General features: G+C 54.1%; 5 protein-coding genes and 1 long non-coding RNA gene across 17 annotated transcripts in view; 4 read left to right on the forward strand and 2 right to left on the reverse strand.

Annotated features, from left to right (window-relative positions):
- The first annotated feature begins 2,143 nt into the window (after positions 1-2,143).
- Positions 2,144-59,359, forward strand: AKNA (AT-hook transcription factor). Of its 4 annotated transcripts, XM_066256413.1 has the most exons (23): positions 2,976-3,271; positions 10,525-10,596; positions 18,875-19,229; positions 21,977-23,046; positions 25,610-25,684; positions 30,072-30,249; positions 30,944-31,098; positions 34,456-34,515; positions 36,495-36,622; positions 37,065-37,269; positions 38,764-38,918; positions 39,024-39,227; positions 39,993-40,239; positions 41,163-41,269; positions 41,921-42,132; positions 44,098-44,257; positions 47,195-47,371; positions 48,000-48,115; positions 48,848-48,994; positions 50,363-50,458; positions 52,046-52,162; positions 52,422-52,614; positions 57,248-59,359. In XM_066256413.1, the coding sequence occupies exons 3-23, from the start codon at positions 18,956-18,958 to the stop codon at positions 57,519-57,521; spliced, it is 4,350 nt and encodes a 1,449-aa protein (XP_066112510.1). In that variant the 5' UTR covers positions 2,976-3,271; positions 10,525-10,596; positions 18,875-18,955; the 3' UTR covers positions 57,522-59,359. The 4 variants fall into 4 exon arrangements, with proteins under 4 accessions (XP_066112511.1, XP_066112510.1, XP_066112512.1 ...); XM_066256414.1 differs by lacking the exons at positions 2,976-3,271; positions 10,525-10,596 and adding an exon at positions 2,144-2,235; XM_066256415.1 differs by lacking the exons at positions 2,976-3,271; positions 10,525-10,596 and adding an exon at positions 3,306-3,328.
- A 119-nt stretch (positions 59,360-59,478) lies between these two features.
- LOC136324084 (alpha-1-acid glycoprotein-like) lies at positions 59,479-62,804 on the reverse strand. Its single transcript, XM_066256416.1, has 6 exons — positions 62,644-62,804; positions 62,103-62,245; positions 61,865-61,935; positions 60,959-61,066; positions 60,718-60,821; positions 59,479-59,671 (listed from the first exon to the last, which is right to left on the reverse strand). The coding sequence occupies exons 1-6, from the start codon at positions 62,752-62,754 to the stop codon at positions 59,585-59,587; spliced, it is 624 nt and encodes a 207-aa protein (XP_066112513.1). The 5' UTR covers positions 62,755-62,804; the 3' UTR covers positions 59,479-59,584.
- Positions 62,805-71,911: 9,107 nt separating this feature from the next.
- On the reverse strand, positions 71,912-209,122 carry COL27A1 (collagen type XXVII alpha 1 chain). 6 transcript variants are annotated; one of them, XM_066256419.1, is made up of 61 exons: positions 209,024-209,122; positions 202,454-202,524; positions 197,442-199,132; positions 189,023-189,076; positions 184,992-185,045; positions 176,719-176,772; positions 174,992-175,045; positions 164,551-164,595; positions 163,895-163,948; positions 163,441-163,485; positions 160,441-160,494; positions 159,536-159,580; positions 152,318-152,371; positions 150,067-150,111; positions 142,034-142,087; positions 141,330-141,374; positions 137,756-137,809; positions 136,490-136,543; positions 135,633-135,686; positions 132,793-132,846; positions 132,586-132,639; positions 131,125-131,169; positions 129,923-129,976; positions 128,221-128,265; positions 123,937-123,990; positions 121,733-121,786; positions 121,450-121,503; positions 118,016-118,069; positions 112,781-112,834; positions 112,210-112,254; positions 112,084-112,128; positions 111,762-111,815; positions 110,886-110,939; positions 109,961-110,014; positions 107,074-107,127; positions 106,080-106,133; positions 102,199-102,306; positions 97,782-97,835; positions 97,577-97,684; positions 96,451-96,504; positions 95,456-95,509; positions 92,031-92,087; positions 91,794-91,847; positions 91,262-91,315; positions 90,943-90,996; positions 90,459-90,512; positions 90,274-90,381; positions 89,856-89,963; positions 88,886-88,993; positions 84,328-84,381; positions 83,758-83,820; positions 83,343-83,396; positions 83,150-83,185; positions 83,019-83,036; positions 82,780-82,815; positions 82,448-82,474; positions 80,254-80,319; positions 79,215-79,383; positions 78,128-78,237; positions 76,070-76,288; positions 71,912-73,958 (listed from the first exon to the last, which is right to left on the reverse strand). In XM_066256419.1, exons 1-61 carry the CDS (start codon positions 209,077-209,079, stop codon positions 73,812-73,814), a joined length of 5,493 nt encoding a protein of 1,830 aa, XP_066112516.1. In that variant the 5' UTR covers positions 209,080-209,122; the 3' UTR covers positions 71,912-73,811. The 6 variants fall into 6 exon arrangements, with proteins under 6 accessions (XP_066112516.1, XP_066112517.1, XP_066112518.1 ...); XM_066256420.1 differs by lacking the exon at positions 209,024-209,122 and adding an exon at positions 207,344-207,844 and having other exon boundaries at positions 80,254-80,316; XM_066256421.1 differs by lacking the exon at positions 209,024-209,122 and adding an exon at positions 207,344-207,844 and having other exon boundaries at positions 79,236-79,383.
- On the forward strand, positions 87,233-91,334 carry LOC136324087 (uncharacterized). The gene is made up of 3 exons (XR_010729044.1): positions 87,233-87,292; positions 90,906-91,008; positions 91,210-91,334. It is a non-coding gene; the product is annotated as an uncharacterized lncRNA (long non-coding RNA).
- Positions 209,123-245,060: 35,938 nt separating the features above from the next.
- Positions 245,061-253,529, forward strand: KIF12 (kinesin family member 12). Of its 4 annotated transcripts, none has more exons than XM_066256427.1 (19): positions 245,061-245,299; positions 245,592-245,657; positions 245,748-245,826; positions 246,036-246,163; positions 246,238-246,313; positions 246,999-247,133; positions 247,303-247,438; positions 248,499-248,590; positions 248,715-248,865; positions 249,418-249,536; positions 249,619-249,723; positions 250,277-250,379; positions 250,460-250,550; positions 250,760-250,846; positions 251,648-251,738; positions 251,808-251,912; positions 252,495-252,595; positions 252,682-252,800; positions 253,113-253,529. In XM_066256427.1, the coding sequence occupies exons 3-19, from the start codon at positions 245,758-245,760 to the stop codon at positions 253,250-253,252; spliced, it is 1,848 nt and encodes a 615-aa protein (XP_066112524.1). In that variant the 5' UTR covers positions 245,061-245,299; positions 245,592-245,657; positions 245,748-245,757; the 3' UTR covers positions 253,253-253,529. The 4 variants fall into 4 exon arrangements, with proteins under 4 accessions (XP_066112524.1, XP_066112521.1, XP_066112522.1 ...); XM_066256424.1 differs by lacking the exon at positions 245,061-245,299 and adding an exon at positions 245,384-245,520; XM_066256425.1 differs by lacking the exon at positions 245,061-245,299 and adding an exon at positions 245,384-245,520 and having other exon boundaries at positions 248,718-248,865.
- Positions 253,530-267,259: 13,730 nt separating this feature from the next.
- The window catches only part of AMBP (alpha-1-microglobulin/bikunin precursor), a 16,053-nt gene continuing 2,649 nt past the window's right edge, over positions 267,260-280,663 (forward strand). The window contains exons 1-7 of the mRNA XM_066256439.1: positions 267,260-267,479; positions 268,725-268,867; positions 270,991-271,067; positions 271,943-272,059; positions 272,511-272,612; positions 273,387-273,433; positions 280,144-280,225. Of these exons, the coding sequence (XP_066112536.1) occupies positions 267,366-267,479; positions 268,725-268,867; positions 270,991-271,067; positions 271,943-272,059; positions 272,511-272,612; positions 273,387-273,433; positions 280,144-280,225 (682 nt within the window). The 5' untranslated portion in view covers positions 267,260-267,365. The remainder of the gene's footprint in view (positions 267,480-268,724; positions 268,868-270,990; positions 271,068-271,942; positions 272,060-272,510; positions 272,613-273,386; positions 273,434-280,143; positions 280,226-280,663) is intronic.

Genomic DNA, 280,663 nt, shown 5'->3' on the forward strand with positions numbered 1-280,663 from the left:
GCAGCCACAGGAAATCAATACATAGGGATACTGCCACTTAGCTTTGATAGCGGTTGGGTTGCTGTGTGTGGACCAACACACCAGGCTCCGAGTCAGCCCCAGGGAGATAATTACAGTCAGGATGAAGGTGATGAAGAAAGGGGCCCTCTGATCTTATAAATACCACAGGCCCAGGGGAAACACCTTTTCCAGGCCCAGGGGACAGAGGGCCCCCAGCAGCTGCTGCCTATGGTCCCAAGTTTGTACTCTAAAAAGAGTAAAACAAGAATGAGTTTCTGGCCTGACCAGGCGGTGGCACAGTGGATAGAGCATCGGACTGGGATGCGAAGGAGGACCGAGGTTCGAGACCATGAGGTTGTCAGCTTGAGCGCGGGCTCATCTGGTTTGAGCAAAGCTCACCAGCTTGGACCCAAGGTCGCTGGCTCGGGCAAGGGGTTACTCAGTCTGCTGAAGGCCCACAGTCAAGGCACATATAAGAAAGCAATCAATGAACAACTAAGGAGTCGCAACAAAAACTGATGATTGATGCTTCTCATCTCTCTCTGAAATTGCTTGGCCTTACTCTGGGGCTGTGGAATTTTAAACCTAAAAAATTCCTTTGCGAGTGGACTTAGGTCAAATTACATGCCCAAGGTTGCATGGCTAGTGAGTGGTAGAGGACAAATTTGGACTGATAGCTACCTGCGGTCAATAGCATGAAGCCCCAGGACAAGCACATGCCCTATTGTCTTTTGAAAGGACCCAATACCACGGGCTAAGGCAGCTTTGAATATTGTGAGAGGAAGGGTCCAGAGGTCCACCTGGACTCAGGTACCTGTGGCCCAGACATCTGCTAGAGAGGAGAGGTATGGCTAGAGACTCTCAGTGTTCCTAGAAGAAAACAGAAAAAGGGGAGTTTTTGACTTGAGCAGGGGCCTTCCCAAGCAAGTGCCAAGTAGGCCTTCAAATCACCTGAAGGCCTCTCTGCTTGGAAGAAAGCAGGGTAGGGGGATGGAGTAGCTCAGTGTGGGGAGTACAGCACAGAGAACAGGGCACCACTCAAGGGAGTCCACACCTTAGTGTCTGAAGCCTGGCATCATATTCCACCTCCACCACTTCCTGCCTGTGTAATCCTGGGCAAGACACTTAGCCTGCGCCTCAGTTTCCTCATCTTTAAATGGGGAGCATAATACTAACCTAACTCGTGAATTATTGTAAGGATTAGCTAAAAATTTTCTCCCTGGGACAGAGTTGGCCTTTAGTGAATAGAAGCTGCTGCTATACTTGCCGTTAGATATGTGTGTAGGGAGGCACCGGCAACCAGGGTGAACTGGGAAGAACCGGGCTGCAACACGGCTGTTGCAGGACCTTGGGAGAGTCACTTCCTGTCTCCGGACCCTAATCTTCCCTATGAAATAAAATTCTTCGGGGAACGCTTTACATTAGTTCCATTGTTTTATTTCTTATAGGCCTGGTGCCATGTTTATTTACTTTCTCTCATCAGCAACCCTGTGAAGCAGGAGTTAGGAATCTCATTTACTTGAAGCTCGGTGGCAGCCAGTGGCAGAAATGGAGCAAGTGCGACACTTTGCACAGCCATCCTTCAAGATGCGCTTTCAGTGGACAGTGGATAGTTTCTGTCCTATATTCACTGCGGGACCCTGGGGAAGTTCTTGTTCCTCTCCAGGCCTGGGTTTCCCCGCTTGCCCAGTGGTGGTTTGGACTAGAATGATAATAGCAACCGGCCTCATAGGAGAGTATCGGTCATAGTAAGAGCTTACATCAGTGCCTGACACATAACAAGTGCTCAAGAGAACTTTATTACAGTGTTGATATTGTTATGATGCAGTCCGTTTCCATTATGAAAGTTTGATTTCTTCCTCGCGGCGACCTTGCGAAATGTCTTCACCATCACTCCCCCCCCCCCCCCCCCCCGCGCCGTCGCCACTTCCACCCCCCACCCCCGCCCCGGGGCTTCAGTCCGGCGACTGCAATCCGAAGAGTTCCAGGAGGTACACGCGACGTCTCAGATTTGAGATTTTCTGTGAGGAGAGCCGCGCCCGAGTTTCTGGGGGCGGGCTCCTGTATGCGATTGGTGGAGTTTTCGAGACCCCGCCTCCTAGGGCCGCACCCTGCCCGTCAAAGGCCGGCCTTGAGGATTATGCAAAAAGTCACCGCCCCGCCCCGCGCCCCGATTGGAGGCCTTTGTTTGCCGCTCAAGTCCAGGAAACCACCCCGCGCGGTGACCGCCAGCAGGTGAGACGCGGGAGGGGCCGGTGGAGGGTCCCGGGAGGGTTCCAGCCTTTCACTGGGTCTCAGTTTCTCCGTCGGGGGAATGGGGAGGGAGGGTGGACAGCACAGGGACGGTGCTGCTCTAGATTTCTCCCACGTGGAAACACCACGCGCGCGGGAAGGATACCGATCACCCTTCTGGGAATAGGAGTCCTAGACAGGCGATCGGATCCGATTCTAAACCCCTCCGGCTGCGGTTTCCGCAGTCTGCACTTTGTGGCCTCAGTCTCCACCTCCACACAATGGGGGCGTTGGCTTTTTTTTCTGTCTCGGGCTGGGCTGGTCTCAGGAAGGGGAGGGGTCCCAAGGGAATATGGAGGTGGTCCTTGGCCCGGCTTCCGACTGTGTTTGGGCAGAGGTGTGGCTCGGTAGCTGTGGCTACGGGGAGGTGGGACTTCTCTGTCCTGGGATTTGTGTGAGATTCGCTCACCCGGCAACAACCCGCAAACCCTGACAACTCAGAGCCGCGCGCCCTCCCTGGACGCCTAACGCAAGTTTCTTTTCCTCTTTTTGGTGGGGGGAGAGAGATAGAGCAAGGGCCAGCATGGGGGTGGGCGGCTCTGACAGTGGTAGGAGCTGGAATGGACTGCAGAAACAAGAGCAGCTCCTCTTGGTACACAGATGGGGAGACTAAGGCCCAGAAAAGGGATCACGACTTTCCCAAAGGTGCACAGCAGGGCAGGTGCAGAGCTGGCCTCTCCCCAGTGTGATGAGGTTGGCACAGGCAGAGCCAGAGCCAGTTTTTTGTGCGACCTGAATGAGATTCCTTTGCCCTGCTTTTGTTGAAAGAAATGACAGATTGGAGCGGATCATTACCTACGTTTCAAAAGCTTCTGCTTCTGAGTGAGAAAGTTGGAAAGGAAAGTTCCTGATAACAAACCGGGGCTCTTTTGGAGCTGAGAAGAGAAGCTGAGACAGGCTGCAGTGAAAAGAGACATTGTTCCTGTCCTCTAGAACAGAAGGATAAGAAATGGCTGAAACTGAAGCATGAAGGACTGAGGTTAGATACATGTAGGGACTTCCCAAGAGCATTTTTGAGGTGCCTCCTCTGGAGTTGGTAGGTTTTATTTTATGGCCGTTGGTCTTGTTTTGTTAACTATTTCTTTCTGCCCATCCATTTGAGGTGGCTTAAGTCTGGCTTACTTACCAATAGGGGAATGGACCCCCTGGTGTTTTGGGGACTATTTTGGGTTTATTCCCAGGAACTATATCAGTTCTTCTGCAGGAGGAAGAAAGTGCCCATGTGGGGCCTTTGCCTCCCCAAAGTCCAGCAGTTTGCATTGGAAACATGTGGTTTGGGCTGTTTCTTGCAAGGAAATTTCATCAGCTCCCACCAGCCTACACAGTCCACCAGGGGCGCCAGGGCTGGAGTTTTCAGAGAGCCTGGGAATGGTCCAGGCACTGAGGCTATTTTGAGGTCACACCAAGAGGGTATTTTGGAAACGAAATGGCAATAATATTTTAATTTACCCCCATGAGGGGGATAAAGAAAGTATTTTTAAAGCATCCAGCTGAATCACTAGCTGAATTCCTCATCCTTTTTCTTCTCTCTCTGTTCTGGGAGGTGGGAAAGATCTAGGCAGGCGTCCCCAAACTGCGGCCCCCTGAGGCCATTTATCCGGCCCCCACTGCACTTCTGGAAGGGGCACCTCTTTCATTGGTGGTCAGTGAGAGGACCACTGTATTTGGCAGCCCTCCAATGGTCTGAGGGACAGTGAACTGGCCCCCTGTGTAAAAAGTTTGGAGACCCCTGATAGAGACTGGGTGTTAGCAGAACTTTGTTGAGACCCTCAGCCTGGCTTCAGTTCTGAGCATCTCAGTTTTCCCATCTGTAAAATGGGAATGGTAATGCCTACTTTAGTGCCACTTTAAGACTCAAGTGAAGCGATATTGTAGAGTTTTGTGCAGCCCACATTCTGAGTACAGGGATGAGGAAACTGAACCCAGAGAAAGGAAGGAATAACAACACTAATAGCATGGTAATAATAGATTATAGTTATTGAGTGCTGTATTCTAGCCATTGTGCTAAGGTTTTACTGCAAGGAGTGGAGTCTAGAAAGGCAAGAGCCTTGTCTATCTTGTCACTAGTCATTGTCCTGGTGCCCAGTACAGAACCCTACACATAGTAGGGGTTTAACACATTGTTGGTCACCCTGGATTATATCATTTAGTGTTCAAATTGTTGCCACACGACGTGGGTGTGAGTGTTGTCCTCATTTTACAAATAAGAAGCCTGAGGTTCAGAGAAGTTAAGTCACTCACCTGAGGTCACACAGCTCTTTATTGGGGTTTGTGGTCCTTACTTTGGGATGTTGTAGGGGTGTGCCGTCTGGTGAGAGCTGACCGTGCTCCTCTCTTCCCACTGCTGTGCTCAGTAAGAGCATGTTGGTAACTTGAAATTGTCCATAATAAGGGTATTTGCACTGTGGAACTCAGTAAATACCACAAATCAGGGCTTTTTCTTCTTTCCTTTTCTTTGAAAGAGAGTTGCATGTGAAGGGGGTGGAATGCAGCCTCGCTCTGCACGGCAGCCGGGAGCTGAGGGTGTCTGGCCATGCAGGGTGCCCCAGGGGAGCCAGGCCAGAATGCCTGCACCCACTGCAGATCCTCTGCAGGGCGGGATTTGGAAAGGAAACCTTTATGGACAAGGCTTCTAGTCTATACTGTGAGTTGTGTAGTGTAGCAACCCTCTGATTTGGGAACAAGGCTGTATAAACCGGAATTTCAGGCCAAAATGTCTGGCCTTTAACCTGAAAGCGACAGCACCACCTGTGGTCTTTAAGCAGGGAAAGCCTTGACCAGAATGATGCTCTAAGAAGATTTATCTGGCAGCCTGTGTCCAAGGGATTGGAGGGGGAATTAGGGCGGGGCAACTGGGAAGAGGCTTTAATTGACGGGGGGGGGGGGGGGGGGGGGGGGCAGGAAGAAGCTAATGCCGCCCTCCTGTGTTTTCTGAACACCCCGTGTACTAAGCCGTGCAAATACATTGTGCTGTTACTTTACACGCACACTCCTGAGGACTGTGTTACCCTTAGTCTGTCGATGGAGATATCAGGGAGGTTTAGAAATATATCTAAAATCAGAGCTATCAGATCTGGACCCAGAACTTAGCACTTTTTAATTTCTGGGTCCCTCTTCCCTTTTAACCTACAGTCCCATCTTGGCTTTGATCTTTCTTTCCAAGTGCCAGCCCAACTCCACCATGGTTGTAGAGAGAGACCTCCTGCTTCTTCGGGTGGTCCAGCACCGGCCTCTAGATCCTAGCCAGCACTCTACCTCCCGACACTAGACTGCGCTGAGCCTGTTCTCGGGAAGGGGCCCACAATCAAGGCCAGAGTGGGGTGCCCAGCAAACCCCAGGGGCCAGGAAGGGCATCAGCCTCCCAGAGGCTGCTTTCAACCTTCCTAAATCAGGGATTCGTTTGGAGGATAACACTCTACTTGTGGGTGCAGCTCCAACTCTACCCCTAATGTGCTGTGTGATTTGGGGCAAGTTGTGTAACCTCTCTGTGCCTTTCCTCTCTGTTGAATGTTTGGTTCTGAGCACCCAGTCAGATAACACATGCCATGCCCTTTTCCTTTTTGTGTTTTTCACATATTCCTTCTTGTTGTGCAATGCGTATGTGCAGGAAAAGACACATGTATGAGAGTTGAGAAAGAGGAAGAGGAGTGGGATGGAAGCTGCAGAATGTCAGAGCTGCCCAGGGCCGCAGGGAGCCCAGCCACTCTGCCCCGCTTGCGCAGGCGGAGACTGAGGAGGGCGTGCCCGAGGTCGCATCAGAATGAAGTACTACACGGATGTATGGTGGTGGCTTTTGTTTTTAAGAATCATAAATGCTCGTTTTACTCTTATTTTTAAATTAACTGTTACATTTAGAAACTACACATAAGGGAACAGAGTAAACGTGCCTTAGTTCTACTACCTAGGAATAGTTATTAAAAACATCTTGGAGCACCTCTCTCTTTTTTTCCCTTTCCCCTCCCTTCCTCTCTCCTTCCTTTCCTTCCCCCACATTTTACTGTTTTGTTCTTTACTGGACTCAAACTCTATTATTTTATAACTGGTTTGTTCACTTAACATATCACATTTTTTACATCATTTCATATTTTTCTGCAATGTGACCGTTAGTAGCTGCACAGTATTTCTGTGAGTGGAAACACCACAATTTAATTTAATGATCCCTTATTGTTGGATACTGCAGTGGTTTCCAACCTTTTTACCTACTGCAAGGTTCAGTTGCAAAGTGATTATGGTTTATTATCTGGATTCAGACAGCTCTCTCCAAACCTAGCTTTCTCTCTTGTGAAATGGGCATCGTAAATCCTACCCCCTTGGATTGGTGTGAGGATTAAATAATGAGATCCTAATCCGTGGGAAGGCCTTCACATATTAGGTGCTCAATAAAGCTTTGCCATTGGTGCATTGCACACTTTTTTTATTTTACTCTTCATGGAGCATGAATTTGGGAATGTACGTGTGTGTTCACGATATGGCCACACCCTCCTCATAGCCCATGTTTCAGTTGGCTGAGAAAGGCCTGTTTCCTCCTTTCCTTAGGTATCTGGGGGTGGGGACGCAGTTTCTAGCTGGATCAGTGACCCCCCCAGAACTGGTTTGGGGCCACAGAGAGAGAGGGCCCTAGGGGGATGGCAGCATTTCTTTTCACTGGGGAGGGCCGGCTCTCAGTGACCCCCCCCCCAGAACTGGTTTGGGGCCACAGAGAGAGGGCCCTAGGGGGATGGCAGCATTTCTTTTCACTTGGGAGGGCCGGCTCTCCCTTTTTGTGCACAGGACCCCAAACTGAAACTGTGGCCGATCTTGGGGAAGCTCCAGAGCCAGAAAAATTAAACGCAGCCTTGCAGGGCACAGGCCCCCCGGACGTTTCATGGATATGACCATAGTCACTTATGTGTGCGCTCTGTGTCACCTGGGGCCGAGGCCAGGACTTTAGGCACCCAATCTCATTTATCATTCCAAGGATGCTGTAAAGTTAGTATTATCCCCATTTTACACATAAGGAACCTGTGGTTCAGAGAGGTTAAGCAATTTGCCCAAGACCACACAGCTTTCAAGAGAGAACCTGGAGGTCTCTGACTACCCAAAGACTCCGTATGCCCTAAACCCCCGTGCCCTGCAGCCTCCCATATAAATTTCTGCTTAGGTGGGCAGTGCAACCAAAGAAACCAGGAAACTGAGTGATAGAAGGTCATTTCTGATAACCTCAGGGATAATCTAATTAAGCCCAGAGGTTCAAAGCTAAGACAGGGGAAGAGGCATGTGTCCAGTGTCACTGAGGCTGGGACTTGGGTCTCTACTTTCCAAGCTGGGCTTCCATGGGTTCTTGGTTCACTCCGGAAAGTCTCACCTGCCTCTTCTCAGCCCCAGACTCCCTGGATTTTAACTACGGGGGTAAACGCAGCAACCTGGGCGGGGATGAGTGGTGGCCTTGGGGTGGGCTTTCATTTCTTTCTCAGGAAATGGGAAATGTCGGGAGCTCAGGGAGGGGTTGAGGATGAGAGAACGCAGCCTGCGCCTCCCAGGGCTCCTGAAATGCCAAAGCCTGGCTTTTCCTGGGGAATGGCTGAGACCCTGCCGTAGTCCCTGGGCCTTAGGACATGGTGTGGCCAAGTGACAGACTGTCTAGGGCTCATCACATCAGCAAGTAATGTCCACCTCGGTCCTGGGCTGTGTCCTGGGCTGCACCGGAAGGTTTGCAGAAGGACAGACTCACCTTCCAGTCTGGTTAGTGTGCCAGGCACTGAGGTGGAGCTCAAGAACAATTGAGAGAGGGAGGAGGAGGCTGAGCAGGTGGACTGTGGGAGAAATGACTACTGTGCTGCTAGAGCATCAGGACCCAGGGGTGGGGGACACACGGCCGGGGCTCGCCACGCCAGGCTCCCATGGTAAGGACTGATAGGGCCGTGCGGTGCAGCCTTACATGGGCATGCTTCTGGTGAAAGTACTCAGCCCCTGCAGTGGGGGCCAACGTGATTTTTTTGTTAATTTTTTGTTGTTGTTTTGTTTTTGTTGGGTGACCAGGAACCAGTCTCTTCCCCATCGCTGGGCCTCAGTTTCCTCACCTAGAGAATGGAATTATACTCCTGTCTTGCCCACTTCCCAAGGCTGTTATTCTTCAGCATCCAGTGTATTGAAGGACAAGAATTCACATTAGAAAACAGGCTCTGTGCAGAACCAGGGCCTCTTTCCAGAGTCAGAACGTTGCAGTTAGTTGGCAATAAGTTCCTCTCCCGATTTCATCCTGCCCAAGTTATTAATTATCTCCGGAGGCTGCAGCAGTGTGAGCGCCAAGTGTAGGCATCATGAGTTTGGTCTCTGTGTGTTTCCATCTCCACTGGCACCAGCTTTGTGACCAGGGGCGCGTGGCTTGGAGTCTCTGTGTCTCTGTTTGCCCACCAGTAAAATGAGGGTGTCACACCTGCCTCAGTGGGTTGTGGTAAGCAGGTGCCGCTGAGGGAAGGGGTGGACAGGGAGAGGAGGCAGGAGCAGTGGCCAGGTTATGGAGTTTCATCTTCTTTCTCTGATTATTTGAAGCACAGAGGGGCCGAGTTTGGATGCTTCTGTTCTGTAAGAACCCTCTGGTGCAGGGTGGGTGGGGAATGGATGCAGGGACCAAGAGCTTCCCAGGAGAGCCTGCTGCAGGAGGCCACGGAGGTGGAGGGGATGCAGAGATGGGGCACATTCTGGTGCGAGTTAGGAATTAACGTTCGAGTTGATGAGAGATTAGTTATGAGTGTGAGGAAGGGGGCAGTTCCAGGATGACGCTCAGTCCTGGCTTGTGCACCTGGGTGGAAGATGGGCCAAACCAGGGAGGGGGCTGGGTCAGGAGGGTGGTGCTAGGATGAGCTCAGTTTTGGACATGTTGCTTTGGTTAAGTAGGATTTGGCCTGTGGGTGGAGATGAGGTGCCAGCAGGGGGCATCACCTGGTTGAGGATGAAATAACACCTGGGCAGAGGCAGAGAGGAGGGTCATTAAGGCTTGGGGCTGGCCAGGAGAGTGCATGGGATAGCCCTAGGATGAGCCTAGGGTTACCCAGGGGCCACGGGGCGTGCCTGGCAGTGGCAGCCACCTGGCACTGATGGCGGTGCTGCCTGGGTTCATGACCAGAGAGGGAGAGGGAGGGAGTGACAGGGTGTCAGGGGAGCCCACCCCTCACACAATGGCCCACATGGTCACCAGAGCTGGCGGGGAGGGGGCCTCAGTAGGGTTTGGCTGTGCTCCATGCTAGGCTGGGGGTTGTGGGTAGAGCCCTCCCCACCCAGATGTGAGTAAAGGGCAGGGAAGGAGGGAGGGTAGTAACGGCTGAGGGCACCTGGTTCTAGCCTGGCTTTGCCAGATACTCAAAGGCTGACCTTGAAAAAGTTCATTCATTCATTCATTCATTCATTCATGTTCTAGGCCCCTGGCTCCGCATTTTTCAGGCATTACCTCATTAGATCTTGGCAGCAACCTTGTGGGGTGGCTACTCCTCTTATATCCTTGTTTTATGGATGAAGACACGGAGGCTGGAGGCTTAGAGAGATGAAGGCTCAGAGGTCACAGAGCTAGCAAGAGATTTGACCCACGTTCTGTACTGACTGTAAGAGTCATTTTTCTCTCCTCTCAGGTGGCTCCCAAACCTGGCTCCTCATCAGCATCATCTGGGGGGGGAGGGGAGTTGGACAATACAGAGACCAAGTTTTTTCTTTTTTTCTTTTTGGTTCCTGAATCAGAATCCCTGCATCCTGAGCAGGGCCAGGGCTGGAGACACACACACGGGGACTGGATGCTGAGCCTGCCCCTATATCCCGTCTCCTGTCTCTCCTCCCGTGATTCTCCTTGTTCTGGGCACTCAGCCTTGCTGTTCTCAGCAAGAGCTCCACCGGGTCCCACCTTACCCACTGTGCTTGCCCGTCCAGAATACTGCCGCTAGCCCTTCTTGTGGCTTGCTCCTGACCCTTTTCCCCTTCCAGTCCTTTGATTGGATGTCACCTTCTCATAGAGACCTTTCTGGCCATCTCCGTACCCTTCTCCCCAACCTGTTACTTTCTGACCCATGGATTCTCTACCAGGGCACACATCCAAGTCACCTGAGACATTTTAAAATCTCTGTTACCCAGAGACTGATTCTATTGGTCTGGGTGAGCCGTAGGCGTCAGTATTACCAAAAGCAGCCTGGCGTAGGGATCACTGGTCCATCCTATCCTCTCCGTCTATTCACACCTCTCTCTGTTTGTTGTCTGTATTTCTACTAGAGTGGAGCCAGGGCTTGTGCCCTGCAATATTCCCAGCACCTTGAAAAACACCCAGCACATGATATATGCTCAGTAAGTACCTATCAGATGAATGAATGGAATGAGGGGGCTTGGGGAAAGGCAGCTTGCCTTCTGATGAACCCTGGGAACAGCAGGGGAAATTTACCTATCAGCCAGTTCCCTACCTCTATGCTGCTTGGAAAATCTTACTATAGCTAGAGGCCCTGCTTGGGGCAAGGACAGTGGGTGCGATGGCAGGAATCATTGCAGCCTTACTGAGATGTTGGGTTGCATATTGGCAGACAGGATAGAGAGTTAGATCTGGAAAGGTGCCAAGCAAACACCCAGTCTGAACTTCCACTATATAGATGGCACTGAGGCCTAGTGAGAGAGGGACCTTGGCCAAGGCCATGTCCCAGAGGGTAGGAGCTATGGTAAAAGCTCCTAGAGTGTTGAAGCTGTCAGAAGCCTGCCAGGCTCTGCATGCTGAATGACTTTGGCCAATCCTCTGACCTGGGCTTTAGTCTCCTCAATCTGTATTTTGGCTGTGATGTTCCGAAGCCCTGCCATCAGAAGTTTCCGTGAGTCCTTTCCTGGGCCGTGCAGACCCACAGAGGGCCTGCAAGGGGTTAAGTTCCTCCTGCTCACTCTCACTCGGCACTCAGACAAACCCCCTCCTTCTGACAAACACTTGTAGGAAATCAGGCTGGGCGCTTCCTGCCTAGGCGAGGCGGCCTCAGCCGCAGCAGGGGCGGGGAGAGGTGGGGAGCGATGCTTGTCTGTGAGCAGCAGCTTGGGCTGGCAGAGCGGCCTGGAGGCGGGCCAGGGCGCCATGGAGGCAGGGGGCTCCCCAGGTTCGGAACAAAGACCGCACACGCTGGTCCTCTGAGCGTGGGCCAGCAGGACGGTGGAACCTGAGAGAGGTAAGGGAGCGGAGGAGGGCAGGGGAGGCCGCCTTCTCTCTGGACAGGCCAGTCACAGACTCTCTGGGACAGTCCAGGGAGGCTGGACCAGCCCAGCCAGGAAGTTGCAGCTGCTGCGACAGCTGTATGACTTCTCTCCTGGCTGAGGGGAGCCTGTCTCCCCACCCTCCGAGCAAGAGTGGATTTTAGGGGGTTTCCTCAAGCCTCAGGATGCTGGACTACAGTCCGAGCTCTGATTCTGATCTCTGTGAACTTGGACAAGCGCTGGTCCCACTCTGCGTCTGGGAGTGTCCTTATCTTAGCACAGGCAGAGTTAGTCCCAGGGGCTGCTAAGGGGCCTCAGACGTGATGCATGGATGAGGAGCAGGCCAGGAGGCTACAGAGCGTCCCCATGGAAGAGCGGTCCCTTCTGCCACATAAGGGCACAGAGAGGAGCCAGCGATGGTCCAGAGGATCTGCCCAACCGTTCTGGCCGGCAGGACGAAGGGTCTGCAGCAGCCAGGGCTCCTTTCTCTTTCCCCAGGGCCTCTGCTGCTGCTGGAGAGAGCCGGGGCCAGGAGTGGGGACATCCGGAGTGGGGAGGGGCTGGTTCTTCCCCACAGTCTAGTTTCTACACAGTAGGCAGGATCCCCTGGAGAACAGCGGGTCTGTGCCCGCCAGCTGGTCAGAAAGGGAGGCCAAGATAGGGGCTCTGACCGCAACGGCCCAGCCTTTTTGGAAGAGCCAGCCACTTGCTCTAGGGGTCTTCTTTCCCCTTCCTCCTGCCCCCCACCAAATGTGATGGACTGGGATTCACAGTCTCAGGCCCTGGGTTTGTATCCCTGGACCGCACTTCCTGGCTGCGAGGTCTTAGGAGAGCCTGCCTCCTCTCTCTTGCTCTGTTTTGCATCTGGGAGATGTCAGGGTCAGCGTGGGGGCAGCACTGGCTGGATGGGAAGGGGCTTCGGAAGGCATGGGGAGGCGGAGGTGGGCTGCGTGGTTGCAGCGGGGAGAGGAGAACCAGGGGGACTGAGACGGAAAGCGTCTCCCTTCCAGAGAGCTGAGGGGCAGAGAAGCTGCCCAGTGGGGGTGGCTGACCACTCAGGAACTGGAGAGAGAGACCGCAGGGGGCCCAGAGACCCCTGAGAGGGCCATGGGCAGGGCTGCTGGGAGGAGATGGGGAGATGTACGAGAGGAAGGGTCTGGATTGGTGGGTGCTTCTTTGTGGGGTTAGTTTCTCCAGGGCTGGCAGAGACCGAGCCCAAAAGACCAGCCCTTGAGGGGACTTTTGTGCTTACGGGACTTCCCTGGATTCAGCGCCCAGCTTACACGGCTGAGGCCTCTGACAACCCCCGCTGCTGCCCTCATCGAGGCTGACTGGAACAACCCTGCCCTTGCCCGCCATTCAAGGGGCCCTGCCTACAGCTCTCCATCCATCAAGTTCCGTTCATACTTTCAGACCTCTGTGCCTTTGCCTACGCTGTTCCCTCTGCCTGGAATGCCCTTCCCCCTGCCCCCAATACTCTTTGTCAACCTGATGCATCTCTCTTCAGGAGCTCTTCTGTATTGTCCCCCACCCCACCCCACCTTCATCTGAAATGTTAGGCCGCTTTTACACATTTCTGTAATCCTGTGTCATGCGCAGTGCTTCGGGCACAGTAGGAGGTCTTAGGTTTTATTTTTTTATTGAATTTATTGGGGTGACACTGGTTAAACTTAATTATACAGGTTTCAGGTGCCCAATTCTACAACACATCTCTGTACACCATACTGTGTGTTCAACGCCCCAAATCAAAACTTCGTCCCTCACCATTTACCCCGGACCCTCCGCCCCTCCTCCTGCCCCCAGATCAAGACTCTGTCCCTCACCATTTACCCCGTACCCTCCGCCCCCCCCTCCTGCCCCCAGATCAAGACTGCGTCCCTCACCATTTACCCCGTACCCTCCGCCCCCCCTCCTGCCCCCAGATCAAGACTGCGTCCCTCACCATTTACCCCAGACCCTCCGCCCCCCCTCCTGCCCCCAGATCAAGACTTCGTCCCTCACCATTTACCCCGGACCCTCCGCCCCCCCCCTCCTGCCCCCAGATCAAGACTTCATCCCTCACCATTTACCCCGGACCCTCCGCCCCCCCTCCTGCCCCCAGATCAAGACTCTGTCCCTCACCATTTACCCCGGACCCTCCGCCCCCCCTCCTGCCCCCAGATCAAGACTCTGTCCCTCACCATTTACCCCGGACCCTCCGCCCCCCCTCCTGCCCCCAGATCAAGACTCTGTCCCTCACCATTTACCCCGGACCCTCCGCCCCCCCTCCTGCCCCCAGATCAAGACTTCGTCCCTCACCATTTACCCCAGACCCTCCGCCCCCCCCCTCCTGCCCCCAGATCAAGACTTCGTCCCTCACCATTTACCCCGGACCCTCCGCCCCCCCCCCTCCTGCCCCCAGATCAAGACTTCATCCCTCACCATTTACCCCGGACCCTCCGCCCCCCCTCCTGCCCCCAGATCAAGACTCTGTCCCTCACCATTTACCCCGTACCCTCTGCCCCTCCCTCCTGCCCCCAGATCAAGACTCTGTCCCTCACCATTTACCCCGGACCCTCCGCCCCCCCTCCTGCCCCCAGATCAAGACTTCGTCCCTCACCATTTACCCCGGACCCTCCGCCCCCCCTCCTGCCCCCAGATCAAGACTTCGTCCCTCACCATTTACCCCGGACCCTCCGCCCCCCCCTCCTGCCCCCAGATCAAGACTTCGTCCCTCACCATTTACCCCGGACCCTCCGCCCCCCCCTCCTGCCCCCAGATCAAGACTTCATCCCTCACCATTTACCCCGGACCCTCCGCCCCCCCTCCTGCCCCCAGATCAAGACTTTGTCCCTCACCATTTACCCCGTACCCTCCGCCCCCCCCCTCCTGCCCCCAGATCAAGACTTCGTCCCTCACCATTTACCCCGTACCCTCTGCCCCCCCCCTCATGCCCCCAGATCAAGACTTCGTCCCTCACCATTTACCCCGGACCCTCCGCCCCCCCTCCTGCCCCCAGATCAAGACTCTGTCCCTCACCATTTACCCCGGACCCTCCGCCCCCCCTCCTGCCCCCAGATCAATACTCTGTCCCTCACCATTTACCCCGGACCCTCCGCCCCCCGCTCCTGCCCCCAGATCAAGACTCTGTCCCTCACCATTTACCCCGGACCCTCCGCCCCCCCTCCTGCCCCCAGATCAAGACTCTGTCCCTCACCATTTACCCCGGACCCTCCGCCCCCCCCTCCTGCCCCCAGATCAAGACTTCGTCCCTCACCATTTACCCCGGACCCTCCGCCCCCCCTCCTGCCCCCAGATCAAGACTTCGTCCCTCACCATTTACCCCGTACCCTCCGCCCCTCCTCCTGCCCCCAGATCAAGACTTCATCCCTCACCATTTACCCCGGACCCTCCGCCCCCCCTCCTGCCCCCAGATCAAGACTTTGTCCCTCACCATTTACCCCGTACCCTCCGCCCCCCCCCTCCTGCCCCCAGATCAAGACTTCGTCCCTCACCATTTACCCCGTACCCTCTGCCCCCCCCCCTCATGCCCCCAGATCAAGACTTCGTCCCTCACCATTTACCCCGGACCCTCCGCCCCCCCTCCTGCCCCCAGATCAAGACTCTGTCCCTCACCATTTACCCCGGACCCTCCGTCCCCCGCTCCTGCCCCCAGATCAAGACTCTGTCCCTCACCATTTACCCCGGACCCTCCGCCCCCCCTCCTGCCCCCAGATCAAGACTTCATCCCTCACCATTTACCCCGGACCCTCCGCCCCCCCTCCTGCCCCCAGATCAAGACTCTGTCCCTCACCATTTACCCCGGACCCTCCGCCCCCCCCTCCTGCCCCCAGATCAAGACTTCGTCCCTCACCATTTACCCCGGACCCTCCGCCCCCCCTCCTGCCCCCAGATCAAGACTTCGTCCCTCACCATTTACCCCGGACCCTCCGCCCCTCCCTCCTGCCCCCAGCAATCCCCACACTGTTGTCTGTGTCCATGAGTTCTTTCTTCCTTTTTTTTCTCTCAACCCCTCCACCCTCCTCACCTGTCATAGGTTTTTTAAAAGTTAATTTGCTTAGTATATATCTTTGTTACTATGAAGGGGGGCCCCAGAAGGGGATTCACTGTTCTGAGGCTGTTGCCCTCAGAGGCCGATGAGACAACCAGGAACCTCAAAGTTCACTTAGTCACACCCAGGCCACCTGTGCAGGGCGTCACAGCCCGCTGCAGCGAGAGCAGGCAGCGTTTTCCCCGTGGTGCGGTGAGGACAGCGGCTGGCGGCTCACTGTGCAGCCTCCCGTGGCCGGAACCCGGTCCCTGGACGCCCCTCAGCTTCTCCCTAAGCCCCCCAGGGAGCCCGTGTCCTCGTCCAGCCTGAGGTTGGCATGTGGTTGGCGCTCATGGGTGTTGCTGACGGACCAGCTGACTGGCCTGTCCTGAGCCCCGTGGCACCGAGGGTGGGGACTTGTGTGGAAGGCAGAGTCCCTGCTCAGAAGAGGCTCACAGGTTTTGGGGCCTGGGGCGCCCGTGCAAAACTCAGCTAGTGACCGCAGCAGCTTCTGGTGGGCGGCCTCCCCTGGTCACAGCGAGATTTCTGAGATGACTGACTCATCCCAGGGGACAGGATGTTCCTCTTTGTACCCCAGAGGCCTCTGTGATTGGCCAGGCTGCTCTCTGGCAGGGCTAGAAAAAAGCCCTTTAAAAGTCAAAAAACCACATGCCTCCCCAGCCCTTCCTCAGGCAGAGGTTTCAGAAATAGCAAAGCAACGGCTTTTAGTACCTGCCATACAGCAGCTGGAAGAAGTTCTAGTCAACCTACGGGGCTGGCCTTGCCTGGGCCGCGGTCAAAATGCAGGTTCCATGGCCCTGTCTCAGGGCGACCCAGTCCAGCTCTCTTTGGGCCACCTAGGAATCTGCATTCTTAAGAGGGTTCTTAAGAGCATTCAAGTTTAAGGCCCACTAGCAGGGATTTCTAAGAGGACTACAAGCCCCCCAGAGGGTATGGAGAAAAGGATTGGAATGTCCCTTTAAAATATTTATTTTTATTGCATCTTTAAAAAAAAATCATTTCTGGATATATATTCTTTAATACATGTAATATAATATATTAGCATGAGAATACATGTCTACAAAGCTATAAGACATAAACAGGGTGGGCAAAAGTATCAATAGGTCTGCAGTGGTTCATATGGGAAAATAATACATGAATAAACTGTTTCACAAACTCACGACTGTAAACCTACTTTTGCCCCACCTGATGTGTTGCCCCACCCGGTATATAGGGTGTGCAAGCAGATATATATTTTCACTGATGAGTTTTGTGATTGAAAAAATATTTTGGAGACCACCGGACCAAAATGGACAGTTCCCAATCTTGTTCTGTCACGAAGGTTGGGTGATCGTGGCCAAGTCACTCTTCCATGTTGAGCTTCAGTTTTTTGTGTGTGAAAAATAGCTTCCCTGTGACTCATTCACTTGTTTGAGAATATATAGGAAAAGCTTCTCGCCCAGGCTGGCAAGAGAAGGTCCCGCAAATGTAGTAGGGTCATGGAGACGCTTGCGGGGTGATCTTGAGGACATGCCGGGGGAGAGAGGAAGGTTGAGGCGGGGAGAGAATGAGGCCCCTGAGCCACTGTCCCCACCCGAGCTCTGAGAAGGCTACAGCCCTTCTTGGGCTGCATGTTCCCCGGGGATCTTTCTGTCCAGAAATAGTTGCCTGCCAACCTTCCTCAACCATACAAGCCAGACTCTGGCCAAGACCCAGGTGCTCACGAGGCTGCAGGGGCAAACAGACCTGGGGGGCTTGGAATTATTTACACTCAGTTGTCACTGCATGGAGGGAGGAGCCCTGACCTGGGCCACGTGGTGACCTTGCACCCCAGCCTTGTCCTAAGGAAGCTCAGCCCCTCTGCTCTCTGGGCCTCAGCTTGCCCACCTGTGGAGTGAGGCCCGAGGCCGCGCCGGGCTCCTGCTGTGGGACCATGCCTGCTGCTCTGCCAGGTCTGTGTTTCCAGGCCTGTGTGGGGCAGGCCTTCGCAGGAGGGCCGGAGAGGAGGAGGCAGAGGAGACCAGAGGGAGAGAAGAAGAGGGTAGGAGGCCGGTGGGGAGGAGCCCTGAGTCCACCATCCACCATCATGGTCCCTCTGCAGCCAGGCTTCCCTCTCCCGGTTCACTCTCCCTGAGCCCTGATGTGCCTCACTGGAGGGAATGCCCTTCGAAGGCCTGAGCAGGACCCGAGAGGCCTGGGTCTGGCCACCACCTGTGCTCGCCCACACGCCCTGCCATCCAGCCACCCAGCCCTCCCCTCAATGCCACAGCCTATAGGAGACCACCCAGTCACACCTCCTGCCTCTAGGCCTTTGTGCTCGCTGGTGCCCCTGCCTGCAATGCCTTTCTTAAATTGAGGTGATGCATAACATAAAATTAACCATTTTAAAGTGAGCAATTCAGTGGCTTGTGGTATATTCACAGTGTTGTGTAACCGACACCTCTATCTAGTTCCAAAACACGCTTACCACCCCCAAAAGAAACCTGTGCATATCAGGCAGGCATTCACTGCCCAGCCCCTGCCCAGCCCCTGCCCCCAGCCCCCGATAACCAGCAGTCGGCTTTCTCTCTCACGCACTGACCTCTTCCGAATACTTTATGTCGATGCCGTCACACTGCCTGGGACCTTCAGTGTCTGGCTCCTTTCACACAGCGCGTCGTGGTCGAGGGCCCCCCGTGTTGCATGTATCAGCACTGCATTCCTCTTTATGGCTGATTATTAGAACGTTGCATGTTTATACCACAAATTGTTTATCACCGTCGTTGATGGACGTTAGCTTTGCTTCCACCTTGGGGCTGTTGTGAGTAGTGCTGCCCTGAACGTGTGTGCACATGTATTTGTTGTTTCAGTACCTGTTTTCAATTATTTTGGTGACTGGAATGCTTTTTTCACCATCCCCCTACTCCTGATTTGAGTTCCTACTTGAATGGGGGGGGGGGTCAGAGAAGGTACCCAGCGGGAGTGGCTTCTGAGCGGACCTTCGCTGACTTCCTAGGCCTGCACGGGACCCCTGCCCTCCCTCCCCCACCCTCCAGGCTCAGGCCTATGCACAGGGCCCATGCATGGGGCCTGGCACCAGTAACAATAGCTAGCACACACCTCACACCGGCCAGTGGGCTGGCCGCTGGGCTCCGTATCCCGTATCTCAGGTCACTTTGCACAACTCTTGGGAGAGAGAGGAATTGTTATCCAGTTTTACTGATGAAGAAAGTGAAGGAAGGGTGCCTTGCCCGGGGTCACACAGCTTCAAGGAGATGGAGCCAGGAGCTAACCCAGGGCTGTCTGATTCCAGAGTTCCTGCCGGTAACTTCTTGTTCTGAAGAAAAGAGGGGACTCAAGGGTTAATGCTGTCCCTTGATTGTGTCCCGACAGGCCTCAGGCAGGATGGCTGGTTCTGAGAGGAGCAGGCTCTCCTGAGGATGAAGTGGCCCAGGTGAAGCGCAGGCGAGGCCAATGGCCAGATCGGGGACGGAAGCCCCCTGGACCCAGCCAGGCCTGGGGAAGGGGCCCCGGCGACAGCACTGGGCCTGGGCGGAGGAGGAAAAGGATGCCGCTGGGAGCGGCCCGCACAGCTGGGGCGCAGAGGGGCCCTTTCCCAAGGCCGCCAGCCCCGAGCTGCTCGAGGACTTCCGCCTGGCCCAGCAGCACCTGCAGCCACTGGAGCGGAGCTTGGAGCTGCGGCCTGACGGGCACCGGGGTTCCGGATCGGAAAGGTCCGCGGAAGAAGGTGACGCTGACTCTCCCACCTCACACTGTGCCCCTCAAACACCCCCCCTTCTGGCCAGAGGCGGGGAGTGGGAGGGAGTTAGAGAAACATTTTTAATTAAGACTATGAAGTCTATAATTTAAAAACTGTAAAGATTTAAGTTATGTAAGTAATACCGTTTATTGCAGAAAAATCAGAAAATACAAGCAAAAGGAGGAAAAACTAAAACGACACACCTGTGTAACTCCTTTGCCATATGTAGATATACAGATGTACTATGACTATGGAGCAATATTTTACAAACCATATTGTAACCTGCTTTTTTGAAACTTAATAGACACGAGCGTTTTTCCAGCTCATCAAATATTCTTCCACAAGTCATCCCCGATGCCTGGTTAGGAATTCGTGGTGTGGGTATTCTGAAATTTGCTGGGCCAATCTCTTCCTGCTGGGCACTTAGGTAGTTTCTGGGTTTTGCTATTATAAATAACGCAGAGATGGATAGCATTAGCACATCCTTGCACACTTGATTGGATAATAACCATGGTCGTTGAAATTGCCTGATCCAGGGGTTATGCCTGTTTTTAAGATATTGTAAAAACTCATTTAGCAGTAGGAATGTTGTCATCCCTTGTTTTCTAAAATAACTGTTCCCTTTGCATTGAGACCAACTTCAGTGAACTCTCTAGTTTGGCTTGGCAAGTCCCTTCTCCTCTCTGAATCTTGGTTTCCTCATCGGTGAAATGGGAGGAATAATACCGTTGAGAACAGTAAGAGCTTGGTGCATGGTGCCTATTGCACTTGGTGTCTGAATGAAACACTTCATCTTAGGATTCTCTGAATCAGGCAGGTCTCCATGAATGGTCAAGGAGCCATTAAGCTGCTAGTGCGGTTAATTTGCGTTAGGACCCAAAATTCCTCATGCCAGATCAGCCCAGAGCTCTCCAATCAGGAGCTGTCTTTGAACTCTGCCTCAGGGAATGGAGACTCGGGTGCACTGGAAGGAGAGGGCAGAGGCATCTTCCTGAGGTCACATGGTAACCCCCTGCTATGATGTAACAGCTGCTGCCAAGCCCTGGACCCTCACTGTGTGCCTGGTGCAGGGCTGGGCAGAGCCGGGGACTTATCTCCTTCCCTCCTCAACACCCTCCTCCAGGTAGGAGGGGCTGGCCCCTAGTCTGAGTAAGGACTGCCAGGGAGGTCAGCTCTTTGCCCTTGGCCCCCACTGAGGGATCAAAGGGGCCCGGATCAAACCCACAGTCCCTGGCTCCAAAGCCCACTCTCTCCATCTCACTGCATGAACCCCAGTGGCAGAAATGAACTTGCCTGCATAGCTGGGGCCTGGGTTTTAGGTCCAGGCCTTCTGTGAAGCACTGTGTCGTCTTTGGCAAGATGCTTAACCTCTTTGGACTTCGAGAATGCTGCTGTAAACAAGAGAGACTTGCTGAAGGAGGTTTTAAGGATTTGAAGGATGCAGAGATTCCAAGGGTAGGGAAAGAGCAGAGGGAGCAGAGAGTGATACAAGGGTTATGACAAAGGTGCATCTGGCCAGAGCGGAGAGTCTGTGCTTGGCAGTATGCAAACTATTTCATGAAACTTTGGCTCTATTTGAAAGGTTGACATAGGATCTAGGACAGAGTAGGTGCTCAATAAACATTGACTGCATGGATGATGCCTTGATAAATGGGTGAGGGGGTGATGAATGGATTAATATTTCTTGAGTACCTCTTATTTGATAATTACAACTATCTGTTTTTTGGGAGCTTTGCATACCTTATTGTCCTCCCTCCCTTCTCACCTTCTCCCTGTTCAGTCAACAAGTATTGGGCACCTACTCTGCAAATACATTAGTAGATAAACATAAACGGTAAACATAGATGGTGTCCTTACCTTCAGCATCATACAGTGTAGTGTGTGGGGGGGTATTAATGATACAATCACATGAAGAAGTGGAAAATTGCAGCTGTAAAAAGTATTTCAAAGTTAAGGTCTTTAGTCTTGTGAGAATTTGACCTCTATGAGAAGACTTCCTTGATGAGGTTAAGGTGGAGGTAATGCCTGAAGGAGAAATAGAAGTTAACTAGGTCAAGGGAGGGAAAAAGGACCCTGGCAGAGGGACCAGCCTGTGCAGAGGCTCTGTGGGGGGAGAGGGTGGGCATGACTAGAGCAGGGACAGGACAGACTGAGGAGGACCCGAGAGAGATGGGCCGGGAGAGCTCAGGGGGCCCTCAGGACCAGGTTAAAGGTTCAGCTCTATGCTGGAACAACAGGAGGAGCTTGATGTGTTCAGATGCGGTGAAGGGCAAAGGTGATGACTGAGGAGACGATTAGATGGCCACTGCAGTGGTTCAGGGGAGAGAGGATGTTGTATTGGGCCAAAGTGGGGGCACTGGAGTTCGGAGCAGTTGGTGAGTTTGACAGCTCTGTAGGAGGTGATGGTGACAGATTGGATTATGGAGGTGAGGGGGAGACAGATAGCATAAGTTCCCTCCCAGGTTTCTGACTTGTGCAACTGGATGGGATGGTGTTGCCATTTGCTGGGACAGAAAACAGTGGGGGGATAAGCAGGTTTGAGGTTTGAGTTCGGAGGACCTTGGAGACAACTAGAGGAGGTTAGTAAGTACTTGGCCATGTGGGTGGGGTCTTACTGGGAGTCTTGCCATCACCACATGAGCAGGAAATGAAGGCCCAGAGTGGTGGAATGACTTAGGTAGCATTCCAAGGTGAGTTCAGACCCCCATGTGCTAAGAAATGACCTGTCTTTCCAGAGTTTGAAGCAGAGGATGTGGACAGCAGCCCAGAAAGTTCCAGCTTGCTTCTCGACTGGCTGCCACCGCAGGATCCTCAGCCGGGCATGACTGAGGGGGAGCCAGCCGAGGCCCTGGGAGACCAGGAGGCTGAGAACGCTGGGGAGAGCTCCCCAAGGCTGGAGTATGAAACTGGTCTCTGCTCCGGGGACAGTGGAAACACCAGCCCCATGGCTCTTGGGTGGGGTCAGGCCACAGGCTCGGTAGCCTTTGTCAAACAAGCCAGTGGAGACAAACTTCCAGAACATTCTGAGGTCAACCCAACCATTGACCTGAGCTCCGCGAGGTCCTGGAGCAGTGGGACCGTGAGCCTCGACCACCCTAGTGACAGCCTTGATTCTAGCTGGGAAGGAGAGACCGATGTCCCCCAGCCCACTGCCCTGGCAGAAACTGCACCCCAGAGCCCCAGCCCCCGCCTCCTAGATCCAGACGGCAGAACTGGAGGAGGCGTTGCTCTGGCAACGCCCGTGGAATTCCAGGACTCCTCAGCACCCCCAGCCCGGGGCCTGCAGTGTCCTGCAGATAGATGGAGGACGGAAACGGCCAGCCTCTCCTGCCCTCCACCGGGGGACCAAGCCCGGAAGCGGACACGGATATCACCTAAGGCGCTCCCTTCCCGATTCACTGGCTCCCTCAGCCCCCGGAGTCCTCTGCCTAGGCCAGCCGGGCAAGACAGGCCGCAGCCCAGGCAGGGAGCCACTGTGGCTGGCCACACCTCTTCTGATGCCCCCAAGTACGGCCGGGGACGGGTGAACTACCCGCTCCCTGATTTCTCCAAGGTGGGACCCCGGGTGAGGTTCCCCAAAGATGAGACTTACCGGCCCCCCAAGGCCAGGAGCCACAGCAAGAAGTCTCAGGACCCTGCCAGACCACTGATCTTCAAGTCGCTCGCTGAGATTGTGCAGGACGTGCTGTTGAGCAGTGAAGAACCCAGCTTGGCAAAGGACCCACCTCCTACCCACCCTATCACCGGGGTGCCCCAAGCATTTCAGACTCCTGAACAAGCCACCAAGCTGGTCCATCAGCTCCAGGTAAGGCGGACTCATTCCTATAGGCATATCACTCAGGCACCTGCTGGTTTGGGAGAGTTAGAAGCGGGAGGGAGGGGCACCTCTGGCTGGGCCAGGAGCCCCCTGCTGGTGGAGAGGGTTGTACCCCGGGGCCATGAAGAGAGTCCCAAGCCCTTTGCTCAGAGACCTGGGATGGCCACTCACGCTGCAAGAGCAGTCAGTGTTTGTTTTTAAGTTCTGCTGTGAAAAAATTTGAAACATATGCAAGAGAATAACTAGTCTAGTGAACCCCCATCTCATTGTCCATTTGCCTCCCCCGACCCCCTGGCCACCTTACTGTCCTTGGCTTTCCCCTCCCCCACTCGCTCTATGGGAGTATTTTGAAGCAAATTTCAGGCATCAGATCATTTTATTAAAAAGTATTTTAGTGTGTACACCAAAAGATAAGGATTCTACCTTAAACATAACCACAACACCCTTTTCATACCTAAAGTTAACACCAATCCCTTAATATCATCCAACATCCAGTCAGTGTTCCGCTCTCACCTTGTGTCTCATCAATGGCTGGTTTGTTTTAAGTTGGTTCAAATTAGGATCCAAACAGAGCTTGAATATTTCATTGGGCCAATGTATCTTTTTTTAAAAAAGATTTTATTTATTGATTTTACGAGAAGGGAGGTAGAGGGGAACGAGGATGTCAACTCATAGTTGCTTCACTTTATTTGTTCATTGCCTGCTTGTCGTATGTGCCTTGACCGGACAAGCCCAGGGCCTCGAACCGGCGACCTCAGCGTGCCAGGTCGACGCTCTATCCACTGTGCCACCACAGGCCAGTCTCCCCACCTCGCTTCTTTTTTTTTTTTTTTTTTTTTGTCCTTTTTCAAATTCCTTTCTTCCTTGTAACTTATTTAAGGAGCCGGTTCTGTCCTGTAGTGTGTCCCACAGTCTGGACCTGTGGAGGCACCTCTGACGTCTCTTCCTGTGTCCCTTCGTCCAGCACTCTGTCAGCTTAGAGCTAGAGGGCTTTCGGGGTTGTCATCACCCGTTTGTTTCCCCTCCAGGCCACGAACACCACACAGGCAGGGAGTTTGGGGCACGAGCACATCATGGGCGGTCCCCTCAGGAGGCAGGGGCTGCCTGCTGGCTTCTCAGCTGCAATGTGAGTGGCCACTGACGGTCGTGGCCTTGATCCAGTCCCTCAGCTGCGGTGACACATGGCATCCTCACGCTTTCATCCCTTCTGCATTTATTTGATGGAAATCTGCTATAAAATCACAACTTCCCCTCATCAACTCTTTGGTTACCAAGGTCTTGTGCACATGGGAAGAACAGGAGAAAGGCTTGGCTCTGTCCTAATTACCAGTGTTTAGAACAATATATCACTTTCCTAGCGTCCTTCAACGGTGACCAGTGACATTTGTTTTTGCTTTCCCCTCCTGAAATGACTTGTTTTAATGAAGCTCTTCAGTTTTATTTAAGGCGAGTTATGTATGAGTCTGAGTAGATACAACAGTCATTTTCAAGTCTTCACTTTTTCTACCAAGGGGACCCTTGATCATTCATTCGTTCAACCATTAAAATATACGTGTTAAGCACAGAGTGTGTAAGCTGCACATAGGGCCGTGGGAAGACAGATGTGGGCCTTGCCCACAGAGCCCACAGACAGGCAGGGGATCGGGACACAGTGCTTCCAGCCCTCTGTGACGGGGGTCATGCATCAAGGTGAAGCAGCCCAGAGGCCCTTGCCCACAGAGCCCACAGACGGGCAGGAGATCGGGACACAGTGCTTCCGGCCCTCTGTGATGGGGGTCATGCATCAAGGTGAAGCAGCCCAGAGGCCCTTGCCCACAGAGCCCACAGACGGGCAGGAGATCGGGACACAGTGCTTCCGGCCCTCTGTGATGGGGGTCATGCATCAAGATGAAGCAGCCCAGAGGCCCCTGCCCACAGAGCCCACAGACGGGCAGGGGATCGGGACACAGTGCTTCCAGCCCTCTGTGATGGGGGTCATGCATCAAGGTGAAGCAGCCTAGAGGCCCTTGCCCACAGAGCCCACAGACGGGCAGGGGATCGGGACACAGTGCTGCCAGCCCTCTGTGACGGGGGTCATGCATCAAGGTGAAGCAGCCCAGAGGCCCCTGCCCACAGAGCCCTCAGACGGGCAGGGGATCGGGACACAGTGCTTCCGGCCCTCTGTGACGGGGGTCCTGCATCAAGGTGAAGCAGCCCAGAGGGCCTTGCCCACAGAGCCCACAGACGGGCAGGGGATCTGGACACAGTGCTTCTGGCCCTCTGTGACGGGGGTCCTGCATCAAGGTGAAGCAGCCCAGAGGCCCTCCTCCCTGACTCATTGTCGGGGATGGTGGGAGGGCCACTGGAGGTGTGGTCCTGCCGCCTCTGACACTCCGAATTCGGCCGTGGAGTCCGCGTTGCATGTGTGCCTGAGGGGTGGTTGCTCAGGCCCCACTGCTGAGGTCTTTCCCTTAGAGGAAACCACAGCCCCTGCGGGAGGGTGGGTTCCCTGTGAGGGGCCTCCCAGCGAGGAGCCTGGGCAGGTGACCACTTTGCTGTCCCTCTCCTGCAGGAGGACTACCTCAAACTCCTCACCAAGTATGCAGAGGCCGAGAACACCATCGACCAGCTGCGTCTGGGGGCCAAGGTACCGGCTGTGGGGGGAGGTGTGGGCCCTGGGCCCCTAGAGAGAACACTTTCCTGTACGGAGAGGGGCCACGCCTCCTGCCTCCTGAGACCTGCCTCCTGGGAGTGGAACCCAGTCCTTCCTTGTGCTACCACAAGGTCACTCATTCTGTGACCTTGGCCAGAGATCGTCAGGCTGAGTCTCCTTTACTATTGATGACCTTGAATCCTAGAATCCAGGGTCCCCAGGGATTTCACAGGAAGCTTTTTCCTTCTAGGTGAACTCTGGGTTAAGATCACCTGGGCCTAATTCCTAAATCCATTACTGGTGAGCTGTGTGACCTTAAAGAAGTTACTTGGACTCTCTGAGCCTCAAGGAAGTAGCACAGAATTTCTTCTTAGCCCCTGGTGTTTGTTTCTTGGGTCTCATCCTTCCTGGATCACAGCTTTGCCTTTCTTCTTCCCCACCATGGAGCCCAGCCTCTCCCCTCGTTTCCTATGAATGCTGAGTGAGCACCACACGTGTGTCAGGGAGAACATGGCGGGGGAGAGCCAGCCACCCAAGCAGAGCTGGCGGCCAACTGCCCAGCCCCCACCCCAACTTGGGAGGAGGCTGTGGGACCTTCCCCTTTCTGGGGTGAGGCAGGAAGTGAGACCTGTGGCAGCCCCTGTGGTTTCCTGCCCCCCTTGCCCCATCAGGTTGCAGTGGGGGACGGGGTGGGGTGGGGTGGGGGGCCGAGGTTCAGAAATGCAGACCCACCCCCCACTCCCCGGTCCGGACACCCACATGGGCCCGCCCCTGTCCTGCTCCAGGACCCTCCCCCTGCCACCGGGCTGCAGTCAACCATCTCGCAGTGCTTCTCTGCAGAGGCAGTCCTGATGAGAAAAGGGAAGGGGCCCTGTCCTAGGAGCAGTGCTCTGTGTCCCCACACAGGCAGGCCCCTTCCCACCCCAGCGTATCTGTGAAAGGGGCTCATCAGACCTCCCTCCTGGAAGCCCATGGGCTCTGCCCAGTACCTTACACCGCTTTACAGGTCCAAACTGCTGGGCCAGACTCAGGGGTGGAAGGGATGGGGTGTTGGGGCTGAGTGAGGCGTCCTCTCCCGGAAATCCATATTCTCATGACTGCAGACTCCTAGTAGGTCCTGGGGGAAGGGTACTGAGGGTCCAAACCCTCAGCTCCCAAGGAAGCTCCAAGGTCCACTTCTGTGGACCACACAGTCTCTATGGTAACAGCTCCACTCTGCAGTTGGACTAGGAGAGAACCATCCACAACACCTAGACAAACGAGCTGTGTTCACTAAAACTTTGTTCACAAAATCAGTGTTGGCTGACCCGTATGGTACATGGGTCTCCGCTAATTTGAGTTTCAAGTGGTCTTCCTTGGCCGGCTGAGGGTTTGGGGGGTTGGGGAATTGGAACCCCAGGAGAGGCAGAGGCTGCCAGAGGTCAGTGTCAGGGCAGAGGCTCGAGGCATCTCCTCCTCTCCTTTCCTTCATTCCTCCTTTACTCATTAAGGGAGTGAGTCGGTCCAGGGAAAGCACTGAGCTGGCACCTGGCAAGTTCTTCCTGGGGAGGCTGGCCAGAAAGTCCCCTGCACGGCCTGGGAGCATCCCTGGATCCGGACTGGGTCAGGCAGGGAGCCAGGGCTGGTCCAAAGTCACTGTCGGGCTCTGTTCTCTCGCCAGCTCAGCACCAGAGCTTCTGGCGATCTCACACACTCGATGCCGATGCCGTTGCCACCTGCCACATCCTCTGTCCCCCATCCCAGCCGCTCTCAGCTGCTGGGGAACTACTCCAGAAAGGCTGCCTTTCCTAAAAATCTGTGTTCTGGAGATGTGTGCCCTGGAAGAGGTGGGATGTGTGGGGGTGGGGGTGGGGTGGGGACAAGCCAGGTCTCAGTGCTCAGAGGAACTGGGAAACGTTTCCTATACTCTCCACTCCCTCCTCTCACCCTATTTATAAAGCCCATTAGCATTTTAAAGGCTGTGAGAAACCCATCTGTGCCAGTGTAGTCAGTTTTTTAACCCAATGTTTCCCACACTCACTGATTCACCCCTTTGCTATTAGCCCTGCTGAGGGAGCTAGTCCAGGCTCAGGGAGAATGTAGGATGCCCTGGCCCCGGGTGGGTGCCCGCTGTGTTATGGAAGACAGCTCAGTGGCTGCCCACCGCCGCCCTCAGCCCCCCACTCCAGGGCACCTGCACAAGCCTTAGGCCCCTCTGCTCCAAGCTCCCTGACCCCCTAAATCAGCGGGGCCTCATGCTGGAAGCTGCCTGTCCCGTTACTCCTGGGGCCTTCGTGGGCCCGGACTGAGGCTGGGAGAGGGACAGGTAGGACAGGGGGGACCCGGAGGGCTTGGCTTCCCCCAGATCTGGGTCACCCTGGAAGGAGAGGGCGCTGGCCGGCAAGGGCCCGCATTTGGGTCTGAGCAGATGGCTGAGGGGATTATTAAAATCCAGCTTTGTTCTCATTGGAGGCTGGGCCTGAAAGGAAGAGGCAGCTGGAGGCAGGACTGGGGGGATGGGGAGGATGGGGGCTGGGGGGAGTATGCCTAAGTGATGACGACCACGCAGGGCCATTGTCCCTCACTGTGGAGCAGATTTTTCTGCCACCTCCAGGACGTGAAGAGCAGCTTAAGCAGGGAGAACTGCCTGCCTAGGTGCCAGGGAGCTCCCTCCAGTGGCCCACCCTGAACTGCCTACTCCTGACCGTGGGGAAGCACCAGGCAGTGAGATAAGCGGCCTGACACCTTGAGGAGCAGGGGGCACTGAGGCTCCACAGGGAGTGGCTTTTCCAGGGACCTCCCGGGGGCGGGGGTGATCAATGGTGGTGGTGATGGAGATGATGATGATGATGGTGGTGATGATGATGTTGTTAACGCTGGTGATAGTGATGGTGATGGAGATGATAATGATGGTGGTGGTGATGGTGATCATGGTGATGATGATGGTGATGGTGATGATGATGATGATGGTGATGGTGGTGATGATGTTGTTAACGCTGGTGATAGTGATGGTGATGGAGATGATAATGATGGTGGTGGTGATGGTGATCATGGTGATGATGATGGTGATGGTGATGATGATGGTGATGGTGGTGATGATGTTGTTAACGCTGGTGATAGTGATGGTGATGGAGATGATAATGGTGGTGGTGGTGATGGTGATCAATGGTGATGATGATGGTGATGATGATGGTGATGGTGGTGATGATGATGTTGTTAACGCTGGTGATAGTGATGGTGATGGAGATGATAATGATGGTGGTGGTGGTGATGGTGATCAATGGTGGTGGTGATGGTGATGATGACGGTGATCAATGGTGGTTATGATGATGATGATGGTGATCATGTGATCATGGTGGTCATCATGGTATTAGTGGAGATGATGAATGTGAGTGTGGCAGTTGCTGTTTACTGAGCACTCACTTTGTGCACAGAGAGATCAAGTCTGGGACCCGAAGGTGGATGTGAATCCCAGCTCTGCAGAGCTCCCACGCTAAGCCAGGGGTCAGCAAACTTCCTCTGCCGAGGGCCAGATAGTGACTGTTTTCCCTTTTGTGGACCACACAGTCTCTATGGTAACAACTCCACTCTGCAGTTGGATTATGAGAGAACCATCCACAACACCTAAACAAACGAGCTTGTCTGTGTTCACTAAAACCTTATTCACAAAAACAGTGTTGGCCGACCCTGCTCGAAACCACTGTACGGTACATGGGTCTCCACTAATTTTGAGTTTCAAATGGTCTTCCCTGGCCAGTTGCCTGACTGCAAACTCCTTTCCCACATGCTGGGCTATTTACCAAGTCAAGTCCATCCTCAACGATGGTAAGGTGCCACAACTCAGGGAGGAGTTCATTTACTTGTTGGTTTACTCATTCACTCAAACAGCCATTAACTGCTGATATTGTCAACGTGATAATTATTATTAGCAAGTTTTTATTAATAAATGTTATATCATGATCATATATATTTGCTTTGTTAAATATATTGATTATATTATTATGGTTATAGTATAAATTATTATTACAAATATTATTTTAAAATTATTAATTTAAAAAGCCATAGACTTTGGGGTCAAAGCCAGGTTATAATCCCAGGCCAAGCATTTATCAGCTGATTTTGAGTTAGTGACTTACCCTCTCTGAATCTGTTTTCTCTTCTGTAAAATGGGGCTGATGGTCCCTGCCCAGCCTCCCTTGTGGAAATGCCATAGAGAATGAACTGGAAACCCTTTGCCCAGTCTTTGGCTTCCCTCCCCAAGGGCTCCTCTCACAGGTGCCGCTCATTATTCCCAGAAGATTTGTCGAGTGCCTGAGTGGTGGTGTGAATGACGGTGAGGACTTTGGGTGGGATTAGAACCTCAGTCCTGACTTGGGTCTGCCTGGGCCTCTCTCCCTGACAGGTGAACCTGTACTCGGACCCGCCCCAGCCCAGCCACAGCCTCTATACAGGGACGGTGCCGCAGGGGACCAAGGTCTTGTCCTTCACCATCCCACAGCCCCATTCTGTGGAGCGGTGGCCGGGGCCCGCCGAGGCCCCCCAGGCCTCCGAGACCTCAGCCCAGGCCTCTGAGACCTCAGGTGAGTCCGGGAGAGGCGGCATGGCCGGAGGGCTCCTTCTGCCTATGATTCTGCTCTGGGGACACTTGGTTCACCCTGGGGTGGCACTGGCTCCAGTTCAGGGAAGGGAGGGATGTGAGGCCCCTCTCTGGGCCCTTTGACGTGAAGAGGTCGAATGGAAATATGGAAGGTATCCCACTGTAAGCCAGAGCAGCCTGGGGGAAGCCCTCACTCTGCCCCTTAGCAGCCGGGTGATCTTGGGCGAGTTGCATGACAAAGATCACTGTTAGTGTGGAGCCCACCCTGGGACCAGGGCCTGTGCTCAGCCTTGCCACACGTGGTCCCAGTTAATCCCCATGGCTGGGTACATGCTGGTGTTACCCACTGACAGTTAAAGAGACCAAGGGTCAGAAAGGCCAGCACATGTAAAGGTCACATGCTACATCTTTCTGAGTGAGAGCCCACCGTATTGGCTGGGAGCGCCGAGGCCTGGCTTGGCTCCAGCTGTGAGACCGGGGCAGAGGCAGACCTTGTGCTCTCCTGTAAACGGGCACAGCACTGCCCAGCCCACTTCTGTGGACCTGTGTGAGGATGGTGCAGTCATGAGATGGAGATACAACGTGGTGACAGAGGCCGTGGTTGGGAGGGCAGCGTCAGTCTCTCAGCCTCAGGAAGGACTGTCTTGGCTCTGATGTTTAGTGGTTGCATTTTCCAGCGTGGTCATCAGCTAGAGGAGACCCAAACCCCTCCTCGCCCTCCAGGGCGCCGGGCCCAGGGTGGCTGTCAGAGACCCCAGGCGTTGCCCAGGACCAGCCGTCAGCAGAGCGGACCCAGGTGCTGGCTTCTCAGGCCAGCCAGTTGCTGGCCAAGGTGAGTGGAACCCCAGCTTTGCTAGGTGGGTGTAAGTCACTTGGAGAAAGCAGAGCCTCTGCCTGTTTAGACGAGAGGCTCTCTGTGAAGTTCACTTGTCTCCACCTTGCCAGAGTCAACTTGATCATGTCAAAAATGAGCCTTTCCCTGGTTTTAGAGGCCACATGTCTCCTGATTCACCCCTGGGGGACACTCTCGGCTCTCAGGATTCTGGAAGGGTGATAGAGCCGCCACTTAGCCTTGCCTCTTTGGGATAAGTCACCCTACTTTCTCAGTTCATTTCATAACAGAAACCAGTTCTCAATCACCTCTCAAAGGGCCTTTATATTTTCATCAGACAGTCCAAATAACGGTGAATTGTTTGTAGGTCTGTTTATAACTATGCACTTGGCCTTATTTCAAAAATGGCTTAGAAAATACATGCTTTATAACCACATTGTACAAACGGAAGTGAGGAAACTGGGGCAAAGGGGAAGTAAGGGTAAAAAACATTAAATTTACAGGGTAAAGTGAGCAAACCAAGTGTTCTGTTGGACCCTGAACACTACCAGATTTGTATTTATTTGGCTTTGATCTTTCTAGTTGTCAATGCAAGAAGAGAAATGGGGTAGCCCTGGCTGTCTGGTTCAGTGGCTAGAACGTCATTCCGGCGTGCCGAGGTCACCAGTTTGATCCCCAGTCAGGGCATGTATACGAGAAGCAATCAATGAGTGCTCAACTAAATGGAACAACTAGGAGGAACAGCTCTTTCCCTTCCCCCTTCTCTCCTCCTGTCTCTCAAATCAATGGAAAAATATTTTTAAAAATTATAAAAAAAAAAACACACGGGGAAATGGAATAGTTATATACATCACCATGTTCAGAAAAACTTTTTTTTTCAGAGAAACACTAGCATTCCTTTCTTTTTCCTCTTCTTCCTCCTCCTCTTCTTTGTCTTCTTTTTGCTAACAGCTTTATTGAGATATAATTCACTCATTTAAAATTAATGCTTCAGTGATTTTTAATTCTCCACAGTCATGCACCACCCACTACCATTCTTATTAGAACATCTCCCTCATCCAGTAAGAAATTCCATATCCATTAAGCCAGGGGTCCCCAAACTACGGCCCGCGGGCCGCATGCGGCCCCCTGAGGCCATTTATCTGGCCCCCGCCGCACTTCCGGAATGGGCACCTCTTTCATTAGTGGTCATCCGCACCCTGTGCTTCTGGAGTCCTGTATGTGGTGGCATCACTCACGTACAGTACTACTTCCAGTGACGCGGGACGCACGCGTCACGGCTCCAGAAGCGCGTCGTATCACTTGTTACGGCTAGCAGTGACAAATATGGAACCGGACATTGACCATCTCATTAGCCAAAAGCAGGCCCATAGTTCCCATTGAAATACTGGTCAGTTTGTTGATTTAAATTTACTTGTTCTTTATTTTAAATATTGTATTTGTTCCCGTTTTTTTTATTTTTACTTTAAAATAAGATATGTGCAGTGTGCATAGGGATTTGTTCATAGTTTTTTTTATAGTCCGGCCCTCCAACGGTCTGAGGGACAGTGAACTGGCCCCCTGTGTAAAAGTTTGGGGACCCCTGCAGTAAGCCATCACTCTCCACTCCCCTTCCTCTAGCCCCTGCTGGTTGCTCATCTACTTCCTGTCTCTGTGGGTTTGCCTGTCCTGGACATTTTCTATAAAACTGTCCTTTTGCTTCTTTCACTTAGCAGAAGGTTTTCAGGCTCATCCCTGGTGTAATAGCACGAGTGTTGCTCCCAGTCTGGGTCCTGTAGCTGGAGAGACGCTCCCCTTTACCCTGCGTGCTGTAAAGCGAAGCAAAGCCAAGGTCATCGCACTGAGCCGGAGCTGGGGCAGCAGCTGACCCCTAATGATCCAGGGCTGTGCTGTCTGATGCAGGAGCCACTGACCACATGGATATTACGTGCTGGACCTATGGCTAGTGCAAACTGAGGTGTTTTTTAAGTGGAAAACACACGCTGGATTTCGAGGATGCTGTGTGACAAAAAGAATATAAAATATCTTATTGGTAATTTTTAAAATTAATTTTAGAAAGAGAGGAAGAGAGAGAGAGAGAGAGAGAGAGAGAGAAATACCGATTTGTTGTTCCACGTAATGTATTCCTTCATTGGTTGATTCTTGTCTGTGCCCTGACTGGGGATCAAGCCGGTAACCTTGGCGTGTCAAGACGACACGGTAACTAACTGAGCTACCTGGCTTATAAAATATATTGTTCAAATTAATTCACCTGTTTCTACATTTTTAATATGGCTACTAGAAAATTTGAAATTACATATGTAGCTTTCATTACAGTTTTATTTTATGTTGTAAAGATTATATAGTTTATTACAGTTTTATTTTGTTATGTAGATTGTATAGTTGTATTATATAAATTTCTATGTTACTTTTCAACACTGATTTAGATAGAGCTTTTCCAGAAATGAACCCCAAATCATCTTTTGCCTTTTCTGGTAATTAAAATCTGTCGTAAAGGTAACACTGTGGGCGCACTGTGAAGACGCTCACACTGTACACAGGTGCACTCAGTGAGAAGTCTTCTCCTCCCTGGCCATCCTGTCCCCTGCAGAAATGTCCAGCACACACACATGCATTCATAGAAAGGGTCAAAGAAGGATACGCTACCTTGACTTAATGTCCCAAATTTGAATATCTATTTCTAGGTAGACAATCAATTCACTTTGCTCGAAGTTCGAAAGAAACAGAATAGAAAACCTCCCTCCCATCCCAGCCTTCCACCACCCAGTTCTCCCTAGGAGCAGCTAATGTTTCAGTTTCTTGCATCCTTCTAGAGACAGTTTATGATATACAAGCAACTGTATTTATATTTTTCCTTTCTCTCTCTCCACATATTTTATACAGATGGTAGCGTATGAGAAACACTGCCCCGTACCTTTATTTGATGCTTAAAAGTAGGTCTTGGAGGCACTGACACATCAGAACATACACATGTGCCTTCCTCTTCTTGCTGTCTGCATACTATTCCCCAGATGGACCTTTAACCTGGTTTCCCCCGCCCCCACCGCCCTCCCACCCTGACTGTGCTGCAGTCAATACGCTGCCTCACATGTCTTCGTGCATGTGAGTGAGCGTGCTTTGCTGTCAGTAAGCTCTTGGAGGTTCCCCTTTAATTTTCCCAAGGCTGCCATGGCCAAGGTCAGTGATGAAGTCCATTTCTGGCACATGCTTCTTTGTGCTTGGCAGAAAGCCACATGCTGGGGCGGGACCCAGCTCCTCGTGCCAAAGGGTGAATGGGGCCGAGTGCAGGAGTCTGCAGGTCGCGTCTTCCAGGGTCTGGATTAATGGAGCGGGTTTCCTTCTCCTCCCAATGTCCAGGTGGAGTTCTTTGCGGGCCTGATGCAGAGAGGACAGCTGACGCCCCAAGATCAACTCAAGGTACCTCCAACTTCGGGGGATGCCCTTAGAGCTGCCAGATAACGGCTCTGTCTCCTATCGCAAAGGCTCTGAAGTCTCATTTGCTGCAAGACAGGCCAGAGAATCCCAGACAGTGTCTCCTTGTAGGAGAAACAGCTTCCGCTTAGCTTTCCCTGATAACGATCATTATATAGCATAGTTACCACTTATTACTCAGTGATGATGGTGTGCCAGGCACTATAGCAAGCACTTTCAGTGCATTATTTCATTTTATCATCATAAAGACCCAGTAAGGCAGTTACGGTCATCACCTCCATTGAACTGGGATGAAAGTGAATCCCAGAGATGCGACTTGAAGGCCACACAACTAATAGGCATCTGAGCCTGGGCCCGCTTCTGTTTGATTCCCAAGTCCAGGGTCATAATCACTGCCCTGCATGGCTTCCCACCAATTATCCTGCTCTGGGCAACCAGAAAGAGAAGAGGCCTTTTCTCTTTTATTTTCTGTATTATAATATAATTGCCAAAAAATTGAAAACGGGGGGGGGGGGGAGGATGTGGATGGGGAAGACCCCATGATCTAACCATTATTGGCTTACTTCCTTTTGGACTTTGGTGTTTCTAGGTAACTGTTGTCATATTTAAAACTGAGGTTTCTGCTGCATCAGGGTCCCAGAGGAGCAGATGGAATTCTCAAAGCTGGGAGTGTGGGGGTCAGTGAAGAGGCAGTTAGCAGGCATGGGGCAACATTCGGAACATTGGGGGCCTGACGAGGAACAGGGAAGCCCAGCGACTAACCGCTGCCTAGAGCCCTTCCCTCTCGGGCCTCTCTCCTCTTGCCTGTGACCTCTGGCAGGTGCCTCTTGCTAGACAGACCTCATGGGAAGCCAGCGAGTAGGGAGCCCCGCTGCTACTCGAGGCACAGAACAGGATGGGGAGAGGGAGGGCCAGAGGGACAGATGCAACACCTGGTTTGTAGGAGCTGTTATACCACAAGTAGCTCCCTCTGTTACTGTACAGACGTCACGTGTATTTTCTATTTACAAACATGTGATAATTTCACTGAGTGGATCATCAAGGACCTTGGAAGTTAAAACCATTCATTTTCTTCCCCTCTGTCCTAATTCCTTCATATTCAGGGAGTTGGGGACTAGCCTCTAGGTTGTCCTTGACCTCAGTCCATCGTCAGCACAGAGTGAGTGGGATGGGATGATATTGATCCAGGGATAATGGTCCCCCCTTCCATAGGATTAGCTGTGTGTTGGCTATTATCACATTTACTTTGCGGGCTGAGCATAATAGTTAGGCCCATGAGCTCTGGAGCCTGAGTTCAAATTCTGCTTTGTATCCTGCTCACTCACTGTGACTATCACCAACTGAACCTCTCTGTGCCTGTTGCCTCCTCTTTCAATGCAGATGATAATATACCCCTCTCATTAGGGTTATGTTTAAGGTCAAAGAATAATGTGAAGTGTTTTAACACAGCCTCAGGGCTCAGTAATGTTATTTATCATTATCAGTAGTGTGGTGATAACATCATCTGTCGTGATAGTTTATAAGGATTTGGGAAAAGATTGACTAAAATTCCTAAACCCAGTGTTGTAAAATTAAGAATGAAGACCCATGGTCTCTCAAGTACTAGTTAGTCCTTATGGGGACACAGTGAAAGCACATTTGACATTGTAACTGTCATAGAACGTTGGGGTTCTTGTAGATCTACCCAGGAAGGGCCGGTGCCCTCGGGAGCTGGTGCCAAGGCCCCATGCCGTGCCGAGGCCCTGTTGGTCTAATGGCAGAGAGCTCGACCCGGGCAGGCAGGCACCAGAGACCCCCAGCCCCAGCCTCCCGGGGACCCAGAGGCCTCCGCAGCCCCAGGGTAAAGCCCTTGGCCTTTCCGGGGCTGTCTTGCCCACTGTGTCTGCAGGAGCGGAGTTCACAGGGGCAGAGTTCACAGGGGCTGGGCGCTCAGGGCTCCCTCAACACGCCTGGTGTGGTTTCAGGGCTTCCAGCGGCTAAAGGCTGTCCACTCGGCCCTGGAGGAAGAATACCTGAAGGCCTGCAGGGAGCAGCACCCGGCTCGGCAGCTTGCCGACTCCATGAGGATGCCTGGGAAATTTGATCCTGGCAGGTACCTGCTGGGGAGGGGGGCCAGGGAGGACAGAGGGGGCAGGTCCGTCCCCTCGGCCCCCAGGAGGGTCCCACTGCAGTGTCGTTTATACACTAGGGGAGCAGGGAGACGCCCTACCCTAATTAGCCACATGTAAAACTGGGCGAATATTGAAGGCTGAGATTTGTGTCCTTCCAGACTCACTGCAATGAGAAAGGGACCTTGGAGATAAGAGCTGAAACCCCTTGTTGCAGAATGGGGCAACTGAGGTCAGAGAGGGAGGAATTTTCTCCAGGTCCCATGGCCTGTTGCTGGCAGAGGGGCACTCAGGCTGAGGCCTCCTGATCCCCAGGGGAGTAGACCTCCGGGGACATCCCTGTGCGTCTGTTCTGAAGCACGGCCCCCGAGGTGCCTGCTGTGGCTGCCACCCCTCGTGCCCAGTGCTGCTGCTTCCCCTTTCCAGGGAGCTGGAGGCAGAGATATTCCAGCTGGGCCTTCGCCTGGAAGAACTGAAGGACCACATGGAGCAGAACCGTCAGGAGCCCGAGCGAGCTGGGTCGGACTTGCCGCTGGACAGCCCGCTGGCCACGCCCTCCCCCCAGCCGGGGTGCCCGCTCTCTGCCTCGGGACAAGCCCATGCGCCCGCCTCCCAGACCCTCTGCCCTGAGGTAACTCCTGGCCTCTTCGTGTTGGTGTCTTCCTTCCTTCACTTCTTCATTAACTGACTTCTCTACTGCGTATTTATGAAGTGTATACCCTGTGCATGCTGGGAACTCAGTAGGAAACAAAAAGAGAGGTGGTTGCTACCCTCATGGAGGTCCTCTGTCCAGCTGAAATAACTCCAGTTACTCAGTTATCATTAGATCAGCGCTCTGAAGGGGGATAATGGGGTTTATGCCAGTAGATAGCAGGGTAACCGAAATGAGTTTGGGGGGTCAGACACACTTTCCTCGAGGAAGTATTGTCTGACTGAGATCTGAGAGTGAGTAGGAACTGCCGGGTGCAGAAGAGGAAGTGCGGTCCAGCAGGGAAATCTCCAGCGTGCGGCCCGAGTGTGGCAGTGAAGGGACAGTGGCCTGAGAGCCGTGGTGGGAGGCCACAGGCAGAGGCCAAGATGCAGGGCCGGTGGGTCACATCAAACATTTAGTCCGAAACTGCTAGGTTTCCCCACAGGACATGGCGTACGAGGATTTTCACAGGTGTGGACACTGCAGAGAGACGGGGAGGTGGCAGAGCAGATGGAGAGATGAGCATGAACTTGAGAGGTTTGGAAGGCACATTTGACTGGCCTGGGGATGCTGGAGCGGGGGGAGCCAAGGATAACCTCCAGGCTTCTAGCTTTGGTAGTGGATGGCTTTGGGGACTGTTCCCCAAGACGGGAGACCCGGGACAGTGGCTGTACATGGAAGGGGCTCTGTGGAATTTTCTCCAGTCCATGTCGCAGCCCATGAGAGAGACGATCACATCTGCGTGTTGCAGTGGTCACTCGGGTGACAGTCGGAGTCTCTGGGCTGCAAAGACATGTCTGCCAGGGATTGGAGTAGGAGAGCAGGCGGCCTGTTAGGGGACGGGGCTGGGAGAGAGCTGGGCACCGATAGGAAGTCCGCGACCACTGACGTCGAGGGCCCAGGGATTTCAGGGACGTTCTCTTGCACTGTGCTCTGCCCCAGAGGGTAGGAAAACTCACAGGTGCTATCGTATATACTCACCGGGCAAGCCTGAGTGTGGGAGGGGCTTCCCTGCACCTGCAGTGAAGGTGTTTTGGGGACTGATATCCATACTGGAATGGAGAGGGGTCAGGAGAGGTGCACCTGGCAGGAAATCTAGGTTCAAGTCTCAGCTCCGCCCCTCACTTCTGTGTCAATTCGGGCAAATCATTTGTGCCTCAGATACGTGTCTGTAAAATGGGTTCTAATAACTGTGTGGACTAGCGGGATTGTTGAAGGATGTCTGTACAGTGCCTGGCGTGGAGGAGGAGCCCAGCTGAAGGTAGTGCTGAGAATCATATGATCCGGTCCCTACGATTTGCACATACGTAAAGGGTGGTAGAGTTGGTACGTCTAACCTATGTTTTACTTTTCAACACCCAGCATGAGGTAGGTCCTTATAAAGTAATGTTTAGGAATCTGCTGAGTCTCTGCCCCTTCCTCTCTGGCCCCAAGCCCGACTCTGCCGGCACCGAGCCCCGCGCATTGCACGTGGACGAGGGAGTGAGCCCCGGTGGCAGTGAGGTGGAGGACGGACCACCGGGCCTTGCGGCCCCGCTCAGGCACAGGGCGCTGCAGGCGGAGCGAGACTTCCACGGGCCCCTGGAGCGGTGAGTGTCCACCAGGAGGGAGCCGGGTATCTCGCTCCACGGCCGGATCTTCTTGGCTGTCGCAGCTGGGCAAAGGTCACGCCCCGTCTGTGTGTCCATCTGTAGGTACCTCAGTGTGAAGTCCCTCCCAGAAGCCATGAGGGCAGAAGATGAGGAGGAGGAGGAGGCGGAGGAGGCGGAGGAGGAAGAACAGGGCGGAACCCTGGAAGTGGATGGGCGCACTCCAGCTCGCGGGAAAGCACAGACCCCCAGGCTTTCCTCCAGATGGCCCCCGGTGCCGGCTGGGAGGAGTCCCGGGAGCCCCTTCGAGTATGTCCGTGAGCCGCCCCCTCCACGTGTCCCATGCCAACTCTGAAGTGACAAGTGTGGTGACAGCTCTTCCCAGTTTAGACACGGTCTCCCCGCCCTGGAGCTCAGCGTCTCAGAGTGTGGAACGTGCAACGCCCACTGCCCTTGAGCTGACTTGGAGCTGAGTGGGCTCTGCTCTCAGGAAGGCGGTGGTGCTCAGAACAGCGTTCTGCTGGCTGCTCTCGGACCATCTCAGTTCATCAGGGAGAGTCTCAGTCAGGGCTGATGTGCCTTTCTTGGTCTTCCTTCAGAGAGAGAGAGGGGCCTGAGGCCCAGGGCCTTGAGCAGGCGACAGGACCTATCTGGACTGCAGTAATACTGTTTTCATGTTCCTTTATTTGTTTTCAACGTCAGTGTCTCTTTGCAACACGAAATACTGGTCTTCTATGTATGATGGTGCATAAAGCCTTCTTGGGTAGACTGAAGTTCTGGGAAATGGCTGAGATAGAGAAGATGGTATGCAAATTCCTGAAGCCTGGGAGATGCTGCTTGAACTCATTAGTTTCCGCACTATTTCCCCTGTGATGTGTTGGGTGGGTTTTATTGGCATTTTGTTTTACAGCTGAGAAAGGTGAGGTTCAGAGAGGGGAAGTGCCTTGCCCACATCACACAGCTAGAAGGGGACAGAATCAGGGTGGGCATCTGGAGCTTGTACCCTGGACCACTTGACTTCCGGAACAGGGCTGCTCAGCTTGTGCCAGGGCCTGACATCCTCTCCTCCGCCAGGGAGACTGTGCAGCAGATGGTGTCCACGAGACCAGCAGGCTTCCATGCGTCCGTGGCCAGAGACGGGCACCTGCCTGGCCCTGGCAAGGCCCGGGAAGCCCCTCCAGTTCCTGGTGGGCCACCCCACTCTCAGGGCACCAAGTCCACGGCCTCCCACCAGAGCAGTCTGAGCAGCCTGGAGGGGAGCGGCAGCTCCGAGCACCTTCCACAGAAGTCTCCACGCCGAGCGGCTGGGCTCCCCCTGGAGGTAGGTGCCCATGGGACGCAGGCTCAGGACCTCAAGAAGCCTTCTGCCTCTGGACCTTTGCTTACAACACTCCTCCTCAGAATGCCTGCCTCTGTCGCTGCCAGTCATAATCCTGCCCAACATACAAGGCTTATGCCCAATGCCATCTCTTTGCCTCGGCTTCCCCCTGCCCCATCCCTCTGCCAGAGGCTCTCGTCCCTCCCCTGAGAGACTGTAGCCCTCTAAGCCTGCTTAGCACAGCTCGGGGGCTTGTTCTCCACTCCGTGTCCTGTTTGTACCATTATAGCAGTGATGTTTAAACTGTTACAGGGATCCCAGAGTGCTATGGGAAGTGATGTATTCCCATAGAATAGCACCTGTGTGCATGTACACGCACACAGCGTAGTCCTCATGAGCCCACAGTAAGGAATCCGCGCTAGACCCCGAGCTCCCTGGGGGCAGGCACTGGGTCTCTGCTCTCTGTGCCTTACACTGGAGACCTGGTATGCAGGAATTTTGATGGATGTCGTTTTCCTGATTCATTGAGCATTTCTGCAGCAGGACAGGTCCCAGACCCCGGGCAGAAGGCATGTGGAAAGGAGCATCTCCTTCCTGTAACGGGACTGCTTTCTCCTCTTTGTTCCTCAGCTCAGGAACTCTGCGGGAATCCCTCCCCAGGGTCCTGGCTCCCAGGCCTCAGGGAAGGGGGGCGCGCTCAGGGTCCTCCCAGGGTGCGGAGTCCCTGTTCTTGGCCTGGTGCTCGTGCTGGGTGCTGAGGGCCTGAGGACTCTCACTCCCTGGGCCTGGCTCTCCGGCGCTGGGCCAGCCTCCCTGGTGCGGTCTGTGTGCCTCTGGAACGGGAGGCCCAGGCCCGGACTCGGAAAGGTCTTCCCAGTCGCCTCAGGCACATTGCTCAGACTTTCAAGGGACACTGCCTTTTTCAGGAGTCCTGGATGGCGTCCCCCGAGACCGACAGTGGCTTTGTGGGCTCAGAAACCAGCAGAGTGTCACCCCTCACCCAGACCCCAGAGCATCGGCTCTCCCACTTCAGGTACCCCGGGGACCCCCACCACTGTCCCATCAGTGCCACAGAATCGAAGTGCCTCCCCAACCATGGTTCCCTGCCCCGTCTGACTGATAGAGGGAACTGAGGCTCAGAGAGGGAAAGTGACTTGCCCAGCATTGCTCAGCCAATTAGTGACAGACGGGGAGATAACGGAGTGAATGGTGAATGAATAAAACGGGGAGGGTGACGGTGAGCAGAAGACGAGGACAGAAGGCGGTCAGGGTGGCTCCTTGGAGAGGGAAGAGACCGCTGGAACCCAAAGGGAAGAGAGAGTGTGGAGGGGACACGGGTGAAGGGCAGAGTGATGGAGCCACCACGAGGGACAGCCTCCAAAGCCAGGTGTTGGCCTCCGGGAGGCCCACGTGGCAACCCAGGGCTGCACGGGAAGAAAGGATTAGAAATGCTGTTTCTCTGTCTATTTTCTAAAAGCAAAGTTGAGCTTTATAATTGTGCGTAGGTGGGCAGGCATGTGAGGCTTGCAGTTTATGAAGAAATGCGTGTGTAATGGGGGTGTCCTCAGAATGGCTCCTATCCAGGGTGCAGTCCTCTAGTCAGGTCACTGTTCAGGGTGTGGAGGGGCTCGGGGGCGTGCCCTCTGTGTGACTTCAGCGTGTCTCTCCCTCCATGATCCTCCAGTACCCCAGGGACACTAGGCCAGCCCTTCACTGCTTCTGTGCCCCAGGATGCAGCCTCCCACCCCCAGACCGGGGGTCTTCCAGTCCCTAGAAGAGCTGCGTTGCTCAGTACGTCCAGGACCCGAGCCCAGAAGCACCCGTCTACCCGGGACAGCCGTCTCCGGCAGAGGGTTCCTGGCTCCCGCCTGGAGCGGGCACTGCAAGCCGAGATGGGTGAGTGGATGTGCTGGGGTGGCCGGGACCCAGGGCTGGCCGATTGCCTGGATTAAATCAAACAAACAAAATACCTGTGTGTGGGCAGTATTCACGGCCACCATCACAGCCGCCTGGCCCTTGCAGGTTCGCATTGGATTCAAACAGACGGTAAAGAAACAACAGCCACGAACTGGTGGGCCATCATCTTTAATCCTAGCTTGCACTCGGCGGGCAAGTAAAAACACACACTGGGCCCCAAAACCCACTCATTCAGTGCTCACAAAGCTACTGACTTATCTGAGTTTCCTAGAATCAAAGGTTTCTAGCTCACCAGACTTATTCACCTCTGTTCCCCATCTCCTTCCTTCTCCCTGCACAAACTCTGCATAAACTGGCTTCTCCCTCAGCAGTCCACCATCTTGACTGCTTCTCCTGGTGTCCTCCACGTGGCCTTTCTCTGTTCTCCTCTCTAATGCTAATCTCAGGAACCAAGAGAGAGCAAGGTCCTGGTCTGCCCCACTTTATAGTGCAGAAATCAAAACCTTTAATCCAATATACAAAATAGGGAAGTCTCTAATACAAAGTCACTTACCTGAGGCATGATGGGATTGCACCACCCCACATCAAATAGGGTGGGAAAGGCTTAGTCCTAAAACCAAGCCCCAAGCTACAAGGATCCTGCCTGCCTATAGCCCTCCCCCAACACACATTAATATCACCTGGGCGACAGGCCTCCACGTGGGCAGCGCCATCTTTAACAAAGTGAGCATAATATATTTTATCTGCCCAATAACTTGCATTAGCTTTTAGGATACAAAATATCATACGGGTTCATTGTAGGAAAATTTGAAATTACAGATCAAGTGTTTCTCAAAGTGAACACAGACCAAAGAACTCAACTTGATCAGAGCCCCAGAACCCCTCAAGCCCCTTCCAGTCGCTCCAGTTCCCTCCAGTGATACCATCTTGCAAAATTACAGTGTAGCCCTGGCCAGGAAGCTGTGTTGATTAGAGAGTCGTCCCAACACAGCAAGGCTGGAGGTTTGATCCCGGTCAGGGCACACACGAGAATCAACCAATGAATACATAAATAAGTGGAGCAAATTAATGTTTGTTTCTCTCTCTAAAATCAAACAAAAAAATTACAATGCTGTGTCACAACCAGATATTGAGGCGGACTCAGTCAGGAGTCCGTCCACACCAGAGGACCCCTCACGCCACCCCTTTATAGACACACCCACATCCCTCCTGCCTCCACTTCTCCTTAGCTCCTAGTAACCCCTAATCTGCCCTCCGTGTCTATGATTTTGTCAGTCCCAGAATGTTATATAAATGGAGCCATATAATAGATAACCTATGGGATTGCCTTTCTCACTTAGCATGCTTCTCTGGAGTTTGTGTCAGTTGTCCCGTGTATTTGAGGTTTGTTCCCTTCCACATTGCTGAGTAGTATTCCACGGGCTCGTTGTTTTAGCGCATGGGTCAGATTAGTGGTTCTTATCTGCTCACCCATCCCTCTGGAAGGGGAAAGTTACGAACACTCTCCCCTCGAACATGCTCAGGCGTGGCTGTGATTTCAGAGAGAGGTGGAGGCTCCGGAGCCATTCCAGAACAACGTGGGGAGATGCGTGACAAGGTCTGGGGAACCCACCTGGGGAACAGAGCTCTTTGCAGGGGGCAGGTCCTGAGACTCGGATCTGATGCCAGAATAGTGGACTGTGAGGAGTATCCTAATTACAAGTATCTCAGCCGGCCTAGCTTAGCACGCCCACACTCCAGCAAAATCCACATCTTCTGGTTCTGAGGCCAGTGGGTCCTTGGCCCCATCAGGAGCTTCGTTTGTGACGTCAGCCGGGCACCGACTCTTTGCCCCTCCCTCCCACATGGCTCCACCCTCCCACATGGCTCCACCCATGCAGGTTCGCACACTGAGAGTCTTCTCCGTGTGAAGTCACCCACTTCGGTCTCGTTCTGCCTCCCTAGCTGTCCCCGGCTCGCAGTTGGAGGGGCGACAGCGGATATCTGAGCAGCTGCACCCCAGCGTGAGAGTCAGCCCACCCTCCACCCCCGCCCCGGCCGTGGCTGCTCTGTCCCATGGACGCACGGAGACCACCGCAGCCCTCCTCACCAGAGCAGCGCGAGAGTAAGTCCGAGGCTTGGGCACGGCAGGTTCCAGGTCACTGTAGAGAGGAGAGAGTGAGTTGCTCAGCCTGCAGCCCCAGTGGAGGCTGTGCGGGGGCCAGGCAGACGCAGGTGTCTCGCCCCCCAGGCTGTCTCGGGGGGACCTCACTGCTCCCGACTTTGAAGACATGTCTCCAGTCAGTGGGAAGTGGCCGAGAGGTTCACCTTTCAGGTGCTGAACCCTGTCCTCCTGGCCCCCAACACCTCCCATTTCCAAGACGGGTCTGCACTAGCCAGGCGTACGGTTTCTGCCGTTTAAGCATTCCTTGTATGACTGAGGAGACTGGAGAGACTGTTTTCAATTTCCTCTGTTTTTTATCCAAGCACAATGTTTCTACTCAGAAGATTGTTCCCTGCTTGGTTGAGAAGAAATGGGAAATAGGTTGGTCAGCCCTCTTACCTCTCCTCTGAGTAATGACCACTGGTCAATCACATCCTTTGTTGAACTGGAGTGTGTCCAGAATCCCAGGATGCACTGGGAGACTGCTTTGCAGTAACCTTCTGAAGCCTCTGCAGCTTGTGCAATCAGGGAGCCGTCTGTTAAGTCGTCTGTGTGTAAAAGCAGGTCCCGCTGCTGGCGTTTGGCTTCCAGGCCTGAGTTTAGTAAGTGTACTCCTGCAGCCTCCTGACATCGGCACAGGAATTAGAGGCTTACTGCCAACAATATGCCAGGCTCTGGGAATACCATAGTGGAGAAGACACTGTCCTTAGCCTTATAAGACTTACCATCTTGTAAGATGGACCAAGAAACAGGTGGTCATACCCTAAGTGTGATAAGTACAGTGATGTCAGAGGCTCAAAGGATTGTTGAAAACAGAGACAGGACATTTAGTTCAGTCAGAGGCTTCAGGAAGGGCTTCCTGGAGGAAGTGGATCTTAGATGAGACCAGAAGAAGACACATGAAAGGGTATCACCAGCAGAGGGAACAGCATGTGTAAAGGACTCGAGGTGAGATGACACCATCACCTTCATGGAGTCAATCATTCATTCTAGCCAGACCCTTGAGTGTGAGCGTGTTGAGCAGTGAAGACAGCGAGGCTTTGCGGAGCCCTGGGAGAGATCTTTGAGGACCTCAGATGCCGTGGTGAGAGGGTCAGGTGGTGACTCGGCTCAGAGGTATTGACTGAATATTTGTGACTGCATCAAGACTCACCTGAGCACATGGAGAGGGATCTTAAGCAGGGGAGGGGTGTGGTCAGTTTGTGTTTTAGAAAGGGTTCTCTGGCTGCTACAAGGGTGGCAGTGGAGGCTGGCAGACTGCTGAGAAGGTGGCCTCACCCGGGAGAGAGGTGATGGGGCCAGTGGGGAGGGAAGGGCAAACGCATCTGAGAAGAGGGAATTAGGCGTTGGGCCCACAGGACGTGGTAGTGGAACACTTTAGGGGGTGTTCAGGGAAGGGAAGGGCCTAGAATGACCGGTGTTTGGCCAGCCATATAGTTGGATGCTGACACAGAGATGTGGATGGAACCCAAGACTGGGAGAAAATTTGCAGGGAAAGATGAATTTTAAGTGCCAGGTCAGTCACTAAAGAAGCCAGGGAAATGGACACTAACAGAAAGAAACCAGAGAGACTGGCACTTAGTGGGTGTTCCAAGTCCCAGGCCCTCACTCGGTGGCCTTTGGCCTGGGACAGGAAGCCAGAGCTGCCCTCGGTCCTGCGCCAGCTCGGAGCCTCAGCCCTGCCTCCCAGGGGTTAACCGGTGGCCGACTCTGTCTCTCCTGAAGCCACCCCCTCCCAGTTTGCCTTGGAAACCCCAACAAGCGTCTCCCTGGGGATTGCCAGGGGAACCGAGCGGCCCCGGGACACACACTGCACGGGCAGAGCCGGAGCAAGACCTCCCGCTCCCCTGGCCCACTCGTCCGAGAGCTGGTGTTTGCTAGAGGCGGCGCCATGGGACACTCACCCACGAGCCTGGACGCCACCAGGCAAGAGTCAACCGTGAGGGGAGCCCCCACCCTGGACCCTGGACCGGAGCAATAGGTGGAGAGCCCACATTAGCCTGGAGGAGGGCCGTGCTGAATGAGCCGGACTCCGAGACTCCTGTGGGGCCTGGGGGTTGCCACAACGCCAGCGACACCCTCAGAAGGAGGCTAGAGATGCAGGGACTGGTTGGAGAGAAATACAAACAGTATTTACTCCCTAGATGCCTGTGGCTCATTGAGATACCTACCAACAGGACGTGGTGCTTTTGGGGGGTTCACAGGGATTCCAACAGCCCTTTACTCTGCTCCCTCTTGGAGCCTGGAGCCCCGTCCTGTAATGTTCCGAGAGCATCTGTGAGGTGTAAGCGACCCGGGCTGTGAGACAGGGAGGCCTGCTCCGTGTCTGCGAACGGCTCACTGGCCGGGGAGGCAGATAGACAAGCATCTCCTGCTAGGAGCAAAGAGATGGACTTAACATAGGAAGCAGTTGAGGGAACCCAGGAGGGAGGGGCCGAGTCAGGGCAGGGAGGGGCCAGGCCAGGTGGAAGGATGGTTGGGATTTCTATAGGCAGAGGTAGACAGAGGGAGGGCAGCCCAGGGGCCAGGGCCGGTCAGAATCCAGGGTCCAAAGGGAACCTTTAGCCACCGCCGTCCGTATCTGCACCCTCGTCTCTGACTTGAGCACTGGTTGCCGGTGATCTGGAACAGCAACTCGGGGCCCTGCATGTTAGGACAGGTGAGCCTCAGAGAAACTTCTGCTCTGTTAACTGAATGTGCTGAACTCAGAGAGGTTCAAGATGCATAGCAAGAGAAGCAGACACACGGGCAAGTCCCAGAGCCGAGACACTGGGGAGTTGACCCTGTGCCTCCTAGAAAGTGACAAAGGCTGCTCCATCTGGCTCCCGGCGCGGCGGGGGTGGCTGCAGCTGCATTCACGTGCATCTGCTCTTTGTTGCTGTCCCCACCCCACCCCAGCCAGGCTATCCGCCAGCTGCAAGAGGAGGTGTCCCGGCTCCGGCTCCGACTGGAGGACAGCCTGCACCAGCCTCCCCTGGGCAGCCTGACAGGACCAGCGTCCACCCTCGACCGCCCCGCCCGGTCCCGGGACCGGGCAGCAGATTCCCCAGGCACGTGGGGCCCCCACTGTGGCAGGTGGGTGACCCCAAAACTCCCACCCCTGTGTCCCGGAGGCAGCCGCAGAAGGCAGACCTGGCTGGCCTCTGGCTCTCCGCAGACAACGTGGACACAGCCACACCGCTCTCTCACCCCTTTACTCACTCATTCACTCATTCTCACATTCTTTCACTGTGTAATAGTTGGTGCATGACAATATAGTAAACATGTGTTTATAATAAGGTCTGATACAATGACTATCCCTGCACTCACCACCCCACTGAAGAGCTAGAATATTTTTAGGACTCTCACCCTCTCACTCAGTAGACGTTCATTCACGATGATAACTTACAACATTACAATCTTGAATGGTTCTCTGGGAGGGCTTCAGGGTTAAGGGTTTTATGGATATTGTCCCACTAATCTTTCCAACAACGCTCTGAAGTCATTGCTCTTATTATCCCCATTTGACAGATGAGGACACTGAGGGTCAGAGAGGCCCAGAGGCATTTTCTGTGATTCTCACTCCAGGGTCTTTGGTTTGGACCTCTGTGCTCTCCTCCTCTCATTATCAGTATTTCTTTCTCTGGCTTGGCCTTCTCGCTGATCACCTTTAAAGGCTGCATGAAACCTCACCCCATGACATCAGCTCTCTCTCTTTTGCTAGTAAATCCACAGAGAGATTGTCCAGTGAGCCTGGCGGTGCAGAGCAAGCCGTCCCCACAGGAAGGCGGCGAGCCAGGTCCTCCTCGGTGCCTCGGGAGGTGCCCCGACTGTCCTTGAGTAAGTGACCACCTGCCAGAGCTCGTTTCTGGAGGCCACAGTCTAGGCGTGTGGGTTCAGCATCGGGGACCACAGCAACAGGCTGAGACAAAGCTGGGAAAAGGCTCTGTGTATCTGTTTCAGGCAGTTGTGGTGCTTTGAAGCACAGTGTACCTTCAGTAATAGCTTCTGCATCTGTAAGGGCCTTGTGTGTACATATATATATATATATATATATATACCACTCACAGAAAGTAGGGGATATTTTATCACTTCATATTCATTTTGAAATATCCTCTAATTTTTGTGAGCAGTATACATCACCCTCGCTTAATCTTCACTGCAGGACGGGTCCTGTTGTCCACATTCTGCAGATAAGGACACCCAAGCCCCGAAGTGCAGGGGACGTGCCCACAGTAACACGGCTCTGGAATCAGTAGCTGGGTTCAGCCCCAGCTCACTCCGTCCTGGCTGTGGGACGTTGGCCGGGTCGTCCCCCTGTCCTGTGCAGTGAAAGGGACAGCTGACCATGCAAGGAAAGATAGCATCTGCCTCCCGAGTTGCTCTGGGGGTGCAGGACTCAGTGCGTGCCAAGTGTCTGGACCCGCGCTGAGCACACAGGCAGGGGTCTGGGGGTGTCTGCTGCCTTCAGCTACTCTGAAGGGGTGGGTCTGGAGTTAGATACACCTACTCCCAGAGCTGCGTGACCCCCCCACCGCCTGGCCCCCCATGCCCCTGCTCTGTCTACCCTAGGTTCCGAATCTGAGCCCACCTCCCCCCGGCTGTACTCTGAGAAGGGCAAGACCCCCGAGGACAGCTCACAGGCAGCCCGGGACAAAGTGCGAGGAGGGCGCAGTACCAGACGGCCAGACAGGGTCACCTTCTGCGGCCAGTACACAGGTGGGCCGGGAGGGAGGGCTGGGGCGCAGTCCCAGGGTGGTCTCCTCTGTCGTGGGAAGCCCTTGCCGTTTAGCCATTCCCTGGTCTCATTTCCGAGTTCTGCGAGATGAGAAACTGCAGGGATGCTCCTCCGAGTCTCGGTGCGTTTGTTCTCGCTCCTTCAGCACGTGGTCGCCGATCCTTCCCCTTCGCCAGCGCCCACGCCGGTTCTGGGGAAGCCGTGCACCTGGTCAGCCACAGAGGGGTTTGTGGAGCGCCCGCTGCTCGTGGGAGCTGGGGGCAGGGCGCACACTGAGTCATTCACTCCTGCCTGGCTCCAGGCCCCTCCCAGCAGGCCCGTCTGCCTTAGGAACTCGGCACCCGGCACCTAGTAGGATTTCAAAGTGCTTAACTTTAAAACAAATACGGAGAGGGCTCCTACTTTCACCAACCTGACTGCCCAGCAGAGACCGTAACAAACCAGTCTTTCCAGTCAGTGGGTAGATGATCACAGTGAAGAAATGACAGATATGGCACCCACATCTCACTCACTGGGAAGGAGTGTGGCTAACCCCGGACCCGTGCAGCTGAGCACTGGGGACAAGGCAGGAAACGAGACACATATCCTGCCCCAGGACAGGGGGGGGGGGGGACAGAGGCCAAGGAGTCAGAGTGAGAGCAGCAGCGAGCCTGAGGACCCCAGTGCAACACGCAGAGTGTGAAGTGGGAGCCCGCACGGCAGAGGTCATAAAAATGGTCAGCAGTGAGGCAGCGTTCAGAAGATCTCATCTGAGACTGAGGGATGGATGAGGCAGGGGTCAGGTGAGGGCCTGAGAGTTTGCCCAGCTTTCCAATACCAGCGACCGCTGCCAGGTGCCGGGCGGCCTGCCTCGCAGACACGGCCCCGGTCAGCCTCGCAGCAAGCCTAGGAACCCCGCACTAGGACTGTCTGCAGACACCCTTCGGAGCACAGGGGGAAACACCGCCGACACCGTGCACTAGCTCCCATCCCAACCAGCCGATGGGTCTGGGGGGGAGGGGCAGGGCTCTTTGTCACCGTGTATCACGTCTTCCCGGCTTGCTTTCAGAGCCTAACCACCTGGGCGTGTTGATTGCTCATATATGTCAAAGACTAAGCAGGTGGTCCGTACACAGGGTCTGGGATGAACCAGGAGTCAGAGGGCTTACCATACGCAGAAGGTCAAGGTGTCTTTCTGTACCTGTGTGTATGTACGTATTGATGCATATAGCACGTGTGTGCGTGTGCACAATAGAGAAAGGGGAAACAGAGACAGAAACCATTTGGAGGGAGGGGAGAGAGGCCATTCTACCAAGTCCCCTGAGCTCTGCATCCGTGCCCAGCTGACACCGTGCTGTGTTTGTTCCCAGGCCAGGAGTATCATGTTCTGACCCCCAAGGTTGTTTCAAGAGGCAATAGCACCATCTCCTGTCCCCACTGCCAGCCCATTAGGACCCAGGACACAGGTAAGGATGGACGCGATCAGGGCAGTGAGGCCGCAGCTTCTCTGGGGAGGGTACAGTCGGGCCAGGTGTGGGCCTGCCCGGAGCTTGGAGGCAGGTAAAGGTACAGACAAGGGAACAGGGTTTTCCTGCGGTTCTCAGGCCTCCCAGCGCGTCCCGCCCTCACCCTTGTTGCTGCAGGTGCTGCTGCCTAAAGCCCCCCTTCAGTCCTTGACATGGAGAAACCATGGATATCATTTGAGGAGTTCTTGAAGGGTCTACTAGGAGGGTGCCAGGCAGCAGCGTTCACATCTTCTCTCCCCTTCACCCTCCCTCCATTCCTCTTCCTTTCCCCCGAACCCAGCAGGGAAGAGTGATGGGGAGAGCAGTAGCCCGAGAATATGGGCACCTGTTTCTAGTCCCAGTTCTGCTGTGTGATCTTAGGCAAGTTCCTTAACTTCTCTGAGCCTCAGGTTCCACATCCATAATGAAAGGGTTGGAGATGGGCCCTGGGGCCCTTTCAAACAGTGATGCCAGTAATGCTGGGGCTGTTGTCTGTTAAGCCCCTACGATATAGGGGGCATCTTGCTAAGGGTTTTCTAAACGTTGATCCTCGCAATTCTATGAAGTAGGTTTTGCCCACTTTATTATTATGCCCATTTTATGAGTGAGGAAGCTAGGCTCAGAGAGGTTAAGTAACTTGCCCAATGGCATATGGCTTACAAGTGGTAGAGTCAGGATTTGAACCCAGGTCTTTGTGGCTTCAGAGCCCCGGCACTTCACTATGTCCTTCTGCCTTTGTGGGCATTCTAATAATCCTCGCCATTTGTTCGTTCGTTTATTCATTCATTCAGTCAGCACCTTCCCATCCCAGGCCCTGAACCCCATCCCTAGGAAACTCAGCTAAGCAGACAGTGTCACGACGGAGTGGGCAGAGCTGGGACGGGGGAGCCCAGGGTGGGTTGGGGTGCATGTACCTCAGCCTGGTGGGTAGGAGGGTTTCTGGGGGATGGTGGCTGAGGCGAGGCCTGAAGGACGAGTGGACCAGCTCTGGAACTGCCCAGGGTGGCATCGAGGATCTGTGTGGGGAGCACAAGGTTGCCTGCTCTCCTCCTTACAACTCGCCAAGGTCAGGCCTCCCATGGTCCTGGGTACCCGGCGCCCGGGACCACTGTGGGCCACTCCCACGTGGACAGGCCTGTCTCCCTGTGGAGGAAGGACCAGAGGTGCAGGGCTGCAGTCAGCAGAGCTGGGCTTGGGGTCAGCCAGAGGACCGCTGACCACTTCCCCGCCCTGAGAACTTGGCCGGCCGATTTTTCAACCTCTCAGAGCTTCAGCCTTCCCCTCCGTCAAGCGGGGGAGTGACGATAGTGGCCAGTCCTGTGTCTTGTTGGATTTGATAAATAACACGTGAAGGCGCTGGGCAGAGGGCCTGGCTCATTAAATGTGGACTCATTGTCATGGTTGCCGTCGGTACTGCTGTCACCCAGAAAGGCAGTCTGTCTCCTCTGCGCAGTCCCTGAGGGAGCCCCGTGCCTCAGGAGGGCAGCTGGGAGGCGCCAGGCCTGGTGATCAGACTCAGTCCTCTCCTGACCTCCTTCCCACGTCCAGGTGCTGCTGTCTCCGGGGACCCACTGGGGCCGTCTCCCACTGATGCCCTGCCGTGTCCTCTGTGTGGTCGGGCTGGGGCCTCCCCCGAGGGGCATGGCCCCGACACAGCCCCCTCTGGTAAGGACAGATGCTCAGTCCCTTCCTCAGGCCTCCTTGATGGGGGTGTGGGGCCCGGGTCGGGTCAGCAGGGTGGCTGCCCCCCCCCCCCCGGTCTGGGCTGGGGTATGCTGGACAGAAGCTTTGCTTCCCAATCTTGGCCCTCCCTGTGTGGCCAGCCGTGTGCAGCTCTTAACAGGGCGGGGCCTGGGCAGACCCTGTGTTCTCTGCTAGATCTCCCCAGTGGTCAGACTGTGTCTCTGGTGTCCTTCCCCGACAGGGGCAGAAAAGGCCACCACAAGGAGAGACGCACCTTCGACCTCCAGCCCCAAGCACAGGAGCAACCGGGTGGGCTCGCCGCCCCGGCCACCCCCTGGGCTGTGGTATCTGGCTGCCGCGCCTCCGGTCCCGGCCCCTCCGGCTTTTGCCTACGTCTCCTCGGTTCCCGTCGTGCCTTATCCGCCCACCACTGTGTAAGAACCCTCCGTCCCGACCCTCCCGGCCTCTCTGTCTGAGCTGCTTAGTAATTATCGTTCAGACCTGTGTCAGGCAGCTGAGAACCTGGGCGTCCTGTACTCTGTTTTCTCCCTCGTGTATAGCATGCAGAACAAGCCTGACCCTCCTAGAATCAGTCAGCGAACCCCGGTTGCTCCCTGCATACCAAAGGGGGGGAGTGCTTAACCCTGGTGACCCAGCAGTGAAGGAGCCGGACAGCGATTCTGCTCTCTGGAAGCTTCTAGCCTCGTGGGGGCCTAGCACCCTAGTCTACTTCCATTTCCCTGGGAGCCTTCTCAGTGAGCAAGCATTGCACACTCACTTTGAAAACAGACTTTTCTCAAACAGTTTTAGATGGATAGAGACATTGAGCAGGTCAAGTTCCCATGTATCCCGCCCAGAACACCGGCCCCTTTCGCCGTCACGTGGCTGCCCGTGCCTGTGGCAGACCTGCCTTGTTTCTGGCCCAGTCGGTTGTGAGGAGGACTGGTCAGGCGGATGAGAGGGTGGGCACTGACTGGACATGGACTCGGATGTGACATCAGTCACGACAGAAAAGACATTCGCGGTCGAGGCAGAAGTGAGCCCGAGCCGCACGGGAATCCTGTCTGCCGCTTCTCCACCCTGTGGCCTTGGTACAGCCACTTCTCCGCCCTGTGGCCTTGGTACAGCCACTTCTCCGCCCTGTGGCCTTGGTACAGCCACTTCTCCACCCTGTGGCCTTGGTACAGCCACTTCTCCACCCTGTGGCCTTGGTACAGCCACTTCCTTTCGGAGCCTCGATCTCCCCATCTGTTAGAAGCAATCACCACCTCCATCTTGTGCACATGTGTGAGGGTGGATGAGGCCCGTGGCAGGAACCACGTAAGATGTTTGTGGAGTCTAGTTAAGTGCCCTCACGTGCTTATCACCGAATAAGCGGCAGCTTCATCGTCACTGAGGTGTCACGTCCTTAGGAAGGACAATGAGAAGGAGTGGCTTCAACCTGACAGGATCGTTCAGGGGGAGAGGCCTGGAGCCTGCACTTAGGAGATTCGTCTTTTTGTCTTTCTGTCCTGACCTTTGTCACCAAGCTCCATGCCTCAGTTTCCCCAGGGTAAAATGAGTCGGTTGGGACTCTTCTTCAGTGGCTTGTCACCAGAAGCCCGTGTCTGCGGGCAGTGAGGGTTCAGAGCCCCTTTGAGGCTGGCGCCTGGTGGGGACAGAGGCCCAAGGCGCCATCGAGCCCCCGGGAGGCTCCGACTCGCTGTGCGGCTGCTTCCGGCCTTTCCAGCTGTCTGACCAAGGCGTTAAGGGACCTTGGCTCGGCAGCTGTGAGAGGCCTGCAGCGTGCTCAGGCCTCGGGTGGAGGTGGAGGCGCTGCCGCTGCTCCCACTCATTGGGCGGGGAAGGTTGCACCTGGAGTCTGTGGCCCCGGATACACTGAGTGGCCCTGTAACCAAGAGGGTCTCTTATTTCTGTGGCTGCTCCATGGCCGTCCAGGCTCAGACATGTGGCCAGAACTAAGCAGGTTGCTGTCCCCAGGGTTGGACGGGCCATGGGGAAGGAGAAAGGCCCTGGGCTTTAGTGCCCGGCAGACCTGACCAGCAGTGGCCACCGTGAGCAGCAGCCACAGCTAGCTTTCTTTGTCCCTCTGTGATGCGGATTGTGGTAAGGATTAGATGAACTAATGCACGGGCAGCTCATACTACATAGAGGGTGGCCAGTAACCATAGACCATACTGCTTCTACTGCTGCCGGAATTGGGGTTACTGAGAATGGTCAGAGGCTGAGGCTTGTGCACTCCTTAGAAAGCTGAATGGGGGCTGTGCTGCCACCTGGTGGTTGCTGCCATTATAGCCCCTGCACCAGAGGCTTTCTGGCCAGCGGGGTTGGTTAGGTTTCGTTTTTATAGCTTCTGCCCTTGGGGAAGTTTTGGGTGACTCTCAGGACGAGCTGGTCATCCCATTATCGGAGGGTAAGGGTGTGTGGGAACCCAGCAATTACATCCAATAGTCCCTGAAGGGGGAATTGGATTCAAGAATTGGATTCATTTATTGTTCATTAGGTTCATTCAGGTGATACGTGTCAGCATCTAGCAGGTGCTAATTAGCTCTGAATGTGAATTCAGCCCTGGCCCTGCCAGCTCTCTGACTTGGGGCCTCCCCAGCTGACATTTACAGAGTTGGGTGGTCAGGCTGTTTACAGAGCTTTTTGCCCTTTTCCCACTGGCCCTATCCTGGGAGGTGTTTCGGTGAGGAAACAGAGCCCGGAGCCCATAAAAGGTGAAGGGGCCTGACCAGGGTCCTGCAGCCAGACAAGCGGACCGACCAGTATTTGGGGAAGCCTCCTGCATCGCCTAGCTTCTCTGAACTTCAGCTTGCTTCTCTGTGAAATAAGCGTAACAGAACTGACCAATAAATGAGATGGGCATGCATTCCAAGGGTGAGGACCCAGGCCCCGGGCGAGACACTCTTTAAGTGTTTGGGGAGCTGTCAGACTGTTTCCAAAGTGCCTGCAGCATTTTAGAGCAGCTTACGAGAGCTCTAATCTCCCCACACCCTCACCAAGTCATCACTGCCCGACTTGAGGCACCCCCATGGCGTGTGAAGTGTGGGGGGCAGCATCTCGTGTGGTTTCGGTGTGAATCTCCCCGATGACTGATCATGTTGAGTATCTTTTCAGTGCCGATTGGCCACTTAGAGGCCTTCAGAGAGACGTCTATTCAGCCCCTAGCAGAGCTCTTTGTACACGGTACAATAACGCAAGTGAGCCTGACCTGTGGTGGTGCAGTGGATAAAGCGTCGACCTGGAAATGCTGAGGTCGCCGGTTTGAAACCCTGGGCTTGCCTGGTCAAGGCACATATGGGAGTTGATGCTTCCAGCTCCTCCCCCCCTTCTCTTCTCTCTCTCTCTCTCTCTGTCTCTCCCTGTCCTCTGTAAGATGAATAAAAATAAAAAAATAAAAAAATAATAAAAAAATAACGCAAGTGAGTAAGTGGAGGACCAGAAGTGAGACTAGCGCTTCCAGTGTGCCGGCGAAGGGCTTGGCCCGAGCCCGCCTGCGCTCAGTCCTGCTTTATCGGGCGACACGCCGCTGTAGCCCGTCTGGCCACACACTATCCCACAGCACAGGGCCGCACCCTCCTCGTGCCCACGGTGGGTTTCTTTGAACCATAAACCCAGTGGCTTTAGGTGAGGGCAGTCACTTCTTAGGGAAACTGTGCTTTGTCCCCTGTCTCGTCAGCCCCTTTTCCTCGTTTTTATTTTTTGTGTTTGTTTTTTACAAGAGACAGAGAGATGAGAAGAAGCATCAACTCATAGTTTTGGCACTTTAGTTGTTTGTCGATTCCTTCTCATATGTGCCCTGACTGGGGGGCTCCAGCCAAGCCGGTGACCCCTTGCTCAAGTCAGTGACCTCAAGCTTTAAGCCAGCGACCTTTGGACTCAAGCCGGCCACCTTAGGGTTTTGAACCCGGGTCCTCAGTGTCCCAGGTTGATGCTCTACCCACTGCACCCCACCTAGTCAGGCTTTTAAAAAATCTTTTAAATTGACTTTAGAGGAAGGAGAGAGAGAGAAAGTAGGGGAGAGAGAGGAGCAGGAAGCATCAACCGGTGTAGTTGCGTCTTGTCTCTGCCCCTTGACTGGGCGAACTCAGCGTTCCAGATCAATACTTCTATCCTCTGAGCCACGACAGGTCAGGCTCCCCAGAACATTAAAACAACACCCCGTGTCGCTGCGGGCCCAGGCTGGGAGGACCCCTTCCCACCGCTGTCCCGGATAAAACCACACTGTGCGCCTGTAAGGCCGGTGGCCAAGGCCCGGCGGGTGCACACTGGCTTCAGAAGACAGTAGAGGAACTGCGGAGCCCTCCACCCCCCTTTGCTCGCGGGGACAGGCAAATGAATAAGCAAAGGAAAACCCCTTTCACAGCGGAGGGGTGGGCGAGGGATCAGGAGCAGCGCCCCTCGCGGTGGCAGCGGCGGGAATCGGGGAACTGCCGTTTGCGCCAGAGGGACTGCGACCTAGGAAGCCCACCGCCACGCAGGAACCGCCCATAGCTGTTTATAGAGGACACCTGGCTCTCTGCCACGGGCTCACGCACTGATCGTGCAAAGTGCTTGCAGCCCGACAGCAGGGAGCAAGCCTAACCACAGCTGTTTTCCCGACGGCCACTCCCGCAGAAGCCTGACTGCCGTGCCTGTCTGTCCGTGTTTCACACTGGCAGTGGGCTCTCCTGTGACCTCTCCGATGAAGGATGTTTGTTTGCCCCTGAGCCTGGGTGATCCCGGTCTCTCCCAGATCTGGCTCTCAGATTAGAAGCTCCAAGAAGGGGACAGGGTCTGGGTTATTCAGTCACCATTGTAACCCCAGGGCCTAGCACACAGGCTGGCGCACAGCATACCAACCACAGATATTTGTGAAATGAGTGGGTAGATGAACCAGCCATTTTTGAGTACCTGTTCTGGTTCAGGCATTCCTGTTCATCTTCATTCTTCCAACACATCCCTCAAAACAGGTGTTCATTGTTCCCATTTCAGAGGGGAAACACTAAGACCTGGAGAGTAGGGCCCCCCCCCCCCGGCTCCATCCAGGCCTGACCGTGGGTAACGACACACCTGTCTCCTCAGGTTCTATGCACCTCCAGCGCCTCCAGGAGGACCTACCTCAGCCCCCTCCGCCCGCCCAGCTGCTGAGCGGCCCCCGGCAGCCTCCTCTCGTCCAGCCGGACGACACCGGCACTCCATCCAGCTGGATCTGGAGGACCTGGAGGAGCTCAACAGGGCCCTGAACCAAGCCGTCCGGGCGGCCGAGAGCATCCGCTCCACCACGAAGCACATGAGCCGCTCCCTGTCGGCCGACCTGCGCCAGGCCCGCAGCCTGCGGGGCTCCTGCCTCTTCTGACGGCACAGGGTTCAGAGACGATGGCGGACAGCGGGCAGGCAGCCTGCTGCTGGCTTCCCCGAGGACCGCTCACGAGGAGCTCTCCCTCCAGCACAGGGCCTGCCTGCACAACCTCGGTGTTTTCAACACAGGACGTCCCTGGTCGTCAGGGAGGTACCTTCCCCGGGCACCAGCCCCGGGAGTTGGTGCTGGGACCACAGCCACCTTCTTCTGTCCGGATGCAGTCTCTGGTAGTCTCCTGCACTTGTCCACCTCCAGCTAATAATATGTATTTTATATACAGATGGACAGATAATGCTTAGGCTGAGTTTACCTGGGCTTGGATCCTCCTTAGGAAGCCAGATAAGAAGGCATGGGGCCAGGGTCTCTGGCACAAACCTGCCTGTCCCCAGCCATTTGGAAGTAGGCATTTCTGGAAAGACGTTGCTGGGGACCTTCCCCTGGTGGCTGATGGTGGGACACTTTGGGACCGTGGGGATATCATAGGCCCCAGGATCACACACACCCGGCTTCTCCATGAGGCCTGCTGGGATAGCGATGCCCCGGGAAGGCGCCCACCGGCCCCTCTCAGTACCTCATTTTGAGAGCCCGCCCTGCCCCGGGGACCCCTGTGGAGTCCGGCCAGCGGCCAGCCACCTGCCAGGCCCCGGTCTGCGCCCGGCCGGGCGTCTCCTGCTCCCCCGCCCCAGAGCCGCTCATACCTCAGCTTCTCTGGAATGTGTGCACATCAGTGATATTTGTATATTTGAGGCATTTGAAAATTCTATTTTCGTTATGAGGGCAAATGAAGAAGAATAAATGTTGATCTTAAAAAAAAGGAAAAGCCAAAAAAAATAATAACAACACCCAAAAGCACTCCAGCGTTGCCCGTGTTCGTGGTGTGCGCCGTTGACTTGTGGTTTCTAGAGTCAGTGTGGCAGAGCGGAGCGTGGACACGGAGCCCGCGCCAGAGGGCCTGTCGGTGCACCTTTCCAGAGTCTTCCCACCTCCCTCGGTGGCTTTTTCTCCAGCTCTTCCCCTCTGCCTGTCTCAGAGCCATGACGCTCTGGGCTGGAGGGACCTGCACGGAGAAGCTACCTGGGCAAGCTGCTTTTCACTGAGGCCGGAGACGGAGCATATTGGTGTCTGCAGAACCTGGGGCTGGACTCTCTTTCCAGTGCTCCTTCCAGTAGCACACAGCAACGACAGCCGCCCCTTCCTGAGCACCTCGCGGACACTGGTCCTTGAGCTTCTCCTCAGCATGGGTATTCCGCAGGGCACAGGCCAGCCCGCCAGCTGCCCACTGTGTCCCCCCTTTACTGACGAGGAGTCTGGGGTCCCAGCGGGTTCCCTGTCCACATTCATGATGGCCTAACTGCAAAGATTAGACTTTGCTACTGATTTTCTCCCTAAATGTCCATGATTCCCCTCCCCCGCATCCCCTGGCTATTCCCGTGGCTTTTTCATCAGTTGTCCCCACCTGTCTCATCTCACGGGCTGCTTTCTCCCCGATCACCAGGACCCATTTCTATTTCATCTTTCAGCTACTCCTCAGTTGAAAATGTCATCTTGTTGAAAAGAACACTGAGATGGGAGAAGTTTCTTGTAGGTTCTGAGCCACGGGGCCCACACCCTTCCGGTTGGTGAGAGGCTGTCCCACAGATGTGAGGATGGGAGCGGGGAGCCCAAGGTGGGGACCCCGGGCAGCGTCTCCAGCCTCAGTGCTCTGGGCACAGCGGCGGCTCCGGCTCTGAGCAAAGGACGCCAGAGCCTGGCTCTTCGGAGGGTGTCAGCCTGTGAGCCACGGGACTGGGCTCCCACACCACTCCCAGGTGTCATCGTCCATCCTGGGGTGTGTGCTGGGCAATGTCACAAGAGCTTTTCCAACCAGGGGCAGGGTCTTATCCAGTGGTCAAGCAGGACTCCCCTCAGGGCCGGCTTCAGCACGAATGAATGAATGAATGAATGAGTGAGTGAGTAAGTGACAGCCACAGAAGCTTTATTGGTGTAACTGAGGGAAAGAACCGAGGTTCAAAGGGAGGTGGGTGGGGGGCTCAGGATAGGCCCCCTAAGGTCCCGAGGTCCTAATCTGATGCTGTGTCCGGCTTGGACGCCTCGCTTTCCTTCTTCCTTTCCTCGTTGTGTTGTTTCTCCAGCAGCTGACAGCGGTCCTACAAGCAGTGGGAGACGAGCACAATGATGGGGAAGGCAGGAGGCTCCTGGGGGAGGGTGGGGTGCACTCTGGACTGTGGTCTCTGCCACGTCAAGCTGGGTGGCCTTGGGCAAGGCATTTCCCTCTCTGAGCCTCAGCTTTTTACCTCTAACGTGGGGGCTGAAGCCCTTAAGAGCAACTGGAGTTCACAGAGATCTTACGACCTGTTCAGCCCTTGTGTTGATCTGGATTTCTCACCACTGTTCTGTAGCTGATGTGACAAAGGCTCCTAGTGGCCACATCCAAGGTCGCCCGGCCAGTAGATGGGCATGTCGGACTGCAGGCTAGGGAACCGACTTCAACCCCTATGTTACAGGCCTTTTTCTGGGGTTCCCAGGAGTTTGGGGGGCATGGAAAATGATCTGTGCCCCTGGTCCTGGTGGTCACGGGAGGACCTCAGATAGCAAGCAGATGGGGGCATTTTTATTTAAATAATCATGAAAATATGTCGTGTATATCCAAAACAGTGTAACCAGCTCATCAGCTTTGTGGCTTTCAATATGGTTGCAGAGGACAAGACCAAGTAAAGCCTTTCACTTAACGCAGGTTTGGAGAGTGTTGAAATTGTGACACAGATCATTCTCTGATAAAGCAAAAACCAGGGTGGTGGTCCTGGACTGGATGCCATTTGGGTGACAATGGGAACCATGACACCTGCTCCCCATCGTGCCATCTGAGGGACCTGGGTGTGGCAGGCAGCTGTGACTAAGAATTCCCCATGTGTGTGTCTTCCCCAAGTCCCCCCACGACACCTTGGTTATGCTGTTCCCCTCCCGCTAGCCTTCCCAGTCCTCCCCACCTGCTCCATGGGTCCTCCCTCCTGGGCTGTCGTCCACCCCCCACGGGCCTCTGTGAACCTCACCTGCAGTGAGGCGGGCACGTAAAAGCACAATCTCCTGCCTTGCTGTGCAGCCCTGGCTGCCAGCTTTCCCTCTCTGGGCCTCGGAGGCTGCCCAAGGCAGGAGCACCCTCAGGTGGGCCCCACCCACTTCTCCTTGCACTCACCTTTTTCTCATCGGTGTACATGACGTCCGACTTGTCCATGCCCATGCACCTGAGGTCTTCATAGAACTGTTCCATCTGCTCCTGGGTCACCTCTGGCTTGTCAGCTGCAGGAGGGAGCAAGGGAACTGGTGAGGATTTTGGGGGGCCTGCTAGGAGGCCAGAGAGGGCTAGGGGTCTGGAGGCCTGACCCCAGGAGCAGGTAGTCCCAGGGGGGGGTGAGAGAGTTTGGGGGGGTGCTTACCAAAGAAGGACAGCCCCATGTTCTGCTTGTCTCCCGGAAAAGCAGCAAGCATGAAGGTCTTCGGGTCCTTGGGTAACATCAGGAAGCCAAAATGCTCTCTGCCGTTCTCTGGAAGAGAGCCTCTGAGTGAGACTGTGGGAACAGCGCAATGGTTCCCTCCTCACAGGCGGGGAAACCTGGTGCGCCTGGGGCCACAGAGCCCGTGGGTGAGGGCCAGGCGTTCACTGCGGCCCTGTGTCCCCAGCTCCTCCTGTGCGTTGGGCCCTGGGCTGAACACTTGCGTGTGTGAAATCAGTGTGAGCTGTGGTTGTCAGGCCTTTTGTCCCCATTTTACAGGTGCGGAAAATGAGGTTCAGAGGGGAGCCTGGGGCTCCTCGGTGGTGTTGGTTCAATTCCATTGGCATTTGTGGGTTCCTACTATGTGCCCTCTCTGCGGGGATGGTGGGGACATGGGCAGAGCCACTGCCTGCCCAACCAACAGGCTGCCGCCCTTAGCACCCAGAGGGTAAAGAGCAAGAGGCAGCACTGGAGCCGACCTGGGGGTTGAATCCGAGTTCTAATTACAAGCTGCGTGACCTCAGAGAAACTAGCTGACATCTGTTTCTCCATGTCTTTGTCTGATCACTCCAAAGTCCTCGGGAAAGTCCTCCTTGGGTCGTTTATGAGTATTTAGTGGGTTAATTTCTGTAAAGCATTTCACACAGTGAGTACCTGGCACATAGTAAGAGCTCAAAAATGCTGGCAGTCATTACTGATTATTTCAGTGTGCAGGCGCTGGGCCCGCGGAAATATAAGAAGTGGGCCGCTCCGGTGCTCTCTATGCCCAACGCCCCCAGGTCCCCTCCTCGGGGCGGGTCCACTCCACATCTCCTCATCCCCCACGGCAGCCCTCCCCCAAGGGCTCACCGTATCTGGACAAGGTTCCATTTTCCCGATGGAGCCCCAGGGACTCGGAAGTATAGTTGCACCGCTCCCCGCTGAAGCCACACCAAAGGGGGGAGAAACAGGATGACGGTCAATGAGAAGTGGACAGTCACGGTCATTGAGGGGTCACGTGGTGATTAGAATCAGGCCCCCCCCCCCAATGCATGGGTGAGAGGGAGTGGAAGTCAGAGCTGGGGCCGAGGGCACGTGGGGGTCTTACACAGTCGTGTACTCTCTGAACGGTAACATGTTCTCCGTGTAGTTGGTGTCAAAGTAAAAGAAGGCTGCGTGGATGTCGCTAGCCATCTTCCTGTACTCGGGGTTGCGGTAAGCCGCGGCGATATAAAACCACTTGCCCTGGAGCTGGGGAGAAGCCAGGAGCAGGTGATGGAGGCTGGGAGCCGTATCCTTGATAGTCAGCTGGGAGGAGACTCGGGCAGATCTCCCCATTTTGCAAAGAAGAGGCTGAGGGCCCCAGGAAGGAGTGGGGCGTGCAGGAGCTCACTCTGAGAGTCGGGCATCAGCCCACCCTGGAGGTCCCTCCTTGCCCAGTGCAATATTGTCCCCGCTGAGGGACTTTGCAATGAGGCTTCTGAGTTTGGAGGCAAAGGAATGCCTCTGGAGGCTGGCCAAATTTTTACCCCAGGACCCGGGAGAGAAAAGGGCCGAATCAAGAGAAAGGGTTGACACAAACGAGCAGGGGAGAGGGGAAAGGAGAAGATGGCTGCCCACGATGCTCAGGGGCCCAGGCAGGCACCCACCTGATCCAGGGTGGCATTGGTGATGGTCTCCGTGATATTGGTACACGTCAGGCTCTGGGCGTCCGACAGAGAGAGAAGGCTCAAGACGGCGAGGGCCCAGGCCAGCGCCATGCCGAGACAGAGATGCACGTAGTCAGGTGGTACTGGCTGTGAATGGTGCAGCAACCTTTATAGTGAGCTGTGGGCGGAGCCCTGGGGACCTGGTGTGACACAATCCGGTGAGCTCTTGGTAAATGTCATGCACAGAACCTTCCCCCCTTTATCCAGTTCCTGTCCCACTGAGCGCCAAGACTTGAGAGGGACCTCATCAGAAATCAAATGCTGGAGGCAACCGAGAGTGTTTCGGAGCTAGCTGGGGCGCAGGGGGCGATGGGGTGGGGGAAGGGCGGAGGAGTGGGGGCAGGACGAACGCGGCTTCAGATCCAATTGAGTGTGGTAACAACTAGGAAAGGGCTAGAAGTCCAGAAGGGGCCCCAGCCCAGTCCTGGAAGCGAGGCATTGCCAAACCAAAAGGTCGGGGCGTTCAGGTTGAGTGTCTGTTTTCAGTAAATGTATTATTTGAACAATCTCCCAACATCTAAAGCAGGAAATTATTTCTGTGTTGCCTTTACCCTCTGCTATTTAAACAGGGAGCTTGAAAAATAAATAAAAAAAACCAGGGAGCTTGCTTCTCTTTTCACTAACATGCCCCGCCCCCCCCCACCAGTCCTAGGACAGTGACCAGCACTTAGTGGGCACACAAGAGATACTGTGGAATTACTAACTCTATGACCATGTGCATTTCTCCATGACAGGGTCAACTCTTTTTTTTTAATTTTTTTTTTTAGATTTTATTTATTCATTATAGAGAGGAGAGAGAGAGAGAGAGAGAGAAGGGGGGAGGAGCAGGAAGCATCAACTCCCATATGCGCCTTGACCAGGCTAGCTCAGGGTTTCGAACCGGCAACCTCAGTGTTTCCAGGTTGACACTTTATCCACTGCGCCACCACAGGTCAGGCCAGGGTCAACTCTTTATCCATACAAATAAATACTTACAGAAAGTATTCTTATGGCATGCTTGCAATTTTGTATTCTCATTCATTTGATATATTTTGAATAATTTTTCATGCTACAGTATAGCCTGTGGTTGTAATTTGAAAGCTTACATAAATTTACACTCAAGGTCCTAGATTATAATTTACTTAATCATGTCCTTTCTTTATATCGCTGGCATTTCATTGTATTTTTTTCCCAGCTTCATTGAGATATAATTGCCTATAGCAATTTATGCGGTGCTATTTCCTCTGATGATGGGTGTCAGGAAGTGACCGAATTGCTTTCTAAAATTACCACAGCATTCCAGAGAAACGAAAGCATATGTCATATGGAAGCCTTTAGGGTTCCTTAACCCTTTGAGTAGTGAGCTGTTTTTCATGCTCAGACCCCTGAGAGTGAGGTTTGTGGTTTTTTTTTCAAAAAATGAAATTAGTTCCAGTTACAGTTTTATTAACTTAAATTCATGTTTGTTTGATAACCAATTTATGGAAACAAGAACATACATTTGCCTTTTTTAAATATTGCCTTATACATTTTATTTTATTTTATTTTATTTTTTATTTTTTTTATATTTCTGAAGCTGGAAACAGGGAGAGACAGTCAGACAGACTCCCGCATGCGCCCGACCGGGATCCACCCGGCACGCCCACCATGGGGCGACGCTCTGCCCACCAGGGGGCGATGCTCTGCCCATCCTGGGCGTCGCCATGTTGCGACCAGAGCCACTCTAGTGCCTGGGGCGGAGGCCACAGAGCCATCCCCAGCGCCCGGGCCATATTTGCTCCAATGGAGCCTTGGCTGCGGGAGGGGAAGAGAGAGACAGAGAGGAAGGTGCGGCAGAGGGGTGGAGAAACAAATGGGCGCTTCTCCTGTGTGCCCTGGCCGGGAATCGAACCCTGGTCCTCTGCACGCTAGGCCGACGCTCTACCGCTGAGCCAACCGGCCAGGGCTGCCTTATACATTTTAAAAATAAATCGATCGTACTCTGGACGGTCAGGAGGCATGAGGATGTACATGAACATTTGTACTACTAACGGTCTAAAATAGCCAAGAAGGGCCCTGGCCGGTTGGCTCAGCGGTAGAGCGTCGGCCTAGTGTGCGGAGGACCTGGGTTCGATTCCTGACCAGGGCACACAGGAGAAGCGCCCATTTGCTTCTCCACCCCTCCGCCGCGCTTTCCTCTCTGTCTCTCTCTTCCCCTCCTGCAGCCAAGGCTCCATTGGAGCAAAGATGGCCCGGGCGCTGGGGATGGCTCTGTGGCCTCTGCCTCAGGCGCTAGAGTGGCTCTGGTCGCAACATGGCGACGCCCAGGATGGGCAGAGCATCGCCCCCTGGTGGGCAGAGCGTAGCCCCTGGTGGGCGTGCCGGGTGGATCCCGGTCGGGCGCATGCGGGAGTCTGTCTGACTGTCTCTCCCTGTTTCCAGCTTCAGAAAAATGAAAAAAAAAAAAAAATAAAATAAAATAAAATAGCCAAGAAAACTAGAAACAATTCGATTGTCAGCAGGGAAATGGACAGATTGCAGGACCCACGTTGGCAGCACACGCACTAACAGCCTGACACAGAGAAGGTTAGTGTGGCCCCTGAGCAAAGATGACATGCACATTTGCACATTCGTGAGGCATTTCATTTTTTTTTTTAATGTAGCATTTTAGTTAACAATGAAAAGAAATAAACGAATGGTACAGGTAACAAGATGCATGAATTTCAGAAACATTCTGCTGAGCAAAACAAGCCAGACTTGATAAAGCATATGTTGTCTATTCTGCAAGGTTCAGGATAAGCCCCCCCAAGCTATGCCAATCAGCAGATTATTTAAGAGAAAGGACCAGCTCCAGAAAGGGAGCCACCACCCTAGATTGATTGCTACAGTGCCCCTTCCACAGATGCTGCTCTAGCCACCTCGCCTCTTGGACTGTTCCTGAGTTACAGCCTTTTATAATAAAACTGGCCGCCTAGGTAGTAAGCTGTTTTTCCTGAGGTCTGTGAGCTGTTCTTGCCAGTTGCCAAGCTCGAAGACAGGTTCAGTCAGAGGCACAGGTGACAACCTGGACTTGTGATTGGCCTTCTGCATGGAGACAGTCTTGGGGGACTAAGCCCTCAACCTGCAGGACCTGATGCCAACTCAGGTGAGTTTCAGGACTGAATCGGATGGTAGGACACCCAGCTGACATCTGCAGAGGCGGATCACTGCCTATGTGATTGGCCAGAACATTGTTAGCAAAGAGAAATAAAATTTCTCCCTTCCAGTGAATAAATGGAGTGCCTCTCCCCGAAGGAGTGAGGGTCCTCACCATCTTCACTGTCATCAGGCTGCCCCTTAGGGGTCTCACTCTCCTCCCAAAATGCACCCAGCACTCATCCTGAAAGTACGATTTTCTCCACCTTCTTAAGTTTCAAGGATGCATTCGTACCTCTGTGGACTGAGGGTCTGGGCAGCCCTACCTTGCCTGCCCCTTCACTGACCCGGGCACAATGTCCAGAAAAGGTTGACAGGAAAGAAAGAGACGGAAAAGCCATCGCGGCAGTGTAGAGTGGTGGTGGTGTTTGCAGCTGTGTCACTTGCTAGCTGTGTGACCTTGGGCAAGTTACTTCACTTCTCTGTGCCTCAATTTTCCTACCTGTAAAATGGGGACAATAATAGTACCTATTTCACTGGATTATTAGGGAGATTAAATCAGTTCACATTTGTACGATTTTTTTCTTCTTCAATGCTTGTTAAATGAAATGAATTTGCTTCTAAGGGCCCTTTATTTATAACCATCCCTATCAGTTTAATGACAAGCTGCAGTGAGAAGGAAAGATGGATTCTTGCATTCCATATCTACTTCATTGGCTACAAGTTACATCTCACTTCTACAGACATCAAAATGCAAAAATTTGTCTACAGTAGAAGAAAATAGGATATCCCCCCCCCCCCCCGAGCTGGATGAGGAAACAGATGGCGCAGTGAGCTATGGTACACAGTGAAGACAGTGAAGTTCAGATCGCTGGGAAATGCACCCATTTGAAAGGACTCATTTGCTGAGAAAGCCACCTTATCACCTACTTCATCATCAAGGCCAGGGCTGGGCTCTGAGTACAGTGACTAATTCATGGTCTTTCACCTGAGCAGCCACGAAGAAGGTATTGACAGAGCAAACTGTCCTAGTTAGGAGCTTTGTGTTTGGCTGAGGAAATAGCCAGAAAGATGGTTTGCTTAAGTTCAAACCCTGTTTTGTGGTTTGGGGCATCTTACGTAACCTCTTTGGACTTCAGCTCCCTCAGCAGAAGAGCCAAGGTACAGACACGTGTTTCAGAGGGTTATGAATGGACCGAAAACATGCCACGCCCACACGGCCCCCAGTTCACAGTCAGTACGCAAAAAATGTAGCTGCTGTGATGGTGAACGGTGCTGTCGTTGGGTTGAACCACATGAAACTGTGGGTTTTACAGGTTAGAAAAGCAGCTGATATCGTTCATTCTATTTCATACGGCTCACCCTACAATTACAAAACAATAGTTCTGTCTCTGATTGGCAAGCAGGGTCTGGCATAACATCCCCGCTTTGCAAAGGGAGAGACTGAAAGCCCAGAGATAGGGAATGACCCATCCAAGGCCATGTCCCACTCAGGAAGCTTGAACTAGAATCACCTGCTAGCCCCTCCCCTTGCTGCCTGCCCCGGCCTTACTTTCCCAGCACCAGGCTGAAGGGCACTGTGGGATGTGACTTTCCCCGGCTAGAGCTTGATTCATTGTGGATAGAGCAAACACGGCTGGCCTGGGCTTTCCCTTGGAGTCGACCACGTCGGGGAGTTCACCCTTGCTGTCTCCTGACCGTTAGTTGTGCAACAGGAGGTTGGAAACTGCAGGTGCCGCCCACCCGAGCAGAGCTGCCTTCTGTTCCTGACAACGTCCTACCTGCCCCTGCTGGGAAGAGCTGGCATTAACCGGCCAGCTCACGGGAGGCCCTCGTGGAATTCAGACCAGCTGAGGGCTGCGTGCCACAGCTTTAGCGTAGCGTCTCCTTCTTTTCCCTCTGGCCCTTCTTCCTGACTCTCTTGCTCTCCCTTATCTTCAAAGCCACACAGATGCTGCTGATAGGTCTGGAGCCCTGATGGTGGCTGAGACTTCTTTCCTGTCCTCCCTGCTCCGCGGCTGCCTCCTGGGAAGCTCCACTCCAGCGCCCCATTGCAACCTAACCCAACCGGCAAACCCAAGCCGTGCTCTCCTGAGCAAGCCTGTGGCTCGTCCCAGGCCCAGCCTGGCATCCCAGGCCTTCCTACACCCTTAGCACCACTTGAACTACTTCCTGCTCCCCTAATATGCAATGATACCTTCACTACCAGGCCTCAGGAGATGCTGTTCCCTCCCCCGCCTCATGCCCTTCCCCCTCCAGCTAACCTCCATTCATTCTCTCAGTTCAGCTCGGATGATTACCTTTATGTCATAATCAACTTACCTGAGCCATGGGGAACCCAGATAGTTCATTAACTGCTTGAGATGGACATCAGCCTTTTCTCGCCTTTGGACATGAATGGAAACAACAGTTCTTCCCGGGTCTGGAGCCTGCCAGCCTCCGGACTAGAACTATACCAGTGGCTCTCTTGAGTCTCCAGCTTGCCAACACATGTAGCAGATCTTGGGACTTGCCAGCCATCATAATCGTGGGAGCCAATTCCTTATAATAAGTTTCTTTACACACACACACACACACACACACACACACGCACACGCATGCACGCAGGCACATCCTAGTGGTTCCGTTTCTTGGAGGCCTTGATTAATGAATACAGTGTCGCCACCTGCCTCTCCTCCCCTGCTGAACCTGCATCAGCTATGCACCCTTTCTGCTCCCCTTACTCCCTCACACCTGGCCCCTAACCCTTAACAACACAAGCTCCAACTCCTCCATCTGCCTCCACCAGACTCAGAGCCCCCAGTGCACTGCCAGGTCCGCCTCTGTTACCCTAGTGCGCATGCGCGGCTCAGTGCAGAGACAGCGTCTCTGATGCGTGGGCGGGAGGCGAACGAGGACCAGAGCTCCTTGGAGCAATCGTTTAACAGGTTTGAGCGCCTTCGATGGGCTGTATTCTTTGGCTACAGCTGAGAACAAGGTTCATGCCCTGCCCTCACAGAGCTTTCTACGGGGAAAACAGACATTAAAGTGACCGAGCTTTCCCTCTGCACAACGGGAGGCGTGATGGAACAGCTGGGCGAACTTTTGAGAGTGACAGACCCCAGGAATGGGCCATTCGGTCTCGATTTCATTTCTGATTGTTAAAGAAGTGAAAAGAATATTCCTACCTCATTTCTAAGTTTCTTTCTGTTTTTTGTTTTTCCTTCCAATGTTGCAAAAGCACCAGATTTAGGAACTAGGGCAGGGCTGTGATGTCTGGGACTTGACCAGGCATTCAGATCTCCAGGGAGGTTTTCTGGATGGCCGGCCCCATCAGGGTTTGTGATTCAGTAGATTTGGGAAGGGGCTGAAAATATACATTTATCACCAGCTTCCAGGCATAGCTGGTTCTGCCCATCTGAGAACTATCGGTCTAATGCACAGAACAGCACCATCAACAGTCTTCGGTTTGAATCGCAGTTTTGCCTCGACTTCACCAGGGTCACTTGCCCTCTTGGCAATGGCAACGTGTCCCTGAGATGCGGGAGTCACTAAGCCCTTTCAGACCACGAATCCTGGACTTCATGGATGGCGCTCCTGGAGGCACAGAGGGCGGCAGCTCCGGGTGCTCACTGCCGGGGTAGGTACCAGGGTGGGGAGGGTAAGAAGCAGAGGGGGATTTAACGGCGGGTGCACCATGCTTGCGCCCTGGGCCCTGACTTCTGAAGGGCCCCACAAAACCCCAACTCTACACTTTTTTCTAATGACACCAAGTTTGGTTTCATATGTGCAATTTTAACACTAATAGTACATAATATTTTTTATGTATTTAAGAATAAGGTTAACATGTATTTTTATTTTCCCTGTCTATCTTTTTTTTAAGGGGCCCAATATTTTCTTCTGCACCCAGGACCTCAACTGACCTTAATCCGCCTCTGGTAAGAAGACCCAGCTGTATGTAAACGGATGACCTAGAAACTTAGTTAGTTTTTATATTTTCATTCATTCATTCATTCATTCATTTATTTTAGTACACGCATGAGAGGGAGAGAGTGAGGGAGATAGACAGACAGGAAGGGAGAGAGCTGAGAAGCATCAACTCATAGTTGTGTCACTTTAGTTGTTCACTGATTGCTTCTCATACGTGCCATGACCAGAGCACTTCAGCCGAGCCAGTGACCTCTTGCTTAAGTCAGAAACCTTGGGGTCAAGCCAGCGACCATGGTATCATGTCAATGACCCACACTCAAGCCAGCAACCCTGCGCTCAAGCTGGTAAATCCACATTCAAGCCGGTGACCTTGGGGTTTCAAACCTGGGTCCTCAGCATCCCAGGTCAATGCTTTATCCACTGCACCACCACTGGTCAGGCTACAGCTAGTTTAAAAAACATATTATCCCAGGTATGAACTCAACTACTTGCGATTTCTTTCTCCTAGATGAGGACAGAAAAGTTCTGATTCATCCAAGGTCCTTGAGAAGGGTCAGGAGATTTGGGATCCAGGTCCAGCAGATCTAAGTATATCTCAAATATTTTTTTTTTTTTTTTTACAGGAACAGAGAGAGAGTCAGATAGAAGGATAGACAGGGACAGACAGACAGGAACAGAGAGAGATGAGAAGCATCAATCATCAGTTTTTTGTTGCGACACCGTAGTTGTTCATTGATTGCTTTCTCACATGTGCCATGACTGCGGGCCTTCAGCAGACTGAGTAACCCCCTGCTCGAGCCAGTGACCTTGGGTCCATGCTAGTGAGCTTTTTGCTTAAGCCAGATGAGCCCGCGCTCAAGCTGGCAACCCTAGGGTCTCGAACCTGGGTCCTTCCGCATCCCAGTCCGATGCTCTATCCACTGCGCCACCGCCTGGTCAGGCTATCTCAAATATTGAAGGGGACATACTTAAGCTAAAAATCTACTTATCGTTAATCTGAAACTCAAGTGTATCTGGGTGTCCTATATTTTATTCACTAAATCTAGCTACCTCTATCTCCCAGATTCTCACTTCTTCCAAGGCGGGTGTTGTGGCTTCTCTCAAAAACCTCACAGATAAGAATTGCTCATATTGAAGCATAATCAACAATTATCAAAAGAGGGGTAACAACCCAATGTCCATCGATGGATGAATGGATAAACAAAATGTGTTCTGTCCGCATAACGGGATATTAGTCATGGAAAGGAATGATGTATTGATACATGCTAAATGAACGCAGTCAGTCCCAAGAGATCATAGATTGTATGATTACACTTATATGAAACAGTTAGGGTAGCAAAGCCATAGGAAGAAAGCAGGTTAGTGGTTTTCCGGGGGCTTGGGCAGGGGGAATGGGCAGTGACTGCTTCAGGGAAATAGAGGGGACTTTTTGGTGGGGGATGACAAAAATGTTCGGTAACTAACCAGTGGTGATGGCTGCACAACACTGTGGAGGTACTAAAATATCATTAACAGTGAGTTTTACATTACATGTAATTTTTTACCACATTAAAAATAATAAAAAAAGGACTTGCCATGTAAAACTCAGCAGACCGCCTCCCTGTATATTACGGGGTGAATCGGGTCTCCCAAAAAGCTATGTTGAAGTCCTAACCACATTACCTGGGAGTGTGGGCCTTCCTTGGACATAGGGTCATTGCAGAAGTCATCAAGTTAAGACGAGGTCCTTACCCAAAATTGACTGCTGTCCTTATAAAACTATGTGAATACAGAGACATGCAGGGAGAATGTCATGGGACTACGGAGGCGGGGATCGAGGTGCCAAGCCAAGCAAGGCATGGGACCACCTGCAGCTGGCCGAGGTCAGGGCCCTCCCCCAGGGGCGTCAGAGGGATGGTGGCCCGACCAGTACGTCTATTTCAAATTTCTAGCCCCTAGAACTGGGAGAGGATGCATTCTGGTTGTCTTAAGCTGGCAGGTTGGGGGTACAGTTACAGCAGCCCTAAGAAACCGAGGCACTACACAACCTGGGTGCCCTCATTTTAGTGCCACCACCTCCCGTTAAGGTGCAGTTACGTCTCACTCTGCACCCCCTCCTACGGGAGAAGCAGGGCATCCCCTGAGCGTCTCCCCTCCCCCACCCTCCAGCCCCGCCAGAAGCCTCCCTCTGGGCTTTGCAAAGAAGCACACGGCCACAGATCTGTCATTCCATTGCCTCAGTTTTAAATATTTATTTAAAATCCAGAAGGGAAAAGGAGAGACGGGACCCACTGGGGTTTTAACACACTGACATGTGGACAGAGACATCAATGAGGACAGCAGAGAAACCCAAGAACGAGACAGAGGCCAGGTGGAGACTGACAGCGTGGGGGTACCGCGGGCCGGGCTGAGGCCCGAACTGCTACAAAAGTGCCCTTCCGTGGGCGCTTCTGGGCTGGGGCCAGAGGGCGAGGGGTATGGCACGTGTCGGGGGGAGGGGGGGCCAGAGTGAGGTATTAAAGAATGCAGGTCAAATCCAATTCCCAAAGAGACACAACTTCAGGGGAAGAAAAAGAAAAAGACAAATAGACTTTCACATAAAATTTCGCCTTCTATAAAAATAATTTCATAGTTCAAATAACCTCAAAGTCCAACCTGGGTGCTGACGGGTTCAGGGATATAGGTAGGACAACTCAGGCGACACGGAACATCCCTCGCGCACTGAGCTCCGAGGTTCCCATGGTCCTTCTTTTTCCTCAGCCCGCATTTGCACTTGGCGCGGAAGACGCTGTGTGTCCATAGAATTTGATGGCAATGCCAAAGCAAGCGTGATGACTGCATCTCCAGCGCACAAGCTCCTGGAAGGGAGGGCCGTAGTGGATGATGGTTTGTGGCTTTGTGAGGTGGTTCCGTGCCTATGTCCCATCTCCGAGGTCAGCCATGACCCACTGCTGCTCCTGTAACTCGTTTCTTCAAGGTCGAGGCTTCTGCCAGGACTCACCAGTCTAGATGGCCCCCTCCAAGCCAGACTCCCCTCAGGGGTCATGAAGGGCCAAGTCAAGATCCTTCACCTGCAGGCCTCCCCCTGCCTTAAGAGGACAAACATTTCAATGTCCATAAGTTAAAGGTCAATCTTACTACTTCTGTTTCTGGTAGGTGGTGTGTGTGTGTGTGTGTTGTTTTTGTTTTGTTTTGTTTTTTTGCTTTGCTTTTTTTTTTCCTTTTTCTTTTCCCCTTCCCCCCCCTACCCACTCTCCTTACCAGATAACCTGATGAGCACAAGGGTGACATTAGGAAAATTAAAAAAATTCCCCAAACTTTTCATTTGGAGAAGAGAGGAAAATGTGGACGCTCGCCCACATCGAAATACTTCTTCAAAGTCTGTGGCAAAAATGGTAGCACCTTCAGAATCTTAAATAGAGTTTGGTTTGGTTTTGTTCTTTTAAAAAAAAAAAGATCACGTACACTAAGAGACAATTGTGAGCACCAGCGATTGATTTCACAGTGGGAGGTAGCAAACGTGGCGGCCCCCAGCCCCGAGGGCCTCCGCCCCCCTGGCCTCCTGTGCTCCCCACCCCGCTGCTCTTTCTCACACCGTCTGTCTTCACCTCTTCCCCCAGGTGAAAAAAAAAAATAGTAACGCACCTTCTTTGTGTCTGTTTAAATAAAATAGATATAGTTCTTTCTTTCCTTTACTCCTTTTTTCATGCCTCCTCTCTAATATTGCACGTCATAGCTCCCTGGCCGGGGCCAGCTGCCCCCTGCCCTCAAGCGGGCCAGAACGTGGGGGGCCCTTGCCTGGGCAGGAAGCTGCGGGGGAACGGGGTGCTGCAGAGCTGGGAGACAGGCCGTGGGGCTCAGGCGGGCTGCGGAGCCAGCTTGCTCCGGCTGGCTCGTCGGTTGGTCCTTGGAGCTGGGCTGGTATCACCCTGTTCCCTGCTGCCCCCCCAGCCGCTTCTACTGGGCCTGGGCGACAACATCTGGGGCCTGCCCTAGGATCCTCCGGCAGGGGGGCTGCCCCGCCTGGGCCCACCTGCCCCTAAGTGCCCTCCCTGTGCCGCCGCCTTCTCCTCCTCCTCCTCCTCTTCCCTCCACCTCAAGGCCTAGAGGAACCCGGAGGTCAGAGGTCAGAGGAAGCATGCAGGTCCAACTTCCAGGCGGTACCGCTTCCCTGATGAGGCAGGAGGGAGGTTGTCCACACTGACGATGGGCAGCTGCTGGGGGTCCTGGGTCCTGAAGGTGAAGAGCGTCTGATGCCAGCGGCCATCCTGGACCTGAGGGCAGAAGGAAAAGGGGACACATGTATCCATCACGGTCACTGTCATGCGTCATGGGCATTTCCCTGGCACCTCTCCTCACACTTTCTTTTTTTTTTTTAATTTTATTTTATTTATTCATTTTAGAGGAGAGAGAGAGGGAGAGAGAGAGAGACAGAGAGGAGAGAGAGACAAGGGGGAGGAGCTGGAAGCATCAACTCCCATATGTGCCTTGACCAGGCAAGCCCAGGGTTTTGAACCAGTGACCTCAGCATTTCCAAGCTGACGCTTTATCCACTGCGCCACCACAGGTCAGGCCTCTCCTCACACTTTCTAACGGCCACATGGTATGTCACCATAGCATTAACCTGGTGCTTCTACTCCCTGTATTTTTTTTTTTTGCATTTTTCGGAAGCTGGAAACGGGGAGGCAGTCAGACAGACTCCCGCATGTGCCCACCAGGATCCACCCAGCACGCCCACCAGGGGGCGATGCTCTGCCCATCTGGGGCATCGCTCTGTTGCATCCAGAGCCATTCTAGAGCCTGAGGCAGAGGCCATAGAGCCATCCTCAGCGCCCGGGCCATCTTTGCTCCAATGGAGCCTTGGCTGCGGGAGGGGAAGAGAGAGACAGAGAGGAAGGAGAGGGGGATGAGTGCATCTCCTGTGTGCCCTGGCCGGGAATCGAACCCAGGACTCCTGCACTCCAGGCCGATGCTCTACCACTGAGCCAACCGGCCAGGGCCTACTCCCTGTATTTTTTATGCGTAATGCTGTAATGACTATCATTGTACTAAGCTTTTGTGCACATTCTTCATTATTTCCATAAAACAGATTCTAGTAGATTTGCTGGATCAAAGGAGAGGCACATTTCTGAAGCCTGGGAGGCAGTTTTCAAAACAGCTTGGTGTAAGCATGTTAGTTGCCCCACACCCTCACGAACATTGTATATTACCAGTTTTGTTTAATCTTGTGAAACTGGTTTTGTTCTTTTTTTTTTTTCTTCTTCTTGACAACTTTCTGTCTCTCTCTCCCCCAACGACCCACCCTGTTTAACCAAAAAATGTTAAGAAATGAAACTAATGGAGGCAGAGGGTAGAGGTACATCCTTGTTATAGTAATTAAATATATAGAAATATAAAAAAATATGGAAGATATATAAAAGTAATTAAGATATATTATTAAAATTAATTAAGGAAATTAAATAAAGTTATGCTGTCTGGATAAGAATTAATGTAGTGTGTGCAGCTGTGATAAACAGACTGACTTTGGAGCAGGGCCCAGTTAGTGTGTGAAGTTACACATAGATAAGTAGCTTGATGTCATAACTCTGTAAGTTAACGTAAATAAGAAGCTTCCCTGGGAACATCTTAAAAAGTGGGTTGATGTGACATTTCAGTAGATTAACATAAAAGGGGCTCCCTGCAAGGAGCTCCCAAAAGGTGGTTTGAGGTGATAATGCTGTAGATTGACAGCTGTTAGAAGGCGTTGGCCAGAAAAGGTACTATAGCTGAGGGGCCCCCTGCTGTGGTAGTCACCCAGACTCCAACGTGAACATGGACTGTCTCCAGGCCGCTCTGAGCTCTGACCAAAGACAGCCCAGAGGAGCACGCCGACAGGGCCCCCTTCAGCTGTACCCAGGCACGCCAAAAGGATTTGTGAGTAATAAATTGCCTGTGTGATTCTTGCAACTAACTTTATGTGTCGGTCTCGTGCTTTTCCTTCAGTGGCAGTTGGTGTCAGCACTGATTAGTAGCATCCTCCTAGCCGCCTCAAGAATAGTCTTGAAGAGGCTGCCAGCCCTGCTGATAAGCAGGAGTGGCCCACTGCACGGGGAAGTCGAATCAGGGACCCCTGATTGACATAAAGCTTGGACTCTACTGGGACAATCCTCCTAGAAGCAGCCTCGCAAATAAGTGCCGTATCTACCCGCCTGTAAAATTTACCAGCCCAGACCCTCCCTCAGAAGAGAGAAATGTGAATAAAAGCAATTTTATAAAATTGTCATAAAAAATTATTACACAAATGTAAAAGCTATTTGTATCATGCTATACGTTCTAGTGTAAAATACAATTTTAAAATAAAACCACATTTTTCCACTTGTCCTCGCACGAGGGGCCTGTGGGTTACCTTGCAGCCATCCATCGACACTTCCGGCCTGAACTGACCCCCGGCTTCAAAGATCTGCCCGTTCCAGGCGCGGAAGCGCACAGCCTGTTTGGCTGGGGTCTTCCCGGTGCCCTCCTGCCACACGGTCATGTTAAGGCAGTGGATGGTGATATGCTGTGTCACCTCGGAGCTTAGCAGGTGCAGAAAATTCATCTGGACCCGGCTGACGGCAAACTCAACCTGTGGAGGAGGCACAGCGGAGGGGTTGGGTCTGGTGTGGATGCCCCCAGCTCCCAGAGGATCAGGGATAAGCCCTTTCCCGGAAACATTTCCCACCCATGTTCCCAGACGTGTGTCCATATGAAAGACAGGGACAGGGAGGCCTGTGTGAGCTGGTCCACAGCCAAGGAGCAACAAGGAACGGGAAGAACCAAGGCCGGCCCGACACCAGGGTCAGAGCCGTGAGGGTCCTGCCGCGATCGGATCCGCCCACCCCCTCCGTGTGGGGGGCGGGGTCTTTAGAGCCCAGCTGGGGTCCAGAGGGCCAGGCCAGAGGATCTTGCCCAAGAGTCAGAGGCTTTCCGAGTGCACAGGAAACAAGAAGCACTCTTCCTGTCCTGTCTAAGTAAGTCCCCACATCCCTGTGGGGATGGGATGGGTAGAAATGCCAGACCTGACAACCACATAGGACAGGGTCTGTGGCCTCAGTGGTCTAGTGAGATCCCTGATGGTTGGAGTTTCTCTGCTTTTATAAAGCGAGTACCTGACTTAAGCTTTGAGCCCATCCACCTCACAGGTGGCCGGCCATCTCTGGTAAAGGGCCAGACCACCTCCCCCCACAGAGGCTCTTTTGTTTTCGAGATTCTGGTTGCTTTCAGCAACTGAGCCTTTGGGCCACTTGTCCGTTCCCTTCCTGTGCCTCACCTTCCCACTGTTAGGTTTTAAATCCACCAATAGCATGAGCCCACAGGTCCCCGGGCGCCTGGGACCTCCCTGTATGGCCCCAGGTGTGCTATGTCATTTCCGGTCCTGTGAGTAATCAACCTTTATTTTTTCCTAAGTTTCCTGATAGTTTTATTGCCAAAGGGCATCCTGCAAACATAATAAAAACCACGAGGGCCAGTCCAACCATAACAATGGTTATTGGTGGATTAAGATCGGCACAAAACAGTGGTTTGTTGCTCCCGATGGGGATGGCGACTCACACGGGCAGTCACGCTGCCAACCCAGGTGCCAACTCCAGCCTCAGCCCTCTGCCAGGTGGGTCTGCCATGTGGCCCCCAATCCTCAGAGTGAGAGGGAAAAGGACCTACTGGCCCGTGAGCTCTGGAGGTGGGGGCAGCGATGGGGCTGCTGTGTTTTGTGTCGAATACTAGCACCTGGCACATGGAAGGGGCTCAACTGGTTGACCAGCTGGCTCGCCTAGACAGTCTCAAGCTCTGGGTCTGAGATAATCAGCACAGGCTCCCAGGAGCTGCTGGGAAGGGATGCAAGGTGCTCTGGGTCCCTGCCTCCCCTGCAACCGGAGCTGCTCTTCTCAGCGCAGCACAAATTGTCCCATATGCACGAGCAGTCAGTGCAGACCCACAGGGCACTGCTGGAGGCCCTGGGCGGGGGAGTGGTCCCGCCCCACTGCCACCGCCTGCCTTGGCTGCTTGTTGAGATGCCCTGAGCCACCTAAAATTCTCAGCCCAGAGATGGGCACCTGGTAAGCAGGCAGCAGCCATTCGTTTAATATTTGCACACACAGGCTGGCGGCGTGTCCCAAGGGAGCGGCCCCCTGACTGCTGTTGTGCTGATGGTTCACGGTCCTCGCAGTCGGGACAGCTTGGCCGACTGTGCCGTTTTAGGTATTAGGCAGAACGTCCTATTTGAAGAAGGGACCATTAGCATCACACATATCAAAGCGGTTTGGAGGTAGAACAATTCCTCCCCAATTTATAGATGAAGAAACTGAGGTTCAAAACTGAGAGGTGACTTCTCCAAGGCCATGCAGCAAGACCTAAACCAGGATGGGGTGTGGCCGGGTCAGGGTGCAGAGAGAGAGCCCGCCCACGGGGGACGGGAGGAGGTGGGCACCTTGGAGGCCGTGATGGGCTTGAGACACGTCTGCCCACCGTGGGTGAAGTTGCAGGAGACTTCAATGGTGTCGGACGAGCAGCCGAGGTTTGGATCGACCCAGTAGGTACCTGCAGGGAGCGATGGGGCGCTGGTGTATGAACGCAGGAAGGGGCCCAGTGGTTGGTTCTGCAGGTGGGCCCCGCACCTCAGGACCCCAAAGCCCCATTTGGATGTAAACTCAGGAAGGGGAGGGGAGAGAACAGGGATTCTGTGAGCCACAGCTCTCTGAGTAGAGCTCACATACGGCAGAGCCGCCGCCGCCGCCCGTGTGGCACACGGCTGAGCATTTGACCTGTGGCCACTGGGAAATGCTCACTTTGCACAAGGGACAACTGAGGCTGAGCCACTGGCCCAAGGGATTTAGGGGTGATCTAGTGGAATGGGTTCTACGCCGAGGCCAGTGACTCTCCTAGGGGCTGGCCGGGGAGGGGCAGAAGTCAGGGCTTCCACCCCTGCTGCTGGCATCTGGTCTCCCCACTGGGCTTCTGAGGGCGCCAAAGGCCCTGCCGCTGAAGGAGTAGGACAACGGGCCACTAGACCACCTTCTCGTGCAGCAGAGGGAGGAGGGCGCGGGGCGCTGCGGTGGCTCGCCCAGCTCACAGGGCTGACAGGGAGCTCAGGTTTGTCTGTCTCCAAAGCTGTGGTCCTTCCACGGACCGCACGTGCTCACACAGGGAGAAGAGAGTGGGGCGAGGTGCAGAGCCCACTCCCCGCCCCAGCCTCGTCCAGCCCTCCGGGGCTTTTCCTGCCGAAGCTCGTGTTGCTGCGCTACAAGGGGGGGCCCCGGCCTGGCGACCTGTGGGTTCTGGGAGGGTGGAACTACTCCCCGGTTTCCCACTGTGTCCCCCCCACCCCCAGGAAGCACGAGGCCTGGCATTCAGGGGCTCAATGACTGCTGGTTGAGGGAATAAATGACTGACCATGTGCCTATGTCTCTGAGGACAGAAACTTGGCCTCGATGAGCCCAGTTCCCCCTGGAGCCCCTCCGCCCCATCCCACCCCACCCCTGGGGCAGGAAAACCTCTCTCCAGACAGGCCCTCCTACCATCTGCCACCTTCTGCTCACAGTCCATGAGGTCCCGGCAGACCCGGGCAGGGTTCTCTTTGGTGCCCAGGGGCGTCTTAATGCTCTGGATGAGGTTGCTGAGGTAGTGTAAGGTTTTAAAGATCTCCCCTCCCTGGTCCAGCACCAGTCGGTCCGGGTGGCTGTAAACCTGATGTGAAGAGAGAGGGTGCCATCGGCCCCTTGAGGTCCTGGAGCCTCCACAATCCCAAGTCCTTGACACTTTGGGGACATCTCTGAGGCCTTAGGGACATGCTTGGCTCAGGGGTTGGGTCTGCTCTACTTAGGTAAAGAAACTGGGGTCCGGGGATGGAGGGGGAGGTTGGTGCTGCCGTGGGGGCCTAGAGCTGGGTCCCTGGGGCAGGACGGCAGGCCTCTGTGAGCAAGGCAGACAAGCGGTGCGGAACACTGGGGAACGGCCCCAAATCCTGCTAGGAAGGGGTGATGGAGGTCTCTCCACTGACCCCTACTCTCATGGAAGGAAGATAACGGCTCCTCCATGCCGCCCTTTCCCGTGGGTTGTGAGCCTGAAAGGGCAGGCTGGGCACCAGCTCTCCTGGCATCGAACCCAGGAAGCAAATGGAAATGTGTGTCGGCCCTCTGAGCTGGGATGACGGGTGGGGGTGAGTTCCCCATCTCGGGAAGGAGACAAGGCACTCTTGAGGGGGGTTTGACTAGATGACACCGAGACCTCCTCAGCCCGGAGTCTTAGAGTTGAGTTGTCCCGAACCATGGAAGCTGCTTTGCACTGGGCCAGGCAAGCACCTCTTCCTGACTCAGGCCAGCAAGAACTCTGATACTCTGGGAGGCCTTTGGAGGGGCTGGCTGTGTGACCTTGGAGGTGTTGCCGTCTCCTCTGAGCCTCAGCAACAACCCTCCCCCATCTGTGGTTGCAAGATGCCATCGAGGGTCATAACATGCTCGGTGCAGGCCATGTGGAGGGGGGCATGAGCACACGTGGGCACAGTACTTCCGCTTGCCCCAGGAAGGGATCCCACTCGGGCGGGGCTCCAGGTGGTACCTCTGCTCTCAGTGCTCCACTGGTGTCCATCCACGTCTGGAAAGCTGCCCCGAGGTCAGCTTGCTGCTGGGCAGGGGGAAGACAGGGTGTGCATCCTGGACCCCCAGACTCACCAAGCAGGAGCCCCAGGGTCTGAGCACGCACTCTCCCACCCCACCATCCCCAGCAAGATCCTGGCCAAGACACACGCCCTCTGTGGAACTCTGTTCTTCCTCCCCTTTAAAGCAGTCAGGGTGGGGGCCCTTCCACGCCCTTCATCCAGGCACTTTTTTTTTTTTTTTTTTTTTTTACAGAGACAGAGAGAGTCAGAGGGATAGACAGGGACAGACAGACAGGAATGGAGAGAGATGAGAAGCATCAATCATCAGTTTTTCATTGCGCGTTGCAACACCTTAGTTGTTCATTGATTGCTTTCTCATATGTGCCTTGACCGCAGGCCTTCAGCAGACCAAGTAACCCCTTGCTGGAGCCAGCGACCTTGGGTTCAAGCTGGTAGGCTTTTTGCTCAAACCAGATGAGCCCACGCTCAAGCTGGCGACCTCGGGGTCTCGAACCTGGGTCCTCTGCATCCCAGTCCGACGCTCTATCCACTGCGCCACCGCCTGGTCAGGCCCTCCAGGCACTTTGATAATTTTCCACTGTCTTTAGGATTAAGTCCAAACTCCTCAGCATGGTTACAAGACCCAGCCTGGGTGCTGTAGTCTCTGGTCTCTCTCGCTCCTTTCTCCCACATCTACTCTGTGAATAACACACTACCATAATTCTAAGTTCCTAAATCCAATGCTCTATCTAGCCACAGGGCCTTAGCACATGCTGCTCCCTTCCCTGGAATACTCTTTCTCCCTCCAATGTTCCATCTGGCTAACCCCTTTTCCAGGGGTTCTCAGCCAGGGGCAATGTTCCCCCTAGTGGACATTTGACAATACCTTGAGACAGTTTTAGCTACCGCAACTGGAGGGGGGATGCTACTGGCATCTAATGGGTAGAAGCCAGGGATGCTGCTAAATATCCTACAATGCACAGGACAGTCACTCCCTGCAAAGAATCATCTAGTCCCAGATGTCAGTAGCCGTGCCCTAATGCTGTGCACCCAGGCTAGGCACAGACCCCTCTCTCTCTATGCCTACAGCACCTGGTTTCTCATTTGGCTTGCACTGTCATTGTCTAACACACACTTGGACCTCCAACCCTCGCACCAGGCTGTCCAGAGCACACTGCAGTCTTGCCATGGAAACAGCAAGAGGTTCAGAGCTGGGACTCTGAAGGTAGTACTTCACAAGTTTAAATCCCAGCCTTGCCACGTATTAATGACATAATCTAGGGCAAGTTGTATAACCTCTATGCCTCAGTCCTCCCATCTTGGAAATGGGCATGATAATATCACTAATGAACTGTTGAGGGGAATAAATGGGTCAATACATATTAAGTTACTTCTAATGGTATCTAGCCTACAACAATCGATGCGGTTAGTATTAAAAATTTCAAAATCCTCTCATTTTCCATTTCTTAGAGGGAAAGTGCTTTCTGAGACCTCCCACTTTCCATCGGCTGGCTTCCTCAGTTAGTGGGAGGGTACCGGGAGCGGCCGGCTCTCCCTCCATTTGGTGAATGAGGCAGGAGGACCCGAGAGAAGCTGAGACAAGACAGATGGGAGATTCTGAGTGGCTCGTGGCTCAAGGGTTCCCTCCCCGTTCAGTCTTTCCCCTTGGCCACTTCCTGCGACACTGTCAGGGCCTGATGCTAACGGCGGATCAGCTCAGTGTTAACACGAGGAAGGACTCAGCAGGGGGTTGGGGAGGGGGCCATGCTTTCAGACAGGGTCACGGTGCCCACCAGGGAGGGAACACAGGGCCCCAGGCTGCTCCCTCCTGGACTCGGAATCTGATATGGAGGAGTCCTCAGCTGTCAGCAATCTGTACAAGCGAGCCGACAGGACGCAGGAGCCCAGCAGTCAGAGTGTCCTCCTGGGTTCAGTCAGGGCCACAAACCAACTAAAGTCTGGGTTTCCCACCTCCAGCCCAGGGCTCTTTCTGCAGCGTCTGGGTCTAGGGGCCAATAGCAAGTGACAAAAGGACATAGGCATCCCCAGTCCCAGTTTAGGGTGCTAGCCACCCTGGCCAGAGAGGGGTCGCTGCCAAACTAGCTCCTCCCGGGCCTTACCCAAGTAAACCAAGGGGAACGTTCTCCAACTTACAAAGTGGACAGGGCTCCCTGGAGGGCCCTGTGGAAAAAGAGACGGGGTCAGTACTGGCTGGGGACTTGGGGCCGGAGTCCTGGGGGCTGGCAAGGGACGAGAGGGGCTAGCCGGGGCCAGAAGACCCACGAAGCTGGTGTCTGCTCTTGCACAGGCCTGGCCCCACTGGGATGGTCTAGATTCCCCTAAAAGCCTGTGCAGCATGAGGAGCTCATGCGTCCTCTAAGGTCAGGGCCAAGACAAGTGCCAGCTGGCAAACCCTTGGGTCTCATTCAAAGGAACCGCACCTCCTGCCCCAGAGCCCAATGGGCACTGAGCATGCCGTTACCTACCGGTGGGCCAGGTCGCCCTCTGGGGCCGGGAGGACCCTGGAGGAAGAGGGGAACAGTGAGGCCCTGGCCAAACGCCTTTAGTCTTCCCCCACCCCGGGCCTCCAGGAGCAGACCTAAGACCCAGAGACAACGATGGCCCTGGCGTGGATGGGTACAGACTGGATGACTGAGGTCCAGCGATCCAGTGCCTGTCCAGTCCCGGTCCCCCACCCGCCAGCCCTCACGCACAGCCCACTCACCCTCGGACCTTGCAATCCCTGGATGGAGACAGAAGCAGGGAGAGAGAGTTAGGGACCCAGGCTGAGCCGTGCTCACATCCCATGAGCCACCCCACCCGCCCCTGCGGTGCTGCCCCAGCCCATCCACTCACCAGGTTCCCCTGGCTGCCTTTGTTGCCCTTCGGACCCTGCAATAAACCATGGCCCAGTGAGAAAGGGCTCAGAGGGAAGCCCCATTTCTCCGATGCATAAACCAAGGCTCAAACTAGCCCACAGGCACAGAGACATTCCGGAAGCAGGAAGGCAAGGGGAACCAGTGGTCTTTGGCCAACCTCCTGAACATACCGGGCGTCCTGAAGGTCCCAAGATGCCGAGGGGCCCCGTGATGCCTTCGTTTCCCTACAGGAGAGAGAAAGGCTTGTGTGCCCTTGTCCCAGGGGCAGGAGGGGAGAAGGTGCTCTGAGCATCCCAAGGGAAGAGACTGTAGACTTCCTGAAGCAGGGGCCAGGTCATGCACCTCCTGGACCCTCCTATGTTCCCGGGGGTGGGCTTCAGGAGTGGGGGGGGGGGAGGGGAGCAGGGGACAGAGGAAGGACGGCAGCCCAGCAGGCAAGAATGACACAGGCGAAGTGTGACCGTGGGCAGACAGGGCTCGAGGCTGAAGGCGCAGGAGGGTGACATGTGTCCATCCAGCAGATGGCTGGCCAGCCTTGGACCTGGGGTCACTATCCCCTTTGGGACAGGGAGGAAGGGGACTCACCATCAAGCCAGGAGGACCCCGAGGACCCTGGATGCCTTTGAAGCCGATGTCTCCAGGGGGACCCTGCGGGAGACAGAGGAAGGCTGTCTGTGTCTGGTGGCCGCTGACAGAGGCCCAGCAGCTACCCCCTTCCCAGGGGTCTGGCCAACCTTTGGCCTCCCTGTCAAGGTAGGCCCTGCCTGAGAGGCCCCAGAAATAGTAACAAATGTCCACAATTATTAAGCAGGAACCAGTGTGCTGGCTCAGCGCTGTGTAGTGTATGTCTCTGGTCTTACTTAATTGTTACGACAATCCTGTGTTATCATGCCCATATTTCAGATGAGGAAACTGAGGCTTGGGGAAGCCAAGTGCCTCGCCTGAGGAACATAGCAGGTAAGTGGTGAGCTGGGCTCAGGACCCAGGTTGGCTGGCATGTGAGTGAGGACAAGATGTTCAGGCTCAATTCCGGTGGTATGTAGGCCAGATTGTTAAGTGCTCAAGAAACGTATGTTGAATGACTATATGAATAAATGAACAAGCAGGTGGATGGACAGGACCCCAACAGGAACAGTGTGGAGTGGGAATCTGTACCTTGGGTCCGAAGAGGCCAGCCATTCCTGGGAAGCCCATCTCGCCAGAGTCCCCCTGTGGGGAAAACAGGATGGGGCGGTGTGAGTGGGGCCAGAACAAGGGTCCTAGCCAGCCACCAGGACCCCTGGGCCTGCCTCCTCCCAGGGACATCAGCCACTCCATTATGAGATAGATGATCAGATGTGTATGAACACCAGAGACCAGGCCAGCCTGGGTTTGCAGGGGCGACAGCCTGTGCCCTCTGCCAGAGGAGAAAGCAGAGGCAGCTCAGGTGTTCCACAAGGAACTTTCTAGAGCGCCCAGGACCTCCTGTCCCAGACCTTCAAGGAAGAGAACGAAAGGACCCACCAATTCCTCCCAACCCATCTCAAAAGCACTGTGAAGGAATGAGCCCCTAAAAGTAACCCCATCAGCTGAGGGCCTGCTACGCGCCAGGCACCTCGCATGGAGCATCATGCACGTGTGTCCCACATCAGCCTGGGGAAGCACAGTATGCCCTCTGCACAGGCGAGAAATGGAGGCTCAGAGAGGGCAAGAACTTGTTCAAAGTCACACAGCCATTACGTTGGGGAGTGCGCTAGATCCAGATCAGGTGGGAACAATTCCAGAGGCCGGATTATATGGTAGATGCATGCTTAACTTTTGAAGGAACTGTCCAATTGTTTTCCAAAGTGGCCACACCAAGTCACCCTCCCGTTAGCGGAGGATGAGTGCCAGTTGCTCCGCATCCTCGCCGACACTTGGTATGGTCAGTCTCAAAATTTTCACCATTTTACTAGGTATGTAGTCGCGTCTCCTTGTGGTTGCAACGAGCAGTTGCCTAATAATGAAGGTTATTGCTCTTCTTGTCATGTACTCACTTGTCATCGGTATGTCTTATTTTTTTCTCGAAGCATCTATTCAAATCTGCTCAATTTTTAAATTGGGCTGCTTTCCTTATTGAGTTTTGAGAGTTCTTTATATATTCTAGGTATAAGTCCTTCACCACATATATGATTTGTGTTTCCTCCTAGTATGTGGCCTGTCTATTTATTCTCGTAACAGTGTCTATGGAGGGGCAAAGTTTTACATTTTGATGAAGTCCAATGGCTCAAGTTTTTTTTTTTTTTTTCTTTTACAGGGACAGAGAGAGAGTCAGATAGAGGGATAGAAAGGGACAGACAGACAGGAAAGGAGAGGATGAGAAGCATCAATTATCAGTTTTTCGTTGCGACACCTTAGTTGTTCATTGATTGCTTTCTCATATGTGCCATGACTGCGGGCCTTCAGCAGACCGAGTAACCCCTTGCTCGAGCTAGTGACCTTGGGTCCAAGCTGGTGAGCTTTTTGCTCAAGCCAGATGAGCCCGCGCTCAAGCTGGCAACCTCGGGGTCTGGAACCTGGGTCCTCGGCATCCCAGTCTGACGCTCTATCCGCTGCGCCACCGCCTGGTCAGGCTTATTTTATGGATCGTGCTTCTGGTGTCCTATCTTAGAAATCTCCATAAAACCCAAGGTCTCAAACATTTTCTTCTGTGCTCTCGTTTAGAAGTTTTAGCATTTTAGGTCTTACATTTGCTGTATGGTCCACATCGAGTTGACTTTCGTACACGGTATGAGGTATTCAACTCGAGCCTCCATTAGCTGAATCCACTATTCTGGATCCACCGAACTGCTTTTGGGCCCTTGTCAAAAATCAACTGTCCCCCTGTGCGTGAATATATTTCTGGACTATCTGTTCACTAGCATCGCTGTGGCTCTACCATACTTCGTCGGTTACTGTAACTTTATAAGCCTTGAAATCAAGGGCTGTTAGTCCTTCAACTTTGTTCTTCTTTCTCCGAGTTGTTTTGGTTATTTTTGCATTTCCAAATGAGCTTTAGAATCTGCTTGTTATTTTCATCAAGAAAAGTGAAATAGCATTTGGACTGGGACTGTGTTGAACCCATAGAACAACATGAGGAATATGGACACTTAACAGTATTAAGTCTTTTGACCAGTGAACACGGTAAGCATCTCTGTTTATTTAGGTCTTCCTCAACCTGTCTCAGCAGTGCTTCATAGCGTTCAGTGTACATGCTTCGTACACCTATGGTCAGATGCATCTCTAAGTATTTTATATTTCTGTGCTGTTGTAAGTAGTATTGCCTTTTAGATTTCAAATTCTGACTGCTTGTTGCTAGTGTATAGAAATACAATTCATTTGTGCATGTTGAGCTGGTGTCCTGCCATCTAGCTAAACTCACTTATTCTAGTAGCCGGATTATAGATTTCATTGATTTTTCTACATAGACAATCATTTCATCTACAAATAAAAAGTTTCATTCTTCCTTTTCGATCTGAATGACTTTTATTTTTCTTGCCTTACTGCATTAGCTAGAAGTGCCAGCACAGTGTTGAACAGAGATCTTCGATTTGTTCTTGCTTTCATGCAGGGGTCCCCAAACTTTTTACACAGGGGGCCAGTTCACTGTCCCTCAGACCGCTGGAGGGCTGCCACATACAGTGCTCCTCTCACTGACCACTAATGAAAGAGGTGCCCCTTCCGGAAGTGCGGCTTCCGGAAGGCCCGGATAAATGGCCTTAGGGGGCTGCATACGGCCCGTGGGCCGTAGTTTGGGGACGCCTGGCAGAGGAAAGACTATCCCATGACATGACCGCTGTCAGACTGCTGAGCTGAACCTGGACCAGAGGGGGGATACTCTTACCAGAACACCCCCCCAGAGACTGTCTGATAGTAATCAGTGTTCATTCTGGCATAAATCAACACTCCTCCCGGGCCTCCCCTAAGTGCTGGTTCCTGGAACAGGCTGTTGTCCTGACCTGGTCAAGCATGTAAAGTAATTTCTCATACCTGGCAGCACCCAGGCACTAACAGTGCCTGTGACCTTTTCCCTGTTTACTCTATGTAACTATTTGGCACCTATCAAGTAGCATGGGATGAGCGGTCCATTTTACCTTGCGGCTGCCCAAGACATACCTCGTATGTAAGTTTCCTTTAATACACTCTACTAATCAGCAGACTGGGGTGGCCAGCCTGGTTCTTTGGTCTTTCCCAGGTCTCTGCTTATAGAAGTCGATTTTCAGTCCCAGGAACCTTCCCTGGGTCTTCATGTACTAACATTGGGAGAAAATGTTCAGTCGTTCGCTACCATGTTTGAAGTTAACTGTGGGTTTTTCATGGGCCCTTTACCAAGTAGTTGAGGAAGTTCCTTTCAATAACAAATTTGTTGAGAGTTTTTATTAGAAATAGAGTTAGGAGACCCTGGCCAGTTGGCTCAGTGGTAGAGCATTGGCCTGGCATGTGGATTCCCAGCCAGGGCACACAGGAGAAGCGCCCATCTGTTTCTCCACCTCTCCCCTCTCACTTCTCTCTCTCTCTCTCTCTCTCTCTCCCTCTTGCTCTCTCTCTCTCCTCCTCCCCTCCTGCACCTATGGCTCAGTTGGCCCTGGGCACTGAGGATGGCTCCATGGCCTCTGCCTCAGGAGCTAAAAAAATGAGTCTGGTTGCAACAGAGCAAGGCCCCAGATGGGCAAAGCATCGCCCTCTAGTGGGCATGCAGGTGGATCCCAGTCAGGGTGCGTGCAGGAGTCTGTCTCTGCCTCCCTGCTTCTCACTAAAATTAAAAAAAGAAAAAAAAAATGGAGTTGGATCTTGTCAAATGCTTTTCTTGCATCTACTGAGACGATATTTTTTAGTTTGTGAGTACGGTGAATTATATTGATTTCCCTTCAAATGTTATACCATCCTTGAATTCTTGGGATAAACCTCACTTGGTTGTTGTTTTGTTTATGTTTTTTAATTTTTTTTTTTATTTATTCATTTTAGAGAGGAGAGGGAGAGACAGAGAGAGGAGAGATAGAGAGAGAGAAGGGAGGAGGAGCAGGAAGCATCAACTCCCATATGTGCCTTGACCAGGCAAGCCCAGGGTTTCGAACCGGCGACCTCAGCATTTCCAGGTCGACGCTTTATCCACTGCGCCACCACAGGTCAGGCAACCTCACTTGGTTTTGATGTACTTTTTTTTATATATTCTTAGATTTGTTTCTCTAAAATCGTATTGAAAAACTTTGTATCCGTTTATGAGGTATATTGGTCTGTAGTTCTCTTTTCTCGCACGGTCTTGTCTGACTTGGACCGCAGGGTAACATCAGCCTCACTGAATGTGCTGGGAAGTACTCCCTCCTCTTCAGTTTTTTGGAAGAGTTTATGCAGACGTGGTATTATTTCTTCCATAAATGTTTACTAGAATTCACCACTGAAGTCATCTGAGCCCAGGGTTTTCTTTGTGGGAAGTTTTTAAATGATAGATTCAGTTTCTTTCGTGGATGTTAGGCTGTTCATCTGGCTGTGACCCGCCTCTCCTCATTCTGAAGGGACCACTCAGACCTCTGCCCTCAGCCTCCTCCCGCCACTCCACTCAGGGGAGGCAGAACGGTATCCGGTACCCAGAGAGAGGGTGGCTCTCCGCTTGTCATGGAGCAGGCAGGTGGCTTCTGGGTCAGTGCCTGCGCATGTGTGAACATATCTGTGTGTGCATGTGACAAGTGAGCTTGTGCATTTCCTGGGGTTCACTCACCGGCTGGCCTTTGGATCCAGGCTCCCCCTGGTTCCCAGGAAGCCCCGTTCCGCCCTCTGTCCCTCGCTTACCGGGGGGACCCAGCTGCCCAGGTAATCCACTTTCACCCTTTAAGGAACAGATCAAAATGACCAGTCAAGGGGGAGATAGTGTAGGGGAGGGAGGGGAGGACCTGGGAGAGAGAGTAATTCCACAGGGCCACTTGAGAGCTCGCAATGCTGGGGGTCGGATCGAGGCCTGGTGGGGTCTTAAAACTTCCACCTCCTTAAGAGGGAAGTAGTCAGTCTCTGCCTTACTCTGGCATTCAAGGCCTCCCCCCATAATGCCCCCCCTCTTCATTGTTTCTTCCCAACCGGCCATGAAGCCCCCCCACACACACACACACTGCTACTCATGCTGTTCCTCCTGCTAGGAAACCATCTCCCATTTCCCTGTTTAAATCCTCCCTGAGCCAAAGCCACCTCTCCCCCTGCCGGCTGTCCTGAAGGAGGATCTAGCCTCTTCCCAACTACACCTCGAGCTCAGGAAGGGCAAGAACCACGTCTGATTCATTCATCTCAATCTTCCTTCAGCATCTAGCCCTGGGCTCATACTGACTCACGGCTGCCTCCCCCACCAAATTGCTCAAGGTAGCTTTCCAGAAGGGTAAGGATGCCTTGAAGAGTCCTAGCATAAGCAACATCTGTCGTTCCATAAAGGCCCACAAGAGGGCGCCCATGGACAACTCAACAACCAGTTGAGGGATCGGGACCTGATAGGGGGCAGTGTTTATAGCTACCTGAACCAAATTACCCTTTAAGTTAGGTTCAAGCTTGGACAGGAACCCCTGAGAAAGGGCAGCAATGTGGACTCTATTTCCACACAGGCCCTGGAACATGGGGGCCCGTGTCAGCATTACAGTCAATACCTTTACAGCTAGTACCAAGGCAGAAAGGCAAAGCGTGGGTCAGGGGATTAATCAGTGTCTGACCTTAAGTCCTGGGGGTCCCTGTGCTCCAGGCAAGCCAGCCACACCTGCATTTCCTCGCTTCCCAGCAGGACCAATGGGGCCAGGGGCCCCATCATCTCCTTGTTCCCCCTGTGAAGAAAAAGGCCAGGGAGGATCTCTGCTGTGTCCGGAGACGCAGCCAAGGACGCAGCTGGCCCCGAGCCTGGGTGGACTCTCGGTGGAGCTGGAGGCAGGGAGGCCCGACTCCAGGCGTGGAGGAGAGATGGTCAGGAGGGCCACACTCCCAGGCCCCAAGGGATGAGGCGATTGTCCACACAGGGAACTTCGGGGTGTGTGGGTTCTGTCCCATCCTCCTGGCCCACAGCCCACGGAAGCATCCCCCCCCAGCCCCAATACACGCACACCTGAGCTCAAACGGAGATGCCCAAGTCCTGCTCACCTGTTGTCCTGACTGACCGTCCCTGCCAGGAAACCCATCTGGTCCAGCGACACCTTCGGGGCCCTGTCTCCCCACCACGCCCCGGGGCCCCGGCAGCCCCTGTAGGCCCTGGGGATACACAAGAAGCTGCTAAGGGCTTCTGGGGAGGGGCGGGGCGGGTGGGAGAGCCGCTGGAAGCCACTCACCTGCATGCCCCTCCGTCCTGGTGCCCCAGCCTTGCCTTGCTTTCCCTTTGGTCCCTGAAAAACCAAGCGGTGCATGCTGGAGGCTGCGGGCGGGCGCAGAGCCCCAGAGGTAGAGGCAGGGCATGCAGGGGATGGCGGGCCCTTGTGTGGCTGGGCCCTGCCCCTCTACCTCCAGGACCGCAGTATCTGAATCTGCAAAGGGGCCCAAATGCCTGGCCTGGAAGCCGGGGGCAGGGCTGGCCTTGGCGCCCGCTGGAGTCACCGACCCTACTCTGGCCTGGTCTCTCACCGCTCCAGAGGCTCTGGGCATCGGCAGTTTCCCGGTGGGAGCTGGAGCCCATGGCTGGCCGGCCACTTGATCCTCCCTGTGTTTCCTTCCCTTTCCTACTGTCCTCCCAGCCGGCCTCCTCCTTGCTGTGGGCTTGAGCCAGTCTTTCCTTTTCTCAGGGCCCTGGTCTCTGCTGTGGACACCCAGCCCTCTTACCTCTTCCCCTTTCGATCCTTTGGGTCCCGGCCGCCCCCGGGGTCCCGGATGCCCCTGCAAACCAAGGTGAGATGACGCAAGGTAGCCCCAGGATTCTCTCCCGGGGAGGGTGGCCAGTCTCCGCCTGGAGGGGGAGGGGTGGGGAGGGGTTTGGGGGTGCAGGCTCTGGGGGTGCCCCCAGGGTCAGGGCAGGAGAAACCAGAATGGGCTGCCCCAGGCCCTCCTGCAGGGAGGGTCCCTGTAAGCGTTCTTTAATTTCCCCCACAGCTGCTCCACCCCCCTCAGGGCAGGAGGGGGACAGGACGGGAAGCCCACTCACGGGTAGGCCCTGCTGGCCCGGATTTCCAGAGGCGCCTTGTACACCCTCCTGTCCCTGGAAGCCAAGGAGAGACAAGTGAGGCTCCCATCTTGGAACGGGCCACTTTCCACCTGGAGGAGCCCAGGGGAGCCCTTGCTGTTCTTAGCCACGTGTCATTGTCTCCCTGAGCCTCAGCCTCCTCATCTGCGTGGACGGAGGGCAGGTGGAGCCTCCTGCTTCTGTCCATTGCTCCTGCTGGGAGGGCCATCCCGGCCACAGAGGGGAGACAGAGGCCGCACCCCCCACCTCCTCCTCCTCTCCCTCCATTAGTGAAGGTGTCACGCCAGACCCTTCCCCTTCCAGTGTGAATTTCACCCTGAGCCCTCTTTCAGGAGTTTGTGCTGTAAGCCCGGGCACTAGTGGTGGGAGGAGCGCTCGTGTCTCAGTAGAAGGCTGTTCTCGTCCCAGGGAGCATGTGACTGGGGCTTGGGGCCGAGGAATGCCCTCTTCTAGCACCCCCATTGCTGCCAGCAGGAGGCGCTCTGATACTTACAAGGTATCCGGGGTCCCCTGGCTCCCCGCGGTCTCCTCGATCACCCACGGGTCCCTGAATGACAACAGCAGCTATGGACCACCAGGCACAGAGGATGCCTGACCTGGGCCTTACTGGCCATGCTCTCTGTGGAGCTGGAAGCGGCCTCAACCCCGTTCAGCCACCCCCTCCCCGCACAACAGGAGGCCGGGCTCCACCTCGGCCTTGGTCCAGGAGATGGAAGTTGGGGGGCCTTACCAGATCGCCAGGGGGCCCAGGGGGCCCCTCAGCCTTGCCGTCCTCGCCCTGCTCCCCCTGTGGAGATAGAAGCAGCTTTAGGACAAATCACCCGCTCTTAGTAAATCTGGGGAATTTCAGACTCCACACTGAAGCCGAAAGGGCTTTCATCGGAGATGGAGCCCAGTCTACTCGGGGTTACATATGGGGAGGCTGAGGCCTGAGAGGGAAAGGGCGGATGTGGGGTCAGAGCCAGCCCTGAGTGCAGAACCAGGATTGTGGAACACAAAACAGTGTTGCTACCCTCCCCACTGGGCACCCCTGGGCAATGCCCTCAGGCCATGAGCTCTGTGCTCTGTCCTCCGGTAGCTGAGCAGGGACCCTGGTCACACTGGCTTTGCACAGAACCAGCTGCTTAGACGGTCAGCAGGTCTCTTCCCAGCTGGGAAACAGGGTGAAGTGGGGTATAGGAGACAATGGAAATACCCATGGGGGTGGGATTTCATGAAATGAGGCAGAAGTCCCTGCACGGCACTCCGCAGGGAGTGACCATTCGAACAGCTGGCATGCCTGGGCACTGCCACGGGGCTGGACATGGGCACTCACTGAGTCCTCTCGATGACCCTATGAAGCAGGCACTATTATTATCCTTATTCTACAGATGAGGACACTCAGGCACGGAGAGGGGATGAGAGCTGCTCAAGAAACCAGCTATAGAACGAGACTCCCACCCTTAATGGGAGCCCCAGAGAAGGCCCTGGGCTGCCCCAGGCTGCACCCAGCCCGAGATCAAGTTGGGAATTTTGTCCATAAGACGGTTTCCTGTCTGAGTGGGCCAGTGAGGCCTGGCTGCGCTGTTTTGAGGATCCCGGAGGAGATGCATTTGGCTGTCAGCACGCTACTGTACGTGTAGATATGTGCTCAGCAGACTGCTATGAAGACTGCTGTTGTTGATAATAGTAACAGCAGGGCTGGCGTGTGGCACAGATGCAGTCAGAGTTGACAGTGGAGGTTTTTGGGCCCTGGCAGGACACTCCGGGCCCTGGTCCACCCATAGGACAGGTGGCTGGACACAGCATACCAGCTGCGTGGAAGGTGTACACAGAGCCGCAGGTGACAGAACATCAGGGCTCAGAATGTTCCAGCCCCAGACAACACACAGGTGTCACCTCCCATGGGGCTCACGTCAGAGCCCCTCTGAGCCCCTCGCTGCTAGCAGGGATTTGCAGGGGAGGCGGGAGAGAGAGGGGCTACGCCTGGGGCTGGAGCCCGTCCCAGGCACGAATCAGCCCCCAGGCAGCGGCCCCAGCACCTTGGCCCGTGGCCTCTGTGGCTCCTGTGGGCAGAGACTGAAGGCGGAGGGATTTGGTGTCAGGCCTAGAACTGGTTGTACCTCGGGGGTACCCAGGGAGTGGGGGTTCCCTCTCTGCCCTGCGCACTCTCTGTGGCTCTTTGTCCTGGGGCTTGGTCCCTCTGGGAGGCAGCTGGACTGGGCCGTGTTTACCTGTGTGTTCTATGGGCCTCACCTTCTACATCATTTCACGTATTCCTCACGTTGTTCCATAGAATCCACACAGCACCCCTATGCTGTTTATGACTACTGCCCCATTTTACAGATGGGGAAACTGAGAGCCAGGGAAGAGAGGGCCTGAGCCAAGGCCACACAGGAATCAAGGGGAGGTCTGGCCCAAAAGCCAGCTGTAGAGATCTCTCCCTCTCCCCCCCGCCCCTACATTGTGGCTGTGGCTGTAGCTTGGAGATGCATTTTTAGCACACACCCCCAGTTCCTAGAGTCTCACCATCCCATCACCCCAATCCCACTAGTCCCTGCCTTTGTAGACACCTGCCCCACAGGGAATTCCTAGCTGAACAGCATCTTGGCTCTTTGAGCGCGTTGTCCGGCTAGAGAAGCAGCGTCTGGCCTCAGCGATCCGGCCCCGCCACCCTCCCGCTGATCCTGAGCTAGTCCCTGAGCTCCGTGGAGACTGAGTTTCTCCACCTGTCACATGGGACACTGATACTTTCGTGTCGGGGTCACGGCGAGGATTAGGGGGAACCCTTGGGAAAAGAGCTTGCATATGGCCTTTATGCCCTGGGGGAGAGACGTCTCCCAGGAACCTGCTCTCTTTTCCCTCCCAGCTTGTGGTTGGCTATTCATTCATGTTACTGTTTTTATTGTTGAGCTCCTCAGGACCTCACACTCCAGCCTCCGCACTAAATAAACCATTATAAGAGCTGAAATACCTGTTGCATAGCCAGATGTACAACCAGACTTATAATACCGAATAAGTCAGAAAATGCATCTGGCTGACACCTAGGTGATGTCTTGCTTAGCTGTCCCAAGGTACCCACCCACTTAACGGATGAGGCAATCAAGGCCCAGGGAATCCAGGGGCCCCACCCAAGGCCCCAGCTGATTTATGGCAGATTTGGGGTTAGGGTTCCACTCTCAGAAGCCACAGGGACTTTTGGGGGGCTGTAGACAGCTCAGAGCAGAGGCACCCTGTCTTAGGGTCTGTGTTAACCCCTCCTGCACTGGCCTTGGCAGACTGTGAGGGCCAAGGAGGGACTCTGGGAACCCAGAGGCACTTTCTGCGGCTTCCTGTGTGATGTCAGAGCCTGTGGCTAGCTGATGGCAGATCTGTTCTCCAAGCAGGGGAAACGGGCCAGCTGGACAGCACGGCAGGCCGGGGTGATTCACCCGCAGCGGGATATCGTTAGTGGGAAGCTGACTAGGCAAAAGAAAGGAGGGCTGAGGAGGCAGCGGTGGCCGCCTGCTAGACCTTCCAGCTGAGCCGTCAGGAGAGGAGGGAGGAAATGGAGGAGGAGCTCCGAGCCGCTAACATGGGATGCAGAGATGGGTCCCAGGGCCAGCTCTGTGCTGCCTGGGACCTCTGCGCCCCGCCCCCATGTCCCCACCTGCACAGCGGGGCAGGGTACCATGACCAGCAAGGTTCCTTCTAGCCACTCGTCTCCCCTACAGAATCAGGAGCCAAGGGGCGGGGAATGGACATGCCTCCCTCCCCTCTGCCTTGTCCACCCCTTCCTGGTCATGAAACGCTGGTGTTCCGCACGCGCCCTCCTTAGCTCTCTCCTGGCGCTCGCTGGGTGAGCTCATTCACCAGCAAGTCTGCGGTTCCCACGTTCATGAAGAAGATGGAATTGCATAGGTTTAGTCATTACATGGCTGATGTCCATCTATCTCCCTTGCTGGACTGGAAGCCCCAGGAGGGCAGGAGCTGTGTCTGGTTTTGTTCCCGTGCTGGGCACAGAGGCGCTACCCGATACGTGTGTACTGCACGCAGATCTAAGGGCACCTGCCTCCTGGCTGCTCGTGGTGTGATTGGGGTGAGCCTGCTAGGAACTTGCCACACGGTCCCACAGGCATAGTGCTGCAGCCAGCCTGGACACCGGGGAGCAGCTGCTTCCCGCATCCTAACACCCACCTTGTCGCCCTTTGGTCCAGGAGGCCCGAGGGGTCCTACGATGCCTTTGTGTCCCTGCAGGAAACAAGATGAGAAGGCAGGAGGTGAAAACATGGGGGGGGGATGCAAGGACTTGGGAGGGACATATGATGAAGGACAGGAATTTGGAGATAGAGACACTGGATCCTGGCTCTGCCCCAACTTGCTGTGTGACTTCTGAGCAGGCCCTGTGCCTCTCTGAGCCCTGACCTACCAGACATGCTGTGTGGGTCCCAGGTACACCTCTGAGGGCAGCTCTGTGTGGATGATTGAGGGCACTGCCTGCCCTGCCCAGGAGCAGACCTGGGACAAGACCTCAGGAGAGCCAGCAGCGTCCTCTGGGGCAGGGGCGGAATGTCCTCAGTGGACTGCCCAGGCTGTGGCCAGAACCGCACAAACGGATTCCTCCGTGGGCTCCCAGAACCCCGCTCCCAGTTTCCATGTCCCTTGTCCTCTCTCTTCTGTTCTCCTCTCCCCCCACCCCTCCCTGCTGGGTCTCTCGGGTGAGACTGATCCCACTACTAACTTCACACGCTCTCAGGCTTTGCATACGCATTCTTTCATCTCCCCGAGCCTCTGTTTCCCTTCCTGTGCAAGCCCAGTGCCTCCCCGTGGCCTGGTCTCCCCGATGTGCGATGTGGGTTGGCTCAGCCGTCTCTATGGGGCGCCAACTTGGATGCAGAACTGGCTTAAGGCTATTTCCTTCTGCTGAGCGCAGCTGGGGAGCTCAGAGACGAGGTCCGTGGGGCACCCACTATCAGAAGAAGGACTCAGAGAGGGTGCCACCCCACCCTGCCTGGCCACTGAAGGTCCTTGACTCCCACCCTGGTCTGTGGGCCCAGGTGCTCCATGGGACAGGTGAGACTATGAATCCCCATCAGCCCAAGGGCTGGCCCCCAGGTGGAGGGTGGTGGGGGCAGGGGACCCAGGCCTGCAGGACAGAGTTCCAGAGAGAGGGGGAGGTGAGGTTTCCTTACATCGTAACCTGCCAGTCCTGGTTCTCCTTGGGCCCCCATCCGTCCTGGAGCACCCTACGAGAGAAGGGGGCCTGCGTTGGTACAGAGTGTGGCCCTCAGAGCCGGACTCAGGCCCAGCCTGCCCCCCAGCCCCGCCCAGCCCCGCCCAGCCCCGCCCAGCAGCCCGGCACGTCCATTCGCCAGAACCCAGGCTGGAGGTTGAGGTGAAGAGCAAGTGCCAGCCATTGTCCCCGGTCCTGGAGCTGCCCTCGCCCCCACCCCTGCCCCCGGCCCCGTTTTTTCCCGGCTCCAGTTATTCCTGAGAGACCACGGCTCACTGTCTCCCGATTCTGTGAGCAGAATGATTACGAAAAATTAAATGATGGGAACTAACAGTTCAATTCTATCAAAATTAAGGCAACACCTATTCAAAACTCACTCCTTCCTAATTATTTCACATTTTACTGTTTTTTACCTATGCTCAGGTTATCACGTGTATTGCATCGGGGCGGTGGAAATACGAGATAAGGGAGCGCTCCCGTGCATCTCCCCGACCGTGTGCTCAGTGGCATCTTGTTGGGTAGCCCAAAGCCAGCCCTGGGGGCGGCGTTTCCACCAGGGGAACGGGCCAGTGCCACAGGCCAGCACACCTGTCTGCCAGCGCACACTGGCAGCTCTGAGATGCTGTGTCACCCTCGTCTGCCCGCTCCCTTGCTTCCTCTTAGGGTCCCCTGCCCCCTGCCGCTACCACACCCCTCAAGCCAGCCATGGCCTGGGACGACGTCAGAGTCACCCACAGAGCTGCAGCAGCAGCTTCACCCTGATCCTCATGATTCTATTTCCAGTGGGAAGACCCTCTGTTCAGTAACAACACGCCCAAGGGACTGGTCTAATTAAGATTATGTAGGGCTTGTTAACCTGGGTCTCCAGGAGACCCACAGACCCCATCAAATTGCAAGAGACACTTTGTGTTGTGTGTGCTCTTCCAGGAAAGGGGCTGCGGCTCCTGCAGGTTCCCAGAGGGAAGCGGCTGGGACCGCAGGCGCTCAGCCACAGCCGGAGCGGGGATCCGTCATGTCTGCCCTCGGGCCCCCTGCTCCATGACAGACACCCCCGCCCCGCCCCTCCCCGCCCCAAGAGTTCTCACCATTGGTCCCAGGCTGCCCCTGGACCCTTTGGGACCGGGGGTGCCAGGCGGTCCGGGGTCTCCAGGGGCTCCCATCTCACCCAGCTGTCCTTGGTAGCCCTTGGCACCCTGCCGTGGGAGGAGAGACAGGCTGTCACCAGGCCTCCGGGGGGAGGAGGGGGGAGGGAGGAACACACAGGGGATCATGGCAGTTGGCGGACCTTACCTTGGCCCCAGTCCGGCCCTTCTCCCCTTGCTTCCCTGGTTTCCCTTCCGGGCCCTGAGGGAGAAGACGGGAAAGAGCAAGGACGATGAGCAACAAGGGACAACTGAGGCAGGCCTGGGCAGCGTCACAGCACTAGAGCTGGAGGCCGCCTGCCTGGGCTCAACACTGGTTCTGCACTCAATGCCCACATGACCTAGCCCTGGCGGGTAGCTCAGTTGGTTTGAGTGTTGTCTCAATACGATGAAGTTGCAGGTTCCATCCTCACACATACAAGAATCAACCAGTGAATGCACGGATAGGTGGAACAACAAATCTCTCTCTCTCTCTCTCTCTCTCTCTGGTCAATAAATAAAATTTAAAGAAATTTTAAGAAATCCACATGACTTTCACCATGAGGTAACTTCCTGTGATTGGCATATTTGTCTGTGAAGTGGGCACAGTGGTATTTGCCTCACAGACCTGAGGATTCAACCTGGTGATACAGTATCACGATGACAAGCTGCCTGGTCCGTAGTCAGGGCTGGTTGAATGGCTGTTGGCATGGTTACTGTTAGGTATCCAGGGAACAGCTCTCTGAGCTGAGCTCTATCTCCATGTGCCATGAACTGCTCCATCTTCACGGTGACCCTGACCCTTAGGCCCAACTCAGACTCCCTCCCACAGATGGTGCCAGCTGACATGCCCAAGGGGAAAGCTACCGGCCCAGGTTCCCTGCTGATCTGTGGCCGGGCCCTGATTCCCCTGCAGGTCTGAGAACCTGCCCAGGGCTCAGGGTACCTCGCAGCACCAGGCAGCAGGAGAGATATCCTAGGTGTTCCCTCGTCTCTGAGATGCTGGGTGTCACTTCTGCTAAGCCCTGAGGTCACATCCCACTGCCGGGGTCCCCCTCTCTCAGGAGCTAGAGCTGAAAGGACTCCTCACAGTAGGACACTGTCCCAGGAAGGTCAGTTGCCCTCTGCCACTCTCCCACTGGGGCACCCAGGACACCCCAAATGCTGCTCTCCTCTGTCTTGCTTCAAGGTGGGCCAGTCTGGCTTTGTCTCCATAGTTATCAGGGAAGCTCAGTTTAGGGGGATGAGTATATGTAAGTGTACGTGGGAAAGAGAGATGAGAAAGTAAGAGAGGGAGAAGAAAGAGAGTCCTGACATGGCCACACTGGGTTGGGGTGGAGGCGGTAGGGCAGGCAGCCTTTCTGTCTTAAAAAAAAATCCCAACTGCCTCCAGAGGAAAGTTCCTTGAAGACCCAGACCTCAAAGGGAGCTGGAAAGAGCATCAAACTAAAGATTTGGTTTGATTCTATTCCTTTGGTTGCATTAACAGAAGCACATGTTGTAGGACCTGGGAGGTGATGATCTCATTTTGGAATAGAAGTTGAACTCTAAGAGGAGGCACTGAGTAATGGTGATGGAGAAGGGGGAAGAAGAGGAAATCCTAGAGGAACAAGGAGACACCTGGGCTAAACCAGAGGGACTTCATTCCTGTCTTTAGGTTTCAGCAGCTGCCCTGAGGATGTCTGGCAATGAAACTTACAGGGAGGCTGGCTTTCATTTAGCATAAGAGAGAAATTTCTGCTCAAAACACACAACATGGCAACAGTGTATTGGAGAAGATGACTCTGTCCCAAAGGAAAGTGCCAGGCAGACCATTCTGGGTGGTTAAGAACTAAGGAGTAGTGACCTGGATGCACCAAGCACAGACTACGTTGCATCCCAGTGCTTGAGCCCTCATAAGACCCCGGACAAGTTCTTTCCCTTCTCTGTGCCGCAGTTTTCCCACCTTTAACTTGAACACCACCAATATGGTGGCCCTTAAACACATATGGCTACTGAGCACTTGAAATGTGGCTACTGGGACTGAAGAAGTAAATTCTTAATCTGATTAAGTTAAATTTATAAACAGATATTGAAATTATTGGAAAACTTTCAAGTACGTTAGAAACAGCTTGAGATACGCACTTACATTTTCAACTGCGTATTTTATGAAATCTATATCTATACCAGCTTCTTTCAGTGGCAATTTGGTTTCTGAATTGAGAGACGCTATAAGTATACACAACAAGCTGGATTTTAAAGACAATACAAAAATGCAAAATTCCTTATTAATAATTTTTATATTGATTATATGTTGAAATATTTATATTTTGGGTACACTGGGATAAGTAAAATGTTACCACAATTAATTTTACCTATTTCCATTTACCTTTTAAAAATGTGACTATCAGAAAATTTTAAATCACACACATGGCTTGTATTCTGCTTATATCAGACAGCCACGGCCTTGATGACCTCGAGGTCTCTTGCTCCTCCAGTAATAAAATATGAACATCCTTTGGGGCCTCAGCCACTCCCAGGCACTCTGTCTACAGTCAACCTCATAGCTCTTTCAACTGTCACCCTATGGCTGGGAGGAAGGGATTAATTATCCCATCTTAGAGTTGAAGAAACTGAGGCTCAGTGAGACTAAGGTACTTATCTGCAGGTGACCCAGCCGGGTTAGGAACAAGCTAGGCAGCCTCAGTTTCTAGCTGCCCAGGCTGGTCCTGGCTGGGGAACTGTGAAATCAGGATGCAAGGGATGATGGAATTTGCTGGTGGACTGTGGTGGATGCAATGGCTGATCCCTTGTCAGAAGGAGAAATGAGTCCGTGCCAAAGTGTCCGGTACAGGGCGGAGAGACAGAGCTCCCCAGGACAGAGCGGGCGGCCGGCCACTTGCTCTGACCGCCCTCTGCAGCTGGGAGCATCCCCCCCAGTGTGGGAAACCCTGAGTTAGTGCTGGCGCGCCCCGCGGAGGAAGGCTCCGGGGCCAGAACGAAGACTTTCACTGGGCCCCCATCCATAGAGATGTATTTCTGGAAAGGCCCTGATGGCTCATAAAATTCTATTTTTAAATACTCAGCTGTTTCTAGGCCACAGAGTGGAAGATACTTGTCCTGCAACCCTGATGTCAAAGAGACTCCAGTACAGAGTTCTCAACACCTCCACCACCCGACACACACTCCATCTGGCCCCAGTAAACCTCTGTCCAATTGCAGTGTGTGAGAACTGGGAGTGACAGCAAATACGGACATAACACTGCTACCGCCCCCACCACCACTGCAACCACCTGCAGCACCATGTCCCCTGTGACCACCACTGCCACCGCAATCATTATCACCATCACCATCACCATCACCATAACCATCACCAGCACCATCACCAACATCACTACTATCGCTAACTCCACCACCATCACCATCACTACCACCACCATCTTCACCATCACCATTACTACCACCACCATCTTCACCATCACCATCACCATCACCACCACCATCACCATCACTATCACCACCACCATCACTACCATCACTAACTCCACCATCATCACCATCACCACCACCACCACCACTACCATCTTCACCATCACCATCACCACCACCATCACTACCATCACTAACTCCACCATCATCACCATCACCACCACCACCATCTTCACCATCACCACCACCATCACTATTGCCACCACCATCACCACCTTCACCAACATTATCACCATCACCACCATCAACAACATCACTATCATCACTAACTCCACCATCACCACCACTAAAAACACCTGCATCATGATGTCTACTTTCACCACCTTGGCCACTGCAACCACCACCACCAGCATCACCATTCCTAACTCCATCACCACCACCAACATCACCATTACTACCTTCACCATCACCACCACCATCTCCACCACCACCAATATCATCATCATCACCATCACCACCACTAGCTTCCGATCATTTTATTTTCCAAATTCATAAAGACAATCTTTCATATTTCTGGTATATTTTATAAAGTGTTTTGCTATCCAAAGTTTCATTGACTCTTCATAAATGAGAAAACAAAGGCTCAGAGAGAGGCATTGATGTGTTCAAGGTCATACAGCGAGTGAGTGATTGGACAAAATCTCAATCTTAGGACTTTGGGTCCAGGGCTATTTCTGCCCCATGTTTTTGCCCATTCCACAGTCATGATACTCAAAAACTTACTAAAAAAAGGCTCCTGGAATATTGGGACTCAACATCTACTCCTTCCAAATTCTTCCAATATCCCAAGAATGGGAGCAAGTGAAAGGTCGCAAGACAAGAGAATCAGGGTCAGTCCCCCTCCTACTAAATTCAGTGTGGCTGAATGTGGGGGCTGGGCAGGAAACAGTCATCAAGGGCCAGGTCTGTGCAGGGGACAGCGACCAAGTTAAGGAGTATGTTATTACCCTGATGGTACTGGGGAGCCATGGGAGGATTAGGCAGGGGAGGAAGGACCATAGCAGAACACTGTTAGGTGGCTGTTGCCAAAAGACCTCCCACCCAACTGCCTGAAATAGGCATGGGTGTTATTTGCTCCCAGGAGCCCTAAGTGCTGGCCTGCAGCCAGGCACACTCACCCGGACACCAGTGACGCCAGGGAGGCCGGGGGGGCCATCCTCGCCCTTCAGTCCCTCCTGGCCCTTCTCTCCACGCTCACCGTCGGGCCCTGGGTCACCCCTGTCTCCCTAGGTGGGGGCAGAGGTAGAAGAGAAAGAAAGAATAAATTAGTCACCAAGACCCGTGGAGGGCCCAAACCTCAGGATTCATTCAGATGTTCACAGATGACCAGCTTCTAGATTCTGTGATCGGTCTCTGAATTGCCCAAAGGGCTGGGCTGGCACGGTCCCGAGGGCACAGGGAACAACCCCAACATGGCAACTGCTAGTGCCTAGGCCTGGGCCTGGGCCTGGGCCGGGGAGGGGTGCCTCAGGGAAGAGAGGGCCCTGACCACGCCCACCCCAAGAAGTTCACAGGAAGGGGCCAGGTTCAGGAGACGAGGGCTCTCCCTCTCCAATGTAGACACGTGAGAAAGACAAGAATTATCATAAGCTGAAATAAATTTTCATAAGGGAAACAAATCCACCCAATTCTGCTTCTCAGAACGTTTTCCAGTTTTTTTCTGTGTTGCATTTCGATCTCTGCCCACTTGCACACAGTTTACAACTTTAATAAGAGGCGATAGTTTTGCTTGCTGTGTATCAGTCTCAGAGCAGCAAAACAACGGTTCTGAGCCAGTTAGCAATAAACCAAGCCTTAAAGGCACAATCCAACCAGACTGAGCAGTTCCGCAGTTTTTTGTTCATGTCCTCCTCTACTGCGAGCGCGTCTGCCCGGTGCCGCCTGCTCTGTGCGGTTCTCATTCTCACCGGCTGCAGAACACTCCCTCTAGCGAGTGGACGGCAGCTGGCACGCGGGCCGTGCCAGAAGGGCCGCTGCCCTTGGCCCTGTGGGCAGAGCAGGTGTGAGGGGTGCTGAGTAGGCAGTGGCCACAGAGGGACAGGACAGTGCCTGTCAGAAGGCTACCTCCATCAGGTATGGCAGGCCTGGTGGGACCTGTGGCCAGTGTAAAGGTGGCTCAGCTGTGACTGTCAGAGAGAGGGTATGAATTCATGGGCAGGAGGAAGGGTGGGCGGGGGAGCAGGCCTGGAGAAGCGGTGTCTTTGCTGGGTTTGTTTCCTGGCACCACGCTTTATGAGGAACACAGATAAACTGGTGTGGGTCCAGGAGAAAGAGCAGGGTCAGAGGGCATGAGGCTGGAGTGTGGGAACAAGAGGGCCGAGAGCTTGCACTGCAGGCTGGTCCTGCTGGGGCCTGGGCTCCGGGCACAGGGGGCTGGTGTGAGGCATCGCGGGGGCAGTTCCGAGTTCAGCCAGGGAGGACTTCCCAATGGAGAGGGGTCCGGAGATGACACCGGTGAGGGACAGATGCCCCAAGCTATCGCGTGGGCCAACGCAGAGCAGATCTGGGCACCGGGAAAGGACCAGGCAGCTTGCTTTCTGAGGTTCCTTCCCACTGAGACTCGGATCCCAAGCATGGAGGCAGGGAGCTGGCCGTGGTGACCCTCTTGCAGAAGCCCCTGGCTCCAGGACTCCCTCCCTGGCCTCCCGCTCTCCGAGCTCTCAGAGGCAGGTGGCCTGTGCCGGTGGCTGAACCGGTCTTCAGTGAGGGGCCCTAGCCTCGGCCTTGCAGGAGCTCTTGACCCAGGGACCACCCAGACCCCCGTAGCCCTGGCTCTCCCAAAGCTGGGGCGTAGGGGTTCTTGTGGATCCTACGCAGAGTGGGCTCTGGGGGATCGGGAGAATCCCACAGTTCCAGGACATCTGCCAACGCTCAGAGGAGTCTTACAAGCTGCCTTGCTCAACTTTCTCAACTTACAGGTGAGGGAACGGAGGCCCGGAAGGAGGCAGAGACTGCCCGGTACCCTGTGTAAGTAAGTCAGTCAGAGCACGGGGGAGCACCCGGGGTTCTGGTTCCTTCTAATTCCAAGGTTCTGTGCTCAGAGAATAATAATTCCCTCGCTGCTGGGGTTACGCCACCTAAGTTCAAATCTTGCTGTCACCTCTCGGCCACTGTGCGACCCCGGGCAAGTTCTCTCATTATAAAATGAGCCCCAGTGTGTTCCTGTGAGGGCTGAAAGAGGTACTCCCCAATGGAGACAGCTCGGCACAGCCTCTGGCAAACGGGCTGGATAAAGGTAAGCTGGGACTGACAGTCCCCGCCACCACCCTCATCTCCGGGTGGGGTCGTGGTCAGCAGACTCAGACGAGGAAACCAGCAATAAGAACAGCCTGGAAACTGCAAAGAGATGGGAACCTCCTGGAGGTCGTCCTCACCACTCTCAACAAACACCGTAGAGCAAACAGGGTCTCCCCTGGAATTCTCACGAGGACCAGGGAAGATGCCACACACCTGCGTGACTCCCCTGGCCCAGGGACCGATCAGGGGAGAGCTGGCTTTGGAGGGAGAAGAGGAGGAAGCAATCAGAGCCCATGGAGCCACGACAGGTGGGCTGGAAGGACTGTGTGAGGCACCAGGCCTGGAGACCCCTCCCATCCCACCTGAACCACAACTCGAGGGGGAGAAGGCAGCGGCCTGTTTTCTCATCTGTCAAGTGGGGATGGCCATGTACCTAGCTCCCAGGGCTGCTGGGAGGATTAAAGGTGTTAATTTGTGTGAAGCTCTGAAGGCAGGTGGTACAAGCCCAGGGTGAGCACACCGAGGATTTTAGCCAGAACGCTCTGGTCACATCCTAGGATGCAGCAGGGTTGGGAGGGAGAGAGGCAGACAGGGGGCGCTCTCACCCTTGCAAGAAAAATATAGGGCAGCGGGGAACCAGCCAGGGGCCAGTCACCAAGGCATCCTGGAAGAGGAGGAAGCCTTGGACTGGAGCAACTGTGGGGACAGGGCAGTGTGGGGGGAGGTCTAGGGACGGGGGGACTCAGGCCCAGAGACGAGGGGTGCTTATCTGGGAGTAAATGGATGACAGAAGGAATCCCGGGACGTGGCACTTGGGCCCTGGGCTGAGGAGCGGACTCACAGTGTTACAGGTCAGCTCCAGCGAAAGCCCACTGTTGAGTCAGAGCTAGAGGCCAGGGACAGGCCTGAGCGGCAGGTCAGGCTGGTATCAGACAGCAGGGCTCGCCTGACCTGGGGTTCAGTGGGCCTCCAGAACCTCCTCAGGGTTCTAGCCTCTGTGGTAGACAGATGTATCGACGGCACGTGGCAGGTCTGAGTTGGGCCCACAAGCTTTGATGTCAGTGAGCCCTGGGTTTGAACTTTTGGATCCTCCACTCATAGCTTTAGACACTGGATGAATACACCACTACCACCCTCTGAGCCTCAGTCTTTTTACCATTATGATGGGCACATGGTATAGAAAGCCAGCCAAGGCTTGGGTCTTGGCTGTGTTAATTATTAGCTGTGTGTCCTTGGGCAAGTCGCTTAACCTCTCTGAGTCTCAGTTTATCTAAAGACAGAACTTACCCTGTAGCATTGATCAAGGTGATCCATATGAAGGATGTAGCATAGAACCTGACACATGCATGATTATTCCTCCATAAGTAGTAGCTTACACCTCATGAGTGGTGACTAGTATTGTTCCTGATCTTTCAGAACGTTTGGAAGAAAACTGGTATCAAAGCCACTGGCTCTGGGCCTGGCCTAGAGCAGGTGTTCAGGTGCCACGTTTAGCCAAAAGACGCTGCAGTTTTGAGGAACAGGGAAGTGGGAAGGAGTGGGGGGGGGGGTGGGCAGAGGGCTGGGTGGGGGATGGGCGTTGGAGAAGGCCCACCCTCACCCACGCTCAGTGGGAACTGGCCGGTCAGCTCTCAGAGCTTTGTGGGAACACGGGGCTTCTGGGAGAAACCTTAGGTATTGGATGGGAGGGCAGTGGGGGGACAGGCAGAGGCAGTTTCAGAACACCCCTCCTCTGCAGGGCCTGCGCCAGAAGGACACCTACCTTCAGCCCGTCGGGCCCTGCAGGGCCACTGTCCCCCTCGAGGCCTGGCTCTCCCTGGAAAGCGTGGTGGGAAAAGAGGAGGAGACGTCACTGGAAAGGGGGCCCAGGTGCCCTCCTGGGGGCAGGACTCCCTGCCCCTGATCTCTAGGCAGCGGGGCCCCGGCACACACAGTGGGTGGCTGAATTTGGACCAGGAGGGTGGAGGCACCCATTCAGTTCCCAGAAAGGAGAGGCAGACCCCCAAGCACAGCCTGCTGTCTGCTGGGTAGGCTGGGGTGGGGTCTGCATGAGGTCACGAGTTAGAAATTGCTGGTCTCACAGCCATCCTGGTTGGTTGGTTAGACTGGAAGGCAGTGCGGCCTAGTGGTGGAGAAAGGCTTTGACGTCAGGCAGACCTCAATACCCCCGTGGGGCTTCCCAATCACTGGCAGTTTGACCACAAGCAAACAATTCAGCCCCCACAGGCGTCTGTTTTCTCATCTGAAAATGGGGCTGATCCTACTTTTTTTTAAGGGTTCCTTCAAGGCAGAGCATAAGCACCACAAATGGCAGCCATTGCAGATACTATTCCTGCAATTGGAGCGAACCCTCACGGGACGCTATGGTGGAATCCTATCGCTCAGATGAGGAAAGTGAGGCCAGTCCTCCACGAGTAGGAGTTTGGGAATGATACCCAGAACCTGGGTTAATCCGAAAGAAACCAATTTCTTGGTTGCAGGCCTTCTCATAGCCTTGAAAAGGCTACTGCTGATGTGCAAGAGGGGAACACCGAGTATACAGTGAGCCCCAAACATTTGACCACAGAATGCTTTTCTGTGAAGAGCGCCTCTCCACTGCGGAGACGCTGACCCACCAGGAGGCTGAACGAGGCCATAGTGATTCACGGTCTATTTCTGCCCGGGAGGGAACAGACTCAGGGGGCTTGAGTGAAGCTCTCCCCAACCCAATCATCTGGGGCTGGCTTTCCAGGGAGAATAAGTTTGCTCTGACTTACCCGCTGCCCGATGAGGCCCTGCTCCCCAGGGGTGCCCAGAGGCCCAAGGTCACCCTACAAGAAACCAAACACAAGTCTATGGGCGTGGGTAGGGCCCTCACGACCTCTGATTTGGTGGGATGGAGGGGGGGGCTCTTTCTTCCCAAGAACCAAACAGAAATTGTGAAGTGGCCACCAGAGCCCATGACCCAGTCAGCCCTGGCCACCGTCCTCACAGCTCACACTTACATAGCGCTGTTCTAAGTGCAATGGGCCCTTTAGCAACGCCTGGGTTGGGCGCACAGTCCAAAATCTGCATATAACTAGAGTCTCCCGCCTTCACAGATTCCCGCCCTCAGGTCTGACCCTTGAACAAGGCAGGTTGGAACCGCACCAGTCCACTGAGAAACATCCCCGTATAAGTGAAGGCGCGCAGTGCCAACCCGTGTTCAACGGTCAGCGGTGCACTCTCATTTCACACACTGAAGTCTCACAACAGCCCTACCAGGAAATGTATCTTCTTTTTTTTTTTTTTTTTTTTTGTATTTTTCCGAAGCTGGAAATAGGGAGAGACAGTCAGACAGACTCTCGCATGTACCCGACCGGGATCCACCCGGCACACCCACCAGGGGCGACGCTCTGCCCACCAGGGGGCGATGCTCTGCCCCTCCGGGGCATCGCTCTGTTGCGACCAGAGCCACTCTAGCGCCTGGGGCAGAGGCCAAGGAGCCCTCCCCAGCGCCCGGGCCATCTTTGCTCCAGTGGAGCCTCGGCTGCGGGAAGGGAAGAGAGAGACAGAGAGGAAGGAGAGGGGGAGGGGTGGAGAAGCAGATGGGCGCTTCTCCTGTGTGCCCTGGCCGGGAATCGAACCCAGGACTTCTGCACGCCAGGCCGACACTCTACCACTGAGCCAACTGGCCAGGGCTTATCTTCTTTTTTATAAATGAAGACACTGAGGAGCTGAAGGGTTCAGTAATCAGCCCGAGTTCATGGCTAACAAGTACCAGGTTCAGGATCAAACACAGGTAGCTTGGCCCCAGAGGGTCTCGGACACAGAGATGGCAACTCTGCCAGCCCCCTCTCTTCCTCTCCCTGAGAGCCCTGAGAGGAAACCCAACAAGCAAGAGGCCCTAAATAAGCCCAAATCAATGTCACCACCATCCCCAAGAGACCCTCAAAGGCTCTTTCTCCTGCAGTGATTTCCAAGCTACACCCTCTCCCTGCTGGTGTCTGGGCACGAGGAGGACACGGAGCTCTGAGCCCTCAGCCCTGCCCCAACCCCAACGGAGCTCTGAGCCCTCAGCCCTGCCCCAACCCCAACAGAGCTCTGAGCCCTCAGCCCTGCCCCAACCCCAACGGAGCTCTGAGCCCTCAGCCCCGCCCCAACCCCAACGGAGCTCTGAGCCCTCAGCCCTCAGCCCTGCCCCAACCCCAGCGGAGCTCTGAGCCCTCTGCCCCGCCCCAACCCCAGCGGAGCTCTGAGCCCTCAGCCCTCAGCCCTGCCCCAACCCCAGCGGAACTCTGAGCCCTCAGCCCTCAGCCCTGCCCCAACCCCAGTGGAGCTCTGGGCCCTCAGCCCTGCCCCAACCCCAGCGGAGCTCTGAGCCCTCAGCCCTCAGCCCTGCCCCAACCCCAACGGAGCTCTGGGCCCTCAGCCCTGCCCCAACCCCAGCGGAGCTCTGAGCCCTCAGCCCTCATCCCTGCCCCAACCCCAGCGGAGCTCTGGGCCCTCAGCCCTGCCCCAACCCCAGCGGAGCTCTGAGCCCTCAGCCCTGCCCCAACCCCAGCGGAGCTCTGGGCCCTCAGCCCCGCCCCAACACCAGAGGAGCTCTGGGCCCTCAGCCCTGCCCCAACACCAGAGGAGCTCTGGGCCCTCAGCCCTGCCCCAACTCCAGCGTAGCTCTGAGCCCTCAGCCCTGCCCCAACACCAGAGGAGCTCTGGGCCCTCAGCCCTGCCCCAACTCCAGCGGAGCTCTGGGCCCTCAGCCCTGCCCCAACACCAGAGGAGCTCTGGGCCCTCAGCCCTGCCCCAACCCCAGCGGAGCTCTGAGCCCTCAGCCCTCATCCCTGCCCCAACCCCAGCGGAGCTCTGGGCCCTCAGCCCTGCCCCAACCCCAGCGGAGCTCTGGGCCCTCAGCCCTGCCCCAACCCCAGCGGAGCTCTGGGCCCTCAGCCCTGCCCCAACCCCAGCGGAGCTCTGGGCCCTCAGCCCTGCCCCAACCCCAACGGAGCTCTGGGCCCCCAGCCCTGCCCCAACCCCAGTGGAGCTCTGAGCCCTCAGCCCTGCCCCAACCCCAGCGGCCCCACTTCTGTCTGTTTCATTGATGGGGTGGTTTTCTGCATTGTTCGTGCAAAGGATTCTGGAAGCGAAGACCGAGAGTTCCAGGTCTGGACCAACTCTCTCTGAAGGGCTGGGCGACTCAGGCACAGATGGGGAGTGACTGATCTGCCTCAAGTCGCACAGCCCCTCGAAGACTCCCCCAGGCCCAGCCTAGACAACACCCTCAGGACAGCAGCATCGCTTGTCAACTGAGGGGACTGCCTAGAAAGCACGTCTTCTTCCTACAATGCAGCGGGAAGAGGCCCCCCGAGAGCCCAGGCACCAGAGGGCGCCTACGTCCCAGCCGGTAATGAGGGGCATGGGTGCTGAAGTGCAGACAGTATCGGAAGCCAGAAGGTAGGGCCACCCCAGCACGGGGGGAGGGGCAGGTGCCAGAGAAGACATTGCTGGGCAGAGGGAGGGACAGCAGCCTTGGGCCGGCTGGGACGTCTGCTATAGCATGGCCAGGACCCACTGCCCAGCCAGGTGCACAGAGAACCCATTATCCCGGGCACAAGAAAGGCCTGCTTCTCTTCGGTGGGGAGGACATGGCCCCCAATCATCTGCTCTTCCTTCAGCCCTCCTCACCTTCATCCCGGCTTCCCCAGGAAGGCCTGGTTCTCCCACTGCACCCGGCGGCCCCTGCAAGAAAATGCCATTGGTCCCTTCTAGAGCAAGGACTGGCCCCTGGTTGTCAGGGAGGAGATAACTAAGGTAGGCTCAGAGAGGGCAAGGGAGGCGCCTGAGGTCACACAGCACAAGACACACACAGGGGTCTTGCAGCTTAGAGCTGGGGCTAGAGGAAGGGAGCTGATGGGTCTCAGGCTGCTGAGCCTCGGGGCTACCCAGAGGCAGCTGGAGCCCTCTCCCTCCCCAAGAGTGTGGTTTACCACATTAGGCGCCCTTGGCAAGCACAAGGAGGAAAATGTCATGATTCACACAGGCCAGGGGAGGAAGCCAGCAGATGCTGTGTCAGGGCTGAGTGATTCCAGCCCTTCTCTCTGCAGCCAGGCCAGGAGGACAGGGGTGGGAGGCCGTCCTGAGGGATCATGACCGGCATGGCGGCGCCCTTGCCTGAGCCCTGGGGCTCGGTTTCCCCTTGGGATACGGCAGGGGCATCTGGGGCTCCTTCCAGACTCCCTGCTTCCCGACCTTAGGAGGGCTGATTCTGCAGTCAAACTTAGGCTGGGCTGAAGTCCTAGCAGGCTGGCGGAAGGGCATTGCTGCTTTCCCCAATGCCAAAAAAGGGTCACTGCCAACTCCCACCCACGTGAGGGTCTTGGTACCCCTGCCTCCCATCCATTGCCCCTCAGACTGGGAGTCTAGCTCCTCGCCCAATGCCATTAGGGTGCGTCTACCCTCTCTGCCAAGGTGCCACCTCTTCCATTTCTACAGCACACAGGACACGACCATGTCCCCAGGCCAAGACAGAGACCCCTGAGGAGGCAGGCTGGGACAGGCTGACACTTCCTAAACAGCATCACGGGACAAACAAGGGTCCCTCAGCACTCACCTTGGGTCCCATCTCTCCTGGAGGGCCAATTGGTCCCTGGGGTCCCTGAGGGCCCTAGCAGTCAGACAGACAGACACAGAGAGTTGGGAGAAGCCAGCCTGGGCCCTCTTTGGGGTGGTCTGGAGGGGTAGGTGAGGTGAGCACCCATACAACCCAGGACTTTGCAGACATTGCAGCCCACGCCCCCACCCCAGGCCACGTGGAAGCTCCCGGTGTCTCCAGTATATCCCCTCCATCCGTCTCCGATTCATGCTCCTGTTCATCTACCTAAAACCCAGAGGGGCCCTGCCCTGCTCAGAAACCTAGCTCTGGGGCCTCGCTCACTCTGTTCCCTCGGCCTGGATGCCCTTCCACCTCAGCCCCACTTTTGGAAATGCCCCACCCAGGCCCTGGTCAAAAGGGGATCTGCTTAGGCCTCAAGATGTGGGATTTCAGTGCAGCCTGGGGGACAGGAGCTTCCTGCGCTTCCGCTGTCCCACTGGGGACTCTTCCTCCTGAGCCTCTGTCCTCTCCTCTCCACCCCCAATAGCACCTCCTCATTCCCCGACGCTTGGGATGCTCCCCCACATCCGGCTCTTGCCCCTCCAGTCATGCTGGGCTCAGCCATTCCAGGCACCTCCCTCCCCCCCCCCTCACTCTAGACACATTTTCTCATGTCATCTTAATGACAGGATGGTAAAGTAAGGACCATTATTCCCATGTTACTAGCAAGAAAACTGAGGTGGAAGGCTTAGACTCAACCCAGAGCCCCTGGGGTCCCCAGCCAGCGCTGTCTCTACCGTCCCAGGCTGTCCCTCTCTAACCTCTCTCCTGTGTGAGCCCCCGCCCCCACCCCTGCCTGGATAAAGACACAGAGGGGAAGGGAAGGGCACTCACCGGTTCTCCTGGGAGGCCCTTGGTGCCTGGCGGGCCCGAGGGCCCTGGGATGCCCTGCAGAGACAAACAAAGGGGACATGAGTCCACCCTGCCTGCCCCTGGGCCTCAGTCAAGCCATCACAGTGTATGAGGGTCCTATCCCCACCCTCTGCTGGGTAGTGGATGGGACACTGGGTCCCAGGGGAGAGACGCTAGAAGCTCTTTAGTACAGGGAATGGGCAACTGGAACCTTTGGAGTGTCCACGGCAGGGTGGGAACATGGCTAAAGGGGCTAATGTCTTCCCACGCAGCCCACAAAATTTCAGGAACCGGTGACACTTACAGGAAAGCCTCGTGCGCCCAGGTGCCCTCGCTCACCAGCTGCGCCCTGCAAGCACAGTCGGGTTTGTTAGAGGCACAGGGCACAGGCGGGGAGGAGGAGGGGGCTGGCAGCTGTGGCCGGACGTACCTGCTGCCCGGGCTGGCCCAGTCTGCCCTGCGGTCCTGGGGGGCCCTGCAGGAGGCAAAGCACTCGGAGGTGGGGAGTGCTTGGGAGGCCCCTTCACAGAGAAGGGACCCGCACTCCCACGGGAGACATAGGGACCATGGGGTCCGCCCCTCTCCCCAGCGTGCAGGTAGGGAAACTAAGGCCCAGCAAGGGGAGCGGCTCACTACAGGCGCTCTGGGTGGAGAACCAAGGACCCGGTGCCCCCCGGTGCCCCTGGTCCCTGGAAGGGCTTGTGGTCCCGGGAAGGGGCCAGAGGCCGTGTGCGACCCCCTCGCTCCATGCTTCTGTGCTCTCTCATCCCCGTGCTGTCTCTCACTCCCGTTCATCTCAGAGCTCCTCCTCCCCTTCGCCCATGCTCCAGGCTGGGGTGGGGGTGGGGGGGCGGATGAGCTCTCAGGAACTACCCTGCAGCCTCTCAGGGACTCCTGGCTATCCCCAAGGGGCCCAGTGCCGAGGGGCGCGTGAGCTCTGGCTCCGGATTCCTGATCCAGCATGAGAGGTGCGAGGAAGGGCAGGCCAGGGGGGTCCGTACCTTCAGACCCCGGGACCCCTGCTCCCCAGCTGGTCCATCTGGTCCTCGGGGGCCCTGCAAGAGGGAAAAGGGACTAGCACAGTGGACAGCAGGGGTCTCCCTTGGGCTGGGAACCAGGAGGACGGGGCTGCCCGGAGCCCAGGGCTTTTCCCTGCTGGGCCTGAGGATCCCACTTCCTTCCTCCCATCTCCAACTCACCCCCACCCTGAGGGGGTCGCCCTGGGCAATGTGCCCGCTGGGACGGCTCCCTGGAGGGCTTGATGGGTGGACCCAGCTAGAGACCTTACCATTCCAGAATGGGGTTGGCGGTACACTGAAACCCTGTTTAAGGAGACCTTGGGCGGTAGGCCAGCCAACCCATTTCACAGACGTGGAGACTAAGGGTCAGAACAGAGAGACACATGGCTGAGTCCCCACAGCCAGGTCTTTAGACTCTGCTGTCACATGCTTTTCCCAAGCACACCTGGGCATAAACAGGTATGTGAACCACAACAGCCCTTGAAAACTGACAGAGAAAGCCCAGGGGAGGGTCTGCTTATGGCCGCTGCCCCCTCCCCCAACAGATGTGCTAATTTATGGGCCTAGTTTATGAGAGGAGGGGGCAGGAGCAGGGCAGGGGGAAGGTGGTTGTTTCCTAGAGTGCTGGACACAGATCTGACCCTTGAGACAAAATTCTTGGTCTTTGGAGACCTAGGAGTCCTCCAGGAAAGGGGGAACTGTCTCTTTCCCCCCACTGCACAGATGGGAACAGTGAGGCCAAAAGAAGTGACTCGACTACGGCCGTTTAACCTATTAGCAGCTGGTATCCCATCCAGGGTTCCACCCACTGCCCCCCATGTGCCCTCCATGGTGTGGGGTCCCCTGGGGAGGCCCCCTTGGGGAGCACTGTGGTGTCTGCTCTGTAGGGGTCCGAGAGGCCCTGCTGGGGAGACAAACAGGATCCCTTGAAGGAGGCTGGCCCACACAGCCAGGGAGCATGGGGACCGGTCACAAAGGGAGGCTGGGGAAGTGTCTCGGTGGAGGGAGGATGAGGGATGAGAACATAGAACAAGAAGAAATTAATTAAAATCTGAACAAGAAACTTTTCAATTAATAATTGAGCTGGGAAAAGTGACAATTCCTCTTATCAGTTGCCTGGGGCTCCGGACGCTTCAACTGCACAAGACCGCCTGAAATAACACCTCGCTGACCAGATACACGGGCTGGGAGGCTGCGGGGCGGGGGCTCGGCTGGGAGCCAGTGCGGCCCACTGCTGGGCAAAGCAGTGCTGGAAATGTCATGTCTTAGAGACCAGGGACTGCTCTTCGCTCAGCCTCAGTTACCTCATCTCAGAAAGGAGGGGGAGAAATCTCCGCTACAAGGCAGGAGAGAATCATCAGCACCTGGCCTATACAGCAAGCGCTCAGTAAAACCCGGCTGGGCTGGGCTGGAGGCGGCTGCAGGCTCCCACGGGCCAGGGGCACAGAGGCGTGGCTCAGGGAATCCGGGCTCAATCTGCTCCTCAGCATAGGCAGCTTCTGTCACACTGCATACAACTGGCTGGGTTTTCACAGGTTCAAGACGAGGTTTGAGTACAGAGTGTGTGGGTGCAAGTTCTGGATTTGCTGCCAGCTTGCTTGCTGTGTGGCCCCGGGAAAGCCGCTTCCCCTCTCTGGGCCTCAGTTTCAGGTGGACACTGTCAGACCAGGTATTGGACTTACCCCCACCCCACCCCACCCCACCTGGATGCATGGAGAGGGGCCTGGCGGAGATGGAGCCACATTGGGGTGGGGCATCCTGGGTCATGGGAGCCAAAACAGAGGCTGAGCCGAGGGCAGGCACCTGGGCCTTTCTGAGCAATGTCTTCCGGCTGCTAGCCTCTGTCTCTAGCTGAGGCATAAACCCTGGAGAAAGAGTGCTGGGATAGAGCAGAGGCCCAGACGTGTTGAAGGCTTGGCCGAAATCACACAGCACTCTGGTTATCCTAGGAATCAAAGCCTTTCGGGGAGAAAGGTTATACAACCTGTAATAGCAGTAACAACCATAGCAGAAGCAGCAATAATCGTGAAAGCTATTGTCCTCCTTATACAAATAAAGAAACAGCCTATGGTTACATAGCTAGTAAGGAGAGGAGGCAGAATTTGAGCCCAAGTCAGCCAGATGCCCATTTTTCCCCACCTCTACATGTCATTGTTTATCTGTGTGAGAGTGAGCTCCCCATCACAGTGGGTATGCAGGTCAGGGTCTAAGAAAGCCTGCACTGGGGTAGGGTGTTAGAGAAGAAATCTTAAATCTGTTATTAGGGGACTCTGCTACCCCCTAGGGGCACCAGAGAGCTCTGGAAGCTGGGCTGGCCCAGGAAAAGAGGACCAACCTTCTAGTCTGGAGGGAGAAGGAGGCATTGGGCCCCAGCCACCCTCCCTCCCCTGCTCCGCTGTGCAGGGAGGGGAGCGAGGGCAGCCACACTTACACCCTTGCTCTGGCCACTGTGCAGCTTGTCCTGGGTCCTGCAATTCCCCCGTCCTGCCCCTCCCTCCCCGAATGAACACAGCTGACCTGCCCCCGCTGGAGGAAGGCCCGGGTTTCTATCAGAACCACATGTCTGTTCTCTCGGGGCGCTCCCCAGGAAGATGTTTGAAGGCACAGCTGGGGCTTGGGCAGGGAGGAGCCCCTGCCTGGGACAGAGAACCTGGCCAATCGCAGCACTTGTGGAAAGGAGATGGATGTCGGTGAGGGAACCATCCCATGCCAAGCACATCCTGCACATGGCTGCCCGGCCGGAGCTGACCTGTGTGAGGTGCTGATGAGATGCAATGCCCCACGGCCATCGGATGGGGTCGGTTCTGCTGCTGACCCGTTGTACAGAGGGCAAGGTGGAGGCTCCCAGAGGGCAAGTCAGGATTCAGGGCCAGGTCTGCTGAGCTGTAAGCCCCACTCACAGGAGCAGAGCCCACGGCCAGCACCTGAGTCTCAGGATGCTCCCTGCTACCTCAGAGTGGGTAAGTGGAGGGACAGTGGAGTCTCCCACCTTCTTCTCCACACTGTGCCGCAGCACACAGGCTTCCTGGCACTGTCCTGTAGGCCCCAACCTGCATATGCCCCGGGATGGGGAGCTCACTCCCACACTGATAAACAGTGACTGGTAGCGGTGAATAAAAGTGGGCATCCGGATGACTTGAGTTAAAATTCTGGCTCCTTTCAGTTTCCTCTCAACAGCACCCACCAAGCCTCAGAGAGGTTCAGACTCTGGACTGACAGCCGGGAGGCTGAGACCGGCCCCTATACCTGTCAGACCCTGGCGTCCTCACTCTTCCAGCTGAGGCCGGTGGACCCAGACTGTCAGCAATCCTACCAAGCCCGAGGGTCGGGGCCTCATCCTTCCTCTGGCCTCAATCCCGTACTGCTCATGTTGCCCAGGGAATGGGGGGGACTTGAGGGGGCAGCAGGATCCATCCGCTCATGGGCAGGGGAGCAGGCAGGGCCTTCCAGACCCCCAAGTCCATTCTCCATGGCACATACGGGGAAACTGAGGCCTGGAGAGCAGAAAGGCCCTTGCTAAGGTCACGGAGCAAGCCAGGAGCTGCAGAGGCTGGGGGATGGGGACTGCTCAGAATTGAGCTTCTTAACAGCACAATGGGTGCCTCTCGAGGCCCCCACCACCCTCAGCTACCCCATCAGTGAAGTGGCTGACAGTACTCTGTTTGGCAGGGGACCTAGGGGACAGATAGATCCCACAGGTTTTGCATTCCTGCCAAACCCAGCAGGGGGGAGGGGCTGGTATTCCTGAAGTTCCCTCCCAGCCATGGACTTTGATGTGGTTGGGAGCCTGGGTTTCCTCAAGCAGGGGATAGTCTCCCAGCTGCTGCTGGGAAGGGGGGCTGGGGGAGCTCAGGGAGCTGGGAGGGGGGGCTAAGCCTTACATCTGGAGGGCAGGGGCAGGGTCTGGGCTCATCCTCCAGCTAATGTGGCTGCTAGGAGGACATGTGCACAAGGTCAAGGTGGGACCAGACTGTCAGTGGGCCTGGGTCCAAGTGCAGAGGCCCAGGACGTGACACCGGGCGGGGCCCTGCCGGGCCAGAGGAATGCCTCCTAATCTCCCCTTTTCCAGGCCGACTGCTCAGGCCATCTGGTTCAGGGGAAAATTTAAAACCACTTGAAATTCGGCCAAGAGGAGCGTGATCATCACGGATCCCCTATATGGCGCTTGGCGAGCAGGCCCGGGCTGCCTGGCCTACCTGTGCCATCTCATCTCCTTTACGGGCTGCCTGGCCCGGCACCTGCACACCAGCTGGGTGCAGGCACCCCCCCACCAGCCTTCCCTGCATGGTGAAAAGTAAGGCTGCAAAAGAGCCAGGTTCACTGGGTTCAAATCACAGCTCTGCCACTTTCTAGCTCTGCAATCTGAGGCAAGCGACTTAACCTCTCTGTGCTTTAGTTTCCTCGTCTTGTAAAATGGAAATAAGAACAGCACCTACTTTATAGGGTAGTGTTGAAGATTAAATGAGTTAATAATTTGATTAGACAATGCCTGGCACATAGGAAGTATTAGCGATTAACCCTTGCTATTGTACTTGGGCCACCCCTTGCTTAAAACCCTCTATGGCTCCCCACTGCCCTTGGAGTATAGTCCACAAGCCTAGCTCTGCTGTTTGAGGCCTGGCTTGGCACCTGCTAATTCTTGCTCTTATCCTTCTCCCAGTCCCTCTTTTGAACCAATAGGGATCCTTCAACATGCCACATCTTCTCTTGCCTTAGGGCTTTCCCTCTGCCTGGAAACTGGCATCAGCTCAAGCAGTGCCCTCCCCTGAAGCCATCCCTGGTACCCTGTCCAAGTGAGGTGCCTCCTCTAGGCTCCCAAGCTTCCAGCAAAGATGTGCTAATGACCCTAAACTGTCTGACCAACCCAACTGAGTCATAAGGACAGACAGGTGTCACACCTGTCCTAGCCCCTGTGGCATCGACAAAGCCTCCAACGTGGCTGGCACAGAGCAGGTGTAAATAAAAGGTGACCGAATGAATGAACAAACAAATGAAGTGACAAAGCATTGGTGCCACAGAGCCCACCGGGGCCCACTGGATGGCAAGGCCTGGCACTCAGAAATGGGCTGGAAAAGACAGGTTGGCCCCACAGTGAGCCCGGAACCCTGCCTGGTTCTGTGAAAGTCAAAGACCTCAGGACGGGACAGGGGGCAAGGTCCAGGAGGGGGTCTCCCCAGCGGGTAGCCAGAGCCAGTCCCCGGGCCGGGCCCCACTTACCCGGCGTCCCTTGGCTCCCCTCATGCCTGGTGGGCCTCGGGATCCTGGAGGACCCTGGGGGGAGGAGAACAGATCTGGAGAAGCCTCCTTTTTAGGGAGTAAGTGGGACACAGGCCTAGGAGCAAGGGTGCAAAGCTTGGCCTCAGGAGCAGCCCCCTGCCTGGGCTCAGCAGCCTTGTTATTAAAGGATTGGGCCAGTGGGAAAAACTGTCCCACAAGGAGAAGCAGAGGAGAAGCTGCAACCTTGAGCAGAAGTCTGCCCTGGGCCCGAGGGGGCCTCCACCCTCCTGGGAATCCTTAGTGGGGAGAGGCCTCCCTGGACGAGCCATTTCCCTTTATCTCAGCATCAAAGCTACAGGACATTTCTGAAAAAAGGTCTCCTCAAATACCCATTGCCTCTTTTCTCCCTCCATCACCAAGGAGAACGTGGCAGCCCAAGCTCTGTCTCCCACCCTGTCTCCAAATATGACCTGAGAGCTAGCTACCTGAAGTCTAGAAAGAGCCCTGGGAGAAGAAGGGGAAGAAGGGCGGAGCTGAAGAAGAGGGAAGGAAATGCATCAGGAGAGGAGGGTCAGGGGGCGGGGGAGAGGCTGGGCAGAGAAGTGGGGTGGGGGGTGGCAGAGCGAAGGGAACAGGCCTGGCCCAGGGAGGATGCCTGTTATCTCGGTTTGATGTTGGAATCACCAGAGGGCCCAGGGAGAGACAGGGAGGGAGGAACAAAAACACAGGCTGGCTTTGTTTCTTGAACTCTGAACACCTGGTCCAGCACAGGCCTGTGACACGGACCGAGAGAGCTGTTGAAGGAACGATGAGTATGTGAACTAGCGAGGACAGAAGAAGGCGGAAGGGAGAGAAAGAAGGCCGAGAGAGGGAGTGGACGGTCTCACGGCCCAGGTTCCAGCCCCAGCTCCACACATCAAGCAGCAACTGCACCCTGCGGCCGGCCAGGAGCCCTCGACAGCGGCAGGGGCCCCCCAGCTCCCAGGCAGTCTCAGACTGGGCCTGCTCCTCTTACAAGGAAGAGTCGGCCTCAGCCCCCTCCGAATCCAGGCAGAGGCCCGGCTCCATTTGTGGCCTCAGGGAAAGCCCCTGCAGCCCCCATTTCTCTCTCCCTACGGCCTCCAGGGGCGCAGACCCTCCAACTGCTGCCGCTGAAGGGCGAACTTGAGGGGCTGGGACCCAACCTGACCCCTTGTCAGCAGAGCAAGCAGCAGACCCGGGCTTGGCCCCGTGTAAAGGCCGACCTGACTCCTGGGTGAGAAGGGACCGTTTTATGGAGGGATCTCAGACTGCAGAAGGAACGCGATGCGTCGCTGGGAAATTCAGGAGCCAAGTCTCGACTTAGAGGCAGTAGAGTGGAATGCTTAAATGAGCCAACTGCTCTAACAGAGACCTAGGTTCAAATCCCGGCTCTGCCACTTACTGAGTCTGTCTGTGACCTTTGGCAAGTGACCTAAACTCTTGGGCCTCAGTTTCATCAACTAAAAAAATGGGGCTAAGAAGAGTCCCCGCTTCTTAGAGCTGCTGAGAAGACAAAATGACCTGGAAGGTTCTCAGGTAGCTTTGGGCTCTCTTAAAGAAGGAGGTCAGCGACTGGAGAGGTCAGGGTTTGGCTGTCTCCCCGCCCACAGGCATGGAGATAATCATCTTGGCTGACCTCAGGGACTGTATGTAGAAAGAGCACGGATGTTAAAATGATTGGAAAAGTGGGAAAATGCCCATCAGCTGTGAACAGTATTGTCAAAAATGTCTCTTTACTAGCAATTGTCTTACTAAGCATAGTGGTAATCAGTAAAGTCAACAAGTAGTAATTATTGCTAATACCATCATTAAGCACTTAGCATATGCATGTAGTTTGCTAAGCAATGAGGTCATGAACTCTATCATCTGTCTCACAGCAATTTTGTAATGAAGGTAGTATTACGCTGGCTCACAGATGGGGAAACTGAGGTTCAGGGAAGCTCTGAGTGTCGCCAATAGTCACACACAGCTCGCAGGTGGGGGATTCTGGTGGGGGATTCACAGGATTGGACTCACAGGTGTCTGATTCTGCAGCCGACTTCCTGGACCTGGCTGTGCTCCCGCTTCCCCAGCGGCACTAGGGGCGGCCGGCTGGCCGGCAGGAGCCCAGGAGATCCAAGGGGCCAGCCGCATACCGCAGCAACGAGGGGTCAGTCCGTCTAATTTCTCTCAGTCTGGGCCAACCCGCTGACCGGACAGAAGCCCCGAGGAAGAGGGTGGGAGCAGGTCAGCAGGGGCATGGAGGCAGGGAATCCAGAGGAGGCCAGCACCTTCCTTTTAGGAACTGCCCTGGACACCCCATCATTTGTCTACCTCCCACCGGCCTTCCATTTTGTCCCAGCAAGTCCCTTCTAGGCTTTCTTCTTCACCCTGGACAGATGGGGAGACCGAGGCCCATGCAGGCCAGAGTCTAGGGGCTACAGAGCTAGGATTTGATAATAGTCCCCAGCACCTGGTGCTTGGGCTTTGACCCTGGGTACCTCTCACACTGATGGCTTCTAATCACTCTATTTCCAGCCTCTGGAGGGACCTGAGCAGCCTGAAGTTACTATCCCCCAGCTCCACTCTGGAACCCTAACGGGGCTGCCCCCCACACGCTTCCCACCTGCCTGAAGCCCACGCCTCCGCCTCCCAGCCCCGAGCGCTGGCCTTGGTGGAAATGAGAGCCCTCACCAGTCTCCGCGTCCTCCATCAGCAGAGGAGGAGGGGCCCGAGCTGCCCATGCTCTGGATGAAAGCCCCCCTCCACCACCACATCACCCTCCTGGGAGTGGAAGGGGCCTGTGGATTTGAGTGCTCCTACCACACTGCTCCCCCATCCCTCCTTGCCTTGGGGTCCTCAGGAACACCCCAGGTTCCTCAGGGAGCACAAGAAGCCCTGGACCCCTGCACCCTTGGCTCTGACCCTCAGCCCGTCCGTTCCCAGCATTTCCCATCTCTCCCCTCCTTTCCCACAGCACGCATGTCTTATCTATTGGGTCCTCTCTCTCCCCCATGCCAGAACATAGGCTCCTACAGGACAGACAGGGACAGCTTTCCGCCTCATTGATGGCTGCATCCCCAGCTCCTGGTGAGGCCCGGGCACATATTACACAGGATGTCCCAAATAAATGAACAAAGCCATGATGGTGCTGGTGACCAAGATGCTCCTGTGTAATGAACATCGCCATGTAATGAACATCAGCCTCATGGTTTCACTTAACGCATGCAATCACACGATCGTGACCACAATTATTTTCTCTATTTTCCAGCTGAGTGAAATTTAGGCTCCGAGTTCAGCGATCTGCCCCGGCAATACAGCCAGGGAGTAGTGGAGCTGGGACTAGAACCCAGGTCTGCAGACTCTGAGGCCTGGACTCCACACCCTTACTTGACAGTGGGTTTGAGCTCAGGGAACATGGCGGCTCTGCTTACCAGGGGTCCAGGCTCTCCGGGGGTCCCAACACCACCTGGCGTTCCAGGATGACCCTACTCAGAGAGAAGAAAAAGGACTTGGTGGTGGACAGTGCCGCCTCCTTCAGTCCCGCCTCGGCTGGCTCAGCCCCAGCGCAGGACACGGGGCAGCAGCCGAGCCCCCCAGAGGGAGAAGGAGCAGGTCCTCCTGAACAGCTGGGGTAGGCAGAGGCAGGCAGAGGAGAGCCCGCTGTCGCCGTGCCCATGACGGGAGTGGGCGAAGGGATGCAGACTTGCTCCTTACCATTGACCCCTTGGGTCCAGGTGCTCCTGGGGGTCCCATCATACCCCGGTCACCCTGTTGTGGAGACAATTCAGGGAGGTCACAGCTGTGGGGTGGCCCTGTTGGAGGCAGGTGTAGAAGGCCTTCCAGGGGCCTAACAGGGACTTGCCCAAGATCTATCGAGTGTCCCCACCCAGCTCATGGACATATCACCCGGGTGGTGACAGGGGAGGGATGGGGGTCTGGGATTTCCCTCAGCAGAAGCCAGACCCCTAGCAAGGCCTCGGGTCCACCACAGCGTGGCACACAGTGGGCTTTCCTCAGGCAAGGGTGGTCCTGATCAAGGATATGCTAATTGCATGCCCCCTTTGACTTGGGCCCCACGCCCTGTGGTCCTCATTAGGCCTGGCGTCCCCTGGCCGGGCATGCCGAGGCAAAGATGGCAGCGGGCTGCATTTCTTTTGCCCTCCCCACCCCCTGCCCAAACGTAGGTGACTTGCTGGGGAGTCAGAGATGTCGCTCTCTCCCTCTTGACTCATCCGGACTGCCCAGCACAGATGGCGATTGCAGCAGAGAGCTATGGCCAGAGGCGGGGGCTCTGGGTCCCCACCCTGGCTATTTTTGTGAGGCCCTGTTTCTTGTATCCACCCACCCAGTCACAACATTTATTGAGCATCTCCTAAGTACCCAGCACGATAAGCTAACCCCGGGAGATGTGGTGGTGAGTAGCAACAGACAGATCCTGCTCACGTGGAGTGAGACCCGGAATGTCAGGAGGAGATGGACACAAATCCCCAAACCGGATGTAAACCGGGTAGAGCGGTGACGGCATGGGTCTGTCTCAGCACGAGGGCTTCCGATGGGACGTGCCCACCTGGGTGCAGGGGTGTGGCGGGGAAGGGGTCCCTGAGGAAGTGCAGCCAGACCTGAGAGCTAAAGGATAACGGAGAGTCAGGTAGGCAGAGAGTGTGGAGCGGCAGGGATGGGGAGGGTGTAGCCAGCAGCAGGAAGGGCGTGGCCGGGGGCCGCAGGTGAGGAGGGACTCGGAACGTCTCAGCAACCAGAGAAGGCAGAGTTGGCTTGGACACTGCACTTCAGTGTTGCACGAGGTGACCACCGAAGACAACAGGGTTGAAAGGGCACACTAGACCTTTCTATTTTTTGTCACATCTTGTGAATCTATAATTATTTTGAAATAAAAAGTTGCTTAAAAAATAAAGAGGAAGAGGGGAAGAAAAAAGAGGAGAAAAAAAGGGGTGGCCAGAAGGTCTAGGACACAGGGAGCGACGAGGGGGGCGTCTCAGGATAAGCCTGGAGAGGCAGGTGGGGTCGGGTGAGTGTAGATGCTCTCCCCCCCATCCGCCTCTGGACCTCAGTTTCCCTCTCTGCCTGCCCAGTAGGAATAACACCGGCTCCCCCTGACGGCCTACCTGGGGAGGCGACACAAAGGGAAGCAGGTGCCCTCCGGGGCCCACAGGGTGACAGGGGAAGCCACAGGCTGTTGGTGAGCCAGCACAGGCAGAGTGACTTAGCAGGCAAAGGGTGGCCTTGGGTACTGAACCTGGTTCAAATCCCAGTTCTGCCACTTTCTGTCTGGGTGACCTTAGGCAAGTCACCTCCCCTCTTTGAGCCTTGGTTACAAAAGGGACAAGGGTTCTTTGAGGGTCTGTCTGGATGACAGGGCAATGAGAGGCCAAGAGAAAGAAGTCTGAAATCCCCAGGTCAGCTGGCTCCTTCATCTTTTTTAAATTGAAAGAAAAGAAAAAAGTAAGGTGACCAATCGTCCTCCTTTAGGGAGGACAGTCCTTCTTTTGTAAGTTCCATCCTCCCTCGAAAAGTGTCCTCCTCCACGTCCTCCTTTTTGATATTGGAAGACTAATGTGTAAATGTCCGTATTCGATCGATGCAGAGTCGACCCATTGCGTGTGATGTGACATATTTGTATCTAAATGAGTAATTTTTTCTTACAATTATTATTAAAAGTTAATAGGCATGTAAGCATAATTACAATATAAAATATTACAAATGTTTTTATTATGCATTTATCATATTATAGTGTATTATTGTTGCAATGAATAAAATGTTTCTTTTATTTACGATATTGTTTTCTTCAATTTATTTTTGTCCTCCTTTTCATTGTAAAAAAGTTGGTCACCTTAAAAAAAGACAAATTTGCAAAAACACAAGCTCTATTTTATTTCTATGTTCCCCTCAACATGGCTTACCTTTTCTCCCACGATCCCTGGCTCCCCGACCAGACCAACGAATCCCAGAAGTCCCTGCAAGAAACATTTATGAAAGCAAGAGAAAGGAGGAAGCCACATGGATTCAGGAGCATGCTGAGTTTCAAAGGCGACTTCCCTGCGGCTTCCTTCCTCTGGGCTCTCCCCGTGTCCCCTGCCCCATGCCTGTCCGTCTGCCTGGCGTGGGGCTGCCACTGAGAGAGCTGCCTCTCTCACGGCACTGTCCCGACTTCCCTCGCTCCACCAGATGGTTCTCATTTCGGAGCCAAGCGGCGGGGCTGCGGCCAGCATCCCTGGGAGCGCCACACATTCTTCCTGCGCCAGAATCAGGCTGGGAGGCGGCCACGTTTGGAGAGTGTGGTGGGGAGGCCCTTACGCTGTGCTGGGAAGAGGCCTGTCTGTGAGAAATCTGTCCCCGTCTTTTGGGGCTCTGAGGCTATTTCAAAGAGAGAAACAAACTCGCTGGCCAGAACAGAAATACCATCACAGCCGCTGCCAAAAGACCCGATTGGAATCTGGGAAGCGGAGGCCTTTTTACTGTCTTGTGAAAGGCTTCCTCTCCTTTCTGAAAGGGCGCACGAGTACGCGCGCATACACACACACACACACACGCACACACACACACACACGCACACACATGCGTGCGCGCACACACGCACACACACGCCCACACGCACACCCTGTGGTTCCTGTTGCTCTTTTTAACTCCACTGGGCAACAACTTGCCTCTGTGTTCCAGGGGTACTTCTCAGTGGCTGCAGGCCTTGCTGTGGCCCTGAGCAGGCCAACACGTGCACAGCAAGGGTGAACAGCCTACAGGGGTCGCCCAGGAAGGCGGACAAATCCTTGTCCAGACCCCGTGCTCTTCTCTGCCAAGGAGCATTCGAGCTGGGGAGGGCCTTGGGTGGTTCAGGGGTGCCAGAATGCCTTTAGAAGAACCCAGGCTTACAGTTAAAGAGCTTCTGGGAGAATTAGGAAAGATTGAGGGATGAGTGGGTTTGTCCCATGTCTGCTCCCTGTCCCCACACTACATCCAGAGAAGAGACCTTGAACCTGATCAGAAATCGAGCAGAAGTTTAGCATTCAGCGAGTCAAGCTCCAAACCTGTCAGTCAATTAAAGTGATAGAATGCCAGCCGATTCCAAAGGGTTAGCTCCGTGGGTCTCGGAGTCGGTTTTAAAGTGGCACCTTGGGCCAGGACCAGGTGTGTCCTGCTGCTGCAACTTAGGGCTGTGTGGTTCCAAAGGCCAGGCTCCTGTCCCCGCATTGGGGCCTCCGATGCCTGTGGCCATGAGCAGTGGACAGATCTCCGTGGCCCCCAGCACCATCACTACCCAGGGAGGGTCCTGGCTCCCTGGCCTCAGAGGCCCTTCGAGGTTGAAGTACGAGGTGAAAGAATGAGGTACACGGTATGAGGTCATGGCTCATAAGTCCCAGAAAATAACTGAGTATTTAACCTTTGCAACTTACTTTAAAAAAAGTAATAATAAATTAGAGCATTTTCAGGTGATAGCCACATTAGTAACAATGGCTGGCACCTGGCACTTTATCTATCTCATCAGTCATTCAATCTTCAGATATGCAGACCCCGGGCAAATCATAAGCCTCTCTTGAGTGTGTGTCATCTCCAGAATGCAGGGCTCTAGATAAAGGCCCCCGCCTGCCTGCCTCCCAGGGTTGTTCTCAGCGCTGGAGATAATGCACGGTGCACGTAGGCACTCAGTAAATGTTAGTTTCCTCCCTCCCCATTCTAAAGACTTTCAAAGGGCACGAGGTGAAGACAGAGGCCTGAGCTCCCCACAAGGGAGCAGTCAGACATCTAGAGGATGCTGAGTGGAGCAAAGAAAAGCTGCTCTGTTCAGAGGGCCCTGCCCGACTGGCCCAGGGAAACAGAAATTTCATAGCTACTTTAAATTTATGGGTTGTTGGGTCCTGGAAGGCAGGCAGGTCATAAACCTCAAACAAGAAGCCAAACAGGATCCTAATGAATAAGGGCCATACAGCAAGTGCCCCATTCCCCTGCCCCCCCACCTCCAGGACCCCCGCTCACCCCCGCCCCAGGCACTGCCCTGGAACATCCCAGCAGGCCTGCCCTGTGGGTGGCGCTGGGGCCGGCCAGGGGAGCCAGCGCCAGAGGCCCAGGGCTTCCACCTGGCGGAGCGGGTGGAGAAGCAGCTCTGACAGCTGCAGGCAGGCTGGCTCCTCTCGGGCTGGCAAGAGGGCGTGAGGGAGGAGGCAGTGTTGTGTCGTCAACTACAGTGGGCACTGCACAGGCCCGATCTGAGTTCCCGATGTGGGGTGGGGGTGGGATGGGGGGAGGCTGGCCTGGTCCTCAGTGTCTACAGATAAAGGGCCGCTGTCTGCTGTGGGAGCCTCTCTCCCTCCCCCCTCTCACGGGACATTCTGCTAGGCGCTGGGGAGGCAGCTAGGAACGAGACGGGGAGCTGTGTGCCTTCTGTTGGACTAGGCCTCTCAGGGTTAGGTGTTTACACGCCTGGCTCCCCCACGGACAGAGCTTCTGAAAGGCAAGGCCCAGGCCTCGTAATCATCTTTGTGTCCCTAGCACCTAGGACAGGGCCTGGCAAGCCGACTGCACTCTAAGTAGCTGTTAGAAGCAAGAGGTCAAAGGGCTGTGCAGTCCCTCTCGGCAGGTCTTGGGAATCCAGCAGACCTGAGGGTCCACCCCGGCGCTGACAGTCATGTCACTGCCTGGGAGATCGTGGGCAAGTGACTTCGCAAAGCCTGGTTTCCTTGTGTGAAAGATGAGGTGATAATGCCTACCACCATAGGGCTGCCCAGGGGACACTGCAGGTGATGGTGTAGAAAGTGTTTGGCATAGAGCCTCGTATCTAACAGGTGCCCAGTAAATGCAGCCAACACTGTGATTATAAGGAGACTGCAACTGTCACAGATACTGATATGTCATATTACTGCAGAAGCTTCAGAATGTATCAGTAAGGCTTGTCACCAGTTCGAAAGTGAGGTTGTTATTAGACCCACTGCTAGATCTCATTATTTACTGCACTAATAAAGAAGCCTCTCTATCTGGTAGACCAGACTGGAACACACTTTCATAACTGCATTTCAATACAACTAATTTTCCTTGCAATCTTTTGTTCCTTGTTTTCTGTGTTTAAACACTCTATTCTGAGCAGAGGTCTATGAGCTCCACTAGCCTGTTAAAGGGGCCGAAGGCCCAAAAAACATTCGGACCCTGGAACTGAGAGATTTCCAAGGACCTTCTGTGTTCTGATATTCTAGGATTGCAAGTCTCTATTTCCCGAGGGCCCTACCATCAGCATAACTATGAAATTAAATTTGCTGATCGTATTCCCCTTTTTTCCAATCAGGAAATCTATCCAGGCCGCAGCAGCCTTTCCAAACTCCCGGGCTTCCCACAGAATGCGCTCAAATGACACTGGAAAGGTCTCCAAAAATCCAGCCCTCCCCCGGCTTTAATTCCTTCCTTCCCCCCCCAACAGATGTTGCAGGCCTGGTGAGGAAGCCCATCGCGCGCGCCTCTCACGCCACTGAGGGTTCTCAGTGCAGACAGATTCTTCTGGGTCCCCCACATCCTCCCTCCCTCTGGACTGAGGCGGCATCTTGCAGGGCTTGGGGGACGGGATCCTCCTTTAAAGGAGTGGAGGAGACTGCTACCGTCCCACCCGTTTGCCCACCCAGCACTCAGAGCCGCTTCTGTCTGGTGCTGAGGCCCTACACCTTGATAATGAAGCCGGTGATCCTCAAACCTCCTTTGTCACTACTTGCAAACAACCCGCTCTCTCTCGTCTTCAGACCTTGGTCCTAGCCAGGGCCACTGGCTGCAATTTCATTCTTTATAATTTAGGGATGCCCGACCAAGAATCCCTGGCAAGTGACTACGCTCCTCTGGTCGTCGGCTTGCCCATCTGTTAAGTCAAGCACAGGCGGCGACTGTTAATGGGCTCTTCCAGTTTTCATGTTCTGGGAGCAAAGTCACATCACCACTTTGGGCAAATGCCCCAGAAACATCTGCAGAGTCAGGCCATGGGCAATGGCCATTGTGACTATGATTCACTATGATTCATGAAGTCACTCTCATTCAGTGACTTCACCTCCCCGAGACGCCGTGTCCGTATCAGTGCAAGAGGGAGATGAATGAAGCTACCTCTGGAGCCGGGATGGGAATGAATACGGGGTGCATGTGGAGTGCTCACCAAAGGGTTGGGCACAGAAGGAGTGCTCAGTAAAGAGAGCCATCACGCTCAGAGACCAGTGTTGACTTACCTGCTCACCCACGGGCCCCGGCCGTCCAGGGTTGCCTGGCTCCCCCTGCAAAGAAATAGAAGGGGGTCACTTTAGATGAGTGACAGGAGTCTAAGCCCCCTGGAGAGCACCCCGGCTGACTGGCCTTAGTCCCTACTGCTGGGGATGGGCCAGGGACCTCATTGCCAGTGTCTGGCATTGGAAACTCCAAACAAATGGCGGGGACAAAGGGACACTGGGACAGACCCTCTGGCCTAGGATGACTTGAGTCACCCATGTCCTCTGAGTGGCCCTTGGCAGGTTACTTGGCGCCTTGATGTCTACACTGCATTTTGTGGGGGTGGAAACTGAAGCTCAGGGAAGCGACCAGGTCGAAGTCACACAGCCAGCTGGAGGTAGGCCTAGAACTGGAACTTCAGTCTGCCTGATCGGAATCCCCGTTCCTATGGCAACAAGCCACCCCGCTACAGCACGGCTATGTCAGGGCGCTGGGTTGCGGGCCCCAGCCCCCACCAGAGCTCTGCCACCAGTTCCCAGGTGACCTTGGTGAGTCTTGTCTCTGCTCTGGGCTTAGCCTCCTCGGCCACAAGTAAGGGGAAACAAGACTCATTTGTCTCCGAGGCTATTTCTAGCTCTCAAGCTTGGTGGTCTCTTGTGGCCCCGTCTCAGCCCTATCCCATGCTGCGGCGGCTCCCACAGGCAGCCACAGCCGTCCTGGTGTCCCCACAGCCTGAGCTGGACAGAGACAAGCAGAACCCTGGATCAACTCCCATCCTGGGCTACGTCACCGCTGCCACCATGGAGACCAAACTGGTATCAGAGGGAGAAAGGCCACCACCTCAGAGGGCAGGACAGGGACCCAGACCAGCCATGCCTCTGGCTCACAGATGGATGTGGCTCATGGCAACCCCAGCTCCAGCCTCACTCTCCGCCAGCTCCTCCCTCAGACAGCACGCTCACCAAACCCAGAGGGCCAGCCAGACATGTGGGCCACTTCCCACATGGGAAACGTAGACAACCTGGGCCCCTGGCTCTACCCTAATCCTCGGTAAACTTGCCCAACTGGAAACTTGGCCCAGTCATCCCTGTCCAGATGCCTGGGAAAACCCAGCCCCTCGTGGGCGCCCCTGGGAGGCCGTGACATGAAGCTGCTCGTGCAGAGGATCCTCACTGTCCTACCCAGGCTAATTTCTTTCTCATAACTTAAAAAAACAACAAACAAAAACCTTTTAACAGATATAATACATAGTTATTATACATCATGGGGAAATACAGAGGCCCGGAGAAGAAAGTGGCCACCTCCTAGAATCCCGGCACCCCGAGATCACCCTGTCCACATTCTGGCCTCTGTTCTGCACACACAGGAATGCGGGGCAGCCGGTCCCTGCGACCCACTTCCTACCGCCGCCACACCCGCAGGCACTTCCCCGTCTTGTAAAATCTCCCACCACACCGTCTTCGGTGGCTGCCTTGTATCCCATTCCTCGAGCAGGATCCTACTGTGGGACATTTAGCCTGTGCCCATTTTTCCTTGTGTTACCAATACTTGGTGATAAACGGGGACTATTCCCCTGCCCCCCCCGTCTCTGCACCCCCGTGTCTCAAGTGGCCATGGAGTTCAGGGTTCATCCTGGGTCTTCATACGTTGGCTCCCTCTCTCTCCACTGCTCCCTAGGCACTGCCCTTGCCCTTCCTCAGCCTCGCCACTCCCAAGTCCCCTCACCTTCAAGCCATCAGGGCCGGGCCTCCCAGGAAAGCCTTTCCTGCCAGGTTGACCCTGCAACAGAAAGAGATGAGTGAGAGCGGTCTGCTGGGGCCCCAGGACCTGGCACAGGGGGAGGGCCACGCAGCCCAGGTTGGGGCATAGGGACGCAGAGCCCCATTGTCAGCAGGCTGTCCTGAGGATGCTGGGAAGGTCTGCAGCCCCGAGATCCTGGGAAAGTCTCCCTTCCCCAGCTGACCTCCTCCTTTACAAATGGGGAGACGAAAACCGCCTCGAGGAGTGAGGAAACGCAAGGGACTGAACGGAGGGTGAGGGGTCCCGGGGAGTGGGAGTTTATACCGGGGTCCTGCGCGTGAACTTTGGAGAGACCCTTTCAGCAGATCCGGGCGGTCAAAACCATTTCCGTAATAATACTGAAGTGGCATTTGCCTGTGTCATGCTCAATCTCATGAGTGTGTAGGCAGAGATTTTCAGAGGTTCTATGACACGTGGCATGGTCCACAGAATGAATACAAAAGTAGTAAGACAATGCCACCCTTTTCATTGGATTATTTTGATTTGGAAAAAAATATATATAGCTGTGTTTCTTTTTTATTAAAAACCATTATTTTTGTTAACATGAAATGGGTTTGTTATTCACTTTAAATGGATTAATAAATACACTTCAAATTTCTCAGTTTTAATAGTGTTAGCTGTAACCCGCACAAAGAAAAGCATTTTGGATCCTCAGTCATTTTTAAGGGTGTCAAGAGGTCCTAGACCAAAATATTCACGAACAGCTGACTGATGCTATTGCAGGGATGAAGGTGGGGGCTGGACAAGCCCCTTCCGGAAGGCCGCTCGGAGCAGCGGAGAGAACACACGGGTGGGGTTCCAGTGGGCCACCCCCTCCCTGGCTCTGCGACAGTAAGCTAGGCCCCTACTCTGTGAGCCTTACCGGCCTCCAGTGAAACTAAGCAAAATGGTGCCTCTCTCACAGGAGTCAAGTGAGTAAAAGGGGCGCACAGCACCAGCACACAGTAGGTGGGCAAAGACGGAGGTCAGCTTCCTGTCTGTTGTCTCTCTCTCTCTTCCTGTCTTGGTCCCCTCTCTGGCTGGCCAGAGGCCCCCACTGATGATGTCTCTTGGAGCACCAGCCCAATGTTGCCCTACTGTGCACAGCTGGCTCATGGCTAACACATCGCCAGGCCAGCCACACTCACCTCCAAGCCAGGGGCCCCGGGTGGCCCCATGGGTCCCTCATCTCCCTAGAGTTGGGAAACACGAGAGAAAAGGAGAAAGTTAATCCAGCTGGATTCTTGGGAAACTGATCCTATAAGAAAGGAAAGGGTTGGACAGAAGAGCTCTCCTGGACCAAGAGAAATGGCACACCTGGGCGCCCTGCCTGGCCCCACCCAGGGCAGAGGCACCACTGGTCACGGCCTAGAGGCCGGGTCACGCAGGGACTCCTATGTGGATGGGGCCCTCAGCATCATCCAAACGTGATCAGCCTGGGTTTGCAGCAGCGCCAGGCAGGAAAGTCAAACCCCATCGTGTGCTGTGGGGACAGAGCCCCAGACTGCAGCTCAGAGATACGGGTTCTCTTCTGAGCTCTGACATTTACTTGCTGTGCCTCAGTTTCCCCATCTCTAAAAAGGTGCAGAGCGAAGACAATCATCCTAAAGTATGACTGGCTTCCGTCGCGATCCTGGAGGACGATGAGGATCTCATATGTTTTCTTGAAGCCACCCACCAAATATCACTCGAGATGGCTGTGTGCAGTGTCTAGTGGGTACGAATGGAGGGAGGGAGGAGGGGGCACGAGAGGAAAGAAACGGAGACAGGAATGAATGTACGAGTGGATGAATGAATCGGGGAAGACGTGAGCAAGTGGCAGGCGTGTTGAGGGTTTCCTTGAGTGTAACGTGGGCGGAGTTGGAAGAACATGGCGGGGTCGTTTTTCTCTCCCCCACCCTCTTCCCACTCTGGCCCGGGGAGACTCTCCAGGCCTCCCCACAGGCACAGGCAGCCTCCCAACTGGTCCCTCTGGCATGCCAGGCCTGACCAAGGGCCCCTCTTTAGAGCTGCCCCCCCTTCCCCAGCTTCCAGGAAGGCAGCCCCATGTGGTGGCTCCCAAAGCCAGCACTGGGACCCTGCCAGACCCAGAACCAGCTGGATGCCTGCCTGTGGTCGTGTTGAGTCTGGGCCTCCTGCACCCTCTCCGGGGCTGTGTGTCACAGGGTCCTGGGGCCCGAGCCAAGGTGGGTGGTGGAGGGCCCCATGCATGGGCAAAACCTGGGGCCTGCCTGCCACTAACCGTGGGACCGGACACAGTCTCAGGGCCTCACTCCTAAGATAAAGCCGACAAGTCCTATCCTTCCATGTCACGCCCCAACAAACTGTGCCACCGTGAGCAGGAGCAGTGGCCACGGCTCCGGGAAAGAACCCCCAGGACAGTGGGGTACAGGGGGGTGCAGTGGGGGGAGAGAGTGACCCACCTGCCAGGCCAGGGCAGAGGAGGCCCCTGCAAAGGTCACCAAGCAGGGCTGTCAGGGATGAGCCTGAGGCCACCCTGGGCTGTGTCCCAACTGAGGCCCCAGCCCCCAGCCTAGGCCTTCAGGACCCAGGACAGAGCAGGCTGGGGGTTGGGCGAGGGCTGGCGGGGGCAGGGCCAGAGGTCTTACCTCGGGCCCCAGCTGCCCACGGGGTCCTGGCAGTCCTCGAGCTCCGGGCTTGCCCTGGTGAGAAGGGAACAAAAAGGGGTCACAGAGGCAGCACCAACTCCATCACAGGCTGGCCAGACTCTCCTCCAGGCAGCCCACCCAGGAGGGCTGTGGTTTCTGCAGAACTGTCAGCTTCCTCCCTTGGAGCTGCCCATGGCAGGGACTCACCTTCACACCTTCGGGACCATTGTCCCCAGGGGGGCCGATGTCTCCAGGGAACCCCTAAAAGGAAGCAGAGAGCAGGGGTCACCCATGGGGACTTTGAAGGGAATTACTAAGAGCATCGGTCTCAGAGGTGGAGCTGACCTGGGTCTCCATCCCCTCCTGCAAGGGCTGTGACCCTGGGCAGGGCAGTTGCCCTGATTTTTATTCTAAAACAGGGATAGTCTCTGCTCTGAGAAGATGTCATCATTGCAGGGACCCTGCAGGTATGAGTATGTTCTGGGTTTGCTAGGGCTTTGAAAGGCCTGAAGAGCACTGATCTAATTGCTCTCAGCTCCTCCTAACTGAAGGGGAAACCTGGCCAGGTGTGTTGGACTCTGCCCCACACCCACAATGGGGCTCGCTGCTCCCAGACCATCCTCCCAGATGGAGGACTGGGCAGTGGAAGCTTCTTCCAGGCATCGAGCAGAATCCCCTCCTTTCCCCCTTAACAACTTCATGCTGTTCCCCCGGGCTCCACAAAGCACAGAGGGTCCCTTTTCCCACAGTGGTCTTCGAACAATTTGGAGACCAGTTATTCCATCCCCAGAGGCCTGCCCGTCTTTGTCCCTTCAACAGCTTCAGGGGCTGGGGCCCCTTAGCCTGGCTGCCTCCAATGGGTCATCATCAGGATGTTCATACCCTACACTTTCGTGGGTATGAACTAACAAGCACAGGCAAGTATGGGGAACATCCCCTCCCTAATTTTAGGTGTAATATCTCTGTTAATTTGGCTTAGAATCCCATTCACTTTTGGGGCAGGCTCACTACTCTCTCGCTTCTCTGACAGCTAGAAACCAAAGGCTTTTTATATGAATCCCTAAAAACAAAATGCCCCTTCCCATCTTGCCTTCCTAAGGCAGCTTTTCTTTTCCTTCTTCTTTTGACCTTTCAGTAATTCCTGCTCAGCTGCAGCTCATACGTCCTACCACCCTTGTCACCAGCAAAGGCACGAAGGGTCCTGAATCTGGAGCCATCACCAGTAGCGAAGCCCCATATCTTTTTCTTCAAAATGAGGGACTCAAACTCCCATTTTGCCACCAACTCACTGTGTGACCCCAGGCAGGTTCCCAAGCCTCCCTGGGCCTCAGCTCCCTCATCTGTAAAACGGTGATGTAACACCCATCTTACAGGGCTGCTCTGAGGGAATAATGTCAGCAAAGCACTTAGCTCAGAGCCTGGTGCCTGGGAAGCACTCAGTAAAAGTCTGCATCCAAAAGGATTTTGGGTCCCACAGTCCTAGGAAAACAAGTCTGCCTGTGGTGGGCCCGTCTCCAGGGAGAACTTGGCAATGGGGACACCGATCAAATTCTGGTGGTCACATGGATCGGGCCACCAGTAAGTGAAAAGATCGTTCACGTGGGGGCTGGCGGGAGAAGCTCCCACCCGTGGTCTCTGGGAAAGGAGGCGAAGACCCAAGGAGGTGCTGACAAGCTCATCAGCTTCTGTCTTCAGCTGAGCAGAGCCATCTTCTGAGCCGGCCAATCCAAACAGATCACAACGCCGGGAGAGGCAGACCCCAGCTGCTGCCAGGGACCCAGGCGAGAGCCAACGTAGACCTCACTTGCTGCAAGTAGCGGGGACACTGAGGCGGTCCCCTCCCTGCTCTGTGGCTCCCTTTCCTCACACATCACCTGGTGGTTGTAATACCTCCTGCACACACGTATGGTGGGGAGTCAACAAGCTCTTACCCTGAAGAGGTGTCACAGCCTCCTGGCATGAGGCAGAGCCTCAGAACTGCGAGGGAGGGGGCGTGCTGTCCACCCTCCCCGGCCAGGCTGCTGGGAAAACCCAGGCTCGCGGAAAAGCCTTTTTCCACAGTGACCAGGGGAAGGAATCGGGGCCATGGAAGAGAGGCCAACTCCATTTGTCTAAAGATAGGACTGTGTCACGGCCAAAGTCAAAACAGTGGAAACTCAGAACTCGTAGCTTTCAGGAGACACTCCCTCACCCATCCAGGCATGACCAGGAGAGATCTTTGGGAGGGTCTAGAGAACCCGGCAGAGCCAGACTCCTGTCTCTGAGAGCGCGCGGCTGAGCAAGCTCCCCACCCCCGGGCGTGGAGAGTGGGTGTGACTGTGGGACTCGGGCCGGGGTTGGTGAAGACCCACACAGGACCTGGGCACTGATGATCCTGGACAGATAGTGGCCCTGGCACTGCTCACCCTGTTCTCCAGAGCAAGTCCCCAAATCAGAAGGGGGGGGGACAAAAGAGCTCACCCAGCTAACTCACTCCATTTCACGTGACGCCGGTTGAGGAATGTCCGGTGTACTTATGCTAATCCTCACATGATCGGAAACTCACAGGGTTCTACTTACACAACTGGAATTACTGTATGAGTTGCTATACCATCCTTCATTATTTCTCATTCTCTACTCAAACACCAGAATTTCATCTTGGCTTTGTGCTTCTCATACTCAAGAGCTCCGAGTTCTGAACTTTTTCAGGGTGGGTGTGAGTGGTTGGCAGAGTCCCAGGGCACAGAGGGGCTGGCTGTCTGCAACCTCAGGGGGAGAATGTGGGGAGCTCCCACTAAAGGTACAGGCAGTCGAGTTCAGAAGACACTCCTGATGTTTTTTCTGGAAACTGTAAAAGTGGCCACCAAGCTAGGAGAGTCCCTGAGGCCAGCTTCTGCCCCACAGAGGCAGAAACGAAAAGATCACTGATGTCGAAATTTCTATTCTTTCCATCTCTCCTTTGCTGTGTGACCTCAGGCAAGTATCTTCCGGTCTCTGGGTCTTGGTTTCCCAAGGACAACACCCAGTCTCAGTTGTACCCAGACATAGACAAATAGAGCATCACCTACCTCAGGCCCAGGGGGCCCAGGAAACCCCAGGGATCCTTTGTCTCCAACTCTGCCCTGAGGAAAAGAGATTATGGGGGAGGCAAGGGTAAGTGAGTGCTCACCTTCTACTGAGCCCCTGTATTATCCCCCTGGCTGCAGGTGGTTGGGAAAGTTCGGGAATATATGAACAAAATCTGCCTAGACAACTAGGAGGAGCTACTACTATTCAAACCCCACCTCCTGCACTTACTAGGCATGGGGTCCTAGGCAAGTCCCTTCACCTTGCAGGACCCCAGCTTACCTATCTGTAAAATGGGAGCAATAATAATTTCCTAACCCCTGGGGTTATTGGCAGGATCTGGTACACAGTAAAATTCAATAAGTAAATGAGGCCCTGGCCAGATTGCACAATAGGTAGAGCATTATCCTGGGACTGAGGACGTAGGTTTGATCCCTGGTTGGGGCTCATGCAGGAGGTGACCAATGACAGCACAACTAAGTGAAAGGAGTAGATGCTTCCCTCTCTCTCTCTCTCTCTCTCTCTCTCCTCCCCCATTCCTCCTTCTCTTGCCCCCCCTCAAATCAATAGAAAAAATTTTAAAATAAATAAATAAATGACACCCACTATTATTATTAATTACACTACTATCATTTACAAAGTATCAGGAGCCCAAGATTCTTGCCAGTGACGAGGCCTATGTATGATGGTGGGTGGGTTCCTGCCCCTCTGGGCCTCAGTGCCCTCATCTGTGAAGTGGGTGAATCTCTACCCCTGCCTTGCCCTGCTCACCACCCAGGGCTGCTGCAGGAGGAAGTGAGGTCCTCAATGACCTTTTGGAGAATGTGAGGCTTGGGGTCTCAGAACGGAAGGTACTTACTGGAGGCCCCGGCTTCCCCCGTGCACCTGGGAACCCTGGCAGCCCCTGGCTCCCCTGGAAGAGACCCAGAGCAGGCTGGGGTTAGTGAGAAACAGAAACAGCCCGATGAACAACTGCTGGCTCCCCCAGCCAGCCTGAAGCCAGGAGAACACCGGCTTTGGGGACGATGGGCTCCCCCTCACTTTCTCTGCCTGCAGGCTGGGCCTCAGGGATGCGAAGGGGGGACAGCCGGCAGCCCTTGGCCTCACCTGTGGTCCTGGGACCTGGGACCTGGGGCCCCGGGGCTCCCGCAGGCTCTGCAGGGCCCTTTCTGCCCGGGGAAGTCTGAGACTGCAGCCCGGCAGGGGCGGCCAGGCCTGCATGTCTGGCAACCCAGAGACACCACGGCTGGGTCAGGACAGGCCAGCCAGGAGAGAGGGAAGGAGAAGAGGGAGAGCTGGCCAACATCTGGGCCTCATTCAGGGACGGGGTGAGATCCAGATATGGCCACATGGTGCCGGACACAGGCGAAGAGGAGCTGGTCTCGGCAGGCCGCCTCAGTTCACCAGTCAGTAGACCCAGTTACTAACTCCCTCCCTCACTCACACATGCTCTAAATGTTTAGGAGCCCGAGCCCAGCTGCGCCAAGGCAGTCTGGAGAACGTACTGTTTGCCAGGTGGCTAAACACAGGTCCCCATCAACCAGGGGAGAAGGTGCTGCCACAGGATAGGGACAGAGAGGCTGCTCAGGCCACTTGAGACAATGAAATAAGCACTCCCAAGCAGATGGGGAAATGGCACTGGAGCAGGGCCCTGAAAGACAGGCCAGGGCTGGGCTGAGCAGGCGCTGGGCAGAGCATGTGCCGGGCGAGGCAGCGGCGTGTGCCGGGCCCAGAGAGGCAGTGGGCGGTGAGGATGAGGGACAAGAACATGTCAGAGGGGCTCGCTCACTGGGGTCCTGGGTGCCAGGGTGAGGGGCCCGGCCTTGGTTCTGGGAGCCCTTGGGAGCCATGGAGAGTTTGCAAGCAGAGCTGTGCCCTCAGAAAACGTTTGGATCAGCGAGGCAGACAGACTGGGAGGGAAGAGGCTGGGGGCCTGGGAATAATTCAGGAGGCCTGTAGAGTTCAGGAAAAAGACGATGAGACGGTGGACCAATGACAAGGAAGACAGGATTGTTTAAAAGGAAGCTATCTCATGCAGAGGTCCTGGCCTGTGACGGGCCCTGGGGAAGAAAGACAGCGCCCAGAAGGGCAGGACAGGGGGCAGGGGACCATCTGCCACAATTACCTTGTCTCCTTGGAAGCCGGCATCTCCTGACACACCTGGAACCCCTTGTTCACCCTAAATACACACCAGCAAAGAAGGTTACGTTGGAGACCACAGTGGGTTCCGGAAGCCTCTCCCACCTGTAGACCCACTGGCAAGTTCCCAAAGTCGACCTGCCCCGCAGCAGCCTTGTTAGAGAAAAGGACAGGCTCCCTGCGGAACCGGAACCGGGTGGGAAAGGCAGGCCCTGGGGGGACCCGGCGGCCTATCTGCAGAGCTGCCTGGAGTTGCTCAAACGGCTGAAAACTCTATTGACAGAACTGACGGAAAACTCTATTAACAGGCCTTTCCAGCCAAATGGACACTGCAGGCCCAGGGGACTGTTCCTCGACCCGGAACCTCTTCTTCATGGCCGGATGCCACCCGGGGGCGAGTGCAGCCTGCACAACAGTCCCTCGCGTCTGTGGCTTCTCAGCGCCTCTATCTGATGCCACTTGGTTCTTCTCTTCTCATGACCAGGCTGCGAGCCACCACTTCTTCCTTCTGTGGGAGTTTCTATGCCAGGAATCAGCTTCCTTCCGTCCACTTCTCCTTAGCTGCCTCTATTAATCAGCTCTAGCCTGAGAAACCAGAGACCTGGCTTGTGAAGACTGTACGTAAACAGAGAGTCCAGAGGTCTCGAGGTAGGTCTGTGTGGGTTCTTTCCTAAGATGACGCATTGCATATGCGTGGTGACACCAATTCTGGCTGTTGAACATCTCTTCTGCTCTTTCCCCATTTTCAGCCGCGTCGGGATACATAAGCTGTCACAGAACCCGACTGGAGACATCGCTCCTTGGAACTGAAACCACTTTCTGTGGTGGACATTACCAAGTGTACGTTGGACCCAGGACTCAGAAAATATTCGCAGCCCTGGAGCGGCTGGAAGGATGGAGAATCTAGAGGACCCGTGCCATGCGGCTGTGGCCATGACCCAGCAGGAAAACTTCCTCGCTGGAACAACAGCCAGACCTGAAAAATATATTCCTTTTAAACTTAACTTCGGTTTTTCCAATTTGGAAAATCCTGTACAACATCCCAGAATTTTAGGAACCAAACATCAGGTTTTTTGTTGTTGTTGTTTTTTCTTTCCAAAGGAAGAGTTAAGGGTAAAATAAATATAAATATATTTAGACGGCACCTAAGAAATCAGGATAATGGGTTTGGAGAAAGCTGAACCCGGAGCAACAGCCTGGGTTCCAGAAAGTGCCTCCATGCAGGGAGAAGGAGCCAACAGTCGTAAGTGGGACACAGACCAGGCTGGGTCATGGAAAATCTAATATTCCAGGCAGGATGACCTCGGAACATGAAGTGATGGCTCCACCATCCCGGGAAGGGCCAGGATCAGGAGTGGGAGGATGAGGGGCTGATCATAATTCCACTGCTCCCAAGATTAAGTCCCCTCCCCAGCCAAAGGGGCATAAAAGAGACTTTTTTCTTCTTTTCTTCTTTTTTTTCCCCAACCCTAAGGACTTATTTGATTTTCTTAAACACATAGGCAGAAAAGTAATTTCTTCCTCCTCCCCCCACCCTAGAGAGTTCACATCTCTAAATGTCCCAGGCACCAGCAGTCAGCAGGCCAGCGGAAGTCTATGTAACACATTTATTTCCATGTTCCTGAAGAAAGACTGAGCTGGAGGCCAGCTCCGCATAAGAGCCTATAAAAAGCTCACTGCCTGCCTTCCCATTTCCCCCACGTCTTTTCTCCCTCATCCATAATGTCCCCATTTCCAGAGTGCTGATGTCTCCAACCTCGGGTAAACAGGTAACTGTGGGAAGCCCCACCTCCAATAAAAAGCTCCTCCAGCCCTGGCCAGTTGGCTCAGTGGTAGAGCATCAGCCTGGCATGTGGATGTCTCAGGCTCAATTCCTGGTCAGGGCACACAGGAGAAGCAACTATCTACTCCCCCCCCCCCCCCCCGCAGGCATGGCTCGATTGGTTTGAGTGGACCTCGGACACTGAGGATGGCTGGCCTTCATCTCAGGCACTAAAAAAATAAATGGCTTGGTTGCCGAGCAACTAAGCTTCCACCCCAGATGGACCGAGCATCACCCCCTAGTGGCCTTGCCGGGTGGATCCTGGTTGGGGTGCATGTGGGAGTCTGTCTCTCTGCCTCTCCTCCTCTCACTAAAATTAAAAAAAACAAAGCCCCTCCCCCTCAAGTGGGAGGGTCCTGAAGGTGGGGTTAGCAGCCAGCAGGGCAGCGCCAGAGGGTGGGGCTGGGGGGACTGTGGCTGGAGTCCCGGGCATGACGGTGAGAAGCAGAAAGAGATGAAGAACTGGGGTTAGCATCACACCCCGGGCGACCTACAGGTGGCGGGCAGAGAGCTCGTAAGACAGTCTGGGTGTGCCCATTACAGCCAGCAGTTCCAGTTTTCTGAGTCCAGGGGCCCAATAGATCCCGTGTCCTTTCATAAATCTCCTCTCTTTGGGCCTGCTCCCCTCGCTGTGAACTGCAGGCACTGGAGGAGGTGGCCGCTGAGGACCACGTCAGCTGTGCCCTTCCGACCTGTCATGCTCCTGGTTGAGGTGTCTGGAGGCAGGTGTCTGGGTTTGAATCCTGACACTACTTACCAGCTATATGGCCTCAGCAAGTGTCCTATCTCACAGGGGGCTGGAGGATGGGTGGGTTTATCCCCACAGAGAACCAAGGCGATGCCTGGCACTGGTACCCAGTCCTGTTTCTCGGGTTGAGGAGGAGCAGCCATCTGAAGACAGGTAGAGAGGAGCCTGGCCCCTCTCCTCCACTCAGGCTTGTAGAAACTTGCACGCGGCCCGAACGCCCTCCCACACTCCCTTTGGAGTGCCAAGTTTGTCAAGGGACTGTGGGTGGAGGGCAGGAAGATGGCCACAGGACAGAGCACAAATGGCCCCCATGTCCCTGTCACTCAGGTGCTGCATGGCTCAGGCCAGGTACTGCCCATTTGGGCCCTGAGGACCCACCAACCCACTTCCAGCTGTGCTTTGGCACAGGGTAAGACAGAGTTCAGCCACGGGGCTGTGCAAAGGACACAGGGCAAGGGTGGCTTTTCCATGGCATCTGGGAGGGAAGCCACACAGGGGCTCAGGGGCCTGTCCTGGCTCTTCTGCTGCATTTTCAGACCATGCACTCTCCAGGATGGGTTCCCAGCTCCAATCGGAGAGTTTATATGCATTTTTCCTCCTGTGCCGGGGGAGGTCTCTGGACCCCACATCATACCTGCCCTGGGGCCCAGCATCTCAGCAACACTCCCCCACCCCGCCCCCTACCCCCACCTCTCTGTTTGTCCTCAGCTTTGCTCTCTGAATTCCAACACCCGCCTTGCTCCGCTTCCCACCCAGGCCTCAACAGTCCTCCGTGAGCTATCTGCCAAGGTCTGCATGCCCCCAGAACCACCCATCTGGGCCCCACCCAGAGTTACAAGGGAGAAGCTGGGGAGCACAGATTTAGGGGGGGCAGAGGGGAGGCAGGAGGAATGCAGGGGAGTGGACCTGGCGAGAAGTCAGCAGCAGCGCCGAGGTGGAGGGGGTCGCATGCAGATAAAACACAGTGCAATAAGGGAGTATTCAGATCACCTTATCACCTTTCAGTCCGGGCTCCCCCACGTTTCCCATCAGTCCCTGCAAGACAAGGGCAGGGGTCTGGCTGTGAGGGCGGCTCACACCCACCGACTCGCTCTGAGCCCCGCGCGCTCCGTTTTCTCCTCTGGAAAAGGGGCGACGACCCCAGCTCCTCCAGCAATGGTGTGGACTGAAGGAGCTTGGGAAGGGGTGGATGACTCACGAACCCCAGCCTTGGAGAAATCCAGGGGGTAGGGGTGCTGATGGGAAGAGATGGCCTTAATGAGCAGCGTCACATGCATGTTGGCAAACGAGTCATCCCTGGAACATAGGCTTAGTGGTTTTGGCCCATCTTTCTCCTGTGTGTTCACCCCCCTCAGGGATGTATGGAGCTTGCCATTATAGTTTCTACACCCTGGTGATGTCCCCACTGGACTTGCAGCGTCCTGAGGTCTGGAACCACATCAGACTCACGCTCAGCTCGAGGACTGCTGTCCAATAGAGACGTCCGGCATCAATGACATACACACAACCGGCTCTCAGGCCTGCAAAGGACCGAGCTCCTGACCTGCCTGCTTCGACCCCAGCGCCCCTCTGAGCATCCCCCACCCGCGTTCCCCACCCCAACATCATGTCGGGGCACCCTTCCTTCTGGGCTAAAATGGGGTAGGGGGTGCCCGGCTGGGACGAAGCCCACAATTGGGGATGGCCCTGTTTACCTTCATGCCCTTAGGTCCCGGGTAGCCAATCGGACCCAAAGCTCCCATGTCGCCCTGGGAACAGAAAGAGAACAGGATGCTGTGAGAGGTGGCCCACCGGAGGCCTGCCTGGCTTCCCAAGGCCCCTGGGGCTGGGTTTCTGAGGACGCAACCCACTGGATAGCTCTTGGAATTCAGAACGTTCTGCAGTGTGTCCACGTGCCCTGAAGAGCTGGGGTAAAGATGACACACACAGGTCCTTTCCTCAGGTCATTTCTTGATTGCTGCCCCTCCCCCACCACTTCTTCCCATCGCATATTCGGTATCAGGTCTTTCTCTCCCCTATCAGATTCTCTACGTCCCTTCCTAGCTAAGGGACGCAGGGCATTTCCTCTGACTTCTTTGGACCTCAAGCTATTTAAATATTTATAAAATAGGGACAGTGATCCTGCTCCCTGCGCGAGCAGCTACGTAAGGGTTAAATAAGCAAACAGGGGCTTTGACTCCTCTAGCTTAGGGAGCGGGAGGCACTGTCTGCTCCCGGAAGCTCCCTGGGCAATCTCCTTGGGCGGGCAGCAAGGACCGAGTGGAGTAGGGCTGTCAATCACGTAGTTCCTCCAACCCCAGAGTTGGGAGACAGGCCCGGTAGAACCATAAGATCCTGGACCACAGATTGGAGGCCCAGTTTCAGATCAGATGAGACCGTCCCAGACAGGAACGACAGTTCCTGGACCCTGCAGAGCTGGGAGGCACTCTCTTGGCCTAAGTCCGAGCCAGACCACCTGGTCCCCTCCTCCTCCGCTGCTCACTCCCTGACCTGGGGGAGGGGAGAGGGCCAACCTTTCAGTGGTCCAGCTTCCTCATCTAACCCATGGGGACACGCGCCTCCCTGCAGTTGTGCTGAAGAGTCATGGACTTACATGGCTGGTGGCATTTTTGGTTGTCACAAAAGAAGAGGTGGCATCTAGTGGATAAAGGCCAGGGATGCTGCCAAATACTGTACAGCATACAGGCCAGCCTTCCACAACAAAGGACTGCCTGGCTCCAAGCGTCAGCGGTGCCGAGCTGGGAAACCGTGGTTTACAGAGTGAAGTGACAGTGTTTTGTCTTAACAGGCCCGCCCTCTTTCTCTCTGGTCTCCTCATTTCCCGTCCACCTCTATCACTACTGCCCCCCGCCGTAGCCATCGTATTAAACCCACGCCAAAGGAGCCCCTGAAAATACTGTCTTCTCTCCCTTCCCCAGCCTCTGTGACAGATCTAAATGTCTGGCTGCTCTGTGAGTCAATGTGTGTGACCTCTCTGGGCCTCAGTTTCCTACATCCCTGGGTCGGGCACCACGGAGGTCCCTGGGTCGGGCACCACGGAGACCCCGGGCAAGTGTTCTGAAGTGCTGGAGGAACAGAGGCGGCCCTCGGTAGCCAGGCTCGAGTGTAGGTTCCTTTCAGAGCTGCCTGGAGACGTCTCGGAGGGAGGCCGGGCAGAGAATGAAAAATCACATTCCTGCCCGGCTCCTGCAGAAGGCCCAGGGGCCTGTGCGGTGGAATGCCCCGAGGGGGGAAGGGGAAGGTGCAGAGCTCACAGCCAGGCTCAGCCTGGCAGAGAGGATGATGATTCTCCCACCCCCCACCCCATCCCAAATGACAGATCAGGTGAGGTAGATGCTAGAGTCTGGCTGTGTGATCTTCAGCAAAGCACCTTCCCTCTCTGATTGGGTCCTACCTGAATGGGTCACAACAAACCTTTGCTAAGAAATTCTGCTTTCAGTTCCCATCTAGAAATTTCGATGAGAAAGCGAGATCTCGGTTTAACAGGTGCTAACAGTAGCGCAAACAACCCCGGGGGCTAGGTCCCGTGCTAAGCATCGTACAAGCCTCAACTCAATCATTCCTCACTCCAGCCCTTAAAGATCCGGTCTACTACCGTCCCCATTTTACAGATGAGGAAACTGAGGCCCTGAGCGGTTAGGACTTAACCAAGTCAGAGCCAGAGCAGAGCTGGGATTGCCGCCAGGCAGTCTGTCTCCAGAGCTTCTGGGCAATTCCAAAGTACACTAGCCCCTTCAGAGAACTGTACTGCAGCAGGCCACCCTGGCCACTTCTCACCCTCTTTTCCCGGATGAAGGGAGGGAGGGGAGGCCCACCCCGAGTTCCTCGTGGTGCGCAAATAAACAGAGAGGGCTCTGCTGGCACCCTGGCTCCGACTCGGCACAGGCCCAGTGGCAGCTGCAGGAACACAGGCCCCTTCTTCCCCACTCCAGGCTGAAGGTGGCTGGCCTGGGGACTGGATTCAACACAGGCCCGAGTGGCGCCCGTGTGGGGCCACGGGGAAGCCACAGCGGCACCGCACGCTCCCCGCCTCCGCACGGCCCTCCAAAGGGGCCTGTGTGTGGTGGGTGGGGCAGGGCCCAGGGCGGGCATCACCCCTCGGGGGAAAGGAATCATGGAAAACGGACTCTGGCTGCAGGACATGGGAGAAGCGGCGCTTATTTGGGGCGGGTCTTCCTCATGTCAACAGGACCCCCACGCTGGGATATCTGCGCATTTGAGAAGGAACAGAAAACAACTCTAGTCTACCCCCCCCCCCTCCGCCATCCCCAGCACAGCCCAAACAACACCAGCCTGCTCTGCGCTAGACACCCTCACGGGCAGCTTGGCCGAGTGACACACAGAATCTCGTGTCCCACAAGAAAGAACAATGAGTAATACCCTTAATTTGAATGCTGTTTCCACTTTTGCCTGAGCTCCCAGACACGGCTCTACATGCTTTGCCCTCATCTCGCTGGCTCCCACCAAGGACACAGCCAGCCACATCTGCAACCACTTACAGAGCTCCTACTGTGTGCCAGACACCACACTCGACACTTCACGTCTTATCAGATCCTCTTTAGCAAGAGCGTCCACGGTGCCAGCAGCCCTGTGTGTGCGGCCGCGGCGCTCGCCCACTGTGCCCGGGAACCCCACGAGGTCCCGTTCCACTTCACGGGTGAGAAAACCGAGGCTCGGAGAAAGGGGTAGCAACTTGCCCGAGACAAAGCACAGAGCAGGGGGCGGAGGCAGGACCAGCATCCAGGACACTGGCCCTGGATTGGCTCTGTTTTACTCCAATAAAGGACCAAAGGATGCCTTTCCTCGTTGCTGTAACTCATGAGTGACAGAGCCTGAGGACAGGCTTCGGGTACAGAAATAGGCAAGAGTTCTGCTCCCCCAAAGTACGCCATGGAGTTTGCCAGCAATCCCTGACGGAAAACCCGGGGTGCTTCCGGTGCCCACCCTTCACGGCAGAGGGGCTGCCCGGGCCTCCCTCCCTCACACGTCTCAGCTTCCTGCCCTGCCGTTTCTCTCTAGCTGTGACATTCTCGGCCACTGTTTCTTCTACCCGTGTGCTCACATTGTTAGCACCTACTTGTCCTTCTGGGTGACCAGTCTCCACAGGCCAGCTCAGGCCCCGGCTGTCGGGTCTCGGAACCTGACATGACTTTCACCTCTAGCCCATTCCATGCTGATGACCGTTTGTGTGTGTGTCTATGTGGCCACTGCCTCCCTCTGCCCCAAAGAAGCCACTAAAAGTAACCTAATGAATAGGTGAAAAGAAACCACCTGCAAACTCTTATTTACAAACCCTCTGGGGGAAAATCCTGCCACAGTGTTCCCTGGAACTGCCTTTGAAGGTGACAAGGCCTCTTTCTTGGGCCCCCAGCTTGGGAACAGGAACCTGGGGACTGTGGCCAGTCCTGGCTTCTGTGTGACCTTAGTACCATCTCTCACACAGAGCAGCCCCTGGCACTGCCAGCCCATGTTCTCACGCCTCTGCTGTCTCCCTCCATTCAGCACAGGGTGTAACAGAGAAGAGCACGAGCTGAGCTGTGCGCAAGGCCCAGGTCCAGCTTATCGGCTGTGTGACCTTTGGCAGGTGTTCCAGCCTCTCTGATCCTCGGTTTCCTTAACTGTGCAATCGTGATCCCACTCCCCACCCTCAGAGACTGGCTGTGGTAATTAAATACTTAGCACGGGCTTTGGCAAATATCAGTTAGTGGGGTCCTGACCTCACTTTCGAGACAAGGAGATAAAGCCAGATGATCGGTGAGTGGCACAATATGGTGGACTTGTCCCAGTATGTGGGCATACTGGGTTTTGGCCAGATCACATATTCTTTGGGTCTCATTAAACGGAGGAGCCAAAATTCCTTCTGTGTCACTCAGAATAAAGAGGACAGACATCCCCTTTGTTGAGCAGATTCTGGAATCAGGCACACTTTTCTTGTGGGCTAGCCAAAGGGTTTCACTTACTCAAAGGAGGCTGTTTGGAGGCAGGCTCACCTCAGAGGCTGCAGGGGGCCACACAGGCCTGGGCTGAAAGTCCCTAGTGGGTGACCTTGGGCCCCAGCCCCCCACTGGGATGGCCAGGCTGCTGCAGCCCGCCTCCACGGTCCCGAGGCTCCCGCAGCCTAACGTATGGCAAGCACACACCGCGCAGACAGACACTCTGTAAATGTTCGTCTGTTCTCTCCCGCCTTGCCTCCCGGCTGCAGGGCCCAGGGGACACGGGAAGTTTCGGGCTTCAGTCTGCATGCAAATTGCTTCAGCTGACTAGACAGAAGGCACTGAATAAATTTGAATCTCCATTAAAAAGATTGTCAATACATAGAATTCCCATTTGCTCAGCTAAAAACCCACATCCTCTGGGAAACTGAAGGTGACTCACAGCCCATCTCCTCCTTTAACTCCTGGTTAGAAAATTCCTTTGTTTCCCACTGTTTGGGGAGGCAACTCCCCCCCCACACACATACACATACACACACACCCCAGACACGGAAGTCACTGTTCCTGGGAAGGAACAGTAGGTGCCTTGGGGTGGAGAGGGCTCTGCCTGGGGGGGGGGGGGAAGCAGTGACATGGTGGTCTCAGGTCCAGCCCTGTGACTCCCAAGGCACAAGGAGAAAGACACTGTCACCTTGGCAGCAAAGCGGACTTCAAAACAGTGTGAAGAGAGGCTGAACGTAGCAGGAGAAAGACCCAGGGCAAGAGGAAGACACGAGGAGAAACTCCTCAACTCTTTGGAAAGGGACATCACGATGCGGGGCATCATCCGAGACATGCTGGGATGCCCAGGCCTCACCTCCAGCCAAGACCCCTGAGAGGGGAGCAGGAAGAGGCGTGCCGTGGATCAGGGGTTGGGAGACACAGCCTTCAAACTGGCCTCTGGCCTCTCCTGCCTTGTGTGTGGACCTTGACTAAGGGCCTCAGTTTTCCTATCTGTCAAATGGGATTCGCCTAAGAAATATGGCAGATAGGGTTGCCAGATTGAGCAAATAAAAATAGAGACTGCCCAGTTAAATTGGAATGTCAGATAAACAGTGAGTGATGTTTTAGTATAAATGTGGTCTAACTATTGCAGCCAGCACTCCAGTGTCACCAGGCATCCCGTATTTTATCTGGCAACATTGACTGTGGAGAGAAAGGGGGCACAGGTGGGCCCGAGCCTTGTAAAGAGTCAGGAGGGCCCTGGACTATGACGGACGGCAGAGCCTCCGTCCCCAGAATCTGCAATTATTCACCAAGCATATCCTTGCCCCCCTCAGGAGCCAACGCAGTGGACGCTGGGACGATGGTGAATAGAAATATGTGCCCAGGACGACAGCCAGGATGTATAAACATCCCTTCAGAAAAGCGTTCGGGGCTGGGATCATAGAGCCCGAGGCAGGCGCCATGGCAACGACAGACAACGACCACCTCAACTTCTCCAGCAGCCTCGCCCAGGGCAGGATGGTGACTTAGGCTCAAGACACGGGCAACTTTGCACAATGAGAGCTCTATGAACATGGACTGGGCCCCCACAGAGGGGAGCGTCAGACACCAGGGTGTTCACGTTGGAGGTGAGTGACCATATGACCACGATGCTCCGGTACAGACCTCAGACCTCTGCTGAGCTGAGAAAGGGTTGGACCAGGACACTCGGAAAGTCCCCATGAAGTCAGGTACTCTGGCTCTCAGGGCACAGATTCCTTTTTTCCAAAGCATCGAGGTCAGTGGCTTGTGTGACAAACAAGGTGTTCAGCAAAGGACATCAGGGATGACAAATGTGTGACTCATGTGTTGACATGTCCTCATCCCAGGCCAAGGCAGGCAGTATTAATCAATCGCAGCATCCTCTCCCACTAAGTGCCAATGTGACTTTTAAATCGCTTTCAATGCAGCAATCTAGACAGCTGTTACCAGGCACAAGATATAATATATCATGTATGTGTGTATAATCATCATTATCATCATCAACTATCAATATTATAACTAGTACTTCTTGAGTGCCTATGTACTAGGTTCTTTATATATACTAGTTTCTTTAAATCCTTGCAACCATCCTCTAAGTTAGGTATTAATATTATTCCTAGTTTATAGATGAAGAAATTAAAGCATTGGGAGGTGAAGAAATTTACTCAGAATTGCAATTAAGTAAATGGTAGAGCTAAGATTTGAACCTAAAGCTATCCAGTTCCTTCTTAGCCATAGGACTAGACTGATGTGCGGATCTACGATCCTAGCAAAAGTGGGCCTACGATCCCATCTTACAGATGACCCCAGGTCCAAGAAAGCAAGACTAGCCTGACCAGGCAGTGGCACAGTGGATAAAGCATTGGACTGGGATGCAGAGAACCCAGGTTCAAAACCTCAAGGTCGCCAGCTTGAGCCTGAGGTCGCTGGCTTGAGCAAGGGGTCACTCACTCTGCTGGAGCCCCCTGGTCAAGGCACATATGAGAAAGCGATCAATGAACAACTAAGGTGCCACAATGAAGAACTGATGCTTCTCATCTCTCTCCCTTCCTGTCTGTCCCTATCTGTCCCTCTCTCTCTCTGTCACAAAATAACAGGAAGCAAGACTACAGAGCCAGCAGGAGGGGAGGCCAGGATTTGGACATTGGTTGATCTGACCCTCCACCTCCACCCTGACCACCTGACCAGGAACACCTTGCCACTGGGGGCCTGCTGTACCCCCTTCCTGAGACCAGCCTCCACAGAACAACGGGGCTCCACAACCCCCCCTCCTCCCCGAGGCCTTCTCCAGCCTCCCTTTGAACAAAATTTCTCAGCAGTTGCTGGAGTGGCCAAAGCACTAGGGAATAGTCTGCTTGTGACCCCTATGCCCCATTCCCAGACTCAGACCCCATGAGGAACGAGCCAGAAGACAGAACAGAGAAGACATTAAACCTTGAGGATGTTCTAGAGCCATTTCCCAGACTCAGGCTTCTCACTGGGCCTTGGGGCCAGGTCCAAGGTCAAGGCCCACTCTCGGAAGGCCTGGAGAGGGCCCTCGTTCTTTCTAATAGACCCACTCACTCCACAAGACCTACCCCAACCTGGATGGGGTCAGAGGTCAGATTGCCTCCCATCTCCCTGGGTACAGGCCTCTCTGTGTCCTGGGCCCATTAGGAGGCAAGTACTGTAATTAATATAACAATATTTCCCAGTAATTGCACATTTAGTGAGAGTAGAGTCCATGCCAAGGACTATACATATGATGCCTCATTTAATCCTCACAACCACCCCACAAGGATTCTACTATCACCTCCATTTTAAAGATGAAGAACTATAAAGCTCAGACAGGGTAAGCAACTTGGCCCAGGGCACACAGCCAGGTTGTGGCAGAGGTGTGACATGTTGAACTCAAGTGGTCTGGCTCCGAAGTCAGTAGTCTGACGAATAGGATGGAGAAGACTGGCCACGTGGCCCGGAGCCTCTGCTGCACTTCGCTCTGGCCCTGAAGCCCCGCCCCTGTCAAGTGGGCGTGCTATCCTGTCTGTGCCTCCTGCAGAGCGATGGCCGGTAGCAGATGTGAGACTACACTGGCAATGTCAGTTCCAAGCGCCCGTGCCCATTTAACCAGTGAAGAAAGGGACTCAGAGAAGGTAGGTAGTGTGCCTGAGGCCACACAGGAGGGCCTTCCTCCCTAGGCCCCCTGCCCAGGCTGGTCTGTCTTTCCATACCAGCTCCAGCAGGACTGTTGCTTGTTCCCCACACCCTGCCTCCTGGGCCTCCCCCTCCCTAGACATCTGGGTACTTACGATGAGGCCGGGGACTCCTGGAGGCCCTGGCAGGCCCAGTTCTCCCTGCAAATACAGAGAGAGACCCGGGTGGTTAGCTGTCCTTCTGTCTCGGGGCCACCCTCTCCACACCATCCTGCATGTGTGTGCCTGGTCAAGTCCTCCAAGCTGACCGTTCCTTGTTCCCGACCAGTGACTCTCCTGAGCTTGGCCTAAGATTTGGACAAAACCTTTGACCCCTCTGCCATCAGCTTCCCGCATCTATAAAATGGGAGATTGGACTGCCAAAACTGGTACCTTCCCATTGTGAATGTGAAGGAATGGGCAGAATCCTGACCGTGAAAATAAGGATGTGCGGGGGGCTTGACCCAGCTCTTATTTTGCCCTCACTCTGTAGATGGCAAAACTGAGGCTTGAGAGATAAGTGATTTGCCCAAGGGCAAGGGCAAGAATATACCACAGTGGTGACGGCTCCAAGCTGAGACCCTCCGGGCTAGCCAGCCTTCCCCCTCTCTCAGCCAGGCTCACAGGTGCCTGCCTCCCAAGGTCTCCAGGATGCTGGGAGAGCTCTGGCCTGGGAGTCAGGACATGCGGCTGGTACAGCACTGGGCAAGTTCCTCTTTCCTCGGCCCTATAAACGGGCCTTTAATTGCTTACTCCAAGATAGACGGTGGCAGGGTTTGGGTCAAGTTCAAAATGGAAAGATGCAAATAAAAACAGGGAGGCTCTAGAAATGGTGATTATCAATGAGAATTGCCCACATCATCCACGGGGTTTGTCTGCCATCATCTGTGCCATCCCAGGGCTGCTCAGACAAAGGGGTCATTACTCTAGCCACCAAGAAGATGAGGAGCTGAGAAGCAGCTTTGGCTTTAAAATGAGGGGACCGAAGCCCAGGGAAGGGAAGCGACTTGACCAAGGCCACGCGACAACTGTGTGGTGGAGCTGGGACCACATCTCTGGTCCTCTTCCTGCTCCTCTAGGCCATGAGTATGAAGACACCCCTGCCCCTCCCCAGGGGGCCTTCCAGAGCGACATCGTGTAGTATAATGGTTAGTCCGATGGCGGGTACACGGAAGGGAAGGCTCTGGTGTCTCGCCTCTACGCCTTTGCTGGTATTCCTTCCTCCCCCTGCAATGTCTCGATTTCATCAACCTCATCCTACTGTCACCTTCCCCAAGGGACTTTCCTACCCCTTTCTCTCCTCCATTGCACCTGGGACCTCCCTGACCCCACCCATCCACTCCTTTTCCTCGTGTGGTGACTGAGGGGACAGCCATGAGCGCTTCAGGGGCAGGAGCTATGCCTTGTTATTATACCCTACTCTTTATAATGGCTCCATCCAGGGAATGCCAGCCATGGGCCAAAGCCCTTCCCCCTCTCACATTTCCCACAGCAGCCCTCTGGGGCTGGCATTCCGATCTCCCTGATTTACAGAGAATGATACTGAGATCCAGAGAGGTGAAATCATTTGTCCAAATGCCACATCTAGCAAGTGAAACGGCAGGATTCAAATCCAGGGCCACCTGGGTCTGAGGCCAGGGTTTCAGCCCCCAGGGGAGCCCAAGAGTCAGCCCCAGGGAACATCTGTGGAACATAATCAGGTGCTGAGGACAGATCCAGCGGCCACCTCTGCGGGACACACAGCTGGCGCAGCCCCAACGAGAGTTGGGGGGGGGCTCACGGCAGGTGTTCCGAGAAGCTGTGGATACCATCTGCACCCCCAGGCTTCCTCTCCCGCCAAGCTGAAGCCACGGCTGGGGAGGGAAGGCGGGCTCGGCTCCTTGGGGCAAGCTGACCTGGCTCCTCAGCGGGCCTCTGATTATTTACAAACTCTGTAAACATGCCTGAGCTGGAGATTTCTTCAGAACTCGGCTCTCCTCTCCACGCAGGGCCTGCAGACTGTCTGCTCCCCAGGCCGCTGCTGTCTCCTACACATACCTAGTCCTTTGTAAAGATGGAGCCCCGGCTTCCCCAGTGGGGAGTGACCCATGAACCTTCCTAGTCCTTGAAGATGGGACACAGCCTGGGGCTTCGGGACCAAAGGCTCGGGGCTGGGGGCTCTCCTGGGGTTGGGGGGTCACAGGGCATCCACAGTGGACAGGAGCCTGGGGTTCAACAAAGTCATGCAATTTGTCCAGGAGTACCCAGCTAGTCAGTGGCAGGGCTGGGATTTGACCCTGTCTGTCTGACCCCGAAGTCTGGGTTCCTAAAACCTGCTGTGCGTTCCTTCTGAGTGGCTTTCCTGTTCCCAAAGACTTAAAATACTTACGGGGTTTCCATCCAGTCCTGGTGGGCCTCTTTCCCCAAAGTCTCCAGGAAACCCCTGAGGGCACAAGGGAGAACAAACGTCCACGGATTAGTGTTGACACCCACAGGTGGCTTTGACCCAGACCCCCTGGGGGGACACAAGGACATGTCCACGCTGTCTCATTCTCTGGTTCTGGGCCCCGGGCATGCTGTGGGGTTCTGGATTACCCCGGACCCTCAACAAACACCCCACCTAAAGAATTTCTCTGGGTGGGGCCCACGGACAGTGAACCCTCTTATTATGTCCTCAGAGTCTCCAGAAAGAAACCGGTACCTGGCTACCTCGCATTGAAACGCCCACCTAATCTGAGACCTGATCCCGACAGAGTGGGGGGTCAGGAGTCAGGGTCTAGACATGGAGATAGACACTGACTTGCTGAGAGTTATAAATCCCTTTCCCCTGAGGGGCCTCAGTTTACCCAGCATTCAAAATAGGGAAGGTCTGTGTGGCATTTTCTAGCTCAGACCTTCTATGATTGTGGCATGCCTTCAAAAGCCACCCTGTGGAATCATCCCTATTTTATATATCAAGAAAGAAAGACTCAGAAAGGGTAAGCGTCAAGGTCATACAAGGTCAGAGCGGTGGTGAAAATCATCACTGTAGTTGCCACCCACAGGTGAGTATCAGCAGCTCAGAGGTCAGGTTGCCCCGTCCAGCCCAGGCGGGTCTGGCCTCTCGCCCCCTCCCTGACCCTTCTCCATGCTCTCTGGGGAGACCGGCAGCTGGAAAAACATCAGTGGTGAGGGCGGGGACGCTCCTGGGGTGGCAGGGGAACAACTCCATCCATTCTACTTCAAAGGGGAAGAAAGGGCTTGAGAGCAGAATCCTGGAAACCTGTTCTCTCTCCTCGAATTAGAATCATTGTTTTCCTCACCAAGTAGATGCCTGAGCTCTTCAAACAGGAACGATTCATCATGGAGGATTGTTTGTTTCTGGTTTTTAAGGCTACCGGGCACCCAGTGAGTAGATTAAATCGAAAATAAACCCCAAACCAGTTACGAAGTCTATACTGGCTGAGCAGAGACCTTGAAATGAGTGCGCATCCAGGCCTGTGTCTTTCCCTGCGAGCCACCCTACTCCCTCAAGTCCCTCCTCTGTCAGGAAGCCCTCTCGGATCAGAAGGGCAGGGGTTGACATTGACCCTAGAGGAGGTGTGGCTTCATTCAGACACCCAAGGGAGGAAATGAGGACATAATAAAGAGATTTAGACCAAGCCAGTTACTTGGCACACAAAACTTCACTTGCCTTGGACATCCGGCCTTGAGGGGAAGGTTATCAGTCCCATTTAACAGATGGGTAAACTGTGAGCCAAGAGGAAATGTTCCTTGGCCAAGGCCGAAAGCCAGTGTGTGGCAGAGCTGAGCCCAGGCCACACCTCTCTGGACTCAGCCATGTTCTTCTGAGCTGTGCACGGACAAATCCTGGCTTGCTCGAAGATGTGCCCAGTGGGTTTCAGAGAGTGAAAGAGGTGTGTCAGTGTGTGTGTATGTGTGTGTGTGTGTGTGTGTGTGTGTACATGCATGTGCATGTGTGAGTGCATGTGCATGTGTGTGGGCAGGTACAGGCCCACCTGCAGTTCAGGTCTTAGTGGGGATACATCTGACCCCATCTAAGATTCTTCTTCCCACCTTCTTGCAGTCTCCCTTGGCAAATTCCAGCCCCATCCCTATCCAGCCCCTCTTTGTCATAAGGTAGAGCCCTCTAACCTCCAGGGACAGCATATATCAGCCTGGGTGGGCTGTGATCAGGGGGGCCTTCGTAAGGTATTAGGTTCCTGCCTTCACCTTTGGAGGTTGGGGCGGGGGCCTGACAGGAGAGGAAGACAATTCCTCAGGGGTGAAGGGGGCTGGACGTTCAGTGGACTCCACGTGGCCCACCAGAGGTAGGACTCGGGAAGCCCATGCTTTGTTCTCCAAGTTCAGCCCGAAACTCACCCCCTGGCTTGCCTCCAGGCTGGCTGTGTAACCATGACAGACCCTCCCCTGACCCTCTGTCATGCTCAGGCTGGGGTGTGTGATCCCTAGACAAGGCCTGGGAGGAAGGAGCCCGGAGCAAGATGCAGAACTTGACAGCACTCCCCAGGCACTGATCCTGTCCGCCATGCCCCACATACTCACACCCAGCAGGCCCTAGAGACCTAGAAGGTCTGGCTCATGGACTCCTCTCTACCCCAGCTGCCAAGCCAGCTGACCTGGTGAGGCTCTGCAACCAGAGCCCCCAATGCCAGTCCTAGCCCACTACCCAGGGGCCTCTCTGAGCCTCAGAGCCCCCGATGCCAGCCCTGGCCCCCACCCGGGGCCTCTCAAAGCCTCAGAATTCTCTAAAGTGCAGTGAGGAGTCCCGAGGGGGTGGCTGAGACGTTGTACCAGGGTGAGCCCTCGCTGGCACATGGAGGCAACGGCAATGTGAGAGCACATCTCTGAGGCCAAAGCAAGGCAGAGACCTCAGAGTGCTCAAATCTCAAAGGGAGGCACATCTGTGGACAACATGTGGCCTGAATGCAGCCAGTGGGTGATGACGGTGAGATGATAACAGGGGAACAACAGCAAACTCCAACAGGTCCTGCTATTGGCCCATTTTAGAGATGAGGAAACTGAGGTCCAGAGAGGTTAGATCACTTGTTCAATGTCACACCGCTATGGAGTAACAGGGCATGGATCTGAATCCAGGCAGTCTGACTCCAGTGCCCTTTCTCTTAGCTATGACTGGACACCGAATACAAAGAAAGGACTCTAGCAAGGCTGGGCTCTCTCAGAGGGCTCAGGAGAAGCCTGGGCTAATGCACAAGACAGAACGGCGTGGCTCGTGCTGAGGACTGGCTCTGCTTGCACATGCTTGGTGGCCCCGATACCCTGCCCTGTCTCCATCTTCAGTCTCCCTCCCTCCAGAGGAGTCAAGCAGATGGCCTCTAGGAATCTAGGGTTTGCAATTAAAGCACAGTGTTTGGGGGGGAAAGATAGGAATTCTAAAAGTGCTGGAATAAGTCTTTGATTGGAACAATCACAAGTGGCAGAGACAAGAAGACCCTCGCAGTTCCTGGCATTCAGCACTTAATTACCCCAGTGGGGGACTGAAGTCCAGCATATGCCCAAGGCCCAGCACCCAGCTAGCTTGCCTCGTCCCTCTACGACTGAGTGATACCCGATGCTTGGCACCTCTGCATCTCAGAGAGGCGGCCACCAAGCGGCACATGGGGCCCCGCTTCCACCCTGCCAGCTTCCCACTGCCTAGCTATGTCTGCTTTTGCACGGCGTGCAAGCCCAGCCTGGCCAGCGGCAGGACCTTCCTCTGCAGGCCCGAGCTTCTGGCTGCAGCAGGCTGGCCCGAGGCCCAAGCGACGAGCTTGGCAACCCGCCGAGACCCTAGCCACATGGTTTCTCCACTTCTCCAGGTCAGGAACCCCTGGGGAACTGAACGCCTCGTTCTTGGAGCAGAACAGGGTCCAGGAGAAAACAGAGCCAGACTCTGGGACGAGACAATAGACATGAAGACAGGGACAGCCTTGTCACACTTCCCTGGCAGGATGCTGAGGGCTGAGGAGGTCTAAGAGGGCATCTCCCCCCACCCCCACCGCCGCTTGCAGAGTGGGCTCTAGGGGCAGTGGGTATGTGTAGCCCTGCAGGTCTGCAGTCCCGCTCAAGTCTCAAAGGCTCAGCTCCCTGGCCTGAAAATGGTTAGTTCTGCCCAATTCACCCAGCAGAGTGGGGCTGAAGAAGAGGTGAGATGTTTGTAATCCAGCCCCTGGCAAACTAATGTGCCACCATCACACTGGTCACGGCTTGCGCCAACGGTGGGAGTACTTAATAACCTCTGGGAAGAGCCTGCAGATGGCTCGTGAAGACCTCTTTACAATGCTTCAATTCTCCGGAGTCAGGAAGTTCCCGCATAAGTCTAACCTGCATCTTTCCTATGGCGCTCAAACCACCCTATGTCTTTCTGGATATGAGCACTCCAGCTGTGGTGGCATGGACACCTGGATGTCCCCAACACCCTTCCCAGGGTGCTAGGCATGTTTTCACCCTGCCCTTTTGAAATTCACTAGGGAAGCCACCCAAGTGACCTCAGGAAATAAGGAGGAGATAGGCAGGTCGAGCTCTCACCAGGATTCCAGAGTCACCAGTAGCTCTGGGACAGCTCTAACTCAAGTTGGGGACACTGGGAACCACATCCCCAACCCACAGCATGGCCACAGCTAAAAACTTTCATCCCTTTTGGCCTCAGTTTCCCCACTTAGAAACATGAGATCTCTGTCACTTTGCTCTCTTCTCCGCACAGTCTGAGAATTGGAAAGAGCCCTGAGCTTGGAACCAGAACATACTGTGTTAGAAGCCCTGTCTCGCCCTGGATGGGTGTGTGGCCTTGAGCAAGTCCCAGTTGTCCTCGAGCCACACACGCCAAGGGAATGGGAGCCAGCGCTGGGCCTCTCCAGCTCTGAGCTCTAGGGTCTGCCTGCCTGACTCACTGCATAAAACCCGCCTTGGCAGGCCTGGCCGGAGTCCACAGAGAAGCTGTAAGCAGTGGCTGGCCGGCCAGACATTCAACAGCTTAATAGTGAATTCACAGAGCATCTGACAAGAGGACCCACTGTAGCATCTTTCTAGCCCCAGTGACAGACCCTTGGCTGAGAGGCATGGCTCGGGTCCCAGCCGTTAAGTGTCACTATGGTGTGCCCCAAACAAGCCAGGACAGCCGAGGAGACACCCCCTGGAGCTGATAGCTCCGGCCAAGTTTGTAACATCTTCTGTCTGGTCCCATCCTCCGAAAACCATAACACATTTTTTTCTAGCAGGTGGTGTGAGGAGGAGCTGGGAGCTATAGACTAAGTCTTCCATTTGAGGTTAAAGGCATGAGCAGAGAGAAGTGATGTGAGTCCTGGGTTCAAGTCTTGACTCTGTCACCAACTTACTGTGTGACCTTGGGCAAGTTACTGGCCTCTCTGAGCTATGCTTATCCATCTGTCTGACAAAGAGGCTGGGTCAGCTCACCACTAAGGTTCCTGCAGCTTGATGTGCTCTGACCTCCACTGTCTCTTTCTCAGCTCCCATTAGCAAGACTCTCTCCCATTTTTCCAAACCCAGCATCGAGGAGGCCGCGTGCATGGGCCTGAGGTTTTGCTTGCTAGAGAGGGCTCGACTACAGCAAAACCACCGGAGGCCTGCCAGAAAGGTGGCCAGCTGCGACCTGGCACAAGGAAACTCCGCCATTCTCCTGATGTTTCCTCTTCTTAATAAGTGCCTAGAAATTGCCTGGCCCAAAGCTTGGACAAGTAGAAAACCCATTCACAGAAGAGGCCCCCAACCCCACCAGCCAGATGCAGGGCTGGGGAGCCCTGGAAATAGGAGGTGGCCCTTAAGACCACTCGAGAGTGTGTGAGCTGAGGGCACAGCAGACTGGAGGCCCAGCAGAGGCGGAGACAAAGCCTAGAAGACTGAGTGGGATGAAGGCCCATTCCATACAGTCCCTCATATCCGGTGCAGACCCTGCCCGTTTGCTGGCCACCCCCCCCCCTACTTCCATAGCCCTCAGGGGTAGTGTGCAACCATAGGGCTGTTGTCTGAAGGGAAGGGGTTTCTTTCCACCCCCACCTGATGCCCCAGTGCCAGGGAACACTCCCATCGTGGAGCATGAAATCTTAGGAAGTTAATGGCATGGAGCAAGGAGGCTGAGATGACTTGACACTTATAGGGGTTCAAGTCGGCAAGGCCACGGCCATCTCTAGGCAAATGGCTTTGGCTGCTGAAGCCTCTGTTTTCTCATCTGTAAAATCAACCTCAAGTCAGAGAATCAGTGGGAGAATCACATGGAGTTCAAATGCCACGCAGGTAAGACCTCAATAAATGTCTGTTTTGGCTACAGTGCTATATCCCTAGTACTTGGCCCACTGTAGGTGTTCCATAAATTTTTGTTGAATGGATATGTCATTTACTGGTCTCCCCATCTGTAAAGTGGCCATGCCTGGCCCTCTGTGAGGCTCAGGATGGAGTAGGAACAAGTCCCCCCAGGTGGCCTCGTCCTGGGATGCTCTTCCCCGGATAGCCACAGGGCTCCGAGCATTCTCACTTCATTCCAGTTTCTCCAAAAGTGAGGAGGACTTACTGGACCAACTTATTCAACAGCCTAGAGCCCAAGCACTCACTGTCCCCCTCTCCTACTGTATCTTTAGATTGAGCGCCATCATTCATTCTGCACTCCCCCTTATAATCACTGCCTGCCTGTCTGTCTGTCTGTCTACCCATGAGAATAGAAACTTAGTCTGGTTCGCTGCTCAACACCAACCACAGTGTCTGTCCCACAGCACACGCTGAACGAGTGAATGAATGAATGAACAAATGAATGAACAAATGAATGAACAAATGAATGAATGAATAATGAAGGGATGAATCAGACTCCTCGCCCAAGATCCTTGGCTTGAGGAATAGATCCAAATGCCAGCGCAGCCTTCGCTGACTCCAGCTCCTTGTCTGAAGCCGGAAGTACCAGGTGCTGCTCCTGGCCCAGATCTAGGTGTCAAGTGTTGGAATTTAGGGCACAGAGGGGTCTAGGGGGAGGGTGAGACGCCTCCTCTGTAAGCTCCCCTCAGCCAGGACCTGGATCTTGCTTTTCTTTCTATCCCCCACTTGACCCCCAGAGGGCCCAGGTCCATAAACCACAATAGGCAAGGTAGGTGCCTGTGAATATGTTGTCAACCCCAGGATCACAGACAACCCCCTTCTGGTGGCCCTTTGGCCTTTGCACACAGGTGCAACTATTGACACCAAGATAACACAGAGACTGAGTATTCTCTGATTTAGGGGCACTGACACTTGACCTAGCCAGGATCCCCCCATCCGAGCAGGCTCCCCAGCATGGACACTAATGCCCCAGACAGCAGAACCCCACTCCCCCAGACACGGAACCGCACTGTAGAGCACTCGGCGCACACAGACACAGAGAGGCGCCACCCCGGAGGGGCCCAGAGCCCGCAGAAGCCCCAGCCCCAGGCAGGAAGCAGCCACTCTGGTCTGGCAGTGGGACACGAGGCCCAGACAGCCCCCGTGCCGGCCCACACACTCGAAGCAGAGCGATGGCTGAGCAGAGAGCAAGCAGAGAGCGCCCAGGCTGCAGGTGGACAGGGCGGCGTGGCTAGTGGGAGGTCAAGTCCCCCATAGAGTCTGCGTAATAGACACGGAAAATCTTTACCGGCCTACCCATCTTGCCCCTCTTGCCAGGAACACCAGGCAGGCCCTGTAGAGGAGAGACAGGGAAGAGGTCAGGACAGGGTTCCAGCAGGGGACAACCAGCCCCAGAGCACCCACAAGAGGAAGTCACAGAGGGCCTAGCATCCCGGTCACATACACAGTAGACACCAGTTATGTGCACAGTGGAGGGATGGTCCTTGCACTCTACAGAGTCGGGGTCTGCATGGCCCTGAGCTGGGAAGATGCCCCCTAAAAGCTCCCAGTGTTCCTGGTATTCAGCTGGTGCTCAAAGTGTTCCTCCTCCTTCCTAAGATTCTCTATCCCTGGCTTATTGATGAGGTTACATCTGAACTCCCAAATATGGGCTCGGGCAGGGAGGGGACAGAGAAAAAGGTGCAGAGACCCACGGGCCATACAGTCTCTGTCCTATTACTCAACTGTGTACCCAGAGCAAAAGCAACCACAGATGATGTGTAAGCCAAAGAGTTGGTTATGTTCAATAAAACTTTGCAAAACCAGGGTCTGCCCACAGGCTGTAGTTTGCGGATGCCTCAATTGCTGAGAGCCCTCCGGAAGCTCCCTGCGCCCAGAGTCCCGTTCCAGACATTGGCCTCTGAGTGACACAGAACATGGCCCAGGTGCTCCCTCCAGCCTCGTCACCCTCTTCCCCCCTCACACTCAGGGCTTGGACTGCACTGACTGTTAAACTTGCCAAGTGACCGTGTGTCCTTGACTTTGCACACTCTGTTCCCTATGTCCGGAAGGCAGCTGCCTTGCCTTGACCCCTTAGTGGACTCCTATTTAACCCAAGGGCACCTGTCTTGGAGAGATCCCATGATCTCCCCAGGCTGGCGCCTCGGCGGGGGCAAGGGGCCAGGTAAAAGGTAAACGAGAAAGCACACTCACTCGCTCTCCGTCGGACCCTGGCAGGCCGAAGAGCCCTGGGAGTCCAATGTAGCCCTAGGAAAGAGCGGGGGGGGGGGCATCAGAGGGGCCGCGTGGTGGGGTGTGGCTGGCCCGACCCATCCCAGCCCCTCACGGCCCTCCCACACGCCGGCTCCTCTTCCTGGCTGGTGGCAGTGGTGGCTCCGGCAGCTCCTCGATGACATAGGCCTTGAGGCAAGTGTATATGCCCATGGACTGCATGGTGCTGGCTTCCACGATGTAGTCCAAAGGCACATACCCTCACGCCAGGGAAGGGCACGGGCGCTCTCGGGGGGAGGCCCGCCCCGAGCCGGGGGCTCCAGGACCTGCAGGAATGAAGCTCTCAACTGGGTTAGATGCTAGCTTGGCACCGGGTCCTGCCCACCCCCCCCCAGGGGTGCTGGTGGGCACCGATGGCTTCCACAGCGCCTGCCTCCTCCTAGGCTTCAGAGGCCCAGGATGTGGGGCTCACATCCACCTCTGGCCTCGGGGCTCACACCCCCCACCGTGGCCGCCTACAGCAGCTGCCACCCCCGCCTGCTGACGCCCTGCCCAGCACAAGTGTGCCACTGCATTCAACCCTTCCGAGGGCCTTGCAGATCGGCCATCACCCCCTCACTGGACCGACTAAGGCTCTGCGGATAAAGTAATACAACCAGTCGGGATGGGGCGGCTCCATCGCCCTAGAATGCACCTGAGTTTGTGCCTGCCGGCCTTTATTCTCGCGGGCCCCCTCGCTGGGATGCTCTTCCCGCCCGCGTGACCACAGACTAAATCCTTCCAAGCCCGGCGCTCGCTCTTCCCTCTGGTACGCAGCCCTTCTGCTCCGAGCCGGAAGCCCTCTCCTCCCTCCACCCACCCAGACCGGTCTGCACCTCAGCTTATAGGATCTACCACTTTCTCCACTGTATCTCCACGGACATTATCCAGGGGCCTAGCCCACGGCTCCTATTGCTATCCGCACTCTCTGTTTGTGGAGTGACTTAAGAGGCACTATAACAAAAGCTAACATTTACTGAGCACACTCTGCGTGCCAAGCCCAGTTCCAGGACTTTGCATGCATTAGTGCACTTACTGCGTCCTCACTATGTCCCCGGGACGTACGTGTTATTAGTCAGTCCCTTGTAGAGGTGGGAAAAGTTAGGCTCAGAGCAGTGAAGTGACTCACCCAGGGTCACAGAGCTACAATGTGGTAGATCTGGTATTTGAATTCAATTCATCTGATTCCTGGGCCAGGCTCCTAACCATTCTGCTACACTGCCTCCCACAAATAAGCAACAATACAGGCTTACAACTATCTGTCCTTCCCTAAAAGGTCAAGATGTCACAAAGCCTTCTTTTGAGCATTCAGCATAATAATATCCATCATCTTAACAAATGACGTTTGGTGATCCTTCCAAGCAGACTTACAGGTGAGAAAATAGGCTCAGAGAGGTCCAGCAACTTGTCCAAGATCCCACAGCTGGTAAATGGCAGAGCAGGTCTCAAAGTCAGTTGCCCTGACCCCAAAAGCTGCACTGTGCCTACTTCATAAATAGGGGGCCAGAGATGGCAGGGCTGGGAGGGCAGCTGGAATATCCGGGCTCATCCAGGCTGCTCAGGGCCCTGTGAACCTGGAAAGGGGTGTGTGTGCTGGGGCCAGATCAGCTCTCTCTCCTCATGTGACCTCCAGACGCCACCAACATGGCAACCAGCAAGCAGCCCCAGATACTTGTCTCAACCCTCCTGCCCTCCTGGCAGACCAGGGACCCTGCGGCAGAACTGAGGAGACCTCCCTGGGTTCCGGAGTACCCTCTGGGGTCACTGCTTGTGGGAACAGCTGGATTAAGGGAGTTCCAACATACGAGGGCAGGAGCCTCCTTGGCCCCTGTATGTCACCACCATCGCCACCGTCCTCATCCTTGTCATCATCATCACTGCCACCACCACGTCCTGGGGAACTTGCCCACCCACCCCCTTGCCACCTCTCAGATGCTCTCCTAACAGCTGCCTGTCAGTTCCTGGGACTAGGGCCAAGCCTGTGGCCATAAATAGCTTTGGCTCAGGAGTACAGGACACGTCACATCGCCCTGGTATGACCGCGAGCCGACTGACCCACTTGCAGAGCATTCTTTGAGAGGCCGTGAGCCCAGCTCTCGGGACCCCTGGGTCCTCGTCTTAGCTCCACCTTTGCTGTGCAGTGCAAACCAGGGCCATCGGGTCCCCAACATGATGAGCCCAGTTTCCTTGAGTGTACAAGAGAGGATTCCACCAGATCATTTCTTAGTCCTCCAAACTCCATTTACTTCCATTCAATTCCCCCAGAACCTTTTCTACTGCCTACGGTGCACGTGGGAGCCCCCACCTGGTGGTCGCTTCTCAGCACCACTGGCTCCCAAATTCCTGGTATCCCCATAACCATGCTAGAGGTAGGATGGGTGTCACTCCCATTGTAAAGATGGGCAAACTGAGGCTGCCAGCTACTCAGGATTTACCTGCCCCCACCCTTGAAGGAGGGGGAGAGTAGATGCTGTATCAGCCTCTAGGCCTGGGGCCACACTCACCCATCAGACACCAGTGCCCTCCGGAAAGGGTGGTCCCCTCGCCCTCAGTCAGGAGCAGGAGGGAGGCCTCTGAGAATTCCAGTGACAGGCTAAACGGCCTGGCTTTGGTCCCCAGCACTCCGATATGCTGGGGGACATGGCTGGCAAATGCCTAACTGTAGCAGCTGGAGTTTGGCCGAGCCCGAGCCAACCCTCTGCCGCCCAGTCTGCCCAGCCATACATAGCTCAAGCCTGGCTCAAGAGTCCCCCAGCACCAGCTCCTCCTGTTAGCCCTCTGCTCTGCAGGGAGCACTCCGGTGGGAGGGGGGTCACAGCCCCAGACCCCCCAACAGACACTGAGTGGAGACCTTCCAGGCCTGATCTCTCTCAGGCCCACTGGAGGGACGGACAATGTCCGCCCAGGGCCCCACCTGAATGGCACTTGCCAAGCCCCACTTACCCGGCTGCCTTTGGGGCCAGGGGCTCCTACAGGTCCAGGTAACCCCTGAAACATAAAAGACAGAAGGGCAAGAACATATGGAGACGTTCCACTTGTTGTCAACAACCCAGGGTGAGTCCCGCCTCCTTTGGGCCTCAGCTGCTCCCTCTCTAGAATAGGAATGAGTGAGACTGAACCCAGCTACCCCAGGATCCCAGCGAGGTGGCCCCAGGGGAGACTGGTGGCCGAACCTCTGGAGCCGCACCCCCACCACACAGAACTCCTTCCGTCTGTTCTCTTACTGAGCATCCTTGCCCTGCCACCTTGGTCCAGCCCCCTGAGCACCCCTTTCTGCAGAGCCCACCCGGCGATGCAGCTCCTTGGCCCCCAGCCCGCCACTGCCCTCTGCCTGGGGGCACCATGGCCATCTTCACATCACCATGGCCACAGAGCTTCCAGAAGCCATATACTGCACCTGCCTGCCAGGGTAACCTTTGGCCCCTGGGCTGCCCTCAGGTCCCGGCGGCCCCTGCAAAGGAACGAAAGAAACGTGAGGAAAGGAGAGACCCTGCCCAGCTCCAGGTCTGAGGGGCAGTGAGGAGCTGGGGCTCACAATGGACAAAGAGAAAGGCGGGAATGTGAGATGAAATGGGAGGAAGGGGAAGCCACTGGCCTGCTGGGCTCCCAAGCCCACCCCTCTGTGAAACCGGTCGGACCAGCTCCGAGGGACAAAGCCCCCTGTGCCGGCAGCCCAGGAATAAGACAGCACTGAGGAGGCCTGGCTGGCTCTCCCACGCTGGCAGCCACTGCTGTTTGATTTGGGCCAGGGCAGCCAAAATTCCTGCAAACCCCGTGGCGGCGTGTATAATATCCCCTAACATCGCCCGGAACAGGCCAGCTATTCATGGCTCTAGCCGGAGCCGAGCAGCTCATGCCAACGCCAGGCCGCTGTGGACTCCGGCTCCTTCAGGCAGATGTGGCTGGGGGAGCGGTGGGGTGGGGTAGGGTCCCCAGCAGGACGGGAGGCGCGACCGCCTGGCCCAGGGGCTCGCACATGGATCGGGGCCTGTGGAGGAGGCCAGGGACAGGCAGGGGCTGGAGGCAGGGTGGGGCTAAGGCCAGGGTCCTCACCTGTTCTCCGGGATGCCCTGCCGGTCCAGGATAGCCCTTGTATCCCTGTGGGGGAAGAAACCGAAACCACATCAAGCCGGGAAGACACATCTGGGCCGGTGGATTGCAGAGGCCCGGCCTCCCCGCCTGCCTTTTCAGCACCGTTTGCGCCGCGGCAGGAATGTAGTACGTGTTCAATAACTACTTGCCGATTAGATACATATGCATCAGGGTTAGCATCAGGTGCCTATGGCTTCCTCTCTGCTACTAATGTTTCTTAGACCAGAAGCATCAGAGGGACTGTTCACACCTTGGGCAGCTTTGTGAGCAACTGCGGCAGAGGGACCTTGTAGCCTAACCATTCTTTCCAAATCCAGAGGTGGGGAGGCCAGCAGAAGCTGGGGTAGAGGGACTTTTCAATGGGTGGGTGGACCGACTAGGACCTTAAGGTCTGGGATACGCTCAACCACCCTGTGATGCTGGAACCTTCTGTCAGGACCTGCCCCTTCTCAAGAACCCCCTACTGGAAAAGAGGTCACACATATTAACCAAGTGTACTAACCAAAACAGCTGTCTGCCTTCCTCTCATTGGTCCTGGCAACTACACCAAGGGGACAGAGGCCACCCAAATGCCTGATGCAGAAGGGACCTGGCACCATCCCAGCACCAAGCTTGACCCTCTGTCCCTGTCATCCAATGACCACGGCTCACGGCCGGGTCTCCAGGTCAAGAGAATCAAAGTGAGTGTGTGCTTTCAGGGGGCACTGGGACAACCCCTCAGTCACTGAGTAACAGTGGGAGGTCTCCGAAGGGAAACCCCAGACGTTACACTCCCATCAGCTCAGGGCCGTTGTGAAATAAGACCGAGCAGGCTGCCATGTCAGACAGGGTGGTGCACGGACCCCGTTAGACCCTCACATGGGAGCCCTGGGCTTGGCTCAGACAGGGTGGTGCACGGACCCCGTTAGACCCCTCACATGGGAGCCCTGGGCTTGGCTCAGACAGGGTGGTGCACGGACCCCGTTAGACCCTCACATGGGAGCCCTGGGCTTGGCTCAGACAGGGTGGTGCACGGACCCCGTTAGACCCTCACATGGGAGCCCTGGGCTTGGCTCAGACAGGGTGGTGCACGGACCCCATTAGACCCTCACATGGGAGCCCTGGGCTTGGCTCAGACAGGGTGGTGCACAGACCCCATTAGACCCCTCACATGGGAGCCCTGGGCTTGGCTCAGACAGGGTGGTGCACGGACCCCGTTAGACCCTCACATGGGAGCCCTGGGCTTGGCTCAGACAGGGTGGTGCATGGACCCCGTTAGACCCTCACATGGGAGCCCTGGGCTTGGCTCAGACAGGGTGGTGCACGGACCCCCGTTAGACCCCTCACACAGGGAACCCTGGGCTTGGCTCAGACAGGGTGGTGCACGGACCCCCGTTAGACCCCTCACACAGGGAGCCCTGGGCTTGGCTCAGACAGGGTGGTGCATGGACCCCGTTAGACCCCTCACACAGGGAGCCCTGGGCTTGGCTCAGACAGGGTGGTGCATGGACCCCGTTAGACCCCTCACACAGGGAGCCCTGGGCTTGGCTCAGACAGGGTGGTGCACGGACCCCCGTTAGACCCCTCACACAGGGAGCCCTGGGCTTGGCTCAGACAGGGTGGTGCACGGACCCCCGTTAGACCCCTCACACAGGGAGCCCTGGGCTTGGCTCAGACAGGGTGGTGCATGGACCCCGTTAGACCCCTCACACAGGGAGCCCTGGGCTTGGCTCAGACAGGGTGGTGCATGGACCCCGTTAGACCCCTCACACAGGGAGCCCTGGGCTTGGCTCAGACAGTTTCTGACTTACAGGGCAAGTCGGGGTTACCGTCCTTTATTTTCTGGACCTCAAAGGAGGGAGCTTGAACTAGGTACCCTTCAGCTCTGGTGTTTGAGATGTAGAGTTGTAAGGCTCCCCCAGAGGGTGACCCATAAGGCTCTAGAGTACACACACACACACACACACCCCTTTATGCATGGTTGTTTACCCAAGACGACACACCTACATGACCCCCTCTAGCCCTTACAACAGCCAGATGAGGGGCGGGTAGGGATTATCATCCCCATCTTACAGAAGAGAAAACTGAGTGTCGGAGAACTGAGGCTACTCACCCCAAGTTCCATTGCTAAGAACCAGAAGGTTCACAGGGTCCTTATGACATCTGAGGCCACATGGAGAAACTTGCAGACATCCCAGGCATGTGCAGAGCATGCGCACACACAAACATATATGCTCAGCACCCCGGCAAACCCCCAAGAAGCGGGACTCTTAATTATAAACAGCAGAGTCGGTTTGACCCAGGAGGTTTAGGGAGTTTACAAGCATTCCTTCTGCACCTACTCATGCCCCAGACTGCTTCAGGGGTGTGATCGCATCTCATTCTGGGGCCCATGAGATCCAGCATGGCTGGGTGAGGTCCTTCCACATGGGCGTGTGCTCTCTTTCCCAGTGGGCAAACTGAGGCACCGGCCCCAGCCAGCAGCGGGCATGCAGCATGGCTAAGATCCCTTAGTTCAAACTGCTCTGAACTCTCCTGCGTCACCGTGGGCTGGCTGTGTGACCTGGGGTGACTGGTGTCACTCGAGTCTTGGTTTCCACTCTTGTAAGCTGGGGGTAAACAGGTGGCTCATAGATTGCCTGATATAATGTATGTAAAGCACTTAGCACAGTACCTGGCATTGAATTCCAGGGCCCTGTAATGATAACACTATTATCATCATGATCCACCTATTTCATTCAGTCATTCAATAAACCTTCACTGAACTTTTTGATGGGCCAGCACCATTCTCTGATGAATGAGAAGATAACATCCTTTGCCTCAGTGGAGTTTACAGTCCAACTAAGGAGATATAATCACAGGTAAATATAAAGGATAGTGTCTGGGGGAGCGGAAATGGGGAGTAGATGTTTTCAAGCACGTCGAGTTTCAGGTTTGTAAGAGTTTGGAGATCGTTGCACAACAATGTGAATGTACTAAACACAACTGAACTGTACACTTAAAACATGGTCAACTTGGGAACTTTTGTGTTGTTTTTTTCACCATAATTGAAAAATAAATTTTAAAAAGAAATAATGTGTGGCAGTGACCAGTGCCTCGAGGACAAATGAGCAGAGTTAGAGGACAGAGAGTGGCAGTGTTGGGAGGGTGCGGGTGCAGGTGAGCGGGCAGGGAAGGCCGCTCTGTGGAGAGAGAGCTGGACATGGGACTGGCTCTCTGGGGAAAGGCATCCAGGCAGAGGGAACAGCGGGTGCAGCAGCCCTGAGGCAAGGATGCCCTCAGGGGAGTTTGAGGAATAATGAGGCCCATGTGCCTAGAGCCGCAGAAAGAGTGCGGAGTGAGAGGCAGAGGGCTGGGGTGGTCAGAGAGGTCGCAGGAAGCCAGAGCACACGGGGTGGTCATATGATGGAAAACCATGGAAGGTTCTGAGCAGGGAAGTGTCATGATATAATCCATATAATCACCATTATTATCTTTCTCCACGTGGAGCTTGCAGAGAAGGGAGAAAAAGCGAAGCCTTTGTCTTGAGCCCTGAGCTCTAAGCTGTGTGACTCTGCATAAGCGATTGCCCTCTGAGCCTCGCTCTGTCATTCCCTGCCTGCCTTGAGGGGCTGCTGCAAAGACCCAATGCAATATTGGGGCAAGGATCCTAAGAGAAGCGTGAAAGGTGACTAGGGAAACCCTGAGCATCCCTGGCTCCTTGGGCTTCCTCTGCAGCCACACAGAAACCTGGAAACCAATGCTTTAGCAGAGGAGTGTGCGCGGCGAAATCTCAGGAGATTTCAAGTAAACCCTTTACTCAGGACACAGCTGAAAAGAAACAAATGACCACCAGAGATAGGGACCGTGGCCTGTGCCTGGCTTGGCATTAAGCCTTAAATACATCAGCTCACCAACTCCTCACAGTCATTCCTGCGAGGTAGGAAATACTGTGCACACTTGCCAGATGAGGAAACTGAGGTCAGAGAGGCAAAGCAACTTTCCTGAAGCCACACAGCTTCCCAAAAGCAGGGCTAGGCTGTGAATCTAATCTTTCCATACTGAGGCCTGAGGCCCGCTTAAAAAAGCCACAGGGCCACCCTGGGAAAGACCCCCTTATAGACCCACTTCCCCAGGACAGAGCACACAGATGACTGCGGCATTATTGGGGCAGAGGGTCGTCACAGAACCCTGGGGAATCTCAGCTGGGAGGTAACCCAAGCCATCGATCTGACAACGTCCTTTAGGGGAAGGGACTTGTGCAAGGTTACTGAGCAAGTTATAGCCAAGCCTGGACTGTTCCCCAGGACTCCACACCAGCTGGGCTGTGCTTTGTTGAGAAGGCCAGGATTCCTCAGTCTGTCCCTATCAGTGGATCCCAAAGGGCCTTGAACATTGCTATGAATACCCATTTCTCGTGGCTGGATGGGAGCAGCAGACAGAGCACAGACATGGCATGGGAGTGGGTGGGCGGGAGGTTTGTATGTTCCTGAAACTACCTTTACACTGTTTACTAAGCTGGGGCCAGCTAAATAGCTTCAAATGACAGGGCCCCGGGACCTGCAGCAATCTAAACCATTATCTTCTCCAGGGCCCAGCAATTACGGGCAGGCACTGACCGCAAGGTGGACCCACGGGCAGGGATTTCTCCATATGTGACCGGTGCCTGACTGGCCCTAGGGGAAGGCAGATGCTTCAGGACAGCTCCGGGGACCACGGAGTCTGCAAGGGGCCTCCAGCTGCCCAGCAGGCGGGTCTCCACAGGACCCGTGTTTATAATAGAGCTCGGTCTATATTTTGGTTTGGGAGCCAGATTAATCATTGCTTACAATGCGCAAGGAGAAACCAGACATCACCTCACTGTTGCTGCAGACAGTCTCCCCGCCGGCTGGGATGCTATTTGGGCTTTGGGCAGGGAGAGAAGGGGGGTCCTGTCCTTGCCCAGGGGTCCTGGGGACCAATATGTTCACCCAGGCTCCAACTCAGTCTGTAGGAGGTCCTGGCTTCTCTTGCAGTACAATGGAACTCACCATACTTGCTTAGCGCTCCATGAGACTTCTCTACCACCTTGCAGCCCACAGGCCACACGGGGCAATCAACAGGACAGAGGGTCCCATTTAACAGAAAGGATTAGCAAGGAAGAGACGTGCCAAGAGGTAGGGTGACTCATTACATGATACTGGGCAAGTCCGTCCCTGCCCCTCCTGGAACTCGTTTCCCCAGCTGGTCTCTCAAAGTCTCCTACTGGCTCAGAAATGACAGGATTCTGAACACGTGCGTGTTCCCAAAGTACAGTCCATCACGGCACAGCCAGGTGTCTGAGGTGAAACCCTGCGCGAGGCACACCTGAGACACAAGGCAGGAAGGTCCATCACCTGCACGGCTCATTCATTCTACAAAGGTTTGCTGAGCCCAGCCCCCAAAATGAGCCCGACCCTGCGTTAGGCACTAAGAAGACACTGATGAACAGACTGACTCACTCTGCACCTTCTAGAGGAGACTATGGGTATTAACTACATATTAAGTGGAACGAAGGCCATGCTGAGGGCTTGGACAGCATGAACAGTCCAAGGGGAGCAGTGGCATGGCACACCGAGGCTTGAGGCAGGAGTGGGCTGGACAGCAGAGGGGAACTGGACCCCAGAAGTGGCGGTGGGCCTGGGCCCCAGGACCCCGGAGCAGCTCCACAGCAGGGGAGCCCGGGGGAGGATCTCGGAAGGACCCTGCGGAACGAGGAGTGCTCCATCCAGGGCCAGCAGGCAGTTGCGCAGAAAGGCAGATCGCCTCAGGCATCCTCAATCACGCTCCCCGCCAAACATCCCCAGTTGACCCCCTCTGCCCTCCCATTTTGTGATGGCTTACTCACAGACGGTAGTCAACTCAGGGGGCAACGAGAGGGTGCGTGGGCAAGGTGGGGGTGGAGAAGGGAGCCCGGAGGAATGCGTACCAAAGGGCTTGTAGGATTGGACAGAGCGAGGATGTCTACTCAGCAGCTGCTCAGCCTCAGCACCGCGGCACTGTGGGCTCAGCAAGTGTTGTGCTAGGACAGCAGGCCCTGTGCATTGTGGGATATTTAATAGCATCTCTGGCTTCTACTCTTTAGAACAGGGGTCCCCAAACTATGGCCTGCGGGCCACATGCAGCCCCCTGAGGCCATTTATCCAGCCCCCCCGCCGCACACCTGGAAGGGGCACCTCTTTCATTGGTGGTCAGTGAGAGGAGCATAGTTCCCATTGAAATACTGGTCAATTTGTTGATTTAAATTTACTTGTTCTCTATTTTAAATATTGTATTCATTCCCATTTTGTTTTTTTACTTTAAAATAAGATATGTGTAGTGTGCATAGGGATTTGTTCATAGTTTTTTATAGTCCGGCCCTCCAACGGTCTGAGGGACAGTGAACTGGCCCCTTGTGTAAAAAGTTTGGGGACCCCTGCGTTAGAAGCTAGTAGCACCCCCCCCCCCCAGTTGTGATGACCAAAAATGTCTCCAGACATTGCTAACTGTTCCCTGGGATGCAAAATGACCCCCAGTTGAGAAGCACTGATCTACAGGAGAGAAAAGAGGAGGCTCAGACTCTGCCGTCCCAAGGTACAGATGACACGCTGGGACACTTCTTGGCTAGTGGAGGGTGGTTAACTGGTAACTAAGCATGATGACTGATGGGACCAGGCAGGCAAGACCTTCAGTGCTTCTCCTTCAAGATCATCACAATCTTTCTTTCTTTCTTTCTTTCCTCCCTCCCTCCCTCCCTCCCTCCCTTCTTTCCTTCCATTAGATGTATATGTTAACCCTGGCCAGTTGACTCAGTGGCAGAGCGTCAGCTCAGTGTGTGAAAATCCCGGGTTCGATTCCCGGCCAGGGCACACAGGAGAAGCGCCCATCTGCTTCTCTACCCCTCCTCCTCTCCTTCCTCTCTATCTATCTCTTCCCCTCCCACAGCCAAGGCTCCATTGGAGCAAAGTTGGCCCGGGCACTGAGGATGGCTCCATGGCCTCCTTCTCAGGTGCTAGAATGGCTTTAGTTGCAATGGAGCAACGCCCCAGATGGGCAGAGCATCAACCCCTGGTGGGCATGCCAGTGGATCCCGGTCGGGCACATGCAGGAGTCTATCTCTCTGCCTCCCTGCTTCTCACTTCAGAGAAATACAAAAAAAAAAAAAGTATATGTAGTTCCTCCCATGTGCCACCCCTGAGTTAGGTTCTGGGGATGTAACGTCTCATTGAACCCTCCCAACCAGTCTATGAAGCAACCGAGGCTCCGTGGGGTGAGGCCACCTGCCCAAGCTCACACAGCAGGAAAGGGACAGCGTTGGCCTCCATCCAGGTCTGTCTGACCTGTCTATGCACCCACCCAGCCCTTGGAAGTCAGCTCAGCAAAGCTCCTCGGCAGACATCGCAGGCAGATGCAGCGACACACACCCCAGGCGGGGAGCCTCTTTTTTATTTGATGAGCCCACTCTTATTTGAGAAGCTGTTCCATTCAGCATAGTGGAATGAAAAAGAGCCTGAGGGTCAGAGACCTAGGTTCAAATCCCAGCTCCACCACTTAGTGACCCTGAAATGTATTTCCATTAAACTCCTGGCTCTCTCTCAGTCTTGGTTGCACATGAGAATCTTGTGCCAGGGTCCCACTCAGACCAGCTGCACCTGGGTCCCTGTGGTGGGATCCAAGCTCCCCAGCTGGCTCTACAGCAGTGCAGGGCTGGGAAGCGCTGCTGCAGGCTTCACCCTCCTCACAGGCCCCTGATGATCTCAATTGCATTTAACACCGCTGTGGGCACAGGGCCTGGTATACAGGTATGTGTTTGCTGAATGACTGACTGGTAGGATGAATGAACAAAGGATGAATGAACGAACGAACGAACGAATGAATGAATGAATGAGGCCTCTTTGGGCCTTGGCTTTCTCAGCTGGAAAGTGGCACAATACTGCCTTACCTCTTAGAGGCTATTAGGAGAGGACAGTGTGTAAGGCGAAAACGGTAACCCTTTATACCACTGCCTATTTGCCACACTATTTAACACGGGAGTCCTCCCAGCCCAAACTCCTTTCTCTGCCTATTTTGTCTCAGCCCTTTTCATCTTCTAACATACCTTTTATTTTTTATTGCTTTTCTTTTTATTGTCTGTCTGCCTTCCTCCCACCTCAACAATAAAAAGCTCTGGGGAGCCGGAGTTCTGTCTGTTCATTCAGCTCAGTGCCTGGCACATAGTAGGCATTCAGTCAGTTCTGCTGACTGTTCATTCAGCTCAGTGCCTGGCACATAGTAGGCATTCAGTCAGTTCTGCTGACTGTTCATTCAGCTCAGTGCCTGGCACATAGTAGGCATTCAGTCAGTTCTGCTGAATAAAAGAGTGGATAGGATTACTGGTATCACTCTGAGGCAACACCAACACTCAACATGCTGGTGAGCAAAGAGGCTGCTGGCTTGACCTTTTACCTGCTGATGTCTCCTTTCTCCCGAGACTCCCTACGTGAGATGGGCCAGAAAAGCCACCCAACAGGACCAGGGCAAAGGGGCCCAACTGTCACCAAAGATGCTTGTGGAGAAGAGACTGCTTACAAATAGTGACAATTCCAAGCACAGCTGCCTACCCTGTCAGTCTTCCTTCCCTTCCACTAGGGACCTGAGCTCCCCCATGCTCTGCCCGCCACCCTCGTGGGCAGGTGGCACGGGGCTGCCATAAACCAAACTCCTTGGTGTTTTCCTGGGCTGGCCTGAGGGTGTAAATGGCTTTGCCAAATCCTTTTCTGGCCACATGGAGGCTATGCCTTCATTTACAAAGGACACCCCTCCCTGCTCAGGTGAGCGGGTCCATCTTGTTTGCGAAGGGGGGTGCCTTGGCTTTGCTGGACATCTGCTGAGAGCAGGGAGCCCCGAAACCCAGTCAGGAGCTGGTCCGGTCTGTTTTCCCATCGCCTGCCACCTCTGCTAGACTCCCACTGCCGTGCAGAGTGAGACCACCAGCAGCTGCTTTATGAGCCAGGACTGGAAGGAGACTTTCCACTCACACCTCATCCATCAGAAAATGCTGGAGCCCAGAGGGGAAGTGAGTGGGGTGAGGGAGTCCCTCTGTGTTCTCTGAGCCAGAAAATTCCATGTTTCCCCAGCTCACAGCCAGCCACAGGCTCCGGTCTGGGGAAAGGGAAGAGGGGAGTGTGATGCCCCAAGTCCCCCGTGCCATAGGGACCCTTGGAGAAGGGCAGGATGGAGCCAGGAGGTGCCATAGCTGTTCAGATGAGAACCAGATGGCCCAGAGAGATGGAGCTATGGCCCTAGCTGGAGCCAGGGCAGAAGCTTAAGACATGGAGACCTAGGCCGATTATCTACTGGAAAGCCCATCAGCAGTGAGAGATTTACCAGCTAAAGGCAGTTGGCCCTTGGCCTGCACTGTCCTCCTCCTGTGTTAGGCCCCGTAGAGAAGGTGAGGAACCAGATCTGCACAGCCTGGTTGGTAAGGCTGGAGGCAGGGTAAAAATAACCAGGCTAAGAAGGGCTAGGGGAGCTTGAGCAGCACGGAGGCTCCTGGCCGGAAGCCAGGAGTGCACACAGGGGTTCCAGAGTGCACACAATTAGAGTTGAGTCTGGAAGATGAGGGACCCTGGCTGGAAAGCCAGGGAGAAACCCAGGGGCATGCAAGCCAGAGCCACCATCTAAGAAAATGACAGACTTTCCCCCAAGGTATTTTAGAGAGGTTACTCTCCAGCTGAGCTGAAGCAGGGATGGGGGTGGGGACATCTTGGCAACAGCTCAGGAAGTATGGGGAACTTACTTCCTTTACAGAGGAAGTAAGTCCCTCCTTCCCCTGCGGCACGGAGGGATGAAGGTTAGACTCAGAGAGGTCCTAGGCTTGCCCAAGGTCACACAGCTAGGAAGCGGGGGAACTGGGAGTAGAACTCAGGTCTGACTGACCCCAGAACCCATTCTCCCAATTTCTCTGCTGCAGGCTATCAGCCTCAGGAAGTAGGGGACCAGGGAGGGGTTCCTGTCTCCACCCCGGATGGGAAGAGGCAGAGGTGCAGGAGGGCATATCAGGCCCAAGGCCCTTCAGCTGGCTGCAGGTGGAGCCAGCCCAGCACAGGCCCTCCCCGCTCTGACAGTATTTCTTCCACCACCCAGTGCTCCTCGGGAAGACCTCCCAAGAGCAACTGGACCCCAAAAGGAAGGACAGCAAACCAGGGCCACTCCTCGTCATCTCATTAACCATGGTTAGGGGGGACCTACCCCAAGTCAAGGTGCTGCCCACCCCAGGCAAGCACAGACCTTGCAAACCTCTCTCATCTCCCACCAATGTCCCCTGTGCCCAAGGGAGCTGGGCTGGGGCTAGAGAGCAGTGGACAGGGGTGGGGGTGGGGACAGGTAGCTCCCAGCACTCCTGCCAGATGACCCTGCTTGCTAGGAAGCCCACCGCCCAAGGCAAAGCATCAAAACTAAGGTGTACCTTTCGTCCACAAGGTCCTGGATTCCCAGGGAGCCCAGGCAAGCCCGTGTCGCCCTGCAAAACAGAGACAAGGGGGTGAGCTGGGGGAACGGGAGCAGAGACACTTGTTCGATGGAAAGTGTGACCTCTTATGGCCGTTTGTTTGTAAAAAGGATTCATGGGGGCCCAGAGGCCTCGGGTGAAGCTGGGGACCTCGGAGCAGGGAGAGGGCGGCCGAGTCGGCAGGGTAGCCAGTCCCGCTCACTCAGCCCAGCCATTCCACGGGTCTAAGAGGGTATCATTTGGGTAATGGGTCCTGCTGCTAAATATTTGAGAACTGCTGTTTGAAAAACCACTGTCCCAGGGGGCATGCAATTAGTCTGTCCCATTCCAATCGGCTTTCTCCCTCTGCATTCTTCATCCTCGCTGGGCATGGCAATCAGCCGTAGGGGGCATGTCCGCCACCCTGAGGAGGCCCCGAGAACACACAGCCCGGGCCCCTGGACTTCATCAGACCTGGGTGCCTGTCCTGCTCTGCGCCAGGCCGGCTGTATAACCTCCAGCAAGCCACCCACCTCTGGGGCTTCTGTCTCCTCATCTGCAAGCTGGGTCCACTGATAAGGTGCCAACAAGGAGCAGACGAGAATGTATGTGAACATTTACACCCAGTGTAATGAATGAAAAAAATCTATCAGGGAGGATGTGAAGGAATGAGTCACCTGTGTCTCGGGGAAATCAAAGGGAGCTGCCACTTCTATGTGTCTGAGCACATGAGGCTACATCAGCGGTTCTCAACCTGTGGGTCACGACCCCGGCGGGGGTCGAACGACCAAAACACAGGGGTTGCCTAAAGCCATCGGAAAATATAAAGCCATCAGAAATACATATTTTATTTAAAAATGTATTGTATAATAAATATATATTTTCCGATAGCTTTAGGCGACCCTTGTGTTTTGGTCTTTCAACCCCCGCCGGGGTCGCGACCCACAGGTTGAGAACCGCTGGGCTACATTGAGAAGCAATGTTCTGGCTGTCGAGAGGGCTCTCAGGCTGAGTCTGGAAGGAAGGCAGACAGACTGGAGTGTTCCCTCCCAGATGTGGAGGTCTGAGAAGCTGGGGGACCTTACTTGGAATTCTGAGTTCTCCTGTTTCTAAATGTCCTGCACTCCCTCCAGGCCCCTTGATTAGTTGATGGGATAGAAGCTTCAGGGAAGAATGGAGTCCTCTGGCCTAAGCGCTTTTGCTTCCATGGGAGAATCTCTGGTCTTAGAGCCTTCAGGGTTAGGGAGCCCTGCATCCCTGGCCTGTTACCTTCCCACCTCCTAGAAATTGACAGACCTGTCTATTAAACACAACCTCAGAGGGGACTTCGAATGTCTTCTGGAAGCTTCTTGGGCATGTGCCATCAAGAAGCTACTGGATGCCAAGAGTCACCCAGCAGGCCCTACAGAAAGCCATGCAGAACATTAGGCAAAAGGACATTCACCGAGAGTGTCCTTAGGCGAAATGCTCTGTGGGTTTTATTGGTTGCAGTCCCAGAAGACAGCAGGAAATGGCTTTGGGTTTGGTGTGGGGAAAGGCGGAAAGACTTCAAGGAAACAAAAACAAACCAGAGCCGATCTCCCCAGGCTCTCTCCGTCCCAGCCTTTGTCACACAGCAGCCCCGAAGGCAGGGCTCACCAGAGCCCAGTGGCTTCCCCACTGTCTACTCCCCCACTTTCTTGAGCTCTGCGGTCCCTGGAACCTACCTTCGTCCCATCGAGGGCCTTTCCTGGTGAGAGCCCCGGGTCCCCTTTCTGTCCCTGAAACAAAAACAATTCCACTTTGACCTCTGAGTCATCTAGAGAGGATGTCTCCCCACACACTGCACTAAGCCCTGCCGTGCTTAAATACCCTCCCATCTGTCTCCCAGTCACACAGCTCCACTACTCCTGGCTCTAACACCTCCCATAGCTCCCTGCTGATTGCGTGATAACGAAGTCCAAACCCCTCCTTTGGTGTCCTAGGCCTTTGGTCACTTGGTCCCAGCCATCCTGCCCAGACTTGACTCTCCTTCCACCAGCTAACCACACAGCCGGGGTCCCCTCTGCCTCTTCTCCTGACCGCAGCCCAGTCCCTGGCCGCCCTGTGCACTTTCCAGCTGCCAGGCCCTCGCTCGGGCAGTCCCTCCCACCTGGAAAACCATTCCTCGGCCAGCCAAACCATAAACATTCTTCAAGATGGAGCTTGAACGCGTCCGCCCCAATCTGGGCCCACATACAGGTGACACAGCCTTGCTTGCTGAGGGTTGCTAGGACTGACTGCCTCGGGGCTCGTTTCCCCAGGACTCTCAGAGAGCTTCTGGGACACACAAAGAGGCACACCCAGTTCTTTTCAATTTTCCAGTATCCTCACCTCACCTCTAATTACCCAGGGTCACTGCAGTAACACCCACCTGCATCTGCGTACAGCCCTTCAGAATTTGCAATATTCCTCACCTTCCTAGACTCCAACAATAGCCCAATGAAGTGGGCAGGGGGCGTGCTATTACCCCCGTAACATATTTGGGAAAATGGAGGCCAGGACAGAAGGAAAGAGACCATGATGAGGCGATGGTTAGAGCTAAGACTAGAACCCCGAAGATGAGTTAGAACAGACAGTAAATCAGGGAGAAACTGACATGCAGCGGGTCCTCGTTGAGAGACAAGCACCCTCGTGCCTAGCATTTGGGAGTGTCCACACTGCAAAGATTCCTGCTCCCAAGAGCTCGGGGCTCAGGGAAAGGGCCCACAGACAATTCCCGAGCTGTGTCTGCTACAGTGTTGGAAGGAGTGCTCCTGGCTGTGGGCCCGCTCATTTGGCGCAGTCTGGTTAAATTACTCAGGAAACAGCCCTTTGGAAAGTCAGTCCACCCTGATGTCACCTTCTAAGAGCCCCTGACCCCTGTCCCTCACCCTCACCCCCATGCGTCCTCTTCCAGCTGAACCCTGAGTCAGAAGTCCTGGGGTGAAGCCAGGGACTCCCAAGTGGGACCTCGGGCAAATTGTTTCACTTCTCTTGGCCCTGTTTCCTCACCTTTAAAATGGGGGCTGCTCAGCGCACACACACATACCATATTTCCCCATATGTAAAGTGTACCTTAATTTGGGGGCTCGAAATTTGAAAAAACAATGTATTACATAAAGTTATTGAACTCAAGTTTTATTCATCACTAAAAAAATGAGCACAAAGACAAGCGCAAAAAAGTGGGAAGTGCAAGTAAAACAATCTACAACCACTGTGTAAGACGCACCCAGTTTTTAGACCCCAAATTTTTCGTAAAAGGGTGCATCTTATACAGGGGGAAATACGGTAGGTATGAACACACATGGGCACACACGCATGCATAGTGGCACATACACGTAGGTGCATACACATACTCACACTTGTACATATGCACACACACCCGCTAGCTTTCCAGGTTTCTTGGCAAGGAGACTAAGATAATTAACGTGACACATGGGAGGCGTGGTTTGGCCAACTTCAATTAATTCCCATTTGGCTCTTTCCTTCATCAGAACCCAGACCTTCCAAATCCTGAGTCAGTCGCTCTTCACAAGAAATCGTGGCATTCGGAATTGGACAGGGCTTGACGGAGGGGAGGGAGCAGCCTTCTACTGCCCACCCCCTCCGTGCCCAACCCTGTGCCAGGCCCCCTCCACGCAGAGACTCCATTAGTCTTAACCCCACTTGATATAACTCAGGACCAAAACCGGGGTTCAGAGAGGCTGAGTCACAGTCTGGGATGACACGCAGGTAAGAGGCAAGGGCTTACTAGGTCTGACTCATCCCCCTCTGTCTGAGTTTAAGGCTCTTGTTTACAAATGGGAAGCCTGGGTGCTTCTCCCACACCCTCCAGTGGCCCCAGGCTGAGGGGCAGCACCTCCCTGCTAGGATCTCAACCCTCTGTTCACCTGGACCCCTCCAGGTCACTTCCACAGAGCCTGCCCTCTGGGATCTCACACTGAGGCTGCCCCCCACTGACACTCCCGCACACTCTGTGGGGCTGCCCCCCACCGACACTCCCGCACCCACTGCGGCTGCCCCCCACGGACACTCCCGCACCCTCTGCCGCTCACAAGCCTAGCTCCACTGCCTTTTACGTCCATCGTGCAAGGCCAGACCCAGGGATACTCAGGATTCCAATGGCCAAAAAAGGACAGCAGCTCTCCCCAATCTACCCTTGCCCACCTCGGCCTATAGCTGGTAAAGGAGCTGGACTTAAAAAGTTTTCAAGGTGGGCCTCTGCATATCCAAGTCTCATTTTATAAAAGGGAAACTGAGACCCGAAGACATATCACCTTGCTATCTTGCCCGGGGCTCCTACCTGAGGCGTTTCAGTTATTTACGGGAGGCTCACTGTGTTAGCAGCAGCACAGTGCTTGGGACGCAGTCCTGCTCGGGGACAATATCTACAAGTCCAGATCCTTACGGATCATCTGCTATGAGCCAAGTCTGGGGATGACTGCAGGGAATAGCACTGTGGGGAACAAGACACTGGGCTTGCCCATGGGAGGCTCTTGAGGGAGAAACCAGAGTGACGAGTAACGGAGGCTCTTGAGGGAGAAACCAGAGAGACGGGTAACGGTAATAATAAGCCCAGCATTTACTGAGTGCATTTCTCAGCTCTTAACACATAAATCTATGAGGTAGCAACCATCACTACCCCCATGTCACATCTGAGGAAACTAAGGCACAGAGGAGATAAGTAACTTGTTTGAGGTCATCCAATTAGTAGATGGAATTTAAACTTAGGCAGTCTAGGTTTCAGAATCCAAACTCTTTATATTTCAATGCAATGCAGAGTAACAAGTTGAGTCTAGGAGGAAGCTGAGGAGAACAGGGTAAATTTCTAAACGGAATTTCAGCTAAACTAAGACAAGGAGGGCAGCCAATGAAGTTAAAGCTCAAAAAATGCTCCAGGCACCTTGGTCAGGTTGAAGGTATGACTTCCAAGATGGAAAAGGCTATACATCTTCCCACCCATACTCCTGCACATTCCCCAGCAAGACATAAGGAATATAGTGACATTAATTGTTTATATCCTCGTGGAGACAAGGACTTGTTGAATCCAGCTCTCCAGGGTATGAGCCTGTGTGATCTTGGGCAAACCCCTTTCCCTCTCTGTGCGGGAAAGAGTAGACTGCCTAGGCTAGCTCATAGAGCCTTGCCACAACTAGAAGATGGATGGGAAGGTATGTCGTAAACCATAAATGCTACAAACAGAGTGGGAATGGGAACTATGTCGAGCTCCTGTCCTGCAGGTAAAGCTGAAAGGTAAAAATATCTGGAATATTCTCTGAGGATTACTGGGCTTCTTATTATCATTACTACTATGTTATGTATTTAGAAGTTTTGACCAATGCAGTAAAGCAGGGAAAACAAATAAGACTACTAGCCTTTGAGAAAAAGGACACAAAAGTATTACCTTCTTTGCAAAAAATATGAATGCCTGTCTAGAAAATCCAGGAGAACTAACTGAAGTACTGTTAGAATGAGTAAGATAATTCAGTGAAGACCACGGTTTTATTAGAAAAACACAAAAAGTACGAAAATGCAGAAGTCAACAGTTCTTTTCAATAGCTGAGAGCCAGCTAGAAAGTATAATGAGGAAAATATTCCATTCATGACAACAACAAAAATACAAAATTTCCAAGTATAAACTTAATAAGAATTGTGCAGGGCTTATGCAATAACAATTATAAAAGTTACTAAGAGACATTTTTAAAACTCAACCAAATGGGAAGACTTAATATTTTAAAGATGTTAATTCTTCACAAATTAATATACACATTTACTACAATCCCAATAAAATCCCAAGTGGGTTTTTTAAGAAAATTGTTAAGATGAGCATAAAGTGTATCTGACAGAATAAATAGCCAGAAATATTTTAAAAGAACAGGGTTTGGAAGACACACAATATAAAGATAGTAAATGTTATAATGTTAAATAGCATATTACTAACATAAAAAAATACAAGCAGCAATGAAACTTATTTGAATGTACTGAAATAGACTCTGATCTATCATGTTATAATCAATAGAGGAAAAGTTATTTAATAAATTGGTAATTATAGGAGGGATAATAAAGTTAGAGCCCTACCTCATATTACCCCCTCATTGAGAGTTAATTACAGATGGTTTCAATTTTGTGAGTACAAATGATATTGTGAAATGACTAGAAATATATGTGAATACCTATCTGAGCTTAGGATGGGAAAGAAATGTATAAGTATAAAAGTAAATAACCATACATTTTACATATGGGTAGAGCCCTCTCCAAACTATCTGACATATCATAAATTCCTAGTCAGTGTTAGCTATTACTGTTAGACTGGAAAAAAAAAAAGGTAACACTTCCATACATAAAAACCATGGTGAATATTCTTAACAGGCAAGTAAAAAATTGTAAAAATAGTTATAAGGTAGATGAGTCTTAATAATCTTGGTATATAAATGTAAGTAACTTTTTAAAATCAAGAGCAAAAGACATCACAGCCCCCACAATAAACAAACTCATAAGTGGTGAGATACAAAAGGAAAACAGAAAGAAAAGCACTCTTCTCGTAGATGGTCAGTAAAGTGAAGTGAAAATAATAATGAATTATCTTTTTAAAATATTCTCTCATGTCAGCAGCAGCGTGAATTGGTTCAATCTTTCTAGACAACAAGTGTTAATAAAATAACAGCTAATCCCTTATAACAGCACTTATGTGCAAGGCATACATAAATTACTCATGTATATGTATCATGCATGCATGTACATATACATATACACGTATCTGTATCTATATACATGTTGATTAATATATCTTGCTTAATCCACAAGGGAAGGTCAGAGAGCTGTGGAACTGAATTGCTTTGTGGCTAAAAGTATGGGCTTTGAAGTCAGGCAGTAGAGGGTTCAAATCCTGTTGCCGCCACTTATTAGAAATGTGAGTATGGTCATGGCCGGTAGGCTCGGCGGTAGAGCATCAGCCCAGCGTGTGGAAGTACTGGGTTTGATTCCCAGTCAGGGCATACAAGAAAAGCAACCATCTGCTTCTCCACCTCCCCCCCCCCACCGTCTCTCTATCTGTCTGTCTGTCTCTCTCTCTTCCCCTCCTGCAGCCAAGGCTCGAATGGTTCCAACGGAGTTGGCCCCAGGCACGCAGGATGGCTCCATGGCCTTGCCTCAGGGGCTAAAGTGGTTCGGTTGCTGAGCAATGGAGCAGTGGCCCAGATGGACAGAGAATCGTTTGGTATGGGGCTTGCCGGGTAAATCCTGGGTTGGGGTACATGCAGGAGCCTCTCTCTGTCTGCCAGCCTCTCACTTAATAAAAAAAAAAAAGAAGAAGAAGAAAGGAAGAGAAAAAAGAAAAAAAAAGAAAAGAAAGAAAGAAAAGAAAGGAAAAGGAAGGGAGGGAGGGAGGGAGGGAGGGAGGGAAGGAGGGAGGGAGGGAGGGAGGGAGGGAGGGAGGGAGGGAGGGAAGAAGGAAGGGAGGGAGGGAGGGAGGGAAGGAGGAAGGAAGGAAGGGAGGGAGGGAGGGAGGGAGGGGAGGGAGGAATGTGACCCTAGACAAGTTACTTAGCCACTTTGGACCTTAGATTTTTCATCTATAAAATGGGGATAATAACACCTGCCCTGGAAAGTCCCACACAGGATGCTCAAAATGCATGCAGTGCTGATCACTAGGCAGGACAACTGTAGGAGGCCAGGTTGTTTTCTTGATACTTTCTATACTTTCCCACACTTTCCTTAATAAGCATATCCTATTTTATCAGAGGAAGGGGAAAGGTAAGCTGGGGTCTGAGGTTCAAGAACCCTGTCGGGCTGTCTTAACCTCAGCTCCCACCACTAGGCCACCAAGCATGCCCTGTCCATCTCCCTGTTCTCCCTGGTGCCTGAGGGCCCCTAATAATCCTGAGTAATTCACTGCAAACCACCAGCCAGGCCCTGCTTCTCAAACTGCCTGAGTGGCCCTCACAAATCTCATCTGATCATGTCACCTTGCTGAAAACCTTTGCGTGTCCTCCTGCTGCTCTTTGGATAAAACCCAAGTCTTACCAACACCTACAGACCTGCTGCCCTCCCCAGCCTCCTTCTGCCCCTTCACCTAGTCAGCTATGGCACTTGAGACCTCAGTTCAACCTTCCCACCCTCTGGGAAGACCTGCCTCACCTCCCAACCCAGAAAAGCATATTCTTGAGCAAACCTGGCCATTCAAAACAGCTGCTAATCTCAGCATTCTGATGTACCCCATGACCTGGGAGACCTGAGGCTTCTTCTTCCAAAGAGGTCCCCTCTAGGGAGGAGAGGCAGGTCCTCCCAGGGGACAGTGTCTAACCTGCCAGATCCTCAGTTTCCCCATCTGGAAATGGATACAGTATCTCCTCTCATCTCTCTGAGATCTTTGTGGGGATCAAATGAGATGAGTTACATAAAGAGCATGCATAGTGCCCAGAGCACAGTAAAGGTCCAGTATACGGTGGTTATTATCATCAGTGCCTGCCTTGTTAAAACCCAGAGCACCTCTGGACAGCTGCTGGGCACTGGGCAGCTGAGGCCTCTATGCTCACCTTCCAAGGAAGGACGCCAGCCCAGCCCTGGCCACAGAGTCACAGACCTACAAGCAGAGAGGCCGGTGCTCTTGCACCAGCATTCCGGTGCCATGTATTCATATATCCCCGTCCTTGTCCCAAACCCTCGGACAAGCAGGTGGACAGGAGGCGGTCTGCTCCAGGAGCCAGGACCAGCCTTCGGAGGCTGCACAGCTGACCACTCCCTGCCTGACCTGGGCCCAGCTAGTGAATGGCTTTACTTAAACCACTCAACCTGTACAAGGGTTGGGTTAACAAGGAATGACCTTGGGCCTCGGCCAACCAAAGCCCGGAGGTGCCCTTCACCGAGTTACTCCACAGAGGACAGTCGGGGCTGGGCGGCCTCCCAACGGGGAGTCCCAACTCTGACCTTTCCGGCCTTCCCCAGGCCCCTTCAGCGCAGGTGCTGAGCTCTTGGCTTCCCTGGCCTTGCACCTTCCTTTCCCGCCTCTCCTTTCTCCAGCCATTCCTCAGATTTCTCCCGGTGACCTAAGTGTTGCTGGTCCGGCACTCCTCTTGGCGAGCTGGCTTCTCACCCCGCCCACCACCCCGACACCCTGCTCTCGGGCCACGCCCCAGGCCGGACCGCAGCTCCAGGCTGGAATTCCCCACAGTCATCAGAGCACCCGTCACTCTGATCTCTGCCATCTCATCGAACAGTGACCTGGGGCATTCCAAGAAGGTTCCCTGGGGATGATGACCTCTCTGTGCTGGCCATGCCCATGGCTCTATCTCCAGCTCAGAGCTCTCGGGGTTTCAGCATGTCTGTCCATGAATCATCTCCACCTGGCTGGACGACCGGTTCCCAAACACAACATGATCGTATTCCATCTCCTTGGTTCCCAGGTTCAGTCCAGCCCCCCAGGCTAACCACTGAGTAGTCACCAAGTCGTCTCTACCCCACCCCTTCCTCCCACAGCCCCAAGCTGGCCCAGGCTAGCCTCATCTCTCCCCAGGACCGCCCGGGTCTCCCTGCCTCCGCTCTGGTCCCCACCCCCCAGTCCATCCTCCACATGGCATCCAGTGACTAGACTCACACACGATCTTTCCACATCCCTCCCCAGTTCAAAAGTGGACATGCGTCCCCAGGGTACATATTAGGACTTCACATCCCTAGTCGGACATTCAAGGCCTTCCCTCTATAGCATCAGATGACCTTTCCTCCTCCTACTCCCTTTGAGGGCTCTAAGTTCCAGCTGCCCTTCTCCCTCAGTCCCTCCCAACCAGAAGCTAAACTCCCCACTCCTCACTTGTCCCCAGCCTGGCACAAGGTCCAGGACTCAGGAGGTGCTCAGGGAGTGTAGATCCTCTGCAATGACCCCGAGGACCTCCCACCAGGAGCCCCAAGGAAGCAGCCCAAATGTGGCCCTGATTTCAGCACCCAGTTCACGGTTGGATCTCCAGGTCCCACAGCAAATACTCACTTTGGCTCCGGGAGGGCCAGGGAGGCCTGGATTTCCGTAAGGCCCAGGAGGACCCTGAAGGGGGAGAGAAACGCAGAGGTGAGGGAAACGGGCCACTCCACATCCTAGAGCAGAGGCAGCGGGCTCCTCCGCCAAGTCTGGGAAGGACTGCGATGGTGCCCTTCTTTTAGGGAGGACCCCCAGGTGCCTGGCCCTGTGCTGAGCGCTTTCTATTCATTATCTTTTTATCCCTGAACCCACGAGATAGGTGTTATCACTATTCCTTTTTCCAAGAAGAGGAAACTGGTGTTCAGAGTTCTATAACTTTCTCAGGTTACCCAGCTGCTCAGGGGCAGAGCTAGATCCCAGCCTCAGATGTGACTTCAGAGCACAATCCCTGAACAGCTGAATTCTACCACCTCTTTACACACTCTCCAGCTGGCCCCGTCAGCCCTTCCCAGCTGGCTTCCTCGTGCTCAAAGCACACTCAGCCGTTTGCTCCCCTGCTGGGTGCCTGGTACTTCCCTCCCGCACTGCCTTAGCCATGCTGTTCCCACCATCTGGCATGCCTATCCCAACCATCCCTTCCAGCTGAAACCCAATCTATCCTTCAAGGCCTGGCTCAAATGCCACCCCCTCTGGGGAACCTTTAGGGACTCCTCCTGCTTAAAGGACCTTCCACCCTTCAGACTGCAGCTGGACTGCTGCATGAGCCTTTAGAGTTGAGCATGCAGTGAAGGGGGTTCTTGTCTTCACTGCACAAAAGGCACAGCCTTCCTGCGGCCACAACACTTAGAGCTCTCCCCTGGATTCCTATAGGCTCCGACCAAGCTTACAGCATCTTCCAGGATCCATGGAACAGCTGGGAAGCCTGGGACCAGAGAGTCAAAGAGTCTTGGCCAATGTCACACAGGAGAGTAGCAGCCAAGCCGGGGCCGGAACCGGGCCTGTTGGCTTCAAGTCCAGGGCTTATTCATGGCACTGGATTTTCCCAGGCCATATCCAAATCTGCTACAACAGCTGGGTCCAGTTATGTCCACTTTCTCTAGCAAGGGCCCTGGACTACAGCCTTGCAGACCAATAATTAAAACTGATTCCCAAGAGTTTTGGGTAAGTCCTAAGGGTCTTTGTCTGGGGCATAATCTGGGACATTGGGGGTTGGGAGAGGCACCTCAAAAGGCTCCCAGGTGCCCCCCACCATACCAGTCTCCAGACACACTGCCCTTGGGCCTGGCCCCTCTTGACCCATCCGGCTGGCTGTGCATGAACTTGCTGCCTTCCTCCTTCTCCAAGGCCAGCTTCCCAGCTGCAGCCTGTCACATTCCAACCAAGGCACCTCCCTCTTCCTCGATGCCTGAACTGGAATCCTCCCCTTCTCTGAAAACATCTAGAAAGAACAGTGTGTAGAAGCTCACTAAGTCTGGGGGATTATAAGGTGTCGCAGGGACCCTCCCTCTAACACCATCAGTCCTCCGGCCCCTCCTAACATCCCAACGCATACTGGTGGCACAGGGCTACAACCAGTAAGTGGCAAGACTTAAACCGCTCCTGAGCCTCCCCGTGTCCAGCCTCAGTCTCCCGTCTGTCCTATCAATGGCTGGGACCCAGTGGTTCCTAAGGCATCTGGAAGACCTCAGGTATTCACCCCAGCCCAGGCTCCTGGGGTTAGACCTCAAAGCTCGGCGTAAACTGGGCAAAAGTTGGGCAGCGATGTTTGAGGAGGGGCCCCTGAGTAGCACCCCAGAACTGAGCAGGGGCAGGGCAAGGTCAGGGGTGGACATTTCTGCCCAGTTGTGACCCCAGCTGCTCCAAAGATGATAGGCAGGAGCACTCAGCTACCCCATCTGCAGCTCATGAAGGTGGGGGCTTCCTGCTTCCCTGCCCCCACTCCCCAACCCTCTCCAGCCACTGCCTTGCAGAGAAACGAAGCACATAGTTGAGCGAGAGCCAAGCAGACCGATTCTATAAATGCTGCAGTCCAGAAAGGAGGGTGGGGGGCAGGGCCCAGGGGTTCCCCGAGGTCCCTTCCTCGATGGGCTGATGGGCTGCCGGAGTATGTACAGATGGGAAGGGGCAGGCCACTGACCTCAGCTGAGGGCCCGCCTCTCCCCTCCCCAAGCCTCAGAGCCACCATCTGTGCAGAGATGCTGCGACTGCTTAATCCCAGCATTCTATTATCTTTGGAATTTTATGAACTATGGAATTTCCAGTCTGAAAACAGGATGATGGGGTGGGGTGGTGGGTTGCTGTGGCGCGGAAAGACAGACGGATGTCAGGGGAGTCATTCACTCATTTGTGGAATTTCAGAGCTGGGAGCAACCTCAGGAATGCCTTCCTAGGATCCCATAATTTTATAGATGGGGAAACTAAGGCCCAGAGAAGGGAAAGGACTTGGCTAAGTTCACACTGCTTCGTTGTGAAAATGTTCATGACTCCCAGACTAGAATTCGTCAGCAACCATTTGTCCAGCACCTGCTGCACGCAGGACACTCTGCAAAGTATTGCATAAAAAGAAGGAAGCAGGGCCTGTCTCTGACCCAGAGGGGGCTCAGCCGAATAGATGGAAAATTCGCAGATAGATGGTTAAGACCATAGGCTCCAGAGTCAGACTATCTGGGTTAAATCCTGACTCCAGTATTTATTTTATATTTGACTTCATCCAAAGTAACTGAGCCTTTTTGAGCCTCAGTTCCCTCACCTGTAAAACATGGACCACATTGGAACCTATTTCTCGGGGTGGCCGGGAAGATGGAATGAGACCACGCAGATGCAGCTCAGTGAACAGAGGTCAGTCGTTGCTGTGAGTTTGAGAAAGCGATCTGTGCCATCCAGAGGGCCAGATAAAGTGCTGCAGGAGCGCCGAGAAGGGTGTGTTCATCGGAAGAGAAGCTGGCATTGGCTCTGAGCCACGAGTGAAAGAGGAGTTTGCAGAAAAGGGTGTGTCACGCCCAGGGGACAGCCTGAGCGGCACTTCAGAGGCTGGAGGGCACAGGAGAAGTGTGGGGGCACGGGCAGACTGCCCAGGCCTGGAAGGGTAGGTCAAAAGGCCTCATCCTGGCCCCAGGCTTCCAGGTCAAAGCCAGCAGTGTCCGCGACACCTCGGCAGTCCTATGCTCTGGGAGCGTGCTCCACGGAAACTCCAAATCCAGGAGGAAATGCTGCTGGTGACAGAAGATCCCAGCACCCTGGGCCCGGGAGCACAGGGCCAGGTCTGGAGGGAACTGGGGCTCGAGTAATTGCATAACCAGAACCATCCGCTGGGCTCAGAGCTAAAAATATCTCTGCCCGGGCTTCACCAGGCACCCAGCGTGGGAAAGGCTGATTCAGCTGGGCACAGATGCCAGGCGCCATGGGGCTGAGTCCCCTTGGAAAGGGGGCAGATTTCCCTCCAAGAGGGAGGGGCCCCAGCATATGGTGAAGAGCCTGGGTTCCAGTCTCGGCTCTGCCATTTATCAGATGCTTGGTTTCTCCAGCCCTAACATGAGACGGATCATTCTAACCCATGGGGTCCTGGAGAAGGGATTGAATAAGGCTGCAATGGGCACATAGGAGCTGTTTTTCACTCAGGGGCTCAGGCTGCGCCTACCAGCCACCTCCGCCCTGCCAAGCCCTCCCCTAGCCTCTGGTGGAACCTCTCAGCACAGGAAGCTCACCTACTCTGTCAGCATCCCCCCGCCCCAGGCTGGTCCTGCAGAAATGGGGAGGTGGATGCAAGGGTCATGTCCTCCCCAGTCAGCTTTTTTCCTGCAAACACCAAGGCCCATCAGCTCAGGGGATGTGGTCTGCAGAGACGCCTTCTCCGCCCCAAGCTGTGAGACTCATACCTACAATGGGCAACTGAAACCCTGCAAGAGGTCATCGCTGTGCCAGGCCGTGTCTGCTCACACAGTGCTCCTGAGGGCCCCAAGTCCACTCCACTGGACAAAGTGGAAAACGGGTGATAGAAGGAGGGAGGGGACAGCTTGAGGACACACAGAGAAGGGAGGACGTTAGAGGCATGCAGACCAGAGAGCCGGACAGAGCTCCAAAGAATGGCGTTTATGATCACTTACCCGAGGCCCCCGTGAACCGGGGGGTCCAGGGAGCCCAGGTAGCCCAGGGGGACCCTGAAGAGAAAGCAAGACAGCATCAGTGCCGAGTGGCATAATGAGAGAATGGGCTCAAGCATTCATTCAATAAACCTGTCCAAGCTTTGTCCAGTGGATAGAGAGTCAGACTGGGATGTGGAGGACCCAGGTTCGAGACCTTGAGGTCGACAGCTTGAGTGTGGGCTCATCTGGTTTGAGCAAAGCTCACCAGCTTGGACCCAAGATCGCTGGCTCGAGCAAGGGGTTACTCGGTCTGTTGTAGCCCCACGGTCAAGGCACATATGAGAAACCAATCAATGAACAACTAAGGTGTTGCAATGAAAAACTAATGACTGATGCTTCTCATCTCTCTCCGCTCCTGTCTGTCTTTCCCTCTCTCTGACTCTCTCTCTCTCTCTGTCTCTGTAAAAAAATAACAAAAAAAAAAAAAAAAAAAAAAAAAAAAACCTGTCCAAGAGCTCCTCTGTCCATGGCTGAAAAGAGGGGTTCCCTGAGGTCCTTGCCAGAGGCACTCATACTCTTTGGGGCTTCCAGGCCTTTGCAGCTGCTACTTCTCAGTCTTTGAAGCTCTTATCTTTGATTACTCGGCTAGGGTGTCACCTCCTCCAGGAAACCTTCCCTGATCACTCCTCCAATTTGGGCCAAGTTCTTCCTCTTTCTCTCTACTTTAGAGGCTACTACATATATTATTCATGGAATTGTCTGCTCAGAAGCTTGTCTCTCCCACCAGACCATAGTCTCCTCAGAGGAACTCATGGGATGAGTCATCTCTCTCTCCCCAGGGCTCAGTCAAATGTTTGATGAAATAAAACAGCAGCAGACTTCAGAGCTCAGCCAAGTTCTCCGCAGAGCCAGAGCAGAGAAAGGGACTTGTCCAAGGTCACACCAAGCATCTCTGCACCACAGAGATGCAGTGTAGCATAAAGGGCGTAAGCAGCAGACAGGCCTGGGTTCAAATCTCAGTCCTGCCATTTACCAGGTAGATTTGGGCAAGTTTCTTAACCAGCCTGTGCCTATAAAACAGGGACGAGAACACCCTCCTTACCGTATGTATGATCGCGTGGATGAAACGCGAGACAGTAAAGTAATTGCCACTCAAATGTCTTCTCTATTTCAGTGGCCACAGCTGGGCCCACTCTTCATCACTGTTCCCCAAGAAAATTCCACAGCCCCTTCATCTGTTTCCCCACCTCCGCCCTCTCCCCTCTCCAGTCCTCCAAACAGCCAGGTTGACCTACCCAAGGCACTCCCCTGCTCAGCAACATGCAATGGCTCCCATTTCCCACAAGAGAATAGCCTAACCTTGCAATGGGGCATTCACCTTCCTTTTCACAGGAAGGGAGGCAGCCGAACAGACTTCCTATACCATGTGCTGGCCTTTGTTCAAATCCTGGCTTTGCCACTTGATAGCCGGGGACTTTGTGTGAGCCCGTCAGCCTGCCTGTTCTCTGCTGCTCCCTTTACAATGGGTTCCATAGCGACTGCCCAGTCTACCCCTAAGGACTAAATGAGGATCCCTGAGTGCCTGATCTGAAGAACTGAACACGGAGCCTTTGAAGGAAGCCAGGCTTTCGAGGATGTGTGAGGCCTGGGGAATTCATTTGTTTCAAATAACCATCAACAGCAGAGATTCCAGGTTTCCTGCCCAGAGTTAAAATCAGTGTTGAAAACCCAGTACGGTTTGGCTGGTAATTAATCCAGACCTCACGCTGGGCAGCCTCGGTTCACAGTTCTGGCCTGTGAACACCACGTGCTTGCTCGTCCATGAATAAAAATCAGAAGAGAGATCCAGACAGGCAGATATAGGCACCAAGGCCCCAGGGTCACTGGAAAGAGCTCCAGGTGGAGGGAGGGGGACGCTTGCGTAAGTAACCTCAGGCAAGTTCCAGCCACCTCTGAGCCTCCGGGCCAGCTGGCCAAATTGTCAGCAGTCTTCCATCCGGAGCCCAGGGGCTAAGGGGCCGGTGTCTGGTCCAATGTCCAGCTCTGCAGGTTTGGGGTCCAGGGCCTGTCGACCACTGCTGCTCCTCAGGGAGCAGTAGAGTACGGTGTAAGACAGGGGCTCTGGTTTCACACTGGGCATCCCTGCTTACTAGCAGTGTGGCTTTGGGCAAGCAACACCCGGTCTCCAAGGTTTCATTCTTTAACTATAAAACGGGGATATAACAGCATCTAGCTGACAGATAATCTATAAAAAGTGCTAATCTTGGTGCCTGGCACACAATGAATGCCCAAGTTAGCTGCTGTTTCTGGTAAGCAACCTGCTGGAACCACCCCAGGGCGAACTTCTAAGCCACCCTCCTCGACATCTGTTTTTCAGGAAGAGCAGAAGATTTCCCTTCCTGGAAGGCCCTTCTTGGCCCTATTCTTTCATGTGACCTAGAATGAGAGGAAAATTCAGGGGCTAAGGCCAAACATTACTGAGGTGTTGTTATCAATACCAAGTTCTTTTAACAGGGGAGAAACCAAAAAGAGGCTCAGAGACACAAAGTGACTTGCCCAAGGCTGCACAGCTAACAGGCAAAGCCAGGGGTAGCAAGCCAGGGGGTGCAGCCTATAGAGGTCAGCTTCCCAGGGCACAGAGTGGGTCTTGGGAGCAAATGGATAATAACCAGCACACATGCTTTATCTTGGAAGACGAGTTTGTCCCATTTTACAGCTGGACAAACTGAGGCCTGGAAACACAAGGAGATGAAGTAATTTGATTGAGGCCACGCGGAAAAGCCCTACTCCATGTCCTCCTACCCTGGGCAACTTCCACACTGAAAATCTTGGCCAGGTGTATTCTGACTAGCTGTTCAACTGGCGTAATTCCCTTCCCTTCCGTGGGCATCTGTAAAATGAACATTCGGAAGCTTCCCACCATCGGCCCTTCCTGAATGGCAGGATGGCGGTGATCCCCTCCTCTCTGCTATCAGGCGACAGAGGTACAGTGAGATCATGCCCATCTCACAGAGAGGAAGGCCGAGGCCCAGAGCGCGAAGGGCTTGTGCAGGGCTCCAGGCCGACAGTCTCTGTGGGTGTGGCTCCCCCATGACCTTGGTAATGTAGCCACCGCTGAGGGCCTGGACGTTCCCTCTTGGCATTTCTCTGCCCCAGAAACGGGGGCATCCAAGCTGGAATCTGACCTCATCCACAACATCTGTGCAGCAGACTCTAAGTGCCAGTTGGGACCCGTGGTCCGGCCTGGTGATGTCAGTCCATGGCCCGACTCCTCAGAATGGCAACCCAGCCCCCAGCTGCAGGCCTGGCCAGCCCTCCTCTACCACCCTGGGCCGGGGCCACCCAGCGCCCAGCTACAGCCTCGGGCCCGGCCCTTCCCCACTCAGAGAACACTTTGTTAGTGGCCGGGTGTGGGCAGGCACCCCTCTCCCTGGGTCCGGGACCCTGCCTGTTCTCCGTGCAGTGGAAAAACGCTGCGTTTCTTTCCAGGGCCCGAAGCCTGAGCGGGTAGCTCTGGGATGATTCACAAGGCCGGGGTGGGATTTTCCACTTCATGCTGCAAACAACGGGGCCTCTGAGAGGGCCTAGATCTCCAGGCAGGGGAGCGGGGGCCACAGGCCTCTCTGGGGGAGGGGGACGAAGCCTGGGCTCAGGGCTCATGCAAACAGCGCCATGGAAACACGCAAGCCCCCACTCTGGGCTTTCCCCAAGGGCCCTGGCCTCCGACACTAGGCCTAGGGGAACCCCATCCCATGGAACAAGTCCACCCTTGTGTCCAGCTGCAGGAGCCCGCCTGCCAGCCCTTGCAGAAAGAAGTAAGTACTGGCTGGCATGGCTCTTGGCAGCAAGCAAGGAGGATTTCACAGGCCTGGGGTCTGGGAGACCTGAGTCCGATCCTGGGAGTGTTGCTACCTGCCAAGTGACCCTGAGCAATGAACTTTGTCTCCAGACCTCTGCTCAGTGCCGGTAGCCTGATGGGGGGAAGGTGGGGATCTCGACGAATCCTTCTATCTCTGACCACCTGAGCTCACGGTTATCCCCAAGAGTGGCCCACAGAGTGCTGACCGTCCCCAGTCTCTGTGCTAGGGAAGGGCCTCCTGGGACAGGGCTTTTCCGCGTGGCCTCCATCCGGTTACTTCATCTCCTTGTGTTTCCGGGCCTCAGTTCGACCAGTTGTAAAATGGGACAAACTCGTCTTCCAAGATAAAGCATAGGTGCTGGTTATTGTCCATTTGCTCCCAAGACCCACTCTGTGCCCTGGGAAGCTGACCTCTACAGGCTGCACCCCAGGATTCCTCGTTCTCTGCTTCATGGTCTGGCCATGTGGAGGCCACTATAGAAGGAGAAAGTGGGCCAGGTATTGCTCTCCCTGCTCGCTCCCTGCTCGCTCCCTGCTGGGCTACAGTTTGGCCCCAGCTCCTGTCAGAGATCCCTGGTCCTGTTTTAACTCTGGGGACTGCTAACACCTCCCCCGCCCCTTGGAACATCAGGTGGGACCCTTGTGCAATGCTAGCCCCTGTTGGTTCCTATGATGTTGCCCACAGCTCTGTAAATAGTCCCTTCCTTAAACTCTCCGCAATTACCCTGTCCCCCACCTGAAATCACAGGACACAGCATGCAAACTGCTTAGCACAAGCCTGGCACACCGGAGGGATGCAGAAGCAATATGGTAAAGACAGCAAAACACCCCCCTGTTCTCCTGGGTTCTAGATGATACCAATGTAAGGGGCGAATTTCTCAAGATCTAGTCCCAATTCATAACCACCCACAGTAGGAAGGTCCTCCTGTGTCCAAACCCTCCTGGTTCTCTTGGTGCAGCAACGCCCTCACCTCAACCATCAGCCCATCAACCACAACAATCCACGGGGACTCGGATTCCAGGGCCGGGTCCCTTTACATTTCTCATCTTGCTCCACCCACACAACCCTACAATAGTAGGTGGTACCATATTCCCACTTTACAGAGGCAGAAACTGAAGCTCAGAGAGGTTCAGTGACTTGCCAAAGGTCACACAGCACCTGATGCCTAGAAGGTACTCAATCAATGTTTGTTGAAAGAAGGAAAGAATGGCTGGATAAGGGAATGGTTCAAACCCAGGTCATTCAAAATCTAAAGTCTATTGGGTTTTTACACTCCACACGGCCTCCTTATCCGACTACCGGCAGAGATCTGTGTAACCTCAAGGAACCTGGCCTGGGAGTCAGGACAACCCGTGTTTTGTAAGGATCAGATTCTTTTATTCACAGAGCGTCATGGAGCGTCTGCTGTGGGCCAGGCCCTCAAGCCGGGTCTCCCCGAGGTGATGCCTGTAAAAAGTGCATGTGTGTGCAAATGCCAGCGGCCCGATCGTGAATACAGAAGGCTTTGACCCGCCTCCTCCCAGGCGTGGGGCTTCTGTGTAGCTTCTGTGCAGCCTCTGTGAACCGCAGCCTCCCCGCCCCTCCCCAGCCCGGGCCCAGCTCAGCTTTTCCATGCTCCCCCCACGCCTGGGGCTCCCACAGAGCTTCCTCACTCAGTGGCTACAACTCCTGGCAGGCCCAGGCCCCGAGCTCCGTCTCAGCCTCCACCACCAGTCTGTCCTGTGTCCCTGGAGAACCGCACAGAACTGGTCAGACACAGCCAGGGCTTCCCTGTCAGGTCCTGAAAAGTCCCACCGTCATTTATACATTTATAAGGGGAGGGCTCTTCCAATGCCACGTCACAGAGGCAGACGGCCCCAGGGGGAGGAAAGAGGTTCCCGAGTCACCGGAGCAAACTAGGTCTCTAAGGCAGCCTTGGGGATCATCCAACTTGCTTCCTCACAGGACGTGGGAGCTGTTATCTTACATTCCGCAGAAACTGAGGCTGAGGCTGAGCCAGGGCAACAAGCTAGTAAAGGGGTGGGGCCAGGATTTGAACCCAGGTCTGCATGTTCCCAGCCTGGGGACAATTAAGCCCCGTTCCCTGGGCAACACAGCTTTTGCTCTGCTGGGATTAGCTTCAGAATGTGTATGGGGGTTTGGGGCAGATAAGAGAGGACAGAAGGAAAATGAGTTCTTATCACCACTCAAAGATACCACTTCGATTTCATAATTTCTGGAATCTGGTGAACTACAAATGATCATTTTGCCCCCTGCCACACAGAGAACTGGATAAAGCATCTGGAAGCTTCTAGGTTCCTATTGAGGTGAGGCTAGATTCTAAACCAAGGGAAGGTGGGATTAGGGGAGAGCATGGGACAGGAGGCAGGATGCCACCTGGGTGGACTGCTGTCCCCCTGTTGTCCTCATCCATTCAGGGCTGGAGGAGCAGGAAGGCCCGAGGCCCTCGTTGGAAGTCAGGGACCCGGAGTTGCATCCCATCCCTACAAGGACATGCTGCGTGCCCCTGGCCAAGTCTTTTGTCCCTCTAACCCTTGTGTCCTCATCTATAGAGCAGGGATTAAGACACACATCCTGCCCCTCCTGAACCAGTTCCTGTGAGGTCCTTAAGGGAAATGCCACATGAGTGGAAGTAACTCATAAACATGATGCCAATAGAAACAGAAGATCCTAGACATTGAGTTCTTCCTTTGAGGCCAGGGACACGGTCCGGCACATCTTTGAAACCTCCAACCTCCCAGCTCCGGGTCCCAGGGTCTCAGAGTGGCTAGGCATGGAGGTGGAATGTAATATCATGGACTCTGGAGCTGAGGCATAAATTTCAAATCTGCCTCCTATGTGCTGTGTGCCCTTGGGCAAGTCCTGGCCCTCTCTGGGCACAGTCTCTAGGTTCCTCCCCTGCCGAAGCACCTCTCCACTGCACAGGACAACTGCAGCACCTCCTTCTATCATGGGGAAGCTCAAGGAGGAGATCTGGAAGGAGGCTTCACCTCCTGCTGACCCAAGTCACCAAGCCCAGGAGGGAAGCATGTGGCTCGGACGTCCGCCAGGCCTGCAGGCAGATTCTACACCCTAAAGACCCATTCTCGCTGCAGTTCTGCTGGCTTGGTCATGGCCATCCTCTCTCTCCGCACCACCCACAGCTTGGGAGGTAGGGTTGGCTTCCTCTACTCCACCCTCTGTTTTAGGGAGACAATCCACCCCCTTTCAACCTCACAGCCAGGGAGCCAGCACCCATGCAGCTTGGGAGGCTGAGCTGTCAGGGCCCTCAGCACCTGGGGCCTGAGTGAGGCTGGGTAGCCTGTCTCACTCAGGCACCCTCCTTTCCTCGGCTCCCAGCTCTCTACCCTGCCAACTGCAGAACATGGGGACTTGAGCAGAACGTTGACATAATTGCAAAGCAATGCATACAATTTCCATAAGTTCTACAATATGGTTATAATAAAAACGGGCCCTCGGTCCCCTTGGAGACAGGCTGAATAAATATTATTCCTAATGATTATTAAAACTCATTAAAGTGTGTTTAGAAGGCCCGGGAATTCCCAGCATCTGCCACTGTCTCCACATGGCAGGGAGCCGGGCGTCAAACTCAGAGCTCAGGAGGAGGAAGCCACACAGTGGTCATCACCAAGGCAGGAGAACAGAGCCGAGGCCCAAGCTTCCTAGAAACTCCATCCCATCATTCCCTGCCTGTAGGAATTGGCCTCCAGCTGCAGAAAGGTCGCTGCCCCTGGAAACAGTCCCAGGCAAGCTGGAGGCATTGACCCTGAGAATGTCTCCTCCACGTGGAATGTTCTTTCTCTTTTCCTTGACTGCTCAGGTCCAATCTGACCCTTCTCACCCCGTACTCCTGCACCAGGGGCCACAAATCGAATGTCTACAGGACGCAGGCGAGCGAGCGGGTTGGAAGACCCAATCAGGAGATGTGGGGGCTGGCACAGAGAGCAGCGGGCCTGTCCTGTCTAACGGGGCAGCCCTGATCTAGCCGCAGACCACAGGCCACTGCATCTCTTCCACTTCTGAGAGAAGCTGGTCACCGGGTCTTTTATAAGAAATCTCTCATATATTTTTTTCAAATGTTAGTAACATATTAAGTATTTTAAAACAATGTAGCGCATGCCAAACAAAACACATTCAGGACTAACCACGTGCGGCCTTTGTCCGAAACTCCCCGGCAAGCTGGTGGGCCAGAGGAGCCCTGATCTAGGAGGCAGGAGCTGGCCTCTGGAGGCTGTCTAACCTGGGGCCAGCCAGCTCACGGTTTTCCTCAAGCCACTTGACCTTTACAGTTAGGGTAGCAAAGAATGGCCTGGGGCCTAGGCCAACCAACGGCCAAGGGTGCTCCCTCCCTGACCCGAATCTGGCTCAGGGGATCACGAATCCAGAGCAGGACATACAACCCTGAAGACAGCAGAGGCAGAGAAGCGGGGGACCCGGGTTCGCATCCAGACTCCGCGCATAACCAGCTCCCTGCTCTCAGCGGCTTCTCTTCCTCTGCCCTGAACAGGAACAACCACTTGACCCAACCGCCCGTTCCCCCGTCGAGCTCCGAACACCACGCACGCCTCACCCAGTCTTACCGGCAGACCACAGTCTCCCTTGGGCCCCGGAGGTCCCATCAGCAGCGGGAAAGGCGTGGGTTCCACCAGGTGGAAGAAGGTGGGCCAGGGGCTGGAGGACAGCAGCCGTGCCGGGGCCAACACTGGTGCCGGAGTGGTCTGCCGACCGGGCCAGGGCTGTCTGGGGCCGGGCCCCGCTGTCGGATCACTGACCGGGACATCCCTGGCAGCCTTCCCAGCTCTGAGGGGGACGGGCTTCCGGGGGCTGCCCTTGGGTCTGGCTTTCTTTGCGGCTTCTGATCCAGTGGGTTTCTTGCTTCCAGTGGGGACTGAACCAGGAGTGAGCGTGGGAGGCATCACTGTGGCTAGTGGCTGAGTGGTCCTGGTAGAGGCAGGCCTGAGGGCAGCTGGTGGGGGCAGAGCAGTGGGCGGGGGAGGTCTGTGTGTGCTGGTACGGGCAGGAGCCTGCTCCCTGGCTCGGCTGCTCATCTTCGCCTCTTTCTTAGAGGCGCCAGCAGAGGGGAGTAGGGGTCGGGCGCTGGGCGGCAGGGGTCTGGGCGTGACAGGGTTCCTCTGGACCGGCTTCACTGTGGGACGGGCCGCTTTGGCAGGAGCTGGGTGGAGAGTGGGTGGCACAGGCTTCTTGGTGGGGGGGACTGACTTTGCAAAGGAGGGTGCAGCTGCCTTCTGGGCGGGGTGGGGGCTTTTGACAGGGGCAAGTGAAGAAGGGGCTGAAGGCTTGGTTGGGTGACTTTTGGGGGTTTTGGTGGCTCTGCTCTTCGGCGGTGGCTGGACAGATGTGACGGAGCTGGCAGCAGAGGCTCGGGGAACGGGAGGAAGCAGTGCACTCGCTGACAGCTGGGCGGGTGGCGGCGGGGTCCGCGCTGGGCCCCCCACTGAGGCACGCTTGTGAGGGTCTGTGGCGCTAGTCCTCAGGGGCTTGTTAGGTGTGGTGGGCACCACAGTCACCCCGGGCCCCCTACCAGCTGGCCGGGACCGTAGGGCTGGAATAGCAGTGGTCAGGTTCTTCAGGCCTAGGAGGGCAAGGTCGGTCTGGAAGGCGAAGGGTGTGCCAGAGTCTCGGGGGAGGAGGGGTCCCAGCTGGGGCCGGTACATGTCAACCTGTCCACACTGCTTCCTCAGGTGGGTACAGTAATTGTGAGCGACCTGCGTCACAGGGTAGATACTAAACTGGCACAGAGCACCTTCAAACTGGACCGCGTGCGGGCTCATCTTTCCAAAGAGGAAGGAGCCCTCAGGGTCGAGCACGGAATCCCTGTGGAAAGCCAGCGGGACAGGCACCTGGCGCTGCCCACAGGCGGTCACCAAAGTGACCGTGGGGCCGCGGAGTTCCAGGGCCAGGTGGTGCCAGCGCCCGTCGTGCACATCGAAGTCGAAGGCCACCGAGCGCCGGGGTCCCAGGTGGACGACCGTCTTGCCGGGGAGGAACTGCAGGCCCAGCTGCAGCTTGTGCTTCCGGCTGCGGACGGCGAAGAGGAAGGCATGGTTCACCCGATGGGAGCAGAGGCTCAGCACCAGGGCCAGCTCTGTGCCCAGGGAGGCAGGGATGATGGCTGTCGTGGGGGCCTGGAGTCGGGCCCGCTGCGTAACAATGAAGCCTGACTGGAACGGGATGACCCCCGGAGGTGGGGGGCTCCGGCCACCCACTGTCTTGGTCCAGCTGAGGCCCAGCCGCTGGAGGACATCCACATCTGGAGAGGGAGGGCAGAGGGGGAGGGGGCACGGTGAGGGTCTGCTCTAGCCCCAGGCCCCTCCAGGTGCTCAGGCAGTGAGGACAGTCCCCTACTGCTGCCCACTGCCCCTCACCATGGTGTGGCTGAGAGTGTGGAGCTCGGACCAGTCCCTTGTCTGACTGCATGACCTTGTACAGACTCTAGAGCCAAACTCCCTGAGTTCAAATGCCAGCTTCATCACTTCCTAGCCCTGTGACTTCAGTCCCTTGGTATTCCTATCTATTAAGTGGGATAACAGACGTACCAAACTCAGAAAGATGCTGGGAGAGTTAAATGAGCTAATACACTGGAAGAAAGTGCCTGGCACAGAAAAAGCATTTTCAAACAGTAGCTATGATATTAAAAACAATGATCATCACCAGGTGCTAGCGCTAAGAGTATTAGAGGCTGTCTGTCCCCTGTAACCTGTTTCTCCTTCTCTCTGCCTCAAAAGCCATCTCCTCGAGGAAGCAGTCCCATAAGTGAGGGAGACGGGCGGCAGGAGTGGACAAGTCACTGGAACTTGGTAAGGACGTCCACTTTTAGGACCGTACTGAGTCTCCTTCCCACCCCTGAGGTTTCTGTCTGGCAGCACCAGGGGGAACCTCTACGTGCACAGGAGGGAGAGGACGGCTCCAAGGACCCCACGCTCCCTGTGTGGCTCAGGCAAGAGCAGAGGAAGTCATCAAGGCATCCCTGCAACCTCTGTCCTCTGGCAGACCGTGGTCACATCCGCCCAGTAATCACAGCAGCAGGGCTAGCCAGAGTAAGAGGAGGGCTTCCAGGGTGTTTATGGAAAGGTGTCCTGACCTTGCCTCTCACGAGCCATTCAACCGCTTTCAGTCAGCTGAGCTGCCAGTGCCTGCAGAAGCTGCCTCTGAGCTGTCCTGGCAGGCCCGAGAGGCCGCCTCTGGAAGTGGGGTCTGGGTCAGGTCCTCAGGGCCCCTCCCCTGCGCTCAGCACTCTAGCTCCGGAGTGTGGAATGCTCTCTCCCTCGCTACCCGGCGCAAGGGGTATTCATTGGGCTGAATGCATCACTTAGCACTTGATAGGCCCTCAGCTGACAACTGAGGTGGATGCACAGATGGATGGAGGGAGGGAGGGATGAATGGAGGGACGGAAAGAGGGATGGAGGGATGGATGAAGCGAGGGAGGGATGAATAGACAGATAGACAAGCTGGGAGAAACTGAGAACCTGGGTCTGGCAACACAGCAGCATGATTCCATAGCAGGCCAGTCCTTAGAGCCAGACAAGACCACCTGTCAATCAGGACCCAGAGTGTTTCCCCCGCTGCAAGAGCGCCTACACCATAGGGTTGTTGGGAGATGGAATGGTGGTCTTCCTCGTCTCCTCCCCCACACCCTGAACCAGGAACCTCTGGCCAAGTCTCTTCCTGACTCCCCGGCCTCAGTTTCCCTGCCTGTAAGACCAGGGGACCAAGGCCTGGTGATGGCCTCAAAGGGCTGACGCTGTTCTGAGACCTCACAGCGGCAGGTCGCTGTTTCAGGTATTCGGATCGAAGACCCTCACTCCTCCCTAGGACCAAGGGTATTCACTTCACTTCAAATTCCTCCTTCCTCCCACCTCTCTGCCCCAGGACCTAAGCTCAAATGGACCACTGCTTAAGGATTTTGTGTGTAGTAGTGAATGTTTTCATTACAGCAAACCTTTTTCTCACCATGAAGTACTGCTTACTATAAACAACTTAAAATGGAGGAGTCACATGCTGGGGAAGAGGTACGGGCAGAAAGCCACCTCTCCCCTTCCCTTGTCCTGCCTGAGCAGCACGAGGAGGCCCCTAGGCCTCTGCACATCGCTCCCTATGTACAGACCTCAGCTTCCAGCCAATTGCCCTTGCCCAGGGAAAATGACAACTGGCCAGGCCAGGCGGTACCAGTGAGTTTCTCCTTACTGTCCTCTGCAGGTGGGTTCCAAACCTGACACCAGCCAGTCTCCAAGCCTCCCCCACAGACTGCCTGCAGCTCACGGCCGAGCCCCGAATTCTTACACCTGGAGCAGAGGGGGTCTTCATTTCACTTCCGGAGCATTTGGTCACTGTGGGCTCCACAGCAGATAGAGGGGGGTTATTCTCACCCACACTTGCAGGTAAATAATATAAGTAACAATAATAACTAATATTTATCAAACATTTTCTATGCACCCACGGCTTTACATGCATTATCTCACTTGAGTCTCTCAATTACCTATGAAGCAGGTACTGTTTGTTATCCCCACATTATAGATGAGGGTCAGAGAAGTTAACTGTAATCACTTCCCCAAGGTCACGTGGCTTGTAATAAAAGGTACACCTGGGGTTTGAACCCTGACTGCCTGGCTTCACCATCCTTGTTCTTAGCCACTACGCTATCCTGCGCTGGAGCCTCTCAGGCAGGTTGGAACACAGGGTGGAGACACATCCAGAATCCCATCAGGAGGGAGGAGCTAAGGGACAGGGGGATGAATGCAGCCCAATGCCAAGATGGAAGGGTCCAGCCAGCTGGCCGCAGCAAGATCCCTTTATTACATAAACCTGGCTCCACACAGCTCCGTCCTCTCCCCAACCCCCATGCCTGACTCAGGACTCTGGACAGCTGTTCACCTACTTTGTGGGGGAAACAGCAAGCTTGGAAAATATGACATTTGCACAAAATGTTGCCGGGCAGCAGGAGTCTCTTCCGGGCACAGCCCTCTCTTCCCAGGAGCCTGTCCCTGCCCAGCGGCCAGGTCAGGCCACGGGGGGCTCCGGAGTGCCCGGCTGCCTGCCCCGCACACACGCGGTGGGTGTGGACAGGGGGGAAGGGCTGCTATTTTAAGAGGCGTGTGGCCGCTTGACAAACAGATGTGGGAGAGGTTTCAGTTTCAAGGGGCAGCTGTGCAGCCAGCCCACAGCCACCCCGGTCCCCTGGACAGCTCCTCAGGGAGAGTCAGGAAAAGCAGGATCGCACCGGAAGGGGAAGGCCGGCCGCAGACTTGGGCAATACTAGTGGTGGCTTTCGTGCCTCCTCTCAGAAGTTGTCCCAGGACAAGTAGGGACAACTGAGGCTGACTGGCCCAACGTGACCTACTCATAGTGTGTCCTGGAGAGGAACGAAAGGATCATCCTCCACATTTCTGCACCGAGCCCTTCCAACCCTTTCCAAAACATCCCGGAGAGAACCTGCCAATGATCGGCTCCATTTCACTGATGAGAAAACCGAAGCACTGAGTTCCAATCAGGGGCGCGGATGTCTCCTACCCCTGCATTCTCTGATCCCTCCTGTCCTCCCATCTCCCCCAGGGCAAAGAGAAGAGAGAATTACCTTCAGGAGCTCCTTGGGTGAAGGCCAGGTGACAGGCAAATGAGACTAAGATCCAGGTGAAGAGAAACCCCCTAGAGACCAGGAGACACAAGCAGAGAGGCATCAGCTTCCACCCCTCAGCCCAGATCCGGCTGGGGAGATGGGGGTGGGTCACCCAGCCCAGTGCCACCCCAGTCTCACCCATGGCAGATGGGGAGGCCACACGCAGGCTCTCTAGGACCCCATTAGAATAGTCCCCGCTCCTGGGACCCTAGGCACAGCCTCTTAGGACAGGAACTGCTTCTAAGGTACAAATACAACCTTGCTTTTTACAGCATAAACCAAGGCCATGGGGCAGGAAAGAGTGGGCAGGAAGCCATGCCCTGGGTGTCAGAAGACCCAGGTTCCAGCTCAAAAACTGCAGCCAACTTACTGGGCAACAGGGAGCTAGCCCCTGCCCCTCCTCCTCTCTGGGCATCAGTTTCCCCATCATACTATGGACACATGACCTTGAGGCTCAATGGGTGGTACAGCCAAGGCTGAAAGGTCAGTGGAAGACCAGTGTAGTCTGCTTTGATGACCAAGGAGCTCAAAGGGCAGGAGAGGTGAAAACCCACTCTCCAGGCTTAAGGCAGGAAGCAGGAGGAGAGCCCTGAACCAGGATCAGAGCATGCTCAGGAAGCTGCCTAGCTGGCTTGATGCTGATGGAAAATGGAGACGAGAGGAGATGATGGGGAATCAGGCAGACCCATTGCTTACCAGCTGTGTGACCCTGGATGAGTCACTCAGCTTCCTGAGCCTGTCCTCCTCTGAAACATGGCTGGCACTCCCTATCTTGCAGGCCAGGCATGAGGACTAAATGAGCTCATGCCTGTCAAGGGCCTGGCCTGCCACCAGGCATGCAAGTGCTGCTTAGACTGTCCCTGCTGCCCGGGCGCTCTGGGGACCGGAAGGGTTAATGCTCTGCTCAGTGGCTCCTGCCAAAATGGGCAGAGGCAGTGATCTGATTTCACCTTCCTGTGGGAGCAGCCACTGGTGATACTCGAAGCTACCTGGGTCATCTGATCCCCGAGCAGGCAAAGGGGAGGGCGGCACGTGGCCAGAGCTGGCTGGCCAGGATGCAGGCCAAGACAGCCATGCATGGGCGTACAGGGAGGGCTAAGTGGGACCCAGGATCCGCTCATGTCCAGCTCAGCACCAGCAGTAATGAAAGGTCATAGTGCCTGGAGAGAAGGGCACAGGCTGACCTTCTGGCATGACCTGCCCACTTGAATCAAACAGCAGCCCTAAAGAGAAATAATAGGCAGCTCTGTTTGACAAAAACTGAGGCTTGGGGAGGGCAGGCACTTCCTCAAGGTCACCCTGGGCAGGCTCTGGGATCATAATTCTTCATCTACCAGGTGGACACTACAGGAAACTGCGGCCACATATTAGGGAAGAACTGTCTCCTGTGTCCCGTTCTTGGCAGTTTCCAAAGCACAGCAAAGGCTCTAGAAGTCCAAAGTAAACTGACTGGACTTTTGTCATTCAGCAGTCCCTGAACTTAGAGGACCAGGGAATCCTTTTTTTTTTTTTTTTTTTTTTTTTGGAGAATGCCCCCCTCAGAACACACTGCCCCTCACTTTCCAGCGTGCCTGCAATCTCACCAGTTTCTGTTACGTTTCCCTCCACCACCACCCCTCTCTTCCCAGCTCTCTCCAGGCACAAGGCCTCAGCCCTTGAATCTGACTGTGTTATGTCATATCCACCCGTATTAGATAGAATGTTCCCAAGCTGCTAAAGAGAGGCCGGGTGCAGAGGGGAAGAAGGTGCGATAACCACACTTCGTTCTGTCAGTTCTTCCTGCTGCATTATGCCAAGAGGACTACTCTGTAGAGAATAAGAGGACAATTTAGGGGGAAGAACAGAGAGGAGGTGAGGTCAGAATCTTCTCATCAATTAGTCTTCCTACCTCCAGGGGTTCTCACTCGAGCATTTCAGCCCTGAAGTCCTGTTATGAAAGTATTTGTCCCCCATTCATTCACCTTAAAAAATGCCACTAACCACCTCAGACCTGGGTTCCATGTGCACTTGACCCACAAATTTCCAAAGTATAGTACAGGTGTATAGAGTGGGAGAAGGCCCTTGGAGTTCATCCAGAGGCCAGATTCTAGCCCCTTACTGTAGAGATGGGCAACTGAGGCCCAGAGAGGTGAAGTGACTTGCTCAAAGCTATACAGCAACATCAGTGACCCATATAATCTGACTCCACTGCTTAACAGACAGTCCTTTTCACTGGACTTGCCTCCCATAGAGAAGAAACTGGAGACTCACAGGGACTTCCTGCTCGCCAGAGACCAGAGCCCCAGCCTTCACCAACGGGAACAGAGACGCAGCCCAAGGAGCCAACAAGCCATCTAAGTGAGCTCCAGGCCTGGAAAGTTGGCTCCCGGAGGGAGGCCCTGCCGATCCTTTTGCTCCCGTTCCAATTCTGTTTAGGCTACTGCTAATAACATTTAGTGCCTGCGCTGGCTCACGGCTTTGTTCTTCCAGACTTCTGTTTTCACCCTGACTCGTGGGCCTTGGCTCGGTGAACCCAGGGCTCCAGGATGTCGGGAAGACCAGAGCACCGGGGCCAGAGAGGGCAGGAGGCAACCTCAACTGGAGCCATGCATCAGGTGCCCGACCCTGGAGAAAGAGCCTGGCCACGCCGTCGTCCAGGAAGGAAGCCCAGGCGTTTATTTCCCTCGAGAAAGGCCCTCTGTGCGTACACCCATTGTGGCTGTGCCTGAACCACTAGGCTGCTGGAACCTCTAGCTGGTTTGCATGGTTTTTCCTTCATCCTCATTACCTGGGAACACACAGAATCTTGGGGACTTGTACCGGCTTGAACATCCACTGAAAGCTCAGAGCTGAGACCCAGGGTGCTGAGACCCTGACGCACTCAAGGAAAGGGGCCTTGAGGACTCTGGGCTTGGCTGTGCTCCCAAGGAGTAAGCTAGGAAGGAAGCTGTCCAGAGGACACAGAACAGCAAAGGGGGATGGACTTGTGTCACCTGCCTCCGTGGATGGGTCGGGCCCCATGTTGCCAGATGGTCACACCCAGACTCCTTCACACCTTATACCTCTTCCATGGGAACACAGACAGGTCATCTGTCTGGACAGGATGCAGCCCAGAGTTTTCCAGTTGACTCACACATCCATTCAAGATGAAATGAATAATAATACAAATAACAGCTGCCGTTTACTGAGCACTTACTACAAGCCAGGCACTGTTCTGAGCCCTTTACAAGCATAGTCCCAATAATCTTCACAACACCCTGCTGCTGACCGGGAATTAAAATGCCCATATTGTGGATGAGAAAAACAAGAAGCAGAGAGGCTTGTCTAAGCTCGCAGGGCAACAGGATTCACACTGTCTGATGGCAGTGTGCTCCCCGCCCTGCAACCTGCCTCCCCCTGGTGTGAGTCCTCTGCCACCAAATGCTATGGTAACTTTGGTAGTCTGGGGAGAGGTGTGAAGGAGCAAAGCTGGAAGGCGCACCCGGGCCAGAAGGCACCAGATCTGGGGCCCTGCAATGCTAAGAGAGGCAACAAGACGGGAGAAAGCAGAGGCTCAGCCTCCAAGCAGCCTGACTGCCCACTTGCCCGAAGCTTGGGCCCCACTATGGGGTTCTCCCCTGGCACAACTTTTCTACCCAACCATTGGCATCTGCCCTGGCACAGGGTCTTCTGGAGAAAATGAGTCAGCAATGTGCTTACTGGTGCCGTGTGTTTGTGTGTGTGCATGTGTGTATTGCGGTGGGGGGTGGGGGATCTCAGCCAGCCCTCTTTTTCCAAGACATGGGAAAGAAGGGGGGCCATCATTCCCCATTCCAGCTCAGAGGGGCAGGGCATGGAGGGTGGGGCGGAGCTACAGCCTAGGCCAGCCTCTTGGGAGTGTCCTCTGGTCCTGGGAGCAGGCTGGAAAGCCAGCAAGTTCTGTGCTTCCCTGGGCAGTGAGCATGAGCCACGGTCCATAAAGCCCCTAGGGGTTGCTCCCATCCTGGCTACCTTCCTCCCACACATACCCACAATGACTGGCCCTTGCTGCGCCCTGCTTGCGCCCGCTCACTCTCTTACAACTCCCACTCTTCCAACTGGGACTCAGCCTCTGGGTCCCAGCTCTACGGTAGCCCCTCCTTGAAATTCCCTGTCTCTATCGGCCCGTCTGCTTCTGTGTGCACAATGAGGGTTTCCAGTGATCTCTTAGGGCCCTTTCTGCTTTGACATGCTGGCTCTCACTTTCCCTCTCTGACACGCGGGAAAGTAACAGGAACGGAGACCCCACCCCCCACCCCAGAGAAGCAGGGAAACACTGAAACACACAGACCCAAACAGACTGACACACACGCGAAGATTTCCAGAAACCGGGGACGTGCAAAGACACACAGACACAGAAGCAGAAGCCGAGACCTAAAAACCTAGAAACTTGGGGACAGTTTCACAAGAACAGCCAGAAACAGAGACTTACAGGCTCGGGACCTATGGACTCCGAAACCGGAACACACCGAGACAGCAGAAGCAGAGACCCCTCCTCCCACACCAAGTATCCAAAAAGCTCCCCTCCACCGCCTGCTGGCCCCTCCGGACGCCACCACCCACCCCCAATTCCTACCCGGGGCAGGCTCTTCACGGACCCTCCTCGGCTTGGCCCCCACCCCAGAGAGATCGGGCCACCCGGCCAGGAGGGCTAGGACTGCGGCGCTCGCCAATCCTGGGGAGGGGGGCGCAGCCCGCGTTAACCCTTGGCCACCCGCCTTGCAGGGGCGCAGGAAAGGGCAGGAAGCTGACGTTCCGCTGAAAGCGTCCGGCGCAACCGGGAACCCCAGCTCTCCCCGAGGCTGGAACACCAGAAAACTGAGGTCGGGGCGTCCCCAAGCTCATACTCACCCCCAGCGCGCCACTGCCGCTGCTGTGCCTCGGGCCCCCCGCGCTGATCCCGCTCCCATGGCGGGCCCCTACTTCATGCTCCCGAACCCGGGGGGCAAGTGTGGGCGCGCCCCATGGGGCCGCCAGCCCCCCGCCCCACCGCGCCAGGCCGGCTCAGAGCGCGCGGCCCCCGCGCCCGCAGCGCAGCCCCGCGCCCAGGGGCGCCGGAACAGCCAGGCAGCGCAGCCGGAGCCCCGCGAGCGCCCGCGCCAGGCCCATGGTCCCAGGAGTCCCGGCGCTGCGCTCGCCCCTGCCTCACTCTTTTTTGCTTCCACCGAAAAGAAGTAGAAAAAAAGAGAGAGAGATGATTAAACTTTTGGAGGCGGGCTGCTGGTGGTTCCCGGAGACAGAGCAAGGCTGGGCGAGGGCGCGCGAAGGGCGGTGGAAGCTGCCTCCCCGCCGGCCTGGGGGAGGAGAGGAAAAGGAAGGATTTGGGGGAAATGAAGGCGATTTAAAGTCTCGGCCCGCGGTGGCTCTCCACCTTCTCTCCTCCCCGCTCTGGGCCGCCCTTTGCTGCCCCCTGCTGCCCCCTGCCGGCCGCAGCTGGGGACACACCCTAGGCCGGCCCACTACAGCCCCACTGGGACACCCCCCCCCTCCCCCGCAAAGATGGGGAAACTGAGATTCACAGCGAGGAATGTGTTGGCCACAGCTGCACAGCGAGAGGATCTCAGTTCAGAGATTCGGGTCGTCTGGCTTGTGAGGTCCCAAGTTGGGAGGAAGATAGAAAAAGATAGAGATAGAGGAAGAAAGGGAACATGCTACTTCTGAAAGGAACCCGGAGTTCCAGGGACAGATGTGGGACCAGCACTCAGTGTCCAGACTCCCACGACAACAACCAGTGTCCTAGACACTCCCCCCCCCCCCATGCACACACACAGCCTTTCCTCCCAGATTCAGAACTCCCTGGAGAACAGACTCCTGGGCATGTAGTGGGAGGGGTTGTTAAATGTTGGTCACCCTCGTCACTCTTCCCTCTCCATTCAGTAAGAAATGGGAGCTTAACACGCCATTCACTCACTCCAGTCTATCGAAGTGGCTTCCTGAGACCCCACACTGGAGCACTGTACTGCACACCGTGACCCCGCGGCAAACACCCTGCAAATCCGCACACCCTAGTCGGAGACCTGGCATCAAAAGCCCCATCTGCCTCCGCCCCCGCCTCCACGACTTGTTCGCTGGTGTACACACGCACTCCCACACACATCCACACTTACTCCACACTCAGACAAAAATTCCCACTCATTCACATGCAAACAGCCACTCTCTCCTTTTAGGCTCACACAAACACATCCTGGAGTGTCTGGACTCAGACGCACACCAGACTCCACACACGCAGACGCATGCACACTAGTGCTTACACAAGCAGAAATGCACACTAGCCTAGCCAGATCCTCCAACGTATACACCCGCGCGCACACCACTCACAGACACTTTCACGTGCACACACACCCCATTTACGCACCCCCAAGTGCACATACACGGGCACACCCCCACTAACACCCAGTTCTCCACTAGTACCTACCGTATGCAGGCACAAACGCACTCATTCCCCGACTGCGTACCTCCTTCCCCATATATGCACACCTTTACAAACACACACCGGTACCCCCGGAACTCCAGGAGCCCCGGGGCACTTACTGGGTCCTTAGGTGCGAGGCTGGACGGTCGGTCCTTCCTCGTGCGCCTAACGGCATTTGTATTCATGGGTCCCCGCAGCCCCGGGCGCGGGCGCGGGGGCGGGGGTGCGAGGTCCCCTTCCCTAAACTGGGCGCGGGCGCTCGGAGCGCAGCGGCACCGGGAGGAGCATGGGCGCAAGGGGCTGCGCCGCCTGCCCGGTCCGCCCGCGCTGGAACTTCGGCAGCTCTGCGTGTTCGGATTCCGTCGTGGGTTCTGGGCGCAGGGGGCAGTTCATAGGTGCTGGGGCTGCGGCGCCCAGCGGGCCTTTTGAAGTCTCCGCTGGGGGCGGGGAGGGTGCGCTGAAGGCGGCCTTTTAAATCGTGGCTGCACGCGGGCTCGGTGGAGCAAGGTGTCTGGTTTCAGCAAACTTTAGGAAAAGTCCCAAGCTGAAGAGGGGAACCGGGGCGGGAGGGGGGAGCCAAGCAAGAAAGAAAAAGCCGAATCGCTGTGCTCTGCTTCCTGCAGGGGGCAGAGCACCCACGGCTGCCAGGAGGGAGGCCCAGCGCGGTGCTGGGGAAGCCACAGGCGACTAGATGGCTGGCACCACCCCACCTTGAACCAGATTTCTTAACATTCACGTGGATGAGCCCCAAGGATTGCAGGAACACTCCCAAAACTTCACAAATTGTGCATGTTTGGGAATTCTTCTGGGGAAGAGGGGCCCACGGTTTTTCTCAGGTTTTCAGAAGCCCAGCGTTTTGGAAGGTTGGGAACTCCCAGTCCAATCATAGTTGACTTTTTTTTTTTTTTTTTTTTTGAACGGCATGCTTTGTGCTAGGTGGATCCTGTCCTTATTTCCATTTTTTAATATTTTGTTCATCGTGAATTTTTTCGCATTGATTTTGACAGTTTTAGAGTATTGCATTAATCCTGAGATTTTTTGATATTGCCTAGGCATTCTCACCAACCTGACCTGACCAGGTACAGCACTGTGCTAAGTGTCACTGTTTATGGGAGGCCTGTAAAGGCCGAGGTTCTGAATGGTTAAAACTTTCCTGAGGTCACTAACAGGCAGGTGGAGGAGGTGGGATGTGGACCGAGGTGGTCTGATTCCAGTCTTTTGCAGCTGAGCATGAAGACTCACATCTTAGCCTTTAAGTGTTCTTAAGCGGATCCTTGCCGGCCTCCCCAGCTTCATGTCCGGACCCGAGCTTCCCTCTGATGCCTGGGATACTTCAAGGCCTTGTCAGTACTGTTTCCTCCCAGGTGCCCCCCACCCCCACTCCTTCTGCCTGTCTACAGCCTCCCTGTCCTTCTAGGTGTAGCTCAAAGCTCTGCCTCACGCCCATACTGCAGCACACACCACACCGTGTCGTCGTTGTCAGATCCCCACTCCTAGCGTGGAGCCTGGGACAAGAAAGGATCAAACCATAAATAATTTCAATGATTTTCTTTCAACCCCTATGGTTTCCAAACCCTTGTGCAAAGCTGAAGAAGGTCCGCCACTGTGCACCTGAAGACAAAGAAATTTACACGTGGTCCCGCTTTCTGAGCACACACATATTTGTAATGTGGACAGAAGTCATGCATAGCAACTTGGGGCAGGGAAGAGAGCCTATATGGGAGACATTAGACACAGTCCTGGCACAGAGAACCTCCTGCAATTACATAAAGGTAACACAAGGGGAATGTGACAGATGGTATCAGAGAGACACAGATGAACGGAATTGCCAAGCAGACTAAGGGATCAAGAGAAACCAGGTAGGCTCCCAGAAGGATGTGTTGGATACACATGCAGTGATGAAGGAAGGTAGCTCATAGAAGAGTCATAAAAAGGCCAGGAGAGTGGGAGTAAATTTCAGGCAAGTTTTGGAAAAAGAGTGAGGGGGGCCCAGTGGAGAAGCAATCTAATCTTCCCTATACACAGTATGGGTGATGTCCTGTGACTCACTGGCCACGAAGCCATTTCCAGGCAAGGGGATGTACTTCCTCAATGGTCAGACAGCAGGTCAGTGGATGAGTGCCAAGACCTTTCCAGATCTCACTCTCACATCTGAGTATGCAATGATGAGCCCTGGGGAGCCCTGCTCCATCATGGACAATCCAGAAGACCCCTGGGAACCCCCTCAGAGCCCATAAATATTGGCGGTGTCCCTTTCAAGAGCCTTGCTTTGTCCATTTGTAAAGTAGGTGCATCAAACATGATAACCTGTATAGGCCCTTTAAATTCAGGAAGATGAGAGAGTTGTTCGATAATAACCCCAATACAGTAGATACTTATTGAGAACTAGCTGCATTCTGCTAGCTTGTGAGGAAAACAAGGCTTATGTTCTTCCACGAGCTCATGGTTAGCTAGGAGGAGGAGACATGGACACTGATAGGAATTCTTGGGAAGGGATCTCATTTTCTGCCTCTGTTGTCTCTTCACACCCAGTCTTCCTGTCAAGGAGGTTCCTGGCACAGTGCCAGTAACTGCACACAAGCAGTTCTGTCTAGGAGTTCCCAGTCTGGTGAAGACTCAAGGGCCACATGGTTTATTCCCTGTCCAAGCAGATCAGCCATGGACCCACTACTCCCTGAGGCACATCTGCCTGGAGAGAAACTGTCAAGGTCAGTAGCCTAAATGGTGGACACATAGTAGGTGTCCAAATTAGTGTTGATGAATGAATCACTAGGGAAGTCTTACCTTGCAGAACAGAGGGTTGCACATGGCCCAGGTATCAATCCCCATTGATTTATCTCACCAACCTTTTTCTGAGAAAGCACTGTGCACCAGGTTGGGCTTCCTACCCTCGAAGTTCTGTGGTCAGCTAGCTGCAAAAGGCCAGCAAGGAGACAGACAGATAACGCAGGTCAGGAAGTCCTGCCCCAAAGCATGCTTGTTTAACTGGTGCTGAAGAAACAAAACAAGAACTCAGGTCCCCAATCTTAGATTTAGTCTCAGAGTAGTCCCCAATTTTCCCAATGCCCTATGCTGCTGGGCACACCAAGATGAGTCTTTCTTTCATATTTCGGCCCTTTGTGGCATGGAGCACAGGATGTGTGTATACCATACATGTCTAATAATAGAGTCATTCATTCCCTGGCCACTTGGAGAGATGCTTCTGGGCATCAGACCCTGAGTTGGACGCTGGTCACAGGCAAAGATAAGTTGTGGTTCCCTCTGTGAGAGGTTGCCATGTTGACATGCAAGCCCAGCATGAAGCCCAGTGCCTGGCACATGGAAGTACCCCACAAATACTGAGTGAAATAAAAAATAAATGAATGAAGGAATGAATACATAAATGAGAGTAAACTTGGCCAGACCAGAGCAGGTTGGCTCCCCTGCCACCTGCTCCCTCTTCTATAGGATGACCCTCACCCATGACCACATTTGTTGGGCACCCGCTGTGTGGCAGGCCTGGTTTGAGATGCTGTAGCTACCTTACCCATTCTCTTCCCCACTCACTGCTGGGTTCCCAGCACCTAGGATAAAGCATTTCCGTAAAGTGAATTGAATTAAAATCCAGACTAGAGAGAGAAAGACAACCTCAAACAGTGTCCCTCCAGGTAATGCCAATCCAGTCCCTTCCTCCGGGGGAGGTGACTGGAGACAGTGTCAGCTGTTATCATGGTTTGCCTGTCACCTGGGGCTCGGATCTGCTTGTGGGGCCATGTCACTGTGGCCTGGTGGCTGCAAAGACCCCTCAAAGCAATCATTTCACCAAGCCAATGGGAGTTCATTCCCACCGCACTGGCTGGATGAGATGCCAGCCTTTTCTGTCCCATAGTAACCCCCAATAAGGCAGCACCACACCAAGCCATACTGGAGCCGGAGGCAAAAGTAAAAATCTGTAAATGGACCTTGTCTTTGTTTAAAAGTTTTATCTTTTACTCATCCATTACTCTTTTGTATTAATTTCGATTTTTAAAGTATTACAATGATTATTATTTATCTCAATACTGAGTTTTAGCACCGCATTAAATTTTGTTCCTGAGATAAGTACCTCATTCCCTTCACCCTGATCCTGTCCCTGACATACTAGCTCATATCACATTGTAATAATTAGTTACATTATTAGTTCCATTGCTATAGCTGTCTACCCTACCAGGCTGTGAATCTTGGGGACAGGAATTCATTTGTCTTCCTAGAACTTGGCACATAGTAGGTGCTCAATAACTACTGCCCAGTGAGAGAGCGGATAAATAGATGGATGGACCAGTTGCTCAGTTCTTTTGCCAACGAAATGACAAGGTGATGAAATACATCCTCTGCTCTTGACCAGGGGCAGGTTTTGAGTTTCAGTCCCTCTAACATAACAAACATTAACCCTGCCCTTGACCCTGGTGAGCCAACCCCTGCACTGGGCACTTCCATCAGAGCCTATCTGCAGACACCTCCAGCCTGGGGCAGCAATGGGAGGAAGTTGAGTCTGGAAAGTGGAGGCTGTACTGGGACCAGGGGTGGGAAGTCACAGAGAGACAGTCAGTCGCTCCTTAGATCCCAGGAAAGACTTGCTAACAGTTTGTATCAGCTGCCTCGAGAGGTAACAGAGTTCCTGTCTCTGGCTGGGTCTCAGGAGACTGTCATTTGGCAGGGTCAATGGAAAGCAGATGAAAGCTGTGAATACTTCAGGATGACTTCCAGCTCTACAATTTGATGGGCCATCTGCCATCTGAGGGCACCAGGACTTGTTCCCATGCCTGGTCCCTTCCTTACCTCGAGGACCACCAAAAATGGAGTCTGCCAGAGATACCCTTCATTGGCTTCACAAGCATCTCAACGGAAGGGGTGTCAAATGTCTGTAAGATTGCCCATGGCTTCCATTTTTAAGCACACGACAGATATATGTTATGCCCATTGCAAAGAGCTTCACACACATTAGCTCATTGATTACCCACAAAACCCTGAGTTAATCTACCCATCTTACACATGGAAATCAGAGATTTTGGGCAACTTGCCTAAAGTCACATAGCTGGTAATTGATGGAATTTAAATTCTAACCTAGAACCAATCATCTGATTCTAAGAGTTTATGATCTTAACCACATCTATGCAATAAAAGGGAATTTCTAAGATAGACACCCCCCCCTTTTGAACACTAGTGCCTGTAAAAGGAAAAAAAGGTGGGGGTGGAAATGACCAGATATAGGGCTGAGCAGATATATTCTTGTCCTTCTTCTGATCTGGTCTTGTCCTCTGCTTCGGACACGCTTCCTGCTCTCCCAGCCCACTCACCACAGAGGCCCCATAGCCCGCTTTCCACCAGTCTCCAAAGAGGAGTGTGTACTCCCAAAAGGGGGTTCTCAGCTCAAAGACACTTGGAAGTCCACATTTTAAAAAATTTTTATTTATTTATTTATTTTTTAATAAAGTGAGTCAGAGAGAGGGATAGACAGGGACAGACAGACAGGAACAGAGAGAGATGAGAAGCATCAATCATTAGTTTTTCATTGTGCATTGCAACACCTTAGTTGTTCATTGATTGCTTTCTCATATGTGCCTTGACCGCGGACCTTCAGCAGACCGAGTAACCCCTTGCTGGAGCCAGCAACCTTGTGTTCAAGCTGGTAGGCTTTTGCTCAAACCAGATGAGCCCACACTCAAGCTGGTGACCTCGGGGTCTCGAACCTGGGTCCTCTGCATCCCAGTCCAATGCTCTATTCACTGCACCACTGCCTGGTCAGGCTGTAAGTCCACATTTGGAGGAGGCAGGAGCGGGGGAGGAAGCGAACAGTGGGATCGTTCACACACCAGGCAACATACACATATCCATCCTTCTCAACCCAGGATTAGAGATGCATTTCCCACCCTCATTTTAAAGGTCTGTGTCATCTTCTATGGTAGCCGTTATCCACATATAGCCATTTAAATTGCTTAATTTATTTTAAATTAAAAATTAAGTTTCTCAGTCATACTAGCCACATCTCAAGTGTTCAATAGCCATATGCCATTGGTGGCTACTGTATCAAACAATGCAGAAATAGAACATTGCCAGGCTCGAAGAAAGTTCTTTTGGACAGCCCCGAGTCAAGGACGAATGGGGACTCTGAGGATGACTTGCTTGGAGCCACACAGAGAGTTGTAAACAGAACTGGGATGAGACCCATATTTCATGCTTTCCAAAGCCTCTACTCCCAGAGCTTGGAATAAATTTGCCACCACCTGGCCCCAGAACAAGGAGGATTGTTTGCCTGGGATGGTAGGTTGACTTGGGAAACCAAATAAGAGATCAGAAGACTGTGGGTGAATACCAAAGTGGAGAAAAGGAGCCAGCTGTTCTTGAGGGTTATTTTTATCCTGCCCAGAGATCCTGGGGAGCTGCCCCCCACCCCTTACAACTATTTTTATCTCCAGAGCTGGAATCAGAGCACTGTCTCCCATGGATGCAGGGAAGGAGGCACTGATACATCAGAATTTCAGCACCAGGACCTCCCTCCTGCTGGCAACTTCCAAAGTGGCTTCATGTCTATTATCTGATGCTACTCGCGTGCCAGTGTGAGAGGCCAGCATAGTCGATGGAGAATGCAAGCCTCAAAGAACCGATGGGGAAACTGAGGCTCTGATGGGCGCAGTGAGCTGTTTCAACAGCTTGCATACAGTAGAGCTGGGATCTAAGCCCAGGCTGAGCCAGGTTCTTCTTTCTGAGCAGGGGTAGATTTTACATGAGGGGTATTTGCCGAGTGATGGAAAACAGCCCGAATTTGTTGCTGACCCAGCCTCACCCCTTTCAGGATGAGCGAGTCAGTTGCTCAACATGTTACAGGGAACTCTGATCTTTTTCTGCCTCTTCCACGGACTTGCTGGGAATGTGGCCAGCGGGAAGGCTTTTGGCAAATGGGAAAACACCCAATGCTCAGAAAAGATGATTTATTATTATTATCGTCATTGTTAGCAGCAGCAGCATTGCCATAGTAAGCTATGAAATCCACAATTGTAGGCAGCCTTCATCCCTTCCCCCTCTCTGGGCCTCAGTTTCCCTGCCTGAAACCTGAGCAGTCTGGCCCAGAGGATCTCCATGGGGCCTTCCTTCCAGCGTCGGCTTGCCATTTCTATGACCCATTCATTCAGTCAACAAGTGTTTATTGAGCTCAAGCAGCCTGACACAGTGGGGAAATGAAGGCTTCTGCAGAGGCTCCCTGCCCGGGCTGTTTCAGCCACATACGCAAATTTCCTTCTGTTTTCAAAAGGCAAATTATGGGAAACACGTTATTCACCGTAACACACTCGGACCATCTTTCAGGGGAAAAAAAAAACAAAACACAAAACACATCTCTTCAACCCCACCAAGAACTAAGCTAACAGCGGACAGAAACCCACCCTTGTTCCTTTGGGCAACTTTCCAGATGCTCACGTCCCTGCTGAAAAAAAGGGAAACTGTATGCGGCCGTGTCTCTCTGGGGCCGCTGCGGACCTCGTAAACAACCTGTGTTTGTCCCAGCTCCCTCCGTCCTGACGGTCAGCCATAGCCAAGGAAAAACACAACCCTGCTCTGTGCCCGGCCATCCCCAGAGTGAGGAAAATTGTCCATAAATATTTTTATCTTAATGGTCACCACAGCAGCTGAGAGGAAGGCTTTGATTCTCCCAGCCCCCCAGACCGCTCCCTTCCTCTGGGGACCGAGTGGTCAGAGCTGACCTAGGTATCCCATCTCCCAACCCCCAATTACAGGCGGCTGCCCCTGCCGCCTGCCCCCAGGCGTGGTGGGATCAGAGGCGGGACCACACGGCACACCATGGCTGGCCTCAAGACTGTTGGACTCGCATCTCCCAGCCAGCTGGTTTCCTGCCGGGAGCTGGGTGGTCAAGGCAAAGGAAGGGAGGACCCAGAGATGGCATTTGGAGTGGGGAGAGGGCCCCGGGCTGGGGCAGAGAGAAGCCTGAGTCTGCCATCTTGAGTTGCCTTGCTTACCATGGCTCGTGTAGAGGAGCTCTGAAAACATTACTGACTGGGAAAGTGATTTACGGCAAAGCAGATACTCAGAGGTCAGAGGCCTTTCAAGATCCAAGGGAAAAATGGTTAATGGTACGACGTCAGACTCTGTGCTACCGACAGAGGCACTGGGGCCAGGGATTTCAACCCAGGGCCCCTAAAATCATCCCTCTGAGAAGCCTCCTGTGTCCCGTCCTTCCTTGCTGTGTAACCTCTTCACCTAGCTGAAGAAGACTGCTACTTTCTGGAACTTTCTAGAAGGAAACGCTGCATCGGGATGTATATCAGACACGAGAACCTGCAAGGGTCATCCAAGTGCAAGGTTCCATGATTCTGTGCTTCCTAGATCACATCTTAAACCATACAACTTTTATGCCCAAAGTGCTAGACTTCTAAAGCCTTTTGATGTCAGGACTGAAGCCCTAAAACCCAGGAATCCTACCTGGCACTGACTTCCGGCTTCTATGATTCTATGATTCTGAGGCTGATTTCTGTGATCCTTCGACTGTGACCCTACTTCAGGGCAGACAAGGACCTTGCACAAGGAGGCATTCATTCCCAGCAGGGATTAGGTGGTGCGGAGGAGCCCCATGGGGGCAGCTGACCACTGCCCTGTCTGTGATGGGCACCATTCCACGGCCCAAACACTCCCTGAGCCCAACTTGCCTTCTGACCTTTTCCTGGACATATCCTTACTGGGCCGCCCTTAATTCTGCCCCGCCCCGCCCCACCCATGTCGCCAGGTGTGGGCAAGAGTGCTGTAGCAGCCAGCTCCAGTGTCCGCCCACCCTCACCCCACCCCCGCCATACCCAGAGGGCAGAGAGGACGTGAGCCTGTTTCCTCAGGCAGTATGTCCCCCAGAGACGCTGAACTGGAGAAACCAGAGAACACAGGCTCATCCGGGGACCTAGTCCTAACTTGTTTCATCCTGATTGAACTGACAGGCACCAGAATGGCCGTATCTGGATAATTGAAAGGTCCAGTCAGCCTCAGAATATGTTCTTCCGTGGCCTACTCCTGTGGAAATTCCATCTGCAGGAGATGTTCCCTTAGAAGGTCTCTGGATAACTGTGTTAGCTGGAAGGGAAGGAAGGACCATTCTTTCTTCTTTCTTGCCTTAATTTATGCAATATGCACAAAGGCTGAGTTTCTTAGGGCACAAGAAATGTGACCTTCCTTTATGTTCTTTAAATAAACTAAGATCCAATTTCCAGTTCGTGTAATTTCCTGCTGGCAGGAAATTCGGTGTTGGTCATTCCTGAGGCTCCCTTGCATCCCCCTCTCCTGGTTCTAGTCATGCAAAGATCCTGAGGTCTTATGTAGAATAACACATTCTGGGAGGTCTTTCTTTCCTTCTGCTTCCATCTTTGGCCACTTGGCCATCATTGTCAATGCCAGATGGCTCTTGATCTGGTAGCATACGTTGGGCATAGGAAGCTGAGACACCGATGAGTTGGCTCCATCCTCCTTAAGGACAGCCTTTTGGGGTATTAGCTGTTTCCCACAAACCTGACAACCTGCCAGCACTTCCACTTTCTAATTGCCTTGAGAGGCACTCACTTCTTCCCTTTCCCTCTGGAACCCAGCGCCTTCTCTCCTCACTGAGATCACATAAGACTTAACATCAAACAGCCCCAGCTTTCAACTCTTCCAAAGCCCAGTGCCCAGAACATCTTGAGGGCTGACCTTCTGCTTGAGCTGGGGACAAAGGGAAGATGCTTATAGACCCTCCTGCAAATTAGTACCTCACAAGCCTGTTGCACCACACATTTATTTGCATGTGATCTTGGAAGATTTATTGGAGCAGCTGGCTGGCTCCTTGATAACAAAGACAAGAGTAGAGCCCGGGAGGACTGGGGCATAGCATCGGGGTGGTTTGTGGGGTCGGCGAGGAGGTGAGCTTGAGCACGGCGGTCCCCTGGGAAAGTACAGCTGGGTGTGACAATGTTGGGAGGGAGGAGTTTGAAAACGAGATGGAGCATTTGGGGAGGCCCAGTTGCCTCAGTGGTCCCATGGCCCTGCTTGCAGCCTGGGAAGGGTCCCGAGGACAGCGAGGGGGAGAGAACAGCCATAACTTATAAGGAGGCATCCGGCATTCACGTGAAAAGGACTGGGCTGGGAGTCTGGAGCCCTCACCTCTGGCCCTGGATCTTCCCCAACTCGCTGTGACACCCGAGCAACTCCACTCCCCCGCCCCCCGTCCCCAGGCCTTGGTTCTCCATTGGGCCTCTCCTCCTGAAGGGCCAGGTCCCCATTGCCTGGTGCTGATGACTGCAGAGCCCCTACTGGGTGTCCAGCATCATCCTTATCTTTGGTCTCCATCAAGCCCCTCCGACTTTAAACGGAGCTGGCCAAGGGCTGCTCTCTAAGGTGAATCTGGTCTGGAATCCCAGCCCGAGGATGATTGAAACTGCAGTCTAGCACAAGCCCGCCTGATGTGGCTGCCTCTCTATATACAATGGGAAATTATTCAGCCACCAAAAAAAAAAAAAAAAAAAGTCTTGCCATCTGTGACAACATGAATGAATCTTGAGGGTATAATGTTAAGTGGAATAAGTTGGACACAGAAGGACAGATACTGTATGATCTCACTTAAATGTGGAATCTAAAAAAGAGAACTCGTGGAAACAGAGAACAGAGTGGTGGTTGCTCGAGGCTGGGGTTGGGGACTGGGGGAAATGGATGAAGGTGGTCAAAAGGTCCCAACTTCCAGTTATAAGCTGAGTAAGTTCTGGGAAGGTAATGCAAGGTAGGCTGACTATAGCTAATAATAGGTATTGTACGTTTGCAAGTTGCAAAGAAATTAAATCATAAAAGTTCTCATCACATACAAAAAAAGACTGTAACTATGTGAGTGATAGACGTGTTAACTAAACTTATTGTGGGAATAATTTCTCATGATATACCTGTATCAAATCATTATGGTCTATACCTTAAACTTATACAATGCTATAATCAATTATATTTCAATAAAGAAAGGGGGGGAAAAGATGACTGCATCTCCTGGTTCCCAGCGGCAGGGGCCAGGCTGGCAGCACCTCCCCCGACACACACAAATACACATGCACACGCACGCGTTCACACGCACACACGTGCACACGTAGCCTGGCCCTCTGGAGGAGAATGGGAACCGCCTGGTGCGTTGTCCCCAAGGGGACAATGCTGCGGAGCCTTGAAGCCCCCGGCCTCCAGGCATCTTGCTCCCCCACAGGCAGGACCACGTGCAGTCCCACCTGTCACACCCTTGCAGCCCTATCTTTAGTTCCTGCCTATACCTCAAGTGACCCGGCCACATGGGATTGGGCCCAGGTGTGGGCAGGAACAGGAGAGAAAAAGGCAGAGGGACTAAGAGATGGAGACGGGAGAAGACAGAGACGGAATCAGAACGAGACAAACAGGAAGGACACTGGAAACAGAAAGAGAGGTGGGGAGAGAGAAGCCAGAGAGAAGACAAGTCATACAGAAGAGAGAGATCGATGGAGCAAGATAGAAAAAGAGCAAGACAGATAGCCCTGGGGGAAAGCTAAAGGGAGGAGAGACAGATCACAACAGGAGAGATGGAGAGTGATATGGGCCAAGGAGAGGGAGTGGAGAACACACACACACACACACACATGCACATGCACACATGTGTGCATACACAGTCATACCACAGTCTCACATACACAAGTCACACACCCCAAGACCGGCAGCAGAAGACACTGGGACTGGACCTCTAGCCAGGGGGGCCAGTCACACCCAGCCAGGGCCTCAGAAACTCTCAGAAGCCCCTCGGAAGTCCTCAGATGCCGCAGAGCCCAGTTAGCCCAGGCCACCTCGCTAGAGTGCTGCTCCCTGTACCTGCTCTGCGCCTGTCTCAATGGAGTGAAAGTCTGTGGTCCCTCCAGCGATTGCCCTTGGAGGCCAGGGTTTGCTCGTGGGGACAGGAGCCTACCTATGGCTATTGTCTGATGTGTGCCGCAGAGCCCTTATCCTTAGTCCTTCCCTTCCCTGCTCTTCCAGCTGCCCTCTCTCCCTCCCAGATTTTAGCAATAAACCACATATATCCAATTCTCTTTCTCTCAGGCTTCTTTCTAGGGAACCGAGTCAAAGATAACTCACCTGTCAGCGTCAACTCTTTCTGAAAATAGGGATAAGCAGGCTTACTCCTCAGGGCTGTCCTGATGATCACATAAAAGGTGATGTGCAAATCACTTGATATGGGGCCTGCTGGCATTGAGTAAGCTCTTGGTAAACAATTCTTGTCATCACTCACATCAACATCATCAGCATGATCATCATCATCATTCCACCATCACCATCCTCACCATCATCACCACCAGGGAGGGGGGTGGGGACGCAGGGAGAGAGAGACCACGCAGGTCCTTCTCTTCAGTGCCCCATCTCTAGCACAGTTGTCTCCCATGAGCTTCGGACCCACCCATCCAACTCCCGGTAGGTCCTCCCCAGTTGTCCCATGGACACCTCAACCTGCACCTGTCCAAGAGTAAACTCTCACCTCCCCAGGCCCCCACGTGTTCTCCCTCCAGTGCTACACTCCCACCTGCTGCTCCCAAGGAGGGTAAACACTTTGTCACTCATCGACAGAGGCTGGAGTAGGGGTGATACTCAACACATGTTTGCTGAATGAATGAAAGAACAAATGAATGAGAAACATCAACAAGGAAGGACATAACATGCCTAAGAACACACCAAACATGGCGAAAACAAGCCGTGATGCAAGCTCTGGCCTCACGGTCTCCCACAGGTAGAGTAAGCGGCAGTATCTGCCGTGGCCCAGTCTGAGCAACATCACCCCATCCCAGGCTATTCAAGTCCTGGGGCAGCACCTTCTGGCCCATACCCAGCTCCCTGAACTATGCAAACGATGAGCAGCACCAGCAGAGGCCCAAGGACACTCATGGGCTCTCCTAGGAAGCTAGCGACAGCCCCTGGGGGAGCCTCCAGCCACTTCTGAGAGCTCTGCCCAGTCACTGGCCTTGCCGGTGAGCGCCCTGTGGAAGGGAGGCATCTCCTTCTGTCCTGTTGAAATTTACCTTGCTGGGATCCGGGGCTGGAGAGCAGCGGGCCACTTCCCATTGCCCAGATGGGAAGGCAGGGGGACACTGGGCTTGCTCAAGGTCACCCTGTGGTTAGTGCAGTGTTTTTGTTCATCGTATCTTCTGAAGTCAGAAATAACAGTCGCTGTGATAGCTGCCATTCATTTTGCCCTCTCTCCGCCCCAGGCCCTGGGCTGAGTGCTCTGGCTATGGGATCCATTCCTAAGTGTAGGTCTTATTACTCTTTTATATAGAGAGGCAAAGGCCGAGCAACTCAGTCAAGGTCACACAGATTCAAGTTCAGGCTGGCATGCTGCAGAATCCGGGCTGCTCACATAGTCAGCTGTGACATACCCTTCGACCCCTGTGGGTTTTCCTCTTTCCCTGGGGACCCGGGCACAGGTACCCAGCTAGGGCTGGGTGCAGAGGCTGTCCCTCACCCACCAGTCCTCACCCACCGGCCCTCAAAGCCCCTTTCATGGGCCTGCTCCACACCCCACCGGGGAGGCCAGACAAAACCGCTAGTGTTGGGATTATTTTTCTATTTCCAGATGGATCTGTTTGCTGGCTCCATCCAGGCCTCCCATCACTGCGTGGGGGCCAGGGGCCCAGCGCCAGCTTAATATTAGGAGGCAGCAGGAGAAAAAAAAAAGGCAGCCCAATGTAGCTCCTCACAGAGTTCTGGACTGTTCCATCAGGGCAGCCTCTGAGGAATATTCCTGGGGCATTTAAAGGGGCCTGGCAGCCAAGTGGGCCACGAGGAAGAAAGAATATTCTTTATTTTCTTTAGAAATTTACAAGGAAGCTCTTGAGTGTCTCACTTTGGCCAGGGAGCCGGCATGGAGTCCCCAGGTGATCCGTGGCGCTGAGCTGGGCTCTACTCACGTTGGCAGAAGACGGTATTTTAACGTTCAACCAGGCAGTCATCCATCTAACCAACATTTACTGAGCGCTTCCTGTTGTCGGAGGACGCCCCACACTGAAAGGAAACAAAGGTTTCTACCCTGGCGAAGCCCACGGTCTAGCAGGGAGATGGCCGTTAGATAATCGCACATGTGAACGACACTTACCGCTACAGCAACACGCTAAGGATAAGGAGGCCAGGATGCGGACAGGAGCAGACTTCGGGATGTCGTTTTGTTTTTTTAACCACCCAATTTAAATGCCTCATTTCAAAAGAAGAAGAATAGTCCCCCCCAAAAAAAAAAAAATTAAAAAAAAAAAAAAAAAAAAAGAATAGTCCCAGAGAGGGATAGAGACTCTTGGGTACCCAGAAAGGGTAGCTAAGCCAGAGCTGTACCCATCTGTTTGGGCTGAGCCATGGCAGGACAGTAGGGACCACGGTGGAGTTCTGGCAGCCTTGCCCTTGATATCAGGGGAGGACGCAGATAAGATGGGGGTGTAGGGAACTCACCGATCACCACTGATCAAAGCCAGGAGTATGAGAAACTTGTCTCCAAAGCTCTTAAATTTGTCTGTTAATGAAAACATGACTCAATTACTCTTATAAAAAAAAAATCCAATCTAGCCTGAGGAGCAAAATGTCCCATCTCCCTCTTGCTCTCCACGCCTAGGGACAGAACCGACAGCAGTGACAAAGCAGTGTGTGTCTAGGTGGGACTTTGGGGCAGGGAGAGACGAGAGGTCCTCTGAGGCCCAGGCCAAGGACAAGGGAATGAGTGTGGCCTAAAGCAGAGCCATCTCAGTTGGGTAGACAGCTGCGTGAAGGGCTGTCCTGTAAGACAGTGCCTGTGGTCTGGGTGGCCTCAGGCAGCGGCCCCCGGGGGAGAGTTCAGCCCACGCTGAAAAGGAACTTGTTGAGGTTCAGACAATGGACGGCATGAGATTGGGAGGTGACTAGCAACTGGTGCTGGGGCTGAGGGGACAGGGCGGAGAAGGGTCAGCACAAGCAGAAATCAGTGACTCCTTGGCAGAGGCTTGAAGGGAAACTTCTGGCCCAGTCAGGGGACTGGATCAGAATCCAGGGCCAAATGAGGTCTACAGATGTTGTCACACTCAGAATCCTGGCATGAAGCAGCCCACGCTAAAGGGGTCAACTGAGACAGTGTTTAATGCTCCAGGCAAAAACACCAAGTAGCTCATAAAAATGATACCACCACTACTGATAATGATTAAAAAAAAAAAAAGAAAGATCAGAATGAAAGTTCTCGTGGAAATACTCAAAGTAAGACACCCATAGACGAGTGGGTAGGAGTATGGGAACCAGCCAGGGCAGGTGAAGCACCCCGTGGCTGGCGGCCACGAAGAGCCCTTGTCCCAGCTTGAAGGGATGAGGGGAGGGAATGAGTTGGTAGAGCCAGGCAGGAGCTGCAGCCCTAGGAGAAACTGATGTCAGCAGAGCTAGGGCAGGGCAGGGAAGAGCGGGAGTAGACACCCAGCCCCTCTCCCTCCTGCCCTCCAGTCAGCAGGTGCCTCCCACTGACCAAACCCAGTCAGAAATTAGGGGGCAAGGACGCCAAGGCAAGTTTGTCCAGCCTGTAGAGGTCAGGTTCCTGGGCCACAGACGAGGAAAAGCGGAGCGTCGATGGGGGCCCCCAAGAGTGGGAGAAAAATAAGAGAAGATGTGTTGTGAGTGGTTATCCAAATATGTCCACCTCTTTTTTTTTTTTTTTTTTGTATTTTTCTGAAGTTGGAAACGGGGAGGCAGTCAGACAGACTCCCGCAATGCACCAGACCGGGATCCACCTGGCATGCCCACCAGGGGGCGATGCTTTGCCCATCTGGGGCATCGCTCTGTTGCAACCAGAGCCATTTCAGCGCCTGAGGCAGAGGCCACAGAGCCATCCCCAGCGCCCGGGCCATCTTTGCTCCAATGGAGCCTTGGCTGCGGGAGGGGAAGAGAGACAGAGAGGAAGGAGAGGGGGAGGGGTGGAGAAGCAGATGGGCGCTTCTCCTGTGTGCCCTGGCCGGGAATCAAATCCGGGACTCCTGCACACCAGGCCAACGCTCTACCACTGAGCCAACTGGCCAGGGCCTATGTCCACCTTTTTTTAAAAAAAAAAAAAATGCCTTGGGTAGTAAGGCATGCAATTTCCATTTGGCCACAGGCCTCAGCATTCCCAACTGCCTTACAGTTCAACTGGCCCCATTTATACATTTGTTCCCAGCTGGCCCCTGTGCTCATTCAAGTTTGTGACACCCCAGGGAGATAAACTGAGAGGTGCTTTCCAAGCCCCTCTGACATTGTGACTCTCAGAGACTAAGATGAAGAGAAGAAGGTCACTTGTTCAATAAGTATTGAGCCCCTGCTTTGTGCTGGGGCCCAGTTGGGGTTCTGGGGACCCAGTGATTGTCAAGAGAGACCTGTTTATAACCTGAGGTTACAGTCTGATGGGGAGATGTGAATTTATTTGGTGAACAGATATCTGGTAGGCAAGCACTGATTCCTCTGCCCTTACATTCCAGTTGGGGGAGACAAAAAATAAACAAGGAAGCCCATAAACGTAGGATATAATTTTATATGTACCATGAAGAAGAAGGAAAAAAGCCACTAAGTGGTCTGAATATGCCGAGAAAGATGTTAAAGTGATCAGCTGCTATCTAAAAGATAACAGCAAGCTTAGTGACACAAGGCAGCCGCCATTTTTATGCTCATTGGATTCTGTGGGTCAGGAATTTGGGCAGACCATGGCCAGGAGGGCTTATCTCAGCCCCATGAGGTCTGAGGCCTCCCCTGGGAAGACTTAAACAGCTATGGGTGACTTAAACACAGCTGGGGGAGGCAATCATCTTCATTTGCATGTGGTAGGTAGAATAATGCCCCCAGGTGTCCATGTTTTAATCCTGGGCACCTTCAAGTATCTTACATGGTTAAAAGGATTTGCTGGTGTGCTTAAAGTAAAGATTTTGGAGTGGGGATATTGTCCTGGACTATGTAGATGGGGCCAGTATGATCACGAGAGTCTTGATAAGGGAAAGAGGGAGGCAGGAACGTCGGAGAAAGAGATGTGACGATGGAAGCAGGTGTCACAATCAGAGAGAGATTAGAAGATGCTACTTTGTTGACGTTGAAGATGGAGAAAAGGGTCAGAAGCCAAGGAATGCAGGTAGACGGTAGAAGCTGGAAAAGGCAAGAAAATGGATTCTCCTCCAGACCCTCCAGGAAGGAAGGCAGCCGGGTCTGCACCTGGATGTTAGTCTACTGGGCCCATTTTGGACTTGACCTCCAGAAATGTAACAGAATGAACTTGCGTTGTTTTCAGCCACTGAGTTTTGTGGCAATTTGTTACGCAGCATTGGGAAGCTCATACAACATGTCTGGGGCCTTGGCTGCGATAACTACAACCTGGGTCAGCCAGGACAGCTGACCAGAGCACCCGCATTAGACCTCTCCACACAGTGGGTGCTGACTACAGCAGGGCGGCCTCAGAGTGTGGAGTCTCACGGTGGTTCAGGGCTCACAGACAAGTATTCCAGCAAAACCAGCAGAAACTCCAAGGTCTTTTACAACCCAGCCCCAGAACTCCCATTGTACATGGTGACACGCTCAAAGCAGTCACAAACCTTTGCAGACGCAAAGGGAGAGACAGAGACCTCCACCTCCTGCTAGGAGGAAGGTCGGCAAATTGGCAGCCCTGTTCTTAGAGCCCCACGAGGCTGGTGTAGATAGGGCGGTCAGGGAAGGCCCCCCTGAGCAGATGGTATTTACAGAGCGCCCGTGTGAGGTGAGGGCGCAGATGGAGTTCCAGAGAGACAGGGACCCGAAGTGGAAAACCCAGAGGGGAGAGTGAGGCAGGCGGGTAACCAGGCAACTCTAGTCCATGTGACAAGTGATCCCCAGGGGCTCAGAGGGCTGTGGGAACCCAGCTGAGAGCCCTGAACCCAGCCTGAGTAGGTTATAGAAAGGAGAGATAAGTGAACAGAGGGCTGATAATTGGAGCCGAGATAGCCCGTGTTGGTGGGTTGGCAACCCCTCTTGTGTATTCCCCACCTCCCAAAGGAGTAAGCACTTCTTACTCCGGTCCCTCGGGGTACTGGGACCCCTCCCCTTTTCCCCACACACACCCACACTGGGGCCCCAGCAGACCTTGGGAAAGGCCTCCGCTTCCTGGGCCTCGGTCAGCTTTCTTTCCTTGTCCCCTGTGGCCCGCCCTCTTCTGGCAGACGTCCTTTCACAGGCTTCACTAGATACAGTCTTACCCAGTTAGCTCAGGGCTGACAAGTGCACTTCCTCGTCAAGGTAAAGGGACCCAGCGGGAACAGAGGGAGGCAGTGTGCGCAGGGCACGGGGCCTCTGGAGCCGCCGGATACCCTCCTGGCCCGCCCCGCCACCCACCTTGCTGCGCCCAGTCTAAGTTTCCTTCCCTCCCAGGGGAAGTGGGAGGAGGCCCCAGGTCCAGACAGTCAGGGGGGAGCAGGGAAAACCTCCCTCTGGTACCCAGGGTCAGCACAGGGATTCCAGCATTCCAGCCCCAGCATAGGACTTGGTATGTAGAAGATGCTCAATAAATATTCCTTGCATAAAGAAGAGAGAGAGAGAGAGAGAAAGAGAGAGAGAGAGAGAGAAAGAGAAGAGATGGAGAGAGGGGGAGTCAGAGGGAGAGAAAAAGAGAGAAAGAAAGGAAAGAAGAAAGTAAGGTTTTTTTCTCTGACACACAACAAAGATGATGAAAAACATGGATTCATGTTTGACAGTCTTGGATTCAAATCTTGGTTCAGCCTTTTACTAATTTACTATAAGTCATTTCACCTTTCTGAGCCTCAGTTTCCTCATCTGCAAAAGGGAATAATCACACCAGCCTTAGAGAATTACCGAGCCGACTAAACAGGATGGTCTCCAAAAAGGGCTGATAAAGATGATGATGGTGACGGTGATGACAATGGTGGTGGTGGTGGAGGGGGGACACGTCTAAGCCCACAGCATGTGCCAGGCATCGTTCCAGACCACTATAAAAGTCAGTGCTTTTCACCCTCACAACACATCAAGGAAGCATTTTACAGGTGAGAAACTAAGGCACAGAGAGGTTAAGGAACTTGCCCAAGGTCACAGAGTTGATACCCCACAGAGTGTGAATTCAAGCCGAGGCAATGCGGTGCTGAGCTTGAACTAAAGCTGCACCCTACAAAGCCTGGCACCTAGTATGAGCTCATTAAGGGGCAAGTCCCCTGCCCACTGGTAACTGTCCTCTCTACTGGGTAGCAAGCACCTCAAGGGTAGGGGCTGCTGGTTCCTGCCTCTGGGTTCCTAGCACTGGGCTGGCTCCTAGGACTGTGGCTTGGATGGTTATGGCCCAACATGTCCTTTAATGAGATCGGCGTGCTCTGAAGTGAGGCTGCCTGGAATTGAACCCTGGCCCCACCATCACTGGCCCTGAGCCCCAGTTTCCCGAACTGCTAGAGGGAAGGATAAGATTGCCCATGTCATGTGGTCTTGTGACTGAGACCAGGTTGTACAACGCCGAGCGGAGCAGTAGGGGAGAGCTCAGTGAATAATGTTCGCCATCATTACCATGGTCATTTTTAGTGTTCCTTCATACTCCAGTGCGTTCCAGCCGGGCTTCCCTACAGGACCCAGGATTTATGGGAGCCGGGCCACCCTCCTGGGCAAAGAACAGTTAACCAGACTCTTTCTAGTGACAGGTAACTTAACTCCCATCTCAGATGCAGAGGCAGAGGCCAACGCAGAGGTGAGGCCGGAATTCGAGATCGGCCGTGGGCCGCGTGCTCCCTAGCGAGATGGCCAGAGTATTCACCCCAACTCTTTCTTCTCCTGCCTTCCAGAGCAGCGGTCATAGATATGGCGAAACAAGAGCAGCCTCAAGTGGGCCTGGGGTTGGGAGGGTGTTGGGAGCGGGCAGGCTGATGGGGTGTAACATAAGCCCTCTCAATGTCCCGCCCAGACAACACTGAATCTGCCCTTTGACTTCCCCAGAGGCCCAGAGAGGTTAAGGTTCTGAGCCAGTATCACACAGCTTATCTGAAAGCCAATTGGACTTTCCGATTCTGGAAGTCCCTCATTCTAAAATTCCATGACACCCCTACCCCAGCTCAGCCCAAGGTCACTTCTTGTGAAGTGGGGGGGGGGCAATGAGGAGGGTTCTCGGAGCTTTTCACATGGGTCTTGAACACGGAGCTAGGCCAGAGCTTTCAGTGTGGGAAGGGGGGTGAGCAGCAGGCACTGGGATCGGGTACCAGGGCCTGCCCCTCGGCTCCCGGGGGAGGATCAGTTGCTCGGGGGAGGGGCGGAAGGCCAGGATGCCAGGGACCGAAGGCACTGGAAGCCGTTTTCCTAGCGCAGGCCTAGAGCTCTCCCAGCCTCGTCTCTTCTCTCTCTGCCTCGCTCCTCTCCAGCCCTCTCTGTCTCGTGGCCTCTATTTCTCTGCCTCTCCCCGTCTCTTCCCATTTCCTTCTCTCTACAGTTCCCTTGGCCTCTATATCCCGGTCTCCCCCTTTCTTTCCTGTCCGAGTCTCTCCACGGATCACTCTCTGTTTCTGCCCGTCTGGTCCTCTGACTCCGGCATTTCTGTCCATCCAATCCACACGGCTCCTTCCTTCCCCGTTTCTCCCTTGACCCGCTTCTCCTCCTCCCCCTCCCCTGCCTCCTGCTCTGTCTCCCTCGCCCCGTTATCCCACTCACCTAGGCCTGGAGGAGGGGAGAGCAGGGCAGAGGACGGGAGGCACTGCAAAGGTCCAGGGAGGAGACGGCAAGGTCGCGCCCCGGAGAGCCACGGGGCGCGGCACAGCGGAGGGGCAGCTGTGAGGAAGCCCGCAGAGGAGGGAGCCTGGACACTGTGCCGTCCCAGGCAGAGGGCCGGCCGGGAGCACGTCCAGGAGCAAGTGGAGGGGGACCTCAGTGTGAGCATGTCAAGCGGACCGGTTAGGCAGAACCACACGTCTGATGCAGAGCGGTGAACTGAGCAGGGTAAGAGGGGCCAGAGGCTGAGAACTGGAGTCCAGGCTGGGACCACCTTGACCGCTGACCGAGAGCCTGCACTTCAGTCCAGGGAGTGTTGGCTTTTTATGTGAACCTGATGAAACTCCAGAATTCTCCCCTGACAATATAAGCCCAATGTTTGGCTCCCACGTCAAGGCTTCTGGGACCCTCTGAAGTTCTTCCATGAGCCACAGATACCTCTGAATATGAAACTGGTTCTGGGCCCTGGGGAGCCACTGAGGGGTTTGAGCTAGGAGATGGCAGGTGTAGATCTGCACTTTAGGAAGGTGATTCTGAAGAGGTGTGGCCTTAATTGTTGGGCAGCCCTCCGGGCTCATGACCTCTCTCAGAGTGTCCCTACCTCCTAAAGATCCTGCAAGGTAGCCCTGACTGGTTGGTTCAGTGGTAGAGCGTCGGCCTGGCGTGCGGAAGTCCCGGGTTCGATTCCCGGCCAGGGCACACAGGAGAAGCGCCCATCTGCTTCTCCACCCCTCCCCCTCTCCTTCCTTTCTGTCTCTCTCTTCCCCTCCCGCAGCCGAGGCTCCATTGGAGCAAAGATGGCCCGGGCACTGGGGATGATAGCTCCTTGGCCTCTGCCCCAGGCACTGGAGTGGCTCTGGTCGCGACAGAGCATCGCCCCCTGGTGGACAGAGCGTCGCCCCCTGGTGGGCGTGCCAGGTGGATCCCGGTCGGGCGCATGTGGGAGTCTGTATGACTGTCTTTCCCCATTTCCAGCTTCAGAAAAATACAAAAAAAAAAAAAAATCCTGCAAGGCCCCAGGAATGCAGAGGAGTGTCTGCAGCCCAGGACACCGGGCTCAAACAGAGGTGTGAAGGACACTTGACCCTGAGTGCCTGCGACCGGCCTGGTAGGACTGGGCCTCACCATCTTTCGGATCACCAGCCTGAGGGCCTGAGACAGTAGCCCTGCCCTGCCAGGTCCAACCCACCCTAGTTCCTGCTTCCGACCCGCCCGCCCACCCAGTCACCCACCCCCTGTCCTGTACGCCCTGCAGTGAGACTCTACATCCTCAGAAAATGTCCCTTAGGCAAGAAACAGCCCCAGTGTGGGGAGCTGCCTTCCCCGAGAGCTGGGCCAGCCTGGAGTCTGAGGTGGTAACCATAGTCCTCTGGCCCAACACCCACTGTACAGATGGGAAACCTGAGTCCTAAAGAGTGGGGACTTTCCCAATAATTCTCCAGCAAGTTGGTGACTCAGGCAGGCCACCAGGCTTTTGGCCCCAGGGCTCTTCTGCCTGTGCTTAAAGGATAGTCCTCCAGCTCCTGCATGTGACACTGTTAACCACAATGCCGGGGTCCTGTCCCAGTGGCACCCTCCACGCAGGCCGCCCTAGCTAGTTGGAGCAGAACTCATTGCTGTGTAGTAGTTAACCATTCATTAAGTGCCCAGTGTGCGCCAGTCACTTGATATGCAATCCTCCCAATGATCCACTGTGTAGGTGACAATGTCACCCTACGTGTAGATGAGGAAGCTGAGGCTCAGAGGGGTTAAGTAACTTGCCTGTTATCACCCTGGTAGTAACTGACAGAGGCCAGATTAGGACCCAGGTGTGTCCAACTGCATAGCCCAGGCCTTTCTCCTATACCACATCCCTTTCTCTTTCTGTCATACAAAAGGGGCATCAAACTGGCTTGCCTCAAAGCCTGGGAGACCCAGGCATCTGTTCCAAAGCTAGATGTTCAGACACCCGCCTGGCTCCCGGAGAACCCTCCAGGGGTCAGCTTTAGCAGCCAGGGGGCTCTCAGCTGCTCCCCTTCTGTAGCAGAACCGGGAGAGAGCATTAGAGAGGTCTATGAATCTGGTCTCCAGGGTTCTGGCTCTGCCATTGACTTGCTGGGTGACTGTGGCCTCGTCAACCCCTTCCCCCGGGCTGTGCCTCTGTCTCTCCCTCTCAACCTGTCAGCTCGAGTGCCTGCAATTCTTGGCTGAAGGGAGATGTCTTGGTGCCCTCTGGGCAGAAGTTTTGCCAAGCTAAGGGTTTGGCATGCCATCTTTGCCTGCTCTGTTCGAGGGTGACTGTCTTATTCCAACAAGGAGCCACCCCCAGGGTGGCCCACTCCAAACCCCAGTGACTCACTTACGGAGTGAGGGGCAGGCAGGCGGGAGCTGTCTCTGTGGCTCTTGGCGTTCGATGGAGCCCATGGGCCCATGAGCCCACGCCAAGCGGGGACTTGTGTCAACCACTGGCTCCTATAAATCGCAGGGCTAGGACAAGGTGGGACAGTCGGCAGCTCTCGGAGAGAATGCTCAGCCTGTGTGCTCTGGGGAGGTGACCCGGGGGAACCTTGGGCCGCTCCCCGGGGGCGTTAATGAGCGCTCCATCTGGTACCATCCTCAACCACTAGCTGACGAACTGACGCTGACACAGCGTTTCAGAGGGGGGAGAGAGAGAGAGTGTGTGTGTGTGTTCCAAGGCTAGCAAAGGCTCAGTTTTTCCGATCCGGAAAAATCTCTTCAAAGAAGAGAAAATTGAGGATGAGAAGCCGAAGATTGCCTGATTTATGTGGCCTTAGTCTGTGCCTTGAATGGTTCACAGAAGACTATCTCCCTTGATGTCTATCTGGGGAGGCCAAAGCTCAAGAAGGCTGGGCTCCGTGGGGAGGGCCATCAGGGCCGGAATAGAATGTGACCTTTCACTTCCCCGCCCCAAGCTCTGACCGTTTTTGCATCCTGCCTCCCTGAGCCAGGGCCCAGCTCTGCCTTTGGCCTGATTGGAACATGCGTCCTGATTCTCTGACCCTGACTTGCCCTCAGGATAGTCACATCTCTGAGGCCACAGCAGGAACAAACATTTTTACCAGAAGGCACCCCAGGCAGAGTAGTCGGAGCCCAACCTTCAGAGGGTTTATCATCCTCTTTAGGAGACAGGAAGAAGTTTAGAGGTGAAACCAGAAAAATAATAAAGACCGATGCCTATTTGGTATTCATTATGCATGGGGCCCAGCTCTGTTCTGAGGGCATTTCAGGTATTAGCTCATTTAGTCTTCATAACAATCTATTAAATATCGTCATCCCTGTTTTACAGATGAGGAAATTGAGGCACCCTGAGGTTAAGTAAGTTTCCCTCAATCACACAGTTAGAAAATTGTGTAGAAAGGCAGCCTGGTTTTTGAGTCCTTCACCCTCGTGTGGGAAGTGTTAGCACCTCCTCTGTGTCAGGTACCATCCTCAGTATTCAGGGGTCCAGTGGTGGAAAGAATAGACAAAGAGGCTGCCCTCAAGACACTTGACATTGTTTCTTTATTCACTCTTCCTTCCTTCCTTCCTTCCTTCCTTCCTTCCTTCCTTCCTTCCTTCCTTCCATCCATCCATTTATCCATCCATCCATCCATCCATCCATCCATCATCCATACATCATCCATCCATCCATCCATCCATCCATCCATCCATCCATCATCTATCCATCATCCATCCCTCCATCCATCCATCCATCCATCCATCCATCCATCCATCATCCATCTGTGTCTAGTTTTAGTCATTATTGTATCCTTCAAGTTCCACATACTTTTTGGCACAGAACAAGCTCTGCACCGACATTTTCTGAAGAAATAAAGAAATGAAGAAATGGAGATAGATCTGAGCCCTGTCCAAGAGCTCTGGGTCCAAGTCCCTTACCCGGCCCAGTCTCAGTGCTCTGGGTGGTAAACACTGCCCTGCTCACCTCCTAGTTTCCTTGGGAGGTTCTGATGTGAGGAGGCAAGTGCTCTGCACGCTGTCAAGGGCTCTCTGAAGGCACAGTCAGCACTGGGCTGCCGAGCTGCTGGTCGGCGCCGAGGCCTGCAGAGCTGGGTCTCTGTCGGGTCTGGCTGGTGAGACCCGTCAGACGCTTCCCCTTCGCCTGCCAAGACGCCCAGAAAGGAAAGGAAATTGACATTTAATGAGCATCCATGATGTGCCAGGACCTTCACACACTTTAACCCTCTCTTCTGTTTTCTTGTACAGATCAAAAAACGTAAAGCCCAGAGAGGTCCCTCTCTTGCCCTAGGTCACACAGCCAGTAGGGAGCAGAGGCCCAGTTCAACCCTGGCCTGTGAACCCCAAAGACTATGGTTGTGACAGTAGCCTACACCAACTCCCCTTCGAGAGATGCTGCTGCCTTCCTGCTTTCCAAACCTCCTTACGTTCCCGCTGCTCAAGGTTGCACAGCAGGCTCCTGGCAGAGCCTTTTAAAAAGTGTTTCCATTTAGTTTGTGCATTGATTATTTCCTTTCTGCTTTATAGGAATTTTCCCCCTTTTATTTGCAAAGGAAAGCCAATATAAATGTTCTCCCCATGCACAGATTAACCCTTGTTTGACTGACAGAAGTGGGTTCTGAGCAGCCAGCTGGGGAGAAAAGAGAAGGTCAGCCACTTGCCACAGCCCAGAGCTTCCTCCAGAGCCTTTTCACAGACCCTCGCAATAGTTCACACACCAGTGTGGCTGTGCTGTTTAATGTCATGAGGCAGAGGCCCCTGACTCCCATTTCCCAGCTTCCTGTGGTCCTCAGCACAAGGCAGCCTTCTAGGACCCAAGTGGAAACCTCCCCCCCCGAAACTTAGAGCTCAGGGAAAAGGCTTTCCGGAGACACTGCCCTGTGCCACTGTCTGGGACAGAAAAAGAAATGCCCATGGCCACTGTTCCCGGGCCACCCACCGAGAGCCTGGCACAGCCCTGGGCACCTAACCAACATCTTCTCACTGAGTCTTCTAAATGGGAGGGCAGGCATGGTGACCCCATTTTACAATGGAAAGGGAAGCTGAGCCTCAGAGAGGCCGAGTCACCTGCACAAGGCCATATAGCTGGCCAGGGGCAAACTGGGGATAAGATAGGACCTTTGCTTATAAGTTGCTCTAAATTTAGAGTTAAAAATAAGACATTATGCATGTGAAGTGACAAAGCATCCCCTCTGTGCCAGGCACTGTCCTCAGTCCTGGGGACCTGATCCAACAAGAAATTGGTGGAAGCAAGTCCTCATTCTGCTAGAGACTTGCTGAGTGACCTTGAGTTCATTATTCTCCTTCTCTGAGCCCAGAATTTGACCTATGTCAGACGAGCGGGTTGAATGTCTTAGTCATTTATGCTCTTCCTCATGTCTTGTTTGGGTAACAATTTGCAAAGTAGAAATGGGGGGAGGCGGTGAGAGACATTGGCTGAGGTTCGTAGAGCAGCAGTGCATTATGGCTGAGAGTTACTTAGACAGACCTCGTCCTGCCACCTAGAGCCCCCATTACCGACTCCCCAAGATGCAAGATGCCTGGAGGCATTCAGGTGCTCTGGGGGTGAAACGCCCCTGAAGCCTTGCCCCACTCCTGACCGGCACCCCCAGATGGGGGGCTGAATAGAGGAGTTGCAAGCCATGGGCCGGACACGAAGAGGAAGAAAGGACAGCGCTGGGCCTTCCACGCCGGTGCACAGGGCTCTCTGAGCCCCACTCTCCGGTGGCTCCTCCCCCAGTCCTTGTCCAGTCCCGGGGCAGCCCCTCACCCAGGACTCAGTGCCCAGCACCCCAGTCCCAGCCCCTCGGCAGAGGCTCCTCCTGTAGTTGGCTCCAGCGCCAGCAGGACGGCCATCTAAGGCTCCACCTCACCCCTTTAAATTCTATTTTTTCAAACCACATTCTTGAACTTGGCAGATAACGTGGCAGCTCGACAAGAGCCCTATTTACTCGGAGAGCCGTGAATGGGCCCTTTATAACAAGCTTCATTAATATTTCTACCTATTGGCCGGCTCTCCGTTTCCTCCCCCTATACAAACAGATTCTCCACACAGAAAGACTTTTCAAATGCTCTTGTTGACTTTCCCCAAACAGGGAGGGCAGCCGGGCTGGCCGGGGTGTGTGAGTGTGTGCGCAGGGGAGGGGGTGGCCACAGGCGTACGCCCGCGCGGCCTGGTGCAGGAAGGAAAGAGGCCCGCTATTCATGGGCAGGGGCAGGCAGCCCGGGTGAGCTCAGGTATGCCGCCTCACAAAGGCACACTGAGCCCAGCCTGCACTGTGAATTCCAGAGTCCTGGCCCGAGGAGTCAGCGGTCCTTTCTCAGCCCTGGCTGCTTGGCCAGGTGACCCTGGGCAAGTCCCCTACTCACTCTGGGCTTCACTGTCCTCCTCCATCAGCTGCAGTAGCAGCACCCGAGAGCTTGTAAGACAGGCAGACTCTGCCTGCACCTCTGTCTTAAGATCTTGGGTGATGCACGTACACAGTAAAAGATCGGAAGCCTCAGATCTACAACACAAGCCCCTCCAGGGCGGTTCTATGGCTCAAAGGCCATCACAGACCTTCAACATCACCTAGAAGGCAGCCACCAAGGCTGTTTTGCTCTCCTGTCTGTGACCACAGGCCTGGCCCCACAACTGAGGTTCAGGAAATAAACAGAAAAGGGTATCGTCAAAGTCTAAAGTCCCATGCTAATGATAGAAATTCTTCCTCTTAGATTATGAGAATAGCGAAGAACAGCTTACTCTGTCATTCAGATGGTCACATGGCATCAGGGGGACACTTCTAACACTGCAATGGACGATGGGGAAGCAACCTGTGTGCTGGAGGTATGCAAGCAGAAGCTGGAGGACCGGTGGAGAAGTTAAAGAAAGCGCCAAGCCCTGTGTGTGTCTCTGGGCCAAGGAAGAAACAGTGCAGGGAATGGGCCAGCCACACTGAGCATGCTCCCGGGGGCACAGTGGCACCTTTGGAAAGAGGCAGAGCTGAGTTAGAATACTGATGCTGCCCTCTAACAGTGAGGACCTGGGCAAACGCCTTCGCTTCCCTTCCTTGTGCATGTGATAAGTGTTTATTCTAATGTGTAAAGCCCTCTGCTGGACCTTGGGGACATGATGGTCAGTAAATTAGACTTTGTCCTTGCCCTCTCAAGGGAGAGGGGCAGTCAACAATAACAAGTATATATATATATTGTATATATATTGTATATATATGTATACACACACACACACACACATACTGGAGAGGAAGCAGAGCCAAGTGACATAAACAAGGCAGTGTGCGTTGGGGTGGGGGAAATCTATTAGTCAGGGGCGTTAGGAAAGACATCACTGACTTTTTAAAATCAAGCCTGAAGACAGAGGCGTCAACCATGTGAGGAGCTAAAGGAAGGGCACTCCTGGAAGTGGGGACAGCATGTGCAAAGGCCACGAGGCAGGAAATGCTTGGTGCTTTAAAAGAGGGTCAGCGTGGCAATAGCATGTCTTACACAAGGGGGAGTGGAATGGTAATTCCCACCTTGCAGACCTGCTAGGAGGGAGGATGGCCCAAGGGAAGTGCTCAGAGCATAACGTGCTTGCTCTTAACTGATCTTCAGGCCCCTGTGGCTGCGTGAGGCCCAGATTGGGACCGCTGTCTGCTCTTTCCGTCTCTCAGGAGCAGCAGGGGTAGCGCCTCAGCCTGGGCCACAGCCCAGAACAGGGTCAGCTGAGCTGGAGGGGGTTGAATGAGCTGCCTGTGTGCATCTTGGCTACCTATATCTTACCTTTTCGGGGAGGGGGTGGCCTGCATTCTCCTGGGAGACCGGCCCAGCACTGGCTAGCCTAGGCGGCTTGGACAGAAATCTCTGACCCCCTGCTTAGGTCTCAGCAGCCAAAGGCCAGACCCTCTTGGGAACACAGGGCCCTCTGACGAGCCCACACCCCACTCCCTGACCAGCCCTTAAGTACCAGGCTACAAATAACCAGTTGTCTCCACCCCTTGGGGCTGTGGGCTTGCCCACCACAGGGGCTGAGGTGGCTGGGCAGAGCAGGGCAGGAGGCCTATCCCAAGAGAGGCCTCTTGAATTCTTCCAGCTGGGAGGCTCCTACTCTCAGGCTTTGGGGGATAGGAGGGATTGGTTCAAATCCTGGATTTGCCACTGACTCCTCAGGAGCCCTTTAAAAGCTAGATGCCTGAACAATTTGAGCCTCAGTTTCTCTATCTGTGCAGTGGAATCGATCACTCCCCCTAAGGGGTATCGTGAACAAAATGACATGATAGATGTGTGAGCTTCATAAACGGTAAAGTCGAGTGCACACGGAAGTTCGTGGTTGGGGGCAAACACTTCACGTTGTGTTTAAGGTCATGAAAAGATCGCTCTGGCACAGTCCCAACGCTACCTCTGACTGGACTGCAGCACTTCTGAGAGTCAGTTTCCCTAACATCTGGATCCTCCTTCCTACTTCAAAGGCTTGTTATTAGAATCCAATTAATTTTCAAATAATATAATATATGTATTGAACACCTACCATGTGCACTGCTCATGCATTTTAGAAATATTGCAAAAGATAGATCCCCTTTCCTTCTTCAATTTCAGGGAATCCTTTCCTGAGGACTCAAGATAAGCCAAGGATATATTCAGGAAACCAGAGGACAGAGGAGGGACAGGATTCTAGATCTCAGACACGGCCCCCGTAGTCAGGTGGCTGGTTCCATTCTGCTTACTGTTCTTGTTACTTTGGGCCAGTTGCTTCACTTCTGCAAGCTTCAGTTTCCCCATTCATAAAGTAGTGAGAATATTAACACCACAGAAGTCTGTTGCTATGATGAAATTACATCAATTGATAAGAGAATGCTTAGCTCAGTCCCTGGCCCACTGGGTATAAGCCATACTGTTTGCTACTATGAGAAGCAGCAGTAAATAGCAGTTCACTGGTGCAGTAATAGTGGTGGTAGAATACTAGTAGTATAGGTACTTGTAGTAGCAGTGGGTATTAGTCTAAGTGATAGTAGTCACAGCAGTAGAGGTTCTATTAGAAGTATTGGGGGTAGTTGCAGTCAGAAGTCCTAGCAGTAATCAAGCAGGAGGGTACGGGCGGTAGTCATAGGAGAAGGACTAGTATTAATAGAGTGATAGAAGGACCAGTGGGAGCAGGAGTAGGAATACTAGTTGTACCAGTACACAGTGATCGCTGTAGCAGTCGCAGCAGAGTACTAGTGGTACGTGATAGTGGTAAGAGCAGTGCCAAAGGGCCCAGGGCCCAGGGGAGGGGTACGGCTAAGAGGACCCATCCCCTTGTAATTCAGGGGAGAGGACGCAGGGTCCCACTGATGGACAGTGGAAAGCGGAGGGGTCCAGATAGGTGTGGTTGATAGGAAGAGTGCAGAGCCCTAGAAATCGGCATTAATCAAATCTTTGCAGGCTTTCGTGAGAGAAATGACAGGCTCAGGGGTAGTCGTAGGGTCGTAGGAGCTGTGTCTCCCCCTCAGTTTCTCTCAGGGAGGCAGGGACCGTGTTCTATCCCAGAAATCCCAGCATCCTGAAGCAGGCATGGTCTGAAAGGTCTCTGAGCCCCATCCTCCTCGTTTGCATAAGGGAACACTGAGGCTCCAGGTGTGGGGTGGAGGGGGTGGTCTCCATTGGGTAACAGAGCAGGCAGTGAAGACTCAAGCTGGGAGACATGGTTCCTACTGCTCCCTGGGGACCAGCTCTGAAGGCTTGAGCTGATGGGGAAGTCCCAGCTCTGCATTCCAGGTCCTTAGCTGCCAGAGAGGCGAGTCAGCAGTGGGCCTCAGGAACTCAGTGTCCTTGCTGATGAGGTGGGTGGGTTGTCCTGGGAATAGCCAGAATAATCACAGGAGAGGATTCAGAGCATCCCCAGTGGGCCCGGGCACCCACCCAGGCCTCAGGAACCCAGTGTCCTTGCTGATGAGGTGGGTGGGTTGTCCTGGGAATAGCCAGAGTAATCACAGGAGGGGGTTCAGAGCATCCCCAGGCTCTGCTCCTTCAGAATGAGTGAAGACAACTTCCTGGTCAGGACCATTCCCCAGGTGTCCATGGAAACTTCTGGCTTTGGGCAGTTTGGATATGATCCCACCAGTCTTCCATCCCATTAAGCAACCATTTACTCTTTAGGTTGACCCACCTCTGGCCCTTTGCTCATGCTGTTCCCTTTGCCTGAAATGCTCTTCTCCCTTTTGCCTGCCTCAATTGCTATCTACTTTTTTAAGTCTGTCCCAATGCCACCTCCTCCAGGAAGCCTCCCCAGATTCCCCAGCCCTTGCTCTCCAGCCAGGATTCCCTTTCTTTGCCTGTGCTCCCAAGGCATTTGGGTACAGCTGCTACATGTAGTTCATTTTAACAGACATGCCTATATTCACTGACTAGTCACTGCCTACAGAAAGCTTAGACCTCTCTGACACAGACAGATGTTGATGCCCTCCCTCCAGCCCAGCCAAATTGATTAAGGTCTAGAGGCTGATAGATGTGGGTGGCTCTGGGTCCCCAGAGGAGGGCTCCCATCCCAGTCCAGGAGGACTTCCTGGGAGAGGACGTAGCCACTCTGTGCTCACAAACAAACAACACAGTGGATTGTTAATACCTACTTTGCAACCCAGCACATAGTAGGTGCTTTGGGTGTGCTTAATTAACTTTCCGATCGAATATGCAGCTATATCTTCCACATTGGCCAGCTTACTGTCACCTGTGTGTGGGGAAACTAGAAGGGGAGAAAAATCTGGAAAACTCTTAATGGATCCCATGGTCCCCACAGCCAGGGTCTGTGTGCAGGTCTGCCCTGTTCACCCTATGATTTCTCAGTGGATCCCAAAGCTAGAAATGAACAAAGGGACTCTGGAGACCACAGTGCGATGGCTCATGAGAAAGGTGGGTGTACTAGAAAAAGCAGACAGAAGGTCTCAAAATGCCCATCAAGATCTAAGAAATCACTATCAGAATATAGCCCAAAGCACACAATGGATGGGATGGTCTTGGTCATCAAGAAAAACTGAAAGCTGAAGTTGTCAACCCTGGCTGTACGCTAGGTCCAACTGGGGAGCCTTACAACACTGATACCCTGCCCCCCCCCCCCAACCAGTGAATCCGAATCCCTGGAGGCAAGGTCTGGGATCCCTCGGCGATTCCGATGCCAAGGGTGGAGCCCCGCTGCCTTAAAGTATCACTCCACATTCCCCAGGGAAGAAGGCAGGGCGGTGTGAAAGCTGATATGGGAGCACGTTTCAACAGAGATGGTTACACTAAGGCAAGCGTGTACTTGAAAGGTCAACTTCAGTTATCCAAGTTTAGCCTTGCAGAACAGCTCCCAGGAAAGGGCTGCAGAGAGGATTGAACAGAGCACAAGTTTTGGCAATGGTGTGTGTGTGTGTGTGTGTGTGTGTGTGTGTGTGTGTGTGTGACCTTGAGCAAGATACTGAACATCTCTGAGCTTCGGTTCTTTCATCTGTAAAATGGGGACGATTGTAGCGCCAGTCCCAGAGGGTTGCTTTAAAAAATTAATTAAAATGAAGTAGAAAAAGTGCCCAGTGTTTAATAAATATTAACTCCCATTCCTCTGACTCAGAAGGTTCCAGACACATGAGGCATTATTGTGCAAGGGAGGGTCCTTAACGTCCCTTAACATTCTTACACATTATTGTTTTTAGAGGAAAATATCCAACTCATAGGTAAGTCATTTCTGAGTGAACAGTTGGTAAACTGACTCAGGGGAAAGATGCTTATGTTTCTAGGGAGAAGCGCTGAGATCCTGGAAACAACAGAGAGTTTCAACATCTGAGTCCTTTGCTTTCACAACCACCCAGAGATGCTCATCTTCACCAGAAGATGAATGTGGCTTCAGGGCATTGCATTTCCCCTTGCATGGACCTTCATGCCTCCATCAGTCAGAAGTTAGTGGGTGTGCCTCCGTGCCAGGCCTGCGCTGGGCCTTGGGAAATTATCTCTACCTTCACGAAGCTCCTGGCCGAGCGAGAACCCTGGCATAACTGCTAGTACCCACTAGACCCGGCAGAGAGGCCTCGCGAGGCTGTGAACAGCAGCCAGGCACTTAGGGGAAAGAGTGGCCCAGGATTGCCAATGGGTTACCTCGACTCTCTCGGTTTCTTCCTAAAATTGCTGCTCCTCCACAATGCAAGTGCTGCTCCAGCCAGTACTACCCCTCCTTTTAGTTTTCCCATCTGTAAAATGGGGGTTGAAGGACCAGATAGAGGTCAATTCAGTGGTTCCCTATGGTCCCTGCTTTGGGAAATTTTGTAAAATGAGTCCTATGGCCTACATTCACGTTTTAATGAAAGATTACAGCAAGCTCTGTTTGGAAAATTGCACAACTGGCCTTGGATCCATCTGGCTTTTCCTCCACCGGGGGTTAAAGTGGAACAATGAAGGGTGAGGGCCATGTGATAAAGGGAGAACTTCCTTCCTCCCCAGTCTTTCTATTCATCTCTGTCCCCCACTTCAGTCCAATGCAAGGCTGTCTGGCAGGGTGAGCCCCAGTCTCGTCTGGGACCTTGGCTGGGGCTGGGAGAGTGTCACCAAGCTTCTGGGCACATTTGAGAGCAGCTCTGTGGCAGGGGCTGATGATCTCCATGATAAATGAGTCCCTGAAGGAATTCTTACATCATGAAGTGAAGTGTTTGTGGTTAGCTTTGAGAGGACGGAGGGAGGAGAGATGGCAGAGAGATCGCCAGCCTCCCTTCCTCCTTCCCAGATCCTTCCCTTCTCCACCCAGTATTTGCTGAGCTCCTACTGTGCGCAGGGCCCTGTGCTGGCTCAGAGACTGCAGGACTAAGCCGGTACAGTCCCTGCTCCCAACAGACGGGAAGACCGACCCAGTGTGTTCAGTACTGAAAAGTACTGAACCCAGTGTCATCAGTACCGCCACAGAGGGAAGCCCAGGAGGCTGCGGAGACAAACACCACTGCAGCCTGACCTGGCCGGAAGGGGGTCTTTTCTATGGGAACACTTGCAGAACAAGCCCACCAGGTAGAAGACAGTGCTCCTGGCAGAGGGAACAGCAGGAACAAATGTCGAGAGGCACCAAAGGAAAACGCAAAAAAGCTTTTGGGCTGGAGCACAGAAAGCAGGAGTAGGGGCGGTGGGTAGTGGAGAGGGACAGTCACAAGGATGGGTAGAAGATAGAGTCCAAATGACCTCGAGTCTCAGTGTCCCCCTGCTGAGTCTTTCCCCAGGGAGGATGGCTGGGATTGAAGGGGGCAGTCAATTGAAGGGGCTGTAACCAGGAACAGAGGTGTGCATGGGAGAGCTCCCCAATTGCTCTTTTTTTTTCTTTTTTTCCAAGTGAGAGGAGGGGAGAGAAAGAGACAGACTCGTGCATGCGTCCTGACCAGGATCCACCCACAACCCCTGTCTGGGGCCAATACCCTGCCCTTCTGGGGCCATGCTCGCAACTGAGCTATTTTTAGCACCTTAGGCAGAGGTTCCACGGAGCCATCCTTAGTGCCTGGGGGCAAGGCACTTGAACCAATGTAGCCATGGCTATGGAAATGGGAGAGAGAGAGAGAGAGAGAGAGAGAGAGAGAAGGGGGAGAAGTGAAGAAGCAAATGGTCACTTCTCCCTGCGCCCTGACTGGGAACTGAACCTGAGACATCCACATGCAGGGCCAACATTCTACCACTGAGCCACCCAGCCAGGGTCTCCATGTTACTTTTACGCATTCCCTTAAGGAGCATTTCTTGAAGGCCTGCTCATCCCTCTCCACATCAGGCGGGTTAGCCCCTGCACATTGCTCAAGCTCAGGGGAAAAAATGTATGGAAAGAGCATGGCTATGCTTTACAAAGCCTTCTTTGTGATGAACCCTGGGGCCATAGTGGCATAGTGCTCTGCTGCCCTCTAGCGAGGCCTGGAGATGCACCCCTGTGGGGGTCCAGCCAGTTTCCACAAATGCCTTCCCTCTGTCCCTTCTCAACCACGGGGGCCTGCTGTTCTTGATTAAAAGGAATAATTTGGGAATAGAGGACAGGCTCAGAACATACAGTGAGGTACACATTCTGACCCAGGATAGGGGCCCGGAGCAAAAGTCTCTACAAACACCTCATCACTCCCCAGCATGTACATATTCGGTCTCTGCACTTTCCCCAAAATCCCTTCTGTGTGGCTCATTACAGTCCAGTCTGACATCGACAACAATCTGATTAAACAAATACACTAAGATGTGAACGACTGATAGTCCTTAACCCTTTCAAGGGCATCTAAGCAACTGTTCACTTACTGGGCTTACACCTGAAGAAGGCAGACGGCCGCAGCCACATAGCACCAGGACTTGGAGCTCAGAGTTCCGGTTTGAACTTCTCAGTTCCGCCAGTGACAGCTGCTTTCTCCTTAGACAGCCTCCCCTGTTCTGTTTTCCTGTTTTGTCTTGTTTTTCATCTGAAAAATCAGGAATAGTAATTCTTGTCCTAGGATGAAAAAATATATCATAGATTAAGACATTTCAAGTTGAAAGAAATCTTGACCGATCATCGGGGTTTTATTTTGGCTTTTAGATAAATCTTTACATATAAAAATCACTATTAAATATACTTCTCAACTTACAATCAGGTTATGGCCCAATAAACCCACAATAAGTTGAAAGTTTGTTAAGTCTAAAATTCATTTAATAGTGCACTGTAGAGTATCGGCTGTTGACCCTCGTGACCGTGTGGCTGACGAATTTCCACTAACTACCGCTGCCTGACACCAGGAGAAAGTATCCTACTGCATATCACTAGATCTTTCGGAAAAGAGCAAAATCCAAACTTCATAGTAAGGTTTCTACTGCATTCTTATTGCTTTTTCACTATCGTAAAGTAAAAAAAACAAAAAACAAAAAAAACCCACAAAGAATCCTAAATTGAACCATTGTAAGCCAGGGACCATCTATCTATACACTGTATCACTGAAATCTCAGAAAAACTAGCTAAAATCATTAACCTCTTTTTACAGGAAGGAAACAGGTTAAGAAAGAGGTAAATGACTTGCCCAAGGCTCTTTGGTATGTTAGTGGCAGAGCTGGGGACAAGTGGCTCTTCGCTCTACCTATCTTTTCCTATAAATCCTTCCTGCTAGAAGGCCCTATAACCCTCACCTGCCACGCTCACCTCCCTTAACCCTACAGGCCTCTGAACTGCACCTCCCAAACCCCTGCACACCTGAATTCCTAGCTGACTATGGGATTCCTCTCCCCGGTGCCCTGCATAGAGACTGGTACTGAATGGGTGAGTGCCCCACCCCTGCCCATTCACAGACACCTCTGCTGCTTTCATAAACCAGACCAGGAGAGGGTTAATCAACAGTTTTTGCCTTGGATCAGCCTTGGCATTGGAGAAGCAGGTGGCCCAATGTTTAACCAGATGCTTTGGGGCTTCTGTCTACTTAGTCAATAACTCAATACAGCCAGGTCTTCCTAGAGTGGAGACCTGGCCCCTCCCATCCCGCTGGCCTCTCCCCTCCCTGGGCCCTGGGATTCAAAGAAGCTGCAGCTGCTAGGGAGGCCGGACAGGAGAGGGGAGAGGAAGATTACAAAACTGGAGGAGTACATGGATAGAATAGGAAGAGCCTGGTCCATGCTCTGCCCAGGCTTGCTGTGTGGCCTTCCCATCCCTGCCTCAGTATCCCTACCTGAACACAGAGGAGGCTGGTCTGGGTGGTCCCTTCTGATAGGAGGGGGCAAGGGTAAAGGGTTCTCAGACTCCAGAACCTCCTCGCTAGGGGTCCCTAGCTTGGGAGGGACTTTCTCCACCAGAGGTGAGGGTGGGTAAATCTTTAACTAGCCCGCCCCGGGCAGGCCCGAGCCTTTCCGGATGGATGACTGCCTGGGAAGGGGGGATGGGGCGGGGGATGTAGGGTGTGTATAATCAGTCCCGGTGTGGTGGAGAAGGGAGGGTGGGGAGGGAAAGGAACGAGGCCGGGGCAGAGCAAACCCCGTGAGCAGAGCAGGACATGGAAGAACGCGGGTCCCCCGATGGGTAAGCGGAGATTCTGGGAGGTTCGAGGAGTCTCTGGGCACAGGGATAGTTGAACTCGCTTGCTGCCACAGGGACCCCGCGCGGAGCCTGGAGCAGGGGCCCGAGGGACCGGAAACGCCCATCCAGGTGGTGATCAGGTGGGTGTAGGTTGGCTTGCATGTGCCCGAGAGAGGAAGGAACCCGTGGAGACATCGGGATGGATCCTCCACCCTCCTGTCGGTCCCCAGGGTGCGTCCCATGAGCGCTGTTGAGCTGCGTCGAGGGGAACAGAGCGCACTGCACTGCTCAGGGACCAGGACTCTGCAGGTTAGAAACTTCTGCCAACCCCCACTTCCTACCCCCTAAAAAACTTACGGGAGAACGCCTCCTCCCTTCCCCCAAGCAGCTTCGTCCAGACCCGCCCTCCCAGGCCCCGCCCCCTGCTCCCCGGCCCCGGCCCTCCCAGGCCCCGCCCCCTGCTCCACGGCCCCGCCCCTCCCAGGCCCCGCCCCCTGCTCCACGGCCCCGTCCCTCAGGTGAGTCCCCCGGGAGGGGGCCCCGACGTGGCCTTCCGCTTCGGCGTCGTGCTGGACGGGGCGCGCTCGCAGGAGGACGTGTTCCGGACGTGCGGCGTGCGGCGACTCGGGGAGCTGGCGCTGCGAGGGTGAGTGTGGCCCGGCGGACGGTCCGCACCCTCGCACTGCCCGGACCCCAGCCGCACACCCCTGCCGCCCGCAGCTTCTCGTGCACCGTGTTCACCTTCGGCCAGACCGGCTCCGGGAAGACCTACACGTTGACCGGGCCTCCTCCCCAGGTGGGCTGAGCGCAGGAAGAGCCCTCCAGGGTCAGGGGTCGGTGCGGAGCCTCCGACAGCTTAGATTCCCAGAGGGAAGAGTCTTGGACAGTGCAGGTCAGCGCGGTGTATTTGCAGACAAGGAAACTGAGGCCCAGAGAGGTGGAGGGACTTGCCCAATATGGAGCTCAAATTTTTTCCCTTTACTGCAGGGGTCCCCAAACTTTTTACACAGGGGGCCAGTTCACTGTCCCTCAGACCGTTGGAGAGCCAGACTATAAAAAAAACTATGAACAAATCCCTGTGCACACTGCACATATCTTATTTTAAAGTAAAAAAACAAAATGAGAAAAAATACAATATTTAAAATAAAGAACAAGTAAATTTAAATCAACAAACTGACCAGTATTTCAATGGGAACTATGCTCCTCTCACTGACCACCAATGAAAGAGGTGCCCCTTCCGGAAGTGCGGTGGGGGCCAGATAAATGGCCTCAGGGGGCCGCATGCGGCCCGCGGACCATAGTTTGGGGACCCCTGCTTTACTGACTAGCTCTCCGAGTGTGTTATCTGTAAAATGGAACTGAGAGTATGACTGTGAGAATTAAATAAGATGTTATGTAGGAATGGGGCATAATTCCTGGGGCATAGTAACTAAAGGAGCTAGAAAGGGTAGTTACTACTGTGGCAGTGTTTCTGCACCCAGGGAGAGGGGCTGCCCGTACCCCCCAGCCTGGCCGGCATCATGCAGAGGACCTTCGCCTGGCTGTTGGACCGTGTGCAGCACCTGGGAGCCCCTGTCACCCTCCAGGCCTCCTATCTGGAAATCTACAATGAGCAGGTGAGGGACTGAGATAAACAGAAATCACTCAATTGAATGGAGGCCTTGCTTCCCAAGGAGCTGGGGTCAAGGGGCAGAATAGGTGTGGGGGCAGTTGTCGGTGGTCGGTAAGGTCTGGGGGTGGGTGGAATCGGGGTCCCTTTCCTCACCCTCGACCCTCATCTCCCAGGTTCGAGACTTGCTGAACCTAGGTTCTCCGCGGCCCCTCCCTGTTCGCTGGAACAAGACCCAGGGCTTCTATGTGGAGCAGCTGCGGGTGGTGGAAATTGGGAGTCTGGGGGCCCTGTTGGAACTTCTGCAAATGGGTACGTGCTACCTCAGGGGAACTTTGGGGTCCAGAGGAAGCCCGGCCCTCTACTGTTTGCTGACTGCACTCGGGCTCCTGGCTGGAGCTGTGGATGATCAGAAATGACCCTTGTGAGCCTGACCTGTGGTGGCGCAGTGGATAAAGCGTCGACCTGGAAATAATGAGGTTGCCGGTTCGAAACCCTGGGCTTGCCTGGTCAAGGCACATATGGGAGGTGATGCTTCCAGCTCCTCCCCACCTTCTCTCTCTGTCTCTCCTCCCTCTCTGTCTCTCTCTCTCCCTTTCTCTCTCCTCTCTAAAATGAATAAATAAAACTAAAAAAAAAAAAATTTAAAAAAAAAAAAAAAAAAAAAAAAAGAAATGACCCTTGTGAGAGCTAAGAGCCAGCAAAACGTTTCGGACACAGCCCAAGGATGGCCCCTATTCTACCCTCAGACCTGCTGATTCTGCCTTCCAGACTCTTTCCGGACCCACTCCTCTTTCCAGCCCAGGACCTCTGCTTCACCAGTCAGAGCTCTTTTTTTTGCTTCCTAGAGCTGTCTTCCCCGCTCAAGGCTGCCCCCTTCCAGTCTGTGTTCTATGCAGCAAACCACATCCCTCTTCCTCTCCAGACCTTCTGAACCCTTCAGTGTCCTAGGAGCAAAGGTCAGACCTCTTAGCCTAGCCTGTAGGGCCCCTCTGGGCCAGTCTCTTTTAGTCATCCAATATTTATTGAGCACCCACCCTGTCACAGGCATTAAGGACATTGAGACTCGGGGCTCCGCCCAGCATTCTGCCAGCTGATCTCTCTGCTCCTCCCTCTCCCTCCCTCCACACAGCAACATGAGGAACTTTTATCAAATGTGGATCTGACTGATATTCTTACACTCAGTTTTCTCTATCCCCCTCTCACCTGTTCAGACTAGAGCACAATTGCATGTCCCATCAATCCCCTCTCCTGCCTCTGTACCTTTGCACAGGCTGGCCCCTCCCTCACAGGATGCCTTTGATTTTTTTATGTCAGTAGTGACCACATGCTCTTCTTACCAGGTCCAGCTCCTGATGCTTTTCCCCTCCAGGTCTTAGCCGTCGAAGGAGCTCAGCTCACACCCTGAACCAAGCCTCCAGCCGAAGCCATGCTCTGCTCACACTCTACATCAGCCACCAAACTGTGAGTGCCCCAGCTTGGGGAAGGAGCTGGCCCAGGGCCACTTAGCAAGGGGCCACCTCTGGGTATGCACAGGAGGTCATTGTGGAAACCAAGTCCCTATCAAGCCCTGATCCTGCCATCCCAGCAGAAGCCTCCTGTGGATCCCGGAGAACACCCTGTTGGTGGGAAGCTGTGCTTTGTTGACCTGGCAGGCAGTGAAAAGGTGGCAGCCACGGGATCCCGCGGGGAGCTGATGCTTGAAGCCAACAGCATCAACCGCAGCCTGCTGGCCCTGAGTGAGACCTGGGGCCACATCTGACTTCCTGATTTCCTCCTCCTGCCTGACTTGTAGCTGTCCACGAAGGCGGGGGTTGGGGGGAGGGTAGAAGGGGTGGTGGAACCAGAGAACCTATAGTGCATTAAGAGCTATAAGCCAGGAGCCACAGGCCTCCTTCTGGCCTCAACTTGCTGGTGACTTGTGCCTCCCCTCTGAGAACCTTGTTGATGAATCTAGAAATCCCCTAAACTTGATTCTGTTAGCAGAAAGGTACAGTCTAACTTGGGAGGTAGATGCATTCAGGTGCAGAGCATGAGCCCTCAGACATTCAAGCTGAGGCCCAGGGAGGAGAGGGGAGGGGAGATGACCTGCTTTCCCACCTGCCCCCCAGAGGGCCTTCCTCTGCTCCTCTTCATTCAGTCCATTTGTCAGACATTTCCTGAGGCCCTGCTGAGCGCCAGGCCCTTTGCTGGGCATTGGGGGCCTGGGGGAAATCCTGCTCTGCTTGGACCAGCTAGCTGCAGGACCTTGGGCATGGGCTGTGACCTTACTGGGCCTCACCCCCCCCCAGGTCACTGCATCTCCCTGCTGCTGGACCCACGGCGGAAGCAAAGCCACATCCCCTTTCGAGACAGCAAGCTCACCAAGCTGCTGGCGGACTCACTGGGGGGCCGCGGGGTCACCCTCATGGTACCTGAGGGGGGCTGGGAGGGAGGAGTGGGACCCGAACGAGGGACATCTGGAGAAGAACACTCAGGGGCATCCTCCCCAGGTGGCCTGCGTGTCCCCCTCCGCTCAGTGCCTCCCTGAGACCCTCAGCACCCTGCGATACGCCAGCCGAGCTCAGCGGATCACCACTCAGCCACAGGCCCCCAAGGTGAATGGAGGGAGATGCAGGCAGAGAGGGACGGCAGGGGCGACGGTAGGGGTCAGCAGTAGTTGGGGCCTGAGTTGGTGTCACGGTTGAAATCGGAGATCGGGTCAGAGTTAAGATTAGAGTTGAAATCCTGATGATGGGGTCGTGACTGGGTAGGGTGGGGTCAGGGCAGGTCCAAGGTTGGAGTCTGATTTGGTATCATGCGTAAGTCTGAGTTGAGTTGGGGTCTGAAGTGGAGTTTGGTTTGGGGTCAGAATCTGAACCAGGGTTTAGCCAGAGCTGAGTTTTAGGTTGGACTTGGAGCAGGGTCCAGCTTAGAGTGGGCCCTCCAGGCATGCAGCTGAGGCCATAGGCACTAATAGTTAGGACAGGGTACCCCCTCCAGGGGTTGGAGCCTGTGCCAGGCTGCAAGGCTGCCACGTGAAGCAGGGGCTGGGTTTAGGTGTGCAAACCCACTTGGGGGCACACAGGAGGCCAGTCCCCACGCCCAGAGCCCTGTGCAATGCACCGCTTGTCCACCACACGTGGCAGCTCTGGGCCTCCTTCTCTGCAGTCCCCTGTGGCAAAGCAGGCCACGCGCTTGGAGACGGAGATACGGCAGCTCCGGGAGGAGAACCATCTCCTACGGTCCCAGCTGGGCCAGACAGACCGCAAAGGTATGCGCTCCCGGGGTGCAGACAGGATGTGGAGGGGGTCTGGCCTCCTGTGAACCCAGCCATCTCCCCCTTCAACACAGTCTCTGGATTCAGTGGGAACCGAATGGCCTGGGCCCAGCAGAACCTCTACGGGATGATCCAGGAGTTCATGCTGGAGAATGAGCGGCTCAGGTAGGGCCCAGCCAGGGGCCCGGTGCCCACCCCTCACTGCTGGCTGCCTCTGCCCAGTGCCCACCCCTCACTGCACGCTGCCCCTCCCTGGTGCCTGACTCCTGGCCCCACCAGCCGGCTGGGGCTCATACTACACTGTAGTGAGGAGCTGACTGGTGCCCCCGCCAGCCTTTGCTTCCTGTCACCTTCCTGGGGCCTCTTCTTCCCAGGAAGGAAAAGAGCCAGCTGCAGAGCAGCCGGGACCTGGCCCGGGATGAGCAGCGTGTCCTGGCCCAGCAGGTCCATGAGCTGGAGCGGTGAGCATGGCCCCCGCCCAGGGACAGGCCTTGGGACAGACAGCAGGTGGGAAGGGGGTAGCTTGATGGAATGGTTAAGAGCCTGACTTTGGATCCAGACCACCGGGGTTCAAATTCCAGCTCTGTCACCTACTAGCTGTATGGCCTTCAGTGAGCCATGTAACCTCCCTCTGCCTGGGTTTCTCATCTGTAAAATGGGATGATACAGTGCCTGCCTTACAGGGTTGTTTTAAATATTGGGGCAAATGAGTTCATTTGTGAAGCATTACGGATGGTGCCTGGCACACAGTCAGTTCCCCCGGGTGTTTGTTAAAATGGGGATGTGGGGCCAGTCTGGTGGTAGGGCTGAGGGCTGCATGCACCGACTCCACTCTTCTTTCTCTCTCTCTCTCTCTTTTTTTTTTTTTTTTTTTTGTATTTTTCTGAAGTGAGAAGCAGGGAGGCAGAAAGACAGACTCCTGCATGTGCCCAACCGGGATCCACCAGCATGCCAACTAGGGGGCAATGCTCTGCCCATCTGGGGCGTTGCTTCATGGCAACTGAAGCCATTCTAGCGCCTGAGGCAGAGGCCACAGAGCCATCCTCAGCGCCCGGGCCAACTTTGCTCCAATGGAGCCTCCACTGCGGGAGGGGAAGAGAGAGACAGAAAGAAGGGAAAGGGAGAAGGGTGGAGAAGCAGATGGGCGCTTCTCCTGTGTGCGCTGGCCGGGAATCTAACCTAGGACTTACACATGCCAGGCCAACGCTGTACCACTGAGCCAACTGGCCAGGGTCCCACTGTTCTTTCTAACTTTTTTCTAGGCGCCTCTTCTCTGCCTGCTACCTTCACCAGCCTCACCTTGGCCCAGCCCCACCATGTCCCTGTGTGATGCTGACGACTCCCTCCTGCCATGTGAGTCTCTACCCAGCTTAAAGGGGGGGAGCAGGGTTGACAGGGAGCCTCTGACACGCCCTCTTGCAGACCCTGCCACCCCTCTGCTCCTGCCCCTGCTGCCACCGCTGCCCCTTGTGCCGAGCACCGCGAGCCCACTGGGCCTGCCCACGGAGGGAGCTCCACCTGCCCCAGGTAGGAAAGGCCAGGGCAGAGGTGAGGGAAGTCTATTAGAACTGGAGACCTTGAGCTAGGGGTTCAGTCCAGGAGGCTCCAGAGCTCCAGGGCCACCAAGGTCCCAGGCTGGGTCATGGGGGCAAGTGGCTGACTTTCGGGTCTTGCCCAGGGTTCAGAATCGCTGTTTACTTTGGCACCCACTCCTCACGATCCTGCCTTCTTTTCGGAACTCACTCTGCCATTTGCTTATCCGTTCATTCACTGACATAGTACTCAGTTATGCATTTGCCTGTTCATGTGTTCACTCACTAGCTCACTGACTCTCCCCTAAGCTCTTTGCTTTGTATCAGCCTCTGTTCTGGGCACTGAGGATTCAGGTATAGACCAGACATGGTTCCTGTCCTCAGAGAGTACGTTACAAGGGCCACCCGCTGCCCACAGAAGTGACCAAGACCCCATTCCTTTATGCCCATCTGACATTCTTGGTGCCCCGTGGGGCAGGTGGGGCAGGGATGGCGGAGTCATGGTCAGCACCAGGGAAGTGGGGCCCAGAGAGGCAGGGCTGAGGTCACTCAGTGTCAACTCTGGCTTTTCCTGCAGGTGTTTGGCCCTAAGGCCCCAGAGGGTGTGCCCCTGTCTGCTCGGCCCCCACCCTGGGCACCCCCACGCAGCCCTGGCTCAGCCAAGTGCCCAAGAGAGAGGTGGACCCAGCCCTGGGGCACTGGGGGGGGGGGAGGCCTGGGAACTCGAAGGCTCATCTCCCACCACCCAACTCACTCTGGCCCAGGAGTCACAGCGACTGGACTCAGACCCGAGTGCTGGCAGAGATATTTACTGAGGACAAGGTGGTACCTTCTGCACCTCCCCTGCCCATGGGGCCTCCAGGCGCATCGCCAGTGCTGAGAGGTGAAGGGGGGAAAGAGGGAGAAGCCCCTGGTGTTTTCTGTGATCTCAGGCCAGAACCTGCTCTCTCCAGACCTTAGTCTTTCCATGTCTGAAATGGGGTACATATTGAGAGGCCATTTCTAAGGCCTTTCTCGTTTCCAAAGTTGGAATTCTCTTCGTAGGGCCACCATCACCCCCAGAGGTATACCAGAGCCCATGGTGTACGGGGTGGAGGGGGCCAGGGGTGGTGGGTACCACTGAGGCTCCCCCGAGCATGTAGGGACCTGATGAACCCAGAGATGCACAGGCCTCGAGTTTCACCACGCCCCTCAGGTGCGGCCACGGTTCCAAACCTGGCCCGGAGACTAGAGGCCCTCCGAGACCAGATCGGCAGCTCCCTGCGACGTGGCCGCAGCCAGCCGCCCCCCAGTGAGAGCGCTCGGAGCCCTGGCCGAGTCCTCCCTCCCTGCTGAGGGCGCAGTGGAAACCCAGGAGGCCACGTGGGACCGCGGGCGGGACTCTCTGCTCTGGGCCTTCAGCCTCCCCATCTATTAAGTGGGGAGAGCAGCTGCCAGTCCATTCTGCAGCCGGCCTGGACTAAGACAGTTCCAGGGGGCCAGACAGTGAAGGCTAGAGGGCAGTTTGGGGGAGTAAAGGGAGGGTACCACCCCAGACCATGAGAAATGAGCCTGGATTCAGGAGAAGCCAGGCAGCAGGTGATGAAATATACATACCAATAAAGAGGTCTCAGCGCCACGTCTGGTTGGTCCTGTCCTTCGGGTAGTCACTCATTGCCCATGGGGACATCCCAGAGGGGAGGGGTTCTCTGTGGAGTCTGAGGAAGAAGAGGCAACGATTCTCAGCAGAAGAGTGTGTCCCCTTCTGGTCAGTAATGTTCTAGGTCCCCATCTCCTTTCGCGTATTACATGCATTTTAATTGAGCAACTATTATACAATCACTGGGACAGCATGGGGAAATGGAATGTTGAGCACCTCCAGGAAGGAAACCTGAAGGAAATCGATTTGTTCTGGAGCTGGGGCAGGTGGTGGACTGAGGGGCTTGCCCTTCTGTGCTGGCTACATCCTGGGCAGGTGCCCTGAGTTCTGGAGCTGGGGCAGGTGGTGGACTGAGGGGCTTGCCCTTCTGTGCTGGCTACATCCTGGGCAGGTGCCGGAGGGATCATGAGCCCTGAGTTCTGATGCAACAGACTTGCTCTGAGACCCCGGGCAAGCCCTGCACCCTCCCTAGACCACTGCCTGGGTCTGGTTCCGGTCAGTTAGTGGGGGGCACGGCTCCCTGTCCTGCTGAGCTCTAGTGAGGGTCAGGGAGGTGAGCAATCTCACGATTCTTGGTAAAGTGCCCCCCAGGGTTCAGTAGGTGTACAATCGGGGGAAGTCAGGATGTGACATGAGAAACTGGAGGTGCTGGTGGGAGGACCTCATCACAGAAAGAGCCCGAGGCTAACCTGATTGTCCCCCTTTATAGAGTTGGGGCTTGTCTTGAGGGCAAAGGGGAGCCCCAGAGAGGCCTGGAGGTGTCGCCAGTGTAGATTTGCCTTTAGGTCACACTAGCCGCTGTGGCAGGTGGACGGATTGGTGAGGGTGAGCTGGAGACAGGGGGACCGGTAAGATGAGCAGGGACGCGGGACGCACTGGAACTCCTCAAGCAGAAGCCCCTGAGCCCTGGAACTGGGCTCCAGCAGGGCCCCGAACAGGCCCGCCTCCGTCCCAGGCATGGGGAGCACCGAGGAGCAGCAGGTCAAGGCCAGGGGCAGCCGGGGAGTCGTGGGAGCCTGGGGATGCCCGAGGGCTCCAGGTCGTCAGGGAATGCTGCTCAAACTTGCCCACAGGCCTGGCCCAAGGAAATCAAATCCCGTTGCTCCCACCCCACTACCCAATCAAGACTGGGCAAGAACAGACCCAGTGCTCACCTACCCGCCACACTGAAACATAGTCTTGGGCAAGCTCCCTAATCACGCCCCCCTATCCCCAGAGGATGAGGACCCATGGGTAAAAAGCAAGGCGCCTCACAGCTACACTTGAGCATGCTGTGTGACTTCGGGCAGGCTACTTGGCCTCTCTGAGCCTTCCTCACTGGAGGGCCTCTTGACTGAGTCTCTGCAGGTCTGGCCCCTGAAATGAACCAGCCAGGTCAGCCCAGATTGGAGCCTCCAGCGTGGCCAGGAAGGGAAAGACAAGATTTGTGACAGCGTTTGGGGTGTTCAACAGTGGTGACTGAGGATGGCCAGTGGCCATGGAGGCAGAGCCCAGGGATGTGGGGTCACAGGAGACACCATGGGCACCTGGGCCAGATAGAGGTCGCTGTGGTGAAGTCCACAGACTGAGCCACACAAGTTCAAATCCCGGCGCCATCACTTATCCGTGAGTGATCCTGGGCAGGTGACTTAACGACTGGGAAACTGAGTGGCTTCATCTGCAGAATGGACACGGTAACAGTAGCCCCTCACGGGATGGTCAGGGGATTAAATCCACAGCCGCAAGAGAGCATGAGGCTTTGCCCGTTCCAGACAAGGCCAGACAAGTCAGCCAAAGGCAACTTGTAGTCAACAAGACAATTCGATGGAATTGACAGTCTGGGTTTAAAAAGATAATAATTCAACAAATATACTGCTCACAAAAATTAGGGGATATTTCAAAATGACTATGAAGCGATAAAATAGCCCCTAATTTTTGTGAGCGGTATATTTAGTGAGGACCCACTTTGGGCCAGCATTGAACAAAGCACGAGAATCCTTCCCCTGGTGGAACACTGACAAAATGCAAGAAAATGGGCAAAATACGTGGGAAGTCAGTGATAAACGTCATGGAGCAAAATAGAGTGGGGAGGCCCATCTGCCAGGCAGGAGCAGTTGTGATTCAGGGGACAGGAGAGGTCTCACACAGGTGACCTTTGTGCAGAGACGTGAAGGAGGGGAGAAGGGAGCTTGATTCACGCGGTAAAGTCCCTTTTTCTACTCTAGGTAATACTGATGTCACACCAGCTTGGGTGGCTCGCCAGGTTTGAGCCTGGGCTCTTGCCCTGCCCAGAGCCCTTATCTTATTCCCTGTGGCGATGCTCGCTGGGAGGTCCCCAGCCTCAGGCGGGGGAGGCTCCTGGCACTGAGCGTGAGACTTGCCTTAGCTGCCCTGGGAGGATGGACAGGGACCACCCAGGGGGACCCTGGCTGCTGCCAGTTCATTTGTGTCTGGATGACTCCCTCTCCTGCGGAGCCAGCCATAATTCTCCAGTTCCCGGGGTCCAGCTCCGCCACCCCCACCCCCCACCCCCACCCCCCGCTTACTTCCTCAGACTTAAGGGGATAAGTCTCCACCCACCCACCCTACCTCACCCCTTTCTCATAAGCCACAGTCTTCACTCTAGAACTGCCACTTGTCCAGAATCCCCAGACATTAGAGGAATTCCTAGCACTGTATCAAGACTTCAAATCCGGTGGTTCACTGAGAACTTGTAGATTGCAGGACATTTCTGAAACCCTGGAAGCTATAGGCCTTCCTCAGAATGCTGGAATCTGGGGCCAGTTCTTTGGCCCCATGAAATAAGGTAGTAGTTCTTCAAAACAGTCAAACTTAGGAGATGGGATCAGGTACCTCAGAACATTAGAACTGGGAGTAGCTCGCCTGACCAGGTGGTGGAGCAGTGGATAGAGCGTTGGACTGGGATGCGGAGGACCCAGGTTCAAGATCCCGAGGTCGCCAGCTTGAGCACAGGCTCATCTAGTTTGAGCAAAGCTCACCAGCTTTGACCCAATGTTGCTGGCTTGAGCAAGGGATTACTTGGTCTGCTGTAGCCCCACGATCAAGGCACATATAAGAAAGCAATCAATGAACAACTAAGGTGCCGCAACAAAAAACTAATGATTGATGCTTCTCATCTCTCTCCGTTCCTGTCTGTCCCTATCTATCCCTCTGTCTGACTCTCACTCTGTCTCTTAAAAAAAAAAAAAAAAATCCCAAAACACTGTAGAGATTTTCCAGAGTTCCAAATCCCTAAAAGATCTCTCTGAAATTTTACAACATTGTATAGAAGTTGGGAGGAATTCTCTGGAGTCTTTGGCTGGGTGGGGGTGGGAATGTTCACCAGAGTTCAGAGGGGCATCCAAAAGTTTCTAGAATGCTGGCCAACCTAGAGTGTGACTGAGATGTCTAGAACCCTGTTTGAGCTCTCCAGATCCTTGAGGACCCCGACTTCTAGCCCAGGCAGGGTGGATTATAGGACAGCACAAGCTTCAGGGAGAGCACTCCTATGGATACATGTGTTTAAAAGGCTATGAGCCTGACCAGGCAGTGGTGCAGTGGGTAAAGCGTTGGACTGGGATGTGGAAGACCCAGGTTTGAGATCCCGAGGTCCCCAGCTTGAGTGTGGGCTCATCTGGTTTGAGCAAAAAGCTCACCAGCTTGAGCCCAAGGTCGCTGGCTCCAGCAAGGGGTTACTCGGTCTGCTGAAGGCCCGTGGTCAAGGCACATATGAGAGAGCAATCAATGAACAACTAAGGTGTTGCAACGCACAATGAAAAACTAATGATTGATGCTTCTCATCTCTCCGTTCCTGTCTGTCTGTCCCTGTCTCTGACTCTCTCTCTCTCTCTGTCTCTTTAAGATAAAATTTTAAAAAAAGCTATGAGGTCTCATGCAGGCAACCAGCCCCAGGGAGACTCCCAATAGGTGAGTGCACCTGAGAGTCTGTGAAGACCCTACAGCAAGAACATCCTGCCCTCATCTCTCTGTCTGCTTTGGCCACTCCAACCTTCTCTCACACCCAGATGGGCCCAGCTTTCTCTCCCTCAGGGTCTTTCTTCCCTTTGTCTAATGACAGATCTGCCCCAAATTTAGATTTATTTAATGTTATATACAACAGGTTCATTTCAGCCACTTTGAAGGATATTTTGGGTCCTCTTAGATGACTTTTTCCATTTCCGTTTTCTTGTCAAGCTTCCAAAGACTCATCTTTTTTTATTGTAAGCAAGCGAACAGATGAGGCCAGGTTGGGCAGGTAGCAGACGGTCCTGCTATGACACAAGGAGCAGCAGCTACTGGAATTTGTAGATGGTTGGTGCTGTGGTTGGGCCAGGACCGGCGTCAGGAGACCTGGGTTGTAAGCATCCTGCAACACATCTACTATGTGAGCCAGACCCGCGCCCTGACCATCACTGCCATCTGTGTCGGATGGCCATCAAGGAAGACCTTTGGAAGTTGGCCAGAGGTGTCTTCCTCAAGAACTTTCATTCACCTCGTGGCTCTGATCACGCTACCTCTCACCCATCATACATTTACTAAGTCCCTACTTGAAGTCTGGGCATGAACAACTGGGCAGGTGGACCCTGGCTGACCTGTTCCCAAGGAGCTTCCAGACAGTTGGGGGAAAGGGACTATAAAAGTGACAATTGCTAGCAATGGAATAAATAACAATTAGCAAGAATTGTTCCCAGTATTTGCCATATATTAAGTCATTCATTTCTCATAACAACTCTGTGAAGTCCGTACTATTATTATTCTCATGTTGCAGTGAGGAAACCAAGGGAAGAAGAGGTTTGGGAACTTTTCCAGGGTCATGCAGCTAGTTGGTGGCAGGAGTGGGATATGTACTGGGGTGATCTGGTTCCTGAACACGTGTTCTCAACCACCATGCCACGTGCCATCCTGTAGGACCACAGAGGAAGGGCAAATAGAGGAGCAGTTTCTGTCCGACTCAGAAACCTCTGAGCACATGGGGCAGCCGCCCTGAAAAGGCTGGTCTCCATCGAAGCCCAGCACAGCCCAGCAAGAACCGACCATGCCGAGGTCTCTGACGAGGTAGAAGAGGGACTTCCCAAGGTCTTTTCCCTTCATGGAGGTGGACAGCCCTGGGTGAAGAGCTGGGTGGTCTCCAGGCCACGGAACCTTGGGCACCCACTGCCTCTGCCTCAGTCTTTCCACATGCAGCTGTGGGAGACTGGGCAGGTAGGTAAGGTCTTTGAACCTTAATCTCTTCTCTGTAAAGTGGGGATAAGGTTGGTTTACCCTGCAGGAAGTTAATAAGCACCCATCGGGGATGAAGCGAGGATCGCAAGAGTGGGTCCATATAAACTTTTTAGGATAGAGCCTGGCACGCGGGCAGTGCTAACTAAATGCTAGTTGCTATTACCATCTTTATTACTAATGGATGCTCCCAGCACAAACATTCTGCCATTCTTGTGCTCACAGGAGAGGAACTGCTTTCATGGCTAGACTCTGGTTATAAAGACTCATAAACTCGTTGACATCCAGCTCTGCTGGCTCCTTCCTACAAGGATTCTTCCAGGGAGAGAAGTGGCCATTCAGGACTTTACCCAATGGAAGAGCCAGGGACGGTTCCTGCTGCCCGTGCAGGGCAGCTGATTGGGAGACATTCATTTGTCTTCACTGAAGAAAGGCTGGTGGGACTTCCCAAAGAGTCTAGCTTGCCTTGTGGTTTCAGAAAAGAGTTATTTTAGTCCCTCCAAGGACATTGGGTGACGTCAACTCGGTCAGCCAGGGGCCCAGCCGGCACCTGGAGGACCTGCTTGAATGGACAGATAAGACCAGCTGGTAAGAGCAGGAAATGCGTGTCCTCTTCCTGGATGCTGACAGGACTTTGGAAGTTTATGCCTTTGGGAGCCCTTTCTTCAGGGTCACAAAGGGAACCAGACCCTGGGCCATAGGCTCTGTCCCCAGGGCAGCCAGAACTCAAGGACACTCAGCTCCAAAGAGGTCACTTTTTGTTTCTCCAAACTAAGCACTCCCCTTCTCTCATAAAAAGGAAGCTAACTTGACAACACCTCAGGGCACCTCCCACCCAGGGCACCCCTACCCGGGGCACCCCTACCCGGGGCACCTCCCACCCAGGGCACCCCTACCCGGGGCACCTCCCACCCAGGGCACCCCTACCCGGGGCACCCCTACCCGGGGCACCTCCCACCCAGGGCACCCCTACCCGGGGCACCTCCCACCCAGGGCACCCCTACCCGGGGCACCTCCCACCCAGGGCACCCCTACCCGGGGCACCTCCCACCCAGGGCACCCCTACCCGGGGCACCCCTACCCGGGGCACCTCCCACCCAGGGCACCCCTACCCGGGGCACCCCTACCCGGGGCACCTCCCACCCAGGGCACCCCTACCCGGGGCACCCCTACCCGGGGCACCTCCCACCCAGGGCACCCCTACCCGGGGCACCCCTACCCAGGGCACCTCCCACCCAGGGCACCCCTACCCGGGGCACCCCTACCCGGGGCACCTCCCACCCAGGGCACCTCCCACCCAGGGCACCCCTACCCAGGGCACCCCTACCCAGGGCACCCCTACCCAGGGCACCCCTACCCAGGGCACCCCTACCCAGGGCACCCCTACCCGGGGCACCCCTACCCAGGGCACCTCCCACCCAGGGCACCCCTACCCGGGGCACCTCCCACCCAGGGCACCTCCCACCCAGGGCACCCCTACCCAGGGCACCCCTACCCAGGGCACCCCTACCCGGGGCACCCCTACCCGGGGCACCCCTACCCAGGGCACCTCCCACCCAGGGCACCCCTACCCGGGGCACCCCCACCCAGGGCACCTCCCACCCAGGGCACCCCTACCCAGGGCACCCCTACCCAGGGCACCTCTACCCAGGGCACCCCTACCCAGGGCACCCCTACCCAGGGCACCCCTACCCAGGGCACCCCTACCCAGGGCACCCCTACCCGGGGCACCCCTACCCAGGGCACCTCCCACCCAGGGCACCCCTACCCGGGGCACCTCCCACCCAGGGCACTCCCACCCAGGGCACCCCTACCCAGGGCACCCCTACCCGGGGCACCCCTACCCAGGGCACCTCCCACCCAGGGCACCCCTACCCGGGGCACCTCCCACCCAGGGCACTCCCACCCAGGGCACCCCTACCCAGGGCACCTCTACCCAGGGCACCCCTACCCAGGGCACCCCTACCCGGGGCTACTAGCATTCAAGATTTGCTAGGCTCTCTCCAAAGAGCAAGAACGTGACATGTTTCTCATCATCTAATTTTTCTGCACTACTATGAGCTCTTTTTAACCCCATTTACCAGAGGAAAAGACTCAGATTCAGAACAGTAGGGTAACTTAGTTAAGACCACACAGGCGGCAAGGGGTCACGGTGATGACTGGAAACCAGGTCTGTCTGGGTGCAAAGTTCAGCTGCTTAACCATCACATCACTCTGCCAGACGAAGCCCTGGGAATCCTCCCAGGGACACAGACTAATTTAAAATTGGTGACACACGCCTGACCTGTGGTGGCGCAGTGGATAAAGCATTGACCTGGAAATGCTGAGGTCGCTGGTTCGAAATCCTGGGCTTGCCTGGTCAAGGCACATATGGGAGTTGATGGTTCCAGATCCTCCCCCCTTCTCTCTCTCTCTCCTCTCTAAAAATGAATAAAAAAAAAAAAAATTAAAATTGGTGACACAAGGAAAAGCCACCACAGAGCAAGGGTTCTTCACTTTTTAAGTCGTATCATTTATTGCATCAGTCACTCATTCCTTGATCATTCTTCAAGGACGTGGGGAGGGTTTTACTCTCCCCGTCTCCCTCAGCTGTCCTCTAGTTGGGTGGTCCTTATTGCAGTCTGACCTTACAGTTCTAAGTCAGTCAGTTAACATGTGTTCAGTGGGCACCGACTAAGTGCCCAGTACAGTGCTGGGCCCTGAAGGGGAAGAGGAGGGTCAGGTTTCAGTGTGGCAGGCACTGAGCATGCTCTGGGCTGCGGAAGGGAGAGCCAGACTCACACAAGCCTCACTCCAGCTGGGAGGAGTCCCGTGAAGGGAAACGGCCCACCCCCTGCTCCAGGTTTCTGAAAGGACACGGCCCACGGTCCTGCTGTTTATCAGGAACAGGGTCTGGGAGGTCAGCAGAGAGACTCGGGCATCAGGGAGACAGAGCAGGGTTTGAATTGCTACTCACCGGCTGAGTACCCTTTGACACTGGATCACCTGATTTTTCAGCCTCAGTTTCTCCATCTGCAAAATGTGGCTACCATTATAGTAAAATGATAGCACCTTAAGGGGAGGATTCAGTGAGACGGGCTTGTGGAGTCCCAGCACGGGGCCTGGCACGTCCCACACTGTAGGACCTTCATCAGGTGATTATTCAGGTTACAGCCACCTGTGGTCTAGAACAGCTGTATCCAGTTCTAGCTCACCAGGAGGATCTCCCCAGGAACTCTTTTTAAAGGGGCCCCACCTAAGCATCCAGCTTTGTAGCTGGGGTGGGGATGGGCAGGGTAGAATTTGGATGTTTTACGCTCACCATTTTAAGAAGGCTCCAGTGACAAGTTCTTTGGTCAGAACAGTTCTGTGACTTTTGCTACTTAGCCTCTGGCTGCTGGTCCGGGACTACGCGACCTGTCAGCAAACCCGTGGTCTTTCTAGAAGTCCTCTTCTGCCCTCTAGTGGACATGGGGTGCTCGCGCCTTTCTGCAGTTTGTATGAGGCTGGTGGGGCACCGCAAGCTGTGCTGAGTACCTGTGATGACAGCGGTCCTTCCAGTGTATACACTTGGGGAGCACTTTCACAAATGCCCCTCATTTGGTTCTTACTTAAGCCCTATGAAGTGAATTATTATTACCCTCGTTTGGAAGTCTAGATGAGGAAGGCGGGGCCAGGGTGGGAAGGAAGTTACCCAGCAAGTTACAAGAACTGGGACCCAAGTCTCTGAGTGGCCTAGCTTTTTGGAACACGGGTGAGGAATGCGTAACAAAGCCTAGCCACCGCGAGGCTGTGAGACATCTTCTCTCCCGTTGCACAGAGTCCTGGATGCTGCTCACCTCCAGCTTTGCCATGAATGGACAGGCTTTGGTTCCAAGTCCAAGGGAGCTGGGCGGGGTCAGGCACCTCCTCACAGGGAAAGGCGGCCACCCCGCTATCTCCTTCCGCCATTAGCAGAGGAAAGCCTGAACCTTGACCACACCATGTGGCCTGAGCTCTGCCCAATGTCCTTGATGTCCCTTGCTGGTCCAATCACCAGGACCCAGTGGCCCAGCTTGGTCCTTCTCTCTGGAAAGATCCCCCAGGGAGTTGCTTTCTTGGGCCTCTCACTCCCAGGACCTCCCCACTGATCTCTCCTGATTAAGAATCTGAATGGCCACTCCCTCTGAAAACCTGCACTCCCCATAAAGAGCAAACCCCTTAGCCTGGCATCACAATCCTAACCGCTGGGCTTCCGCCACGCCCACAGCCTCGTCTTGCCACGCCCCTCTGTCCCCAAGCGCCAGACCTACATATTTTTTTGGTTTGTTTTGGTTTTTGTATTCCAAATGCATTTCTCTCTCTCTCTCCCTCTTTCTCCTCTAAGCCTTTGTAGTTGCTGTTCCTTCTGTCTGGAATACCCTCTCCCCCCACATACACGGTGCACGTCTGTCTGGCTAACTCCCACGCATCAGGTTAGATTCCCCTCCCCCCTCCTCGGCTGCCCCCATCACTGCAGTCCCCATCCCATCTCAGTCTCATCGAGCTCTGAGAGTCCTTTCGCCTTCCCCAGCCAGTCCTCGCCCCCAGACACCCGCTGTGTGTTTGGTGAGTGAATGCATGAATGAATGGACAAATGAATACGTGGTGGGGGTAAGCGGGGGAGTTGGAACTCAGGCTGATCTGGTCCCCAGCTCAGCCACAAGCTGGATGACCTCGAACAAGTCCCATTCCCTTTCTGAGCTCGTGTTTTCACTTGAAAATGAGACCTCTCTTCTCCACTGCTCAGGGCACCTCTGGGGCTGAGGCCTCCTACATGGGCAGGCCCTTCCCCTCCCCTTGAAGTGGTTCCAGACCCTGGCCAGTCCCTGTGGACTCTTGGATCCCTGGACAGCCTAGGAAGGAGGGCAGGGACCCCAGAGCCTCCATACCCCCACCCCAATGGCCAGAGAGGGAAGAGGGTTCAGCACCTCCTGACCACTGCCAGCCGTGCATCTTTGCATCCTGAGTTAATTTTTAAAAACCAGCTCAAAGTCTAGTGGGCCTTGGCAGCATTTTTACCTCTGTTTGTGCTGGTTAATAATCTCGAGAGACAGCAAACATCCCTGGGGGCAGAAGAAATCAATATCCTGGCTGGGCCTCTGGCCTCTCCCCTCCCCCAGGATAGGCCGAGAACCTGAATAAGCAGCCCGCCCTGTCCCGCATTCTTCTTCACTCCGTGTGCCTTGGGCTTCCCATGAGCCAGTGGGGTTGACAGTCCTGATAAGGCAGACCCACCGTGCAGATCAGAGGAGCCATCGTGGTCTGCTGGAGGCAACCACAATAGGGCGCCCTGTTTCAATGATTAATGGCTCACTGTTTTTTCGTTCTTGTACCAGGCTTGGTTTCTCCAAAGACAGACACGCCCTGAGTCTATCACACAGGGAAGACAGTGTCACACACATTAGCAGACAGAACAGGGGCTGTCATTGCCCAGATGAGGAAAGTGGGCTTCAGAGAGGGAAAGGCACCCCAAAGTCACACAGCACAGGAAGCCAGGGCTTCCGGCTCCCGCTTCTCCACACTCCTCTTCAGCCAGACCGCCTCCTTACCTCCACCAGCACCCAAGCCTTAGAAGACTTTGTGAACACAGGGTAGACAACTGCCCCCGAAAGACAAGCCAACACAACTGCTTTGATTAAATTTGTAACATGACTTTGAGCTTCCTGGCAGCCAAAGCAAAAAGAGACACCCTCAGGAGCCAAGCTGTTTTTGTTGGAGCAGAGAAAGCACATTCATTTAAGATGACTAGAGAAACCCTGTTTCGGATACTGTGAATGACAAAGTGTTGGGTGGCTCTACCAGAAGGGACACGATGCACCCTTTGTTGGTGCCCCTATGTGTGTATGTGTGTGTGTGGGGTCTAGATTCTCACAAGAACAGGCGTCCCACTTAAAGAACCATCTGTCTGAAGGGGTCATTCCCAGCTGTGCAGAAGGGAGGCTGCTGTGTGTATGGAATATTCCATGCCAAGTTCAAGACAGCAGCTCTGACCCCAGAAGAAGAGCACTTCACACAGGGAACCTGCAGGGTCCCTGGCGAGAGTGCGAGCTTTGGAGACAAATAGACCTAGGGTTTACAGTTTTTTCCATTCAAATTTTAAATTTTTAATAAATACTGTATTCTTTCCTAAGGCTGCCATTAACAAAATGCCACAGATCAGGGCAGGGGGTGGTGGGTGGGGGCTCAACACAGCAGAAAGCTATTCTCTCCCAGTTCTGGTTAGAAGTCTGACCCCAAGTTGTCAGCAGGGCCCTGTCTGTCCTGAAGAGTCTAGGGAAGAATCCTCCCCTCTTGCTAGCGTCTGGTGGCGGCCAGCAGCGCTCGGCCTTGACTGTCATTGCCTCCGTCGTCACGTGACCATCTTCTCTGCGTGTCTCTTCGTGTCTCTGTCTAAAGTTCCCTCCCCCTGCTCTTAGAAAAACACCAGTCATTGGATTTAGGGTCCACCCTCATCCAGGATGACCTCCCCTTAATTAATTACCTCTGCAAATAAGGTCACGTTCTGCGTTTCCGGGTGCACATGAATCTGGGGCAGGGGTCCCCAAACTACGGCCCGCGGGCCACATGCGGCCCCCTGCGGCCATTTATCTGGCCCCCACCGCACTTCCGGAAGGGGCACCTCTTTCATTGGTGGTCAGTGAGAGGAGCATAGTTCCCATTGAAATACTGGTCAGTTTGTTGATTTAAATTTACTTGTTCTTTATTTTAAATATTGTATTTGTTCCCGTTTTGTTTTTTTACTTTAAAATAAGATATGTGCAGTGTGCATAGGGATTTGTTCATAGTTTTTTTTATAGCTCGGCCCTCCAATGGTCTGAGGGACAGTGAACTGGCCCCCTGTGTAAAAAGTTTGGGGACCCCTGATCTGGGGGATGCTATTCAACCCACTACAAGCATAGGCAGCTATGACTATGTGCTGGGCACTGTCCTCACGCTTCACAGCATTAACTCCTCTAGTCCTCAGGGCAGTGCTATGCCCCTGGAACCATTATTATCTCCATTTCTAGATGATAAAACCATGAGGCACAGAGAGGCAAAGTCACTTGCTCAAGGCCACACAGCAGGTGAGTCCATGCTCGCAACCATCAAATGCTGCCCCTCCCAGCAACGCCACTCACCAGCTGTGAGACCCTGAGCAAGTCACTTGCCTCCTGGAGACTCAAATTCTGTGTCTGTGGGGGAAATAACCCCTAGTTTACGGGGTGGTCGTTGGGATTGGCTGTCATCCCCAGGAAGTGTTAGATGCTGGAACAGAGCAGGCACTCAGGGAACGGAAGCTGTTATCTTCATCATCATCATCATCATCATTGTTGGGCAGATAAAATGTATTATGCTCACTTTGTTAAAGAGGCCATTGCCCAGGTGATATTAATGTGTGTTGGGGTGGGCTAAAGGCAGGGAGAATCCTTGTAGCCTGGGGCTTGGTTTTGGGATTAAGCCTTTCCTACCCTTTTTGATGTAGGGCGGTACAATCCAATCATGCCTCAGAGAAGTGACTTTGTATTAGAGACTTCCCTGTTTTGTATATTGGATTAAGAGTTTGGATTGCTACACTATAAAATGGGGACGAAGTGGGAGCTTGGGTTCTTGGTTCCTGAGACTAGAATTAGAAGTGAGAGCAGAGGAGAGCAGAGAAAGGCCACGTGGAGGAGGCCAGGAGAAGCAGCCAAGATGGTGGAGTGCTGAGTGAGATGCCAGTTTGTGTAGAGTTTGTATCTGGGATAAGGAAAGGAGATGGGGAACAGAGGTGAATAAGTCTGGTGAGCTAGAAACCTTTGATTCTAGGAAACTCGGATAAGTCAGTAGCTTTGTGAGCACTGAATGTGACTGGGTTTTGGAGCCCAGTGTGTATTTTTATTTGCCCGCCGGGTGCAAAGCTAGAATTAAAGACTATGGCCCACCAGTTTTTGGCTCCGCTGTTTCTTTGCCGACTGTCCGAATCCAATGCGAACCTGCATGGGCTGGCCTGCTGTGATGGTGGCCCTGGCCGTGGCTTCTGGCTTTACAATCATCATCATCATCATCGCCATCGTCATCATTGTTATTCTACTGTGATTGCTGGGGCTACAGGAAACCAGAGGAGAGAGAAGGAATGAAGGGGACGGGATATAGACTTCCCTGTGGTCCCTGATAAGTCACTTGCTCTCCCTGGGCCTCAGTTTTCCTGTGTGAGAAACGGACTCTATGAGGCTCCCCCTCCTAACTCATGGGAGTGTGAAGTCGAGATGGAATGACCCAGCAGGAAAGGTCAGGGCTACCAGTGTCTTCTATCACATGCCCCTGTGACATGTGGGGGGCCTCTGGGAAAGCGTTTCTGGGGGTGAGCCCAACCGGGGCTGCATCCGGGCCCTGTTGTGTTTGGCCAATGTTTCCTCTAAAACAGACACCCCAGCCTCTTTGGACCACTGACAAGAGCCAGGGCCCTCCAAGGGATCGATCGGACCCGGCCTTGGGGCCCTGATTGGTCCTGGCTGAGCAAGGGCAAACAGCAGGCTCACTCACGAGCCACACGCCCCCTCCCCAGCCTCAGTTTGCAGCTGCCTCAGGCAGGAGCTCCTCTGTCCCGGGACTGAGCCCGTGAGTGACCCCCTGGGTAGTGGAGCCAGAGCCATGGGGAGTCTCGGGGCCCTGCTTCTGCTGACCGCCTGCCTGGCGGTGAGGGCCAACCCTGTGCCGACAGTGCCCGACGACATCCAAGTGCAGGAGAACTTCGACCTCTCTCGGGTAAGGCTGGCCTCTCTGGGGGTGACAGCCGTGTCCGAGCAGCTGGGCCTTGCTGGGGGGGGGCGCGTCGTACCTCCCTTGGGGTCTCATTCTCCCCATCTGGAACTCCAGGGCTGGGTCCCCAAAAGTTTTTCCTGCTCAAACAGTCTGGGATTTGTTAAAACGACAACTCTGCACCTGCTATTCTGTGGGACTTTTTTTTGACATCCTGAGTTGAATGCCCTCACATTTAAACCTGTCCTCTCAGGTTCCAAGGGGAAACTGTGCTTCGATTAGAACCTACCCCGGAGAAGGCTTTGTGCTGACTGCTGCCCCGAAAGCCCCCATAATGCCTCGCTTTTCAGGCCTCTTCCCACCTACCCCACCCCAGCCCTCACCCTTTAACCACTCACCATATCCCACAGCATGTGAGCCTGCCCTGGGTCCTCTGCCCTCACAGGCCTGGGGTGGCCCAGGGCAGGCATGTGGGCTGTGGGGAGAAGAGAAGCAGGTCAAGGATCGGGGCTGGTGGGAATTAGAGGCCTGGGCAGGCGCTGTGGGCAGGGAGCCCTGGGGCTCTCCAGGCCCAGCTCTGCCGATCACTGGCTGACCTGGAACAGGACCTTGTCTACCCAGGGCTCAGCCTCCACATGAGTAGGAGGGCCTCTTAGACCCCCCAGCTATGGCATCGTGTGGATTTTATTTACTTTTAGGAACAAGGAAGTGTCGTGGGTGGAGGGGTGTGAGGAGCAGGGCCCGAAGGTGGTCTGGGATGGAGAAGAGCCGGAGATCTCAGTGGCCCTCTGCAGGGACGTGAGGGTCTCCCAACTCTCTGGAGTGCAGTCAGGAGAAAGAGGGTGCAGGCTTGTCCTGCATCAGCTCAAGGGAAGGAGCCACCTTCTAACCTGGAGCCCGGGCTGGGCTGCTTGCAACCTGTCCCCTGAGTCCTGCTCTTGAAGTACCAGGTTTTGGACCGCACCCAAGTGAACAGCACAGACCTCAGATCACAATAAAGTAAGGCCTTCTGCCAGGCAGGTGGGACCCCACCTGAACATCTCCTTCTAAGCTTGGCACATGCCTGAATTCCACTGTAAACCCCCCCCCCCACACACTCCTCCCTGGAAGCCATGTGGCCTCCCATTAGCTAAAAGATGTTATCACGGAAAAGGATTAGTCCTTCAGAGGAGGGTGGAGAGCAGACACCCACCGAGTCTCCTTCGAGGTCTGAGGCAAACCCTGACCCTCAGTGTTGTGGCTGCCTCCTAGTTCTACGGGAAATGGTTCCACGTGGCCATAGGCTCCACCTGCCCGTGGCTGGTGAGGATCAAGGACAGGCTGACCATGAGCACGCTGCTGCTGAGGGAGGGCGTGACGGAGAGGCAGATCAGCACGACCAGCACCCGGTGGCGGTGAGCTTGGGGAGGGGGTGGGAGGGATGAGAGGGACCGGGGGCCACCAGGGGGTGGGAGGGATGAGAGGGACCGGGGGCCATCAGCACATCGCCCTGGCTTCAGTTACCAGCATGTCCTGGAAAATCACCTCTCCTTCCAGCCAGGCCCCGGCCTCTGAGTGAGATCCTTCTGCTCTGTGAGATCCCACCACTAGGGGTGCTTTCTAATCGTCCCCTCTGCACCTCAGGGGCAGTGCCTCCACCGCTAGGTGTATTTCTCGATCAGCTCTGACTCCTGGGCGTCCCTTAGCCCAGCATGGGCACTTCTACCCACCAGGCCCCAACCTGGACAGCTGGGCAGAAGAGGGATGGCTACACTCTTCTCGCTGCCACAGACCACTCAGTCCACAGCAAGCCCTGCCCATGCCCTTCCGAAATCCCTCCAATCTGTTCACTTCTTCTCTCCCCCACCCCCCACCCTGTTCCCCGCCACCAGCTTTGGTCCAGGTCACCTCCTTTCTCTCTTGGTTGTCCACAACAGCCGCTCTGCATTTTCCTCCACCTCTAATCTCGAACCTTCCGTTCAATCCATCCTTCACCCAGCAACCAGAAAGACCTTTCAGAACCTCAGATCTGCTGCCTGACCTGTGGTGGCGCAGTAGATAAAGCATTGACCCAAAACACTGAGGTTGTCGGTTTGAAACCCTGCACTTGCCTGGTCAACACGTGTACATATGGGAAGCAACTACTACGAGTTGATGCTTCCCACTTCTTCTCCCTCTTTCTCTCTCTCTCTAAAAAGATAAAATCTGGCCCTGGCTGGTTGGCTCAGTGGTAGAGCGTCGGCCTGGCATGCGGGGGACCCGGGTTCGATTCCCGGCCAGGGCACACAGGAGAAGCGCCCATTTGCTTTTCCACCTCCCCCTCCTTCCTCTCTGTCTCTCTCTTCCCCTCCCGCAGCCAAGGCTCCATTGGAGCAAAGATGGCCCGGGTGCTGGGGATGGCTCCTTGGCCTCTGCCCCAGGTGCTAGAGTGGCTCTGGTCGTGGCAGAGCGACGCCCCGGAGGGGCAGAGCATCGCCCCCTGGTGGGCAGAGCATCGCCCCTGGTGTGTGTGCCGGGTGGATCCCGGTTGAGCACCTGCGGGAGTCTGTCTGACTGTCTCTCCCCGTTTCCAGCTTCAGAAAAATACAAAAAAAAAAAAAAAATTAAAAAGATAAAATCTGTTTAAACCTTTCCTATAGCTCCCCTACTGTCCATGGGAATAAAATCCCACTCCTTTGATGTGGCCTTCCCTGCCCTACTCTCTCCTATGGACTCTGTGACCCACCCACTTGGACTTTCTTTCAGTTCCTGGAATCCTTCATCCCCTATCTCTTAGCCTTTGCACCATTTGGTCCTTCTACTGGGAAAACCTCAAGTTCTACGTCACTTCCTCCAGGAAGCCCTCCTTAACCCCCCACAGGCTCAGATTACATGCCTTCCTTTGTACTCTTGAAGTACCTCGTGCATCCCCCACAGGGCACACTGATTGCCTTTGCCTCTGGCTTGCCCACCTGCCCCGCTCAATTGTCAGCTCCCCAGGAAACAGGGTCTGTCTTGCCCTCCTCCATCTCCCCAGCAGGTAGCACAGGGGCTGGCACGGGGATGCTGCTCAGTAAGTAAGGTTCATTGTATCAATAATAGCTAAGCTGTGCCTCGTGCTTACTCTAAGCTCTTTACATAAATATCTCAACCGGTCCTCCCCGCCACAGTGTGAGGTAGAAACCATCATCACCACTATTTCGCAGCTCAGGGAACTGAGGCAAGAGGGACGCGGAGTGACAAATGAAGGCCTTAATCCACTGCTCTGTCTTCCCAGTTCCTCAGTATAACGGGAAGATTTGGATCAGGAAGCTGATTTTTAGTACTGGCTTTGCCAAGAGATGGCGTGGATCAGTCCCTTTTTTCTCTGTCCCTCTGTCCCCTCATATGTGAAATGGGTGTTTCCCAGAGCTAGTGTAAAGTTTAAACAAGATATTTGAAAATGTTACTTACCAATTTAAAAATAAAAAGACATTTGGGAAGGATCTGGAAGGAGAAGGGGGTGTCAGGACCATGGTCTCTACCCAGATTGACCGTCCTTCTGATTTGCTATTTCCAGGAAAGGCGTCTGTGAGGAGATCTCTGGGGATTATGAGAAAACAGACACCGATGGAAGGTTCCTCTACCGCAAATCCAGTAAGACGAGCCAAAGGAGACACCCACAGTTCTCTCCTTTGCTGAAAAAATACCTCAATGTCTTAAGCTCTCGTTCCCTTTCCCTCCGCTCTCTCTCCCCCTATAACCTTTCCTCCAATTTTTTTGAGATGTCATCTAGTCTTCCTCCAAATTTCTGCTCCTCCTCCTGCTCCTCCTCCACTTCCTTACCTCACCCGCCCCCCATGCACGGGCACATCCAGAATTAGAGCAATGGTGTGGATGTGAGGATAGCATCAAGATTTCATCAGTTTTCGTTAGACACCTGCAACCAGCTGATAGGAATTTGCTAAGCATCTAGCATGTTCAGTGTGCATAGTTCTAAGCGACAGAGGGACTTGGACATGAATTTATTCATTTATCCAGCAAATATTTATTGAATATGCCCTGTATGTCAAATAACTGCATTAGGGGTTGAATATATAAATGTTTAGGCAGGTGGATGGTTGGACAAATGAATGAGTGAAAGAATAAGGAAATGTTTGGTAGATGAATATACATGTGTGCAGCTGGCAGATAAGTGAGTTAATCAATCATTTAATAGATAAGTTGATGATTTAATGGATGGAGGAAAGAAGAAGGAAAGGAGGGAAAGAAGAAAAAGGGAGAGAGGAAAGAAACTGGATAGATTTAGGGATTGATACATGGGGAAGATGGGCGGATGGAATGATGGCGGATGAAGGGAGGATGGCTCTATGGAGGAGGAATACAGATGGGTGAATAGGTAGCCGTGTCTGTAGAAGAGATGGGTGGACAGGATGGCCGGATGGATGATGTGTGGGTGACTAGGTGAAGGATCTTAGGCTAGGAGAGCCTCTGACCACTAAGCCTTTGGTCTCTCTGCCTCTTCCACGCAGAATGGAACATCACCATCGAGCCCTACGTGGTCCATACCAACTATGATGAGTATGCCATTATTCTGACCAAGAAATTAAGCCGCCACCACGGACCCACCATTACTGCCAAGCTCTATGGTAACGACCTGGAACTAGATGAGCTCACTGGAGTTGGGAATGAGAGAAGACCCGGGTTTAGGAACAATGGAGCAGGTGGAACGGGGAGTTTTGCTTCCTCCTCCTGACAAAACTTCAGTTACAGGAAATGTGAGAACATTCACTCTGCCTGGAGGAGGTAGAGCTCCCCTTCTTCTGATTGCTAAAACTTCAGACCCAGAGAATTCCAGAGCCGGCAGGCCCTGACAGGAACCCGTGGAGAGCCCTGCGTGGGGGCTTGGGAGACCTGGGCGGGAGCTCGGGAGGGTCACGCCTTCCTTCTCTGGGGCTGATCTTTCCATAGGGTACTGAAGGGATCAGATTGGACCGCTAGTTCCAGACTTCCCCGAAGTGAAAATCACTGGGCACAGTAACCTCAGGTCCTGCCAGCCCAGCCATGTGGTCCAGGCGTCCTCTCTGCTTCCACTTGCAGGGCGGCAGCCTCAGCTTCGAGCGAGCCTGCTGGAGGAGTTCAGGGAGGTTGCCATGAGTGTGGGCATCCCTGAGGACGCCATCTTCACACTGGCCGACAGAGGTAAATGGTACCCCCACCCCACCTCACATTTCTGTCCCCTCCTCATCCTTCACGACCCCCCGAAAACACCTTCCTAGCCCCTGCGTCTCTCTGGCAACCCTCCGAGATAAGCAGAGCTACAGTCCTTCCTTACAGGGAAGGCGGCCGGGGCCCTGGACTTGCTCCATGTCAGGCAGCGTGTACCTGGCACAGCCTGGACGAGAACCAATTCAGGGTTACCCTACCGCTACGTGTCTAAGTGAGCGGCCGTCCAGAATCCATAGGTACCTCTCAGGAGGTGATAGAGCGTTAAGGTTAAGAGCGTGGCCTCCAGAGTTAGAGCACCTATCTTCCAGAGCCTCATTTTCCTCATCTGTAAAATGAGGATAATAATGTCTCCCTTTTAAATTGCTGTAAGAAGTCAATGAGATAAAGCCATGATATACAGTAGAGCCGTGCCTGGTGTCTAGTAAGTGCTCATCAAACCTTAGCCGTGGCCGTTGTGATGGTGCTGATGAAATGCCGGTGGTGGGGTGGAGTCGACGCCGCGTGGAGATGATGCAGGTGGTGATGACGGCGCAGCCGCCAGCCTGAAGCTTTTCTGATGAATGATTTTCAGCCAGCCATGCAGGTGGGGCCATTCACAAAGTGGGCTAATGCGCAAGACAGTTCCCAGTGCGACACCCACCTGGCATATCGTCAGCACTGAGAAAGAAGCAAAGCCCTCTCCGGTCTAGGATGATGCCCCCAGTTGTGGTCCTCTTATTCACCTCTGTCGCCTATCCTCTGACCTAGGAGAGTGTGTCCCAGGGGAACAGGAACCAGTGACCACTTCACCCCCAGTGAGTACCTTTCTCCTCTACTCTGTCCCCTCCCCACCCCCTTGATTTCTGCTGCCCTTGCTTAGGGCCTGCTGGTGGTGGGTGGGCTCGCACGTAGAGAGGAGCTGAGGGAAGGCAGCGGGGGCAGGGGTGTGGGGTGGGGGTGGAGGGATGGGTTTTGATGTCAGTCCCACCTGGGCTCAGCCTTGGTTCTGCCTTTTAGGCTAGTTGCTGCTTCCTCTGGACCTCACTTTTCCCGCATATGAAGTGGTGTAGTTACTTTCCAGGAGCTAGAATATAGTGACATGTTAGAATAGCTCTTAGCATAGTGCCTAAAAACAGTAAAGTATTTAACAATGGAATAACAATACTCAATAAATGAAAATAAAACGAATTAATCTTTCTTTTTTTTGAGTTTTTTTTTGTTGTTTATTTTTTACAGAGACAGAAAGAGAGTCAGAGAGGGATAGATAGGGACAGACAGACAGGAACGAAGGGAAATGAGAAGCATCAATCATCAGTTTTTTGTTGCAACACCTTAGTTCATTGACTGCTCTCTCATATGTGCCTTGACCGTGGGCCTTCAGCAGACCAAGTGACCTTGGGTCCAAGCTGGTGAGCTTTGCTCAAACCAGATGAGCCCATGCTCAAGCTGGCGACCTTGGGGTCTCAAACCTGAGTCCTCTGAATCCCAGTCCAATGCTCTACCCACTGCGCCACCGCCTGGTCAGGCAAATTGCTCTTTCTAAAGACAGCAAAGCTGAGAGCAGCCAGCCTACCTAACCGTAGGGTGGAACTCCCATGCTACCTTTTGATATTTTGGGATTTATTCCTCTTCTGTTTTATCTTCCTACTTTTTGCTGAATTGATTAAGCTGTATTCATTCTTTTATTCCTGATTACTTGAAAATTACATATCCTAATTTATTCTGCTGATTATGTATATGTGTGTATAAATATATATCTTTAGAAACGTGTTCTTGAAAATTGAAAACAAAACAAGAAAGCAAAAGACAATGTCCTTATTTCTGCTTAGAATTAAATTAACATTATTTGCTTATATATATATATTTTTTTTTTTTTTTTACAGGGACAGAGAGAGAGAGAGAGTCACAGAGAGGGATAGACAGGGACAGACAGACAGGAATGGAGAGAGATGAGAAGCATCAATCATCAGTTTTTCGTTGCGACACTTTAGTTGTTCATTGATTGCTTTCTCATATGTGCCTTGACCGCGGGCTTTCAGCAGACCGAGTAACCCCTTGCTCGAGCCAGCGATCTTGGGTCCAAGCTGGTGAGCTTTTGCTCAAACCAAGTGAACCCATGCTCAAGCTGGTGACCTCAGGGTCTCGAACTTGGGTCCTTTGCATCCCAGTCCGAAGCTCTATCCACTGTGCCACTGCCTGGTCAGGTGCTTCTACATTTTTTGATAAAAATTACATTGATTTTATAAAACTAACATATGCTCATTATAAAGAATTAAAATAATGCAGAAAGGTATTAACAAAAGTTTGTTTTTTTAATTCCACCACCCCAAAACAATCTCATTCCAGGAATCTAGACATGCATGCATGTGGGGAGAAAGACAGCAGAAAGATTGAACAATGCACAGATTTTGATATACTCTTATTAACTAGAGTTGTATCAAAGATGCTACTGCTAATTTTTAAAAGCTTTAAATGTTTTATTTGGATTTTCAAAAAATGAAGGGACTTCTTGAACCTCAAGTAGATATTTCTTCACCACAAGGGATTAATTTCTTTTTTTTTAAACATTAGAAGACATTATTTATTTATTTTTATTTTATTTATTTATTTATTTATTTATTTATTTATTTATTTTACAGAGACAGAGTCAGAGAGAGGGACAGACAGGAACGAAGAGAGATGAGAAGCATCAATCATCAGTTTTTTGTTGCGACATCTTAGTTGTTCATTGATTGCTTTCTCATATGTGCCTTCAGCAGACCGAGTAACCCCTTGCTCAAGCCAGTGACCTTGGGTCCAAGCTGGTGAGCTTTGCTCAAACCAGATGAGCCCACGCTCAAGCTGGTGACCTTGGGGTCTCGAACCTGGGTTCTCTGCACCTCAGTTCGATGCTCTATCCACTGTGCCATCACCTAATCCGGCAGAAGACATTATTATTTTTTTAAAGATTTTATGTATTTAGTTATTTTAGAGAGGAGAGAGAGAGAGAGAGGGAGGGAGAAGGGAGGAGGGCAAGAGCAGGAAGCATCAACTCCCATATGTGCCTTGACCAGGCAGGCCCAGGGTTTTGAACTGGTGGCCTCAGTGCTCTAGGTTGAGGCTTTATCCGCTGTGCCACCACAGGTCACACCTGGGATTGATTTCTTAAAGCTCTAAGTAAAGTCAAGGTTATGAAAAACATTAAAGAGGCTGGCATTACTGGATATACTTTTAGAGGATATCTGTTGTCTCTACGATTTGAAAGACAAATGTTGCCTGACCTGTGGTGGCGCAGTGGATAAAGGGTCGACCTGGAATGCTGAGGCTGTCGGTTTGAAACCCTGGGCTTGCCTGGTCAAGGCACATATGGGAGTTAATGCTTCCTGCTTCTCCCCTCCCCACCCCTTCTTTCTAAAATGAATAAATTAAATTTTTTTTAAAAAGATAAATGTTAGACTCTTAAACTTTGTGTCACTTCCTGTCCTCTTCTTCTTTACATTGTTCAGATTACTGAGGTCACCATAATTCCCAGGCATTTAGTAGCAGTTCTATATTTTAATGGACTCTACACTCACCCTTAGTGAGTATAACCACAGCTTCTTTGTTCCTGAGTTACTTATTTCTAGCACTCTATTAGTGCAATTTCTTTACCTAGTGGTATTTTCGAGGAGGGTTCATGAGTGTTTTAATACCTGAATTCTTCCCTGTTTGAGAATGTCTGCTCCTGTCCTTCACACCTGAGTGACAGTGGGTGTGAAAATCTTGCGTTTGTTTTCTTTCCCTCAGAAAAAGCTCTGCCTACCTTGCTCCATTGTTCTCAAGAGTTATCATTGTGGGGAGCCAGAGGCCAGCCTGGTATTTCTTCTCCTTGTAAGCACTTTGCTTCTTCTGCCCAGATGCCTGGACAGAGTTTATTCTTGAAGTCAACGTCTTAATGAGGACATGTCTTAGTGTAGAGAATTCCATATCAGAATTTCCTAGAATACAACATGCTCCAATTAGATTTCTCTGTATTTCAGAAAACTTTCTTGCATGGTATAGAAGTCATCCTCCATTCTCTTTGTTGGATTTTGCTGCCTTCAGAACACTTGTTCTTCCTCCTGGAGCATCTCTGTCTTCCACATCTCCTAGTTTCTCTCAAATTACTTTCATCTGTATTCACTGGGATTATCACCTACCTTTCTTCTATGACAGTCATTCCATTTCATTCTGCTCCTTACTATTTCTAATTTATTCACTCTGCCTGAATTTATGTTGTCTGGGTTCTCAATTTGGTTAAGCCTGGTTCTCTCCTCTCATTTTATTCTGTTATCTACCTTTTCATCTTTGAATCTTGTTTTTAATAAATGCATGTCTTTATTAAGTCATTCTATAGCTTGAGGCCATTAAGGAATTTCCTTCTCCTCCTTGAGTTATGTCTTCTGAGATAGTGCTTTAGATCAACACCTGTGGAAGGGAAGGGATGAAGGGGAGGTTGGGCAGAGGGAGAAGTAAAGCTGTGATACCGTCATAATGCCTCAGCCAACCCACTAGGGAGCTCTGGAACTAGGGGTGCCCTTGGGAGTTGTCTCATGAGAGTGCTGAGGGGTGGGACCTTAATCCCTCCATGGTGATCAGTCCGAGAAGGGAACATACCTTGAGTGAGAGGGCTTTCTTTAGCTATCTCCAACTGTGACAGACAGCTGAAGTTCACCCATGAGGTCAAGTCTAACCAGTTCACGATGGGCTCTTTCTCTAGTCAGGCTATTTATTCATTATTTCTGAAGTGTGTCTGGGTAGTTTCTAGTACACTTCTTTTTATCTTGCTCCTGCTTATTCCGTTTTAGCCAGACTTTGTTTGTTCTGATGCAGTGGGGTAAGGAAGTTTCATTTACTCCGTGGCTCTTTACCCACTAAATTTGACCCTAGTCTCCTCCCCTCCAAATTTAGTGTAAGGTCTGGGTTTTTGTATTCCATCCGCTTTCCTGAAGTCCAAGGTTGGTTAGAAAACCCTCTTTTGCTTTGTCTTCTGAAGGACTGCTAGGTGTCCTCTGTGGGCTTTATTCCTCCTGGTTGGGGCTGGCAGTGATGTCCATGTGTCCCATGGTGACACACCCTGGAGCATTAGATTGCATAGCCCCAGAACCTTCACTGAGAGGGAGTCAGCCTATTATAGTCTATTTTCTTGTTCTTCCCACTAGCCATTTTTCACTGCTCCTCTGTCAGAAGAGGAAAATGTTAGGATCCCCCTCAGTTTTCTTCTCTCAGGAATTGGCATATTAGGGAGAGTTATCAGAAATTGGATGACTTGCCAGACCATCATGTTTAGCTCCAGAGTATCTGATTCATTTCCTTGATCAACAGTTTTAGTGTTTGCTCTAAATCAGGGGTCCCCAAACTACGGCCCGCGGGCCGCATGCGGCCCCCCTGAGTCCATTTATCCGGCCCCCACCACACTTCCAGAAGAGGCACCTCTTTCATTGGTGGTCAGTGAGAGGAGCATAGTTCCCATTGAAATACTGGTCAGTTTGTTGATTTAAATTTACTTGTTCTTTATTTTAAATATTGTATTTGTTCCCATTTTGTTTTTTTACTTTAAAATAAGATATATGCAGTGTGCATAGGGATTTGTTCATAGTTTTTTTTATAGTCTGGCCCTCCAACGGTCTGAGGGACAGTGAACTGGCCCCCTGTGTAAAAAGTTTGAGGACCCCTGCTCTAAATTATGCCCCTTTTCTTGTTTGAGTAATGCTGATGAATATTTGGGGGCTGGCATTTTTTGATTCATTTCTTTTGCTAATTGTTAGGTATTGAAAGAGGGCAATTTTGAGGGACATTTCCATCTGCCGTCTCAATCCAGATCTTAACACAATCTGTATTGCCTCATCAATGTCAAGAATGAAACATCAGTAAATAACTCTCCTTGCAAAAGAGAGACATGGAGCACGCTTCCATTGCTTTCTTCCAGGCTTTTTACACCCCTCCTTTTGTGAATTCTATCTGAGATTGATGCTTATACTTTCTACCTTTTGTTCTGAGGATTACTCTTAACATGTACATTAAGTTTGTACAACCATGCTAACAACAATTTAACCTAAACTCTATATTTTTATTAGCTTTATCTTTTACCATCATTTCTTTGCTATCACATCATCCATTTTCCCTTCTCAATTGGTGGGACTATTTCCATTAGTCATTTTCTCCAGAAAGATAACACGGGCGGAGAACTACTGGATCCTTGCATGTCTGAAAATGTCTTTCTGTGTTTATATCACATGGTCAACAGATTGCATGAATGAAGAATCCCTGGTGTACAACCTTTTCCCTTTTACAACCTCAGATGTTGCTCTGTAGCTTGTCATTAAATGTCATCATTTACTCCAAGGGCCACTGGGCTCTCTGTCCTTGTCTCTAGGAAATACCTACATGGGGCTCTTCATGACTTTTGTCTCATTCCCTTTGAGCTTTTAGAATTGGACAGCTCAACTTCTTCAACTGAGAAAAGTTTTCATCTATTATTTCTATATCGATTGCTTCTCCTTTTAGAATTCCTATTAATATGAATTTATTTCTTATAATCTCTAAACTGTAGTTTATTATTATTTCTTCTGTGTGGTTAAATTCAACAGAATCTTTTCCCTTTCCAATAACTTTCTATTTCTTTTCTGTTATTCATTTCCAGAACTGTTGCCTGCTGTTATATTGCTTCAATGTCATCCTGAATTTCATTGATAGTTTTTTCTCCTGTTCCTTACTGCCATCTTGTGCTTTGTAGAGATATTTCTCCAGCTCAACCTGACTCTCTGAGCAGCTGCATTATTTAGTTTGTCCCATGAATTTTCTCTTTTCCTTCACCCTCACCAATGAAGGGCCTCCATGCGACCAGCTTGAGATGGGTTCTGGCTGACAGAGGAGTCCCTGATCACAGCTTTCACTCACATCTTCAAAGTCGAAGGTTATTATGGTTTTACTTTTGCAGATTCCAGGTCTCACTTGTGGGCAGGAAGACTACCTGGTGGCCTGCATTTCCCCACTGATCCCTTCTCAGATGGCCGTGGCAACGGGCCCTGCTCTGCAGCCTCTTCCACCACTGGAAGTGTTAGGGGCAGTTTTGGGTCCCTCCTCCTTACTCTCTAGATGGCTTTTCCATCGCAAGTAGCTTCCATTGTAAGCAGCCTTTCCTACCAACCAGTCACCGCCATACTCTGTTGTGTACAAATGCCTTCCGGTTTCTTGCAGGAGAGTACCGCCCTCCCCTGGTTCCCAGCTCCAGGGTAGATTTCTTTCCCCTTCTCACATTCTGTTGGCACTTCAGCTGGAGGTCGGATGTGAAGCACTGTTATACCTCTGAGGTTCTGATTTTTTCATTTCAGACCAGAAGTCTGTCCTGTGAAGCAAACCCATTCTGGAATTCAGAATGCTCTTGAAAAACAGGCCATCAACCAGTCTAGCGGCTGTGCTTCTGTCTACACCGATTCCTGAAACAAAGGGTTTATGCGTTCCCAGGGGCACAGGCGAGCAGTAGTGGCAAGGTCCCTGCAACGGCTCCTCTTTCTTCCTCCCCCAGAGAGCTCGGCGGGCTGTGCTGCTCCAGGAAGCGGAAGGATCGGGCGCTGGGCAGCCGCTAACGGATTTCAGAAAGAAAGAAGGTAATGCTCACTCACCTTTCACCACCTCCTGCCATAGTCTAGAGAAGAAGGACCCACAGCTAGCTCACCCTGGCTGCCCTCATGACCATGACATCTCTTTACTTTTCTGGTAGAGTCTAGGACTAGGCCCAGAAAAGCAAATCAAGCACTCTGTCCTGGGCCGGGGCTGTGAGGGGAGAGAGGGGATGAGGCATGGTCTCAGCTCCACAGCAGGCCAGTTCTCGCCCTGCCTGAGTGTCTCACTGCGTGGTATGGCCTCCTAGCCTTGGTTTCCTCATCTGTACAATGGGAGAGAAACCTGCTGAGCTGATCATCAGGGCTCTTGTGGGAGCAAGGTGGGGGAAGAATGTGAGGATGCTTTGTGAAAGTTGACAGTGTTTACTAACAACTCACTCTCTAACTCTCTCCACAAACACTGAACCCTGCTCCAACCCAGAC

Source organism: Saccopteryx bilineata, chromosome 2 (genome assembly GCF_036850765.1).
Source record: "Saccopteryx bilineata isolate mSacBil1 chromosome 2, mSacBil1_pri_phased_curated, whole genome shotgun sequence".
Lineage (NCBI taxonomy): Eukaryota > Metazoa > Chordata > Mammalia > Chiroptera > Emballonuridae > Saccopteryx > Saccopteryx bilineata.

Excerpts from the sequence above, each read along its gene's own strand:
- AKNA (XM_066256414.1), top strand. The coding sequence starts at position 18,956 with ATGGCCAGATCGGGGACGGAAGCCCCCTGGACCCAGCCAGGCCTGGGG. Across the intron at positions 30,250-30,943 it reads CCAGGCCTCTGAGACCTCAG|CGTGGTCATCAGCTAGAGGA; the intron begins GTGAGTCCGGGA and ends TGCATTTTCCAG. Across the intron at positions 44,258-47,194 it reads CTCACCAGAGCAGCGCGAGA|CCAGGCTATCCGCCAGCTGC; the intron begins GTAAGTCCGAGG and ends ACCCCACCCCAG.
- LOC136324084 (XM_066256416.1), bottom strand. The coding sequence starts at position 62,754 with ATGGCGCTGGCCTGGGCCCTCGCCGTCTTGAGCCTTCTCTCTCTGTCG. Across the intron at positions 60,822-60,958 it reads CATGGGGCTGTCCTTCTTTG|CTGACAAGCCAGAGGTGACC; the intron begins GTAAGCACCCCC and ends TCCCTCCTGCAG. Across the intron at positions 59,672-60,717 it reads TGTACACCGATGAGAAAAAG|GACCGCTGTCAGCTGCTGGA; the intron begins GTGAGTGCAAGG and ends CACTGCTTGTAG.
- COL27A1 (XM_066256417.1), bottom strand. The coding sequence starts at position 207,402 with ATGGGAGCGGGATCAGCGCGGGGGGCCCGAGGCACAGCAGCGGCAGTG. Across the intron at positions 129,977-131,124 it reads CCGGGGCCCCTGGCTTGGAG|GGTCAACCTGGCAGGAAAGG; the intron begins GTGAGTGTGGCT and ends TTTCTGTTGCAG. Across the intron at positions 95,510-96,450 it reads CAGGACTGGCAGGTTACGAT|GGACACAAAGGCATCGTAGG; the intron begins GTAAGGAAACCT and ends TGTTTCCTGCAG.
- KIF12 (XM_066256424.1), top strand. The coding sequence starts at position 245,495 with ATGGAAGAACGCGGGTCCCCCGATGG. Across the intron at positions 250,847-251,647 it reads CAGGTCCATGAGCTGGAGCG|GCGCCTCTTCTCTGCCTGCT; the intron begins GTGAGCATGGCC and ends ACTTTTTTCTAG. Across the intron at positions 252,596-252,681 it reads GCCAAGTGCCCAAGAGAGAG|GAGTCACAGCGACTGGACTC; the intron begins GTGGACCCAGCC and ends ACTCTGGCCCAG.